At 44.7% G+C, this 256,501-nt stretch overlaps 3 protein-coding genes across 7 annotated transcripts; 1 reads left to right on the top strand and 2 right to left on the bottom strand.

The window, feature by feature from the left end:
- Positions 1-34,081: 34,081 nt before the first annotated feature.
- Positions 34,082-123,449, bottom strand: LOC122928820 (lysine-specific demethylase 2B-like). Its single transcript, XM_044282080.1, has 7 exons — positions 123,314-123,449; positions 122,781-122,925; positions 118,831-118,909; positions 105,651-105,697; positions 87,034-87,212; positions 77,184-77,290; positions 34,082-34,187 (listed from the first exon to the last, which is right to left on the bottom strand). Exons 1-7 carry the CDS (start codon positions 123,344-123,346, stop codon positions 34,082-34,084), a joined length of 696 nt encoding a protein of 231 aa, XP_044138015.1. The 5' UTR covers positions 123,347-123,449.
- On the top strand, positions 123,407-178,317 carry ORAI1 (ORAI calcium release-activated calcium modulator 1). Of its 3 annotated transcripts, none has more exons than XM_044275738.1 (2): positions 123,407-123,536; positions 176,519-178,317. In XM_044275738.1, the coding sequence occupies exon 2, from the start codon at positions 176,525-176,527 to the stop codon at positions 177,071-177,073; it is 549 nt and encodes a 182-aa protein (XP_044131673.1). In that variant the 5' UTR covers positions 123,407-123,536; positions 176,519-176,524; the 3' UTR covers positions 177,074-178,317. The 3 variants fall into 3 exon arrangements, with proteins under 3 accessions (XP_044131673.1, XP_044131672.1, XP_044131674.1); XM_044275737.1 differs by lacking the exon at positions 123,407-123,536 and adding an exon at positions 141,462-141,977; XM_044275739.1 differs by lacking the exon at positions 123,407-123,536 and adding an exon at positions 153,801-153,819.
- Positions 178,318-185,864: 7,547 nt separating this feature from the next.
- Positions 185,865-222,228, bottom strand: MORN3 (MORN repeat containing 3). Of its 3 annotated transcripts, none has more exons than XM_044275741.1 (6): positions 222,096-222,228; positions 209,244-209,394; positions 208,956-209,113; positions 207,878-208,037; positions 201,047-201,231; positions 185,865-187,567 (listed from the first exon to the last, which is right to left on the bottom strand). In XM_044275741.1, the coding sequence occupies exons 2-6, from the start codon at positions 209,386-209,388 to the stop codon at positions 187,499-187,501; spliced, it is 717 nt and encodes a 238-aa protein (XP_044131676.1). In that variant the 5' UTR covers positions 209,389-209,394; positions 222,096-222,228; the 3' UTR covers positions 185,865-187,498. The 3 variants fall into 3 exon arrangements, with proteins under 3 accessions (XP_044131676.1, XP_044131675.1, XP_044131677.1); XM_044275740.1 differs by lacking the exon at positions 222,096-222,228 and adding an exon at positions 216,262-216,315; XM_044275742.1 differs by lacking the exon at positions 222,096-222,228 and adding an exon at positions 212,424-212,536.
- Between the last annotated feature and the right edge of the window lie 34,273 nt (positions 222,229-256,501).

Raw genomic sequence — 256,501 nt, 5'->3', positions numbered from 1 at the left:
AGACATCTGAATGTCGCCATCCCTGGTACTCCCGAGTGCATTCTGTTTCATGCTCCTCCAGAACATAAGCACATACAACCATTAGTCCATATCATTATTCTGGCGGCTAAACGGTGTTTGTTAAATAACTGGCTTAGACCTCAGGTACCCTCAATGAATGAGGTTCTAGAACATGTCAAAAAATGCTTTGATATGGAGAGGATAGAAGCGAATTCCATTAGGGGAAAGTGTATCGAAAAATTTTTCAAACGATGGGAAGATTTTATGATAATAGTATATTCAGATCTGGAGTTGAAGAGCTTGATGGCACCATTTCTATCCTCAGAATGGTATCTGAAACGAAAAATTGCTGGGACATTAGGGAGACTATTGTCTGATTAATGTACACATTATATCAAGATCCGGTACGCTGGAGGAAAAAGTTCGGGGGGGGGGGGGGCTACAGAGGGAAGGGAGGGATGAGGGGTTACCCTTGGTATGGGGTCTGTTGACTACCTTCAAGGATCAGAACTTTGATCAAGCAGCCGATAAATAATGTGAATAGAATGATGGCTAGGGTTTAGCTTTATTCATGTCAAAATTTGTGCAGTATGTGAGATATATTGTATCTTTATGTCAAACCTTGTCAATTTTTCATGATTCTGTGACATGCTTCTGGAATGAAAATTGATAAAAGTTAAAGATTTTATTTTTTTTTAAATACAAAGAAAAGATTGGACTTTGCTAAAAAAAATAACAAAACATAAAAAACCAGCACACTTCTAGAAGAACATTCTTTGGACAGATGAAACCAACATAAACTTCTACTAAAATGATGGAAAGAAAAAAGTATGGCAAAGGCATGGTATAGCTCATGATCCAAAGCATACCACCATCTGTAAAAAACACGGCAGAGGCGGTGTGATGGCAGCCAAACTGATCGGTCAGCGTTTCATAATACAGATGGACAATGACCCAAAACATAAAGCCAAAGCAAACCAGGAGTTTATTAAAGCAAAGAAGTGGACTATTCCTGAATGGTCAAGTCAGTCACCTGATCTGAACCCAATAGAGCATGCATTTCACTTGTTAAAGACAGAAAGGCCCACAAACAAAGTCCTGGCAACGCATTAAAAAGGAGGAAACGCGGGGTCTGGTGGTGTCCATGAGTTCAAGACTTTAGACAGCCATTGCCAAATAAAGGGTTTTCAACCAAGTATTAGAAATTAATATTTTATTTACAATTATTAAATTTGCCCAATTACTTTTGATCCCCTGAAATGAAGGGATTGAGTTAAGAAAATGCTTTAGTTCCTCACATTTGAATGAAATAATTTTATTCAACCCACTGAATTAAAGCTGAAAGTCCAAACTCCAGCTGCATCTTAATTGTTGTGTTCAAAATCCATTGTGGTAATGTACAGAACAAGTATCGCCTACTCTTGGGCCCCCTCCACTAATCCCCACTATCCTATCCACCTTAGATTGCTGGCCACTTACCACTAACTGCTCAAACCTCATACCATTCACCAGACCCCTGCCTCTCCAGTTTCTCTATCTGGAGTGCAGCATTAGGGAACTTACTTTCCTGTTTGCAATAAACTTTCCACGATCTCTTAATTTTCCATAAAATTACTTTCCTTGATCTCAGATAAACCTGGCTAACACCCACTTACACAGCCTTCACCCGCCGCACTCTCCTATGGAAAACCCCAATCTACCCATATTCCCTGTTCAAACAGACATGTTGGCGATGTTGGCCTCCTCCTATAAGGTAACTGTTCCTTTAACCTATATCTATCCTTCCTCAACCCCCCATTTTTTTTTAAGTTCACTTGGTCCACATCATCTCTGCTTCTAACCTCCAAAAAGCCATTATCTACCTCCACCAGGCCCTACTACTGGCATTTTTAACTTCAATACCTGTCTTCTACACTTCCTTTCTACCAACATCATCATGGGCAATTTCAACATCCCTATTACATGCCACTCAGCTGCCTCCAAACTCCTATCTCTTATTTCCTCCTTTGGCCCCCTCACACAATGGTCTTCCACAGCCACTCACAGAAATGGACACACTAGAGCTTGTCTTCGACCACCACTGATCTCTCAAACTCTCCTGTCCCCCTCTCTGACCCACTGATCTTTTTGCTTTCTCATCCACTCTCTCTTCAATTGCCCTTCTAGTCCATAAGCTAGCATGCCTTAGTAATAAGCCTCAAACTTTCCATTCACATACTCACTATCTTACCCTTGTCCCCCATATACAAACCGGATTCCCAAAAAGTTGGGACACTATACAAATCGTGAATAAAAACTGAATGCAATGATGTGGAGGTGCCAACTTCTAATATTTTATTCAGAATAGAACATAAATCACGGAACAAAAAGTTTAAACTGAGAAAATGTACCATTTTAAGGGAAAAATATGTTGAATCAGAATTTCATGGTGTCAACAAATCCCCAAAGTTGGGACAAGGCCTATTTTCACCACTGTGTGGCATCTCCCCTTCTTCTTACAACACTCAACAGACGTCTGGGGACCGAGGAGACCAGTTTCTCAAGTTTAGAAATAGGAATGCTCTCCCATTCTTGTCTAATACAGGCCTCTAACTGTTCAATCGTCTTGGGCCTTCTTTGTTGCACCTTCCTCTTTATGATGCGCCAAATGTTCTCTATAGGTGAAAGATCTGGACTGCAGACTGGCCATTTCAGTACCCGGATCCTTCTCCTACGCAGCCATGATGTTGTGATTGATGCAGAATGTGGTCTGGCATTATCTTGTTGAAAAATGCAGGGTCTTCCCTGAAAGAGATGACGTCTGGATGGGAGCATATGTTGTTCTAGAACCTGAATATATTTTTCTGCATTGATGGTGCCTTTCCAGACATGCAAGCTGCCCATGCCACACGCACTCATGCAACCCCATACCATCAGAGATGCAGGCTTCTGAACTGAGCGTTGATAACAACTTGGGTTGTCCTTGTCCTCTTTGGTCCGGATGACATGGCGTCCCAGATTTCCAAAAAGAACTTGAATCGTGACTCGTCTGACCACAGAACAGTCTTCCATTTTGCCACACTCCATTTTAAATGATCCCTGGCCCAGTGAAAACGCCTGAGCTTGTGGATCTTGCTTAGAAATGGCTTCTTCTTTGCACTGTAGAGTTTCAGCTGGCAACGGCGGATGGCACGGTGGATTGTGTTCACTGACAATGGTTTCTGGAAGTATTCCTGAGCCCATTCTGTGATTCCTTTACAGTAGCATTCCTGTTTGTGGTGCAGTGTCGTTTAAGGGCCCGGAGATCACGGGCATCCAGTATGGTTTTACGGCCTTGACCCTTACGCACAGAGATTGTTCCAGATTCTCTGAATCTTCGGATGATGTTATGCACAGTTGATGATGATAGATGCAAAGTCTTTGCAATTTTTCGCTGGGTAACACCTTTCTGATATTGCTCCACTATCTTTCTGCGCAACATTGTGGGAATTGGTGATCCTCTACCCATCTTGGCTTCTGAGAGACACTGCCACTCTGAGAAGCTCTTTTTATACCCAATCATGTTGCCAATTGACCTAATTAGTGTTAATTGGTCTTCCAGCTCTTCGTTATGCTCAAATTTACTTTTTACAGCCTCTTATTGCTACTTGTCCCAACTTTTTGGGGATTTGTTGACACCGTGAAAATTTGAATCAACGTATTTTTCCTTTAAAATTATACATTTACTCGGATTAAACGTTTGATCCTGTCATCTACGTTCTATTACAAATAAAATATTGACATTTGCCATCTCCACATCATTGCATTCAGTTTTTATTCACAATTTGTTTAGTGTCCCAACTTTTTGGGAATCCGGTTTGTATTCACTTCACAATGCTGACACTGCTATTGCTTTCTACATTACAAGTACTTCAGCTCTCGACTCAAGTGCCCCCTTCCCACACACTCAAACCTGTCAAATAAATTGACAACCCTGACAAACTCACCAGACAAAAACACCAAGACAAGCTTCCAGAGGTGTAGAACAAAACCCACTCTAAAGAAGATTTCATCACATACAGATAAGCTGTTCTCAACTTCAAGTCTGCTCTCTCCTCTTCTGAACAGTACTACTTCACTACTGTCATATCATCTCTTTCCCACAACCTCAAACAATTGTTTAATACTTTTAACTTTATACTCTGTACCCTAGTGTCCCCTCCCACACCCCTCATCTCAGCCAAAGACTTTTCCTCATATTTCAAAGATAAAATTGACTAAATCTCAGATCTTCAACCAACAACCCCTGCTAATCACCTGTACAACTACTCAGTGAACTTCCCACTTAACCCAATTTACTACCATCACTGAGGATATGTTCTCCACCTTTATCTCCAAATCACATCTTACCACCTATGCTCTTGACCCAATTTCATCCCACCTCATTCCATAGTTATCCAGGCCCTAACCCACCTTTACAACCCATCACTAACCACTGGCATCTTCCCTTTTTTTTTTAAACATGCCACATCACACCCATAATCAAGAAGCCTTGGTCCCCTACTTTTTTCCATTTATACATTCGGCCTGGGACAGCCCCATGGCTTCCAATACCACCTCTATGCCGATGACACTGAAATCTACCTCTCTGGCCTAGATGTCTCTAACCTTCTATATAGAATCTCACTGTCTCTATCAACTATATCTTCATTCTTCTCCTCTCGCTTCTTAAACTCAAAATGGAGAAAACAGAATTCATTTAATCTTTCCCTAGGTCACTCAGCTCCCCAACCTGACCGTCTCGCAGGTCCACTTCTGTGGGATAACATTTAATTCTGTCCTGTCCTTTAAGCCACACACCCAAACCTTTACCACCTGCCACTTTTAACTTAAGAACAGCTCTTGTATTCACTCCTTCCTCACCAGTCAACTAAAATGCTTATGCATGCCCTTGTCATCTCCTGCCTGGACTACTTCAACATCCTCCTCTGTGGCTTCGCCTCTAGCACTCTTGCTCCCCTCCAATCTATTCTCAAATCTGTGCCTGGTTAATCCACCTCTCCCCTCGTTTCTCCTGCCTCCCCCTGTGCTAATCCCTTCACTGGCTCCCCAGCCAGTTTAAAATACTAACAGTTACATATAAGGCTGTCCAAAATCTGGTCCCTCCTTACATCTGTGACCTGCTTCCCTGATACATCCCCACACGTAATCTCTGATCCTCACAGGAACTCCTTTTTTGTTCTCATCTCGCCTGTTCCTCGCACAATCCTTGCATCTACAAGATTTCTCACGTGCATCCCCCATACTCTGGAACTCACTACAACAGCACATCAGACTAGGGTTATCAAAAATATTCAGACGATAACTATATTAAGAAATTTATTGCGATAAATGCCAGTTAAAAAAAAAAAAACACACACAAGGAGACATACTGTATAGGGGCAGCCAGAAGAAGACATTATACTGTAAGGGTGGCCACAAGGAGACGTTGTACTGTATGGGGGCCACAAGGAGACATTATACTTTATGGGGATAATGGGGGCCACAAGGAGACATTGGCTTGGGGCAGCGGCCAGGCAGCCACAACTTGGAGACATTAATTGTCACACTGTATGGCAGTGTTCGCCGGGGCAGCAGCGCAGCCACAAGGAGATATTACAGTATGAGGGCAGCAGCCACAAGGAGACATTACAGTATGAGGGCAGTAGCGCAGCCACAAGGAGACATTACAGTATGGGGGCAGCAGCCACAAAAGGAGACATTACAGTATGGGGGCAGCAGCCACAATTCCTTCTTGTTGGTCATGTCATGGGGGAGGGAGGGACTCATGATGGCTCATTCCCTGCCTGCCGGCTGCTATTTCAATGTGCAGTGCAGAGCATGCAGCTAGTTGCAGGCAGGCAGGCATGAAGGACTGAGTAGGCCAAGGTCGGACAGAAGACATATAATTAGGGTAATCTGATAAGCAGAGACATTACACCTTTAATAGCTGCCCATCCGGGTATATAGGGTCTCTCTCCGCAGGCGAAGTGAATTTTGTTAAAATTATGGTATTAATGAGCAGGCACTCTAATTATGGGTACATGGAGGACAATTTATTATTCAAAAATATATATAAAAATATATAGACATAAAGCAATCACAATGTTCATATAAAAATCACAATGTTCATAAAAATGATTAAATATCCATAGAAATAGTATTAGCAGCAATAGCAATGGTTAATATCAATAATGGCAGTAACAGTTTAAGGATATCAGCAATATTACAATGAATATACAAATAAAAATTAAAATAGAAAGCAGGAACAACTTGGATTAGTGGCAATTAGTTCCATGTCTTAGTCCCCATAGAATATATATTGCACTGTTTGGAGTTCTTTGGATATCTCAGCAAAATAGCAACAATGTTTGTAGCAATTGTAGCAGCTTTGTTATTTACTTGTGGCAGTGTTTGTAGCAATTTTACTAACAGTTGATTGCTAGATATCCACACGCTCAGATGCAGTCTCACTTGTTTTAAGGGTACTTTCACACTTGCGTTGTTTGATTCCGGCAGGCAGTTCCGTTGCCTGAACTGACTGCCTGATCAGGCAAACTGTATGCAAACGGATGTCATTTTTTCTGACTGATCAGGCATTTTTCTGACTGATCAGGATCCTGATCAGTCAGAAAAATGCCTGATCAGTCAGAAAAATGCCTGATCAGTCAGAAAAATGCATTGCAATACCGGATCCGTTTTTCCGGTGTCATCAGGCAAAACGGATCCGTTTTTTTTTTTTTTTTTTTCATTTTTAAAGGTCTGCGCATGCGCAGACCGGAATGACGGATCCGGCATTCCGGTATTTTGAATGCCTGATCCGGCACTAATGCATTCCTATGGAAAAAAATGCCTGATCAGGCATTCAGGCAAGTCTTCAGTTTTTTTCGCCGGAGATAAAACCGTAGCATGCTACGGTTTTCTCTTTTGCCTGATCAGTCAAAACAACTGAACTGAAGACATCCTGATGCAAACTGAACGGATTACTCTCCATTCAGAATGCATGGGGATATGCCTGATCAGTTATTTTCCGGTATAGAGCCCCTGTGACGGAACTCTATGCCGGAAAAGAAAAACGCAAGTGTGAAAGTACCCTAAGTATAGAGATAGGGAATGTTCCGTCTGTGCACATTCAGTGCTTATGTTTACTCACAGTTCAGCTGTTCTCTGGTGCGGCGTCCCGCTCCTGCTGTGAAAACAGCCTGACCTTAGTGTTGCAGATCCTCCGGTCACAGCTTATTCAAAGAGGTCAGCGTGCCACGTGTTATGGCAGCGTCCCTGTTGAGTGTCAGTTTCAGCTGTCGGGGTTCCGTTTAGGTGAGTTATCGTGAGTTCAATGTGTTCAATTCCTCTTGGAGCGCTCCAGTAGTGTAGTTTTAGATCTTCATATGCTTGTTCACCCAAACATGTTTCGGAGCGCAGACTTGCTCCTTCCTCAGTGGACCTTTAATAGCTGCCCATCCGGGTATATAGGGTCCCTCTCCGCAGGCGAAGTGAATTTTGTGGGGGTCGGACGGAGTGGGACTAAGTTCTGACTGACTTTTCCACCACTCGCTCCTGTACTGCGCTGCTCAGCCTGGGCGTCATCCGATTCAGATGTTAGACGTCGGTGGGCGGAGACTGCACCATGGGAGCAAGCGAGGAGGAGCCTGGTAGGCCGCTGCGGGAAGCAATTGGTATGCAATGATGCAGGGGCGGGCGGCCACAGTTTTAGATGCGGTCAGCGCACATGACCGCTTCAATGACGTCACAGAATACCGTGGTAATTAGGAGACAGAAAAATCGCAGTTTTTTTATACCGCGGTATATCGCCCAACCCTACGTCAGACTCTTCTCCAACATCTAAACCTTCAAAAGCAACCTTAAAACCCAGGAAAGGCTGCCACCTGCAATAAGCATGCTACTACCACACAGCCAGATGAGCAGCTTTTACCCTTATCTACTGTGTCTTTGTAGATTGTAGATTCTCGTGAGCAGGGTCCTCTCCACCTCTGTACCACTCTGTTTATAGTTTTCCATTTATCGTGTTTGTATTTTTTATATTATGTATGCATGACCCCCTCCTGATGTACAGTGCCATGGAATTAATGGTGCTTTCAAATAGTCATGTCCCCATACAGTAGAATGGCCCCTTAGTGCCCCCCAAACAGTGGTCATACCTTCTTAGTGCCCCCACAAAGTAGTTACACAGTAAGTATGCCTCTTTAGTGTCCTTTCACAGTAGTTATGGCGTCACACAGTAGTTATGCCCACTTAATGCCCCCCATACAGTAGTTACACTGCTTATTGCCACCATAGTCATGCCCCTTTTTGCCCCCACAAAGTAGAATTCCCCACTAGTGTTCCCACATGGTAGTTTAATTTAACAGTAATACTCGCCTAGCGACGTTCCCCCAACCAACAGAGCACATTTGCACGAATCAGTGAGATTATCATGGCCGCTAGGCTGAGTAGAAGAGTGGACAGGCCAGGGGATGAGCCTTGGCCCATGCGCCCCTTCTTCTAGTCCGCCCAGCTGGGGAATGAGGTTCAGGCCCTCTTGGATGACAGACACAGCAGTCAGACTCTGGCACGAGTCGGGCTGCTGTGTCAGTCTTCCATTACAGGCCGAGCCTCACCTGCCATCACCCACCTCTTAATCAATCAACAGGCACCCCTGTCACAGTAGGCCTCGTAGCAGCTGCTTTGGCAGCTACAGTGGTACACCCTCCATTGGATAATGAACAATCTATTTGAAAACTCCACCCTCAAAAACTGGGTACAAACAGGGCAGCTAGGAAGCAAATGTCTAAGAGTAGCTAAGTTATCTTCATGTTTCAGAAGGCAGACTCTTAGATAATCAAGCTTAACCCCTTCACTACCGAGACTTTTCACCTTAAATCCCAAGCCGATTTTTGCAAATCTGACATGTGTCACTTTATGTGATAATAACTTTGGAACGCTTTTACTTATCTAAGCCATTCTTAGCTTGTTTTCTTGTCACATATTGCACTTCATGACAGCAGTAAAATTGAGTCAAAATATTTAAATTTAACAAAAATTTAGAAAAATTTCCAAATTTCAATTTCTCAACTTTTATAATAGATAGTAATACCTCAAAAAATAGTTATTACTTTACATTCACCATATGTCTACTTCATGTTTGGATCATTTTGAAAATTACATGTTATTATTTTTGTGACATTAGAAGGCTTAAACGTTTAGAAGCAAATCTTGACGACATTTTCCAAAACCCACTTTTTAACCTCTTGGGGACACATGACGCAGGCGGCAATCGGAACTGGGAGCCTGCTGAAATCAGTCATGTGACACCCCCCCCCCCCCCCCCGTATTCAGACCTGCGATTTGCGGCGTTTCCGGGTGATCAGGCAGCGACTGCAGTGGCTATCGGGTCCCCGTGCTGCTGTGACGCGGACCAGATAGCAGGCGATGCCTTCCTTAGGCTACTTTCACACTTGCGGCAGTACGGATCCGACAGGCTGTTCACCATGTCGGATCCGTCCTGCGGCTATTTCGCCGTGCCGGCGGACCGCCGCTCCGTCCCCATTGACTATAACGGGGACGGGGTGGAGCTTCGGCGCGGCGCAGCGCGGCGAAAGGCCACCGGACTAAAATGACTGCATGTCAGGCTTTTTAGTCCGGCGGCTTTCGCCGTGCACCGCCGGAGCTCCGCCCCCGCCCCCATTATAGTCAATGGGGACGGAGCGGCGGTCCGTCGGCACGGCGAAATAGCCGCAGGACGGATCCGACATGGTGAACAGCCTGTCGGATCCGTCCTGCCGCAAGTGTGAAAGTAGCCTTAGGTATCGGGGCTGCCTTCCGGTGAAGAGCCTGTGAGATCCAGCCCCCTGGATCTCACAGGCAGGAAGCTGTATGAGTAATACACACTATTACTCATACATCCAATGCATTCCAATACAGAAGTATTGGAATGCATTGTAAAGGGGATCATACCCCCAAAGGTTGAAGTCCCAAAGTGGGACAAAAAATAAAGCGAAAAATAAAAAAGTTGAAAAATAAAGTTTCCCCCCCAAAAAATAAAGTTTCAAGTATATAAAAAAAGTAATTTTCCCCAAATAAAGTAAAAAAAAATCTTTAAAAATAGGGGAAAAAAATAAATAAATAGACATTAGGTATCGCCGCGTCCGTATCAACCGGCTCTATAAACATATCACATGACCTAACCCCTCAGATGAACACCGTAAAAAATAAAAACTGTGCCAAAAACAATTTTTTGTCACCTTACATAACAAAGTGTAATAGCAAGTGATCAAAAAGTCAAATGCACCCCAAAATAGTGCCAAACAGTCATCTCATACCGAAAAAAAATGAGCACCTACACAAGACAGTCGCCCAAAAAATAAATAAAACTATGGCTTTCAGAATGTGGAGACACTAAAGAATCATTATAAAAAATAAAAATAAGTACTCATATTTGGTATTGTCGCGTCCGTGACAACCTGCTCTATAAAAATACCACATGATCTAACCTATCAGATGAATGTTGTAAATAACAAAAAATAAAAACGGTGCCAAAACAGCTATTTCTTGTTACCTTGCCTTACAAAAAGTGTAATATAACCAAAAATCATATGCACCCTAAAATAGTACCAACAAAACTGCCACCCTATCCCGTAGTTTCTAAAATGGGGTCACTTTTATGGAGTTTCTACTCTAGGGGTGCATCAGGGGAGCTTCAAATGGGACATGGTGTCAAAAAACCAGTCCAGCAAAATCTGCCTTCCAAAAACCGTATGGCATTCCTTTCCTTCTGCGCCCTGCCGTGTGCCCGTACAGCAGTTTACGACCACATATGGGGTGTTGCTGTAAACTACAGAATCAGAGCCATAAACATTACGTTTTGTTTGGCTGTTAACACTTGCTTTGTACAGTAACTGGAAAACAATTATTAACCCCTTAAGGACACAGCCTTTTTACACCTTAGGACCAGGCCATTTTTTGCAAATCTGACCAGAGTCACTTTAAATGCTGATAACTTTAAAACGCTTTGACTTATCCAGGCTATTCTGAGATTGTTTTTCGTCACATATTGTACTTCATGACACTGGTAAAATGAAGTAAAAAAAATTATTTTTTTTGCACCAAAAAATACATAATTTAACAAAAATTTGGAAAAATTTGCAAATTTCAAAGTTTCAGTTTCTCTACTTCTGTAATACATAGTAATACCCCCAAAAATTGTGATGACTTTAATTCAAACATGAAGTAGACATATGGGGAATGTATTTTGGGAATGATATTTTATTTTTTGGGGATGTTATAAGGCTTAGAAGTTTAGAAGCAAATCTTGAAATTTTTCTGAAATTTACAAAAACTCAATTTTTAGGGACCACTACAGGTCTGAAGTCACTTTGCGAGGCTTACATAATAGAAACCACCCAAAAATGACCCCATCTAAGAAACTACACCCCTCAAGGTATTCAAAACTGATTTTGAATACGTTGTTAACCCTTTAGGTGTTGCACAAGAGTTATTGGCAAATGGGGAGGAAATTTGAGAATTTTATTTTTTTGTCAAATTTTTCATTTTAACCCATTTTTTCCACTAACAAAGCAAGGGTTAACAGCCAAACAAGACTTGGCTGTATCTTTATTGCCCTGACTCTGCTGTTTACAGAAACACCCCATATGTGGTCGTAAACTACTGTACGGCCACACAGCGGGGCGTAGAGTGAAAGGAGCGCTGTTTGTTTTTTGGGGGGCTGATTTTTATGGACCGGTTTTTTGACACCATATCCCATTTGAAGCCCCCTGATGCACCCCCAGATTATAAACTCCATAAAAGTGACCCCATCTAAGAAACTACACCCCTCAAGGTATTCAAAACTGATTTTACAAACTTTAACACTTTAGGTGTTGCACAAGATTTAATGGAAAATAGAGATACAATTTCAAAATTTCACTTTTTTGGCAGATTTTCCATTTTAATTTTTTTTTTCCAGTTACAAAGCAAGGGTTAACACCCAAACAAAACTCATTATTTATGGCCCTGATTCTGTAGTTTACAGAAACACCCCATATGTGGTCGTAAACCGCTGTACGGGCACACGGCAGGGCGCAGAAGGAAAGGAATGCCATACGGTTTTTGGAAGGCAGATTTTGCTGGACTGGTTTTTTTGACACCATGTCCCATTTGAAGCCCCCCTGATGCACCCCTAGAGTAGAAACTCCAAAAAAGCGACCCCATTTTAGAAACTACGGGATAGGGTGGCAGTTTTGTTGGTACTAGTTTAGGGTACATATGATTTTTGGTTGCTCTATATTACACTTTTTGTGCGGCAAGGTAACAAGAAATAGCTTTTTTGGCAGCGTTTTTTTTTTGTTATTTACAACATTCATCTGACAGGTTAGATCATGTGGTAATTTTATAGAGCAGGTTGTCACGGACGCGGCGATACCTAATATGTATACAATTTTTTTTATTTATGTACGTTTTACACAATGATTTCATTTTTAAAACAAAAAAAATGTTTTAGTGTCTCCATAGTCTAAGAGCCATTGTTTTTTCAGTTTTTGGGCGATTATCTTAAGTAGGGTCTCATTTTTTGCGGGATGAGATGACGGTTTGATTGTTACAATTTTGGCGTACATGCGACTTTTTTTGATCACTTTTATTACCTTTTTTTGGGAAGTAAGGTGGACAAAATTTTTAATTTCATCATAGTTTTTTATTTTTTATTTTTATGGCGTTCACCGTTCGGGTAAAGTAACATGACAGTTTTATAGATCAGGTCGTTACGGACGCGGCGATACCAAACATGTGTAGGGAATTTTATTTTTTTAATCAGTGATAAATATGTTTTTTGATTTTTACTTTTTTTTCACTTTTTTTTTGACCCAGACCCACTTGGTTCTTGAAGATCCAGTGGGTCTGATGTCAGTATAATACAGTACTGTACTATGGGAACCTTCCCCGTCTGCTCAGAACTTCGCAGACGGGGAAGGGTGAGCACGGGGCTGCGGGGGGCTGTCTGGGGGCTCTCTCCCTCTCCATCGGGGGGCTGCAAAGGCACTGCAGCCCCCCGATCTGAGAGGGAGGGAGCTCCCTCTTACTGTTAACTTTTTCCATACAGCGGTCCGTACGGACCGCTGTATGGAAAGGGTTAAACGGCTGACATCGCATCACCGATGTCAGCCGTTTATACCAGGGTGCCAGCAATGTGCTGGCACCCTGGTATACCCACTGTACACCAACGATTACGCAATGGGAGGCGGGAGGGGGATCGCGATCCCGCCTGCCGCACCGCCCGCCTCCCGCACCGCCCGCAACACCCCCCCTGCACCTCCCACCGGGCTAAAATCATTCAGAGGTGCAGGGGGGGGTGATAAATATATATTTTCGCCACACTAAAGTTTCTGATCGCCGCGGTCAGGGACCGCAGCGATCAGAAACTGCAGAAAGCGCAACAAACCGCAGGTCTGAATTGACCTGCGGTTTGTTGCGATCGCGGACATGGGGGGGGGGTCACGGGACCCCCCCGCGCATTTAGCCGAGGTGCCTGCTCAATGATTTGAGCAGGCACCTTGTTCCGATCACAGCCGGCCGCACGGCAGTGATCGGAACAACACATGACGTACCGGTACGTCATGTGTCCTTAAGGACTCTGGAAACATGCCGTACCGATACGTCATGTGTCCTTAAGGGGTTAAAATGGAAAATCTGCCAAAAAAGTGAAATTTTGAAATTGTATCTCTATTTTCCATTAATTCTTGTGGAACACCTAAAAGGGTTAACAAAATTTGTAAAAATCTGTTTTCAATACCTTGAGGGGTGTAATTTCTAGAATGGGGTCATTTTTGGGTGGTTTCTTTTATGTAAACCTCACAAAGTGACTTCCGAAAAATTTTGAGATTTGCTTCTAAACTTCTAAGCCTTGTAACGTCCCCAAAAAATAAAAGGTCATTCCCAAAATGATCCAAACATGAAGTAGATATACGGGGAATGTAAAGTAAGAACTATTTTTTATAGGTATTACTATGTATTATAGAAGTAGAGAAATTGAAACTTGGAAATTTGATTTTCTTTTTAAATTTATGGTAAATTTGTTTGTTTTTTATAAATAATTTTAAATTATTTATTTTTTTTACCATTTTACCAGTGTCATGAAGTACAATATGTGATGAAAAGAAAAAAAAAAAAAAAAAAAAAACAAACAAACAAACAATCTCAGAATGGCTTGGCTAAGTCAAAGCGTTTTAAAGTTATCACCACAAAGTGACACTGGTCAGATTTGCAAAAAATAGCCTGGTCCTTATTAAGGTGAAAATGAGCCCGGTCCTTAAGGAGTTAAGGACCCGTTCAGGTCTGAAGTCACTTTGTGAGGCTTACATAATAGAAACCACCCATAAATTACCCCATTTTAGAAACTACACCCCTCAAGATTTTGCTAATTTTCTTAACCCTTTAGGTGTTCCACAGGAATTAAAGGAAAATGTAGATTGGACTCCATAGATTCTATCATCTCTATAATATCGCAGTTTGGTGACCAGTCTGGACTTCGCATAAACTGGGATAAATCAGTAATTCTCCCAATATCTTCTCAAATGCATACCACTCATGCTACTTTCTCTGAACTCAAGGTGGTGCGTTCCTTTAAATACCTTGGAATAACTATCAATGAACCCTGCAGATTACATTCCTAATAACCTATTACCCCTGTTAGGGAAATTTAGAGGTAAGGTTGCTGTCTGGCATAAATTGCCTCTCTCTATGGTCGGTAGAGGCAATTTGTTAAAAATTATATTCATGCCGCAGTTGCTTTATATTTTACATAATTCCCCCCATATGGATCCCGGTGCATTATTTCCACAAAATACAACTGTTCCGTTTTTTTAATATGGAAAAATAACAGAGGTAGAATAAGGTACGAAATCCTACAAAGGACTAACGGCCCAACTGCAACACTTCAAAGGGTGGGGGGTAATAGATGACATGGGAGGGAAGAGTGGTCGGTTGATAGGATGGGCCTCAAATAGGTCTCCCCCGCTGACAGTTATGGAAGGAGAAATAAAAGGGGAAGTGGGAAGTATGCCAACCCTGCTACTTATGAGGAAAGTATGGAATAAGGCAACAAGTATTTTAGGGATAACAGGGTTAATGAACATCGCCTCTGTGGCATAACCTCACACTTCAGGAATTGGTTGACCTGACGGGATTCTCCCAATGGAATAATAAAGGGGTATGGAATTTGGGACATATCTATTCTAAAGGAATCTTAAAACAATACCAACAATTGTGCTCTGAATTTGGGCTGCCCACTTCACAGTTTTATCGGTATCTGCAACTTAGGCATGCTTTAGAAGCTCAATCTAAGATAGCACCGGTGACATTTATATCAAATCAGACATTAAATTTGGTGGTTGCTGCTGGATCAGTAAAGGGAGCAATCTCTATGATATATCAAGCCCTATTGGAGGACTTTCTTAAGGGTTATCCACTAACAAGTAGGCGCCAGTGGGAAAGAGATCTTGGTGAACTCACGGATGAGCAGTGGATGGAGGTAGTAGAACTTACCCCTACTTTATCCCTTAGTGAGGCAGCACATCTATCCCATCTGTATTTAATACATAGGGTGTACAAGACCCCAATGTTTTTACATAAAATAGGGTACAGGGATAGCCCAGCCTGTCCGAAATGTGGAAGTGCTGAGGCTGATCTATTGCACATGCTGTGGTCGTGCTCATCACTGAAATCCTATTGGAAGGCGGTACTACACCTAGTGAACAAGGTGTATAGTGCTAATCTTAAGTTGGATCCCAAACTGTGCGTACTAGGCTTGTTACCAGAAAATAATTACAATCTGTTACTATTACTGGAATAGGGAGGATGTTATATCAGGCTAGGAAAACATTGGCAGCAAAGTGGATTCAGTCCATACCCCCGATATATCAGAGTATGTTGCTAGATTAAATGTAGTGATTCGCTTAGAAAGGGGAGTATATCAAAAAAGGAAGTGTCTGTCTAAATTTGAAGCGATCTGGGGCAGCTGGATCGATAATTCTGGGTGTTGTAGCTCCTGGTTAGCGCTCACAAAGAGTTTTATATGACAAGGTGAGTGCAGTGAAGATGGAGGATACATATGATACTGCAGTGAATTTGAGAAGGGGAGAGGAAGGGGAGAGGCCACAGATGGTAGTAGGTGTGTGGTGCAGGTACAGAAGCCGGTTGGTGATTGGTTTACTTGGAATTGACATATGGCTGTATGAAAAGATGGATGCTGGGTGGTGATGTTCTATGGACATATTGGTGGTTGGAATTTGATACTGGAGGATGGTTTACTAATGAGTATTGTGGGGCCGACACCCCAGGAATGATGATAAAGGAGGGTTGTTATAAATGTGTCCTGCTCTTGTAGGGGTTTGGGAGGGGGGTGGGGTTATGGGTTTATTTGTTTATGGAGAATATTTGTAATCACATTGGAGATGTCTTTGATATCTGAGTCTTTATGTAGACTCATGCCATGTCTTTGTAGATATGTGTTTTATAATGTATATATCATATATTATATATGACTGATATTGTATATGTCAGCGGTCTACAAAAAGTCACGTTATTGTTATAAAAAAAATGACTGAAAACTGATAATAAAGAAACATCTGATAAAAAATAAGAAAAAGGAAAAAGTAGATGAAATTTCAGAATTTCACTTTTTTGGCAGATTTTCCATTTTAATCCATTTTTTCCAGTAACAACGCAAGGGTTAACAGCCAAACAAAACTCAATATTTATTGCCCCGATTTACAGAAAACCCCCATATGTGGTCATAAACTGCTGTATGAGAACACGGCAGGGCACAGAAGGAAAGGAACGCCATATGGTTTTTGGAACACAGATTTTACTGGGATAATTTTAAGCTGCCATGTCACATTTGAAGACCCCTGGATGCACCCCTAGAGTAGAAACAAAAAAAAAAAAACAAAAAAAAAGTGACCCCATTTTGGAAAGTACGGGATAAGGTGGCAGTTGTGTTGGTACTATTTTAGGGTACATATGATTTTTGGTTGCTCTATATTACACAAGGTAACAAAAAATTGCTGTTTTGCCAACGTTTTTATTTTTTATTTACAATGTTCATCTGACAGGTTAGATCATGTGGTATTTTTATAGAACAGGTTGTGACGGACACAACAATACAAATTATGACTACTTTTTTTGTTTATATGCCAATTAAAAATTGCCTGACCGCAAGAAATATAAATATAATTTATTAACACTTTATAAATGACAATCCATACATAAAACCATGTGCAGGGAAAAGGCGACATCCATATCAGGAGACACAAATGGTGACTCAATCCCCATTATACATAATATTAAAGTGCAAGTGCATATAAATATCTCAAATATTATAAATAGAGTCTATTTACCCATTATGTGTCTCCTCTGAGATGGCGCCAGCCCCGACAAGCATTTCGGTGGACCTTTGTCTGGATTGCGGACCTATTAAAGTGAATGGGTCCGCATCAGTGATGCGAGTTGCACATGGCCGGTGCCTGCATATTGAAGTGGGCAATGTGGAGTGTTTTCTAATGGAATTTTCCGTCACATGTGAGGGCACCCTTAGAGGTGATTAGATAGATGGATGGACGGACATTCAGAAAGCACACGCAAACTTACTATCTGCAGATAGCTGGACTTCTCTCATGTTGGCAGCATGGTGAAGAGGCAAGGCCACATTTGCAGGACAGAAGGGGGAGGGAGAGTTCACAGTTAGGCCTCTTGCACACGACCGCGTGTCCCCCGTGGCCGTATTGCGGCACGCATACAGCGGGTCTGTAATACACGGGACACTGGCCGTGTGCATTTCGCATCACGGATGCAGACCCATTTACTTGAATGGGTCCGCAAATCCGGAGATGCAGTGCGGAACGGAAGCACTACGGAGTGCTTTCGTGGGGTTCCGTTCCATAAAAAGATAGAACTTGTCCTATCTTTTTGAGGAACGGACGGATGGCGGACCCCATTCAAGTGAATGGGGTCGCGATCCGCATGAGGCTGGCCTGCGATCGGTGCCCGCCAATTGCGGACCGCAGCACATGTTCGTGTGCAAGAGGCCTTAGTAAGACAGGTGGAAGACTGCAGACAGGGCTGCTCAGAGGTCAGCCAGTGCTCACCCATCAGTGCACTCAACTCTCCTGGAGACTGGACACACTGAACACTGTTAGGGCTCATGCACATGAACTTTTCTTTCTGTTCTGTTTTTTTTGCAGACCGTATGCGGAACCATTCATTAAAAAACAAAAAAACTGAAGTTACTCCGTGTGTATTACGTTTCCGTATGTCCGTATTTCAGTTCCTCAAAAAATAAAATAAAAATTGCACGTTGCATTATTGTCCACATTATGGACACTGATAGGACTGTTCTATTACGGGTTAGCTGTCCTGTTCAGCAAAACGCAGAATGCACACCGACGTCATCTGTATTTTTTGCGCATCCGTTTTTTGCAGACTGCAAAATACATATGGTCGTGTGCATAAGAGAGGCAGAGCAAAGCTTATTATATGGCTTTGTGCCGCACTGGCAGTCGGGCACAACCTCCTTCTGGTGCTCCCGGTGTCATTAAGTGATGTCACCACACTGGGAGAGTCAGGTCCCACTGTGACTACTTCTCAAAGTTCCTGAGGGCACCCTTAGACTCCTCTCCTAAGTGAGATGTATGTTTCACAGTGTGGAATGTGGAACACATATCTCACTATGTGAACTTGCGCTGACTTGGCTGGCAAGAACTTTTGCATGTGCGCACAGCACACCTATTTTCCTGCGACTTGTGGAAGCCCCTTTTTAAAATTATTGGTGCAGGCCTCAGGGCGCGGGCTCCGCCTTTAATCTGGCCCCAGGAGCAGTTGGAGTACATTATACGATAGATCCATCATAGCATTCTATTATAAATATTCTGTCATAGATGTGAACACAGCCGAATATGCTGGCAATATACTGTATATAGAATATTATTGACATTACAAACTAATGACATTACAAACATCTGAGTTTTTAAATGTCATGAGCAAAACTACAACTATGCACTATGACAGACATGGCCAACCTGTGGCTCTCCAGCTGTTGTAAAACTACAATTCCCACCATGCCCTGCTGTAGGCTGATAGCTGTTAGCAGTCTGGGTATGCTGGGAGTTGTAGTTTTGCAACATCTGGAGAGCCTCAGGTTGGCCATCCCTGCACTATGATGCTGTCTATTGTGAGGTGGCAATTAGCATTACACGTATTACTTACTACAGTGAAATCCAGCAGAAGAACTGATGTCAGAAGTTTAATGAAACGGGGCTTTCATGAACGAGCAGCTGCAAACAAATCTCAGATTATCATGCGCAATGCCAAGTGTCAGCGGGAGAGATCTAATACGTGCTTCAACTGGACTCTGGATCATGGGAAACGTGTTCTCTGGAGTCATGAATCATGTTTCATTATCTGGCAGTCTGTCTACCAAAACGCATAGGAGGAGATTTTTTTTATCAGATCATTTTTTTTTACAGGTCACAAAGAATAAAAACATACATTTAAAATATGTCAGAGAGTAAGTCCCAACTATACAGTCTACATGCATGTTGACAGATGACCGTAGACATATATAAAATAAATCTTCCTTTTCTTTGAGCTCAGAACCCCTCCCCCTTCTATCCCCCTAACCAATCCCCCCTATTCCAGTATCAGCTGCATCTTAATCCCGTAATATTGTTTACTCCCACAAATTCCAGCCACGGCTCCCATAGCTCATCATATTTGAGGGGACAGCCGCTTTTCTGGAAGACCGCTTTCTCGCATACAAGCATATTGATAATTTTACACTGAAATTCTCTGGGTGTCAGGGGGTCAGCCAGAATCCAATGTAGAGCTATCGATTTCCTAGCCACATACAGCAAGCGGCCTATAGCCACCTTAAAGGGAACCTGTCACCAGTTTTATGGTGTCCTAACTAAGGGCAACATAAATAAGTGACTGATTCTTTTAGCAAAATGCTGGGTCACTTTCTTTAATTGACCCAGTCAATCTGCCAACATCTTGTATTGAAAAGCTCCAGCTGATAAGGAGGAGTCATGAATATTCATGAGCTCCTGACTATCTCCGCCCACCTGCTGCTGAATGCCAGTTTGTTTCCATATGAATCAGCAGCAGGTGGGCAGGGGAGTGGCTATAGCTCCGAATTAAATATACGCTGGACTCAATGACATCACGCCGGACTCGAATCAGCTCATTAGCATGCGGCATCTTTGTGTGTATATTATGAGGTAACCATCTGTCACACCAGTAAGTGAATACATCTAAGGCACTTTTTAGTAGTTAATGATTGTATATAATTAGTTAGATTATAATCAAATATCCACATGACAGGTTCCCTTTAAGCGTGTTTTCAGTTCCCAATTCGACACATAACCCAAGATGTACACCTTGGGGTCCCGTGGTATTCGTACTGTGTAGGCTCTCTGTATGACATCAATCACCTTATCCCAAAAAGTAGTTATTACCGAACACTGCCATAGCATGTGTATCAGATCTGCAAGTTCCATAGAACATCTAGGACATTTAGCATCTGATCCGATGCCCATCCGATGTAAGAAAACCGGTGTCTTGTACACTCTATTAATAATAAACAATTGGGATAGTTTTCCACTTTCACTCAAAGAGGAAAGAGGTACCACTTCTAGTATATCAGACCATTGATCTTTCAAAATTGCGCCTATATCTTGTTCCCATTTTTGCATCCTGGTCAATGGGTGCGATTCTAGGTATTTGTCAAGCAACAACCCATATATCATGGATATCAACCATCTCCTCTCTTCTCCCAAAACTATAAAGTGTAATGCCGTATCCCGCTGCGACACCATAAGACCATTCTTGATCATAGTGTTATAAGCAAGTCGCATTTGTAAATATTGATAGAAATGTCTAGGAAGTCCATAGACTTCCTGGAAGCTAGTAAAAGCTCTGAACACTTCAGCCTCCAGGAGGTGTCCCATTCTTGTCACTCCCCTCTCCTTCCATTCATCAAACCCTGTCACCGATCCGAATTCAGACAAGACTGGGTTACGCCATATCGGGGCATATTCTGTAATCCCAGAAACCCATCAAAAGTGTTATATTTGATGATATATGATATTCCGCCAAACTGTATGCATTGTACGTCATATGGGAATTTCTGACCTCCCATCTAGTTCCTCTAGTAACATCATTAGATTCCTGCCTTTCAGATGATGTCTAAGAATCTGGCTAGCTATATCCATAGACCCCAACTCTATCCATCCTTTAAAGTGTTGACTTTGGGCCGCCAGAAAGTATACCCATGGATTGGAAACTGCCAGGCCTCCCTCTGTTTTAGAATACTGCAAGGTCTCACATTTTATTCTAGGTTGTCCTTTGCGCCATATCAAGTTAATTTTGTTAAACCTGTCCCTTGGCAGCCAGACCGAGGCGGTATGGAGAACATATAAAAGCTGCGGCATAAATACCATCTTAAGAAGATTCCTCCTCCCCACCACTGACAAGAAAAGTTTACACCAGGCCTTAACTTTATTGCAAAATTAAGTAGTGGAGTAAGATTTCATTCCTCAAAATCCTTAATTTTAGGAGATATGTTAAAGTGAATCTGTCACCTGTTTTGACCATATAAAACCGTTAACATAGCAATGTGCAATAAAGTACCTTCTTGCCTACATGGGTCTTCTTGCTTTTATTCAAATTTTCATTCTTATTAAAAAGCGATTTTAAATGAAGTCTCAAGGTGCCCAGAGGGGCGATATTACTTTGCTCTAGTGCCCAGTAAAGCCCCCCTGCAGTGCCCAGCCGGCCTCCTAAGAAATAAATGTCCTCCCACATACTTGCCGAACGGCGCTGTCCCCTCCACTACGTCATTTAATTTATTCACTGCACGCACCGGCCCTTGCTTCCTCCTCTAGAATCTCTCAGAGGCAACAGCGCTCTGATTACGCCACTGGGCTCGGCGCATGCCCAGTGACACTAGTGAGGCTGTTGCCCTCTGGAGCAGGAGTATCGTGCAGGCGATACTGCGCCTGAGCGGGATTTCGGAGGAGGAAGCAAGGGCCGGTGCGAGCAGTGAATAAATTAAATAATGTAGTGGGGAGGGGGCGGCACCGTAGGCCAAGAGATACTGCATGTATGGAGGACGAACCCACCTTAATCGCAAAGTATTCCTGCAGCGCAGCCTTCACACCCTCCGTTTCTCCTATGTGTGTCAACCAAAAGACGTTAAGTCTCCAGACTCTGGGCCCGGCCTGGCATTCCCCTGACAGGTCCAACTCAACATGCAGTGGTGAGTGGTCTGACAGTGTTCTAGGAAAGTATTCTGACATGTGCACTAATGGGCGCATGAGTGAGTTTGACAGTCCCATATCAATTCTAGAGAGACCCATTAGGTAGATTAACAGCAATAATGCCTTTTTTCCCCTGGATGGGCTTTTCTCCATACATCCGTCATTCCCACTTCTCGTATTAATCTACCAAAAGGGGTTTCCATGCCACTAACTCCTGATGGCACCTTGCATACACCCATTTCTTCATTCACTACTCTATTAAAGTCCCCAACAATCAGTCCCGGGACATCTGGATATTCTGCCAAGAACTCCAACAACTTTCCACCTTGCAGCTTGCAATATGTTGGATGCACAACCAACAGCCTTAGGCCTCATGCACACGAACGTATTTTTTAACGTCCCGCAAAAAGTGGTTCCGTTGTACCGTGATCCGTGCCCGTTTTTTCTTCCGTGGGTCTGCCGTGATTTTTGGAGGATCCACGGACATGAAAGATGAAAAAAAAATCTAAGTCAAGTTTGCCATTGAAATGATAGGAAAAAACGGACACGGATCACGGACACGGATCACGGACACGGATGACAATCTTGTGTGCATCCGTGATTTTCACGGACCCATTGACTTGAATGGGCCCGTGAACCGTTGGCCGCGAAAAAAATAGGACAGGTTATATTTTTTTCACGGCCTCGAAACACGGGTCACGGGCGCGGTGTAAAAACGGTGCACAAGCAGAGTTTTCAACGGCCCCATTGAAAGTCAATGGAGCCGCAGAAAAAAACGGAAAACGGCACAACGGCCACGGGTGCACACAACGGTCGTGTGCATGAGGCCTTAAAGTAAGAATTTGTAAACATCTTTCCGACATCCCATACACCAGAGTGAGGAATGTTTCAGCAGTTAGTCTACACTTCGCAGTTTCTCACCAGGGTTATACCGCAGGTTTCCAGGTTCAGGCACTAGAAAGAGAGTTAATCCTCCTGCGAGAGGTGGGGACTACAAGCGAAAGCTTCTAAATAGGGAGTCCTATTGGATCTTTCGCATGGGTTCTCAAGTTCCAGCAGGATTGAAATCGTAAACATGATTTAATCCTGCATTACTGATCCTTGCTCATAATATATACTTTTAAATGTTATGTTTTTTGATATATCCAGCTTTTTCTATGTGTATCTTTGCTCTCATCCTTACCTGGCACTTGGATAGTAGGCAGAACCTAATTTGTGGGTCCGTTCCTGCGAATCACAATCACCTGTGAGTGCCAGGAAGTTCAGCTATTTAAGAATGTAGCCATTTAGCAACCAACTTGTCATGAATAAGGATCTCTATTAGAGATTATCTGAAACGCGTAGACTTGCTTGCCATGTTGGATTTTTTTATTCTGTGTGCTATTGGAATAAAGAACCAAGTCTTTTTTGAAAGCTGGACATCCCGTCTTATTTTCATACAGTTCTAAACTTGGTGCCTTTTCGAAGCACAGTCCGTGCTTCCATCCCAAGACCGCTCAGGTGAGCGCAGCCCTTGGAACTTTTTATTCCTGTAATGTACCTCCGTAAATATTAGCATGCTGATACTGGGGAAAAAACAGCCCCCCACCCTTACCAGTAAAGAAACTAAGATACATTTGGATTTAGCAGTAATACTTTCATAGCATAGGGCTAACAAAAAGAAACTAGCCCAACAGTCTTTGCAGACGACTTCCAGTACTCACGCTCCTCTAGAGAGACGTCCTAGCAACAGGCCAGAGAAGTCCATTCTGAGTCCACAACTGCTACTTTATTAGACTTAACCCCTCACAGTGGGTTTAGATTTTATCCACTCAGTAGGTAAAGGCTTCAGGTGTCCACATTTTGATTCCTCAGTTGTCTTTCATTCTCATCCAACCATTGTAGTGCAGAATCCGGGTCTTCAAAAGAACAGCGTAGATCCTAAAGGTACTACCCGCAGCTTGGCTGGAAACATCATTGAATATTGAATCATTGAGTCTTCTTTTATATCCACAAAGCTAGCCTTTTTCTTCTGTACTTCCGATTAATAATCAGGGAATATAGAGATCTTTATCCCATTGATCGTGATCTCTGGATGGTCCCTGGAGTTTTTAGGTATGGTGTCTATGTCGTTGTAATGCAAAATCTTTGCAAGGATCGGATGAGGTGGGCGACCAGGCGGTAACGGTCTAGTAGTAACTCGATGCGCATGCTCAATGGCATATAAAGAAGAGAGGCCTTTATCTTAGAACTTTTCAGCTAGCCATTTTTCAACAAATTCAGTGGGATTTAATCCTTCTACCATTTCTGGTACCCCCACAAGCCTAATGTTATTTTGGCGCGACCGGTTTTCTAGGTCATCTGCTTTGGCGTATAGCACTGCTATATCTTTTGCTGTTATTTTGGCTGCTTTCTGAAGCGGTTTAGCGCCATCCTCCAATTCCGACACCCTGCGCTCCACCTCAGTAGTGAGCTCCGCCACTTTATGTAAATCATGACGTATTATAGAAATGTCCTCTTTAAGGCTCACAAATTGTAAATTCAGGCTCTTGATTGTGGAATTGCAGCTTGCTATTGCTGCCATTACATCTTTCAAGGTTGGCTCTGCATTTTCATCCCCCTGACTCTGCTCCTTATGGACTGTGCGATTGTGATTGCTTTAAGCCATCTCTGACCCCTGGTCTGGCTGTTCCTCATTTGAGGAATTTTCATCATCATCTGAGGCAGATTATATCTCCTCTGAACCTCGCCACCTCTCCTGTATCCTCCTTTCAGGTTTATGTGCAAACTTCTCAAGCCGCGCCGGCAAACGTCTGTCCTACTACCCGGCGCCATGTTGGGCCCGTACTTCCTGCTCTGGTTTCAGCGGGGTTTTACCTTTTTTCGGCATGTGGGTGGTTGGGGTAGGTGATCCGGACCTCTGTGTTGTTAGAGGGATCTATAAAGTGGTGTGAAGCAGCGATGCTGGTAGCTGAGACAGGCTGAATATCAGGATCTTGGCCGGAGTTCCTGAGACGCACGTCTCACTCCATGTGCCGTCAGGCCCTGCCCCCCATAGAAGGAGATTTAACAAAACTGGTGTAAAGAAAAATTGACTAGTTGTCCATAGCAACCAATCAGATTCCACCTTTCATTTTTTAGAGCTCCTAAAGATGGAATTTGATTGGCTGCTATGGGAAACTAAGCCAGTTTTTCTTTACACCAGTTTTGATAAATCTTGTCCATAGTGCCTATTGTTAAATCTGGTGAGGGGGAAAAAATGGTATGGCTCTGTTTTTTCAGGGTTTGGACTAGGCCGCTTATTTCGAAGCACTCCAGTATTTTTTTGCCTCCATAGTGCTGAAAAGGCCATTATTAAATAATTACCGTATATTTCGCCCCATAAGACGCATTCCCCCCCCCCCCCCCCAAAGTGGAAAAGGGGGAAATGCCCCTGCATCTTATGGGGCAAATCCTAATGAGCGCTTCCATTATGTACTGGAGGACCGGGAAGCAATGAAGGCTCTGTACTCGCCGCTTCCTGGTCCTAAGCTGTCGGCTGTGCACAGCGTCAGGGCGCTCTGTGACCTCACGCTGTGCGTGTAGATCATAGCACAGCCGACGGAGAAGGAGGAAGAAGAGCGCTTGAGCAGAAGCGTGGCGGTGTCCGGAGCGGGAGGGGTGTTTTTTTTATTAAAAAAAAACAAACATGAGGCAATATGGGGCTGCTGGAGGATGATCTGAGGCAATATGGGGCTGCTGGAGGATGATCTGAGGCAATATGGGGCTGCTGGAGGATGATCTGAGGCAATATGGGGCTGCTGGAGAATGATCTGAGGCAATGGGGGTTGCTATGAGACTGTTGGGGGCTGATGAGAGGCATTGGGCTCTTCTCTGATATCTGATTGGGGGTCATTCACATTGGGGTCTCAGCGGAGGTCTTATTAACATTGGGGGTCTGACTGGGGCTGTTTGCTGAGGTCTGATTAACATTGGTCATCTGACCCAAGGTCTAATGAAAAATATATATTTTTCTTATTGTCCTCTAAAATTTTTCTTATTGTCCTCTTATAGGGCGAAAAATACAGTAGATGTGTATACACTTTACTATATGCAGTGTCCTGAAAAAGTATTCATACCCCTTGAACTTTTCCATGTTACACCCACATACTTAAATCTATTTTATTGAGAATTTGTGTGTTTAACCAAAACAAAGTAGCAAGTATTTCTAAAGTGAAAAGAAAATGATACATGGTTTTAATAAACAAAAATCTGAAAAGTGTGGCGTGCATTTGTATTCAGCCCCCTGTATTCTGGTACCCCTAAATAAAATCCAGAGTGACCAACTGCCTTCAGAAGTCACCTAATTAGTAAATAGAGTCCACCTGTGTGTAATGTATTCTCAGTGTGACCACAGCCTTTCTGAGAAGGCCTCAGAGGTTTGTTAGTGAACATTAGTGATCAAGCAGCATCATGAAAACCAAGGAACACATCAGACAGAGAAGTGTAAAGCAGGGCTAGGTTATAAAAAATATCCTAAGCTCTGAACATCTCATGGAGCACTGTTCAATCTATCATCCAAAAATGGAAGGAGTATAGCACAACTGCAAACCTAGCTAGACATGGCCGTCCACCTAAAACTGACAAGAGGCTCATGGTCACTCTGGCTGCAGTGAACCACAGCTCAGGTGGTACAATCTGTCCACAGGACAAATGTTAGTACTCCACAAATCTGGCCTTTATGGAAGAGTGGCAAGAAGAAGCCATTTTGGAAAGCAAGCCATAAGAAGGTGCTCTGGTCAGATGAGACCAAAGTTGAACTTTTTGGCCTAAATGCAAAACGCTATGTATGGCATAAAACTAGCACTACATCCTGAGCACACCATCCCCACGTGAAACATGGTGGTGGCAGCATCAGGTTGCGGGGATGCTTTTCTTCAGCAGGGACAGGGAAGCTGGTCAGAGTTGATGGGAAGCTGGATGGAGCTAAATATAGGGCAGTCCTAGAGGAAAACCTGTTAGAGGCTGCAAAAGATTTGAGACTGGGAAGAAGGTTCACCTTTCAGTTAGACAATGGCCCTAAACATATAGCCAGAGCTACAATGGAATAGTTTAGATCAAAGCATATTCATGTGTTAGAATGGCCCAGTCAAGGTCCAGACCTAAATCCCACTGAGAATATGTGGAAAGAATAAAAAAAATTCTGTTCACAGACACTTTCCATCCGATTTAACCGAGCTTGAGCTATTTTGCAATGCAGAATGGGCAAAAAATGACATGACGCACTTTCCAGATTTAAAAACCATGTATCATTTTCTTTTCACTTCATACATACTGTACCTGCTACTTAGCGTTGGTCTATCACATAAAATCCTAATAAAATAAAATTTAAAATTTGTGGGTGTAACGTGAAAAAATTTGAAAAAGTTCAAGGGGTATGAATACTTTTTCAAGGCACTATCTCTGCCTCCAGGTCCTTTAGATAGGAGAGACTTTATATCTTTACTAGAATACAGGGATATACAGAAGAACATTGAGGACAGAAAAGGGAGGGTACTGAGAGCTGCCAGGATGAATCTAATTAGTGATGTCATCCTGAAGTCAGCCACAGGGGAGAGACAGAGTTCCTGTTTACACATTGGAGCAAGGAGTCTTGAGATCACATGACCAGGTTCCCAAAATGTAAAGGTCCAAAATGTATGGATATAAACGTACGGGTATAACAAATTGCACTGCTAAAATACTTGGGGTGATTTAACAATATAGGCCTGGATCCCTCCTGAGAGCAGGAGCGCACAGCGTCACTGGTTGCTATGACGCCGTGCGCTCCCTGCTGCCGGCACAGTACAGTAACACACTAGTATAGATCATACCAGTGTATTACTGTACTGTGCCGACAGCAGGGAGCGCATGGCGTCATAGCAACCAGTGACGCCGTGCGCTCCTGCTCTCAGGAGGGATCCAGGCCGCGGTTCCACGGCCGTGTGCATGGGGCCTAAGGGTAATATTAATGCTAAAGAATACACAGACATTTAACGCACCTGGCACTTTCAAGTTTGAGGAAGACCCTTCACAAAAGTGAGGACTATAAAGACATGGGTATAAAAGCTTGGTGTGAAGGAACCTGAGTGAGCTGCACAAAGCCATGACCTCAACCCCAGCAAACACGTTTAGGAAGAACTGTAATATGCTTGTGAACCAGACCTTCTAGTTAGCCATCACTAATGCTCTTTTGGTTGAATGGGGCCCAAACCATATTACAGATCACTGTTTTGCAATATGATGTTCAAGAAGCTCACAGAGTCATGAAGGTCAGGTGTCCACATACTTTTGGCTATATAGTGTATATACAATGTTAAGGAATATTAGGTCATGAAAGAATAACTTTTCTGTATATAGAAGTATATTCAATCACATTCAATCTGTTATGTCACTCCTATAAGGGTTATTACACGCAGTGCAACATGCCACGCTGCCCTGCGACAGCCAATGGACACGTGATTTTACCGCACAATTGTGCAGTCAATGGCATGGCCTATGTCACATTTGCAATATTTTGATGCATATTTTTCCATAATTTTTGGATTTTTATTTTTTTACAAAACAACCAGAAAGCCAAGCAAAATTGGCACACGATTCATTTAGTGTCTGTATTGGGCTGAGTTCACACCAGTGTTCAGCCTTTCCGTTCTCCTGCTCAGTTATAGGAGCAGGAGAATGGAAAGGACGGATTGGGCACATAACTGAGGCGAGCGGAGCCTACGGACCCCATAGACTATAATGGGGTCCGTTAGGTTTACGCTCAGATGATGATTTTGGAGCGGAGACTAAAGTACTGCATGCAGGACCAAAGCTGTGGTCCTGGAAACAGCGGGGAGTAACTGGTGAGTACCGTATACCTTAGTTTTTATTACATTTAGACTTCATGTACATGACCACAAACAATGGATCTGTGAAATACAGATATCTTCTGTGTAATTTGTGCATTTTTCTCACTCCCATTTTGCGGACTGAAATACAGACACAATTCTGCGCTTGAAGCCTAAGGCTAGTTTCACACTAGTGTTCGGCTGTCCGCTCGTGAGCTCCGTTTGAAGGGGCTCACGAGCGGACCCGAACGCTTCCGTCCAGCCCTGATGCAGTCTGAATGGATGTGGATCCGCTCAGACTGCATCAGTCTGGCGGCGTTCAGCCTCCGCTCCGCTCAGCAGGCGGACACCTGAACGCTGCTTGCAGCGTTCGGGTGTCCGCCTGGCCGTGCGGATCCGTCCAGACTTACAATGCAAGTCAATAGGACGGATCCGTTTGAAGATGCCACAATACGGCTCAATCTTCAAACGGATCTGTCCCCTATTGACTTTCAATGTAAAAGTCTGGACGGATCCGCTCAGGCTAATTTCACACTTAGCCATTTTTTGCCAATATAATGCAGACGGATCCGTTCTGAACGGAGCCACCGTCTGCATTAATATGAGCGGATCCGTTCAGAACGGATCCGATCGAACGCTAGTGTGAAAGTAGCCTTATTTTGTAAGAGCATACATACAAACCCTTCACAACTTTACCGCTTCCCACTCAGCGTCATAATAGTACCCAGCTTTAAGTAGGTGGTAAGTGCTCAGAAACATGCTATTATGGCATTGTGATAGCCCAGGAGCTGTGCCTTCGCCATCACTTAATGTTGCTAGTTGTATAACAGTATCTTACAAAAGTGAGTACACCCCTCACATTTATGTTAATATTTTATTATATCTTTTCATGGGACAACACTGAAGATCTGACACTTTGATACAATGTAAAGTAGTCAGTGTACAGCTGGTATAACAGTTAAAATTTGGTGCGCCCTCAAAATACACAGCTATTAATTTCTAAACCGCTGGCAACAAAAGTGAGTGCACCCCTAAGTGAAAATGGCCAAATTGTGCCCAAATTGTCAATATTTCTTGCGGCCACCATTATTTCCCAGCACTGCCTTAACTCTCTTGGGCATAGAGTTCACTAGACCTTCACAGGTTGCTACTGGAATCCTCATGCACTTCTCCATGGTGACATTACGGAGCTGATTGATGTAAGAGACCTGGTGCTTCTCCACCTTCCGTTTGAGAAGACCGCATCTTATAAGGAGGAGCTGAGCCGATTGATATATAGATGTATGGGAAAAGATTCACTATAACCTGTATTACATTAATTAAAACTCCTGCTCATTCTGGGCTTTGAAGTCAAGGAGGCGTCCTATCAGTGATTGACAGCTGTGTATACACAGTCATAGAGGGAAGGCTGTCAGTCACTGATAGGACCGACTCCTGGACAGCAAAGCCCAGAATGAGGAGGAACTTAAATGAATGAAATACAACTAATAATGTATAATTTCATGGGAAAAGATTCATCAATCTGCTCAGCTCCTCCTGCTTTATAACATGCTGACTGCAGATTACTTTACATTTTCACGGTGACAGGTTCCCTTTAGGGTACATGCACACGTTCAAGATACATGTGTGGAGAATCTGCACAGAAATCCGCAGGTGTTTGCAGACAAATCCGTGCGGTCAAACCGTGCACTAATTGGTGCGGATTTGCATGCAGATTTTACTAAGTGAATGAAGAAAATACGGTCAGGAAAAATAAAATAAATTGACATGCCACGAATTTTAAAATCCGCACTGCAAATCAAAATCCGCGCGGAAAAAAAAATCCGAATCGTGTGCATTGAAAATTTTAAATTCCCATAGTATACAATGTACATGACCTACAGTGCGGATTTTTCACACGCAAATCCGCACGCAATCCTGATCGTGTGCATTTAGTCTTAAAGTACCCTAAATTACAGATGCACTGCAGTATTATATGAGGGATCATATCCTAATATAAACATGAAAAGAACAGTCAAAAATAACGCCTTTTTTGTTTACAAACATCTCTATGTATATAAAAAACATATATACATAATGGATATCTATCATGATGACCCATACAATAAAATCACAGTAATTATCTCGTAGATGAAAAGCCAAAATTGTTGTTTTTTAAATTGTTGTTTTTTTCTGTTCATTTAACATTTAAAGGACATTTCTATTTTTTTCAGGAACGGAATTGCAGACCCGGAAGTGCGGGTCCGCTATTCCGTATCCGGGCAGCACATCGTGCTGCCCCACAGGAATAAATGGGTCTGGAATTCCGTTCCGCAAAATGCGGAACAAAATGGCGGACGTGTGAACAGGGCCTAAGGCCGGGTTCACATCACTGTTTGGTTTTCAGTTCTTCTGATCTATAAAAATAAACGGACCATGTATTTTAGGCATCTGTTATGCTCAGTTATGCACAATTTGCATCCATTTTAGCCATTTCCATCTGCGATCCATTATCTTAGTGTAGGACTTTTTTTCCCCCATCTAAGTATTTTTTTCAGCTAAAATAATGGATATCAGATGGAAATAGCTAGAACTGCAACAAAATGTGCAAAATTTAGCATAATGGATGCCTAAAATACTGGATCCGTTTTTATGTTTATTTTTCTGTTCTTCTGACGCATCAGAACGGAAAATTGTGATGTGAACCCCGTGAAAAAAAACAAGCCCTTTTACAGCTCTGTCGGCAAAAGAGGTTCTTGGACTTTCAATGTGGCAACACAAAAACAAATGAAGCTACTTTCACATTGCCGTTTTTGTTTCCCTTTGCAAGATCAGTTTCAGGGCTCTCACAAGCGGTCCAAAACGGATTAGTTTTGCCCTAATGCATTCTGAATGGATAAGGATCCGCTCAGAGCATATCAGTTTGCCTCCGTTCCGTCTCCATTCCGCTTTGGAGGCGTCCATCTGACAAAACTGAGCCAAACGGATCCGTCCTGACACACAATGTAAGTCAACGGGGACGGATCCGTTTTCACTGACACAATAGAAAACTGATCCGTGTCCCATTGACTTTCAATGGTGTTCAAGACGGATCCGTTTTGACAATGTTAAAGATAATACAAACTGATCCGTTCTGAACAGATGCATGAGACTTTTAATCTCTCTCTGTTTCCTGTCCCAATAGTGGGCGGGGAGACATCCGCCATGTGGTGCTGTCATGGAGGACGTCCTAGAAAACAGCATTGCTCCCTGTGCTACACCTCATACACACAACTGTATTTTGGATCAGTGTGCAATCCACATTTCGCAGAAAGACAGCACATAGATGTCATCCATGTGAAGTTCACATACGTGTCCGTTCTGCAAAATATAGAACATGTCATATTCTGCAAAAATATAGAACATGTCCTACTCTTGTCCATATTACAGACAATAGTAGTAGTAGTTTCTAGTAATGGAAGTGAAAAAATGGTGTATGGCACACGGAAGGTGTCCAAATTTTCAGGATCCACGGTTTGCGGACCACAATACGGACAATAGTGCATGAGGCCTAACTTCCATTCACACTGAGACGGGAAAAACCCTTAAAATGAACTGAGTAAGCCCACTGAGGAGGCCCCCAATATGGATGGTGATACGAATGGGATTTTATAACCCCCTCCCCCCCTTTCCCTTGATGGTTTGAACATTTATTCTGAAGTACTGATGTGATATTTTGTCAAACATTGTCATCGTTATGTGCATTATTGCTACGTTTATTATTGATAACTTTATTGTTTAGACTTGTGTGGATCTTTTCTTGATACTGGACATATAACAAGGGAGGCTACAACACTTCTCATAGTGGCTTTTTTAGTTTATTTTTAAATTTGCCACCAAGCCAATGGTACTTGTAAAGCTCCTGGGCTCTCTTCAAAGGACTTCCAGTTGCCATTTGTCAACTTCTGCATGGACTGGGTCACCTGAACCACCGCACCCAATGTCTGACCTCCTCGGTGATGCAAGTGGCATGTCACTATTAAATTACGTGCCTCTTGGAGGGGGGGGGGGGGGGGGGGGGGGGCACCACCGCTGAGGCCAGTCACGGATTGCAGCGGAGCATATGAACCAGTCTGTGCAGAAGTTGACAGACGGGGACCGGAAGTCCAGTGAAGAGAGCCAGTATATGTAGCCAATAACCACATGTCAAAACACACACAGTGTTAACATAAATTGCCGCGGTTTTTAACCGTGCAACAAGAACAAGTGAAGCAAATAAAAACCATGGGGGAGATTTATCAAGATCAACGCAGGATTAGTCATAAATTAGGAGCATCCTCCAGTATTCTGTGCACCTAAACAGAAATCTACAATAGCTCAGAGCTGGCTTAGATTTCTGGCTTCATTTGCGCATAAAAGAAGATAAAATTAGTCAAGACTGCTGGTTCACTCACTCCTCCGTCCTGCCCTTGCCACTCCCCTTTACCCCTTTTAAAAAAAAAAAAAAAAAAAAAAAAAAGAAGTTTCGAATGAGGCGTAAAAACCAGGAAATGCGACTTTTTTTTTTAAATCACAGTTAAAAAGTTGCGCTACTTTTGAGGTGCAGAGGAGATGACATATCTCCCCCTATGTGCTTCACATGTACTTAATGCATGGCCAAAAACCATGGCAATTTGTGGTAAAGCATAGGCGTCTACTCCTGCTTGGCACAAATTGCTTAGAGACCTAGCAATCTCTGCCAGGCAATGTAGTATGTGTGTATTTAACCAATAAGTCCAGAGGGGTGAGCCATTTTACACACAGCATAAGCTAAATTACAGCAGTTCAGGGGAGCTATAAGGGCATTAGATCTATAGGAGACCTGATTGATATGAAAACATATCTGGTGATAAATGAATGATAAGCTAGCAAGTTATCAATTTATTCATATAGGTATATTAATAATCCCTCATAAAATGTCTTCTGCTTCTATCATCAAACAGGACAATACACGTATCATAGACTTGCCTTTCCACCGCGTAAAACATGGTACCAAACAGACGTCCCTCCAAAATCAATATGAAAGTCTGTGAAACAGCCCTTGACGCTCATCAAACAATACCTGTAAAATATGTTCTGTTAAAGCTCAACAAGAAGTAAGCAGGGTTTTTGTCACATTATATATAGTTGTTTTAAATGGCAGTATTTTCTACAGTTTCTCTTGTACGGAAAATTTCACATCTGTCACTGACTATTGTAGGTTGCTAAAAAAAAAAACAAAAAAAAAAAAAAACCTTCAGACCACCCAATAAACTACAGTAATGCTTGTATAGCAGCACAACCGGCAGTATGATGAATAGATGAGGACTAGTCATGTCTATGCATCACCCAGCAGGTGAACTGCAGCGAGTATAAAGATAAAAAATTGCTGATTGAACACGGCTTCCTTTTTTATGCAATAATGTAGTTTTTAGAAGTGGTCCAAATTCCCTTTAAAGTATGATGCAGTCCTTCAGGGCAGTCTCTGAGTTAATACTTATTTTGTAAAAGGCAGGGAAACTATTAAAATAATTAAAAAATATATCTACTTACAATTCTGAGTCAGAGCTCAGAGGCTCCCTGCCACTGCAGGCATGACTTGCCTGTATACTGCACATGACTACTGCAGGCAACCACTGGCCTCAACAAGATATGGCACAAGACCAATCATCTGCAGTACATGGGAACAGCACAGCTGCAGTCATGAAAACCAATCCCGGGTGGAAGGATTAGAGCAGCGGGATTTAGAACGTCAAAGTTATATATACATTTTTCATATCAGAACCTGGATCTAAATACTTTTGAAATTGCATGCAATTAAAAATTTAGGATAGCCACTGAGTTATTCAATAACATGTACCCGTTTAGCGCTACCTGCTGTCTGTTTTCCTCAACGTTCTGACCCCCTTTCTGAGGTGGACATCCATGCTCAGTTTCTTTGTTTAACTGCCGCCAGCTCTATCTTCTGTTATGTGAGCAAGGGCACACCCCCTAAGATGCCAGCTTGGAAGACAAGTGGCAGGGCAATTGGAGCAATGAATGGGGAGATATCTGGATCCATGTGAGGTACAGGGCCGGTTACAGTTTTGGTAGAGAAAGGTCGTCATGTACTATTTGATGTCTGATTTCCATATTTTTTTTACATTAATCATGGGATAACCCATTAAAAAATAATTCAGACAATCCCTCTGATATTATTTGGCGATATTCTGCATTTAACAACATTTCATTTTAATCTACATGAAAATTTTAGTTACTCCAAACTGGAGGGGAGAGGAGGGGAGAGGAGAGAGGAGAGGAGAAAGAAGCAGGAGTCCTTTTTGTAACCCACTTTTGACATTGGTTAAAAAAAAGCCACAAAAAGCTGTGTGTGACATTACCCTAAGAAAACCATGTGCAAATAAAACTGTAGGAAGTTCGTACTGAATTTTCCTCACATGTTGAGCCCTCCAAAATTCAATTTTTCCACAAAATTAGACTGCTGTAATTTCCTCTAATGCAAGTCACGATAGTAAGCTCTGCACAGTGCACAGACATGGAGCATGCTTTTTTTTTTTTTTTTTTTTTGCACCTATTTTTTATTGGTGCAATTTTTGTGGTATGTACGTCTTTTTGATCACCGTTATTCAATTTCTTTAGGTGGGGACAAGAGGACAAAAACTATTGTGAATCGTGTGTTCACCGTGCAGGAATATTTTTTTTATATTTTAATAGTTAAGACATTTCAGAAGCGGCAATACCTAATATTTATATGTAAAATTGGGGGAAAATATATTGGTGTTTTTTAATATATATTTTTTTAATTGTTCTCACTTTTTTATTTTTCTTTTTTACTAATATCCCCCATAGGGAGAACTATGCTCAGGATGGAGATTGCCATGACAGTCATGGATTGCTTCAGCAGCGTCCAGGCTGCCATGGCAAACGCATCCCTGTGCATTCACTCACAGGTGCCGCGATCAGCATTGATCACGGCACCTGAGGGGGTTAAATGACTTGTCAGTGCAGACTGGTGTTGGCTGTATGATACAGCTGGCATCCGCCGCATATGGAGCAGGCCCGCAGCAAAGACACACTCCATACATCCCCTCACGAATTGTGATGTACTTGTACATGAAGGGCTACAACTGGTTTCTCAACATTTGACTTCTACATTACAGATTTAAAACTATAAATTGATGTTCAAAAAGGTATAAAGGCCATCAACCTGAGGCCACCGGAAATGCATTATGGAAAACCAGGGATGGTTAAAGAACTACTGAATTACTGAAGAAAAAAAAAAAAAAAAAAAGAAACGTAAAGCAATAGATCACCAAGGAAAAACACCAGATCATGATACATTGCTGATGTTTTATGTGGATAGAGCAGTTATGCTTACAAAAGGAATCAAAAGAACACCCATGGGTGCCATAACATGTAACAGTAATATTAAGACACATGAGCCTTTTTGAAAGAATTCTAATAAAAAAATTATATACATGATCTAAACAGAGAAATGTAATATTTAATATTGGAACAACCATTTTAACCCCAAAAAATATTTTACGGGTATTTTTCTATTTTTACCATACACTATTTACTTATTTTGGTTTTACATTTTATATATTTTTCATTTTAATATATTTTCATTTTTTTTTTCACTTGGATTGTTACATTATTATTTATTTTCGCAGTTATCGTTCACACATTAGTAATCACGCTCATTGATTATCACTTAAGGAATGCACAGTCTTATTCCATCATGTAATTTGTGGTACTCACATATTTGTGTATTTTTATGTTATCATTTTTACCATTTTCATATAATCATGTGTATTATTACTCTCATAAATGGTATTAGAGCATTACAGAATGTTTGTTCATGAAGTTCCATTCAGAGTGTTATTATGCCAGGCCTGCGCTATTACTTACTAGATGCCGCTGACATTTATCCCATAATTATCGTGGGACTTGCCAGCGACATCATGTGAGTGGACGCATCAAGTCACACATATGCGGCCCGCTTTATATGTGTTCACATATTGTATGGTCCAGGTGTGTATTAATTAGTGATATTTGCATCGAGCATTATGATTGGATATTGGGAGTATTTATTGTCCTGCAGTGATGATGCCACCCCCAAAAGAAGGTTTGCCGAAACGCACGTCAGGGTTGGCGCCATCCCGGAGGAGGCACACTATGGGTAATTGATCCTGCCTTGTAATCTGTAGCACAGTTTGTAATTGCACTTGCACTATATATTTTTCTATTTAATGTTGGAGCAGCATGAATCAGTACCATTGTGCCGCCGCCCCCCCGCCTCCCCCTCCGAGGTCAGACAGGGGGACTCCAGTGCTTGGCGTCCCCTGCCAGCACTGCGATTGGCTGAAACAAAGCTCCAGCCAATTGAGTAAAAAATACATTTAGTGTTAAGCAGAAATCAATTTTAGTGTAGATTTTTTCACGCACATAATATATGTGTGCGTGCAAGAGTGCGTCTTGCCAGAACACACACAGTTGCAAGAAAAAGTATGTGAACCCATTGGAATTATATGGATTTCTGCACAAATTGGTCAAAAAAATGTGATCTGATCTTCATCTAAGTCACAACAATAGACAATCACAGTCTGCTTAAACTAATAACAAACAAAGAATTAAATGTTACCATGTTTTTATTGAACACACCATGTAAACATTCACAGTGCAGGTGGAAAAAGTATGTGAACCCTTGGATTTAATAACTGGTTGAACCTCCTTTGGCAGCAATAACTTCAACCAAACGTTTCCTGTAGTTGCAGATCAGATGTGCGCAACGGTCAGGAGTAATTCTTGACCATTCCTCTTTTCAGCAATATTCTTGGGAAGTCTGGTGTGAATCGCTTTTTTGAGGCCATGCCACAGCATCTCAATCGGGTTGCGGTCAGGACTCTGACTGGGCCACTCCAGAAGGCGTATTTTCTTCTGTTTAGGCCATTCTGTTCTTGATTTACTTCTATGCTTTGGTTTGTTGTCCTGTTGCAACACCCATCTTCTGTTGAATTTCAGCAGGTGGACAGATGGCCTTAAAGAGGACCTATCACCGATTATTACACTGTGAACTAAGAATACAGACATGGAGAGCGGCGCCCGGGGATCTCACTGCACTTACTATTATCCCGGGGCGCGGCTCCGTTCTCCTGCTATGTCCTCCGATATCTCCGGTCACAAAGTTATGGTAGGTGGAGTCTGCCCTTGTTCTTCTGTAGCGCTGGCCAATCGCATTGCAGAGCTCATAGCCTGGGAGAAAATAACCTCCCAGGCTGTGAGCTCTGCGCTGCGATTGGCCAGCGCTAGAGCAGTACAAGGGCAGACTCCGCCTACTATAACTTAGTGACTGAAATCTCCGCCTACTATAACTTAGTGGCCGGAGATACCGGAGGGCATAGCCGGAGAAGAACGGAGCGGCGTCCGGGGATAATAGTAAGTGCAGTGAGATCCCCGGGCGCCGCTCTACATGTCTGTATACTTAGTTCACAGTGTAAAAATCGTTGAAAGGTCCTCTTTAAGTTCTCGTGCAAAATGTCTTGATGAACTTGGAAATTCATTTTTCCTTCGATGATAGAAATACATCCAGGCCCTGATGCAGCAAAGCAGCCCAAACCATGATGCCCCCACCACCATACTTCACAGTTGGGATGAGGTTTTCTTCCAAACAACTCAACTTTGGTTTCATCTGTCCACAGAATATTTTGCCAGTACTGCTGTGGAACATCCAGGTGCTCTTGTGCAAACTAAACGTGCAGCAATGTTATTTTTGGACAATGGCTTACTCTTTGGTATCCTCCCATGAAATCCATTCTTGTTTAGTGTTTTACTTATCGTAGATTCGCTAACAGGGATGTTAGCATATGCCAGAGACTTTTGTAAGTCTTTAGCTGACACTCTAGGATTCTTCTTCACCTCATTGAGTAGTCTGCGCTGTGCTCTTGCAGTCATCTTTACAGGACGGCCACTCCTAGGGAGAGTAGCAGCAGTGCTGAACTTTCTCCATTTATAGACAATTTGTCTTACCATGGACTGATGAACAGCAAGGATTTTGGAAATACTTTTATAACCCTTTCCAGCTTTATGCAAGTCAACAATTCTTAATTGTAGGTTTTCTGAGAGCTCTTTTGTGCGAGGCATCATTCACATCAGGCAATGCTTCTTGTGAAAAGCAAACCCAGAACTGGTGTGTGTTTTTTATAGGGTAGGGCAGCTGTAACCAACACCTGCAATCTCATCTCATTGATTGGACTCCAGTTGGCTGACACCTCACACCAATTAGCTCTTGGAGAGGTCATTAGTCTAGGGTTTCACATACTTTTTCCACCTGCAATGTGAATGTTTACATGGTGTGTTCAATAAAAACATGGTAACATTTAATTCTTTGTGTATTATTAGTTTAAGCAGACTGTGATTGTCTATTTCGTTACATTTCGATTAATAACAAAAAAAGTAAAAATGTCAGCAGCAATGAAATACCACCAAATGAAAGCTCTATTAGTGAGAAGAAGAGGAGGTAAAATTCATTTGGGTGGTAAGTTGCATGACCGAGCAATAAACAGTGAAAATAGTGTAGTGCAGAAGTGTAAAAAGTGGCCTGGTCATTAAGGGTGTTTCAGCTAGGGGGGTTGAAGTGGTTAAAGAAGTGCTCCAGGAATTATTATTATTTTTATATAGAGTTCCAACTCAACCGTACTATTCTAGCAGCATTTCACTATTTGTTTCAGTGGCATCCATACATCTTGCTCCAATTGATTACAGGTAACATTATCTTTTGATCCCCAGTCTCACCACCAAGTCGAAAGGTAGTCAGTCTCCCTTGTATTTGGGACTTACTACATCATTAGCTATTAAATCTCTTCTCTCTCTGCATCCATACCCTATTCTTGTTCATATTGCAGACAAGAATAGTTATTTCTAGTAATAGGAGTGAGAAAAAGAAGAGTGCACAAAGGTGGTATCCATATTTTGGGGATCCATGATTTGCGGACTGCAATATTTGCGCGCAGTCATGTGCATGGGGCCTTAAAAAAGGGGTTGTCTCTTCAGTAAGTGGCATTTATAATGTAGAGAAAGTTAATACAAGCCACTTACTAATGTATTGTGATTGTCCATATTGCTTCCTTTGCTGGCCAGATTCATTTTTCTATCACATTATACACTGCTTGTTTGAATGGTTACAGACCACCCTGCAATCCATCAGTGGTGGTCGTGCTTCCACAACATAGGGAAAAGCAATAGCCTATGTGTGGAAAAGTAAATCCAGCCAGCAAAGGAAATATGGATAATAACAATATATAAGTGCCTTGTATTAACTTTCTCTGCATGACAAATGCCACTTACTGAAGTGAGACATCCCCTTTAAGTGGAGGTTTGACGGAACTTTAATAGCTCTTCCATCACTATGCACATGCAGTCTGTAATGTCGCATTTGATAGAGTATGCCACATTCATAAGGAATGGATCAGATAAAACAAAAACTTTATGAAATCAGAGGCATATGATGATATAGCAGGGCCTATAGAAGTCTATAGGCACTATATAATGTGGCTGTGTGCACAAAGCCTCAGAGAATGTGCAAAAAGCCTCAAATGTCCTCTGGGAATGGGAACAGAGAAGATCTTGAATTGCTGGAAGACCAAACATTTCTGGCATATCCTATCCATCTGCAATAAATGCCTATAGTCAGAAAATCCCATTCATTTCACCAGTTCCGATGTCATATTAATATAAAAAAATATATCTGCCCATGTCTAACCACATTTGTACATCTCTTGCTCCTCTGCTGGGTTACAACCACCGAACAAAAACACTGCATGGTTGCTTCATGCAGCACACTGTAAAACTACAAGTAAATCACATGACATAATAAAATTACTGTCAATGCAGAGAGAAAAAGACAGCAATATGCTGCATTTGATGGCAGAACAGTGTTTTATGGAAGACGCACACAGCGATTTTTGTATGCAATTACACAGACATATTAAATTTAATTGGAAAATCTGCAGAATCCCAATGCACATCCTACCTGAGATGGAAATGCTAAAGATCAAACAGTTCTGTCCTAACAATTGGAAAATCACTTATTGCGTGACGGGAGAAGAAAACTCATTTCTAAAGAATGAATGTTTCCAAACACAGCGGCAGCTATACATAAATTCTTTATTTCTCATGCAAAGCTAAAAAGATTAAGTCACCGGCTTTCATCAATCACTCTTAATTATCTAGGATGCAAGAACAGCCGAATACTTGTACCCTCCACAACACAAGCCAGTAAATTAACACAGTGAGGATTAGCCCTCTGGAGCCTCCATTACCTCTTTGCAGCAGATTGGTCACAAATGCCTTGGAAAGAATCCACTTAGCTGTGGCTTCACCCACCTCCTCCCCATGCACACGAAGATGAAAGATGTCAGCAAAATGCAGACACGTGCATGGTCTCTGGAAACAAGAGGCTGGCGCAAATCAGAGACACCTCCAGTACATCAGCGCTGGCTGCCTAGCAACCACATTCAGAACGGGAATTGATTAAATGATACGCAATGCTGTCAGAAAGACAGTATTAGATGTTCTAAGCATTTATGTCTCTCTGCATACCACAGATATGGACCGTACACAGTGGACTGCGAGAGACCCAAAACTCCAAATGGAAAATTATTGCCCTTTACAAGAAGGTCATTAAAACATATTGTTCTTTTGAGTTTTTTTTTTTTGTTGTTGTTGAGGGAACCTGTCAGCACACTTTTCCAAACTGAGCCAGCTCCACATGTGACTGGGATCAGAGATGACTGGAATCAGAGTTATTTAACCCCTCAGATGTCACAGGCATTAGCAATCATGGCATATAAGCAGTTAGAAGGAGCTCCCTCTGTCCTCGATTCGGCAAAATCTTGGGATTCCAATCAATTGTGAAGGCTCTCAGGCCTGCCATAGCAAACTGACTGTTAAGCTGTGCCTGCATCAGGGCTTAAAAAGGTAGCCAGTAAAAATGCCATAGACTACAATAGTATAACAATGTATGGTATAAGACAGAGGTAGGCAACCTCCGGCTCCCAGCTGTTGTGAAACTACAACTCCCAGTATGCATACTTGCTCTGCTCTTCTAAGAACTCTCATAGAAATGAATGGAGCATGCTGGGAATTGTAGTTTCACAACAGCTGGGAACCAGAGGTTGCCTACCCCTGGTATAAGAGATCATAAGAATGCATAGTCAAGTCCCCAAAGGGAACTAAAAATGACATTGAGAAAAAAAAAAGTTAAACCCACAATGTCTACAAACTCTAAATCACCCACATTGTCACGCATGGTGAAATGGTTTTGGTTACCTCATCCACCCCACACAAAAAAATTAACACAAAAAGAGAAAATATATCTGATAAATGGGGTTACTTTAAAAGATAAACTTTTAATAGTCAATGGTTAAAAAAATAGGCCCAATAGTTTGACTTAAAACTACAAACATCAGTAGTCATGCGCCACCAAATGATGTAAAATGGTAGAAGATAAAAGGCAAGTGTGAGGTATAAACACTCGCTGAGAGGGTGAGTTTGCGAAACATAGGGATACAAATAAAGAGGGAGACAGATGCTGGGTCTCTTCCCCTAATTTATCCCTAGGCTCTAACTCAACGTTAAACCCTCTCTGTGTGTCCCTTGCAAGCAGTAACAGTGACTGCCCAGCTTCATCAGAATACAAAGGTATCACTCAACAGAGAACACACAACTCGTACAAACAGTTGAAACAGTCCCGACAGTCAGCCAGGTCATTAGGGGACCAGTATACACACACAAGAATACACAGATGTGCACAATGGACGCAGCGCTTCCAAGTATGCTGGAGCCGGCCAGGAATAGACAGTATTGGGGTCCATTCACATGTCCGCAAAATGGATGTGGAACGGGTGCAGACCCATTCATTTTCAATGGGGCCAGAATGTGCTGTCCGCATCCACATTTGCGGATCCGCACTTCCGCATCCGTGCTTCCGTTTCCGCAAAAAAATAGAACATGTCCTATTCTTGTCCGCAATTGCGGACAAGAACAGGCATATTCTATTAGTGCCGGCAATGTGCGGTCCGCAAAATGCGGAACGCACATTGCCGCTTTCCGTGTTTTGCGGATCCGTGGCTCAGTGTATCCACAAAAAACATTGCTGACGTGTGACTGGAGCCTTATAGGTAACACTAATACTTCTCTTTCGATGTGCACCAGTTCATGGTCCGCTCCTCCTGCGTATGGCAGCGAGTGCCCGTGCTAGCGTTCTTTTAAAGCAGCACAGGCTTTAGTAAGTCTGCCCCCACAATCACATGGTCCAGGTCACACAGGTCGTGACGTCACTGGTCACGAGTTCCCCGCGTCACAGAGGAGAGTCACATGATCGGGACTCACACTGGAGGTGTGTCAGTGTTGCACAATGTCCATTCCCTTCCGTTAAAAAGGGGCAAGTTTGACAGCGGAAAGGGGCGGAGGTATGGAAGTAGGGGATTAAGGAGGTGGGCTAGCTCGAGTGCCCCAAACATCCATACACAGTGGCGTTATTAGCCAAGCAGGGTGCATCACTCCTAAAGAATCTCAGGAGGCGCTACCAAGGTATTTAAATAACAGGTTCAATGGACAGACACAATTCAAGGAAATTAGGTGAACAGATATATTCAACCCCAAATGATAAATCTAGTGCAGTAGATATAGCTAATCAATAGGAGGCACAGTAAAGACCAGATGTGTGGGTCTCTAGTTAGCCATTCGACCCTACTGCAAGTATAAAAACACAAAAGTCAAGTCCCCGCGTAAAGTGTAAAAAAGCAATAATATTTTAAGTGTAAAAAAGCAATAACCATTTTAATAATTTTTTTCCAGTTACAAAGCAAGGGTTAACAGCCAAACCAAACTCAATATTTATGGCCCTGATTCTGTAGTTTACAGAAAAACCCCATATGTGGTCGTAAACCGCTGTACGGGCACACGGCAGGGCGCAGAAGGAAAGGAATGCCATACGGTTTTTGGAAGGCAGGTTTTGCTGGACTTTTTTTTTTTTTTTTTACACCATGTCCCATTTGAAGCCTTCCTGATGCACCCCTAGAGTAGAAACTCCAAAAAAAGTTACCCCATTTTAGAGACTACAGGATAGGGTAGCAGTTTTGTTGGTACTAGTTTAGGGTACATATGCTCTATATTACACTTTTTGTGAGGCAAAGTAACAAGAAATAGCAGTTTTGGCACAGTTTTTATTATTTGTTATTTACAACATACATCTGACAGGTTAGATCATGTGATATTTTTATAGACCAGGCTGTCACTGATGCGGCGATACCTAATATGTATACCTTTTTTTTTTTTATGTAAGTTTTACACAATGATTTCTTTCTGGAAACAAACAAACAAAAAAAAAAAATCATGTTTTAGTGTTTCCATAGTCTGAGAGCCATAATGTTTTCAATTTTTGGGCGATTACCTTGGGTAGGGTATGATTTTTGCAGGATGAGATGACGGTTTTATTGGCACTATTTTGGGGTGCGTGTGACTGTTTGATTGCTTGCTATTACACTTTTTGTGATGTAAGGTGACAAAAAAATTGCTTTTTTTTTACACTTTTTTTTTTTTTTTTTACAGTATTCACCTGAAGGGTTAGGTCATGTGATATCTTTATAGAGCAAGTTATTATGGACGCTGTGATACCCAATATGTATACTTTTTATTTATTTATGTAAGTTTTACACAATGATTTCATTTTTGAAGCAAAAAATAAATAAATCATGTTTTAGTGTTTCCATAGTCAGAGCCATAATTTTTTCAGGTTTTGGGCGATTACTATGGGTAGGGTATTATTTTTGCGGGATGAGATGACTGTTTTACTGGCACTATTTTGGGGTGCATATGACTTTTTGATCAATTGCTATTACACTTTTTGTGATGTAAGGTGACAAAAAATTGTTTATTTAGCACAGTTTTTATTTTTTATGGTGTTTATCTGAGGGGTTAGGTCATGTGATATTTTTATAGAGCCGGTCGATACGGATGCGGCAATACCTAATATGTATACTTATTTTTTTTATTTATCTAAGTTTTACACTATCATTTTTGAAACAAAAAAATGATGTTTTAGTGTCTCCATATTCTGAGCCATAGTTTCATTTTTATTTTTTGGGCGATTGTCTCAGGTAGGGGCTCATATTTTGCGGGATGAGGCGATTGTTAGATTGGTACAATTTTGGTGTGCAAACGCCTTTTTGATCACTTGCTGTTGTACTTTTTGTGATGTAAGGTGACAAAAAAGGGGTTTATTTAGCACAGTTTATTTTTTACGGTGTTCATCTGAGGGGTTAGGTCATGTGATATTTTTATAGAGCCGGTCGATACGGACGCAGCGATGCCTAATATGTATACTTTTTTTAATTTTTTCTACTTTATTTTTTGTCCCACTTTGGGACTTCAACTTTTGGGGGTCTAATCCCTTTCACAATGCATTCTAATACTTCTGTATTGGAATGCATTGGCTGTATGAGTAATACTGTGTGTATTACTCATACAGCTTCTGGCCTGTGAGATCCAGGGGGCTGGATTTCACAGGCTCGTCACCGGAAGGCAGCGCCATCGGGTCCCTCCTACAGCTGCATGGGGACCAGATGGCACCGCCGCCCGCTGGATAAGGTAAAAGACGTAAACCGCAGGTCTGAATTGACCTGCGGTTTGCGGAGATCGCCGACACGGGGGGTCACAGGACCCCCCGGCGTTGTGACAGGATGCCTGCTGAATGATTTCAGCGGACATCCTGTTGCAATTGACCCCCGCCGCAATCGCGATTTAAAGTTAGGACGTACTGGTACACCCCGAGTCCTTAAGGGGTTAAAAGAACTCTAGCACGGGCACTCGCTGCCATACGCAGGAGGAGCGGACCATGAACTGGTGCACATCGAAAGAGAAGTATTAGTGTTACCTATAATATTGTCTATTCCAGCATACTTGGAAGCGCCGTGTCCATTGTGCGCATCTGTGTATTCTTGTGTGTATACTGGTCCACTGATGACCTGGCCGACTGCCAGTAAAAACGCGTCTGAACTGTTTCAACTGTTTGTACGAGTTGTGTGTTCTCTGTTGAGTGATACCTTTGTATTCTGATGAAGCTGGGCTGTTACTGCTTGCAAGGGACACACAGGGAGGGTTTCATGTTGATATAGAGCAGGGGTGCACAACCTTTTTGGTCCGAGGGCCACATTGTCACATCGCTTTATTTCAAGGGGCCGCAATGTACACAGGCCGCTGTAAAGTGACTGGGGAGGAATGATTGCTATTACAGTCTTTACTCCTTCATTTAGTTACATTGACTATCAGTAGCACATCCCTGATCACACAGAGATGTGCGGCATGATTATACCGCCAGTTATCATGAGTGAGTGTCCCTATGAAGACGTGTTTCTAGTAATTGACCTGAGTATCTCGCTGCTGGCTCTGGAAAAATACTAACAGTGGCCCCGTTTTGTAGTCAGGTACAAATTGATGGAAGTCCGGGCCAGCAATACCATATTGTGGCACATTATACATCCCCAAAAACTCACTGGCCGGCCATGAGGAGGGCCCAGACGGCCCCCTGGGAAATTTCCCTGTGAGATCTATGGCTAATCCGCCCCTGGCTTAAAGGGATTTCCCAGTAAAAAATAATTTTTAACAAGTTCTTGCAGCATGGCCCCTGAAACTGAAGAGTTATTCTTACCTACTACCGGCGCTGATTACACCTGTCAGTGCATGGCCATGGTCACATGTACCTCTGCAGCCAATCACTGGCTTCAGGGGTCACGCTGGAGGAACTTAATCAGGGAAATCAGTGATTTCCCTTACTGCAGAGGCCGCGCTCCCTGGTTATTACCGCCTCCTGCCAGTTACAGTCGCCCTGCAATAACCAGTAAGCACTTTCTCTTATTAGTGGGGAAAGCGCTTATTGGTTAAAACTTTAATGACCAGGCCTTAAAAGACACTTTTTTAGTGTTTTTGTGCACCTGGTGGTTCAAATGGTTGTAACTTTTTTTATGTGTTAGGACTACCAAAATAATTTTTGCAACAATTTTTCACTTGACAGATAGGGCCTTATAATTTATTTTTTAGTTTTATTTGGGGAAAACTGCACAAAACATTTTTTAAAAGTATTTTTTTTTTCAAACTATAGCCCTTCATTCTTTAAATATGCAATGTGACACAAAAATAAATTATACATAATTCCCTATTTTGTGTCTGTCGTTTTGTTAGGTTTATATGTATAGTTAGTTTCACATGAATGGGGAGATAATGGCAACAGTTTTGATTGGTGTGGGTGTTTTTTCTTTTATGTATTGTATTATTTTTTAACTTAATTTTTAATATATTTCTGCTACAAATAATATCCCCCAAGAGGTCATTAAAAACGTTTGGGGGGGGGGGGGGGAGACACACTTTTTGTGAATTTTTTACTCTTTCCTTTTTATTTATTACTTTTATTTGCATTTTAATAATATTTTATTGTATTCTTTTTTTTATAATAGGTTTATTACTTCTTATTTAAATATATTTTTGACACATAATATCCCCCCCAAGAGGTCATAAAAAGACTGTTGGGGGGACAATGAACACTATACTATTTTGCACCTTTTTTTTTTTAATTATTTTATTTTTTCAATATATTTTTGCCACATAATGACAAGGGATCATAAAAAGACTGTTAGGGGGCAGTGAACACTCTTTTACTTAGCAATTTTTCCTTTTATTTTTTTCCTTTTATTTGCATTTTTTTTAAAAATAATTCTCTATTTTTTTGCCACATCATTTTTATTTTTTATTATATTTTTTCAAATAATTTTTTTACTTATTTAATATATTTTTTTCCACATAATTTGTCCCCAAGAGGTCACTGAAAGACTTTTGAAGACACAGACTTTTTTTTTTGCACTATTTCCACTGTAACTGGGGCATCCAAAGGAGCCCCAGTTACAGGGGAAACCAGCCTGCGGTGGGGGCATTGTACACAGGCAGAGCTGATCAGGTCTCCTAACTCTGCAGCTCTGCGCTGGATCCACCCTACATTTACGATCAGCTGTGTTTCTGTCCAGGAGGACAGGGGCCGCAAATCTTAGCTCTGGAGGCCGCATCATGCAGCCTGCAGGTTGTGCACCCGAGGTAGAGCCTAGGGATAAATTAGTGGAAGAGAACCAGCATCTGTCTCCCTCTTTATTTGTATCCCTATGTTTCGCAAACTCACCCTCTCAGCGAGTGTCATCATTTGGTGGCGCATGACTACTGACGTTTGTAGTTTTAAGTCAAGCTATTAGGCCTATTATTTTAACTATTGCTTATTAAAAAGTTATATTTTAAGGTAACCCCATTTATCAGATATATTTCCAATACGTATAGGTACCATATTATGATCACTGTTATGACTGGTCACATTCCAGTTAAGTTATTTATCTGAATAAAAAAAGTGACCAAAAAAACAACAAAAGCTAAAAAAAAAAAAAAAAAGGATCCATGTGAGGTACAGGACTGGTTCTAGCTTTGTTAAAAAGGTATTGTCATGTACTATATGAGGTCCGATTTTCACTTTATACATTATTCATGGGATAACCCCGTTAATATGCGGACAGGTTGCAGAGTACCATCCTTTCCAGCCCAAAAAGATTTAGGACATGGACTCTCCAAGTCTAGGATTTCGATTTTTTTTATGGATTTATGTGAAATCATGAGAATTTGCCAAAGTCCTCAATAGCCTGTAAAACCACTGGAAGATTCATGTTTGGATTCTCAAGAAAAAGTAGGACGCCGTCAGCAAATAATGTCAATTTCTTGACCGATAGGGCTCATTCAGACGGCCGCATGCTGTCCGCAAAAAAGTATTTTTTTATGGACAGTTCTGTTTTTTGCAGACACGCTGATTACATTCCATATTTTTGCAGACCCATAGACTTCAATGTGGTCACGTCCTGATTTTCACTGACAAGTATAGGACATGTTTTATTTACTTATTTGCGGAGCCATAGAACAGAAAAAAAGGGCCCCACAGAAGTGAACGGGTCTGCATCTAATCCACAAAAAAAACTGACCCGCATTTTTGCAGAAAAGCATACGGCCGTCTGAATGAGCCCTTACATGAAATACCCAATGTAACAGTCTTTCAAATAGTGAGCTAAAAGTTCTATAGTTAGATCATACAAAAAGGGGTGATAAAGGGCCAACCATGCAGTGTTCGCTTGCAAGGGAGTAACAGAAAAGTCCCTAAAATTTCTCTTCATACCTATGCCATCTAAACATCCCCAGCAAGGGCCATTTGACGTGATCAAATACCTTTACAAAGGCATCTAAGGCAATAAGAGAAGGTTACTTTCCAAACGGAGAGTGACCTTTCAAAAAGCAGGAGGAATACTGCTAAATGATCTGCAAGGATTTTAGACACCAATTTCAGCCTTACCCTAAGTTCACACCTGAGCGTTTTACAGCGCGTTCCTACGCGCTGTAAAACGCTCAACAAGGAGAAACCAATGCTTCCCTATGGGAATAGTTCTCACCTGGGCGTTTTACAGCACGTACGATCGCGCTGTAAAACGCCCGACACTCAAACAAGTTCTTGAGCTTTTTTTTGGGCGCTTGTCGCGCATTCCCGTACATAGACTTTCAGGAACGCGCGACAATGGGCGTTCGCTTGTCTCTGTGTGCGCGATTGTAAACGCCCGTACAATCGCGCATACAGAGTGTTCATTTCAGAACGCTCAGGTCTGAACCCAGGGTAAAGGAACTGGAGTCAAAACCATCTTTGCCGGGTTTGGGAATTATCCCAAGAATTACTACTTTGGAATCGTTTGGGATCCTTCCAATGCTTATATTATCATTAAAACAGAAAACATGGGAAATCTGTTCCACCAAGACCTTTCCATGTAAACCATGTATTTCCATAGTAACATAGTTTATAGGGCCGAAAAAAAGACATCTGTCCATCCAGTAGTTATTCCAGAGGAAGGCAAAAAAAAATATAAAAAATATATAAAAAAAATATAAAAAAAATAAGGTAGAAGCCAATTTTCCCCACTTAAGAGGAAAGAAATTCCTTCCCGACTCCAATCAGAATAACTCCCTGGATCAACGACCCCTCTCTAGTAGCTATAGCCTGTAATATTATTACACTCCAGAAATACATCCAGGCCCCTCTTGAACTCTTTTAGTGAATTCACCATCACCACCTCCTCAGGCAGAGTTCCATAGTCGCACTGCTCTTACGGTAAAGAACCCTCTTCTATGTTTGTGTACAAACCTTCTTTCTTCCAGACGCAGAGTATGTCCCCTTCGTCACAGTCCTGGGGATAAAAAGATGATGGGAGAGATCTCTGTACTGTCCCCTGATATATTTATACATAGTTATTAGATCTCCCCTCAGTCGTCTTTTTTCTAAAGTGAATAACCCTAATTTTGATAATCTTTCAGGGTACTGAAGTCCACCCATTCCAGTTATTACTTTAGTTGCCCTCCTCTGGACCCTCTCCAGCTCCGCTTTGTTCACAGGAGCACAGAACTGTACACAGTACTCCATGTGTGGTCTGACTAATGATTTGTAAAGTGGTAGGACTATGTTCTCATCACGGGCATCTATGCCCCTTTTCATGCAACACATTATCTTATTGGCATTGACAGTAGCTACCTGACACTGATTTCTACAGCTTAGTTTGCTGTTCACTAAAATTCCTAGGTCCTTTTCCATGTCAGTGTTACCCAGTGTTTTACCATTTGGTATGTACGGGTGACTTGCATTATTCCTTTCCATGTGCATAACCTTACATTTGTCAGTGTTAAACATCATCTGCCACTTCTCTGCCCAAGCCTCTAATCTATCCAGATCCCTCTGTAGTAGTATACTGTCCTCTTCAGTGTCAATTACTTTACACAGTTTAGTGTCATCTGCAAAAATTTATATTTTACTGTGCAAGCTTTCTACAAGATCATTAATAAATCTATTGAAGAGGATAGGGCCCAATACTGACCCCTGAGGTACCACTAGTGACAGTGACCCCTCCAATACGGACGCCTGTGGTACCCCACTAGTGACAGTGACCCAATCTGAGTGTGTAACGTTAATAACCTCTGTTTTCTATTACTGAGCCCGTTACTTCCTCACATACAGACGTTTTCTCCCAGTCCGAGCATTCTCATTTTATATACTAACCTATTATGTGGTACAGTGTCAAATACTATGGAGAAGTCCAGATATACGACATCCATTGATTCGCTGCTGTCAAGTCTAGAACTTACCTCCTCATAGAAACTGATTAAATATGTTTGACATGACTGATCCCTCATGAAGCCTGGCTGATATGGCATTATTTGCTCATTTTCATTGAGGTACTCCAAGACAGCATCTCTTAGAAAACCTTTAAAAACCGTTTACCCACGACAGATGTTAAACTTACCGGCCTATATTTTCCAGGCTCTGTTTTTGGGCCCTTTTTGAATATTGGCACCACATTTGCTATGTGCCAATCCTGTGGAACACTCCCTGTCAGTATAGAGTCCTTAACCCCTTAAGGACTTAGGACGTATCGGTACGGCATGGTTCCCGAGTCCTTAAGGACCCATGACGTACCGGTACGTCATGAGTTTAAAATAAGATTGCGGCGCCCCGGGGGTTAATCCGAACGGGATTTCGGCTGAAATCATTCAGCCGGCATCCTGTCACAACGCCGAGGGGGGTCATGTGACCCCCCCGTATCGGCGATCGCAGCAAACCGCAGGTCAATTCAGACCTGCGGTTTGCTGCGCTTTTAGCCGATTCTGATCCCCGCGGTCTCTGACCGCGGGGATCAAACGTTAAAATGCCAGAAATTAAGTTTTTATTAACCCCCCCTGCACCCCTGAATGATATTATGTGGGCGGGTGGTGCAGGGGGGGTGTCGCAGGCGGTGCGGGAGGTGCGAGGCGGGCGGTGCGGGAGGCGGGATCACGATCCCCCGCCCGCCTCCCCTTGAATAATCGTTGGCTTCTAGTGGGTATACCAGGGTGCCAGCACATTGCTGGCACCCTGGTATAAACGGCTGACATCGGTGATGCGATGTCAGCCGTTTAACCCTTTCCATACAGCGGTCCGTACGGACCGCTGTATGGAAAAGGTTAACAGGTCAGGGAGCTCCCTCCCTCTCCCATCGGGGGCTGCTGTGCCTTTGCAGCCCCCCGATGGGAGAGGGAGAGAGCTCCCAGGCAGCCCCCCGACAGACCCGTCCTTACCCTTCCCCGTCTGCGAAGTTCTGAACACTACTGAGCAGACGGGGAAGGTTCCCATGGCAACAGGACGCCTTCTCAGGCATCCTGCTGTCCATGGTGCTGAACAGATCTGTGCTGAAAGCAGAGATCTGTTCAGACAAAGTGGTAAGTAAAATACAGTACAGTACAATATATATTGTACAGTACTGTATTATACAGACATCAGACCCACTGGATCTTCAAGAACCAAGTGGGTCTGGGTCAAAAAAAATGTAAAAAAAAAGTGAAAAAAGTTAAGATAAAAAAAAAAACATTTATCACTGAATAAAAATAAAAAAAATAAAATACACTACACATATTAGGTATCGCCGCGTCCGTAACGACCTGATCTATAAAACGGTCATGTTACTTTCCCCGCACGGTGAACGCCATAAAAAAAAAAAAAAAAAAACTATGAGAAAATTGAAATTTTGCCCACCTTACTTCCCAAAAAAGGTAATAAAAGTGATCAAAAAAGTCGCATTTACGCCAAAATAGTACCAATCAAACCGTCATCTCATCCCGCAAAAATCATACCCTACCCAAGATAATCGCCCAAAAACTGAAAAAACTATGGCTCTTAGACTATGGAAACACTAAAACATGATTTTTTTTGTTTCAAAAATGAAATCATTGTGTAAAACTTAAATAAAAAAAAAAAGTATACATATTAGGTATCGACGCGTCCGTATCGACCAGCTCTATAAAAATATCACATGACCTAACCCCTCAGATGACCACCGTAAAAAAATAAAAATAAAAACGGTGTAAAAAAAGCCATTTTTTGCCATCTTACATCACAAAAAGTGTAATAGCAAGCGATCAAAAAGTCATATGCACCCCAAAATAGTGTCAATCAAACCGTCATCTCATCCCGCAAAAAATGAGACCCTACTTAAGATAATTGCCCAAAAACTGAAAAAACTATGGCTCTTAGACTATGGAGACACTAAAACATTTTTTTTGTTTTAAAAATGAAATCATTGTGTAAAACTTACATAAATAAAAAAAATTGTATACATATTAGGTATCGCCACGTCCGTGACAACCTGCTCTATAAAAATACCACATGATCTAACCTGTCAGATGAATTTTGTAAATAACAAAAAATAAAAAGGTGCCAAAAAATCTATTTCTTGTTACCTTGCCGCACAAAAAAGTGTAATATAGAGCAACCAAAAATCATATGTACCCTAAACTAGTACCAACAAAACTGCCACCCTATCCCGTAGTTTCTAAAATGGGGTCACTTTTATGGAGTTTCTACTCTAGGGGTGCATCAGGGGGGCTTCAAATGGGACATGGTGTCAAAAAACCAGTCCAGCAAAATCTGCCTTCCAAAAACCATACGGCGCACCTTTCCCTCTACGCCCTACTGTGTGCCCGTACAGTAGTTTACGGCCACATATGGGGTGTTTCTGTAAACGGCAGAGTCAGGGCAATAAAGATAAAGTCTTGTTTGACTGTTAACCCTTGCTTTGTTAGTAGAAAAAATGGGTTAAAATGGAAAATTAGGCAAAAAAATGAAATTCTCAAATTTCATCCCCATTTGCCAATAACTCTTGTGCAACACCTAAAGGGTTAACGAAGTTTGTAAAATCAGTTTTGAATACCTTGAGGGGTGTAGTTTATAGAATGGGGTCATTTTTGGGCAGTTTCTATTATGTAAGCCTCGCAAAGTGACTTCAGACCTGTAGTGGTCCCTAAAAATTGGGTTTTTGTAAATTTCTGAAAAATTTCAAGATTTGCTTCTAAACTTCTAAGCCTTGTAACATCCCCAAAAAATAAAATATCATTCCCAAAATGCTGCAAACATGAAGTAGACATATGGGGAATGTAAAGTCATCAACATTTTTGCGTGGTATTGCTATGTATTACAGAAGTAGAGAAACTGAAACTTTGAAATTTGCAAATTTTTTAAAATTTTTGGTAAATATGGTATTTTTTTATCCAAAAAAATTAACTTTTTTGACCCAATTTTTGCAGTGTCATGAAGTACAATATGTGACGAAAAAACAATCTCAGAACGGCCTGGATAAGTCAAAGCGTTTTAAAGTTATCAGCACTTAAAGTGACACTGGTCAGATTTGCAAAAAATGGCCAAGTCCTTAAGGTGAAATAGGGCTGAGTCCTTAAGGGGTTAAATATCAGAAATAAAAGTCTGGCTATGACATTACTTAATTCTCTTAGGATACGGGGGTGTATGCCATCTGGTCCTGGCGATTAGTCTATTTTAATCTTTTTAAGACGCTGTTGTACTTCTTCCTGGGTCAGAAAGGGCACTTTTAATGGTGAATTTACTTTTACATTCTGCATGTCATCTGACAGTTTATTTTCTTTAGTTAATAGAGTGGAGTGAAAAAAACATTTAATAGCTTTGCTTTCTCCTCATCGCTCTCTGCAACGCCTCTTATTACTCTGTAGAGGGTAGACAACTTCAGATTTATACTTTTTACCATTTATATAATTAATTAAAGAACATTTTAGGGTTAGTTTTGCTCTCTTTGGCAATTAATCTCTCGGTCTCTAGTTTGGCTGCTTTCATTTGTTTTTTAGATATTCTATTTTTTTTCAGTGCTTCCTCGCTGCCCTCCTGTTTTACTGATTTAAATGCTTTATTTTTGTCATTTATTGCTTTCTTTACAGGTCTACTTATCAACATTTGTTTTTTCTCATTCCTTAACCTGTTATAGCCATAAGGTATGTACCTCTCAATTAAATTTTAAATCTGTGCTTTTAAAAATATCCCATTTTGTGGCTGTACTTTTAAGGACTTTGTCTCAGTTAGTTAGGCCTATGGCTTCTCTTAGTTGGCAAAATTTAGCTTTTTTGAAGTTTGGTATTTTTGTTCCTCCCTGTAGAAACGCCCTTTTGAATGACAATTGGAATTACTTTATGGTCACCATTTCCCAGGTGTCCCCCAACCTGCACATCTGTTTTTCTGTCCAAGTCCAGTGTGGCCATCCCTCTAGCCGACCCCTAAACCAGTTGGGAAAGGTAATGGTCTTAGGTTATTGCCAAGAAGCTGTTTCCTTTATGAGATATACAGGTCTCAGTTTCCCAGTCTATATCTGGGTAGTTGAAGTCCCCCATAATAATGACTTTATGATCTGCCGCCTCGTCTATCTCGTTTAGTAGCAGAATTTCTGTGGACTCTGGTATATTAGGTGGTTTATAATAAACTCCTATTAGCAATTTATTATTGTTTTTGCCTTCATGTATTTTTACCCACACAGTGACTCCACATGTTCATGTCCCTTACTTATATCTTCTCGGACTGTAAGCTTTAGACAGGACTTTACATTAAGGCAGACCCCTCCCCCTCTCCGGTTTTGACGATCCTTTCTAAACAGACTGTAACCCTGTACATTAACTGCCTAGTCATAGCTAACATCCAGCCATGTCTCAGTTATACCCACTGTGTCAAACTGTGTAAACTCTTTATTGTCAGTTTGATCTCCTTTTTTTTCTCTCTATTCAACTACATTGTTCGCTCCACTGACATGGTGGGAAGTAAGATCCTACTTCCGGAGAGGGTGCTTCATCAGAATACAATGGACGAAGTTTTTCCTATAGTGTGAAAGCACGACCACCACTGATGGATTGCATGGTGGTCGTAACAATAGAAACACACACTGTATAATGTGAAGGAAAAATGAATCCAGTCAGCAAAGGAAGCAAGACGGACAATCACAATATATTAGTAAGTGGCTTAAATTAACTTTCGCTACATGATAAATGGCATTTGCTGAAGTGAGACAACCACTTTAACATCTTTATGGTGCAATCAATTGCCGGCAAATGAGGGTAAATACCTCCTATTAACCAAGAAAGCCAAAAGGATTGCCATCCTTACTCTGAAAGCTGAAAAGTTGTTTCTCAATGCTGTTTCTATGGAAGCGCTCAAGACATTCTACCCACAAGTCAAAAACAGGTTTGGCTGCCACACATCTATCCCTATCACTTTAGAAAAAAGACGACTGAGGGGAGATCTAATTAATATGTATAAATATATCAGGGGTCAGTACAGAGATCTATCCCATCAGCTATTTATCCCCAGGACTGTGACTGTGACGAGGGGACATCCTCTGCGTCTGGAGGAAAGAAGGTTTGTACACAAACATAGAAAAGGATTCTTTACGGTAAGAGCAGTGAGAATATGGAACTCTTTGCCTGAGGAGGTGGTGATGGTGAGTACAATAAAGGAATTCAAGAGGGCCCTGGACGTATTTCTGGAGCTTAATAATATTACAGGCTATAGCTACTAGAGAGGGGTCGTTGATCCAGGGAGTTATTCTGATGGCCTGATTGGAGTCGGGAAGGAAGTTTATAGTCCCCTAAAGTGGAGAAAATTGGCTTCTACCTCACAGGGTTTTTTTTTTGCCTTCCTCTGGATCAACTTGCGGGATAACAGGCCGAACTGGATGGACAAATGTCTTTTTTCGGCCTTATGTACTATGTTACTATTAGTTTAGGTAAGATATGATCGCCTCTCTCAAATCAGAGCTCGTTATAGTTAATAGAGGTTCTCGTCTAAGTGTGGAGACATATCATTTTGCCTCTTAAGACCACTGCTGTAGTCCAAAAGAGATTGAATATCCTTGTGTGGGGTTGTTCTCTGCCTAAAACTCTACCCACCACCACATAGAAGATGTAAATGAATCACCCTCAGCCAAAAGAGCTCATAAGCACCATAGAATGTCAGAACCCCAAGGAGTGACTTTACTTAAGAGGACCCGTCACCTCTCCTGACATGCCTGTTTTAATAGTTTCATGTATTCCCCGTGTAATAACATCTATTCTGATGGCTCTATGTTGTGTCATTCCTTTATTATTTCTACTACAAGCTATTAATGAAATGCTAGCAGTCTACAGTAAGGGTACAGAAAAGTGGTAACTAGGGTTGAGCGAACCCGAACTGTAAAGTTCGGGTTCGTACCGAACTTTAGGATCTTTGGACCCCGGACCCGAACTTTTCAGTAAACGTTCGGGTTCGGCGAGTTAATGGCGCTTTTTGAAAGGCTGCAGAGCAGCCAATCAACAAGCGTTTAACTTGTGTGCCCTTAGAAACCATCACAGCCATGCCTACTAATGGCATGGCTGTGATTGGCCAGTGCAGCATGTGACCCAGCCTCTATATAAGCTGGAGTCACGTAGCGCTGCACGACACTCTGATCTTATTAGTGTAGGGATGGGATGCTGCTGCTGTGAGGGATGGAATAGGAAAGAATCTTTTATTAGAAGTGCTTGTTAACTCAGCGATCTACCTAGATTTTGTTTTGTGGGTGCAGTGCACAATTTATTTACCCTGCCCTGAGCCCAGTGACACAGAAAAATAACTTTTATCAGACTGTTAGTTAGGTGGGCGGCAGCCATTTTATGCAGGTTCAGTGCACCAGCACAGCATATGTGCATTTGTGACAGTCAAGTACAAGCTTGAAATACTGCAATTATATTCTGTGTATATCACCCATTTTTGGCAATACCCTACATCTGGGGCTTTTGCTGCATTTTTCACTGTGAAATACAAGCTTGAAATACTGCAATAATATTCTGGGTTTTAAAAAAAACACACATTTTTGGCAAGATAATAAATTTGCAGCCTTTGCTGCATTTGTCACAGTGAAATACAAGCTTGAAAAACTGCACTAATATTCTGTTATAAAAAAAAAAAAAATACCCATTTTGGGCAAGATACTAAATTTGTGGCCTTTGCTGCATTTGTCACAGTGAAAAAAGCATTAGATACTGCTGTTATATTCAGTTATTAAAAAAAACACCCATTTTGGGCAAAATAATAAATTTGTGGCTTTTGCTGCGTTTGTCACTAAAATACAAGCTTGAAATACTGCAATAATATTTTGGGTTAAAAAAACACACCAATTTTGGTCAAGATACTAGATTTGCGGCCTTTGCTGCATTTGTCACAGTGAAATACAAGTGTTAGATACTGCGGTTAGTTCGGAGGGTGAAAGCAAAGAATGAGGGGAGCGTCAAATAAGGGACGTGGCCCCGGTCGTGGTGCTGCTGGTGTTAGTGGAGCTCCTGTTGCAGGCAGAGGCCGTGGTCAATCTGTGCCAGCTACACGCACAAGTGAAACACCTTCCTCAGGAGCGAGTTGGCGACAGAACCTTCAGCATTATTTGGTAGGGCCGAATGCGGCTCTACGAATGGTGAGGCCAGAACAAGTACAGGCGATAGTAGATTGGGTGGCTTGACAGTGCCTCCAGTTCCTTCACATTGTCTCCCACCCAGTCTCCTGCAGCCCATGTCCATCAGTCCTTCACCTTACCCCCTTGCAAATCAGCCAAGTAGTCTGATCCCCTAGTCATGGAGCAGTCTCTTCTGCTTTTTGACGAGTCTGCTAGGAGGGTTTCCCAGGGCCATCCACATAGCCCTGCCCCAGAAGTGGAAGAGATTGAGTGCACCGATGCCCAACCACTTATGTTTCAGGAGGAGTACATGGGAGGACCACCGCAACACTTCTCGGATGATAACGAAACAGAGGTGCCAACTGCAGTGTGCAGACCGACAAGGAGGGCAGGGGTAATGACTGGGTGGAAGATGAGGTTGAGGAAGATGAGGTCCTCGAACCCACTTCTCTCTGCCTCCTGTTGCTTCCTCCTCCTCTTCCTAATCCGCTTCCTCATCCTCTACCGGCTCCTCATCCGGTCAGTGTAACTCCTTCACCGCCAACTTCTGAACAGCCAGGGGTAAACGACAGCAGGCAGTTTTAAAACTTATCTGTTTGGGGGACAAACCCCACACTGCGCAGGAGCTGTGGACTGGCATGGAACAACAGACCGATGAAAGGTTAGTGCCAGTGAGCCTCAAGCCCGGCCTGGTGGTGTGCGATAATGGGCAAAATCTCGTAGCAGCTCTGGGACTAGCCGGTTTGACGCACATCCCTTGCCTGGAGCATGTGCTGAATTTGGAGGTGCAGAGGTTCCTTAAAAATTACCCCGATATGTCAGAACTGCTGCAGAAAGTTGCCCACATTCTAACTTGTGCTGATTACTTGGTGGCCACGCTGCTGGATCCCCATTACAAGGACAACGTACCATCCTTAATTCCCTCACTGGAGCGTGATCGTAAGATGCGCGAGTACAAGCGCACACTGGTAGACGCTCTGCTGGTGGCATTCCCACCTGACAGCGGGGGCACAGTGGAAGCACAAGGCGAAGGCAGATGAGGAGGAACAGGGCGCCAACGCAGCTGCTGCACCACCAGCACCTAAGAAGGCAGGGTAAGCATACCACAACAACCAGCACCACCATCTGATATGGAACGTCTTAGCAGGAGGCAGAACTTCAGCAACATGGTGGAGCAGTATGTGTGCACACGCCTACACGTACTGAATGATGGGTCTGCCCCCTTCAACTTTTGGGTCTCCAAATTGGGCACATGGCCTGAGCTTGCTCTTTATGCCTCGAAGGTGCTGGCCTGCCCTGCAGCCAGTGTATTGGCTAAACGTGTGTTTAGCATGGCAGGGGGCATTATCACAGACACGCGCAGCCGCCTGTCAATAGCCAATGTGGATCACACAGGACTTGTCTGTACCTTGTGCAGAATAGACATGTATATCAGCCTTACACATCATTCACATCAGGGTTCAGCCTTTCCGTTCTCCTACTCTGTTATAGGGGCAGGAAAAACAAAAAAAGGACAGATTCTGCACATAACTGAGTCGAACTGAGCCTACAGACCCCCTAGACCCCCAAAGACTATAATGGGGTCCGTTAGGTTTCCGACCAGAGGAAGATTTTTGAAGCAGAGATAAAAATCCTGCATGCACTACTTTTGTCTCCGCTCCAAAATCATCTTCTGAGCGTAAACCTAACGGACCCCATTATAGTCTATGGGGGTCTATGGGGACCGTAGGCTCCGTTATGTGCCGAATCCGTCCTTTCCGTTTTTCCTGCCCCTATAACGTAGTAGGAGAACAGCAGTTTGGCGAGAGAGAAAAAAGAGAGGGGAGAGGCGCTCATAGGGTGGTGGGTAGCGGTTGTGTTCTGCGTAATGGTCGAAGTGTGCTCACCTTTTGGTGTTGTGCTGGTTGGAGCTCAATATCCGTGGAGGTAGGTACACGTGGAGAAATAAGGGGGCGTTGGTTGTTTTGGAAGGGTCGGTGCTGCCAATACCCGTTCGGTCCCTTAGGTGGAGTTGCCAGGGACTCCTAGGGACTGTGAGGGAAGAAGTTGCTGGTTTGTGTGCGATTGCACACAGTAGGGTATTTGTTTGGCGCACAAAAGGACGACCTCAGACAGTAGACTATACTGAACAATAAAAACAGCTACTTCACCAAAGTCTACTGTAGTAGGAGAACGGAAAGGTTAAACGCTGATGTGAACGAAGCCTTACCCAGCCATTGTTATACTACAGCGCAATTGCTTATTGTTGTATTTTTGATATTTCCCACTCTGTGTACCCCAATAAAAAAAAAAAAAACACATTAAGACCTAAAAACAGTGTTGGCTACCTCGTCCTCCTCCAACACCGCTTCCAACTACACCGCTAGGTCCACCCCCTCCTTAACCTCCTACTCCATATGGACCTCATACATAAAGATTATTTTTTGTTAATTTTTACGTATTTTATTTTAAGTCATTTCACTCATTTGTCTGATACATTGTTGGGTTACATACCCCAAATTTTGGCTGCGATATAACCCTGCTCTAACTAGTGGACAAGGAAATACATTTCACTAATTCGTCTGTTACATTCTTGGGTGACATTTTAACATTTTTGCCGTGAATAAACCCCTGCTCTGCATAGGTGACAGGGACCTAAATAGCAAAAAAAACAATCTTCTGTTACATTGTCAGGTGACATTTTACCAATTTTGCCGTATACAAACCCCTGCTCTGCATGGGTGACTGGGACCTTATTTTTTGTAAAATAGTCTGTTGAATTGGTGGGCGACATGAACACAGTTTTCCCCGTGATTAAACCCCTGCTCTACATAGTTGACAGGGCTGAAATTTGTAAAAATCGTCTGTTCCATTAGTGGGCGACGTTAACCTATTTTTTCAGATGAAAAACCCCTGCTCTGCATAGGTGACAGGGAATTTAATTTGTAAAATTTGTCTTTAATTGGCCCTTTCATTCGATCCTTCCGTTTTAATAACTTGTCCCACATTTCAGCTCGATCACGTTTCAGCCATTGACCTCCCTTGGATGTGCTATCCCTTTCTCACGCTCCTTCTCCGACGTGGAACCCCGATTCGCCGCTAACCGTGATCAACATGGTAGGCGCAGAAAAGAACATCGAAAGTTGATCGAGAAGATATCCAATTGGATCGTGGGGGGGGGGGCTGGGGTGTTACATGCACAGTCTTACTCTATGCAATCAATGCTGCCATTTTAAGACTGTGCAGGTACACACCCCTGACTGGTTACCACCACTCTGTACCCTTACTGCAGACTGCTAGCAATATATTCATGACTTCTAGCAGGAATAATGCAAGAATGACACAACATAGAGCCATAAGAATAGATCCTCCAGAATTGTTATTACATAAGAAATGCATGAAGATATTAAAACAGGCATGTCATGAACGGTGACAGATCCTCTTTTAAAGGTGTTGTCTCATTACAGACAATGCGGGCATACGGCTAGGATATGCCCCCATTCCCCATTGTCTTATAGGTGCGGGTCCCACTGCTGGGACCTGTACCTATATTGAGAACGGAGGCCCGAAAAAGAAGGAAGGCGCCTGCATGCACAGCCGCACTCCATTAATTTTCTATAGGGCCTTCGAAAATAGCCAAGCGCTGGCTCTGATATTTCCGTGGAGCCCATAGAAGTAAATAGGAGTTGGGGTACTCCCATTCACTTCTATGGGGAGCCGGCTTTGTGGTGGCCAGACCGGAGTCCTCCAGCCACCACCTTGTGGGGCTCTGTTCTCGATATAGGCGCACCTATAAGATAATAGGAGCATATCCTAGCGTTATGCCCCCAATGTCTATGATGAGACAACCCCTTTAACAGTAAAGATATAGTCATGATCTGAAAATAACCAGAAAGACATCTAACCACCCTGTTCCTCTCCTCTTGATAGGAGTGGGCTGGTACTGCTTCCTGCCAAGAGGGTAGTCCCTGTGGTACCAGTCAGAGGAGAAAAAGCACAGTCCCAAGAAGAATTTCTCCAAAGAGAATTACAGAGATACAGTCTCAAGTGAAGTCTTCAGATGCTAGAAAGCAGAGTGATCTGCTACATCCAGCACTCAAGACACTGCTGCAAGGCGAGGGATAACAATGCGACCTAAGTGCTAAACTGCAGCCATCAACCCTGCCTCAATATCCTTACTGGTGCCACAGAGAAGATTGAACTTAAAGGGGTTGTCCCACGAAAAAAAAATATTCTACACAGTTTAGTACAGGGTTCAAACCAGCACCTAGATCTGAATACTTTTGTAATTTCATATAATTAAAAATTTGTTATAGCTATTGAGTTATTCAATAAAATCTGTATAGTGCCACCTGCTGTTTGCTCTTTTTCTGATCTCTGTCCTGCTCACTGAGACAGAAGCACATGCTCAGTTCCATCCTTCGACTGCCACTAGCTGCAGCAGATAGGACACACCCCTGAGAAAAGACACCAGCCCCTAAGCTGCCACCTTGAAATAAATCTGGCAGAATAATTGGAGCAATGAATGAGGAGAGCTATGGATCCATGTGAGGAACAGGGATGGTTCGAGCTTTGTTAAAAAGAAGTTGCCATGTACATTATATATGATTTTTTTTTTATTCTACCGTTACAGAATGTATTTAAAGTTCTACGTTGCACTTGGTTAAAAAGACTGTTATATTTAATTCTGTCCTTATTCTTCAGTACTATATTTCCACTGCACAGATACCCAGGGAGCAACGGCCTGAGTACACCATGACATAACACTTCATCAGGGCCACTACAACTCCCATCCTCTGCATTGGCTCCTCCAGGGCTCGCTGCAAATGAGCTATGAGGTAGTCAATATGTAACCAGCTATGATGTACATGTTAGAAGAAGTGTGTGAATTCCCTATTAACAATCTACCAACATCAAATTAATGACATCCAGCATAAATTATAGACACGCCACCTTGCCTCCCATTTTGAAAACCAAAAGTGAACTCGTTTACCCTACTTTTGGTCACAATCAACATCACCCCCACTCCCTATGGAAGATGTCCCGAAAACCTGTGGCACACATGTGCCAAAAAAACACAACACAAACAGCAGACAGACTTAGTTATGGCTCTTAGAACCAATTATGAACCGCACTATGAGTTAAGGGGCTTCATAGTAAAGCATGGTTCTTTCTAATAGGGAGCAGAAAAAAGTGGTAGAGATTCACAAGATTAATGGGGATCACAGCTAAGAAACGTAAAAAGTAAACTAAAACTTGAATATTTTATTGGATATATGTTAAAATTAGGGAGGATATGTGAATCCCTACATAAACACACACAAACAAAGATATGTCTGGCCACTGACAATCTATGAATGGATGCCCAACCACCACTCAGTGTAACGAATCTGGTGGGGATTCAAAGGCTAGATTATATAGTGACCTGCAGCGTATGTATTATCAACGCTGTATAAAAAAAGCTACACTATTGCTGGTGTATTTCCTGTGAAAACTGCTGTAGCGCAGTGTATTAGCAGGATAATACCAAGCTACTCAGAGTTCAGATGTGCCAGATACATGTGTAGCTCGACTGTTCAAAGCTGAGAGGAGGGGACCTAACCGCACTTTGTGGGTAATATTCACTAGCACGCCCACTGGTAATATGCATGTCCCTTCACTCCCCCTAATATCAAGCAGCTAGATGGTCTTGGCTAACATTGTGGACGGCTTGTGTGCCCTATATCTATTTTGAAAATTTGCTAGAGGCTATAAAAACAAGGGACCACAGGGTGTTTGGGGAGCAGATAAGAGAACTCAGCCTGATTAATAGGACCATAACTAGGATATTCGTTAGCTCACTTAAAAAAATGTCAGTTGGGTTGGTGTCCAGAACTCTATAGCAACTAGTGTCCTTTAACCTCTTAAGGACACATGACGTACCGGTACGTCATGTATGGTTCCAATCACTGCCGCCGGGCGGGCGTTGATCGGAACCCGATGCCTGCTCAAATCATTGAGCAGGCACCTAGGCTAAATGTGCCAAATGCCGCCCCCCCATGTCGGCGATCGCAGAAAACCGCAGGTCAATTCAGACCTGCGGTTTTCTGCGTTTCCAGGTTATTCGGGTCTCTGAAGACCCGATAACCCGGAACAGGATGGTGATGGTGGTGTGATTTCACCCCACCAATCACCATCCAGCGATCCTGAGTGGTGATGGTGACATCACCACTCAGGATCGCCTCGGATTGGTCTGTGGGCGGGACTGCGGCAGATTCAAAAGATACAGGCGCTCCTCTCCTCCTCCTTTTGTATTCCGGAGCCGGAGGAGAGAGGAGCTGCCTGCAGGTCGTCCGTCGGTGCCAGCATCACCCCATCTGTGCCCTAGGGAAATAGGGAAAACATAGGGGGAAAAAAAAAAGGGAAAGTTAGCTTGTTCAACTTTGATTGCATCACCCTAAGTGTGTCTACACTTTTTTGGGGCCTCGTGCTGCATATGGGCCTGGTCAAGAAACCCAGTGTCAGGCTGTACTGGAGTGGGGACGTCCTATACCAGACCCCACTTTACAGTACGGCTATGACACGCTCCCGGTTTGAGGCCATCCGGAAATGTCTGCATTATTCCGAGGTGATCCTGCCCATGACAGTCTGTATAAGATACGACCGGTGATCGATCACTTTGGGGACAAATTCATGGAGGCGTACGTACCTGGAAGGGAGGTCGCGGTTGACGAGTCTCTCATTGCGTTCAAGGGGAGACTCATTTTCCGCCAGTATGTGCCTTCCAAGCGGGCGAGGTATTGCGTGAAGCTATACAAAATTTGTGAGAGTACCTCAGGGTACACTTACAAATTTCGTATATACGAGGGGCGAGATTCCCGGATTCAACCCCCAGAATGTCCCCCCACTCTGTGAGTTACCGAGAAACTTGTGTGGGACCTTATGTACCCACTGCTGGATAAGGGTTACCACCTGTACGTGGATAACTTTTATACCAGTATCCCCTTGTTCCAGTCCCTTGCCGCCAGATCCACGTCCGCTTGTGGGACCGTGCGGAAAAATCAACGCGGCCTCCCTGCCCTCCCCCTCCAGGTACCTATCCCCAGGGGCGAGACCCGTGCCCTTACCACTGGAAACCTGTTGCTGGTCAGGTATAAGGACAAGAGGGATGTCCTTATGCTGTCCACAATTCATGGTAACGGCATCACCCCTGTCCCTGTGCGAGGTACCGCGGCAACGGTCCTCAAGCCCCATTGTATCGTCGACTCCAATCGGTATATGGGAGGAGTTGATCTCTCTGATCAAGTCCTCAAGCCATATAACGCCATGTGCAAAACCCGGGCATGGTACAAAAAAGTTGCAGTCTACTTGGTACAGGTTGCCATGTACAACTCTTTTGTACTATCCCGAAGCACTGGCAGCACAGGGACATTCCTCCAGTTCTATGAGGCAGTCCTCAAGGCCCTGATCTTTTCGAAAGAGCAGGCCGGAGTACCTCGGGAACTGTAGGCGCCCAGGTCATCCCTGGCCAACACTTTCCAGGTGTGGTCCCCCATACTGGAAAGAAGGGACGAACTCAAAAAAGGTGCAGAGTGTGTCACAGGAGGGGGATACGGAAGGACACCACAACTCAATGTGACACGTGCCCCGATCATCCGGGCCTCCGCATTATTGGTTGCTTCAGGGAGTACCACACTTCCATGGAGTACAAAATTTATGTCCCAATTTAGCACTGACATCAGATAAAAAAAACTGGTTCTCAGACTTGACACCCAAAAAAACTAAAATAATTTATTGAAAAGTAGACATATTAGGTATTGCCGCGTCGGTAATCTCCTCTATAAAAATACCCCATGATCTAACCCCCCAGATTAACACGGTCCAGAAAAAAAAAAAAAAGGGTGCAAAAAATTTTTTTTTGTCATCTTACATAATACAAATTGTAATAGCAAGCGGTCAAAAAGTCATATAGCCCCCAAAATAGTGCCAATAAAACAAACAGTCGTCTCATCCCGCAAAAAATGAGCCCCCACATAAGATAATCGGATAAAAAAATAAAAAATATGACTCTTAGACTTTAGAGATACAAAAAAATGATTTTTGTATCAAAAAGGATAATAGTCTAAAACCTAAATAAATGTAAAAAAAAGTAGACTTATTAGGTATCGCCGCGTCGGTAATAATCTCCTCTATAAAAAATATCCCATGACCTAACCCCCAGATTAACAGTTAAAAAAAAAAACTGTGCCAAAAACAAGGGTTAACAACCAAACAAAAGTTAATATTTATTACCCTGATACTGCAGTTTACAGAAATGCCACATTTGTGATTGTGAACTGCTGTATCAGTAAAAGGGAGGCCGCAAAAGGAAAGGACCAACATGGTTTCTGGAAGGCCGATTTTGATGGCCTTTTTTATTGACACCATGTCCCTTTTAAAGCCCCCCTGATGCCCCCCTAGAGTAAAAACTCCCTAAAAGTGACCCCATCTAAGAAACGACGCCCCTCAAGGTATTAAAAACTGATCATACAAACTTTATTAACCCTTTAGGTGTTCCTCAACAGTTAATGGCAAATGGAGATGAAATTTCAGAATTTCAATTTTTGGTAACCTTGCCTCACAAAAATGTAATATAGAGCAACCAAAAATCATATGTACCCTAAAAATAGTCCCCCAAAAAATGTCACCTTATCCCGTAGTTTCCAAAATGGGGTCACTTTTAGGGAGTTTCTACTCCAGGGGTGCATCAGGGGGGTTGAAACAGGACACTGTGTAAATAAACCGGTCCATAAAAATCAGCCCTCCAAAAACCAAACAGCGCACCTTTCACTCTACGCCCCGCTGTGTGGCCGTACAGTAGTTTACGGCCACATATTGGGTGTTTCTGTAAACGGCAGAGTCAGGGCAATAAAGATACACAGTCTTGTTTGGCTGTTAACCCTTGCTTTGTTAGTGGAAAAAAATTGGTTAAAATGGAAAATTAGACAAAAAAAATGAAATTCTCAAATTTCATCCCCATTTGCCAATAACTCTCTCTTGTGCAACACCTAAAGGGTTAACAACGTATGTAAAATCAGTTTTGAATACCTTGAGGGGTGTAGTTTCTTAGATGGGGTCATTTTTGGGTGGTTTCTATTATGTAAGCCTCGCAAAGAGACTTCAGACCTGAACTGGTCCCTAAAAAGTGGGTTTTTGAAAATTTCAAGATTTGCTTCTAAACTTCTAAGCCTTATGGGGAATGTAAAGTCATCACAATTTTTGGGGGTATTACTATGTATTACAGAAGTAGAGAAACTGAAACTTAGAAATTTTTCAACATTTTAAATTAGGTATTATTTTGTGCAAAAAAAAAAATAAAATTTGTTTTGACTTCATTTTACAGTGTCATGAAGTACAATATGTGACGAAAAAAACAATCTCAGAACGGCCTTGATAATTCAAAGCGTTTTAAAGTTATCAGCACTTAAAGTGACAGTGGTCAGATTTGCAAAAAATGGCCTGGTCCTTAAGGTGAAATAAGGCTGTGTCCCTATGGGGTTAAGATGTTAAGACACATTGCCCTATATTGTTCCCATCCCTTGCCTCCCTTGTCAGCTGGCTTAACAACAATAGAGGGGTCGCGCACGTTGAGCATAGAATAGGGTCTTTGGTACAGACATAGAGCAAGTTTTAGAAATAGATATAGGGCAGACAGCCGTCCACAGTGTTAGCCAAGACCATCTAGTTTCCAAGAACCAACATCACAATCATTGCAGACTGGGCCTGGAAAAGAGCCACGGCAACCTGAGAAGAGTCATGGTTATTCATAAATTCCTGCTCTCCTGCCCACCTGCTGGTGATTGACAGTCTTCTACCCAGTTTTCTCCCTTTCTTTCTAGGAGAGAACTGCCAATCATCAGCAGATGGGTGAGAGTGCAGAAGATTATGGGTAACCATGACTCTTCTCAAGTAGATTTGACTCTTTTTCAAGGCCTGCGCTATAATGATTATGATGCTGGTTCTCAGCAACCGCTTACTGTTAGCTCATGAGCGACACACCGCTGAAATCAGCATTTCGGTCACTAATTTATGATGCGGTCAGCATAAAGTTGATGACTGGTTCCCGTTAAAGAGGTTGTGCCAAGTGGATAAGTATCGGATCTGTGTTAGGCCTCATGCACACGACAGTGCCGTTTTTTTGCGGTCCACAAAAAAAAAACAAAAAAAAAAAAAAAACGGAAGACGCCCGTGTGCCTTCCGCAATTTGCGGAACGGAATGGGCGGCCCATTGTAGACATGCCTATTCTTGTCCGCAAAACGGACAAGAATAGGACATTCAATTATTTTTTTTGCAGGGCCTCGGAACGGAGCAACGGATGCGGACAGCACACGGAGTGCTGTCCGCATCTTTTGCGGCCCCATTGAACTTAATGGGTCCGCATCCGAGCTGCAAAAACTGTGGCTCGGATGTGGACCATAACTATGGTCGTGTGCATGAGGCCTTAATCTGAGTGCTGGGACTAGGGATAACCGAATCGGCTTCAGATGAAACCTCTGAAGTCAGTCAATTTGCATAAAACTTTGTTAGAATACTTTACGGAGCAAGTGTTCTGTACAGTATTAGAATATATTCGCTGCTATGAGCTAAAGTTATTACTTCAGTCTCGCAGGACTTTGGGTAATAACTTCAGAAATTAACTTCTACTGTAAAAAAAAAAAAAAAACTTTCACCGAACAGAATTCGGTAAAAGGTTTTTAACAGAAGAAATTGAAGGGGTTGTCTCATCACGGAACAATGAGGGCATATCGCTAGGATATGCCCCCATTGTCTTATAGGTGCGGGTCCCACCGGTAGGACCTGCACCTATATAGAGAACGGAGCTCCGCAAGCTGGTTGCCGAAGGACGCCAGTCCGGCCACCATAGAAGTGAATGGGAGCGTACAATGGGAGTTGCAGCTAGTTGCCACTGCCTTTATATGCGTGCGGGAGCGCTGCCACTGCACCAGACGCCCCGCCGGTACCTTTTGTGTCCCTGAAGAACCACTATCCCCTGTGGTGAAACTCGTCGGACAATCTTTAGGAGGAATTAGTTGTTAGGGTTGTAGCAGCAATAGACCCAAGGTTCCAGCAGCTTTGGGTCGCTGTTTTAATGGCGGGTGCCCGGAATACAGCCTGTTAGGGTTCTCCCAGCTCTCCTGGACCAAGCTTATATAGGGAAAGAACCTAGGCCGAGCAACCCACATAATACTTTGTTTCAAGTGACCCCTTTGACAAACTGCCACTTGACTGATATGGGATCAAAGCTGCGATTACTACCTGACACTCCTCCAATAAAGCAGTGCATCAACAGCATTGTTTTAATATAGTGTCACAATATTCTAAAATAAACTGAATAAAAGTTATGTTTTAAATAACTATAATAAGGCACACTCGGCTTAATAGTGACGTAATAACTTTGGCTCATAGGAGCGAATACATTCTAATACTGTAAAGAGCGCTTGCTCCGTACAGTATTCTAACAAAGTTGTATGCGAATCGACTTTGGACATTTCATCTGAAGTCTATTTTCTCATCCCTAGCTGGGACCCTTGCCATGGTCAATGACAGCAGCCAATGCCTGTACAACTTTACCACAAATTATGTGGCCATTGGTTGCTGTGGGTGGGCGTGGCATCGCTGCATGCACCCAGCTGCATAATGGGGTCGTGCCCTAATGCACACAATCGTATTATGGCTTTGTGTTGCGCTGAACCATAGTAGGGAACACACTGAGGTAAATGGGGCCTTATTACACCTTTATATGAATCTGACTTCACATAAAAGCAAAACAAGGGATTTTTCTTTTTTCCATACACGTTTTATTTAGAGTTGAACGAACCTGCCTTCTGGCAGGTCGAGATCGGGGTTTAAGTCAATTACGTAATAGATTCCGTTCTCACGGAATCCAATGATGGCATGCCGTATAGTACAAGTGTATGGCAAGCCCCGAAGGTTCCGTTCTGCTGGCCATACACTTGTACTATGACGGCATGCAAATAAGGAATGCCTCTAAAAGGAATGCGGTTTGGCATTGAATTACATTATGGAGAACAGAATCCATTACGTGATTCATTTAAACCCCGAACCTGCTCAACTCTAGGTATATTGCATTGCTTCTACAGCAGAATACGTTTTTTTTTTTTCTATCACTGAGAACCATATGGCAGTACAGAAAATCCCTAATGACGCCAAAACAGTCTCCTGCAGATGGAGGCACTGCCATGTGCATGAGGCCTTACTCCACAATGATAGGTACGGGGTGGAACATTTCTGAAATTGAGAAAGCTGAAAAAGTTTTCAGGTGCATAAAGAGTAATCACAACCCACAATAACACCTGTTCCAGGCAAATGTACACTAAAACATCACCATCTGTTTATTCACAGAACGGTGTCAAATCTCCATCATGTATAATAAATATCAAAGACCTTAACCCATAGGCTTTCAACGTCCATATGTGAAGCGATATCCTGCAATCAATAAGACATTCATTTTCAATATGCAGTCACTACACATCGACGATAAAAAGACCCAACAAACAGCGATATGACCCATTATCAGTGTCTGACACACTTTGGGGTACCACAATCCATTTCTCAAATGTTTTCAGGTGCCACACAATCTGTATACTGCATATCTTTAGAAGGAGAAGCCAGTTACGGCAAGTCAAGCTTGTGCTGGGTTAAAATTAGATTTTTGCTGCGATGTGCATCTGACACAGGACTACACCCATGAGAACTTTATCGTTATCCAAAACCTTGAGTGGATCGTCCACTAAGGCTACTTTCACACTAGCGTTCGATCGGATCCGTTCTGAACGGATCCGATCATATTAATGCAGACGGAGGCTCCGTTCAGTACGGATCCGTCTGCATTAATAACTTAGAAAAAATTCTAAGTGTGAAAGTAGCCTGAGCGGATCCGTTCAGACTTTCAATGTAAAGTCAATGGGGGATGGATCCGCTTGAAGATTGAGCCATATGGTGACATCTTCAAGCGGATCCGTTCCAATTGACTTACATTGTAAGTCTGAACGGATCCGCTTGCCTCCGCACGGCCAGGCGGACAGCTGAACGCTGCAAGCAGCGTTCAGCTGTCCGCCTGTCCGTGCGGAGGCGAGCGGAGCGGAGGCTGAACGCCGCCAGACTGATGCAGTCTGAGCGGATCCGCTCCATTCAGACTGCATCAGGGCTGGACGGAGGCGTTCGGGTCCGCTCGTGAGCTCCTTCAAACGGAGCTCACGAACGGACCTATGAACGCTAGTGTGAAAGTAGCCTAAGAAAGTATAATGGAAAGATGTGTGCAGGTTCTGTGTATTGGTGACGCTGTTGGTTCTGGTTAAAGGGGTTATCCAACACTATAAAATGCACCACCGCTTCTCCCCGTGCGCGGATCAAAATATCCGGTGTCGGCGGTGGAATGGGGGTAGCCAATGGCAGTCATTGATGGGGACGAGCCCCCTTAGCGTCACCCCCGATGATGGGGAGGCTCGTCTCTGTCTGCCATTGGCTGCTCCCCCTCCAGACATCGGAAGTTTTAATCAGTGCACAGGGAGAAGCAGCGGCGGTGGCACAAAAGGAGACAGGTAAGAATATTCATTGTGAGGGGCCTGGGATATAGGGGAGCATTTTATACTCTTGGATAACCCCTTTAACAATCAGGGACCAGTGAATAAGGACTACCTGCTTGAACTGCCTGTGTATATGTCAGTGGTGACCGATGTCTGCTGGGAAATAAATTACAATATCTTCATTGTGACTGATCCTGCAGGGTGGCTTAATCCATTATTTATCTGTATGTATGCTGTACCTCTAACGACACATGAAATTAATGCATGGATTATTTAGGCTCCCTCCACTATGCAGTCCTATGATCTCAAATTTGTACATGTATCATTTATGTGGCTAGTATGAGATGTACTGAGACAGAAGGAGTTTGCTGCCACTTGTGTTTTACTGTAGCCCCTGAGGAAGTCTGTGGCAGAGGGACACACATCGGGCTGTTGCTGCTGAAATCCTTATTCATAGGGAGGTGCCTGCATGTTTGATGCATCTCATCTGTTTCCCTGTGGTCCCTCATCAGATGACCCCCCTTAATGTGTTGAGATCCTGGGAACATCTCTGCTCCATTGGGTATTACAGCACATAGCGGTGGTATTAAACGCTCTGTGCTGTACTAGTACATCATGAGTCCCAGCTGTACTATACAGCAGTCACCTGGGGCCCACTGCACACAATTTAGGTCTACTTTCACACTCACATTTTGACTTTGTTTGTGAGATCCGTTCAGGGCTCTCACAAGCGGTCCAAAACGGATCAGTTTTGTCCTAATGCATTCTGAATGGAAAAGGATCTGCTCAGAATGCATCAGTTCAGTCTCCATTCCGCTCTGGAGGTGGACACCAAAACGCTTGACGAAACTGAGCCAAATAGATCCGCCCTGGCACACAATGTAAGTCAGTCAATGAGGACGGATCAGTTTTCTTTGACATAATGTGGCACAATAGAAAACTGAACCGTCTCCCATTGACTTTTATTGGAGTTTATGACGGATCCGTCTTGGCTATGTTACAGATAATACAAACTGATCCATTAATGATGGATGCATGCAGTTGTAATATTGTAACGGATCCGTTTTTGCAGATCCATGACAGATCCTTCCAAAATGCGAGTGTGAAAGTGGCCTAAAATTTCAGGGCTCATGGTCAATAACCACCACAGCATACTCTATGAGCAATTAGACAGAGGGAGATCTCTCTGCCCTCCAATCAGCACCCTGCGAACTCAATGACGCAAACCGCGGATCCGAAAAAAACAGAAGGCGCCCGTGTTGCCTTTCGCGATTTGCGGAACGGAACAGGTGCCGGCACTATAAATGCCTATTCTTGTCCGCAAAGCGCGGAAAAGAATAGGACAGGTTATATTTTTTTTTAGCTGGAACGCGGAACGGAAATGAATGGGTCCGCATCAGATACGCTGATGCGGACCCAAACAACGGTCGTGTGCATGAGGCCTTACAGTCAGGTCAACACAATTCTAGCGTTTTTGGCTCTATACACCATCACAATGGATTTGAAATGAAACGAACAAGATGTGCTGTAAATGCAGACTGTCAGCTTTAATTTGAGGGCATTTACATCCAAATCAGGTGAACGGTGTAGGAATTACAACAGTTGCATATGTGCCTCCCACTTGTTAATGGACCAAAAGTAATGGGACATAATAAAGGAGTATTCCAGTTTATAGTACAAGTGATCAAAAGATCAGTTTCAAGTCCCCTAGGGCAGAGGTCCCCAACCACCAGGTCAGAGTTGAATGGCTGGGACGGCAACTACTGGCTCCTATGCCAGCCACTGAATGCCACTAAGGGGTTCACTATGTTTAAAGAGGCCACTACTGGGGGGCATGATATTTAAAGAGGGCACAACTGAGGTGGCACTTTATGTAACGAGGACACTGCTGGGGGGCATTACGGTATATGTGAAGAGGGCACCATTATGGGACATTTAATGAAGAAAGGCTGTTATTTCGGGGACCATTTAACTTACCATACATTGAAAAACGGGAGGGGAGGGAATTTGTGGAGTAAAATAAAGAAACCCACAATTCCACCAAGGTTTTTTTTGTTTTGAGATTACAGCAATTACTGTGCGCTAAAAATGATATGATGTCCTTATTCTGTGGATCAATACAATTACAGCAAAACCAAATTTGTATATTTAGATTTTGTTTTATTACTTTAAAAACAAAAAAAAAAAAAAAAAAAAAAACACCTTTGGCAGCCATAACTTTTTTTTATATATAATTCCCTCTACAGAGCTGTATCAGGGCTTACTCCACACAAGTCCTTGTGGACGATGTTGTATATGTACGGCATTATGCATTAAGTGGTTAAACGAATGATATACGAATTATACTGTATCTTTTTCCATACTACTATAATATCAATCAGCTACTCCTGCTCTATAATATTACTGCCTACAGCTCAGAAAACATGTTGAACTTTACAGGTTTCCTTTATAGGGAGTCTGTCGCCTCTAAAATCAGTTTCAAAGTAAGCATACTGCCATGTAGGGTAGGTGCCTCAAAACATATACACCTTTCTTGTGAAAATCTGTCTCTCTAATACAGAGAAATGCTTCTTGTGGATATGCCATAAAAATCTGAGTTAGGAGTACCAAACTTGCTCTCCTCTTTCACCGCTTGCCAACCACCTGCTGACTATAAAGGTCTGCACAGTTTGCACTTGTCTCTGCATGCACGTTTCTAAATGTCCTTGCAGACACTGCAGCTGCACGTCAGGACTCCCGATAGAGAAAGTAAGTCCCCATCACTTCAGCCTAGTGGTCATGTGATCGTCAGGGGTCAGGCATCTTCATGAGCTGCCGAGTCTTAGCAGACCCATATCAGCTGTGCAGCAAGGCTGTACAGCCTCTCTGAGGGCTGTAGTCCCCCCTGTAACTGGGGCCAGACACAGGAGGCATAAGCAATAAAACAAAATTTGATTTAAAGGTGTTCTCACTCTTTTATACCGATGACTCAGGATGGTTTATCAGTATCTAATTGGTGGGGGTTTGATACCTGAGATCCCTGCCGATCAGCTGTTTCAGGAGGCCTTCTCGCAGCTCACACCAAGACCAGTGACATCACTCATCAGTCACATGGCCTAGACGCAACTCAGTCCCATTAAAGTCATTGGGGCTGAGCTTCAATACCAAGGACAGCTGGTATACAATGTATGGCACTGTTCTTGCTAAGCTGCGAGGAGGCAACGGTGCCCACCAGAGCCCAATGTACTCCTCAAACAGCTGATCAGAGTGGGTCCCTGGTGTTAGAACCCACCAATCAGATACTGATGACCCACCCTGAAGATAGGTCATCAGTATAAAAAAAACTTTAAATGTCCCCCCCAAAAGGTCTTGTATGACCTTTTAGGTGCACAAAGTGTAATATAAAAAAATAACACCACCACATGCGACACCACTGCCCCTTGGTGACCATAACCCATACTGTATATCAAAATTACCATTATGGAAAGCAGACCAAAAAAAATAATATGTATATTTTAGTTGCACGTTGTGCCATTCCCTAAAATCTGAAAACAGTAAAAAACTCAGAAAATGCACCTGGTCAGGAAGGGTGAGGGAGTAAATGATTCATGCAAATTATTCCTACGCGCTGTAAAACGCTCAACAGGCAAAAACCAATGTTTCCCTATGGGCATGGTTCTCACCTGAGCGTTTTACAGCGCGTATAAACGCGATGTAAAACGCCCTACGCCCCAAGAAGTACAGGAGCTTCTTTGGGGCGTATTGTCACACGTATTGTGGCAGTTTTTCATTGGATGCCTCTGTGGTTAATCACACAAACGCGCCCCAAAATACGCCTCAGAAGCGCCCGATAAAAACGCCTGTAAAAAGCGCTTATCGAATACGCTCAGGTGTGAACCCAGCCTTAAATCAACAAAAAAAAAAAATTATGTCAAAGCAAAAAAAAAAAAAAAAAGACCCTTAAAAACGCAATCTTTATTAAATTCACTAAAAAGAACATATAAAACAAAGATTGCGTTTTTAATTTTTAATTTTTTTTTTTTGCTTTGACGCAATTTCTTCTTTTGGAGGGAGAAAATGCCTGGTCTTGAACTCGTTAAAGAGGACACATTCTCACATAACCAAAACCGTCTGCATACCTTTACAGATAGCTCTACACATGTTCTGGTGTCCCAGCCGCCCCACCGCACAATAACAGTTGTGGCATCAGCCATATTCTATGGTGTGGTTTGTTGGGGGAGCAGCTAATCTGTGGCTGAGAGACAGAGATGAGATAAACTTATTAAGAAGGCCAGCTCTGTCCTAGGTTGTCCCCTTGATCCAGCGCAGGCGGTGGGTGACAGAAGAACACTAGCAAAATTAACATCACTGTTAGAACAATGTCTCCCACCCCATGCATGAAGCTGTTGTAGAGCAAAGGAACGTTATCGTAGCTCCTTCCGTCCAGCAGCGGTTAGGATTTATAACCACCACTGTTCCCAAAAAAAAACAGTAGTGAATTTTTTAAGTAAATTCTGTGTTATGTTTTTCTTGTATTTTTTACTCTAATTAATCTTTTAATTTCTAATTACTATTATTTTTGCTCCTGTTGTGAACATCATTGCTGCCGTTATGCCAAAATTTCCCCACTGAGGAATAATAAAGGGATTATCTTCTTCTTATCAATAGCATGTCAATAGGGAGGCTAGAGAGAAAAAAACGCTGGAACAAGTGATGAGCCAGCTGTAAAGATTAGGGGTTAAAAGGAGCACTAAACTTAGAAATGAATCATAAAAGGGAGATAATATTGATCTTACTCTTAGGTCAGTCTGCAGTATTTTTTTAATTTGCCTGAAACCTGGGCAAACAGTAGAGAGGGGCAGCCCCTGCTGCAGCCAGTTGCCTTTCACCCAGAGGCTGTGAAGTGGAGGACTGGATACATAGCTGATCTTCAGGGACACATAGTTATTTCTTTATATATAGTTGTTATTACAAAATAAAACAAAATATTATCAAAGGAAACAATGAGATTATGGAATGAATGGCTTAATTTACCATATGCCCCAGTGTAAAAACTGTAATATTTGTGTAGTTCTCTTACTATATCAATCACAGCACACTAACGCCACAATGAGATGCTCATCACAATACAAAAAGACAAAAAGTGCTTTAAAACTACTTACTTTTTCACTTTGGGATATTTCATCTCAGAAATCACATTTGTTGTATATTTTTGCTTTTCTTTTAAATGCTGAGGCCACATATTATCCACCCAATCTACAGCATCCACCTACACGAAATTAAATGCATTAGTGTATTCTGCTATTGCAAAGTTAAAGTACCTCTATAAACAGACTTAAAGGGAACCTGTCACCGGGTTTTTGTGTATAGAGCTGAGGACATGGGTTGCTAGATGGCCGCTAGCACATCCGCAATATCCAGTCCCCATAGCTCTGTGTGCTTTTATTGTGTAAAAAAAAAAAAAAGTCTTATTTTTAAGCTCTGGCTCATCTCAGGTTAATTTGCATATGTATCAAATCGGTTTTTATACACAATAAAAGCACACAGAGCTATGGGGACTGGGTATTGCAGATCTGCTAGCGGCCGTCTATCAACCTATGTCCTCAGCTCTATACCCCAAATCCCGGTGACAGGTTCCCTTTAAAGGTAACCTCTCTAAGGAAATCAAGTAGTGACAGACATGTATATTTCTGAGATCTACCCCAACCCCCCCCCCCCCTCCCTGCACAGCAACAGTGAGGTAACAGTCAGAGGTGGGAGGGCAGATGGAGCCTGTATCCCCTGTATACACACCGAACTCATACCTTATAGAGTTGGCGTTGTGCTTCAATGATTAGAAAGCATCAAAATACTTTCGATATGTCATAGCGACATATAAAAGGTTTTGATCAGTGGGGGTCCGAGTGCCATGACCCCTACGATCAGTAGAACAAGGAGAGAGAAGCATGCACTCTCCTCGCTGCAGAACATGGAATCAGAACAAGCCTACAAATTTTCTACTGAGTGCATCTCTTGTGGTCAGAGAACGTACTCCAAGTGAGCGCTTGTCTCCTTGTTTGAGCAATAGGTGGGGGTCTCAGCTTTCAGACCTCCACAGATCAAAACATTTGAGAAGTCACTTTGACAAACTTTTTCTGAATGCTCAGTTGCACTTGAAATACAATATATTATACAGTGGCTCTACCGGTCTCAGAAATCAGGGTTGGGTGCTCTCCCCACGACACACCCAATGTCTATTGAGAGGAGATGCAATGAAATCAAATATTTGGGGGTCAAAACGGACAAGAATAGGACAGGACTCCATTTTTGTGCGGCCATGGAACGGAGCAATTTTTTGAGGAACCATTGAAATGAATGGTTCCGTATACAGACCACGTGCGGAACGCAGAAAACGGCCCATATACGGAACGCAAAATACATTTGTGTGAACGAGCTCTTAACTGCAGATTTTTCAAATGCTCCAAAATGAGTCTAGTGTATAAAGCAATAACAACAAATACAAGCTACAGCTCCTAAAATTGGCAAGATTATCTGTTCCCCTCTATGACCGCTCTAATGCACGGGAACTGACTGTCACTCCAACATTGATCTCCGACAGACTCGCTTCCAGCATCTGAACAACGCTACAACTTCGAACCACATGGGACACCACATGGTGAGCCAGCTCATAAAGCATTATACACACAGTGAGTCCAGCAACAAACTTGCAGATTGGAGGGATAACTGGCCTTCTACAGGTTCAGTAACGTATTGCCAAATGTTTTATAACCACGAGGAAGAGACATTCACTCTAAGGCTACTTTTACACTAGAGTTTTGGTTAGCGTTTGCGAGATCCATTTCAGGGCTCTCAAACGCAGTCCAAAATGGATCAGTTTTGCCCCAGTGCATTCTGAATTGATAAGGATCTGTTCAGAATGCATCAGTTTGCCTCCGTTCCGCTCTGGAGGCGGACACCAATTTTCAATGACAATATGGCACAATAGAAACCGGGTCCGCCCCCCATTGACTTTCAATGGTGTTCAAGAGAGATCCGTTTTGGCTATGTTACAGATAATACAAACGGATCCATACTTAACAGATGCATGCGGCTGTATTATCTGAACGGATGAGTTTGTGCAGTTCCATGATGGATCCGCACCAAACTCAAGTGTGAAAGTAAACTAAGTTGGATCACAATAATACAGTGATCCTATAAGGACTAATGAATGTGAGATCATAAGAGACGCTCCATTGTGATACATTAAATCAATCTGCAATTAAGACATACCACTGGAAAAATACTGTTGCCTATCATATAATGATTTAGTTGGTTGTGATCACTCGGCTACACAGCCAATTGACAACATATGTACTGTCAAATAACAGCATCATTGGAACGCTGCACATTGCTCTGTACATACCACAACCTGATTTACTAATGGATTTTTAAGTATTATAACAGCTGGAACCCTACATAGGGAATTTGGGACATTTATAATTTTTCTTCTTTTATTCAATTTTTATTTTTCTACTGTTTCCTAGTTGGCCAACTATACAATTTTATATCAATTCATTTTTATGTAATCAGCGTATGTTCTTGATGTCTAAAAATGTGTGGTGAATGTTCAACAGAAATAGATCTAATAGCAGAAAATCCACCTTTCATATTTTTTTTTTGCATAATAATTTATGTTATATCTATGTTTCTAATAAACAATACGTTTTATATTAATTGACCGTAATAGAATATTTATTTCCATATGCCCTGAATAGCTGAGTGCCCCCCATATATATTTTTTATTTCAGTTGCACTTGAAACTAAGTTCTCCAAAACGACAACACACATCTTTAAAACTGCTGTCCTCAAAGAGCTCTAAATATTCCATTTAAGAACTTGAAATAAAGGCATCTATATTATGCCCTTCAGTGGGTGCTAAGAGTTCACACTACAGAGCCCCTAGAACCAGAGACTGAAGGTCCGAACACTGTCTGCCAACAAGAGGAAAAGGACTATTAGGAGGAGAATTGAGAGGAGCTGTATCAGGGGCCAGATAAAATCTTAAAGTGCTCTCCTCTTTTACCCCAAACCCTAGATCTAGAGCTCTTTACATAAAGGGAATCTGGCACCCCGATTTTGGACAATTATCTACAGTAATATACCAGTAGTACTGCAGATATGGAGTCCAGATCACTATTTAATTTTCCTACTGTCCCCCATTCCCCCGCTGTCAGTGCTGAGAGCCTCTTTGAAATACATTGTTGGGACTGCTGTACATGTGCACAGGTGTCCTCTCCATTATGTTAGAGAAGCACAGCAGTCCGGACTGAATGCAGCTTTGACTGACAATAGTGGTGGATGAAAAAAAAAAAAAAAAAGTGATCTGGTCTCGTTTTCTGCAGTACTAAGTGTATTACTGTACATAATAGTCCAAAATCGGGGTGACAGATTCCCATTAAACTGCTGTTTAGTTTTTTTGACCGGGAAAATTTTAGTAATATACTTTAAAGGGGTTGTCAGAGTTATTTTTTTATTCTTTCTATGTTCCTAACTAAGCAAATGTAACAGCTTTCCAATTCACTCACTTTATCTCCAGTGGCTGGTTTCTCAGATTTCACAGAGGGTCACATGACCTGTGATGTCAGCTTCTCTCCCTGCTCTGATAAAGGTCGTTTACAAGCCTGTAAACTGTGCTGGCCACGTCCCCCCCCCCCCCCCCCCCCCCTTCACTGCTGTCTACTCTTTGCTAGGATACTTAACCCCTTCAGCTGCACAGCTCTGCAGCAGGGACAATTCTGGGCACTGGAGCTGATATACTAGAGAGAGCATTACACAAGAAGGTAGGGGGAGATCCTGTGTGTATTAGCAGTGTCATTATACAGGTGGGACATGTAGTCCTACACATGCAACATGCTGCGGAGTCTCCCAGCACTCAGGGCAGCTCTTGTATCCACTCCCTTAGCAGTGTCATTATACAGCTGGGACTTGTAGTAATACACATACAACATGCTGCAGAGTCTCCCAGCAGGCAGACATGTCATTTAGGGCAGCTCTTGTATTCACTCCCTTAGCAGAGCAGGGGGGAGGGGCAGAGGTTGTTTTTATTGCATGTAAACAAAGAGCCAGAAAAGAACTAGGGAAATTAGGAAAAATATTATATTTTTTTTTGCATAAAACTTGCTTAGCTCAGTTATATGTCAGATTTTCAGTGCCATATTATTTTTTTTCATAACTCGGACAACCCCTTTAAGGGAAACCGTTTATTTTTGGTAGAAAACTGGGGCTGAAATTACCCTTAGCAGCGTTCTTTCAAATGAGCGTTGCCAAGGACCATCCATCTCCTATCAGCATAGGAGAGACAGGCAGTGCGGGAGCTGCCTGGTGGGCACAGGTGGGCACAGGAGCCTTGTGGGTTACATATACATAGATCCTAGATTGATATAGATGCTATCTAGTGATGCCTGAAAAGAAGAAAACTCAGCCTTTTTTAATTGCATGTGTACGCTTTAATAAAGTCTACAGTTCGGAGAAAGGCAGTGCTGGATACTCGTTTTTCATTTTGGGAGTCTTTACTCACCGTGACAAGCTGCATCCACTGACATACGATTTAATCCTGGGTTGGAGCTGGTAAGGGAGTTTTTCTTCCGTATAGCTATTTATTTACATATTGGTATATACAGTTGCAAGAAAAAGTATGTGAACCCTTTGGAAAGATATGGATTTCTGCACAAATTAGTCATAAAATGTGATCTGATCTTAATCACAACAATAGACAATCACAGTCTGCTTAAACTAATAACACAAATAATTAAAATGTTACCATGTTTTTATTGAACACACCATGTAAACATTCACATTGCAGGTGGAAAAAGTATGCGAACCCCTAGACTAATGACATCTCCAAGAGCTAATTGGAGTGAGGTGCCAGCCAACTGGAGTCCAATCAATGAGATGAGATTGGTTACAGCTTCCCTGCCCTATAAAAACCACACACCCGTTCTGGGTTTGCTTTTCACTAGAAGCATTGCCTGATGTGAATGATGCCTCGCACAAAAGAGCTCGCAGAAGACCTACAATTAAGAATTGTTGACTTGCATAAAGCTGGAAAGGGTTATAAAAGTATCTCCAAAAGCCTTGCTGTTCATCAGTCCACGGTAAGACAAATTGTCTATAAATGGAGAAAGTTCAGCACTGCTGCTACTCTCCCTAGGAGTGGCCGTCCTGTAAAGATGACTGCAAGAGCACAGAGCAGACTGTTCAATGAGGTGAAAAATAATCCTAGAGTGTCAGCTAAAGGTTTAACATATGCCACAGACTTTTGTAACATCCCTGTTAGCGAATCTACGATACGTAAAACACTAAACAAGAATGGATTTCATGGGAGGATATCACAGAGGAAGCCACTGCTGTCCACAAAAAAAAAAACAAAAAAAAAAAAAAACACATTGCTGCACGTTTACAGTTTGCACAAGAGCACCTGGATGTTCCACAGCAGTACTGGCAAAATATTCTGTGGACAGATGAAACCAAAGTTGAGTTGTTTGGAAGAAACACACAACACTATGTGTGGAGAAAAAGAGGCACAGCACACCAACATCAAAACCTCATCCCAACTGTGCAGTATGGTGGTGGGGGCATCATGGTTTGGGGCTGCTTTGCTGCATCAGGGCCTGGAAGAATTGCCATCATCAAAGGAAAAATGAATTCCCAAGTTTATCAAGACATTTTGCAGGAGAACTTAAGGCCATCTGTCCACCAGCTGAAGCTCAACAGAAGATGGGTGTTGCAACAGGACAACAACCCAAAGCATAGAAGTAAATCTACAACAGAATGGATTAAACAAAAGAAAATACGCCTTCAGAGTCCTGACCTCAACCCGATTGAGATGCTGTGGCATGACCTCAAGAACGTGATTCACGCCAGACATTCCAAGAATATTGATGAACTAAAACAGTTCTGTAAAGAGGAATGGTCAAGAATTACTCCTGACCGTTGTGCAAGTCTGATCTGCAACTACAGGAAACGTTTGGTTATTGCTGCCAAAGGAGGTTCAAGCAGTTATTAAATCCAAGGGTTCACAGACTGATTGTCTATTGTTGTGACTTAGATTAAGATCAGATCACATTTTATGACCAATTTGTGCAGAAATCCATATCATTCCAAAGGGTTCACATACTTTTTCTTGCAACTGTATACACATTTCCACTTGTATTAATTATAATTTTCTACAGTATGTTTATACTCCCTGACCAGCTCTGTCATTGAGCTTTCCCGCTGACTAATGAACCAGCGCCGGAGCAATGCATGTAGTGAGCAGTAATTCAATTTAGTCATACGTTACTAGGATGAATAGCAAAAGGAACGGCATTATATATTAAGGAAAATGTCTAAAAAAATTATTGATGCATGTATTAAAACAGTCAGGAAAGCTGAGAAGTCCCTATATAAGCGGCACACTTACATGATGTACAATTTGTTAAGAATAACTTTTTGATTTACAGCCTACTCTTATTATTGCAATAACTGTTCCTGATAACTGCCCGATCATATGCATGTGTAAATGGGCCCCCATTCTATAGAAAAAAATATAAAACACTGACATTAGTTTGCATTTTTTTGATCATTTAAGATTTTGAATCCACAACTATATAAAAAAAATGAGAAAGAACTATTGAAACATTGATCCATCAGTTTGAGTCCCAAAGAAATGAAAAAGAGCTGTCAATACTCTAGAAGCTTCTCTCTGCTTGTTATGTGGAGACTGAGGTTGTTGGTGATATGGAGCCATTCTAAACAAAATGCGCCAGAATAGCCAACCAATCGGTGCAGTAAAATTAGACAAATGTGTAAGTTCTAGCAAGATGCACCACATTTATTGTACAGCATTGTGAAAAATATGGCACATATTTAAAATATTCTAAATGTTATTCTAAATATTACATTATATTAGATAATAGTCTAAATCAGTGGTGCCCAACCATTTTACGTCGCACTAGACATGGTATAAATTTTGCCGGCCAGAACCAGGCAGCTTTGCCAGAAAACGCAAACACTGTGAAGGGCACGTGTGAGCATTACTAAAATACATAATACGTAGGCCTACACTTGTTCAAATCTGCGTTGGAGGCTGCGTTTGGAGCCTCTGTTGCAGATTCTGTCGAAAGACCAGACAAAGAGAGCCTTATATGCAGCACTTTTGTGTCCGGTAAAAAGACAAGATCCTGAACGGATCCCATCATACTCTGTGGAGTCTGTTCAGCTTCTTCCCTGTGGGGTGACAGGAGGAGGGGGGAGCAGGGTCACCAGTTGGTTAACAGGAGGAGAGGTGAGCAGGGTCACCAGTGGGGTGACAGGAGGAGGGGGAAGCAGGGTCACCAGTGGGGTGACAGGAGGAGGGGGAAGCAGGGTCACCAGTGGGGTGACAGGAGGAGGGGTGAGCAGGGTCACTAGTGGGGTGACAGGAGGAGGGGTGAGCAGGGTCACTAGTGGGGTGAGAGGAGGAAGGGGAAGCAGGGTGACTAGTGGGGTGACAGGAGGAGGGGGGAGCATGGTCACTAGTGGGGTGACAGGAGGAGGGTAGTAAGGCTTTACAAGTAATGCTTCAATCTCAGCAACAGCAATTTGAGAATTTTCACTGGGGATCATGAATATCAAGGTGAGATTTAATCACATGGTTTATTACAGAAGCGTCTGAATAATTCCGGAGTACAGGAGCTCGGGGACCCTATGTGCCTGTATGCAGGATCTGCCTTATGAGGATTCATTGTAATTATATATTTTGTGGTAGAATAGGAAGAATGGTCTTACATAAGATTCTACTGGGCATGGTGTACCTGCAGAGATGACTATATTGAGCGTTTACACTGCACACCTTAACCGTACAAATCAATCCCTGCCATAGAATGCAGCAACATAGGAGGAGGGGGGAGCACGGTCACCGGAGATCAGTCACATTAGTCCACGGCCCCTTACCTCTTCAGTGGTCCTTTCATGTTTCCCAAGGTCCTCCAGCAGCGCGCCCCACTCTACTTACAACAGCCACCCTGGTAGCCGGCCCCTCCTCCTTCCAGCTCCGTCAGCTTCCCCTGCTGCAGGACCTGTATGGCTCCAGCGCGCGCCCATACCAACCAATAACAAGGCTCCTTGCTGTAAGGAGCTTTGCTATTGGTCATTTCAGGCACAGGCAGCATCGCTGCGCTGCCTGTGCCGTTCACAGCGCTGATAAATGTGGGTCACAGCACGGGCCACATGACACAGCTTGGCAGGCCGTATTTGGCCCGCAGGGCATAGGTTGGGAATCACTGGTCTAAATATTACATTGAATTAGAAATCAACCTCAAAGTGTCCGTGAGAAGTCTGAACAAAGAAAAAACACAAGATGATCAAGAAAATGTGGAAACTTCTAAATTATAGGCCTTTCGGGTATTTTCTATGTAATACCTGGTAGTTCTTCTTTAATAAGAAAAAGTGGCAGGCTTTGATCAGTTGCTGAGAAGCAACTTTCAACATGACAACCAATGAAACATTTTCAAACATGTTAGATGCAACTGAATTAAAATCAGTACTTGGGTTCAAATCATGTTTGATGTGCCACCTGGTTAATGTATAAGTTAGGAAAAAAGTACAAAAGCGCAACACAACACGCTTTTCCACTCTGCAAAATCCAATAAAAAATAAAAATAAGTATAAAAGTTAAAGGGGTTCAACAGGAATAAAAAATAAATAAAATAAAAATAAGAATACTTAAATATTATTTTATAATAAATATATTCACAAAATACTTTTCATTACTTATAATGGCTCATATTGTCTGGGGAGCAATCATTAGGAGAAATAAAATGGCTGCCGTCCTATCAATACACACCAAACCTGCCCTCACAGGTGGACACGTTACTTCAAAACACAGCGCTATAGTGCTGCCTCATCCTCCTCTTAATTCTCAGGCATTATGATCCTGAATACAGGTAAATCTCTGTGCGAATGGAGAAGATGAGGAGACATGAGGGTGAGTTGTGGATAATGAGCAGCAGCACTTATATGCAGTCTCCATTACCACAGCCTGTCTTGTCTGTCCTCTCTGTACTTCATGTCTCTTAATAAAAAATATTTCCCGGAGATTCAACTGAAGTTCTTATAAGCTGTATTCAGGATCACAATTCCTGACAAGTAGGAGAGGAGGATGAGGCAGCTCTTTACCTCAGTGTTGTGAAGTAACTTGTCCTCATGTGTGATTAGGACAGGTTTTGTGTGTACTAATAGGACAGCGGCCATTTTGTTTCCCCTGATGATTGCTCCCCAGAAAAAACAAGTCATTAAAAATAAAAAGGTATAATATTTAAGCAATTTCATTTTTTTAATTCCCAGAGAACCCCTTTAGTGTATGTTTATTTATTTATTTTTTACAATGGAACTCTATGGTGATGGATGTCACTGTATGGCATCTGTCTGTGGCATCCGTTTAAACAAACTGCAAAAACATGATGTGAACCCAGCCTTGTAGCAAAGTGTTCTGATTTGCTAATATATGGCCATTTAAAAGGAAGTCTGCCACCACGACTGGTAAGGGTGGGTTCACACTAGCGTTATGCCATTCCATAATAGGTTCCGTTTATAATGGAATATAACGGAATGGCCAGACGGAAAGCAAAATAGAAGCCTTTAAGAGTGGCATTCCGTTTTGCTCGGTCCTAATAGAAGTCTATGGGCAAGCATAACTGAACCATCTGGTTTCCGCTATGCAGGACGGAAAAAAAGTCGACGAGACTTCTATTAGGACGGAGCAAAATAGAATGCCTCTTGAAGGCTTCCGTCTGGCCATTCCGTTATAAACAGAACCTATAATTTAATGGCATAACGGTAGTGCGAACCCACCCTAACAGAGGTTACCACAATCCCCTCTACAATAAAAAATAAATAAATAAAAATAATGGACAAGGTTAAAAGGAGTCTGTCCTGATGACAGGTTCCTCTATCACTTTTGCCTAGGACTTATATCGGGATGAAAAACACCCCAATTTTAACAGATCACCATACCACAGCTGGCCGCTTGACTACTTTTTCTAGCTTGGTGTGGCTGAACTCCAGGCTGATCACATTGTATAGTTTTTCCCTTTCAGTTTCAGGTGTTTCGTAGTATCGGACAAACTGTGACATACTCATGTCTGTGGCCTTTTGTGTGTTCACATCCATCACATCCACTATGCGCCGGCTTCCTACAAAACAAGAGATATTTAAAATACATTTATAAAACTCACCCTTGCCAGAGAGCTCTGGTTCCACAGCTGCAGCCACAGGCATTTTATTGGCTGGCAGCAGTCAAATGCACACCAACAGCATGCCACACATCTAATCTGAAGGGGACAGGAGTCACCGGGTTGTGGCTGGGGTGCTCTGAAGGAGTTTTTAATTTTTTACACTTTGCACAGCTCCCGGCAGTTTTTTAAACAGTCTTAGGCCTCATGCACACGACCGTTGTGTGCATCCGTGGCCGTTGTGCCGTTTTCCGTTTTTTTTCACGGACCCATTGACTTTCAATGGGTCCGTGGAAAAATAGGAAAATGCACCGTTTGGCAGCCGCATCCGTGATCAGTGTTTCCTGGCCGTGAAAAAAATATGACCTGTCCTATTTTTTTCACGGCCAACGGTTCACGGACCCATTCAAGTCAATGGGTCCGTGAAAAATCACGGATGCACACAAGATTGTCATCCGTGTCCGTGATCCGTGTCCGTGATCCGTGTCCGTTTTTTCCTATCATTTCAATGGCAAACTTTACTTAGATTTTTTTTTTCATTTTTCATGTCCGTGGATCCTCCAAAAAACAAGGAAGACCCACGGACGAAAAAACGGTCACGTCCGTTTTTGCGGATCTTAAAAAAAAACGGTCGTGTGCATGAGGCCTTAAAGGGAACCTGTCACCGGGATTTTGTGTATAGAGCTGAGGGGACATGGGTTGCTAGATGGCCGCTAGCACATCCACAATACCCAGTGCCCATAGCTCTGTGTGCTTTTATTGTGTAAAAAAAATACCGATTTAATACATATGCAAATTAACCTGAGATGAGTTCTGTCCCTTACTCATCTCACGTACAGGACTCACCTCAGGTTAATTTGCATATGTATCAAATCAGTTTTTTTTACACAATAAAAGCACACAGAGCTATGGGGACTGGGTATTGCGGATGTGCTAGCGGCGATCTAGCAACCCATGTACTCAGCTCTAAACACAAAATTCAGGTGACAAGTTCCCTTTAAACAACCCCTTTAAAAAAAAAAAGTGTTTTCCAAGACTTTAATGATGACCTATCCTCAGGTCATCATCACCTGGGACCCCAGCTGATCCGCTGTGTGAGAAGGCATGGGGCTCTTGTGAGCACCTTGGCCTTCTCCGTGCTTGCCAAGCACAGTGCCATACATAGTTTAGCAGCTGTGCTTGCTGCTGTGCCGAGGGCATGTAACCGTCGACCGTGTCATGACACGGCATAGGAAAAGCTGGAGAAGGCCATGACGCTTGCAGGAGCGTCACTGTCTTCTCAAACACCTGATCAGCGTGGTCCCGAGTGTCAGGCCCCCCACTAATCAAGGATAAATCATTGGTATCGAAAACTGGCTGAATGACAGTGTTCAGAGAGTTATGGCAAGGATTCCTCTTCAGAATGGTCCCGGGTTATAAGTGGTGTACCCAAGGTTCAGTGCTGGGTGCACTACTATTTAATTTATTTATTAATGATATCGAGGACGGGATTAATAGCACAATTTATATTTTTACAGATGACACTAAGCTATGTACAGTCATGGCCAAAAGTTTTGAGAATTACATAAATTGGAAAAGTTGCTGCTTAAGTTTTTATAATAGCAATTTGCATATTGATTTGATTTTTGTTATGTTACCTTTCCTTTCTGTATGTCTATTGTTTTGCAATTACTAAAACTCTTCAATAAAAAAAAAAATTATTGATGAAAAAAAAAATAGCAATTTGCATATACTCCAGAATCTTCTGAAGAGTGATCAGATGAATTGCATAGTGCTTCTTTGCCATGAAAATTAACTTAATCCCAAAAAAACGTTTCGACTGCATTTAATTGCTGTCATTAACCGCCTCCGGACCGCTTAACGCAGGATCGTGGTCCGGAGGCGGCAGCTCCAGGCAGAGTCACGCGTCTACGCGTCATCTCGCAAGACGCGTGACTTCCTGTGAATGCGCGCACACAAGCGCGCGCGGTCACAGGATCGGCCGGTAAGAGACAGGATCTACAGCCTGCCAGCGGCGATCGTTCGCTGGCAGGCTGTAGATGCGATTTTTTTAACCTCTAACAGGTATATTAGACGCCGTTTTGATAACAGTGTCTAATATACCTGCTACCTGGTCCTCTGGTGGTTCCTTTTGTTTGGATCGACCATCGGAGGACACAGGCAGCTCTGTAAATTAGCACCAAACACCACTAGACTACACCCCCCCCCCGTCACTTACTAACCCCCTATGAACCCCTGATCACCCCATATAGACTCCCTGATCACCCCCCTGTAAGGCTCCATTCAGATGTCCGTATGTGTTTTGCGGATCCGATCCATGGATGCGTGGATCCGTAAAACAAATATACGGACGTCTGAATGGAGCCTTACAGGGGGGGTGATCAATGACAGGGGGGTGATCACCCCATATACACTCCCTGATCACCCCCCTGTCATTGATCACCCCCCTGCAAGGCTCCATTCAGACATTTTTTTGGCACAAGTTAGCGGAAATAGATTTTTTGTCTTTTTCTTACAAAGTCTCATATTCCACTAACTTGTGTCAAAAAATAAAATCTCACATGAACTCACCATACCCCTCACGGAATCCAAATGCGTAAAATTTTTTAGACATTTATATTCCAGACTTCTTCTCACGCTTTAGGGCCCCTAAAATGCCAGGGCAGTATAAATACCCCACATGTGACCCCATTTCGGAAAAAAGACACCCCAAGGTATTCCGTGAGGGGCATATTGAGTCCATGAAAGATTGTAATTTTTGTCCCAAGTTAGCGGAAAGGGAGACTTAAAAAAAAAAAAAAGTTTATTTCCGCTAACTTGTGCCAAAAAAAATAATTTCTATGAACTCGCCATGCCCCTCATTGAATACCTTGGGGTGTCTTCTTTCCAAAATGGGGTCACATGTGGGGTATTTATACTGCCCTGGCATTTTAGGGGCCCGAAAACGTGAGAAGTCTGGGATCCAAATGTCTAAAAATGCCCTCCTAAAAGGAATTTGGGCCCCTTTGCGCATCTAGGCTGCAAAAAAAGTGGCACACATGTGGTATCGCCATACTCAGGAGAAGTTGGGCAATGTGTTTTGGGGTGTCATTTTACGTATACCCATGCTGGGTGAGAGAAATATCTCGGCAAAAGACAACTTTTCCAATTTTTTTTTATACAAAGTTGGCATTTGACCAAGATATTTATCTCACCCAGCATGGGTATATGTAAAATGACACCCCAAAACACATTCCCCAACTTCTCCTGAGTACGGCGATACCACATTTGTGACACTTTTTTGCAGCCTAGGTGGGCAAAGGGGCCCACATTCCAAAGAGCACCTTTCGGATTTCACCGGCCATTTTTTACAGATTTTGATTTCAAACTTTGCACGCATTTGGGCCCCTAAAATGCCAGGGCAGTATAACTACCCCACAAGTGACCCCATTTTGGAAAGAAGACACCCCAAGGTATTTCGTGATGAGCATAGTGAGTTCATGGAAGTTTTTATTTTTTGTCACAAGTTAGTGGAATATGAGACTTTTTTTTTTTTTTTTCTTACAATCATCATTTTCCGCTAACTTGTGACAAAATAAAAAAAAGTTCTATGAACTCACTATGCCCATCAGCGAATACATTAGGGTGTCTACTTTCCGAAATGGGTTCATTTGTGAGGTTTTTCTACTGTCTGGGCATTGTAGCACCTCAGGAAACATGACAGGTGCTCAGAAAGTCAGAGCTGCTTCAAAAAGCGGAAATTCACATTTTTGGACCATAGTTTGTAAACGCTATAAACCTTTTACACAAACATTTTTTTTATATTTTTTTTATCAAAGACATGTAAAACAATAAATTTAGGGAAAAATTTATATATAGATGTCGTTTTTTTGGAAAAATGTTACAACTGAAAGTGAAAAATGTCATTTTTTTGCAAAAATTTTGATAAATTTTCGATTAATAACAAAAAAAGTAAAAATGTCAGCAGCAATGAAATACCACCAAATGAAAGCTCTATTAGTGAGAAGAAAAGGAGGTAAAATTCATTTGGGTGGTAAGTTGCATGACCGAGCAATAAACGGTGAAAGTAGTGTAGTGCAGAAGTGTAAAAAGTGGCCTGGTCATTAAGGGTGTTTCAGCTAGGGGGGGTTGAAGTGGTTAAAGGACCTGCTGAGATCATTTCAGTAATCGTCTTGTTAACTCAGGTGAGAGAATGTTGACGAGCACAAGGCTGGAGATCATTATGTCAGGCTTATTGGGTTAAAATGGCAGACTTGACCTGTTAAAAGGAGGGTGATGCTTGAAATCATTGTTCTTCCATTGTTAACCATGGTGACCTGCAAAGAAACGCGTGCAGCCATCATTGTGTTGCATAAAAATGGCTTCACAGGCAAGGATATTGTGGCTACTAAGATTGCACCTCAATCAACAATTTATAGGATCATCAAGAACTTCAAGGAAAAAGAGGTTCAATTCTTGTTAAGAAGGCTTCAGGGTGTCCACAGAAGTCCAGCAAGCGCCAGGATCATCTCCTAAAGAGGATTTAGCTGCGGGATCGGAGTGCCACCAGTGCAGAGCTTGCTCAGGAATGGCAGCAGGCAGGTGTGAGCGCATCTGCACGCACAGTGAGGCGAAGACTTTTGGAAGATGGCCTGGTGTCAAGAAGGGCAGCAAAGAAGCCACTTCTCTCCCAAAAAACCATCAGGGACAGATTGATCTTCTGCAGAAAATATGGTGAATGGACTGCTGAGGACTGGGGCAAAGTCATATTCTCCGATGAAGCCCCTTTCCGAATGTTTGGGGCATCAGGAAAAAGGCTTGTCCGGAGAAGAAAAGGTGAGCGCTACCATCAGTCCTGTGTCATGCCAACAGTAAAGCATCCTGAGACAATTCATGTGTGCGGTTGCTTCTCATCCAAGGGAGTGGGCTCACTCACAATTTTGCCCAAAAACACAGCCATGAATAAAGAATGGTACCAAAATACCCTCCAACAGCAACTTCTTCCAACAATCCAACAACAGTTTGGTGAAGAACAATGCATTTTCCAGCACGATGGAGCACTGTGCCATAAGGCAAAAGTGATAACTAAGTGGCTCGGGGACCAAAACGTTGACATTTTGGGTCCATGGCCTGGAAACTCTCCAGATCTTAATCTCATTGAGAACTTGTGGTCAATCCTCAAGAGGCGGGTGGACAAACAAAAACCCACTAATTCTGACAAACTCCAAGAAGTGATTATGAAAGAATGGGTTGCTATCAGTCAGGAATTGGCCCAGAAGTTGATTGAGAACACGCCCAGTCGAATTGCAGAGGTCATGAAAAAGAAGGGCCAACACTGCAAAAACTGACTTTGCATAAATGTCATGAAATTGTCGATAAAACCCTTTGAAACGTATGAAGTGTGTGTAATTATATTTCACTACATCACAGAAACAACTGTGAAAATTAATATTTGGGTCATTCTCAAAACTTTTGACCACGACTGTAGTACTGTATAGTCTATGGAAGATGTCCATAAACAACAAGCTGACTTGAACACTGAGTGATGGGGCAACAACTTGGCAAAGGTTCAATGTGGATAAATGTAAAGTTATGCATCTTGGTAGTAATAATCCCTGCGCACCATATGTCCTAGGTTATGCAACACTGGGAGAGTCACTTAGAGAAGGATTTGGATCGTAGATTAAATAACAGCATACAAATGTCAATCAGCTGCTTCTAAGGCTACCAGGATATGGTCCTGTATTAAACGAGGCATGGACTCGTGGGGCAGGGAGGTCATTTTACCACTTTAGAAAGCGTTGGTGCAGCCTCATATGGAATATGCAGTTCAGTTCTGGTCCATAGAAAGGAACCTCTGCAGCTGGAAAAAGTACAAAGGAGAGAAACTAAACTGATAAGGGGCATGGAGGTTCTTGGTTATGAAGAAAGATTACAAGAATTACATTTATTTAGTCATGAGAAGAGATCTCTAAGAGTGGACATGAAATATATATATATATATATATATACACATATATACATATATATACATACATACATGCATACATACACACATACATACATACATACACACACACACAAGGGAGCACTGCCTCCAACTGGAGAAGGAAAGATTTTCAAGTCCTATGATTTATCTTGGATGATGGTGGCTTCCTGACCCTAATCATGGTGCGGATGACTTAGTCTGAAAAACCCTGCCGCGTTAGAATGGCAGTCTCACTAGCCACGGCGTCAAATGTAGGAACTCAAAATACTGTTGGAAGATGGATCCCTAAGAGAGGAGGCCACCCTTGAGTGGAAGAGGCCACGAAGTGTCTCCTAGAAGAAGGAGGAGAGATTGGTGTACCAGGCTCGAAGCAACCAATCTGGGGTGATGAGAATCGTCTGGATGCCCTTCCTCTCGATTCAGATAAGGACCCGGTGTAGGAGAGGAAGAGGGGGGAGGGGGAGGGGGGAGAGAGACGTACAGGAGGGAAAAAGCCGTCCACTCGCCCATGTCCACTGTCTCACTGCTGAGCAAGTCCGCTGTCCAATTCCCCACTCTTGAAATGTAGACTGCCGATAGAGCTGGTACATGTTCCTCCGTCCACTTTAGAATCTTGGCCAACTCTGCCATCACCGCCTGACTGCGGTTTTCCCCCCTGATGATTGATGTATGCCACCGCTGTGGCATTGTCCGACTGTATCCGGACCGGCAGTCCCCTCAGGAGAGGAGTTCAATGAAGCAGAGACAAATGGATGGTCCGAAGATCCAGGATGTTGATGGGCAGTCTGGATTCCAAAGAAGACCTTTTGCCTTGAACTGTCCAAGGTGGAAAAGACTCCGTCCCATCCGTAGAGGCTGGCATCGGTGTTGATGACAGTCCATGAGACCAGAAGAAAGGATTTGCCGGAGTCCAAGGCTGGAGTTGAGAGCCACCACCTGAGGGCTGACTGCACACACAGGGGAAGGGTGATGGTTCAGTCCAAGGATGACAGGATCACCTGTTAAAGAGGACGGGTGTGAAATTGTGCAAAAGGAAGGGCCTCGATGCAAGAGACCATCGTACCCAACACCTGCATGCAAAATCAGATTGTCGGAAGTCTGCGCCGGAAGAGAAGACGAACCGACCGCTGAAGGGATAACCGCTTGTCCAGGGGAGGTGGACTGTCACCGCAGGCATGTCGAGGGTCATGCAGAGAAAAGCAAATCATCTGCTGGGATGTAGGGATGACATCTGGAAGTTCACCAGCCAGCCAAAACGTGCCACGGCATCCAGGATGATGTGAAAACTGTCCTCATTCTGACTGAAGGTTGCAACCTTGACAAGGATGTCGTCCAGATAGGGAATCAGGGTAATGCCCCTGGAACGAAGAAGGGAGAGGAGAGAAGCGAGTACTTTCGTAAATACCCGCGGCGCTGTTGCTAGGCCGAAGGGTAGAGCCACTAACTGGTAGTGGTGAGACTAACGCAAAGCGAAGAAAACGCTGGTGCACAGGAGCAATGGGATCGTGCAGGTATGCATCCGGAATGTCCACGAGGAAAGAAACTTACTCCATTGCAGAGAGGCAACCACGGAGCGGAGAGACTCCATCCTGAAGTGCTGGACCCTGACAAACCAGTTCAGCAATTTGAGGTCCAGAACTGGGCGAACTGATCCCCTTCTTGGGGACGACAAATAGATTTGAATAAAAAAAACTGTGAAATGCTCTGCAAGTGGAACTGGGGAGATCCCCCGTACGAGAAGGGACTGTAAGGCCTGAACTCTATTCCTGGGCAGCAAACTTAATCTTGTAACCCGACGCTACTATCTTGAGTACCCACTCGTCGAAAATGTGGGACCGACAAACCACCTGAAAAAGAAAGAGTAGCCGACCCCCCACCCAAGAGGGCAGGGGCGCCCCATCATGCGGAAGACTGTATATTGGCAGGGATGCGGTTGGGTTGTGCCCACGGACACCAAGCTGGTTGGGGTTTAAATTACTTTTTTATTCTGCTCTTGATTGGAGGCCCTGGGTGGCGCCCCTGCCGACAGGTGCGTGCTGGAAAAGCAGCGAAAGGAGTAAAGAAGAGAGTTTGAGGGCCTATAGAGAAACAGACGCTTAGCCTGCCCTGCGGGAGGTGGGTATTTTTACCGCCCATGGCCTCGGAGATAATCTCATCCAAGTCCAACTGAGCATCAAACAGACGAGAGCACGAAAAGGGAAGGCCCGTAAGGGAACATTTTGACAAGGAGTCCGCAGCCCAGACTTGAAGCCACACCTTACGCTGCAAGGCGACAGCTAGTGTGGATGAATGGGCAACAAGAGTGCCCGCATCCACAGCGGCCTCGCAAAGGTACTTCCCTGCCTGAGATATTTCCAGCGCTGAAGACTGGAGATCTGCTGGGGTGGGGGAGATCGGCCGCGATGTCCTGATGCAGCCGAAGAGCCCATTCGGAGACCGCCTTAGCCACCCACGTTGAGGCAAAAATGGGAGGTGGAGCCAGGCAGAATTAGTAAAAGACTCCAGGCGGCGATCCACAGGGTTCTGAAGGGACGCACCATTGGCCACAGCGATGGCAGTGTGCTTTGCGAGACGTACGACGGGCAGTTCCACTTTGGGTGGTGACGACCATTTCGCAACCAGGTCTGGCAAAAAGGGATATAGCACATCGAGGCATTTAGAAGTGCTGAAACGACGATCTGGATGCTCCCATGCCTTAGCAATGACGACCGAAAAATCGTCATGGAAGGGGAAGGTCTTAGGGGCTTGTCTCGATCGGAGAAACAAAACTCCCTGGCGTCTGGATGAGGGAGATTCATCCTGCACCTGAAAGGTGTCTCGGACAGCCACGACCAGACTGTCCACCATGGAAGCAAACTTAGAAGATTGCTCCTGATCCAGATCAGAGTCTGGTAAGGGATTGGGGGGGTGGTGATGACACAGAGGCGTCAGAAGAGGTACACAGTGTCCTGTTCAGGGCCGCTTGTGCAAAAGGACTGCCCCCGCGTTGGCCACCAGATACGCAGGTGAGGATTTGTCAACCAATCGACCCATAATAAAAAGGGTGGATTGGGAAACTTTCGATAAGTCCTGTACAACCCACTGCCCAGGACAGGGCGCGGGCCCATTCCAGCTCCACACAGTCAGGGGGCCAGTGCGACTGGTCGAGCGGGAGGGCTACAGCTGGCCTGGGCGCACGGTATGCTGTACACAGGGATTCCGCCTGGCCGCGAGGAAATTTGAGTTCGCATTTTGTGCAAGCTTAGTGGGTAGGGGCTGGTCGCGGGCAGGCGTCACTCGTGGGTTCGGACATGACTAAGAGCTGGTCTCGGGGCTGGAGGGATACAGGGTTGTCCTATTAGAAAAGCTGTAGGTGGACCCAGGTCCTGATGTCCCCCAGTAAAGCCTCCTGTTGACCCACGAGAAGAGGAAGGAGAGTCAGCTTCCCCACAAAGCCCGTGCAGGGATTAAAAAAAAAAAAAAAAAAAAAAAAAAAGGCTAGCTCCACCCACCCAGGAGTGTCCGGCGGAAGAGGGTCCCGCCCCCTAAGTGTAGGGGAGGGGGGGCCTAGAAGAACTGCAGCCTAGCGGGCCCCCGAGACCGTGGACTAAAATACTTGTGGTGGCCGGCCGCGAAGCCGGGTGCGTGACGGAGAGTGAAACTAGGAGCCAGAGGAGTGCGGGGACCGGGAAGGCCGCAGAGAGAGGTAGGCCTGAGTAAAGACCGGGGCCCAAATTAAGAGGGGTGGCCGGCAGGAGGGGTGTCGGAGGAGCCACCCCACATCCCCGAACCAGGACCAAACTGAAGCCCCGGAGGGCATTTTTGCATTTTATAAGTTGCCACAATAAATAAAAATATAAAAATGTTTGAGATTTCCAGTTCTGGTAATTTTATGTGCATACAAATTTAGCCCTGGTGGGAGATCAGCTCTTTTATACAATACAAAGTGATCATGTTGGCCTCCACTAGAGTGTGAACAATCCATTTAAATTAACTGCTGGACATACACTGGAGATGATAATTAAAGAACAATTTCTGAACGCGATTTTTTTTCCATAAATAATTTAATAAACAACGTGTGAAGGAATTTTTGTTGTGGCTATACCTTGCCACTATAAAACAGAGTTTTATAAAATAACTAAGACACTTCAACAAAAAACCTTTATCTTGCAGAAAACACAATGCTCAAAATTAGAGAACATCAATGACTGTAGCGCAGAGAAAGATTACAACATTTTTTTTGAAGGTTACAACAGTCAATAACCAGAAGGAAATGTCCAGGCCTTTGCTTTAACCACTTCAACCCAGCTAGCTGAAACCCCCTTAATGACCAGGCCACTTTTTACACTTCTGCACTACACTACTTTCACCGTTTATCGCTCGGTCATGTAACTTACCACCCAAATGAATTTTACCTCCTTTTCGTCTCACTTTTTGCAAAAAAAATACATTTTTCACTTTCAGCTGTAAAATTTTGCAAAAAAAATGACATCCATATATAAATTTTTCGCTAAATTTATGGTTCTACATGTCTGATTAAAAAAAATTGTTTGGGCAAAAAAAAAAATTGTTTGGGTAAAAGTTATAGCGTTTACAAACTATGGTACAAAAATGTGAATTTCCGCTTTTTAAAGCAGCTCTGACTTTCTGAGCACCCGTCATGTTTCCTGAGGTTCTACAATGCCCAAACAGTAGAAAACCCCGACAAATGACCCCATTTTGGAAAGTAGACACCCTAAGGTATTCGCTGATGGGCATAGTGAGTGAATAGAACTTTTTATTTTTTGTCACAAGTTAGCGGAAAATGATGATTTTTTATTTATTTCTTACAAAGTCTCATATTCCACTAACTTGCGACAAAAAATAAAAAATTCCAGGAACTCGCCATGCCCCTCAGGGAATACCTTGGGGTGTCTTCTTTCCAAAATGGGCGAGGTTATACTGCCCTGGCAATTTAGGGGCCCATATGTGTGAGAAGTACTTTGCAATCAAAATGTGTAAAAAAATGGCCTGCTAAATCCGAAAGGTGCTCTTTGGAATGTGTGCCCCTTTGCCCACATAGGCTGCAATAAAGTGTCACACATCTGGTATCGCCGTACTCAGGAGAAGTTTGGGAATGTGTTTTGGGGTGTCATTTTACATATACCCATGCTGGGTGAGAGAAATATCTTGGCAAAAGACAACTTTTCCCATTTTTTTTATACAAAGTTGGCATTTGACCAAGATATTTCTCTCACCCAGCATGGGTATATGTAAAATGACACCCCAAAACACATTCCCTAGCTTCTCCTGAGTACGGCGATACCACATGTGTGACACTTTTTTTTGCAGCCTAGATGCGCAAAGGTGCCCAAATTCCTTTTAGGAGGGCATTTTTAGACATTTGGATTCCAGACTTCTTCACGCTTTAGGGCCCCTAAAAAGCCAGGGCAGTATAAATACCCCACATGTGACCCCACTTTGGAAAGAAGACACCCAAAAAGGTATTCAATGAGGGGCCTGGCAAGTTCATAGAATTTTTTTTTTTGGGCATAAGTTAGCAGAAATTGATTTTTTTTTGTTTTTTTCTCACAAAGTCTCACTTTCCGCTAACTTGGGACAAAAATTTAAATCTTTCATGGACTCAATATGCCCCTCAGCGAATACCTTGGGGTGTCTTCTTTCCAAAATGGGGTCAGTTGTGGGGTGTTTGTACTGCCCTGGCATTTGAGGGTCTCCGCAATCATTACATGTATGGCCAGCATTAGGAGTTTCTGCTATGCTCCTTATATTGAGCATACAGGTAATGAGATTTTTTTTTCCGTTCAGCCTCTGGGCTGAAAGAAAAAAAATGAACGGCACAGATTTCTTCGTTCGCATCGATCAATGTGGATGAAAAAATCTCTGCCCAAAAAAAAAAGGAGGGGAAAGGCGTCTGCCAGGACATAGGAGCTCCGCCCAACATCCATACCCACTTAGCTCGTATGCCCTGGCAAACCAGATTTCTCCATTCACATCAATCGACGTGGATGAATAAATCATTGCCGGGATTTTTTTTTATTATTTTTTTATATATACAAAGTGTTTGCCAAAGCATAGGAACGCTGCCTCCTCCTCAGCTCGTATGCCTTGGCAAACGTATCTTTTACTGCAGAGTAGAAATCTCGTCTTGCAGCGCCGCATACACCGACTTGCATGTAAATCTGACAGCAGCGCAATGCTTCTGTCAGAATGCACATCAGTGCTGCAGCTAGTCGATCGGTTGCTCCACCTGGAAGGTAAAAAAAGAAAAAACCAGGCCGCAACGCAATAATTTTATTAACTTTGGAACAGAACATATAAACTTTAACTTTTTGAACTAAACATTAACCTTTTTGCTTACTGGTGTTTTTTTTTTTTTTTTTTTGTTTTTTTACCTTTATAGAACAAACCTCTCCTTCCCCATGGGTCAATGTGCAAAGCACAAATCGCCTAAAGATGTGACGAAGTGAGTTATGCACTTTGTCCCAGGTGAAAGGAGACGTTTGCAGCAGCTGTGAGTGAATGGGCCCTAATAGCCCTGTGTGCCTGTCCTGGTGAGATGTGATCCCTATGCTAGGTGTACCTGTGTGTGTACTCTCCAAAGCATAGGGCAGGGTGGTCAGGACAGTCAGGACAGAAATAGCGGGTGTCACGCCTTATTCCACTCCTGCTACAGACACGACATATTTTTCGGGGTGACGGTTGGGTTGAGGTACCAGCAACGACATTGGGGAAATGTTGCTCGTGTAGACGGCTAACTACACTGGTGGATGGGGCCACGGAACCTCCTGGGTACAGGAGGTTCTCGATGATCTCTTCCTGAAATTTGAGGAAGGATCCAGTTCTCCCAGCCTTACTGTAGAGAACAAAACTATTATACAGAGCCAATTGAATTAAATATACAGACACCTTCTTATACCAGCGTCTGGTTCTGCGGGAAACTAAATACGGAGACAACATCTGGTCATTGAAGTCCACCCCTCCCATGTGAAGGTTATAGTCGTAGATTGAGAGGGGCTTTTCAATGACACGGGTTGCTCGCTCAATTTGTATTGTCGTGTCTGCGTGAATGGAGGAGAGCATGTAAACGTCACGCTTGTCTCTCCATTTCACCGCGAGCAGTTCTTCGTTACACAATGCAGCCCTCTGCCCCCTTGCAAGACGGGTGGTAACGAGCCGTTGGGGGGAAGCCCGCACTACTAGTTCGCACAGTGCCACAGGCGCCAACCTGTTCTAGAAACAAATGCCTGAAGAGGGCCACACTTGTGTAGAAATTGTCCACATAAAGATGGTTCCCCTTGCCGAATAAGGGTGACACCAAGTCCCAGACTGTGTTCCCACTGCTCCCCAGGGTCTGATCTTTTCGCTCATAGATCCGAAATTTGTGGGTATAGCCTGTGGCCCTTTCACAGAGCTTATACAATTTGACCCCATACCGGGAGCGCTTGCTTGGGATGTATTGTTTTAAGCCAAGGCGCCCGGTAAAATGTATCAGGGACTCGTCTACGCAGATGTTTTGCTCTGGGGTATACAAATCTGCAAATTTCAGGTTGAAATGGTCTACGAGGGGCCGAATTTTGTGGAGCCGGTCAAAAGCTGGGTGGCCTCTGGGACGGGAGGCGGTGTTGTCGCTAAAGTGCAGGAAACGCAGGATGGCCTCAAAACGTGCCCTGGACATAGCAGCAGAGAACATGGGCATGTGATGAATTGGGTTCGTGGACCAATATGACCGCAATTCATGCTTTTTAGTTAGACCCATGTTGAGGAGAAAGCCCAGAAAAGTTTTAAATTTCGGAAACTTGGACTGGTTTCCACCGGAAAGGCTGGGCATAATCGCTTCCCGGGTTGGCGGTTATAAATTGTGTGGCATACCTGTTTGTTTCGGCCACGACTATGTCTAAGAGCTCCGCAGTCAAGAACAGCTCAAAAAATCCCAGGGCCGAACCGATCTGAGCTGTCTCAACCCGAAATCCAGACTGGGCAGTGAAAGGGGGAACTACAGGTGCGGCTGAAGTTGGGGACTGCCAATCAGGGTTTGCCAGCACCTCAGGGATTCTAGGGGCTCTACGGGCCCGTCTTTGCGGTGGCTGCGACGGGGTCACTACTGTTCCTGCCACCATACCAGCTTCAACTGCCCTTCTGGTGCTCGCCACTTCACCAGGTTGTACGGCAGTGCTGGTACTAGGTCCAGGGAGGGCTGCGCTGCTGGTGTATGCCTCACCACGTAATCCGACAGCGCCAGCCCCACTCTGCTGCTCTTGAAGCGGATCCTGCGCAACCTGTGGTCTAGCGACACGGGGCCGGGTACGCCTGGTGCTATCAGGGACCTCAGCCTCCTCGTCCGAACTTTGGGTCAGAGAGCCACTGCTTTCTACAGGTTCGTATTCTGACCCGCTAGATTCATCAGATGAGGGTTCCCATGCCTCATCCGACTGGGCCAGAAGCCTGTAGGCCTCTTCAGAAGAATACCCCCTGTTTGACATTTGGGCAACTAAATTTAGGGGTATTCCCTGAGACTACCCAAGAAAAAAAGCAAGCCTGTTTTACAAAGGGGAGGCTAGTGAAGTAACGGAGGCCGCTGCGGTTGATAAAAAAATATCAAAACAGATTTTTTTTTTATCGCCGCAGCGCGTGTAAAGTGAATGTGCAGTGATCAAAAAATATATATTTTTTGTCACCGCGCTGGGGCGGGTGTGGGCAAACGCACGTGTGGGCGACCGATCAGGCCTGATCGGGCAAACACTGCGTTTTGGGTGGAGGGCGAACTAAAGTGACACTAATACTATTATAGATCTGACCGTGATCAGTTTTGATCACTTCCAGATACTATAAAAGTACAAATGCTGATTAGCGATACGCTAATCAGCGAATCAGTGACTGCGGTGCGGTGGGCTGGGCTGGGCGCTAACCGATCCCTAAACTACTTAACCAAGGGGCTTAAACTATCCTAAAACCTAACGGTCAATACCAGTGGGAAAAAAAAGTGACAGTTTGCACTGATCACTTTTTTCCTTTCACTAGTGATTGACAGGGGCGATCAAAGGGGTGATCAAAGGGTTAATTGGGGTGCAGGGGGGTGATCTGGGGCTAGTGTGTACTGTTGGTGCTACTCACTGTGAAGCCTGCTCCTCTGCTGGATCCAACCGACGAAAAGGACCAGCAGAGGAGCAGGGCAGCCATATAACAGATCATATTTACTAATATGATCTGTTATCTGGCGCTGTGATTGTTTTTTTTTTAAATCATCAGCTTGCCAGCCGCGATCATTGGCTGGCAAGCTGATGACGCGACCCCCCTTGACGAAATGCTGTATCAAAACTTTCAATACCAAATCAATACTTTTTAACCCAGACCAATCAGATAACGGAATTTGCTATTTTCCGATACTAGGCTGCCCTACTGCACATCCTAGTATTTGTGAGAGAACATGCCACGCGCCGCCCTTAGCGTGAAACATGTTCTCATCAGCCGGCACAGTGCAGAAGGAGGGAGTCCCTCGACACGGACGTGCGCGCATCTGCCCCCAAATACAATAGCTCTGAGGAGGAGGGGAGGGCCTGTTGGCCACTGCACCACCAATTAATATAATTAACCCCTTAATACAAATGTACGAGGTGCGTGGCGGCCGAATCACACAGTCAGAAACCCGTCTCAATGATGGGGCATGGCAATCCTGCGATCCACGTCAATTAACCCCTCAGGTGCGGCACCTGCAGGGTTAATTTACGTGGTTCAGCGGGATCCCGGTCATTGAGGCCAGGTGCAAGCAGTGTGATAAGGCCAGCACCCACCACGTACATTTGTATTTAGGGGTTAATTATATTATTGGTGGAGCAATAGCGGGCATCCAATCAGTTACCATGGCAGCCAGGACGCTACTAAAGTCTTCCATGGTAAGCTCCCTGCTGCTGTGTGCACAAAGCATTGTCCTATTAGGGTCTAGAACCCATGTCCTATTCACCCTAATTATTTTAGAATAGTAATTATACAAAAAAAATAAAAAAAAATAAAAAAAAACTTTCTCAATTTTACTATCAAATATATAAAACGATAAAAAAAAAATAAAATAAAAAAAAAATACATATCGCCACATCCAAAAATGTAAAACATAAAAAATGATCTATGTGGTGAAAGCCATAATAGAAAAGAAAAAAAAAAAGAAGAAAATTAAACAAGATTCGCAATTTTTTTTTGTCACCTTGTCCTCCAAAAAAAATTGGATAGGACTGTTCTATTATGGGCCGGACGTTCCATAAAATGCGGAATGCACGCAACTTTTTGGGCGTTGGATTTTTCTTTTGATATTGAGTATTGCAACACTGTTTTATGGTATCGAAATCTAATCTAAATTTTGGCATCATGACAACCCTAGCCATAACTGTTGTCAAGGATTTTCCAGAGGTTTTCCATTTGGTTCAGATCAGGGCTCGGACCATTTCATTATTTCAAGGTTTTCAGTTTCAAGGAACTACCTTATCCGTTTTGCTGTATGACAGGGGGCATTGTCCTACAAGAAAATGGCTAATGGCCAATTGAGTGAAGAATACAGTAAAGGAATGACATGTGTCAAAAAAGGTTCTGATAAATATTAGCATTCACTCTGCCATGTACAAGAGTCCCAACTCCTGCTGCCGCAAACATTCCCCAAATCATACTTCCTCCTCCACCTTTCACTGACTTCTTTACACACTTTCAGTCTTTCCCCAGTTTCACAACGAACATAATGTTTCCCATCAGTTCCAAAAAATTAAAGTTGCTTTCCTCACTAAAGTGAACTTTGGACGACTTCTTCTCTGTCCACACAACATGTGGGTCACTGCAGAGTGGGTCTTTCAGTCCAAAAGCTCTTAAACGTTGAGACACTGTATGACGAAAAAGATCCTTATGCTGTTAAGGGCTGAACTGGCAACAATTCCAGCTGCACTGAGATTCTCTGCATTATCCTGTCCTCTCTTGTAGGTCTTTCGTGGATGACCAGTCTTCTTGGAGACTTGAATGGGTTTGTAACAGTTTAAAGATACAATATTCTAGAAATCACAGATTTGGAACGACCAACTTCTCTTGCTCATAGGGTCCTCCCTTTGGTCCTCATCTGGACAAACTGCTGCCAGAAGGTTTCAATCACTTTAGAACGGCTTACAATTCTTGCAAAGTCACTGAAAAGTGAAAAGTTAGACTGCAAGTTTAAATAAGATTTGTCGGATAATTAAGGAAATTAGCACCAGGTGCCAGATTAACGCCAATAACTGGGAGGTATCTGAAAGGGTTATTTTTCAAATATCTCATTGAACTTTTTTATACTGTGCTTCTCAATATATATCCAACTCATGCAATATTTTTAAATTATTTTTTTTACTCCTATTGGGATAGTTTCAAAGAGGAGTATGATCGAGATGTGTGAATTTTATTCTATATTTTGTATCTCTAGGACTGTAACTAGTTAACTTTTCTGAAGCTGTAACAAACCATTTCTTCCTTTGTCTCAAGGAGCCTCCCCTCATCCCTTTGTTCAGTCAACAGGGGGCACGCAGCTGGGCCAACTTGTCCTCTGGTTACAGATGTATAGACTGTGAAAGAATGCTTAAACCAATTATTTAACTAGATGATACACATGTATACTCACTGCCTATAGAAAAGTACCACCTTCAAGTGTCACATATGACGTATGTATTGTGTTGAGTTTAGGAAGACCGCCATTACAACATGGCGCGGCCCGTAGAGGTTTATATTAATCCACATTCGAAAGTTTATGAGCTAGTGCATACTGCGCAGAAGCCAAGTGTCATCTTTCCTCCTTTTCCTTCTTAAGTCAATGAAATCATTGCATGTGCCTCAGGAAGGACCGCCTCCCTGAAGGTGTATAACTGCTTTGCTTATTGCAATAAACGTACAGATTGCCTTGACCAGCTTTGTGTCAGCGTGTGTGTCTCCACACGTGGATATTAACCCCTTGAGGGTACCTTGATTTGGAGCACCGGAGTGCATCTTAAATGCTTTAATTAAAGCAACTTCAACAAGTATGCAATGACCTTGATATTCACAAAATTGTTGTTTGTTCTCAAATCTTGATCTCCAGTGTAGCTATGGTTCTACCTGCTGCATAAATATTCCACGGTGGAGATTTACTAACACTGGCGTTTCCTACGCTAGCCTTAGTAAAAAGTCTGCTCGAGTAAGGTCCGCCAAATTTACGCACAGGCCTCTTAATAAATTTGGCACATCTTTTGGGTTTTTGTCTATGCCAGCAAGGAGCAGGACGCCCCAAAAATTAAAATCCAAAACGTGGCGTGTGCCATAATCTGCTTTTATTTTTTATTAGTTTTTATTTATTTTTTAACACACTATTGTTGAATAAAAACATTGATAAATCTCCCTCCATGTGTAAATCAATAATGACAATGATCTTCAAAGAGATCCAAAAAGATCAATACAAAGTACCGGTAACCACTTACCCACCAGTAGTTTCACATCTCTGACCGTGAAATCGTGTTCAGGCATCCTACAATAAAAAGACAGAATATCTTTTATAAGCAATAAAGAGTGGATATAAAAAGTCTACACACCCCTGTTAAAATGTCAGGTTTCTGTGCTGTAAAAAATTAAATAAAAAAAATATGAGAAAGATAAATCAATTCAGAACTTTTTCAACCTTTAATGTGACCTATAAACTGTACCACTCAATTATTTACTCAACAAACTGAAATCTTTTAGGTGGAGGGAAGAAAACAAAAAATAAATAAAATAACTAAATAAAATAATGTGGTTGGATAAGTGTTAACAGCCTCTTATAACTGGGGATGTAGCTGTGTTCAGAATTAAGCAATCACATTCAAAATCATGTTAAATAGGAGTCAGCATACACCTGCTTTTATTTAAAGTGCCTCTGATTAACCCCAAATAAAGTACAGCTGCTCTAGTTGGTCTTTCCTGAATTTTTTTAGTCGCATCCCACAGCAAAAACCATGGTCCACAGAGAGCTTCCAAAGCATCAGAGGGATCTCATTGTTAAAAGGTATCAGTCAGGAGAAGGGTACAAAAGAATTTCCAAGGCATTAAATATACCATGGAACACAGTGAAGGCATTACCAAGAACTGGACGTCCCTCCAAAATTGATGAGAAGAAGAGAAGAAAACTGGTCTGGGAGGCTACCAAGAGGCCTACAGCAACATTAAAGGAGCTGCGGGAATATCTGGCAAGTACTGGCGTTGTGATACATGTGACAACAATCTCATGTATTCTTCATATGTCTGGGCTATGGGGCAGAGTGGCAAGACAAAAGACTTTTCTTAAGAAGAAAAACATCCAAGCCAGGCTACATTTTTCAAAAACACATCTGAGGTCTCCCAAAAGCATGTGGGAAAAGGTGTTATGGTCTGATGAAACCAAAGTTGAACTTTTTGGCCATAATTCCCAAATATATATGTTTGTCCCAAAAACAACACTTAACATCACCAAAAGAACACCATCCCCACAGTGAAGCATAGTGGTGGCAGCATCATGCCAAGGGGCTGTTTTTCTTCAGCTGTAACTGGGGCCTTAGTTAAGCTAGAGGGAATTATGAACAGTTCCAAATACCAGTCAATATTGACACAAAACCTTCAGGCTTCTGCTAGAAAGCTGAACATGAAGAGGAACTTCATCTTTCAGCATGACAACAACCCAAAGCATACATCCAAATCAACAAAGGAATGGCTTCACCAGAAGAATAAAGTTTTGGAATGGCCCAGCCAGAGCCCAGACCTGAATCCGATTGAAAATCTGCGGGGTGATCTGAAGAGGGCTGTGCACAGGAGATGCCCTCGGAATCTGACAGATTTGGAGTGTTTTTGCAAAGAAGAGTGGGCAAATCTTGCCAAGTCAAAATGTGCCATGCTTATATCCACTGTATTATTTTCTGTTACCATACAACAATATACATAACTATACGGCGCCCATAAAGGATGCATCAAATGCGGTTTGACCTGCTAATCAAACAGGACTCACCAGGTTCAAGAATTGCTATTAAAATGTTAGACATCCTCTAAAAACAACTACATTTTTCTAAATTATAGTAGCAGGAATTTTCTGACCTCGACAATGTGTATTTAAAGGGAACCAGTTATCAGCCTCAGCATGAAACAGCGACAGGCTCCCTCATTACAAAGAGCAGTTAGTCTAAAGATCTCAAGAACATTTGGTACTTTGTTAGCCAAATGAAAATAATTATTGCTCTTAGTAAGAGAAGCAACATATTTTACATGTGGATTAAAGCGCAGGGGGGGGGGGGGGGGGGGGGGGGGGAACAAAAAAAATAAAAAAAATAAAAAAAACGGTTTACAGTACTAGCAATGCATGTTACCAAGGTGGATCCTGTTCTGGATTTACAGAGAAATCTGCCACTTAAAAAGGGGTTTTCCAGGCTTTTTATTATGATGACCTATCCTCAGGATCAGATATCAGACCAGCAGGGGTCCGGAACCACCACGATCAGCTATATGAAGAGAAGGCATACGCCATCTCCTGTCTCTCTTCCTGCTTGCCATAGACATAGCAGCAGCGAGCAGAAATAGGAAACGGACAGGAGACGACACGCATGCGTTCTCTTGATACAGCTGATCGGTGGGGGTGCAGGGTGTCAGACCCTGCTGATCTGATATTGATTACCTGTGCTGAGGATATGAAAAGCCTGGAAAACCCGTTTAAATAGCTCCTTTATCTCTAGACCAGATTATTTAGATGTCGCATCGTAACAAATACTTGTAACAAATTCAGTCCTGTGTTAAAGAGAATCTGCAAGCACAAAAATTACTTTCGACAACCAGGCTCTCCCTCAGCAATACACACGGCCAGCCAGGCATACTGCTGAAGAAGGTTCTTGCGGCCAAAACGTGGGGCTAATGTATATTTAGCACGATATAATTGTCCATTATGCCTGAATTTATTAAAATTCACATATTTTGCATATATCACAAAAAAAACGTGCTGTGGATGCCAAATCCGAGCCTGCAGTCTTCAGAAATATGTGATTACACTTACCAGTAATCTTTTTTCCTTGAGCCTATGACAGCACCCTTGGACAGTGTCTGCCCCCTCCTCAGGACAGGAAACAGGAACAACTTTAAAGGGAGGGATCAACCCCCTACATGCCAGTACTATTCCAAGAACTAAGGAAACACAAACGTCTTATAACAACAACTTTTCTATACAAAAGTTAAAAAATAAAATAAAATTATAAGTATAGAAAAGTTGTTATTGTTATGAGATGTTTGTGTTTCCTTCGTTCTTGGAAAAGTACTGGCGTATAGGGGCTTGATCCCTTCTTTTAAAGTGGTTATTGTTTCCTGTCCTGAGGAGGGAGCGGACACTGTCCAAGGGTACTGTCATAGGCTCAAGGAAAAAAGATTACCGGTAAGTGTAATCACATATTCCCCCCCCCCCCCCTCCTCCCATGACAGCACCCTTGTATCTATAAGCGAGATCAAATTAGGGAGGGACGACTGCCTGAAGGACCTTACGTCCAAATACTAGACCCTCATTAGAGGGTAACTGAAGCCTGTAATGCCTAAAAAAAAAGTGCGAGGAAAACTCCAGGTGGCAGCTCTACAAATTTGCTCTATGGAGGCAGAGGCCCTTTCTGCCAGGACGTGGAAACCACTCTGGTAGAGTGGGCTCCAAATCCCATAGGCGGGGAAACTCCCTTGGAGGAATACGCTAAATGAATAGCCTGCCTTATCCAATCTGGCTATAGTCTGGGAGGAAGCAGCCAAACCCTTTCTTTTGCCCTAAAAGGAAATGAGAAGCTTAGAGGAAATCTCCAAGGTTGAGTGATCTCCAGGTACTGCAATAGAAACCTAACACCTAGACAGTGGAATTCTGACTCTTTCCTATTTTTTGGAGAGGCACAGAATGAAGGTAAGATGATGTCCTGAGAACGATGATAGGAAGAAGACACCTTCGGTAAAAATTAAGGATCTGGTGAAATGAATCACCCGATCCTCCAAAATATTCTCTACCATTGGGTGAAGGAAGGGACCCTGAGCTAGAAGTCCCGGGAAGACTGGAAGAAACCAAGGGGGTGCAACTGACATTCTGTGGAGCCAGGAAAACCAAACCCTCCTGGGCCAGAAGGGAGCTATCATGATGACTAGAGCACTCTCCTCCCTTATCTTTTTCAGGACTCTTCGGAATAATTTTAATGGGGGAAAGCATAAAGAAGTCCCTCTCTCCATAACCGAGCTAGAGCATTCACCGCTGTTGGATGCTCTTCTGAAAAAAAAAAAAAAAAAATACAATCTTTACCTTCCTTTTGATTTATTTTGGTGGCAAAGAGGTCTGTCACTGGAAGACCCCATAAGGCAACTATCTTGTTGAATATCTGCTGGTCCCAAGACCATTCTCCTTGATGCAGATGATGGCGACTTAAAAAGTTTGCTGTGACATTGTCCCTTCCTCTCAGATGTACTGCAGAAATTGACAAAAAGAGAATCCTCTGCCAGACAAAACATCTTTTCACTGAGGGACATTAGACTCGGGGATCTGGTACCTCCCTGTCTGTTGATGTATGCCACTGTAGTCATGTTGTCTGAATAAATTTTTACATTCCTGCCTCCTATTACTTGGAGACTCTCCTTCGAGGCTATCCAAATGGCGTATAGCTCCCTGAAATTGTGATATTGGGACTGAATCTCTAGATCCCAAGATCCCTGAAGGAGGAGGGATTCTATGTGGGGCCCCCAACCGTAAGGACTTGCATCTGTGGTCAGGAGTAAGACATCTTGTCTCTGCCACAGAACTCCCCCATGGAGGTTCGATAGATTCATCCACCACTCCAGCGAGGAAAGCGTCTGGGGGCGAAAAATTAATCTCCGAGTCCAGAGACATAGGACTCCTGTCCCAGACTTCCAGAATCTGCAGTTGGAGTGGTCTCGAGTGGAAATGGGCCCACTCCACCCCCGGAATGGCAGCTGTCATAAGCCTGACATGGCTTGTCTTAGGGAAATGGACTGATGGAAAAACAGGTACTGAACTCTGGATCTGATCAGACAGGCTTTGTGAAGAGGAAGCAGGCACATTTGTGACCTGGTATCTAGGGTCATCCCTAAAAAAGGTGCACACCTGGACTTTTCTATGTTTAGATCCTATCCTAATCTGTCCAATACTTCCCTGAACCAAGAAATCTGCTCCTCCAGCTGTGTGAATGTCAGAGAGAAGGAGAAAGTCGTCAAGATATGGGATAACGACTAACTCCCTTTTCCCTCAAATGGGCCATCATCTCTGCTATAATCTTTGTGAATACCCTGGGGGCCTGCGACAACCCGAAGGGGAGCACCCGAAATTGCACGTGCAGGACCCTGTCCTCCAACTGAACCGCTACCCTTAGGTACTTTTGATGACTGGGAGGTATAGGGACATTGTAGTAGGCATCCCTGAGATCCAGGGATGTCATAAAACAATTTGGAAACAGACTTAAAATCACCAACTTGATCGTTTCCATACGAAATCTTTCATACACTAGAAACTGGTTCAGAAGTTTCAAATTTATTACTGTACGATAGGAGCCGTTCGGCTTCTTTATATATAAAAAAAAAAATAATAATTTGACTAAAACCCTTCTGTTCTTTCCTGCACTGGGACTTCCAACAGAACATTCTTTTCAATAGGGAAAATACCTCTGAAACTAGGGCCGCCTGTTTCTGAGGACGATAATCTGTTATGAATCTTCCTGGCGGCAACCTCTAAAAATGTATCTTGTTGCCCTCTCTGAGGATGGATATTATCCATGGGCTGTGATAAAGGACGACCTCCTACCGGGGTCCTGGCGTCATTGTGGCCGCTTCTTTGAGGCCTCAGCTCCGAAAAAATAAAATGATATACCTTGGACCTTCTGGTAGTACCTGAAGTTTGCCTAAGACACCTTCTTTCTCCTTTAACCACCCATATTTGTCTGAGAACGAAAGGGTCTTATAGGAGGTTGCTGACTAGTGGAAGGGAACCCCTTCTTTCTGTCTGAGGCCTTCTCAAGCAAATCATCCAAGGCCTTGGAGGTAGAATCTCCCTTCCAATCCTTCAAGCAAATGGCTCTACGTGCTGAATTAGATAGGGCGGAAGCGCTAGCAGAAAATTTTAACAAATCTGCCGACGCATCGGCTAGAAAAATCAATGGCATTAAAAATAGTGGGAAATGAAGACAACGGCTGCTCTCTAGGGGTTCCTTCCTTTTTATGATTCTCTAAATCTTTCATCCAAATTTTAGTGATCTAGCCACGGAAGTGGCTGCAATGGTAGGTCTAAAAGCTCCCGCCGTAGCTTCCCAGCTCTTTTTTAAATACATTTCAGCCCTTCTATCCATGGGGTCCTTTAGGGAGCCTGTGTATTCAAAGGGAAGGGCCGCTTTTTGGAAATCTTGGCGACTGGGGCATCTAGTTTTGGGGCCCAACAAGCAGAGACTCTCTCATGAAATGGATATTTACGTTTTATGGAAGAGGGAATAAAAAAAATATTTCTATCTGGCTTACTCCATTCCCTATTGATAACAACAGAAATATTTTCATGTACATCAAAGCCCTTCATTTTTCTTGGACCCAGGCCCTCAAACATGGAGTCCCATACAGACTGTAGCGCTTTATAATCGTCTAACCCTATGGTGGCTCTGACAACCCTGAGCAGAGAGTTAATATTCTCGGGCTGAAAAAGCGGTCTTCCAGCTACATGATCATCAAAAGATTCATCCGATTACATTCTTTCTCCCTCTTCCTCCAATCCCGACAGTAATTTGTTATCGCTGGAGGGGGAAGGGGGGGTAGAGGCGGCTGCAGAGGTGCTGGGGCGACCTTCTAAGAGGCTGTTAACCGACTCCTTAACTTCATCCCGGATCATCTGTTTAAGACTGGTCATAAGAGACAGGGCCTCGGGGCGTGGCCAACTGCCGACATGAGCGCACGCACTTGAGCTCTGCTCCGTACCCCGATCTAAATCCTTCAGCATCCTGACATTCTGGCTGCTCAGAAGGACGAGTGGCAGGTGCAGAGGAGAAAGAAAAGATCTGGGAGGACTGACATGGGTCCCAGCAAGGCACAATCGGCGGCTGAAAAGCTGAAAGAATACGTCCGGCAAGAGGCCCAAAATGGCGCCGCTGGTCCTGCTACGCCGCGTGCGGCGGTGACGAGAGGCCAGGCAGCGCTGCAGACGGAAGCGGAGGGAGTGGAGGAGCCGGAGGTGACACTTAAGACTGTTTCTCATCAGCTCCTCTCTGCGATTTCTACCTGCCAGACGTCCCTTACCTGCAAGATTGAGGAGGTGAAGGTGGATCTGGGCCTTCTCAGACAGGACGTGCAGCAGCTCAGAGAACGGGTGCGCCACACGGAGGACAGGGTCTCTGCTCTGGAGGACTTTACCAGGCCGCTAGCAGGCAGGCTACAGGCTGTGGAGAGGTCTGTTGGCCTTTGGCAGCAAAAATGCGACGACCTCGAAAACAGGGCCAGGCGCAATAACGTAAGGATCCTGGGGCTACCTGAGAGGGCGGAAGGCTCAGACCCGGCCACTTTCCTGGAACTCTGGTTCAAGGCACAGTTCCCAGATGCGCCATTTTCTGGTGCCTACGCAGTTGAGCGAGCTCACCGGGTTCCCGCCAGGCCTCCCCCCCCTGGGGCTCCCCCTAGGCCTCTGCTGGCGCGACTGCTTAATTGGAAGGACAGAGATCTGATCCTAGGGCAGGCAAGAAACAAGCGGGATATTAAACATGAAGGCGCGAATATATCACTATTTCCTGATTTCTCAGCGGAGCTGCAAAAGAAGAGGGCTACCTTCATCTCTATCAAGCGGCGCCTCCGTGATATGAATCTGCAGTACTCCATGGCCTATCCGGCGCGCCTCAGGGTGGTAGATGGCGAGAAAACAGTCTTTTTCGTGGACCCTAAGGAGGCGGAAGAATGGATCTCCAAGAGGCCAAGCCGTCCGGATCCGCGCTGAGGACTCTATATTTTGGGACAGCTACAGCCCTCCGGAGCGGTAACGTTATGTTTTATAGGGGCATCTATGACTCTGGTGCCATAACTTGTCTTATGGAATTGCCCCATGTTGAGCACAGCTGCGGACACGTTGCCTGCAGAGCATCCTTATGCATGCGCTATTGGGACTGTGACTGTCCGTTTTATCCCCCTTGTCACGCTCCTGATGTCTGTTCCCCCCCCTCCCTGTGTCCCCTTTCCCCCTTCTAGTCTTGATTTATGTTATTCGCTATAACCAGATATGTCTCATTGATATGGGGTTGAGCGGATACCTGCATAGGTTTTTCATCTTCATGCACTATGCAGGTCCCCGATACATCAGCCATGAAACGGGATGACAGAGATGTCACCGACTACAGAGTCACTTATTCAGTCGTTATTTTGTTATTAAGTTGTAAATGGTTTATACTGTTAAAGGCATGGTACGTGAGAAATGAGGTGGCACCACGTGGGGTGTGCATGAGATGGTCGGAGGTGGGCAGCCACGGTTCATGTGCAGGAAGGTGGATGTATTGCATGGAGACTAGATTACTATATCACCATGGCTGATCTCAAAGTTATGTCGTGGAATGTTAGGGGGCTGGGTGATCCGAAGAAGAGAATTTCTGTATTCTCCCATGTCAGGCAGTTTGGTCCTCATATCCTGGGCTTGCAAGAAACTCATTTAACCCCAGAGACAGGCAACAGGATTAAAAAGCCTTGGGTTCAATGGTCAATGAATGCATATGGGTCCACACATTCTAGAGGGGTCGCTCTGCTGGTCCACAGGAGCATCAGGTGGGAGGTTCAGCGCTCGGTTGCGGACCCTGAAGGCCAATACATCCTGGTGTATGCCTTCATTAACTGCGCCCCATACATTGTGATTAACATCTACAACCCCCCCCCGGCTACTACAACCATATTCCAGGTGGTGATGGGCTTTGCGGCGCAATACCCCAATGCCAAATTTATTTGCATGGGCGACTTTAACCTAGTAATGCACGAAGATAGGGACAGGTTCCGTTCTGGGGACAGAGTGGGTGGTACACTCCGGGAGATACCACTATGGCTAGAATTGCATCTGAGCTTGGGTGGCTAGATATGTGGAGATTGCGAAATCCCCTTCAGAGGGAGTATTCTTGCTTCACCCCCGCCAGGGGCGCACTATCCAGAATAGACTATATTTTTGGCAGCGCTGCTGTATACACGGATCTTGGTAGTATTGAATACGGTGCACAGGGACCCTCGGATCATGCCCCGGTTTTAGCTCAATTTACTCTATACAACGGCATTGGGCAGAGTGTAAAGATGCGTATTCACCCTTTTTGGTTGTCTTTGCTGTCTTCTAATGATAGAGTCCCTGATCAGCTCCAGGTGTTCCTTGCTATGCAGGACGAGATGACGGACGGACTGCTGCTCTGGGAGACACTGAAGGCCTATCTGAGAGGGTGCCTTAAGTCATCTATTTCTTATATTAAGAAGGATTCTGCGCGTAAGGAATTAGAGCTACATTCTAATTGTAAGGCGGCTGAGAACTCCTTTCAGGTCTAATCCCACGGATGCAAATAGGCAGGACTGGATGCTGAAAGGCAGGCTGTATATGACGCATCTCAGGGAAAAGAGCGAGCGCAAGCTGTTCTTCTTGAAGCAACAGAACTTTGAACTGGGCAGCCAAGCTGGCAAACTACTGGCTCATGTGGTACGTAATAACAGCATGTCTCCCCCGATTATTAGGATAAAGGACGCAGCTGGGGTGGTGGTGGAATCGGTGGGGGCATTCTGAAACAGATTTAAGGGCTTCTACCAGGATCTTTATAGTTCAGCGGCTCAATACTCTGCTCGAGAATTGAGGGCCTATCTGGATCAGGTCGCGCATCCGCAACTTAGTGAGGAGGACAGGACTTTATTGGAGGCTGACATATCGCTAGAGGAAATTCAGATAGCCATGTCGGAGCTACCCACTGGGAAAGCACCTGGCCCTGACGGGATCCCAGTGGAGGTTTACAGGAAATACAGTGAGGTTCTAGGGCCTGAGCTCCTTAAACTTTACCAGGCGGCTCAGCAGAAGCGTAGACTCCCGGATTCGATGTATGATGCCACCATAGTGGTGATTCTCAAGCCGGACAAGGACCCCTTGGAGTGCGGGTCGTACAGGCCGATATCACTCCTAAATTTGGATTATAAAATTCTTACAAGACTGATCGCCTCCAGACTGAACAAGGTGATAGCCACTGTTATACACAGAGACCAGTCGGGGTTCATACCGGGACGATCAACGTCTGATAATATCAGAAGGGCGCAGGTTGTAGCTCAGGTAGGAGTGGCGAGGGATAAGCGCTGGGCCATGGCATCTCTAGACACTGCCAAGGCCTTTGACTCTGTGGAGTGGGTGTTCCTTTTAGAGGTGCTACGCTGTTTTGGTTTTGGCCCTAGGTTTATCGAATGGGTAGAAATTCTGTACCACCTCCCCAAAGCTAATATACTGGTAAATGGGTCGATGTCTGAATCCTTTAGCCTCCACAGGGGAACCAGACAGGGCTGCCCCCTGTCACCACTTTGTTTGCCATAGCCATTGAGCACCTTGCTTTGAGAACTCGGCAGGATCAGGTCTTTAAAGGGATCTCTATGGGCGACAGAACGGACAAGGTCGGACTTTATGCGGATGATCTCCTCCTTTTCATGGACGAGCCCGAGACGACACTCCCTAGAGCGATTGATATAATTGGCGAATTTGGAAGGTTCTCGGGCTTGCACATAAATTGGACGAAATCGGCACTCATGCCCTTGTGGTCGCACACGTGGCCTCCTCAGTATTGTAATCTGCCAGTTGTGGACTCCTTCAAATATCTAGGCATTGTGATCACCAGGGATCCCCAGTTGGCGTACTCCCTGAACATTGCTCCTCTGGAGACCCTGTTTATGGATAAATTTAGGACATGGCAGAACCTACCGCTCTCCATTATGGGTAGATTGAATCTGGTTAAGATGACACTTTTGCCCAAAGGGTTGTATCTGCTGGCGCATGCGTGCACCCCGGTACCGCAGGGCTTTTTTGCTCGCATCCATTCGTCAGTGGCTAAATTTGTGTGGGGGGGGGCCAGACGGAAGCTGTCTCTTCAGGTTCTTCAGAGGCCCAAGCTAGAAGGTGGCGCTGCTTTACCTGACTTCTTCCTTTATTACCTGGCCGGGCAGCTGAGGTTCCTAATTCCTTGGGTTCAGCAGCTGGACTTGCCCAATGCAGAACACTATCTCAGGGAGCACTTGGGCCTTTCCTCTCTGTGGCCGGTTTTGGAAGGGCCACGTTTCATATCCATGCGCTTGCTCCCCATCCATAGAATGGCCCATCAGGTATGGTCAGCTGCGAAGTTGAGGTCGTTCAGAGACATTCCGGATGACATCCCCCTGTGGGACAATCCCATGTTTGCCCATTTGAAAGACTTGGAGGGAGCCAGATGGTGGAAGGTACAGGGCGTCAACAAATTGAGCGATTTATACACTAACGGTAGCTTGTGCTCCTCCTCTCAACTGCAAGAAAAGTTTGAATTGCCTCGCTCCTTCCTTTTCAGATATTTACAATTAAGGCACGCGCTGGCGGCACAGTTTGGGTCGGGGGGTCGCAAAATTTCTAATTATCCCCTGATAGGTGTCCTTAGGTCGCAGGGACCGAGAGGTATCATCTCTGTTCTCTATACGCACCTGCTCAACAATCGGACACTGATGAACCCCCTTGCTGTTGAAGGGAAATGGAAAAATCTCCATCCCCTCCCTATCAGCGGATGATTGGAATGAGGCACTGCTGTCTCCAACACGGGTATCCCCGTCGGTCACTAACAGGTTGATTCAACTGTTTATTTTGCATAGAAGCTATCTTACACCTGTCCGATTGCATAAAATGGGCAGATTGTCACATAGTAGGTGCCACAGGTGTCATCAGGACGGGGCAGACTTCTGGCATCTCATATGGGACTGCTCGTACTTAAAGAGCTTCTGGGAAGCTGTGGTGGGGGTGCTATCTGCAATAGTTCCAAATACAGTTCCGCTATGCCCTAAGAGTTGCCTACTCGGCATCCTAGATGAGGAGGTTTGGGGTCATCATCATAGGATTTTTCTGAGCGAAACCCTATTTTTTGCCAGAAAGGCCGTCGCCCTGAGATGGATGGATGACAGAGCACCTACACTGGGTCAATGGAAAGCGCTGGTCAATCAGGCTGTAGGCATGGAAAAGGTTGTCTATATTCACAGGAAGTGCCCGCAAAAGTTTGACAAAGTGTGGGGTGAATGGTGTGCGTCCCCTTTGACTGTGCACAACGCTTGTATGTTTTCAGCTGCTGATGTGTGATATATTGTTTATATCTATTGAGGCGCTAGCCTCTTCTACCTCATGGTCTATAAACGTCACCTGACTTGTACACCTCCTTGTTGTACCGGATCTAACGCAATACCATCTTGTACTACTGTGCTTGTACTGTATCCCCTGCGCGGGATTGAACCTGGATTTGCTACCTCTATGCTTGTGATATTGTAGCATGCCTTTCTTGTTAAACTTCAATAAAACGAGTTTAAAAAAAAAAGAGACAGGGCCTCATCCTCCAATAACTTGCTTACACACATCTGACAGATAGGCTTTCCCCAGACCGAGGGTAACTTTTTCTTACATATAGCACACCCTCTATCCTTAGATCTGGAGACCCTTCTGCTCTCCGTGGAGACCTAAATACTGAAAAATAGCCCCATAAGAAACCGCAACTTTAGAGTTTATGGGGTATTCACCCCTCTTACCCGACCATGGTAACGAAGATTCATTGGGAGTTTCAGTGGGATCTGCGCATTGTGTCCGCTCCATGGTCACACGCTGTAGTAGCCGAAAACAGAGAAACAGACTGCTAGCCTCTTCTCCAGCTAGCAGTATGAGCTGGCTGATCTTTAACTCTGCGGGGCGGGCACCGGCTCCCCCCACTTCCGGTCTACAGCTTCGAGCTTCCTCCTACTGCCGAAAACCGGAAGTGCGTCAAACGCCGGCAGCAGAACACGTGAACCTCCCAAACCGAGAAGGGACCGGAGCGGGAGGAAGAGTCGGAGGCTCTGCAGCGGCTTCCTCAGAAGTCTTACGTCGCCGGGTAAGCCCTCCTTATAATTAAATACACGGGGCACCCGCAACTCCTTAGATCCTCGTGGCTGTGGCTGTGGATATCCAACCCTGTCCCTTGGGACAGGAAACTAAACTGGCGTGTAGGGGGTTGATCCTTTTAAAGTGGTTGTGGTTCCTGTCCTGAGGAGGGGGCGGACATTATCCAAGGGTGCTGTCATGGGCGAAGGAGATAAATCAGCCTATAAAATTCACATGCAAATTAGCACTCAAAAGCACTGAGGGTAAACCCAAGCCACTTGGTTACCAGCGCTCCGGCCCTTTTCCTTCCAATCACCTCCTCGCTTTCTGATTAACAGAGACAGTCTTCTCCAGTGTTATCCTGGCCCTGAAATCAGTGCCTGTGCCCCCGTTTACAGTGCAGCCCTCTGTCCCGGCCTCAACAGAGAGTACTGCGTGGTACTGTACACTGAGGCCACAGATATTCTGTCCTGTGCATGCCCTGGGAGTTGTACTAACAGTGCAGAATGCAAAGTACATATTCATTAACAGAGGTGGGAAATTAAATCAGGGGTACTTACTTAATACCCAATCCATCCTTAGTGCGAAAAAGAAGAGGAACTTTAAGTGCTTCTCTCTGAACATATTCATATGTAAAATCTGTAGAAAAATATAAAAAGAACCATCTGTGTCAGTAAATGTTAGTGTAAAAGGGAAAATAATACATAACGCACTCTGCCGTCAGTCCTGAGCTGCATGCAGTCAAAACAAGGAGTATCGGTACGTATGGGAGCTGGTCTTATCCGTTGCGATTTCCATTATAAAGAGAAACTAAGATGCAAGTGTGAACAGGACTTAATATATGTAAGATACCTGACTTTGCACATCAGCTGGGAACCAGTGGTTGAGGAAATTCTATAGGCTGCGCTCACATTAGTGGAGAAATTCTGCTTTTTTGTTCCACTATATGAACACAAATGCATTTAAGCCAGATACCAACAGATCTCATTGACTAGAATGGGGTTTGTCGGGTTTCCATTAAGCATTCCAGTATTTTGCTGGACATAATACCATATTTTATCCTGTTTCTGTACCGGGATGTAAACCCAGGAGTTGATAAGGTTCTCCGATTTTTTACAACATAGCAAAAGCTATCAATAAAAAAAAATATTTTCTGAAATATCCTGTTCATTGCCACAGATCATAGATGCAGCCTCTTTGGGGACATACACATGTCCCTAAAGTGAAGGGCTACATACATAGAGATGTACTATCCATGGCTGAAGTTATAGGACATGTGACATGGATAAATTGCTCAGGAGATCGAAGGAGCATCCAGAAGCTATGGAAACCAGAGATTTCACAAGAAAGTTCCAATAGAAAGTGTCATCGATGAGGTTACATGGAGGCAGCAGGACGAGCTGCTCATGAGGAACGGTACATGATTTGTCCCAACCACTTTCCACAACCCTGACTTTATGCCATTTAATGCGTCACAGCAACCTAGGTGGCAGAATGTATGGAGGCATATTCACATCTGTGCTGGAGGCTCCATTCTGAGCTCATCAAAAACAGTGAAGAGAAAACTCCTACGTGCAGGACTTATTCTCCACTAAAAAATGCAAACAGGTTTCATGGTAGTCAATGGGATCTGTTTGGTTCCATTCCTGTCAATTATGTGCCAAATCCGGCATTTCCACTCCTAAAATGGAGCAGAAGAACAGAAATAAGTAACGCTAGTGTGAAAGAGGCCTTACCTTTTATACTGCGGGTCAGTACAATAAGGGTATAGTTTTCTGTGTTATATATTTAATGTTTTCTCTTTTTTGGACTGCTGAAAGCCATAACGGTTTTATATTTTTGTCCAACAACTGAGCTGTGGGGGTTGATGTTTTTTGCAGGACAAGTTGTAGCGTTCATTAGGCTCCATTCACACGTCCGCTAAATGGGTCTGCATCTGTTCCGCAATTTTGCAGAACAGGTGCGGACCCATTAATTTACAATGGGGCCGGAATGTGCTGTCTGCATCCGCAATTGCGGACAAGAAAAGGCATTTTTCTATGAGAGTGCCGGCGATGTGCGGCCAGCAAAATGCGGAACACACATTGCCGGTGTCCGTGTTTTGCGGATCCGCAAAACACATAAGGACATGTAAATGGACCCTTATTCAGTTTTTGAGAGGAGGGCTGAACAGTATGTACCATGCAGCGTAAATTAAATATGACCTGTATACTACGGGTCATCAATGACGCTGCAATATCAAATAGGTCATTTTTATATTGGCTTGGTTTTCAAGTTTTCTGCTATAGTCATCTCACAAGGAGGTTTGTGCCTGCAATCCTTTGATTGCTTACACACTGCACTACTTGTGGGCCCAACAGACTTCTGTATTTGGCCAACCAAAAGACCATGGTTAGGACTTTTGCCATAGCAACCACTGGACCCCACAATCACATTGCATGCAAAGGTGATGCCTTCTTAGATGTTGAGGTTACTACTGACCATGGTATGCAAGGGGTTAAAGTTTGGGGATTGGCTTTAATGCCTGATCAGGGCTGTTAAACTTGAAGTTCAGCTGCACATAAGGGCCCATTCACACAGTGGAATTAAGTTGCGGCCACACTGTCATAATTCCGCCAGAACATGTCCCTTCTCGGGGCAGTGTCCAGAAGGACGCCCCCTGAAGCCGCTGGGGGTGTCCGGTTGCAGCTTGGCTACATTTGATGTAGCTAAGCCACAAGAGTCTACAAGCAGGGATGCCCAACCCAAGGCTCTCAAGCTGTTGCTAAACTACAACTCCCAGCATGCCCAGACTGCCTACAGCAGGGCATGGTGGGAGTTGTAGTTTTACAACAGCTGGAGAGCCGCAGGTTGGCCATGCCTGGTCTACAGCATTCAGTGGTGAACAACAGCGTTAAAATCTGCCATGTGAACGGGTCCTTACCGAAGGCTCCCACTACAGATACCACAGTACTAGTACAGCTCCTGTGCCATCTATATGCCATTCTTTTAGATAGGTTTGCGGCATCAGGTTGCTTACCAGGAAGCGGGAAGGTGACCTGTCACCAGATTTTTAATGACTAAACTGACGGCACAATACAGCACTTGTAAAAAGCATTCCAGACATGCTGTTAAAACAGATCCTGGCTGAAAAACAGGTCAAAATGCTGTAGATATGTTATATAGCAGTAATGATGGCGGTTGTGCCGAGGTGAGGTTACTCTGTACTGCTCTCTTCTGCATTACACTCCGGGAGCATCCATCTGCACCAAATGCCTGGAGCACACCAGGGAAGGGGGCACTACGGAGGAATGGGCGCAATACGTCCTGCAGACCTTCAGCACCGCCCCATGACTCCATATATACGATTTACATACAACACGAAACCCGCAAAATAAAATAAAAAAAGACCGTCATCCGTGTGATGTCCTAATCCATGTCTGTTCCGCAAAACGATAAAATATGTCCTATTCTCTGACACAAAATGCGGACCACGTGAAGTCAATGGGTCCTAAAAAACGCAAAACGGATATGGCCTAAAGGTGTCACAAAAACAACCGAGCAAGTTTGCATGCTGGTAGACGTAGTTTCACAACAGCTGGGGTGTTGAAGGTTGCTGACCCCTGTCAGGGCGGAAGTCTACTCCAGCAAGGAGCTGGCCTCGATTTCTAGTGTAATGTGCGCCACTTTTTGTACAAGCGGCAGAAGGTGTGTTGGAAAAAGCGAAAATAAAAATAAGCTAAGTTTGTCATAAAGCAGCACTTCAGACAGAACGCTGGCGCAACAGCGATGTCCCACGCACTGCTGAGGCCAGCGATTGGCTGTATGGTGTGAAAGGGACATGTAGTCAGGAAGATGACATCCGAAGCGCGTCGCTAGGACTGACAGGGGTAAAAACGGTTGATTTTTATTTTATGACATTTACTGCCAGGTTTTTTACATCTCTGACAACCCCTTTCATGTAGCCTTACATAATATTACCTAGTCCCTGTCAGGCCAGCAAACCACAGGCATCTATAGTGACAGAATGCCGCAGGACAAGCTGTCCACCCACCACACATGGCCATTGGCTGAGGTATTTACTGAGGTAAAAAGCCCATAGCTGCATCAACCCAACTCCAAAAACCACCTCAGCTGTATGGGCCCCAAATGGCAGTGACCAGAGACTCCCCCTGCAGACCCCATGTGATGTGCTGCCCCCTCAGCCCGCAGCCTGCGCTGCCCACGGTGTCATTACACCTAGCACTACTGGCGGGAAACTCAAACCCAGCTCCGTACGTGCAGCAGTCTGAGGTGACTGTGGGACCCGCACCCAGCTCCAGTGCAGCATCCTGAGGTGACCGGGGGACCCGCACCCAACTCCAGTGGGGCAGTCTCAGGTAACCGTGTGACCCGCACCCAGCTCTAGTGGAGCAGCCTGAGGTGACCGGGGGACCCAGCTCCAGTGGGGCAGTCTCAGGTAACCGTGTGACCCGCACCCAGCTCCAGTGCAGCAACCTGAGGTGACCGTGGGACCCGCACCCAGCTCTACCTTTGCCGTCCATGTCCTGCACGTAGTCCCCCCGGTAGTGGTTGCAGCTAAGCTTCTGCTCCAGACTAAAGCCGCGGATGCTGACCATGTCGTCCACGTCAGACAGATCGTCGCTCTCCGCGTACTGGGTCCGGCTGATGGTCCGCTGCGGGGAGAAGACACAAGACGAGCTCAGACCTTCAATCATATCTGCACAGGTCGTACATCGATTATCAGGCATCGCTCAGTGCATACTGGGGGGTTGTCATTGTCAGACAACCATCGTAGGTCATTGGAAGCCTTTTCTTCAGCAGTGACACCCACCAGCTCGTCAGCGCCGCACGGGACATTTAAACGCCATGTGCGTGCGGGGATATAAACAAGGAAGAGGGGCCGTGTAATGTGAGCCGCACACTCGGGGCCTGTCTCCTGCAGGGAGGAGTTGCTCGGGCAGCCAGCAGGGACAGCCACAGCCGTACGGTCACACCATAACAAAGCCATGCGAGGAGCCAGCCACACAAAGGACCTCCCGCACCGGGGACCCCGCTACACACCAGTCTTCTTCCTGATGCTTTCTTTGCCTCCATGTTAGTGATGGAGCAGTGGCCTCCAGAGTTATAGGCTCGGCGGTCTGCCGCGCATGGTGATGGGACGATCGCTCTGGCGGAGAGGCAGCGGCACCACGCACAGGACAATAAAAAGTTACTGATCCCCGCTCCGCAAACTACAAGGAAGCGGTGCAGGCTGCGTGGCCGCTGACGTCAGACACTACAGAAGGTAACTGGCTCCGGACGCAGCAGGTGCCACATGACTGGGAAGTTTGCCGCGAACACGCGTGGGCTGCTGGTAATAGTGAATCAGACATTTGCTGACACTCGAAATCCTTTTCCTATTGATGTTTTGGCCGGTCACGGGGGCTGGCTGTGCGCAGGCGCAGTAGCTGCTCTCGCCTTTATTTGTTATGACTGGTGTGTGCAGTGTGCAGCTCTGTAGTTTCCACAACAGCGCTCTGGAGGGGCTTGGCTTATCTCCGGCTGTCCACGCCCCCTGCTGCATGTGGTTCTGTTGTGTTTCCTCATGGTTGTTTTTGTCTGAGAGGAAGATCGGTGTATCAGGGGGGCTGTATGTGGACTGCGGTGTATCGGGGGGCTGTATGTGGACTGCGGTGTATCGGGGGCTGTATGTGGACTGCGGTGTATCGGGGGGCTGTATGTGGACTGCGGTGTATCAGGGGGGCTGTATGTGGACTGCGGTGTATCAGGGGGGCTGTATGTGGACTGCGGTGTATCAGGGGGGCTGTATGTGGACTGCGGTGTATCAGGGGGGCTGTATGTGGACTGCGGTGTATCAGGGGGGCTGTATGTGGACTGCGGTGTATCAGGGGGGCTGTATGTGGACTGCGGTGTATCAGGGGGGCTGTATGTGGACTGCGGTGTATCAGGGGGGCTGTATGTGGACTGCGGTGTATCAGGGGGGCTGTATGTGGACTGCGGTGTATCAGGGGGGCTGTATGTGGACTGCGGTGTATCAGGGGGGCTGTATGTGGACTGCGGTGTATCAGGGGGGCTGTATGTGGACTGCGGTGTATCAGGGGGGCTGTATGTGGACTGCGGTGTATCAGGGGGGCTGTATGTGGACTGCGGTGTTATCAGGGGGGCTGTATGTGGACTGCGGTGTATCAGGGGGGCTGTATGTGGACTGCGGTGTATCAGGGGGGCTGTATGTGGACTGCGGTGTATCAGGGGGGCTGTATGTGGACTGCGGTGTATCAGGGGGGCTGTATGTGGACTGCGGTGTATCAGGGGGGCTGTATATGGACTGCGGTGTAGTTGGGCTGTATAGTTTGGTGTAGGTGTACTGGGGTGAGGATGAGTTGTGTACTGGGGTGTAGCAGGGCTGTATACTGGGTACAGTGTCGGAATGGGGTACTTATGGCCCACCAGTGTAACTGATTCTGGGGGCCCACCTTAGGGCTCCTGCACAAATTTTATATTTTTTTCCCATGTCCGTACTGTTCACTTCAATGGCTGTATGTCCTAGGGTTGTTTCGTTACCAAAATTTTGATTTGGTTTCGATACCATAAAAAAGTATTGCGATTCTCGATACCACGCGAAAATAATTAAACTAAAAAAAAAAGCAGAGTGCATTACACATTTTATGGAACGTCTGGCTCATAATCAAACAGTCCGATCCTATTTTTTGGGGGGGGACAAGGAGACAAAAAAAATGGCGAATCGCTGTTTTTTTTTTATGTTCTGGCGGTCATCTCAGGAGATTTTTTAAAATATTTTAATAGTTTGGACTTTTCGGACGTGGCGATATGTGATATGTTTATTGTTAATATATACCCAGCCGTCAGACCCCCATCAATCCGACACTTATCACCTGCCGTGTCATAGCTGTTTCAACTTTTAACATTTCCTATCCTTAAAGGTTTTCTTTGGGTGTAAAAAATAAATAAAATTTAACCCGTAGATGTAAAGCGCAGACATCCCTGACTAAGGGCCCTTTCACACCTGCGTTATAGTCTTCCGGCATAGAGTTCCGTCGTCGGGGCTCTATGCCGGAAGAATACTGATCAGGATTATCCTAATGCATTCTGAATGGACAGTCCGTCCTTCAGGATGCATCAGGATGTCTTCCATTCCGGAACGGAACGTTTTTTGGCCGCAGCAAATAGCGCAGCATGCTGCGCTTTTTGCTCCGGCCAAAAATCCGGAACACTTGCCGCAAGGCCGGATCCGGAATGAATGCCCATTGAAAGGCATTGATCCGGATCCGGCCTTAAGCTAAACGTCGTTTCGGCGCATTGCCGGATGCGACGTTTAGCTTTTTCTCAATGGTTACCATGGCTGCCGGGACGCTAAAGTCCTGGCAGCCATGGTAAACTGTAGTGGGGAGCGGGGAGCAGCATACTTACCATCCGTGCGGCTCCCGGGGCGCTCCAGAGTGACGTCAGGGCGCCCCAGGCGCATGGATGACGTGATCGCATGGATCACATGATCCATGCGCATGGGGCGCTCTGACGTCATTCTGGAGCGCCCCGGGAGCCGCACGGACTGTAAGTATGCCGCTCCCCCGCTCCCCACTACTACTATGGCAACCAGGACTTTAATAGCGTCCTGGGTGCCATAGTAACACTGAAAGCATTTTGAAGACGGATCCGTCTTCAAATGCTTTCAGTACACTTGCGTTTTTCCGGATCCGGCGTGTAATTCCGGCAAGTGGAGTACACGCCGGATCCGGACAACGCAAGTGTGAAAGAGGCCTTAAGGACCAGCGCCGTGATCCGCAGCAGGGGTCCGGCAGTCACTAATAGCCGGACCCCTGCTGCATGCACCAGCATCGGTGAAATCACAGATGCCGGTGCATTAACCCTTGATGTGCCGCGACACCTGCGATGTCCTTGCGGGTATCGGTGCTGTGACGGGGACCCAACTCAATGGCATGGAAGGCAGCCGGATACCTTCCTTAGGCATCATGGCTGCCTTCCAGGAGAGCCTGTGAGATCCAGCCCCCTGGATCTCGAGGAAAAAAAGGTTGTAAGTGTATTACAGTGTGTAATACACTTACAGCCAATGCATGACAATACAGAAGTATTGTGATGCATTGTAAAGGGGATCAGACCCCCAAAATTTAAAGTCCCAGAGTGGGACAAAATATAAAGTGTAAAAAAAAAAAAAAAGTTTTACAAAAAATTTAAAAGTTTGAAGTAAAAAAATAAAAAAGCGTCCTTTTCCCAAAATAGGAAAAAAAAAAGGAAAGTAGACAAATTAGGTATCTTCGCATCCGTATCGACCAACTCTATAAAAATAACCCCTCAAATGAACACCGTCAAAAAATAAAAACTGCTAAAAAAAACTATTTTGTCACCTTACATCACTTAAAGTGAAACACCAAGCGATCAAAAAGGCATATGCCCCCCAAAATGGTACCAATCTAACTGTCACCTCATCCCGCAAAAAATTATACCCTAACTAAGACAATCACCCAAAAAAAAAAAAAACTGGTTCTAAGGCCTTTATTGCGCGGGTGCAATGCGTTTTGCATGCGCGTGATAAAAAAACTGAATGTGATACCCAGACCTGAACTTCTTCACAGAAGTTCAGGTTTGGGTTCAAGGTTGTGTAGATTGTATTATTTCCCCTTATAACATGGTTATAGGGGAAAATAATAGCATTCTGAATACATAATGCTAAGTAAAATATAGCTGGAGGGGTTGGGTTAAAAAAATAAAAGCCGAAATTAGACTTACCGGTAATTCATTTTCCACAAATCCACCATGACGGCCCAGAGAGATTGACCCCTGACCTCTGTAGGGAGAGGAACGGAGATAGGTTTAAAAGGACCCCTCCCACCACCATTCACCAGTGAGTTCCAGATTATAGTGCCACAATCACCAGTTAACAAGTGAAACAACCAAGTGTTTTTTTTTTTTTTTGTTTTTTTTTTTTTTGTATTAAGTCATACCAAATTATTGGAGTAAAAAAGTATTTTTGGGGTGGGATGTCATGGTGGATTCGTGGAAAATGAATTACCGGTAAGTCTAATTCCGGCTTTCCACTTCACCACCATGACGGCCCAGAGAGACATAACAAATCATATACGTCTTAGGTCTGTAGGACCTTGCGACCAAAAGCCAGGTCAGAGGACGTGGATAAGTCAAGTCTATAATGTTTAATGAAGGTGTTTACACTAGACCAGGTTGCAGCCTGGCATATTTGATCTAGGGAAGCTCCTGCCCTTTCAGCAAAAGAGGCCGATATGGCTCTCGTAGAGTGAGCCCGAATGACCTCTGGACAACTGATGCCTTCGATCTTGTAGCAGTCTGTAATAGTTTGTTTTACCCATCTGGCAATGGTAGATCTGGAAGCTGCCTTCCCCTTATTTTGACAACAGAAGAGCACTAGCAAGTTGTCCACCTTCCTCAGATCTCTAGTGACCTCTAGGTATTTTAGCACTGTTCGTTTAGCGTCCAGGGTATGGAAACGTTCTTCTCCAGAATTCTTAGGGTTTTCACAGAAGGAGGGAAGAATGATCTCCTGGTTCCTATGGAAGTCTGTTACTACTTTAGGTAAAGACGTCGGGTCTAGTCTCAAGGTGACACGGTCCTCCTGTATTGTGAGGTATGGTTGTCTTATTGACAATGCTTGGATCTCGCTAAATCTTTTTGCTGATTTTATAGCAATAAGAAAAGCAGTCTTCTGAGAAAGATGCTTCAGAGAACTTGAGTCCAAGGGTTCGTAAGGCGGACCAGTCAGTCCGTTAAGGACAGTGTTTAAGTCTCAGGTAGGCACCTTTGATTTAAGAGAAGGTCTTAGTCTGGCTGCAGATCTCAGGAATTTTTGGATCCATCTATGGCTGGCTAATTCGGAATCGAAATATGCACTAAGTGCTGAGACCTGGACTCTAAGGGTAGAAGGACTTAAAGGGGTTCTGCACTTTTAATTAACTGATGATCTATCCTCTGGATAGATCATCAGCTTCTGATCGGCGGGGGTCCGACACCCGGGACCCCCGCCGATCAGCTGTTTGAGAAGGCAGCGGCGCTCCAGCAGCGCCGCGGCCTTCTCACTGTTTACCGCCGGGCCGCCCGCCCACTGACGTCACGACTTGTATCAACTACAGTGGGCGTGGCTAAGCTCCATTCAAGTGAACAGAGCTTAGCCGTGTCCACTCTAGTTGATACAAGTCGTGACGTCAGTGGGCGGGCGGCCCGGCGGTAAACAGTGAGAAGGCCGTGGCGCTGCTGGAGCGCCGCTGCCTTCTCAAACAGCTGATCGGCGGGGGTCCCGGGTGTCGGACCCCCGCCGATCAGAAGCTGATGATCTATCCAGAGGATAGATCATCAGTTAATTGAAAGTGCAGAACCCCTTTAACCCAGACTCTAGGCCCTTCTGCAGGAAATCCAAAATCTTTAGTATATTCGGTTTGGTCTGGGGCTTCGTCACCTAACCAGGTACAGAATTTCTTCCAGATTTTAAAATAAATGGCGTTTGTCACCTTCTTTCTGCTGGCCTTCAAGGTAGAAATAACCCCTTCAGAGAGACCTCTACGTCTTAGAAGGTTGGACTCAGGATCCAAGCTGAGAGATTGAAGATTTCCGGATGGGATGGAGAACCGGCCCCTGGATCAGGATATCCTTCCTCTTTGGGAGAATAAAGGCTTCCTGTGGGGAGAGTTTGGTTAGAACCAAGAACCAGCTCCTCTTGGGCCAGTACGGAGTGACCAAGATTACTCTGTTACTCTGGGGATTAATGGGAACGGAGGGAAGGCATATGCAATGTCCCAGTTCCAGTGTAGGGAGAAGGCGTCGATCGCTAGGGGCCTGTCCCTTGGGTTTAGGGAGCAAAAGGTTGATACCTTTGCGTTTATTCTTGTAGCAAATAGGTCTACCAGAGGGAGGCCCCACCTCTGGACAATCAGATTGAAGACGTCCCTGTTTAGAGACCATTCCCCCTGGTCTATGGTAGTCCTGCTGAGGAAGTCTGCTGCACAGTTTAGGCTTCCTTTTAAATGAATTGCAGATATCGACTTTACGTTCCTTTCCCCCCAGAGGAAGATCTTTTTGGACAGACCCTCTAGTTTCAGGGACCGAGTGCCCCCCTGATGTTTGAGGTAGGACACGGTCGTTACATTGTCTAAATCAGGGGTGCACAACCTGCGGCCCGGGGGCCACATGCGGCCCTTGATACCATTCTGTGCGGCCCCAACCATCTGGTAACAGACATGTATGCCTATGTCTTGTGGCTGCTCACATGCATTTTTCATGTATTTCTCCCATTAGATGGGAGTCCTGGAAGTGTAACTAGACATTAATGTTATATAATGTGTGTTCAATATGCCATAAGTACAATATTTCAGTTGTTAATACACCTTTAAATTTTAATTTCGGCCCTCGTCATTGGTTCAGTCTGGCAATGTGGCCCCCAACCAGGAAACGTTGTGCACCCCTGGTCTAAATAGACCTTTATATGTTGGTTTCTTAATTTTGGAACGGCTACTTGTATTGTCTCCCAAACTGCCCTGAGTTCCGTGTAGTTTGAAGACTGAGCAGCAATATTTGGAGGCCAGTCTCCCTGGTAGAGATCGGGAAAAAAAATTGCGCCCCACCCCTTTATGCTGGCATCGGTATAAACATGCACTGCTGGGGTTCGGAACCAGACCATGTCCTTCGTTAAATTTTTTGTTTGAAGCCACCACCGGACTGAGGATTTTACATGGCCCGGGATCAGGATTTTCTTGTCTAAAGAGGATAGATTTTTGTCCCATTTCCTTAGAAGCCAGGACTGAAGGGTTCTGTAATGGGCCTGGCACCAGGGGACTGCTACTATGCAGGCCGTCATCTGCCCTAAGAGACTCATCGCTTCTCTGCACGAGAAAGAGCGACGTCCCAGGAAGGCCCTGATCGCTAACTGTAGGTTCTGAATTCTCTCTGCTGGAAGAAAGGTTGTCTGTTTGTTTTTCTGAATCTAACAGAACTCCCAGGAATTTTACCCTGGTATTTGGAACTAGGGATGACTTTTTTAGGTTTATCACCCAACCTAGGGATGTCAGAAGGGAGCAGAAGATGTCTCGGTCTGCTATGGACTGATCCACCGAGTTGGAAATCAGTAGAAAGTCGTCTAGGTAAGGAACGACTGTTACGCCCTGAGGCCTCAGGGAGGCGACCATCTCTACCACCAGCTTCGTGAAAATCCTTGGGGCTGAGGACAGCCCGAAGGGGAGAGCCACGAACTGGAAGTGGTGAACAGACCCTCTGTGATCCCTTACTGCAAACCGCAGGAACTTTGAGACAGGGAGTGAATAGGAACATGATAGTATGCGTCCTTTAAGTCGATTGTACAGAGGGACGCATCTTTTTGAATTAAAGGAATGGTGGAATTTAGAGATTCCATCTTGAATTTTTTGTATATAACAAATCTGTTTAGCCTCTTGAGGTTTATTATCATATGGAAGGAACCCCCTGGTTTCTTTACTAAGAAAAGGCTGGAGTAGAAACCTTGCCCCCGTTGAAGATCGGGAACAAGAATCACTACTCCCAAGTCCCGGAGATTCTGAACCTCTTTCCAAATCTGACTGTGCTGAAAGGGAGAAGGGTGGTGAGAAAATCAGAAACATATTCGGAGGGGAGGGGGGGGGAGATAACTCTATCCTGTAACCGTTTCTGACAAGATCTTGAGCCCAGAGGCTAGGAGAGGTCTCCTGCCACTGAGCAAAAAACTGGGATAGTCTTCCCCCTATCCTGGCGTCACTGCTTCTCACCTCCCTTGTTTTGGGAATTAAGGAGGAATCCTCTACCCCTCCCCCTTTTGGGTAACTCCAACGTCCGGATTTACCTTTACCACGAAAGGAGCTATTTTGGGAATATTGGCTACGAAAGGAAGTTTTCTTTTTAGTGGTCCTTTCCTCAGGGAACCCTTTCTTTTTGTCCGTAGCCTTCTCAAGGATTTTGTCCAGGACAGGACCAAACAAGTATTCCCCTGAGAAGGCTATAGAACATAACTTCATCTTGGAAGACATGTCGCCCGACCAAGATTTCATCCAAAGTGCCCGCCGGGCAGCATTGGACAAAGCGGCGTCCTTGGCTGAGAACCTAATTGTCTCTGCAGAGGCGTCCGCTAGAAAACCCGTGGCGGATTTTAGTAGAGGAATAGTATTGAGTACATTTTGGCCAAAGCGTAATAAGCCACTCACCACGTCAAGGTCGCCTTATTGAGTGGTCCCTAACACTAGTTCCTACCTTTTATGGGCCATGACAGCCACACAAAGTCCAGGGAGCGCAGGTACAGCATGCACGCCAAGCACACTCTGCTTTTAACCCCGTCCGGTGCCATTACAGCTTTCATCGGATCCAGGGATGCAAGTACCAACATGCATGCTGAGCCCACTATATACTTCTCCTGGAGCCAAGATGGCTACTAGTAGGTGCTATATAAGCAGACTCAGTTTTATACTGACTTTGTGTGGCTGTCATGGCCCATAAAAGGTAGGAACTAGTGTTAGGGACCACTCATTAAGGCGACCTTGACGTGGTGAGTGGCTTATTACGTTTTGGCCAAAATGTACACCAATGCCTTATTCAACATCCAGCATAAAGGCAGGGCAGAGTGCGATTGCATTTTGTGTTTTTGCGTTTGTATCTGTATTTCGCCATAGCAATCTGCACCTGCTAGGGGTTGTGCGGGCTGAATCCCCCATATTTTTTCTGAATAGCATCGAGTATCTGGTCCCTAGATGTCTTGTTAACTAGATGTCTTTCTAGTTCATTCAGCCACAGGTACATAGACCTGGCGACTGAAGTAGCAGCTATGTTTGTCTTGACGCTAAACATGGCTGCCTCCCAAGACTTTTTTTAATAAACTGTCAGCTTTCCTTTCCATAGTGTCCCTTAACTGACAGGAGTCCTCAAATGGAAGTGAGTTTTTTTTTTATTGACCTTGGCCACCTGGACGTCAATTCTAGGGACCTTGTCAAAAATCTTCAAATCTGACGGGTCAAACACAAGGCGGTTCCTGAACTCCTTGGAAATTCCCAGTTTCTTTTCAGGATGGGCCCATTCATCCATCACCATTTCCTTAATGTTTTCATTTATAGGGAAGACCCTGGAGCGTTTGACCTTCAACCCACCAAACATCTCCTCCTGAACTGTATGGGGTAGCTGGATGTCCTCCACCCCCATGGTATCCCTGACAGCCTTTAAAAGGTCACTCATCTCACTGGGGGTAAATAAATATTTCTTAGTGTCCTCGAGGATCTCGCCCTCGGATAGGGGGTCGTCGTCCTCTTTTTTTTAGAGGATGAGGCATCATCCTCTAGGTCTTCGGAGTCAGAAATATCCGCCATCCTGGGCTGTTTAGGTGGGCGAGACCCCCGGATATCTTCACGGAGGGAGGCCAGAGAAGACTTAACCTCCTCCTGAATCATGGATCTGAACTCCTGCATAATTGAGGGCTGTTCCTCTCTCACTAGTTTGGCAATGCAATCCATGCAAAGTTTATTTGTATAGTCATCAGGAAGCCGGACGGAGCACTGGATGCATCTGGCGGTCTTCTTTGACTTTTTTAGGCTACTTTCACACTTGCGGCAGTGTGATCCGGCGACGGAACTGGCCGCCCGATCTGCTGCTGACTGAAAGCATTTGTGAGACGGATCCGTCTTGTACATTTTTCTCATTTGTACCGATATGCGCATGCCGGAACGACGGATCCGGCATTCCGGTATTCTGAACGCCGGATCCGGCGCTAATGCATTCCTATGGGAAAAAATGCCGGATCCGGCGTTCAGGCATGTCTTCAGTTTTTTTCGCCGGAGAGAAAACCGTAGCATGCTACGGTTTTCTCTTTTGCCTGATCAGTCAAAACGACTGAACTGAAGACATCCTGATGCAAACTGAACGGATTACTCGCCATTCAGAATGCATGGGGATAAAACTGATCAGTTCTTTTCCGGTATAGAGCCCCTGTGATGGAACTCTATGCCGGAAAAGAAAAACGCTAGTGTGAAAGTACCCTTAAAGTTAGTTTGGCCTAAAGTGAGAGAGGCAGTCCATTAAATTTATGCCAGTCTGGTATAGGAGCATAACTTGGATGCAGTATACCAGCAGACCCCCAGGGGGAGGGGAAAAGTGAATACACTAGGATGCACCGCCCCCCCGCCCCCATCTGTGAAGCTGCCAGCTGCCCAAGTGGGCTACTCACGCAGGGGCGCTCTGGAGCGGTCTGGTCCTTTAGCTGCGGCTCCTTTGGCTGCAGCTCCATCTCCTGGTCCGACATGTCGGGTCAGCAAGCGATGCAGAGAGCGCAGCGGGGAAGAGTGCTGGGAGCATTTTATTATAGAGGCCCCGTCCACTTCCGGGTTTCACCGGCAACCCGGAAGTGACGTCAGACACGCGCGACTGCGCAGAACGTCCTTCCGGTCGGCTCCCCTACAGAGGTCAGGGGTCAATCTCTCTGGGCCATCATGGTGGTGAAGTGGAAAATTCAACTCCCCTTAATCCACTTGTTCGCACATCCGGCATCTCTTCTGTCTTCATCTGTGAGGAATAGGACCTTTGATTACGTCACTACGCTCATCACATGGTCCATCACCATGGTGATGGATACTGTGATGGACCATGTGATGAACGCAGTCCCCTGTCCCTGCCTACTTGCCTCGCAAGTCTTAGCGACAAGAGACAACTGGTCGACAAACCCTTAGGTAGGAAAGTGCAGTGAAGACAAACAACAAATGCAACAGGGAAGTCAAACAAGCCGCGTCAATAACCAATAGAGCAAAAAGGTACCGGAGGAGCAAGCAGAGGATCGTTAGGACAAGCCGAAGTCAGAACCAGGAGGGAACGCCAAGACCAAAGGATGAGACGGACTGGAAATCAGAAGCCAAGCAGGAACAACATATCGGGTAAGTAAATCGCCGGAAGGACCTCAATAATTGGCAATCTGTGGCCAGCAGATTGTCTGTTTTAAATAGGGCGCTAGTGGCGTTATGTGACGTGGCCAGCGTCACATGACTCCTGAGTTCCAATACAGCCAAGTGATCAGCTCGGCACGCCTCGGCCATCCCCGCCTCTTGGAACCACGCACAGAGTGCATCGTGACACTTGCTCTATAAAAATACTACATGATCTAACCTGTCAGATGAACGTTGTAAATAACCAAAAATAAAAACAGTGGCAAAACAGCTATTTTTTGTTAACTTGCCTCACAAAAAGTGTAATATAGAGCAACCAAAAATCATATGTACCCTAAAATAGTACCAACAAAACCGACACCTTATCCCGTAGTTTCCAAAATGGGATAACTTTTTTGGAGTTTATACTCTAGGGGTGCATCAGGGAGTCTTCAAATGGTACATGGCAGCTTAAAATTATCCCAGTGAAATCTGCTTTCCAAAAACCATATGGTGTTCCTTTCCTTCTGCGCCCTGCCGTGTGGCCGTACAGCAGCTTACGACCACATATGGGGTGTTTATGTAAACTACAGAATCGGGGCCATAAATATTGAGTTTTGTTTGGCTGTTAACCCTTGCTTTGTTACTGGAAAAGAATTGATTAAAATGGAAAATCTGCCAAAAGTGAAATTTTGAAATTTCATCTCTTTTCCATCAATTCTTGTCGAACAACTAAAGGGTTAACAAAGTTTGTAAAATCAGTTTTGAATACCTTAAGGCCTCTTTCACACGGCCGTTGCGGAAACATGCGGGTGCGTTGCGGGAACGCACATGTGCGGGTGCGTTTGCTTCACAGAAGTTCAGGTTTGGGTTAGGTGTTCTGTAGATTGTATTATTTTCCCTTATAACATGTTATAAGGGAAAATAATAGCATTCTGAATACAGAATGCATAGTAAAATAGCGCTGAAGGGGTTAAAAATAAATAAAAAATAATTTAACTCCCCTTAGTCCACTTGCTCGCGCAGCCGGCATCTCCTTCTGTCTTCATCTTAGCTCTGTGTAGCAATAGGACTTGTGGTGACGTCACTCCAGTCATCACATGATCCATCACCATGGTAAAAGATCATGTATGGATCATGTGATGACTGTGACGTCACCAAAGGTCCTTGTTGCTACACAGAGCTAAGATCAAGACAGAAGGAGATGCCGGCTACGCGATCAAGTGGACTAAGGTGAGTTAATTTTATTTATTTTTTACCCCTCCAGCCCTATTGTACTATGCATTCTGTATTCAGAATGCTATTATTTTCCCTTATAACCATGTTATAAGGGAAAATAATAATGATCAGGTCTCCATCTCGATCGTCTCCTAGCAACCGTGTGTGAAAATCTCACCGCATCCGCACTTGCTTGCGAATGCTTGCGATTTTCACGCAACCCCATTCACTTCTATGGGGCCTGCGTTGCGTGAAAAACGCACAAAGAGGAGCATGCTGCGATTTTAAAGCAACGCACAAGTGATGCGTGAAAATCACCGCTCATGTGAACAGCCCCATAGAAATTAATGGGTCAGGATTCAGTGCGGGTGCAATGCGTTCACTTCACGCATTGCACCCGCGAGGAATACTCGCCCGTGTGAAAGAGGCCTAAGGGCTGTAGTTTCTAAAATGGGGTCATTTTTGGGTGGTTTATATTATGTAAGCCTCACAAAGTGACTTAAATAAATGTTTTTGACTATGTTTTACCACTGTCATGAAGTACAATATGTGACGAGAAAACAGTCTCAGAATGGCCTGGATAAGTAAAAGCGTTTTAAAATTATCACCACATAAAGTGACACATGTCAGATTTGCAAAAAATGGCCTGGTCCTTAAGGTGAAAAATGGCAGGGTCCTGAAGGGGTTAAAAATCTGGCCCAAAATATGTGTCAAACTAAAATAGAAATGCTCATCTATTAAAGGTCCTGTGTCCACTTTTCTAGTTATCCTCTATCCACAGGATCTGGGATAACTAAGTGATCCGTGGGGGTCTGAACCCTGGAGCCCCCACTGATCCCCCTTCTTAATTGAGTGGCAGGTCGAACATAGGCCCTGCCTCTCTATCCATTCTCTATGGGGTCGCTGGAGATGGCGGAGTACAGCGCTGGCTATTTCCAGTGGTCCCAAAGAGAATTAATGGAGCAGCAGGGCATATGTGTGGCCTGCCCCACCATCAAAAAGGGGGAACAGGACTTGTTCCTGGAATCGGTGGGGGGTCGCAGAATCGGACCCCACTAATCATATAGTTATGCCCTATGGTGTGGAGAGGATAACTTGAAAACCTGGACAACCCCTTTAAATCCTCCACCACCAGTATCTCTCTACATGGCAGCAGTGATGCCTGTAAATACGGAATATGATCACTGCGCCATGTAAACCATACGTGTCAAAAGTGGAGAATGTAACGCAATGTGCAGAATTTTTCAGTCATAAGTCCAACCCCCTTTGCAGGTCATAACCTTTAACAAAGCCCAAGCAAAGGTGCTAGAGGAGCAACGTGAGCAAAGGGCACAAACTAAACTGAGGATCATAACTGAAACAGAGGCATTAGGGTCACCTGAGGCAGGGTAATACAGGGAGTGCAGAATTATTAGGCAAGTTGTATTTTTGAGGATTAATTTTATTATTGAACAACAACCATGTTCTCAATGAACCCAAAAAACTCATTAATATCAAAGCTGAATATTTTTGGAAGTAGTTTTTAGTTTGTTTTTAGTTTTAGCTATTTTAGGGGGATATCTGTGTGTGCAGGTGACTATTACTGTGCATAATTATTAGGCAACTTAACAAAAAACTAATATATACCCATTTCAATTATTTATTTTTACCAGTGAAACCAATATAACATCTCAACATTCACAAATATACATTTCTGACATTCAAAAACAAAACAAAAACAAATCAGTGACCAATATAGCCACCTTTCTTTGCAAGGACACTCAAAAGCCTGCCATCCATGGATTCTGTCAGTGTTTTGATCTGTTCACCATCAACATTGCGTGCAGCAGCAACCGCAGCCTCCCAGACACTGTTCAGAGAGGTGTACTGTTTTCCCTCCTTGTAAATCTCACATTTGATGATGGACCACAGGTTCTCAATGGGGTTCAGATCAGGTGAACAAGGAGGCCATGTCATTAGTTTTTCTTCTTTTATACCCTTTCTTGCCAGCCACGCTGTGGAGTACTTGGACGCGTGTGATGGAGCATTGTCCTGCATGAAAATCATGTTTTTCTTGAAGGATGCAGACTTCTTCCTGTACCACTGCTTGAAGAAGGTGTCTTCCAGAAACTGGCAGTAGGACTGGGAGTTGAGCTTGACTCCATCCTCAACCCGAAAAGGCCCCACAAGCTCATCTTTGATGATACCAGCCCAAACCAGTACTCCACCTCCACCTTGCTGGCGTCTGAGTCGGACTGGAGCTCTCTGCCCTTTACCAATCCAGCCACGGGCCCATCCATCTGGCCCATCAAGACTCACTCTCATTTCATCAGTCCATAAAACCTTAGAAAAATCAGTCTTGAGATATTTCTTGGCCCAGTCTTGACGTTTCAGCTTGTGTGTCTTGTTCAGTGGTGGTCGTCTTTCAGCCTTTCTTACCTTGGCCATGTCTCTGAGTATTGCACACCTTGTGCTTTTGGGCACTCCAGTGATGTTGCAGCTCTGAAATATGGCCAAACTGGTGGCAAGTGGCATCTTGGCAGCTGCACGCTTGACTTTTCTCAGTTCATGGGCAGTTATTTTGCGCCTTGGTTTTTCCACACGCTTCTTGCGACCCTGTTGACTATTTTGAATGAAACGTTTGATTGTTCGATGATCACGCTTCAGAAGCTTTGCAATTTTAAGAGTGCTGCATCCCTCTGCAAGATATCTCACTATTTTTGCCTTTTCTGAGCCTGTCAAGTCCTTATTTTGACCCATTTTGCCAAAGGAAAGGAAGTTGCCTAATTATGCACACCTGATATAGGGTGTTGATGTCATTAGACCACACCCCTTCTCATTACAGAGATGCACATCACCTAATATGCTTAATTGGTAGTAGGCTTTCGAGCCTATACAGCTTGGAGTAAGACAACATGCAAAAAGAGGATGATGTGGTCAAAATACTAATTTGCCTAATAATTCTGCACTCCCTGTAGTGGGTATCCTGGAGCAGAGGTAGGGGGACAACTGGAGAAGAGGCAATATTAGTGGTGCATTTAGAGTGGGGGCATCTGAAGCTGTGGCACTAATGGGGGTGCACCCAAAGCTGAGGCATTGGGGGGACCTAGGGCAGAGTCCCCCCTAATGCCACTCTGAACTCTACATTACCATACTTACTAGAAGGCACTTATGGGGGATATCTGTGGATGACGCACTTATGGGGGATATCTGTGGATGACGCACTTATGGGGGATATCTGTGGATGACGCACTTATGGGGGATATCTGTGGATGACGCACTTATGGGGGATATCTGTGGATGACGCACTTATGGGGGATATCTGTGGATGACGCACTTATGGGGGATATCTGTGGATGACGCACTTATGGGGGATATCTGTGGATGACGCACTTATGGGGGATATCTGTGGATGACGCACTTATGGGGGATATCTGTGGATGACGCACTTATGGGGGATATCTGTGGATGACGCACTTATGGGGGATATCTGTGGATGACACATATACAGGTCCTTCTAAAAAAATTAGCATATTGTGATAAAGTTCATTATTTTCTGTAATGTACTGATAAACATTAGACTTTCATATATTTTAGATTTATTACACACAACTGAAGTAGTTCAAGCCTTTTATTGTTTTAATATTGATGATTTTGGCATACAGCTCATGAAAACCTAAAATTCCTATCTAAAAAATTAGCATATTTCATCCGACCAATAAAAGAAAAGTGTTTTTAATACAAAAAAAGTCAACCTTCAAATAATGTTCAGTTATGCACTCAATACTTGGTCGGGAATCCTTTTGCAGAAATGACTGCTTCAATGCGGCGTGGCATGGAGGCAATCAGCCTGTGGCACTGCTGAGGTGTTATGGAGGCCCAGGATGCTTCGATAGCGGCCTTAAGCTCATCCAGAGTGTTGGGTCTTGCGTCTCTCAACTTTCTTTTCCCAATATCCCACAGATTCTCTATGAGTCTATGGGGTTCAGGTCAGGAGAGTTGGCAGGCCAATTGAGCACAGTAATACCATGGTCAGTAAACCATTTGCCAGTGGTTTTGGCACTGTGAGCAGGTGCCAGGTCGTGCTGAAAAATGAAATCTTCATCTCCATAAAGCTTTTCAGCAGATGGAAGCATGAAGTGCTCCAAAATCTCCTGATAGCTAGCTGCATTGACCCTGCCCTTGATAAAACACAATGGACCAACACCAGCAGCTGACATGGCACCCCAGACCATCACTGACTGTGGGTACTTGACACTGGACTTCAGGCATTTTGGCATTTCCCTCTCCCCAGTCTTCCTCCAGACTCTGGCACCTTGATTTCCGAATGACATGCAACAGTCCAGTGCTGCTTCTCTGTAGCCCAGGTCAGGCGCTTCTGCCGCTGTTTCTGGGGAATGCGGCACCTGTAGCCCATTTCCTGCACACGCCTGTACACGGTGGCTCTGGATGTTTCTACTCCAGACTCAGTCCACTGCTTCCGCAGGTCCCCCAAGGTCTGGAATCGGTCCTTCTCCACAATCTTCCTCAGGGTCCGGTCACCTCTTCTCGTTGTGCAGCGTTTTCTGCCACACTTCTTCCTTCCCACAGACTTCCCACTGAGGTGCCTTGATATAGCACTCTGGGAACAGCCTATTCGTTCAGAAATTTCTTTCTGTGTCTTACCCTCTTGCTTGAGGGTGTCAATGATGGCCTTCTGGACAGCAGTCAGGTCGGCAGTCTTACCCATGATTGCAGTTTTGAGTAATGAACCAGGCTGGGAGTTTTTAAAAGCCTCAGGAATCTTTTGCAGGTGTTTAGAGTTAATTAGTTGATTCAGATGATTAGGTTAATAGCTCGTTTAGAGAACCTTTTCATGATATGCTAATTTTTTTAGATAGGAATTTGGGGTTTTCATGAGCTGTATGCCAAAATCATCAATATTAAAACAATAAAAGGCTTGAATTACTTCAGTTGGTGAGTAATGAATCTAAAATATATGAAAGTCTAATGTTTATCAGTACATTACAGAAAATAATGAACTTTATCACAATATGCTAATTTTTTTAGAAGGACCTGTATAGCATAAGATGCTATATATGTGCCCTCCACAAATATCCCCCATAAGTGCGTCATCCACAGATATCCCCCATAAGTGCGTCATCCACAGATATCCCCCATAAGTGCGTCAGCCACAGATATCCCCCATAAGTGCGTCAGCCACAGATATCCCCCATAAGTGCGTCATCCACATTACATCCACATCTGCAGATAAGTTTAATAAAAGTAAAAAATGATAAAGATAAAATGAAATAATAATCAAGATCCAAATAAAAGAAAGTACATATAAAAGTATGTAAAAACACACTCTGGGCTCGGCCCACGAATGTAAGGGCGCTGTGCCTGTGCTGCGGACCGCAAATAGCGGTCCGCAATGCACGGATACAGACCACGGGGCAGCTGCATGATGATCGTGGACCCATTCACTTGAATGGGGTTCGCGATCCGCATCGGACTGCCTGCACTGCAAAAAAGTAGTGCATGTTGAAGTGAATGGGTCCATGATGCGGGCTGCACATGGCCGTGTGCAGCCCGCATCATGGACCCATTCACTTCAGTGGGTCTAGGATCCGGGATATGAGTGCTACAGTGTGCTTCCGTGGTGCTTCTGGCTGTGCCTCCGCACCGTAAAAAAGTAGTGTGTGTGGAGGCACAGCCAGAAGCACCGCGGATGCACTCATATCCCAGATCCTGGACCCATTGAAGTGAATGGGTCCTTGATACGGGCTGCACACGGCTAGTGCCCGTATATTGCGGTCCGCCATATGTGGCCTGCAATATGGCAACAGCGGGCCCACGGTCATGTGCATGAGCCCTAATAGTCCTCACTGGTACTGTTGACGCAATATTTTAGGTTTTAAAAATGTGGCTCTCAAAATAAATTTCAATCGTGGTTTTGGCAATATTTGGCTCAGTTGACAAAAAAGTTTGCCCACCACTGTTCTAGTGAAAGGTGTGGGTCTCAGCACAAGGACCACCAACCATCAAAGCCTGGCCAGGTGATAAGTGCAAATCAAGTAGTTGTCACCTTTCTCTGTAGACCAAGCAGCCATCCATCCTCCAGCCAGCAGAGGGCGCAGGAGGACTTTAAGGACATTTGCCTGGTGCAGGACGTGAGAGGCAATGACACCACGCTCCCGACGCTCTGCACGCTGTGACTGGTTGGCGGAAGGAGCGCTGTAGCTGGTTGGCAGAAGTGAGGCCACTATTGCTATGAGTCAGTCTTGAGGGAAAACGCCGGTAACGCCCTCTCTGGCCGAGGCCTGCGGTGCTGGCAGCAGCTCTCTCCCCAGTAGGCTCTCTCGTTCCTCGGCGCTTACCATGAGGCGGGTGGACGAGCTGCACTAGTCTGTGGGCAAATGTTACCGGAGCGCAGTCCAGTACCACAGAGATCCCGCCCGCGGCCCCAGCAGCAGCAGGAGGTGAAGGAGGAGGAGTTGTCCTACCCTGAGTGGATTAGCCGGAGCTACGTGGAGCTCATGAGTCTGAACGAGCACTCGATGCAGGCGCTGTCCTGGAGGAAGCTCTACCTGAGCCGGGCCAAGCTCAAAGCCTCCAGCCGCACCTCGGCGCTCCTCTCCGGATTCGCCATGGTAAGGGAGCCGCTCTCAAGGTTACCCCTTGTCATTGCACGGACGTGCGTTTTATTAGGAGAATGTTTAACGCTCCGGATGAGTGAAGAGAAGCAGCAACCTGGTCTCATGTGTAGAAGTGCCTGCTGCTTGGGTGGTGACTGGAGGAGAAGCCTGCACGGAGGGAGGCAGTGGCTTCTCACGGGCTGCTATGTGATGGGTGAAGTTGGATGGCACATGAGTGTTGGCAGCAGGCTGTGTTTCCGCCTCCCCCTCATCATGTTCCTCTTTTCCCCCGTTTGTGCCTGACATTATGTTGTCAGCTGTCGCTAAGTGACTGTTCACACTTGTCATACTAGGAGTACAACTGTCTAATGAGCCCATTCATTACAGCCTGGTGTCAGTGACTGGCAAAGGCTTTGTGTTTCTTCCCCCTCTATGGTGACAGGCTTTACAAGTGCCCCATTTCTCGTCATTTTAACAAAGTATGGGCTCATGCACACGACTGGGGTTTATGTCTGCATTCATTTGTGAAGGGGTGGGAAAAAAAATGTCTTTAGGCTCTCAGCCGACATCCGTGTTTTGAAGATCCGCAAAAACGTCAACGGCCGTCTGCATGAGCCCCATTTCTGAGGAACTGAGTTGCGACACGGGATGATTCGCCCATAGACATCATTAGTTACGTGCTGACATTTAAAGGGCATCCTTCACAGGTGGCATATGGGGGTCTAAACTCTGGAGTGGCAGGGCAGCACAGCCCCATTTAGGTCAGGTGGGGATGCAGCTGATGTTTAACCCCTCAGATACCATTGTTAATTGCAACCACATAGTGCAAGGGTGGTCCAGTGGGCTCCTCTACAACACGTTTGTGGGACACTGATGGCTTTCCGTAGAAGCCGGGACCCTAAAGATGTCTTAGCCAAATAGGTTATCTGTTGGCGGGCATCATACACTGCAGACATCTTACAGTGTATCATTGCAACAGTAACAAACCATACCACATGGGTCTGTTCACACAGGGGATTATGACGCTGTCAAAATCTGCCTTGTATACGGCGGCAGAAATCGCAGTGATTATTCAGTTTGGATGCCGCAGACCTTCTTGTGTCTTAGCTCGACTGAATGGAGCTAAACCCAAAGCTGACATCTTCTGCCACCCCAAGCGGAGGCCGCCTGGACACTGTCATGAATGGACATGTTGTGGCTTTAGGCTAGGTCTACATGATGACACTTGTTGCACCAATGTCGCACAACAATTTTTGTGATGGTAGTCTATGGTGTCGCATTGCGACATACTGCGACGCGACAGTCGCAGAAAAATCCATCCCAAATGCGACACCATAGACTACTATTATAAAAATTCTCGTGCGACAAATGTCGTTGTGTAGACCTAGCCTTAAACCGTTAACCTGTGAACTGTAGACACCACGTGGCCGTCGGCAAATTTTTGTCGCAATGCAAATTCCACCGTATGAGCTGACACTAAATGTAATGCATTATTTATCCTGCATGCCAACAAAAAAAGCAGAATTGTATTTTTCAATCCCCCCTTTCCAAAAAAGGGCTAAAAGTTAATAAAACCCTATGTATCTGAAAGTCAGAGAAATGGAAAAAAAATATTTTTTTCCCCACTACTAAAAGAATCATTAAACATTTTTTACTATATATTAGCCCCAAAATAGTGCATTAAAAATATAGTTCATACTGCAAAACACATCCCTCACTGCCAAAGAGTTAAAAAAAATATCCTGTACAGCTGCATCCCCCAAGGGGTTAAGTATTCATTCTGCAGTGACTATAGACGGTGCGGATGGTAGACTGTTTAATATAAGTACGGGGCGGTAACCGGAACTGGATAGTCCCTTTTGCACTAAATGGAATCGGTTTGACGGTGTCGATTCAGCCCAGTGTTTTTTGTTTGTTTTTTAAGCTAAAGTTTCTCAAGCTACTGCTGGATAAGGACAGGGGAAGAGACCTCTGGATCGGTGGGAGTCCGACTGTCGGATACCCACCGACCCTGCAGTTTCACAATTCTGATTAAGGCCTCATGCACACGAACATATATTCTTTCCGTGTCCGTTCCGATTTTTTGCGGACCGTATACGGGACCATTCATTTCAATGGGTCCGCAAAAAAAAAAAAAACAGAAGTTACTGTGTGCATTCCGTGTCCGTATCTCCGTTCCGCAAAAAATTAGAACATCTCCTATTATTGTCCACATTACGGACAATAATAGTAGTGTTCTATCAGGGGTCAGTTGTTCTGTTCCGCAAAATACAGAATGCACACGGACGTCATCCGTATTTTTTTGTGGATCCATTTTTTGCGGACCGCAAAACATACGGTCTTGTGCATGAGGCCTAAGTCAGAATTGGAGAATGACCACACCGCAGGCTCCGGTTATCTTAAGACCGCACTTTTTAGGGTACTTTCACACTTGGGTTGTTAATTCCGATTTTAAGATCCGGCAGATCCTTTCCGTTAGGATGTTGTTGTGTGAAATCAAAACGGGAAAAAATGGATCCGTCACCAGATACATTGAAAGTCAATTTTTTTGGGCTCCTAAAAATACGAATTCATCACCATTGACTTGCATTGTTTTCAGTGCCAGATCAATTTTTTTTCAGTTTTTATGGGCGGACACAAAAACGCAGTTTGCAGCGGTTTTCTGTCTAGTCACAAAACGCAATGCTAACAGAATGGAAGACATCCTGATTCATCCTGAACAGATCTTTCGATTCAGAATGCATGAGGGCTAAACGGAAGCATTTTTTTCCGATATTGAGATCCTCTGCCGGATCTTAATACCGAATAGCAAGGCAAGTGTGAAAGTAGCCTTAGTCAGTCTCCATTGATGATGGCTGTGGCTCGTGCGGTCCTAAATAGTTTACTGGAGCCCGCTGTGGCTCGTGCGGTCGCACCCTTATGCTTCATTGAAATGGCGATCAGTCGTATTTGATTAGTTGCCTAGTTATTTTACTGGACCATAGAGACCACATTTGACAGCCAAAACTGCTACATGTGAATATGCTGTAAGGATGGGCGGCCGGCGCTGTACGGTTAGTTGTTCTAATTTCACCTACGGTATTTCTGTTGGAGATTACTGGAATCTTTATGCTCTTCGTGTATAATACATATAAATCTGAAGCCTGTGTTTCTGGTTCATTCACTTGTATTGCACGAGCTGCGATGGGTTCAGATGCAGAAGTCACCACGTGGTGAATCGGGAAGGAGGAGGTTCATGTAGACATGTTTTAACCTCTTTGTCGCCTTGTGAAATGACATTGGATATCGGAACTACAAATATGTTTTAGATTTCTGCTAAAAATCAAAACCATTACTCATGTCCACTATTTGGCAACGTTTTGAAGATTTTACGGACAGTGATACAGTAAAGCTGGGTTCCCTGGTCATCCAGTGTGGTACAGAAACTGGTACTGAAAGAGGTACTGATCCCTATGGTTGTGCTTCCACTTCCAGAGCATCCACTGTGCATGTGCTGCTACACTTCCGGATAGGGGCGTATGAGCAGTCGCTGCTGCGGAATTGGAGCCTCTGCACTTAGTCCTCTACTCGAGGAGGGGTGGGTGGGATATCCGGCTCTGTCAGTCAAGCTGCAGAATAGCTCTTCTTCACCAGCAGGGACAGCCCTTCATAGGTGAACTCTCGTTAACCCGTTCCTGACGACCTAACGTATATATACGTCAGCGGTTGGGTATTTAAAGAACTTTAAAACAGCAGGCCCCCCGGGCTAATGTATGCGATTTGATAGTGTACATCACACACATTTAACCAATCAGGTTCTGTGGTTAGATGTGACCACGGCATCTGGGAGGTCAAAAGCCGGGAACTTGCGCTCCTGGCCGTGACCGGTTCCCACTAGCAAAGATCCGGGGAGCAGATGGTATGTGCGGCAGCCTTGGTCCTCCTGAATAATCCAAGGCTGCTGCACGCAAGTTCCTATGAAGAGCCTGCCTGTGGCAACGCTACTTAGGAACCGTTAAATTTTCATAGACTCCAATGCTAATGCTTTGGCGTCTATGAGAGAAACAGTCTAATGATTACTTGTTCAAGTTTCCTAGGTGAACTGTTAAAAAGTGTTAAAGAAAAAAGGTTTTAAAATATATATATATATATATATATATATATATATATATATATATTTTAAAATAAAGACAAACGATAAAAAAAAATAAACATCATGGGCATCGCCTTGTGCGAAAACGCCCGTACTATTTAAATATAAAAAAGTTTTTTTGGTAATTTCACCTCCCATAAAAGATTGAATAAAAAGTGATCAAAAAATCATATACACTCAAATGGTATTAATGAAAAGTATACATTGTAAAAAAAAATGAGGCCTCACACAGCTCCGTACACATAAAAAAAAAAAAAAAAAAAAAAAAAAAAAAATGGGGGTCAGAATATGGCAATGCAAAAAAAAAAAAGGTTTTATTGTGCGGGACCCTGACCGATCACATACAGATGGCCTATCCAGAGGACCTGGACCTTTTTTTAATGAAGGAATCAATTCACTCATTAGGAGAGAATGTACCGTAATCAGTTGTGTCCAGCAAAAATCCTTAAATAGGACTGAAATAGACCCAGACTTGTCGGCTTTTCTCACTCAGGCCTCGTTCACACGACAAGCAGAGATTTCTTCATCTGTATAAATTACAATTAAATCCTTTCAGGCAAAACTATACATCGATCGGCTCAGCTCCTCCTGCTTTATAATCTGTCTGCAGGCATTTTTATGGTGACAAGCGAGATTATTATTATTATTATTTTTTTTGGGGGGACTGTTCCTTTAAAAGGGAGTCTTGTCACTGCGGTAAACCCACTACCATCTCTCATAACTTCAGATGTCATGTTTATCATTCTAGTCACTAGCCCCGTCAGCCCGTGTACTAGATGCTGATGCAAACAGAGGACTAAACCCTTGCTGGCTGCGGGGAAATGCCAGTGAGTAGGACGGTAAAATGACTGATTCTGTGTGACCAACGTGCCAAAATGTTGCCTTCAGGTGTTTAAAGATGCAAAAAAATTCTCATCCAGCATCATCACTGGGATAATTCTGGTGCTGACTAATGTAGTAGGCAGAATAAGTAAAGTCTACATAAATTAACATCTCTTGTATGTGCCGTAAATAGAATATTTCTAATACACTATATATCTGTGAAGGTTCTCATTTATCCAGGTCATGGTATATCTGTAAAGAATAAATCAAGGCAACTGGACATACTGTAGATTTCTTGAAAACGTTTTCAAGAAATCTACAGTATGTCCAGTTGCCTTGATTTATTCTTTACAGATAAATACTATATATATATATATATATATATATATATATATATATATATATATATATATATATATATATATATATATATATATATATATATATATATATATATAAAAAAAGAAACGTATGGCAGCACCAATTCACACCATTTAGACCGGGTGCTATGTCCAGGGAATTCACTGCTTACCCTTGCATATAATCGGAAACGGACAGTTGCTGTCCGTTTCCGATTATATATATATATATATATATATATATATATATATATATATATATATATATATATATATAAATTATTTTTTTTTTTTTTTTTTTTGCTCCTGAACTTCAAGTGCCTACCACACTTTGCCATCCGTAAACTCGTACACCACTGTCTATGGGACTATGGGTTCCCCTGGGGCCGGAGCTCCATAGCACATCTGTAAACGCTCCTAGTGTCTTATGTCAGGCTTTAGTGCAACAGGCAAGAGCAGTGATTGCCATGTGAGCTCCTGCCTCTACTCGCTCCGCTCTCCTAAAAGCCTGTATTAATGTGGTAGGCCAGTGGAGGCAGGAGCTCACATGGCAATCGCTGCTCCAGTCTGCCTGGCATAGGACATTGGTGATGTGCTGTGCAGAGTTGGTACAGGCAGCGATCTGTACGAGAGGAAGCCATACACAGCAATGTACAGGAGTACAGATTGCAAAGCACTGTAGGCACGTGCACTTCAGGTGCTTAACTTGCATGGAAAAAATAAATGTATTAAAAATATTCTTTTTAGTACATTTACCAAAGGCTTTAATAAGGTTCATGTTCGCCTTTGGGTACTTTCACACTGCCTGCCGAATCCGTGAAAACTTATGCCAACTGATGGCATTTGTAAGACTGAGCAGGATTCTGATCAGTCTTACAAATGCATTGAAATGCCGGATCCGTCTTTCCGGTGTCATCACATTTCTTTTTTTTCACATTTTCTGCATGCGCAGACCAGAAGGATGGATCCGACATTGTGGTACATCCCTTTGGATAAAAATGCCGGATCCGGCATTCAGGCAAGTGTTCAGTTTTTTGGGCCGGATATAAAAACGTAGCATGCTGCGGTATTATCTCCGTCCTGATCAGTCAAAAAGACTGAACTGAAGACATTTTGATGCATCCTGAACGGATGTCTCTCCATTCAGAATGCATGGGGATAAAACTGATCGGTTCTTTTCCAATATTGAACCCCTAGGACGAAACTCAATTCCGGAAAAGAATAACGCTAGTGTGAAAGTACCCTTACTCGATAATCATTTTCAGGCTCTCCTCTCGTTCTGCGCACTACTAGTGTATAGAAGGACTTACACTCGCTGAGCGGCCGGGCCCAGGTCTTGCTGTTAAGCCTCTGCATAGTTCAGGATTATGAAATATAAGTATTAATAGATTAGGACATTGCCACAGTGTTGTTTATCTCCAGCTTTCATTATTAGATTTAATAATGGGGGGTGGGATGTAATAATGAAATCTGCTGTATTTCTGTTTGAAAACCACAGTAAAGTTAACCCCTTAAAGATTGCACACTTTTATGGCGGCTGTGAAGAGGTTTATTCTGCAGAGAGAATCATAAAGGGGTAGGTCAGGGGTCTGGCTAATAAGACAATAGCGGGTGAAAACATGAGGGTTCCTCTCTGATTAAAATTTAGTTTAAGGGCTCATGCACACAAACTTATTTTTTGGTCTGCATACGATCCGCATCTTTTCGGGTCGGATGTGAACCCATTCACTTCAGTGGATCCTCAAAAGATGCAGAAAGCACATTGTGCGCTGCCCGCATCTGTATGTTGGTTCCAAGGCTCCGCAAAAAGATAGAACATGTCCTATTCTTGTCCGTTTTTTTTTCTGTGGAACACAACCAGTATCTATGTTTTGCGCATCCACGAGATGTGAATTACAAAAACGTCAACGGCCATGTGCATGAGGCCTAAATGAGAAAAGTCAGGGGTTTTTATTTTTACACCCAATAAATAAAAAAATAATGCTATCTTGGGATGCTGATTGGAGACAAGTGGGCTCTAAACCACTTAAAGGGCTTCTGTCAGCCCACTAAACCGTTTTTTGTTTGTTAATATTAATCCCTACACTGCAAGCTCCCTGTACATATGCTAAATATTCATTTTTGTTCAGTAGATTTTGTTAAAAAGCAAGTTTTATAATATGTAAATTACCTTGCTACCAGCAAGTAGGGCGGCTACTTGCTGGTAGCAGCCGCATCCTCCTCTCATCATGACGCCCCCTCCGCCGTTTGATTGACAGGGCCAGGGAACGGGATCGTTCTCTGCTGGCCCTGTTTGAATTCAAAATATCGCGCCTGCGCCGTACCTTTCTTTATTCGGTGCAGGCGCACTGAGAGGCGGCCGCTCCATCCTCAATGCGCCTGCGCCGGGTGTAGATGTGACGTCATCGGCGCAGGCGCATTGAGGATAGAGCGGCCGCCTCTCAGTGCGCCTGCGCCGATTAAAGACAGGTACGGCGCAGGCGCGATATTTTGAATTCAAACAGGGCCAGCAGAGAACAATCCCGTTCCCTGGCCCTGTCAATCAAACGGCGGAGGGGGCGTCATGATGAGAGGAGGATGCGGCTGCTACCAGCAAGTAGCCGCCCTACTTGCTGGTAGCAAGGTAATTTACATATTATAAAACTTGATTTTTAACAAAATCTACTGAACAAAAATGAATATTTAGCATATGTACAGGGAGCTTGCAGTGTAGGGATTAATATTAACAAAAAAAAAAACAGTTTAGTGGGCTGACAGAAGCCCTTTAAATGCTGCGGAAGCTATTAACCGTGGCATCTAAGAGGTTAAACTGTCTGTTACAAAGCTTTTGCCGATCTGGGCTGTTAGAGCAGGAGCCTGGCTCTCGTGTGAAGTGCTTAGACTGGACCACCATAAAAAGACAGAGGGCCTAGCCAAAAGCCCATATGTGACCACTATAAAAAAGGCATATGAGTGATAACTATGGGGTTTATGAGTAAGATCAGTACTCGACTCCTCCTGCTCACAGACTGGACTTCATTCTCTGTGTGGGAGCCAGTATGACAGATGCCTCTTAATTGTCAGATAATGTCAAATATTCTCTCGGAGACTGGATGTGCCCCATATAGCCCACTCCTCTGCTGTACAAAGAAATACTTCTAATGCTATATGATTTATATATCTATCTATTAGACCCCTACATTAGAACATTGTATGCTGTTCTTTTATGTTATATTGTGAGTAAGGTAGGTTAGGCTAGGGTACCATAGGAGCCTCCATTGCAGATTTTGGCAGAAAATAGGACACCACTGGGCTGCATTCAGCAGTATTTCCTCTGGCAGAATGCAGTCGCTCATGCCAGAAACTCGGTGTGCCCCAATCTAATGAATGAGATCCATCTGGAGGTTTCTGTGCTAGTACCCGAATTTAAATGACAATGAGAACCTAGCCTAAGGGAGCATTCACACTACCGTGCCGTGATTTGCAGTTTACAGAACAGGCAGCCCATTATGTAAATGCCTATTCTTGTCCGCAATGGCGTGCTCTATTTTTTGCAGGGACGTGTAATGGAACAACAGATGCGGACAACCCATGGTGTACTGTCGTCTTATGCAGACCCATTGATCCGGTCGTGTGAATGAGCCCTAAGAGGTGACGGACAGATGGCAGTATGACTGCAGGATCAGAGTACACATTGATCTATGTGAGGAGGGGAATAGAAATCCCGGAGACGGTCCCTTCACCGATCTTCGCCCCACTAGTACCAGACTACCACCCCCCATGAACTCGGAACATATCGACATTTTTCTCAAGATGGTCAGCAATGACCTGGAACAGTTAAATGTCAAACATCCGAGAGACTATAATTTGTCCCGAGACGAGTCGATGGCCCTTAGGAAGCTAGAGACAGACAATACCATCATTATAAAACATCTGATAAAGGTGGGAATCTAGTAATTTTAGACCATCCTAATTATCAAAAAATATGCTTTGATTTACTTAGGGATCCCACCAGTTATAGAGTTCTACCAAGTGACCCTAGTCTAGTCTTTCAGCAACAACTCAAAGGGATCCTTCAGCAGGGCTTAGAACAGGGGGTGATCACAAAATCGGAATATGCATATCTTTTCCCAAAAAACCCACAGCTGGCCACTTTCTACTGCCTCCCGAAAATTCATAAGGGGGTGACTCCCCTGAAGGGACGCCCAATTGTATCGGGTATGGATTCCCTGACCCATCATTGTGGGACATACCTTGATCAAACACTAAAAGAATTTGTGTCCTGTTTACCATCCTTCACACGCGACACAATGGATTTCCTTTGTAAAATCGAAACCATCTCCGTCGACTCTCATTGCCATCTCGCGAGTATCGAGGTTGAATCTATGTATACATCCATACCACACGATAAAGGTCTAGCAGCTACGGCCCACTTCCTGAGATCGAGGGGCACTCAGTTTCAAAATCATAATAACTTTATCATGAGCCTCCTGGAATACACTCTTACACATAACTTCTTCACATATAGCGGGTCCATTTACCACCAGCTCAGGGGGACCGCTATGGGCAGTCCTTGTACCCCCGCTTATGTGAATCTCTTCCTGGGCTGGTGGGAAGACAAATTTGTGTTCCCCGATCACCAAATGTGGTGGAATAGTGGGATTGTCTTTTGGACCCGCTATATTGATGACATTTTTGTAGTGTGGAGTGACAGTAAAGAAAAATTTGGTGACTTCGTCTCCGCCCTTAACGATAACAACGTGGGACTAAGATTCACCAGCGAAATTAAATCCAAGAGCATCACCTTCCTGGATGTGGAAGTAACATGTGTAGCAGGAAATCTGACTACAAACGTCTATCGAAAACCGACTGCCACAAATAACATTCTACATTGGAATAGTCACCACCCACAAGCAGGAAAAAGAGGTATTCCAAAAGGCCAGTATTTACGTATGCGCCGAAACTGCTCTGACAAAGACAACTTTTAACAGGAGTCAAGGAAACTAAGAAATAGATTATTACAGAGAGGGTATCCTAAGTCCACTCTAAGGGAAGCTTTTCAGGCAGCTGAGAACAGGGATAGGGGCGACTTATTAATACCAAAAATAAAAGATAACAAGGATAGCTCAACAATTCGCTTAATTTCCACATATGACGCAGCTAACAGTGAAGTTACCGTCATCTTAAAAACTCACTGGCCAATCCTAATGATGGACAAAGATCTGTCCAAGGCCATCTCTAACTGCCCCCAAAAAACATATCGCAAAGGGAGGAGCCTCAGAGATGGGCTCGTGCACAGCCACTACACCGGCATAAAAAAGGAGGGAACATGGCTGGACAGACAACCAAAAGGGACATTCAGATGCGGCAGCTGCAAGGCCTGTAAATATATACGCATTTCAAAAACGGTCACTTGTTCCACAACCAACATTGTTCAAACATTAGGCTCCTTCGCTAACTGCAAAACACAGGGGGTCCTCTACATATGTCAGTGTACCTGTCCGAAAGATTACATCGGCAAGACCTTCAGGGAGTTTAGACGTAGAGTCTGCGAACACATCAATGACAGCAAAGAAAAAAGACACCCCTGTTGCCAATCATATTAATGATCAACATGGGGGAGACCCAAGCTCCCTTAAATTTTCAGTACTTGAGGTTATTCCCAAACCTCTAAGGGGGGGGGGGGGTGACTGGGACCGGAAGATACTCCAAAAATAATCTGAATGGATTTATCGATTCCGGTCACAGTCGCCAAGTGGTTTCAATGAGCGACTCACATATACATGTTTCATTTGACTTAATGTATCTCGTCACAAACCCCTCATTTCCTTTGCCAGAGACTATTCCCCTGTCCTTATCCTTTATCAATATCCCTAGTCTTTTGTCCATGCCGGTGCGTGAAGCACCATATCTTAGGAATGACATATATCATTGTCACTCCAATCCTTTCTTCTCACGTCCATATAGCCCCCTGAATCTCTGCTATATATACGTGATGATCCCTATACTGTGTTATGATAATTCCTCCGACTGAGATTTGGTGTTTTAGGGCTCAAAATATGATACAGTCCTCCCACCACTAATTCTATGTGAGCAGGGGACTATAGAACTATTCCGGTCCAATTATTGTGGCCAAATCAGTAGTTACTATGAAGTACATACAGACTAGGAACTTCCAGCATCGCCGGCCGTATATGCGTTCCAAGGACCGGAAGTGACGCATCGCGATGCGGTCCACTCACCAGAAGTGCCTTCTCCTTGGCGTCCGGAAACACATGCCGGCACCAGCGCTTAAATAGCAAGCGCTGTCACACTGCTATTAGCCCTCCAGTCTCCCAGCATACCAGTTGTACCTTCTACAGGGCCCCCCTCTGTCTGGTGAGTACAAAGTATCATTTATACCACAGACCTGACTGACTGGCATATAGTATATTTTGACCATAGATCAGTATACTATTGCAATATATGAATATCTGACACATAGTACTTTGTTCTTCAGACCTATATAAATGTCTGACATATAGCACTTTTTACCTTCAGAGTTCATCATACATACGGACAAGAGGTACATATCTGTATACACAGCGCCATCAAGTATGCCAAGGAGCTAAGTACCATCTCATTCTTTTAAGCACCATCTTTAAAAAATTTGCTTTTTTTTTTATTCCCTACGTTCACTACACTGTCATCACCTCCTGATGAGCTGCTTTATGCAGCCGAAACACGTTGTGGTTGTGTCTTCATATTATTTATATTGGACTTATTATTTTTGTTTTTTCCACTGGATCAATATTTCCCGATCCAGCTTTGCTAAGTAGGGCATCACTAGGGCCACATCTAGGCTTAGGTACGGGGGCAGGGTGTCTCCACCATCAGGGGACATCCCTGTGCTTCAGGACATAGTTCCATAGGGTCATCTAGGGAGAGTAGTTTTCCCACAGACTCACCCACTACTACTAGTGATTCATTATTCCACCACCTATCTATAATAGGAGGTTTGTTTTTTTATACATCTGAGCATATCGACCACTCTTGCTCATACCCATTTATTAATAAAGGTATCAAGTTTCTTAATTAAGCACGTTAATTTTCAATTTTCTTCAGAGTACACATAGCTCTGCATAGGAGCTGTAGACACAGAACAAGATATTTTTCATCCAAGAATATTTGAAAAATTGAACAGTAGGGTCTTTTCAGAAGTCTGTAGTGTTTTGCGGACCACAAAACTCTGACGCCGTATATTGCCGGCACTTAATAGATAATTCCTATTCTTGTCTGCAGCTGCGGACACTGTTATGGGGGGGGGGGGTCTGTGGAGGATACACTGTCAATGGGGGGGGGGGGTCTGTGGAGGATACACTGTCAATGGGGGGGGGGTCTGTGGAGGACACGCTGTTATTGGGGGGGGGGGTCTGTGGAGGACACACTGTTATTGGGGGGGGTCTGTGGAGGACACACTGTTATGGGGGGGTCTGTGGAGGACACACTGTTATTGGGGGGGGTCTGTGGAGGATACACTGTTATTGGGGGGGTCTGTGGAGGATACACTGTTATTGGGGGGGTCTGTGGAGGATACACTGTTATTGGGGGGGGTCTGTGGAGGATACACTGTTATTGGGGGGGGGTCTGTGGAGGATACACTGTTATTGGGGGGGGTCTGTGGAGGATACACTGTTAATTGGGGGGGTCTGTGGAGGATACACTGTTAATTGGGGGGGGGTCTGTGGAGGACTACACTGTTATTGGGGGGGGGGTCTGTGGAGGACACACTGTTATTGGGGGGGGTCTGTGGAGGACACACTGTTATTGGGGGGGGTCTGTGGAGGGACACACTGTTATTGGGGGGTTGGTGGAGGACACTGTTATTGGGGGGGGCGTCTGTGGAGGGACACCACTGTTATTGTGGGGGGGGGGGGTCTGTAGATGGCACATATATAGCATCTTATGCTATGTGCTATCCACAGACCGACCCTAGCTGGGGGCCGGCATCTGGATTAGGAATGACAGCGGGGATCGGTGCAGTCCCTGTATTCTATATCCTTGCGCATGAGGCGCTCTGACGTCATTCTGGAGCGCCCGGGAGCCGCACGGACGGTAAGTATACTGCTCCCCCGCTTCCCACTACTACTATGGCAACCAGGACTTTAATAGCGTCCTGGCTGCCATAGTAACACTGAACGCATTTTGAAGACTGATCAGTCTTCAAATGCTTTCAGTTCACTTGCGTTTTTCCGGATCCGGCGTGTAATTCCAGGCAAATGGAGTACACGACGGATCCGGACAACGCAAGTGTGAAAGAGCCCTTAAAGGGCTTGTCCAAGTTAAAATGAAAACTGGGTAGTCCCTGGAAATGTGCTAAAATAAGAAAAGAGATGCTTGCCCCTTTTCTCCCCACTGCACTGCACTCCAGTCCTTTCTGCCACTGATGTCATCGTCCTGGCTTTCACAGGGGTTGCTGTGCGGCCAGTGTATAGGATGTCCCTGCTGAGGCCAGTGATTGGCAGCAGCGGTGACCTGTGTGTATGTGACCGCATGACTGCTGAGGAGAAAAGGAATAAGTGTCGCTTCTTTTGTTATTTTAGACCAGGATGCCCAATCTGCGGCCCTCCAGCTGTTGTAAAACTACAACTCCCACCATGCCCTGCTGTAGGCTGTCTGGGCATGCTGGGAGTTGTAGTTTTGCAACAGCTAAAGGACCGCAGGTTGGGCATCCCTGTTTTAGACAAATTACAGGGGCTACCTGAGTTTTTTTACCTCCGACAACCCCTTTATTGGAGCACTACATAGTACGAGAGCCCTAGCGGTTGGGACAGCTGCTTTTGGGCTCCGATATCTGTACGGAGACCCAGTCCCCAAACCATTAACACTCCCCCCTCCATCCTATTTTCCTCGGACCGGTGTCAGAACATCCTGTCCTACTCTGTTTGTATTTGGTTTCCATGCACTTGGTTATAAATGAACGATTGTCCTAGCTAGGGGCGTTTCTTGGCTTTAGACATTGCATTGGTACCTAGCATTGAACAAACTGGTTGGGGTGAGGAATTTCTTAATTAAAAAGAAAATCCTGGAATGATTAGTTCTGTGCTGGTCACTTCTAAACCCATTATTACCCATTATTACTCATTCTCTCTAAATACACCGTTGAGTCTCATTATTAACCCTTTCATGACCGGGCCCAAAAAAAGGCCTGAATGTCTAGGCAACTTTTTGTGGTTTAGTGACCCTAGCTTTATTTGTTGGACTACCAAAATAATTATTTTTTCCATTTAAAAAAAAAATAATTATAGGTTTAATTAGGAGGAAAACCTCTATTTAAAAAAAAAAAATTTGAGCTTTTTATTTCTTAACCACTTGGCGCCACGCTAACGCCGAAAGGCGTCATCTCCGCGGCGCTCCCAGGCTACGCTAACGCCGATTGGCGTCATCTCGCGTGAGCCGAGATTTCCTGTGAACGCGCGCACACAGGCGCGCGCGCTCACAGGAACGGAAGGTAAGCGAGTGGATCTCCAGCCTGCCAGCGGCGATCGCTCGCTGGCAGGCTGGAGATCCGAATTTTTTAAACCCCTAACAGGTATATTAGACGCTGTTTTCATAACAGCGTCTAATATACCTCCTACCTGGTCCTCTGGTGGTCCCTTTTGTTAGGATCGACCACCAGAGGACTCAGGTAGGTCAGTACAGTCGCACCAAACACCACACTACACTACACTACACTACACCCCCCCGTCACTTATTAACCCCTTATAAACCCCTGATCACCCATGATCACCCCATATAAACTCCCTGATCACCCCCCTGTCATTGATCACCGCCCTGTCATTGATCACCCCCCTGTCAGGCTCCGTTCAGACGTCCGTATGATTTTTACGGATCCACGGATACATGGATCGGATCCGCAAAAAGCATACGGACGTCTGAATGGAGCCTTACAGGGGGGTGATCAATGACAGGCGGGTGATCACCCATATACACTCCCTGATCACCCCCCTGTCATTGATAACCCCCCTGTAAGGCTCCATTCAGACGTCAGCATGCGTTTTGTGGATCCGATCCATGTATCCATGGATCCGTAAAAAACCATGCGGATGTCTGAATGGAGCCTTACAGGGGGGGTGATCAGTGACAGGGGGGTGATTACCCTGATCACCCCTGTCATTGATAACCCCCCTGTAAGGCTCCATTCAGACATCCGCATGCGTTTTGTGGATCCGATCCATGTATCCATGGATCCGTAAAAAATCATACGGACGTCTGAATGGAGCCTTACAGGGGGGTGATCAATGACAGGCGGGTGATCACCCATATACACTCCCTGATCACCCCCTGTCATTGATCACCCCCCTGTCATTGATCACTCCCCTGTAAGGCTCCATTCAGACATCCGCATGATTTTTACGGATCCATGGATACATGGATCGGATCCGCAAAACACATGCGGACGTCTGAATGGAGCCTTACAGGGGGTGATCAATGACAGGCGGGTGATCACCCCCCTGTCATTGATAACCCCCCTGTAAGGCTCCATTCAGACGTCAGCATGCGTTTTGTGGATCCGATCCATGTATCCATGGATCCGTAAAAAATCATGCGGATGTCTGAATGGAGCCTTACAGGGGGGGTGATCAGTGACAGGGGGGTGATCACCCTGATCACCCCCTGTCATTGATAACCCCCCTGTAAGGCTCCATTCAGACGTCCGCATGCGTTTTGTGGATCCGATACATGTATCCATGGATCCGTAAAAAATCATGCGGATGTCTGAATGGAGCCTTACAGGGGGGGTGATCAGTGACAGGGGGGTGATTACCCTGATCACCCCCTGTCATTGATAACCCCCCTGTAAGGCTCCATTCAGACGTCCGCATGCGTTTTGTGGATCCGATACATGTATCCATGGATCCGTAAAAAATCATGCGGATGTCTGAATGGAGCCTTACAGGGGGGGTGATCAGTGACAGGGGGGTGATCACCCTGATTACCCTGATCACCCCCTGTCATTGATAACCCCCCTGTAAGGCTCCATTCAGACGTCCGCATGCGTTTTGTGGATCCGATACATGTATCCATGGATCCGTAAAAAATCATGTGGATGTCTGAATGGAGCCTTACAGGGGGGGTGATCAGTGACAGGGGGGTGATTACCCTGATCACCCCCTGTCATTGATAACCCCCCTGTAAGGCTCCATTCAGACGTCCGCATGCGTTTTGTGGATCCGATACATGTATCCATGGATCCGTAAAAAATCATGCGGATGTCTGAATGGAGCCTTACAGGGGGGGTGATCAGTGACAGGGGGGTGATCACCCTGATTACCCTGATCACCCCCTGTCATTGATAACCCCCCTGTAAGGCTCCATTCAGACGTCCGCATGCGTTCTGTGGATCCGATCCATGGATCCGTAAAAAATCATGCGGATGTCTGAATGGAGCCTTACAGGGGGGTTGATCAATGACAGGGGGGTGATCAGGGAGTCTATATGGGTGATCACCCCCCTGTCATTGATCACCCCCCCCCCCTGGTAAGGCTCCATTCAGACATTTTTTTTGGCACAAGTTAGCGGAAATTTTTTTGTTTGTTTTTGTTTTTTCTTACAAAGTCTCATATTCCACTAACTTGTGTCAAAAAATAAAATCTCACATGGACGCACCATACCCCTCACGGAATCCAAATGCGTAAACATTTTTAGACATTTATATTCCAGACTTCTTCTCACGCTTTAGGGCCCCTAAAAAGCCAGGGCAGTATAAATACCCCACATGTGACCCAATTTCGGAAAGAAGACACCCCAAGGTATTCCGTGAGGGGCGTATTGAGTCCATGAAAGATTGAAATTTTTGTCCTAAGTTAGCGGAAAGTGAGACTTTGTGAGAAAAAAACAAAAAAAAATCAATATCCGCTAACTTATGCAAAAAAATAAAAAATTCTAGGAACTTGCCAGGCCCCTCATTGAATACCTTGGGGTGTCTTCTTTCCAAAGTGGGGTCACATGTGGGGTATTTATACTACCCTGGCTTTTTAGGGGCCCGAAAGTGTGAGAAGAAGTCTGGGATCCAAATGTCTAAAAATGCCCTCCTAAAAGGAATTTGGGCCCCTTTGCGCATCTAGGCTGCAAAAAAGTGTCACACATGTGGTATCGCCGTACTCAGGAGAAGTTGGGGAATGTGTTTTGGGGTGTCATTTTACATATACCCATGCTGGGTGAGAGAAATATCTTGGTCAAATGCCAACTTTGTATAAAAAAATGGGAAAAGTTGTCTTTTGCCAAGATATTTCTCTCACCCAGCATGGGTATATGTAAAATGACACCCCAAAACACATTCCCCAACTTCTCCTGAGTACGGCGATACCAGATGTGTGACACTTTTTTGCAGCCAAGGTGGGCAAAGGGGCACATATTCCAAAGTGCACCTTTCGGATTTCCCCGGCCATTTTTTACACATTTTGATTGCAAGGTACTTCTTACACATTTGGGCCCCTAAATTGCCAGGGCAGTATAACTACGCCACAAGTGACCCCATTTTGGAAAGAAGACACCCCAAGGTATTCCGTGAGGGGCACGGCGAGTTCCTAGAATGTTTTATTTTTGTCACAAGTTAGCGGAAAATGATGATTTTTCTTTTTTTTTCTTTTTTCCTTACAAAGTCTCATATTCCACTCACTTGCGACAAAAAATAAAAAATTCTAGGAACTCGCCATGCCCCTCACGGAATACCTTGGGGTGTCTTCTTTCCAAAATGGGGTCACTTGTGGCGTAGTTATACTGCCCTGGCAATTTAGGGGCCCAAATGTGTGAGAAGAACTTTGCAATCAAAATCTGTAAAAAATGCCCTGCAAAATCCGAAAGGTGCACTTTGGAATATGTGCCCCTTTGCCCACCTTGGCAGCAAAAAAGTGTGACACATCTGGTATCGCCGTACTCAGGAGAAGTTGGGGAATGTGTTTTGGGGTGTCATTTTACATATACCCATGCTGGGTGAGAAAAATATCTTGGTCAAATGCCAACTTTGTATAAAAAAATGGGAAAAGTTGTCTTTTGCCAAGATATTTCTCTCACCCAGCATGGGTATATGTAAAATGACACCCCAAAACACATTCCCCAACTTCTCCTGAGTACGGCGATACCAGATGTGTGACACTTTTTTGCTGCCAAGGTGGGCAAAGGGGCACATATTCCAAAGTGCACCTTTCGGATTTCACCGGTCATTTTTTACACATTTTGATTGCAAAGTTCTTCTCACACATTAGGGCCCCTAAATTGCCAGGGCAGTATAACTACGCCACAAGTGACCCCATTTTGGAAAGAAGACACCCCAAGGTATTCCGTGAGGGGCATGGCGAGTTCCTAGAATTTTTTATTTTTTGTCGCAAGTTAGTGGAATATGAGACTTTGTAAGGAAAAAAGAGAAAAAAAAATAAATCATCATTTTCCGCTAACTTGTGACAAAAAATAAAAAATTCTAGGAACTCGCCATGCCCCTCACGGAATACCTTGGGGTGTCTTCTTTCCAAAATGGGGTCACTTGTGGCGTAGTTATACTGCCCTGGCAATTTAGGGGCCCAAATGTGTGAGAAGTACCTTGCAATCAAAATGTGTAAAAAATGGCCTGCAAAATCTGAAAGGTGCACTTTGGAATATGTGCCCCTTTGCCCACCTTGGCTGCAAAAAAGTGTCACACATCTGGTATCGCCGTACTCAGGAGAAGTTGGGGAATGTGTTTTGGGGTGTCATTTTACATATACCCATGCTGGGTGAGAGAAATATCTTGGCAAAAGACAACTTTTCCCATTTTTTTATACAAAGTTGGCATTTGACCAAGATATTTTTCTCACCCAGCATGGGTATATGTAAAATGACACCCCAAAACACATTCCCCAACTTCTCCTGAGTACGGCGATACCAGATGTGTCACACTTTTTTGCTGCCAAGGTGGGCAAAGGGGCACATATTCCAAAGTGCACCTTTCGGATTTCACCGGTCATTTTTTACACATTTTTATTGCAAAGTTCTTCTCACACATTTGGGCCCCTAAATTGCCAGGGCAGTATAACTACGCCACAAGTGACCCCATTTTGGAAAGAAGACACCCCAAGGTATTCCGTGAGGGGCATGGCAAGTTTTTAGAATTTTTTATTTTTTGTCGCAAGTTAGTGGAATATGAGACTTTGTAAGAAAAAATAAAAAAAATAAAATCATCATCATTTTCCGCTAACTTGTGACAAAAAATAAAAAGTTCTATGAACTCACTATGCCCATCAGCGAATACCTTAGGGTGTCTACTTTCCGAAATGGGGTCATTTGTGGGGGTTTTCTACTGTTTGGGCATTGTAGAACCTCAGGAATCATGACAGGTGCTCAGAAAGTCAGAGCTGTTTCAAAAAGCGGAAATTCACATTTTTGTACCATAGTTTGTAAATGCTATAACTTTTACCCAAACCATTTTTTTTTGCCCAAACATTTTTTTTTTATCAAAGACATGTAGAACAATAAATTTGGCGAAAAATGTATATATGGATGTCGTTTTTTTTGCAAAATTTTACAGCTGAAAGTGAAAAATGTCATTTTTTTGCAAAAAAATCGTTAAATTTCGATTAATAACAAAAAAAGTAAAAATGTCAGCGGCAATGAAATACCACCAAATGAAAGCTCTATTAGTGAGAAGAAAAGGAGGTAAAATTCATTTGGGTGGTAAGTTGCATGACCGAGCAATAAACCGCTAAAGTTGTGGAGTGCCGATTTGTAAAAAAGGGCCTGGTCACTAGGGGGGTATAAACCTGTGGTCCTTAAGTGGTTAAAAATTAAAACTGACACAAAAATGAATTATTCCTTATTTTGTGACGATTGATTTTCATATGTAACATGTATAGGTTTGAGCAAATGGGGGGACTATGGTAACCGTTTCTGTTAGCAACTGCATTTTAAATTTTTTTAAATTTTAAATTTTTATTTTACAAAATTTATTTTTGCTACATAATATGTCCCCCCAGGAGGTAATTAAAAGACCTCTTGGGGACACTGACTCGCAGCAGGAGCCCTGGGGATTAAAGTGCTCCCTGAACGTTTATATACGTGCTATCTGCACGGGGTATGTGCAGATAGGACGTGTGTGTATATATATATATATATATATATATATATATATATATATATATATATATATATATATATATATATATATATATATATATATATATATATATATACAGTGTGCAGTCTGGAAGGGGTTAAGACAACTTACTATTTTCACTGTCGGCAGTGTGTAGCTGATAGAAGTCACATGAGCTGACCTGGTAGGTATATAATGTGTGCGATAGGCTGTTGGCACACGTATCCCTCGTTACTATGATGGGTTAAAGGGGCAGTTGAGAAGCCAAAAAGGGATGAATATTGGCTTTCAGGCCAAGGATGGCGGTATTTTTGAAACTGCAGTTTTTGAATGGTTCACTTGCTGCTGTGGTGAAGTGTGTATTGTGAGTGGACAAATGGCACCATTGTGAATAAGCGTTGTGTAGACTGCGGAGCACCACGTGCCACTGAGAGGTGAACATCAGCTATGAAGGGGTATGAGGGCAGACTGGCACATTACAGTGGAGCTAGTGACCTCTAAAATGAACCTTGGAGCTACCAGACGTCTCTAAAACAACAGTTCCGCAAACCCTCCTGCGCTTGGGGCTCCAAAGCAGATGGATGGTCACTGCACCTCTACTAACAAAGTTGCTTCAACAGAAAAAGCTTTAGTTTTTGCAGAGGTATCTGATTGGCAAAGGGTCGCCTTCTCCGATGAGTTGTTTTCTGCTTAATTGAACAGATGGACGTTGGTGGGCCAGGCGAGAAACATCAGAGAACACCCTGCAACCACTGCAGAACACAAGTTGGTGTTAAGGTCTGGGGAATGTTTTTGTGGCATTCTCTGGTCCCACTCATCTATGCGGAAGGAATTCTCAACTGACTTGGGTATTGAATCCATCCTTGCAGATCACATACATCCATACATGCTGATTGTCTTCCCTGAGGCAGATGGCATCCTCCAAGAAGACAATGCAACATGTCACACAGCTAGAAATGTCCGGTGTAACGTTATATTTCCCTACCTCGTGTGATTTCCTTACCCTCGGCGCACCGGACATGACTGGAGGAGGTGTGCCTCGCAGGCGCACAACGACGGGGTAGGGAAATTTCGCAGCAGAGTGCGCATGCCTGGAATCCTTGCCAGCGGTTAGGGTAGGGAAAAATTATGGGCCGGTGCGCAGGCGTGGTGATCGGATGGATGTTCTCAGCTGGACACCGGCCGACACTGCGCATGCGCTGGGAGCCTCACCAGCGGTTAGGCTAGGGAAAAAGCACTGGCCCGTACGTAATTTTTCCCTTACCGCTGGTGAGGCTCCCGGCGCATGTGCAGTGTCGGCCGGTGTCCAGCTGAGAGCATCCATCCGATCACCGCACCTGCGCACTGGCCCATAACTTTTCCCTACCCTAACCGCTGGCGAGGCTCCCGGCGCATTCTGCTGTGAAATTTCCCTACCCAGTCGTTGTGCGCCTGCGCAGCTCACCTCCTCACATCATGTCCGGTGCGACTCGAAGTGATGAGGGTAGGGAAATTATAACGTGTCCACTATCATTGTGTTTGCTCTATGTATCTTCCCCCATGCACCCTCCAGCAGCTGGGGGATGCACTGCAGTCAGCATGGCTCCAGATATCGGTGACAACCTACCTGTACCATACTGAGTCACTCTCAGCCCGTCTGCTGTCGGTGCTGCACTCGGCGGTTACTGTGGATATTAGATGGTGGTCATAATAATGTGACTCATTTTTTCAACATTGCGAGTAGCGCCATAAACCTAAACTAAAGGGGTTGTTGCAAAACAAAGCTAGTTCACTTTCATCCCATGTTAAAGGGCTTCTGTCAGCCCACTAAACCGTTTTTGGTTTTTTTTGGGTTAATATTAATTATAAGCTAAATATTCATTTTGGTTCTGTAGATTTTGTTAAAAAGCAAGTTTTATAATATGTAAATTACCTTGCTACCAGCAAGTAGGGCGGCTACTTGCTGGTAGCAGCCGCATCCTCCGCTGCTAATGACGCCCCCTCCGCTGTGTGATTGATGGCCAGGGAACGGGATCGTTCTCTGCTGGCCCTGTTTGAATTCAAAATATCGCGCCTGCGCCGTACCTGTCTTTAATCGGCGCAGGCGCACTGAGAGGCGGCCGCTCTCTCGGCCGCTCCATCCTCGATGCGCCTGCGCCGGGTGTAGATGTGACGTCATCGGCGCAGGCGCATTGAGGATGGAGCGCCTCTCAGTGCGCCTGCGCCAATTAAAGACAGGTACGGCGCAGCGCGATATTTTGAATTCAAACAGGGCCAGCAGAGAACGATCCCGTTCCCTGGCCCTGTCAATCACACAGCGGAGGGGGTGTCATTAGCAGCGGAGGATGCAGCTGATACCAGCAAGTAGCCGCCCTACTTGCTGGTAGCAAGGTTATTTACATATTATAAAACTTGCTTTTTAATAAAATCTGCAGAACCAAAATGAATATTAAGCTTATGTATAGGGAGCTCGCAGCGTAGGGATTAATATTAACCCCAAAAAAAAACAACAAAAAAAAACGGTTTAGTGGGCTGACAGAAGCCCTTTAAGTCTGACATCCCCATGGTTATGTTCCTCTGAGGCGCTCAGTAATACCTTCCTAATCCCTTGAATATGACTAGAAATCTCCGCAATAGCTGTGCTCTTGTTATGGATTCTTGGTGCGCTCCGCTCACTTCTTCTCCCTGTGAAATACAGTATTTATTCCAACAACATTTATATGCAGGTTTATTCTATACTTCCAGAAGATGTGCTTAGGGTATCTCCACTAAATGAGTTGTGCCTGGGATAAACCTAGATCTACCCTAAGGTCAAGCTATAATAATAATAAAATCTTTATATAGCTCCACCATATTCCACAGTGCTTTACAGTTCAGAGGTTCATGTACAAAACAAGACATCACAAAGTTACTGGTTAATATACAACTGAGTGAGGGCCCTGCTCACAAGAGCTTACAATCTATGAGGAAGTGGGGGTGACACGATATAGAAAATTATATAAAGGCAGACTTGATGGACCAGGGAAACTTCCATGTTTCTAGTGCTCTATAGCAGTGGCATAGTATGGTCATGGCTTGTATATGATTCAGCAGGGTTGTATACTGTAGCCTTTCTGTTGATGGTGGATCACGTATATGGGTTTGGAGTAATTAGGATGTAGAAACTTGTTCAGCCCCATAAATGTAAAAGGACTGACCTATTTTGGGTCATGGGGACTGAGTTTGGGTTCCTCCACCATCACCGACACACTTCAAGAGCTATGCCTTTTTAATTTTCCATCTATGGGCTTGTTTTTTGCTGGCTGTGTATTTTGGGATTGCATATAATGTATTAACTTTTATTCATTCTTTTAATGAGGAATGAATAAATTACACTGACAGATGCCTCTTGGCACTCCATTAAGTTATAGGGCGCTCACTGAGGGTCACCATCCTTCTGTCTAATTCCATCAATATTGCAGTCTCTATTGACTGTGGCATTTAAGGGGCTAAATGACCTATATTGGAGTTAACTGCAGCTGGATGTGGGCTTGTATTACTGCTGGTGTAGGGGCTGTACCTGTGCCCTCCAGTGGACATACTATTTATTATATTTGGTTGCGAGAAGAACTCTATAATTTGCATATACCGCACCACCACTGCTACATCTGAATATACCCTAAACTGAGAATTTTTGTAGCACTACTGATTAATCATGCAGCAGCTGCAGCCCATAAGATGTAGTACAACTCAGTGGGGACAGCATAGGGGTGTTTCAGAGTGCATTAGGGAGAGGTTCCTGGCGTGGATCACGGTTATTAGGGCGTCTAGGGGCAGTATCCCACTTCCCTCAGCCCATATCACCCAGTTTACCTGGTAAACATTGTCTATGCCTGTCAACCCCAATGTAGGCTAGACAGCTGGCTCACTGTAACCCCTGCCTATGTCCTACATTCAGCTGGACATGTACTGTGCCTAACTGTACATGCAAGGACAAAATGTATAGTATAGCTATCTTACAGGTGACTAGGGCTGCAGTAAACTATTATTTTAGAAATCGAGTATTCTATCAGTTATTTTTATGATTAATAGAGTAATCTAAAAAGAAAAAAATGAATTAATAGACTCTTTTCCTTTATAAAAACTCAGACCCCCCTACCATCAGTCCCCAACACCCTTCATTCCCCCCTGTGCGATCAGTCCAAGTGCATCAGTTCCGTTCCCCCACCCCCCTTGTGCCATCAGTTCCGTCCCCCCCTTGTGCCATCAGTTCCGTCCCCCCCTTGTGCCATCAGTTCCGTCCCCCCCCCCCCTTGTGCCATCAGTTTCCGTCCCCCCCCTTGTGCCATCAGTTCCGTCCCCCCCCCCTTGTGCCATCAGTTCCGTCCCCCCCCTTGTGCCATCAGTTCCGTCCCCCCCTTGTGCCATCAGTTCCGTTTCCCCCCCCTTGTTCCGTTCCCCCCCCTTGTGCCATCAGTTCCGTTTCCCCCCCCCTTGTGCCATCAGTTCCGTTCTCCCCCCCCTTGTGCCATCAGTTCCGTTTCCCCCCCCTTGTGCCATCAGTTCCGTTTCCCCCCCTTGTGCCATCAGTTCCGTCCCCCCCCCTTGTGCCATCAGTTCCGTTTCCCCCCCCTTGTGCCATCAGTTCCGTTCCCCCCCCCCTTGTGCCATCAGTTCCGTTTCCCCCCCCCCCTTGTGCCATCAGTTCCGTTTCCCCCCCCCTTGTGCCATCAGTTCCGTTTCCCCCCCCCTTGTGCCATCAGTTCCGTTTCCCCCCCCCCTTGTGCCATCAGTTCCGTTTCCCCCCCCCTTGTGCCATCAGTTCCGTTTCCCCCCCCCTTGTGCCATCAGTTCCGTTTCCCCCCCCCTTGTGCCATCAGTTCCGTTTCCCCCCCCTTGTGCCATCAGTTCCGTTTCCCCCCCCCTTGTGCCATCAGTTCCGTTTCCCCCCCCTTGTGCCATCAGTTCCGTTTCCCCCCCCTTGTGCCATCAGTTCCGTTTCCCCCCCCCCTGTGCCATCAGTTCCGTTTCCCCCCCCCCCCTTGTGCCATCAGTTCCGTTTCCCCCCCCCCCCTTGTGCCATCAGTTCCGTTTCCCCCCCCCCCCTTGTGCCATCAGTTCCGTTTCCCCCCCCCCCTTGTGCCATCAGTTCCGTTTCCCCCCCCTTGTGCCATCAGTTCCGTTTCCCCCCCCCCTTGTGCCATCAGTTCCGTTCCCCCCCCCCTTGTGCCATCAGTTCCGTTTCCCCCCCCCCCCTTGTGCCATCAGTTCCATTTCCCCCCTCCCCCTTGTGCCATCAGTTCCGTTTCCCCCCTCCCCCTTGTGCCATCAGTTCCGTTTCCCCCTCCCCCTTGTGCCATCAGTTCCGTTCCCCCCCCCCTTGTGTTATCAGTTCCGTTCCCCCCCCCCCCTTGTGCCAGCAGCTGTTCCCCCACTCTCTCTTTTAGCAGCAGCTACGTTTCCCCCCTTGTGCCAGCAGCTCTGTTCCCCCCTCCCTCTTTTAGCAGCAGCTCTGTTCCCCCCCCCCTCTTTTTTAGCAGCAGCTCCGTTCCCCCCTTGTGCCAGCAGCTTTGTCCCCCCCCCCCTCTTGTAGCAGCAGTTCCGTTCCCCCCTTGTGCAGGCAGCTCTGTTCCCCCCTCCCTCTTTTAGCAGCAGCTCTGTTCCCCCCCCCCCCTTGTGCCAGCAGCTCTGTCCCCCCCCCTCCCTCTTTTAACAGCAGCTCCGTTCCCCCCTTGTGCAGGCAGCTCTGTTCCCCCCTCCCTCTTTTAGCAGCAGCCCTGTTCCCCCCCCCTCCCTCTTTTTTAGCAGCAGCTCCGTTCCCCCCTTGTGCCAGCAGCTTTGTCCCCCCCTCCCTCTTTTAGCAGCAGTTCCGTTCCCCCCTTGTGCCAGCAGCTCTGTCCCCCCCCCCCTCTTTTAGCAGCAGCTCCGTTCCCCCCCCCCTCCCTCTTTTAGCAGCAGCTCTGTCCCCCCCCTCCCTCTTTTAGCAGCAGCTCCGTTCCCCCCTTGTGCCAGCAGCTCTGTTCCCCTCCCTCTTTTAGCAGCAGCTCCGTTCCCCCCTTGTGCCAGCAGCTCTGTTCCCCCCTCCCTCTTTTTAGCAGCAGCTCCGTTCCCCCCTTGTGCCAGCAGCCCTGTTCCCCCCCCTCCCTCTTTTTTAGCAGCAGCTCCGTTCCCCCCTTGTGCCAGCAGCTTTGTCCCCCCCTCCCTCTTTTAGCAGCAGTTCCGTTCCCCCCTTGTGCCAGCAGCTCTGTCCCCCCCCCCTCTTTTAGCAGCAGCTCCGTTCCCCCCCCCCCTTGTGCCAGCAGCTCTGTCCCCCCCCCCTCCCTCTTTTAGCAGCAGCTCTGTCCCCCCCCCCTCTTTTAGCAGCAGCTCCGTTCCCCCCTTGTGCCAGCAGCTCTGTCCCCCCCTCCCTCTTTTAGCAGCAGCTCCGTTCCCCCCTTGTGCCAGCAGCTCTGTCCCCCCCCCCCCCTCTTTTAGCAGCAGCTCCGTTCCCCCCTTGTGCCAGCAGCTCTGCCCCCCCCCCTCTTTTAGCAGCAGCTCCGTTACACCCCCCCCCCTTCCTTCCCTTGTGCCACAGTATTCTGAGCGCAGCGGGAGTAATAGAAAGCGCTTCACTCCCTCTCCGTAGAGGATTTTTTGTGTCGAATTACTCTATTTAGTCGAGTACTTGTTGCAGTCCTACAGGTGACCCTGCACTGCTGATGTAGACACACTGGCCATGTTATGGTACCTGGACCTTTGTTGTAATTCACCACAATTTGTGTATCTAATAGAAAAATCCACTGCACCAAGCTCACCAACGGGCATGGCCAAGGAGGTGCCATATTGTGGCAAAGTGTCACCACAAAATTCAGATGGAAAGTCAGATTTGTGAACAATATTTGAGAGTAATTGGTCTTTTGTGTATGTAGAAAATGTTTCAGATCTTTGAGTTCAGCTCATGCAAAATGGGAGCAAAACCGAAAGTGTTGCGTTTATATTTTTGTTCAGTGTATAGTCTCCTATTAATTCGCAATGCATTTCTATACATTTCGATCAAAATGCATAAACCCACGCCAAGGTGCTTAATCTGACAGCAGGAGTGCTGTTGGTTTTCTGAGTCACGCCGTCTGCTGATGTCGCACTAAATTAGAGTAGGTACCCAGTAGGTACTGAGAAGCAGTGGTGGGTCATTGCATGGCACATGCAATCGAATAAATGGCAAAAAGACGTGTAGCCTTCATCTCTAAATTCCTGACTGCTAATAAGTACTCATTACAGCTAAATTTTTATCAAACTGATAAGGATATGGCTTTAAATGACTTTGAGCTGTCAGAGCAGTTCAATGGCTGAAAAAATCATTCATTCCTTTTAAGACCACTTTCACACAGTCAGTGTTAGATCAGTGATTTTCCATCGGTGGCTGTGAGCCGAAACCAGGTGCAAACCTATCCATTATGCCTTATCTCGGTGAAAGCTTCACTCCTGGTTTTGGCTAGCAAACACTGATGGGAGTCACTGATCAAACACTGACATGTGAAAGCGTAGAGATGGATGATTTATTTTAACTGAAATAATTTTAAGTGAAATTTTTTTCTTCTATATTTTAATCACAAACTTAGGCCTCATGCACACGACCGTATGAATTTACGGAAGGAAGACATCTGTGTGCATTCCGTGTTTTGCAGAACCGAACAGCTGGCCCTTAGGCCTCATGCACACGACCGTTGTGTGCATCCGTGGCCGTTGTGCCGTTTTCCATTTTTTTTCGCGGACCTATTGACTTTCAATGGGTCTGTGGAAAAATCGGAAAATACACCGTTTTGCAGCCGAGACCGTGATCCGTGTATCCTGTCCGTCAAAAAAATATGACCTGTCCTATTTTTTTTGACGGACAACGGTTCACGGACCCATTCAAGTCAATGGGTCCGTGAAAGAACACGGATGCACACAAGATTGGCATCCGTGACCGTAGGTTACTTTCATACAGACGGATCCGAAGATCCGTCTGCATAAAAGCTTTTTCAGAGCTGAGTTTTCACTTCGTGAAAACTCAGATCCGACAGTATATTCTAACACAGAGGCGTTCCCATAGTGATGGGGACACTTCAGGTTAGAATATACTAAAAGAACTGTGCAGGGGGGGGGGGGGAAGACCCCCCCCCCCCCCTGTAGTTAACCCATTGGTGGCCAGTGCGGCCGGCCCCTCCCTCCCTTGTAGTTAACTCATTGGTAGCCAGTAGCCCCCCTCCCTCCCCTGTAGTTAACTCGTTGGTGGCCAGCCCCCCCCCCTCCCTCCCCTGTAGTTAACTCATTGGTAGCCAGTGGGCCCCCCCCCCCTCCCCTGTAGTTAACTCATTGGTGGCCAGCCCCCCCCCCCCCTCCCCTGTAGTTAACTCGTTGGTGGCCAGTGGGCCTTCTCCCCTCCCTCCCCCTCCTAATTAAAATCCCCCCCCCCCCATCATTGGTGGCAGTGGAGAGTACCGATCGGAGTCCCAGTTTAATCGCTGGGGCTCCGATCGGTAACCATGGCAACCGGGACGCTACTGCAGTCCCGTTTGCCATGGTTACTTAGCAATTTGTAGAAGCATTATACTTACCTGCGAGCTGCGATGTCTGTGTCCGGCCGGGAGCTCCTCCTACTGGTAAGTGACAGGTCTGTGCGGTGCATTGCCTAATGATCTGTCACTTACCAGTAGGAGGAGCTCCCGGCCGGACACAGACATCGCAGCTCGCAGGTAAGTATAATGCTTCTACAAATTGCTAAGTAACCATGGCAACCGGGACTGCAGTAGCGTCCCGGTTGCCATGGTTTCCGATCGGAGCCCCAGCGATTAAACTGGGACTCCGATCGGTACTCTCCACTGCCACCAATGATGGGGGGGGGGGGGGGATTTTAATTAGGAGGGGGAGGGAGGTGAGAGGGCCCACTGGCCACCAACGAGTTAACAACAGAGGAGGGAGGGGGTGTCCACTGGCCACCAAAGAGTTAACTACCGGGGGGGGGGGGGGTCTGCAGGGGGCAGTCATGTACACAGTTTTTTTGTATATTCTAACCTGAAGTGTCCCAATCACCATGGGAACGCCTCTGTGTTAGAATATACTGTCGGATCTGAGTTTCACGATGTAACTCATATCCGTCAGTATAGTCTAACATAGAGCCGTGATGGGGACGCTTCAAGTTAAAATATACCATCGGATTGGAAAAAACTTCGATCCGATGGTATAAAAGGGACTCCTGACTTTACATTAAAAGTCAATGGGGACGGATCCGTTTGCAATTGCACTATATTGTGTCAACGTCAAACGGATCCGTCCCCATTGACTTGCATTGTAATTCAGGACTGATCCGTTTGGCTCCGCACGGCCAGGCGGACACCAGAACGACTTTTTTTTCATGTCCGTGGATCCTCCAAAAATCAAGGAAGACCCACGGACGAAAAAACGGTCACGGACCTACGTTTTTGCAGACCGTGAAAAAATACGGTCGTGTGCATGAGGCCTAAATAGAACAGTACCATACTTGTCCGTGGTTAATAGGACAATAATAGGACATGTCCTATTTTTTTGCGGAACGGAAACATACGGAATGCACACGGAGTACGTTCAGTTTTTTTGCAGACCAATTGAATTGAATGGTTTGCAAAAAAAAACAAAAAACGGAACAGGCACTGAATGAAAATCACTCGTGTTAATGAGGTCTTAAAGAAATCCTGTCACTGCCAACTTTTTTTTTGTTTTGTTTTTAAAGCATAAGACATGTCAGGAAAATATTAGGGGGAGTCAGGAAGTGTCAATAAAACTAAAGGGGAAGGTGGTCAGTGGCGTTACTGGCAAAGTAAAAGTGCAACAAACAGTGCATCCCCTCCCATTGTGCACCTAAAATCTCAGTAGCATAAAAAGACACATTGCTATAGAATAGAGTACCCAATTTTCATAGCAAAGGTCCTACATGCCAGTATGCTTACAATCCTGCCAGTGACCGACTCCCTTTTAACAGGATAAACAAAAAAGACCAAACAGGCCAAGCACTCATTAACCCCCTAAGTCACGGGTGTACAGTACACTGTGCTTGAGTGTGACCCACATCTATTATGGTAACCAAGGTATCAGCTCAAAAACTTCTAACAACCTACACAGAAGAAACTAGCCCAAAACAGTAACCATAAAATATAATAGTTTTATTGTGTATACAAGTAACACAATTATTTTATTTTTTTTATAAAAAAATCACATGATGCAAGGACAGGTGGCAGAAAATGCATTCTCCATAGATCACATAATTTGCACATGGGGGTAAATATGGACTACATCCACTGGGATAGTAGCCTGTAAACAACATAGCTACAAATAGTGCCAGGAATAAATAGTAATAACTGTGTCCAGCCCAGAGCATAAAAAAACTAATGCCAATATTCAAACTCTCCCATTTGCAATTATGGTCAATGGTGGACGCGACCCCAATGCGTGTTTCTGCATACCTTCGTCTGGCAGAGTGATAGTGCAACAAACAGACTCTTTCATGGTGCAGCTAAAATCTCAGTAGCATAAAAGACACATTGCGCTAGATTAGAGGACCCAGTTTTCATAGCAAAGGTCCTACATACCAGTATGCTTACAATCCTGCCAATGACTCCCTTTAACCCCTTAGTGACTAATGACGTACTGTACGTCATGATGTGGTGTTAGTTACCGCATCATGACATGCACAGTACGTCATGAGATCCAAGTATACTTGCGGTGATACCGGCATCTAAACTGAGCTGTCCGGGCACCCGGCAGGGGACCAATCACAGCGGTCCCTGCCTTTTTGTATCGCTGCGATTGGCCAGTCAGATTTGAATGACAAGTCGCACCGTTCAGCAGCGCAGCTCCGATCTCCTCAGCAAGTGTTGAGGAGATGAGGGCTGCTCTGCTGTGTTCACTGTGCCCCGATCTCCCCCTTCAGGATGGCCGAACGAGACCAGGTAACAATGAGAAGGCCGACCCCTCCCCACCCCCACAATTTTCCAGGATGGCCAAGCTATAGTAGATTGTCAACTGTATGTTACAGATGACAATCTACTGTAACAACCGACATCAGTGCTGGCACTGATGTCGGTCGTTTAACCCCTTCCATGGTGCAGTCCGTAGGGACCGCTGTATGGAAGGGGTTAACAGGAAGGAAGCTCCCTCCCCCATCAGGCACTGTGGTAGCATCCCGTTTGATCATAACAGAGGGAGGGAGCTCCCTCCTTTTCCCCCTCCCATCGAGCTGCTTCTCTGCTGTGGCAGCGTCCCGAAGGTTACCATGGCAACTGGACACCTTAAGCCTCATTTACACGTCTGTGTCTGTGCTCAGATCCGTGGTCAGTGATGAAGCTGTCAGTGTTTCACTGACACTGAACAGCTGAAGAATCTCTTCTTAATGATCTGAAATACAGATGACATCCGTGGTTTTCACGGACCCATAGACTATAATGGGGCGTGATGGATCCGTGAACACGGACAAAATAGAGCATGCATCCGTGCTAAAAAACTGACCCACGGGCCATGCTAAAACCCTGTGTGAATACACACATTAAAATGAATAGGGATGTGGGCTGTCTGTGGAGAACTGTACAGCACACGTCCGTGAAACACTGACATGTGAATGAGGCTTTACACAGGCATCCATTCATGCTTGTAAGCCTTACAGGGTCCTGCCAGAGGCAGGAGCCTAATCAGGCTTAGGCCTCATGCCCGCAATTTGCGGAACGGCAAGGACAGCCGTTGATATAACTGCCTATTCTTGTCCGCAAAATGGACAAGAATAGGACAGGTTATTTTTATTTATTTTTTGCGGGCCACGGAACGGAGCAATGGATGTGTGCTGTCCGCATCTTTTGCGGCCCCATTGAAGTGAATTGGCCCGCATCCAGGCCGCATAAACTGCATTTCGGATGCGGACCAAAATAATGGTTGTGTGCATGAGGCTTACTGTGAATGATAATACACTGCAGTACACTATGCAGTGTATTGTGGAGCTATCATACCCACTGGATCTTCAAGAACCAAGTGGGTCTGAGTCAAAGTGTAAAAAAAAAAAAGTTACATTTTCCCATTTATAAGCACATGAGAAAAATGAAGAAAAGAAAATACCCTAAACATGTTTAGTATCGCCGCGTCCGTAACATCCAGCTCTATAAAATATAAAATGACCTAACCCCTCAAGTGAACACAGTAAAAAATTAACAGTGCCCAAAAACTATATTTTTTTGGTCACCTACCATCACAAACAAAAAGTACAACGCCAAGCGATCAAAAAGGCGTATGCCCCCCAAAATAGTACAAATCAAACAGTCACCTTATCCCACAAAAAATGAGACCCAACCTAAGACAATCGGACAAAAAATAAAAAAAGCTATGGCTCTCAGACTATGGAAACACAAAATCATATTTTTTTTTTTAAATGCTATTATTGTGTAAAATTTAAATAAGAAAAAGATTACATATTAGGTATTGCCATGTCCGTAACGACCTGCTCTATAAAAATATCACATGACCTAACCCCTCAGGTGAACACCGTTAAAATAAATAAATAAATAAAAACACAGCCACCTTGCCCCAAAAAGTGTAATAATAAATGATCAAAAATTCATATGTACCCAATGGTACTAATACAAACGTCAACTCTTCCTGCAAAAAATGAGCCCCTACACAAGACTATCGGCAGAAAACATTAATATAAATGTGGCGTTCAGAAAATGGACACAAAAACATGGTAATTTTTTTCAAAAATGCTTTATTATGTAGAACTGAAACAAAGTAGACATATTTGATATCATTGCATCCGTGACAACCTGCTCTATAAAAATAGCCATCATCTACCCTGTCAGATGAACGTTGTAAAAAATAAAAACTGTGCCAAAACATCCATTCTTTGGTTACCTTGCCGATTAAAAATTATTAGTACCCCAAAATAGTGCAAATAAAACGGTCACTTTATCCTATAGTTTCCAAAATGGGGTAACTTTTTTTTTTTTTTTTTTTTTTTATTGTTTTTACTGTATGGTGCATCTGGGGGGTTTCAAATGGGACATGGTGTCTTAGAACCAGTCCATCAAAATCTGCCTTCCAAAAACCGTATGGCGCTTCTTTTTCTTCTGAGCCCTGCCATGCACCCATACAGCAGTTTACGACCACATGTGGGGTGTTTCTGTAAACCGCAGAATTGGGGCAATAAATATTAAGTCTTGTTTGACTGTTAGCCCTCAATGTGTTAAAGAAAATAATGGATTAAAATGGAAAATCTGCCAAAGAAATGTAAAAATGTAATCTCCATTTTCCTTTAATTCTTGTGGAATACCTAAAGGGTTAACATGGTTTTTTAAATCAGTTTTGAGTAACTTGAGGGCTGTAGTTTCTACAATGGGGTCATTTATGGGGGGTTTCTTCTATGTACGCCCCACAAAGTGACTTCTGAACTGAACTGTGGGTTTATGGAAACTTTCTTAAAAATTTTAAGAATTGTTTCAAAAATTCTAAGCCTTCTAACATCTCCAAAAAATTAAATGACATTTACAAAATATGCCAACATAAAGTAGACATATGGGGAATGTTAATTTAATAAATATTTTATGAGGTATGGCTTTCTGTTTTAAAAGCAGAGAAATAGAAATTTAGAAAATTGTGAATTTTTGGTAAGTTTGTGATTTTTTCAGAAATAAAGGTGAAATATATTGACTCAAATTTATGACCGTTTTCTCGTGACACATTGTACTTCTTGACCATCTCATAATGGCTTGGATATGTAAAAGTGTTCCAAAAGTATTACCACATAAAGTGATACTTGTCAGATTTTCAAAAATAAACCTGGTCACGAAGGTACAAAATGGCCTAGTCATTAAGGGGTTAAACGGGAATACGGCTTTAAGGATAGTTGGCAAGTACCTCAGGAGTTTATCTTGTCTTATTCTGTGTCATTGCTGCACTATATTGTGTTGAACAAGAGGCACTATTGTCTGTGTCTGTTTTTGTTAACCTTATGTTAGTTGCTGGATATGAAAGGATTGTACACCCTGTGTTCCACAGACCTCAAAACATTTATCTGCACCTTTGCCCACAAAGGAAATTGTCCTTTGGCCACTCATTTTGTAACAGACGTGCTATTGTTTTTCAGATCATGTGCAATGTTTGCCTTTCATTTTTGGACCTATTTTCTGTTTTATTAAACTTAACATTGTCCTCTTGTGTCTTTGTTTAGGTGGCAATGGTTGAAGTCCAGCTAGATGCAACCCATGAATATCCAGCCGGCCTACTGATAGCTTTCAGTGTCTGTACTACTGTGTTGGTTGCTGTACACTTATTTGCGCTCATGGTCAGCACCTGCATCCTGCCGAACATAGAAGCCGTGAGCAATGTCCACAATCTCAACTCCGTTAAGGAATCTCCGCATGAAAGGATGCACCGCCACATTGAGCTAGCGTGGGCCTTCTCCACAGTCATTGGAACGCTTCTCTTCCTTGCCGAAGTTGTGCTGCTTTGTTGGGTAAAATTTCTCCCGGTGAACAATCCCAAGTTGCTAGTCAATCAGACCTTCATCAGTCCTGGGAAAGAAGCGGCAATAGCGTCAACGTGCATAATGGTGCCGTTTGGATTCATTTTTATAGTGTTTGCGGTTCATTTCTACAGGTCACTCGTCGGCCACAAAACAGATCGACAGTTCCAGGAGCTGAATGAACTCGCCGAACTGGCTCAACTTCAAGACCAATTAGACAATAGAGGGGACTCTACCCAATCCCCTGGTCATTACCCCTAAAAAAAAAAGTCCTGTTATAGAGTTATTCGCGTCTGTCTTATGATGTTTTGGATCATGTGAGAAGTGGGCCGAGATGAAATTTAGGAAGGGCTAATTCTTTAATACTAAGAATGCACTTTGAGGCAGAAATCAAATCTTATTCGGTTCCTTTCAACCATCTTCCAGTGTGAAGGAGACAGGGATAAATTATCTATGCATTCTCAGTTTGCCTAAGATCTAGATCTCTCTCAGGGCAGAATGTGGATTTTAGCAGGGTCTGCTTTCCACAACCAGCTGCTTGGAAACCTCCATTTATGGACCAGTACCAGATTAGACCGTTTTGGAAGAATCCACTTGTCCCTGTTACATTACACTGCAGCTTGCTTGCCTGGATTTCCCCCATGTATGTGATTGTTATGAAGAATACAGCTGTCTTACGCCCCACTCCGGGTGAGCAATGTGCGGCTGACTGCTTGGCTTGTCGACGTCACTGGAAGTCTTCTGCTGCATGCAGGGAAGTGGACAGACAGTTTTTGTAATGCATGCCACTATAATCATTTGTGTGAGCCACTGGATTGCTTTGAATATTTAACATAGGGTGTTTGTGTGTATATAGGCCGAGACTCTCGATAGTTGATCCCAATCAACAGTATTTTTTTACAGCATTTTTCGCACACATTTATAATATTTTGCATATGTTTGTTGTCTGAAGTGCCTCCGATGCATCAGAGAAGGTGCTGTATTCATTTCTGATTTGTTACATCTTGTGTGCAAATCAACCCGCACCCGGCTGCAAAAATGTGAGAGGGGGGGGGGGTCTTGATGGTAATGTATAGAATAGCCTCTGGTCTCACAAGTCCTCTCTCCTTCAAGAAATTTTTGGGTTCTTCAGGTTTCTTAATTGAAAAACATTTGGTTTGGTTAAAAAAATATTTGTATAATTACATGCTGAGATGATCATTGCTCCTAGATATGTTCTTTGTGGCTTATAAAGGGAAACGAATGCACAAGGATGTCCGCTATCTTCTCACCAGTAGTCTACATGTCTGCGATTTACTTCAGTTTCTTTGTTTTTTTAATAACAGCCCCGAACATGGATGTCCACTCATTGGTCAGGTCAGGTCGCTACCTACATTTTGGCGCGGATAGTTCTGCTACATGGTATCGGGCAAGGAAATCCGTTAAGACTTTATACAGTACACAGAGGGCTAAATATTAGTTAATGGGATTGTGCCACCATTAAATATTTCAGCATTAAAAAACAAGTTATTATTGTCACTTTCTGTTACTAATAATTATCTTCTTTATTTCTGTAACGTCGACATATTCCACAGCGCTTTACAATCAGGGGGTTCCAGTACAGTCATAAATAACATAACTGCAAACGGGTCAGAAATTAAAAGAAGAGGAACGAGGGCCTTGCTCGCATGAGCGTACCAAAATGCTCCAGTTGTGAGATGTTTCCTTAACTTCATTATAATGGTGCCCCCCCCCCCCCCCCCCCCGGTGTTTAATCTGTATAGAAATGTGCACGCCTACCTTCTGAGGTGGTCGCACATGTTCAATTCAACTGCCATCAGCCTTATGTACTGTTAGAATCTGTGACAGTTACAAAGAGAGAGCTGCAGCAGAAAGTTTGCGTTCTCAAATTTAAAACTATCCTTCACAACACTTTTCAGTGTTTTTAGGTCAGTTGGAGCCATTGGGATTTGTCGTATATGCATCATGATGTGAACAGAGTATTAAGACACTTTTACACAGAAGTATTTTGGTCCCTATTTGTAAGCCAAAGCCAGTAGCGCTACATAAAAAGTATATGGGAAAGATTTGCAGCTTTTCCACGTTTTGGTCTGACTAATGGTTTTAGGACTCTTGCACATGAATGTGTGTGCCCCGTGCCCGTATTGCGGACTGCAATATACCGGCACCGGCCGCGTGCTGTACACAGTCCACAAGACTTTTTTTTTTTTTTTTTTTTTTTTGTGGTGTGGACTGAATCTGGTGGATCACGGACCCATTCAAGTGAACTGGTCTGCCTTTGGTGGCTTTTTATTTAATTTTTTTTTTTTAAAGGGTTTATCCCATGACTAATGTAAAAAATGAAAAACAGACATCATATAATACATGACAACCTATTTCTAACAAAGCTAGAACCAGCCCTGTGCCGCACATGGATCCAGAGATCTCCCCATTTATTGCTCTGCTAGATTTATATCAAGCTGACATCTCAAGGGGAGTGTCTTTCCTGCTGCAGCTAAGGGGGCGTGTCTCAGCTCTACCCATCACATCTCAGGAGGCAGTTTCAGGATGAAACTGAGCATGTGCGGCCTACTCATTAAGTGGTCAAAGAAATAAGAAAACAAACAGCATGTGGCGCTATACAGATACATTTTATTGAATAACTCAGTGGCTATGCTAATTTTTTAATTACATGAAATTACAAAAGTATTCAGATCCAGGTGCTGGTTTGAAAAATGTAGAATATTTTTCATGGGACAACTCCTTTAAGTACAATGTACAGCCTCCATAGCCTTTAGGAGCCTTTTACAATAGTCAAAATGAATATTTATTTCTGATCATTGTAAAGGGCTCGCTGTTTGGCAGCTGATTTTTGGATCTTATACCAGCATAAAAAATGTTGTCAGATGCACATCCCCTGTTACATGTACTGTATGTAAACGAATAACAGCACCACTGATGTGATCATTCATGCAGGGCTTATTATCTTTGTGTGAAGGTTCTTAAACGAGCACCAAGCGACATGCTATATCAATCGGACCTTGTTACACAGGAAGAAAGCCTGTATTACACAGGCCGATTGGGCAAGCAATTGTCGCTCCCGGCAATTGCTTGCTAGCTAGCGGAGGAGACCGCTGCTATGACATGCAGGAGCGATCACTATTCCATCGCTTGTCCCAATACTGTCTGCCGCCAGCAAGATTTGATTTTTAAGCATGCTAAAAAATCTGAATTGCCAGAGGAATGAGCGTTTGTTCGTTCATCGAGCAATCAGCGGCAGTATTACACTGCAAGATGATCGCTAACAAGCTTTCATGCGAACGTTCGTTAGTGATTATCGGCTGAAAAATCGTCCAGGGTAATACAGCCTGAAGCCTGCCCATGTAAAAGAACCTGTAAGGCACAATTACATGCACCACCTTAACAGGCAATTATCAGGAAGAAACGTCTTGATATTTGCTTGCTTGTCAGTGGCGGTAAGAGCTGCATTTACATTTAGAGGTGCATTTTGCTCAATCCTTGGATTATTTGTGGCACCTTTTAAGCTGGACGATTATCGGGAACTAGGAGTCTTACTAGTCGCCCAACATTTGCCCCATGTAAATCCAGCTTTAGACCTCTTTCACATGTCCTTGTCCATAATGACATCCATGAAGAGTTGGTCTGTGGTCCATTCTTGAAGATATCTATGTATGTGAAAGTACACCCATCACTTTACAAAATATGTTGCGTTAAAGAAACCTAAGCAAATCGTCATATTTACTGCAATCATGGCGGCGGTTATTTCTAAATATTTTTTTTCTTAGTTGTGTTTTAAAAATTACTCTTCTCACTGAAGTCAATGAGGAAAACCTGAAGAGAATAGGACATGGCCCTTTAGATCAAGTAGGCTATATCTTAAGGCCTTAAAGGGGTATTCCCATCTCTGACACTGATGGCTTATCTCTAGGATATGCCATCAACGTCAGATAGGTGCAGGTTTTTAGCTCCAGAACCCTCTAAAGTAAAGGACAGTCCACCTTGCAAGAACGACCACCCTCAATTCACCGCTATGGGACTTCCAAAAATAGGCAAACGTACTCCCTATCTATTATACGGCATTAATGGATTAATTACACCCTCAATGCTATTTGATAGGCATCTAAACCTTTTTTTTTTTATTATTTGTTAGTGTCTGCCATTACTACCTCTAGGGATAGGGCCTTCCACAGTTTGATTACTGTAAAGAATCCTTTCCTGTATTAGGCTACATTCACACGAAACGTATTTTATTTCCGTATCCGTTCCGTTTTTTTGTGGATAGGATGCAGACCCATTCTTTTCAACGGGTCCGCAAAAAATGCGGACAGCACACAGTGTGCTATCCGTATGTCCGTTCCGTAGCCCCGCAAAAAAGATAGAACATGTCCTATTCTTGTCTGTTTTGCTGACAAGGATAGGCATTGTTACAATGGATCTGCAAAAAAAACGGATGCCATATGGAACGTCTTTTTTTTTTTTTTTTTTTTCGGACTGCAAAACGTATACGGTCGTGTGAATGTAGTCTTAGGCTACTTTCACACTAGCGTTTTCAATTCCACTACTGAGATCCGTCATAGGATCTCAATAGCGGAGGAAAACGCTTCAGTTTTGTCCCCATTCATTATCAATGGGGACAGAACTGAACGAAACGGAATGCACTAAAATTCATTCTGTTCCGTTTGGTTGCGCTCCCATCGTGGACAGAATAACGCTGCAAGCGTGTGGTGCGGAGCAAGACGGATCCGTTCTGACACACAATGTATGTTTCTATGTAAATCAATGGGGACAGATCCGTTTTCTCTGGCACAATAGAAAACTGATCTGTCTCCCATTGACCTTAAATGGTGTTCAAGACAGATACGGTACTTCATGGCTATAGAAGACCTAATACAACCGGATCCGTTCATGAGGGATGCATGCGGCTGTATTACTGTTACGGAAGCGTTTTTGCAGATCCTGTATCCTTTATAGTATATGGAGCCTAAAACAGAATCCTACGTTCAAGCTGTGGCATTACGAGGGGTAATAGTCAATATTACATCATGATCGCATTTTTTCTTTTTTTTATACAACCTAAGATCTTACCTGCTTTTGAAGCTGCTGTCTGACACTGAGCTCTGCTGCTTAGCTACTTAAAACCAGAATAACCGTCCTTTTCTTCATCTGTTGCCCCTAGTTTTATTCCATTTAATGTGTATGCAGCCATGTGTGCATTACTTTACATTTATCGAAATTAACATTCATCGTCCACATTTTTGCCAGTGCTTCCAGCTTGTGTAGGCCTAGTGGGTGCCTATCAATATACAGTATATTGTTCAGTTTATGCATCCCCACCCGAGAGCTGCCTAAAGGCAAAGGCCTATATAGTGTCATGTTCTCCACAAGTCCAACGCGGTTGTGAGTTGCTTGTGACTTTTATTCAATTTGTGTTTCTACAGCCAAATAGCCGCTCTATAATAGTTGCAAGACAGCAAGTTGCGGACAAGTCCCAAAAATGTTGTGGTTACGCAGCTTTTTTTAAGACTTGTCACATGACCCATGTCATTATGTAGGTGTAGCCTAAAAGCTGATTGGTGGGGGGTGTTGGACCCCCACCAATCTCATATTGATGAACTATGCTATGGAGGCAATCAGTATGTTGTTCCTGGGAAAATCTCATTAAGTGCTTTTAAAAACAAACTGCATTTCATTTCATGCGTTTTTCATAGCATGTTTATGTGTTTTCGAGGTTGTTTGTATTTTGTAATATTTAAAATATGGAATTTTTTTTACTGCCGTTTTTCAAGTTCTACAGAGAAGCCTAAGCAAAAAGTCATACCCCAGAGCATGCTGCGTTTTGAAACCAGCAATAGTGCCACAACCCAAACTGTATATTGTGTAGTGTTTTATATTTCTATATAGACTTTTTAAAATAACTTATGACTGAAGCACTTTTGAGCTTAAAGGGGTTATCTGGGATTATGATATTAATGGCCTAATCCTTAGGATAGGTGATCAATATCTGATTATTGGGGCTCTGACACTGATCAGCTGTTTCCTTGTAGCTTCGGCACCTGTACTACACAGCTCCATCACTGTGTATTGGACAAGCTTGGTAACTGCAGTACTGCCCCCATTCACCTCAGTGGGAGCAGTGCAGCAGTAACCAGCTCCATCCACCACACAGACTGAACTGTGTAGTTAGTAAATAAGCTCCATTCTGTGTGAATCCAGCCTTTGGGACTTGGGTAGAAAATTTAAATATTGGCTCAAAAGTGTTATTTTTATTTATTTATATAAACATTACATATACTTAAAGATACATAAAATATAGCTAATAATAAAGAATGCTTTTCCAGAAATATTTTGACTTATCTCAGACATAGGTGGCATATTGCTAGGATAGAACATCATTATCAAATAGGTGCAGGTCCCACCTCTGGGAACCACTCCCATCTCCAGAACGGGGTCCCTAAAGTGAACAGGGAGCGGTCGTGCATATGTGGCTACTCTGTCACCGCTTTGAGAGCTCCAAAAGTAGCTAACTGCTGGTTTGGCTATTTCTGTCGGTCATAGCAGTGAATGGAGTGGTGGCCGCACTTGGAGTGTGGTGTGAATTCCATTCACTGCTATGGGACCCTTGACAATAGCGGAGCACACAAATGTGTGGTGTGCTCTCCTTGACTTTGCGGGCCCTGTTCTGAAGAGGTGGCACCCAAACTTATTTGACATGGCAAAATGCCACCAATGTCTAAGATGAGCCAACCCCTTTAATTAACAAAATATTATCTTGGTAGGGAAATATGTTTTGTCTAAAGTTTATTTTTCTGTATGATATACATACATAAGCTTTCAAGAATCTTAAAGGCAATCTGTCACATTGGGCATGTCTTATCTGCAGGCAGGATGATCAGAGGAGAAGCTGAGCAGACTGTTATATAGCTTTACTCCTTCAAATCCCTATTCTTTCCATACTAAAGTGAATGGTCCCAATTGTCTGTGTGACTGTGCATAGAGAACGATAAGTTGCCAAGAAGGACCACCCATTGGACTCCAGAGTTTGTAGGAGTGTAAATGAGTACAGTACATTTAATGGCTCATGTACATGATCAGATTTTTTTTTTCTGTATGCTATATGTATTTAAGGGCGCATGCAGACGACCGTAGTGTTTTGCGAATCCGCAAAACACCGTTACCGGCTGTGTGTGTTCTGCAATTTGCGGACAATAATAGAGAATGCCTATTGTATGCGATTGCGATCTTTTCTACGGTACCACAGTGTGCTGTCCGCATCCTTTGCAGCCCCATAGAAATGAATAGGTCCGAACCTGTTCTGAGAAATTGCGGAATGGATACGGCTGTCTGAATGAGTCCTAAAACTGATAGCACAGTGATCCATACAATTCAATGGGGCCATGCACATATCCAATTTTTGCTTTATTTTTAATTTTTTTTTCTCACTGATCCAAGTGCCTAAATGGGAATCTCACAGCAGGTCCTATGCTTATCCATTTTGCGTAGGAAAATAGCTCTTTCTATAGATGGGAGTTAAAAAACAAAAAACAAACTGAAAGCTGTTTTTCAAAGATCCATTTTTGTGGACTGAAAATTGGATATGGCTATGTGTATCCTCAATCTGCTGAGCTCCTCAGACACGATATCCTCCTGCCCCAGATCAGACTGTTTGAGACCGGTTCCGCTCAGAATGTGAACTGTGAGGTGCATTTGTTCTGGAGTACTCGGCACATTGTGATGTTTCTCTCTGTAATTGTGAAATGCTTAGAAAATGTTAAGAAAAGGGAACATGGATATAAATGTCTGCCCTCCACACATAGGTCTGTCACGTTCTGTTTTTGTGCACATTATTTGTAATTCTTTTTGGAACGGTATATGAGATGATGATTCTGAGGTTGTGAAAAGCACTGTAAGAAATAAAACTGGCGAATTTTACTGCCTAAGTATTATTTATACTAAAGAGCCTTTGAATAAAGGGAGGTTGGGTGAACTGTGGACACGCTGTGTATTTTTTATTTTTTTTTGCTTTTCCTACTTACACACTTGAAAACGTTACTTTATAGGGGTGTTCTGGCTGCGCGGGCATGAGTTCAGTCGCTAAGTTGCGCAATCCCACCCTATGGCGCGTGATCCCGGCAGAACTCATGCCCGGCAGAACTCATGCTCGAACTCATGCTCGCAAGTAGCGGAACAAGTACAAGGGGAGTGGGGGATGATCTGTGGGGGTTGCCCAGGGTCCACTCCCATTAATATTGGGCCCAAGCAAATATTTCTGCAGTGGTGAGGAAATGAAACATAACCGATATTGGAAAGTTACCAAATGTTGTATTATATAATGACTGCAGTCTGCAGTACTGCACTTAATTTGTGTAAACTAGAACACCCCTTTAAGCATGCTTTTTAATGTGCAATTTCAACACAGTGGGCTTGTGCCCCGGATGTTTTCAGACCCTAGCAACGCCCCTGGGGCCTGGGCTGCAATACCAAACAAGGCCGCTATATAATGTACGGAGCTGTGCTTGGTATGCTGTAAGGAGGTAGCAATGCTTGCTGCAGCCTCTTCAGCTGACCAGCCTGGGTGTCAGGAGAGGGACTCCAGCCGATCAAATATTGATGACCTGAGGAAACACCATCGTTATGGAATTTCTGGAAAACCCCTTTAAAGAGGACCTTTTACTGGTCCCGACGTTACATAGTAATACCCTATACTACCAGGTACTAATATTGTAAGTGCATTTTTCTTTTTCAGATGCGCTGCTCCATTCCCCTGCTGTTCCTCCCCACCACCACCCACCCACCCATTAACTTTTGCCGCACCTATGCTAATTAGTAGCATCAGTTCAGGGAGGAGGAGACGGCCATGTTTCTCAAGGGGGGGACGGGGGGGGGTCTGCTTCACCTGGCTGTGAGCTGCCCAACTGCCCAATCACAGAGGAGAGTGTCGCTCTCCGCTGTGATTGGACAGCTCACAGCCATGTGAAGGAGACACCCCCCCCCCCCCTTGAGAAACATGGCAGTCTCCCCCTCCCTGAACTGATGCTACTAATTAGCATACAGGGCGGCGCATCTGAAAAAACAAAGTGCCCTGACATATACTAGTAATGCCCTATACTGCCAGGTACTAATATTGTAACGTAGGGACCAGTGAAAGGTCCTTTTTAAAGGTTCCATAAGGATTTTATCTGCTTCCTGAGTATGGTGGCAGGATGCCACAGCTTCCTATAGTAATCCTCCATCAATGGCTATGGGAGACAAACTGTTATCCATATACATACATCTGCCCTCCTGCGATTTAGGATCACTCACTGCTGGGACCGATGCCCAGCTGGGGCTATAATCTTTGGATTTTTTTTATTTTATAAGCCATACTGTTATGTTTTTTTCCATTTGCCTGAATACATGCTTATCAGATCACTGCACAGGTATACACAACTGCATTTGTATCTGGTGACGGCAAACATCTGCACTGACAGATCTTATTTGAGTCACTGTTTCCTATGATTTGCGCACAGAAATAGGTCAAATGTTCACCACAACGCATCAGAGACATTTTACAAAGGACTGGAAGACAGTGTTCTGCATGTTTATATTCACACAACTATAAATATATTTTAAAGGTCATTAACTTTTTACATAGAACCCTATTGCAAATTGTGATCGGTGGGGGGGTTTTGAGTGCTGAGACCCTCCTGATCGCACGTTCTTTCCTTGCTACCAAGGATATAATTGAGACTGGCCCGTACGTTTGTAGAAAGCAGTCTCGTGCAGGGGAGAGCACAATGTGTGTTTTTCTCTCCCCTCGTTCTAGGGATCGGTGGGGTTCTCGGCACTCTCAGACCCCCCCCCCCCCCTCCCCATTGATCACAACATTTGGTATGTCTCTATAACATCAAAGATTTTGGGAAAAGTTAATGACCCATTAAAGTATAAGCTCAAGTTGTTAAAATATGGCCACAGTATAGAAATCTTATTCCCCAATGCTGTGAGACAAACCAGCAGAATTAGGGTTTACTGTTTGACAGCCTGTATTCTGGTGCAGATTGATACACAACAGTCTATGGCTGTTGATGAGATATATGTAGTGGCAGGGTATTTAATTGCACCCTGCTCTACCTTATTACTAGGGTACTCCCCCTTGTATAAGGAGTACGGTAATTCCAATAATTCAGTTCCTTATAATACAAGTATAGGTTCACCACAAGCAATTTAAAGGGTCTATAACTTTTCACAAAACATTTGTCATGGATACATATCAAAAGATTACATCGGTGGGGGTCTGAGACCCCACCAATCCCTAGAATCAGGGGACAGAAGTGCATGCATATTTGGGATCAGTGGGGATCTTAGTGCCCAGACTCCCACTCATGTAAACTCTTTATATGTCTATGACAAAAGGTTTGTGAAAAGTTAATAAAAAAAGCCTTTAAACTTTTTGGGATCTGGGTTGTATTGTAGCCTTGGATACTCTTTCCTATGGCCTTTTGTATTGTTTATGAAGAGTGACTAATGTATAGGTTTTTACATTTTCTTGTCCCCTAGTAGAGCAATAAAACTGTAGGAGTCTGGATGACACTAGCAGACTATCTGTGCTCCTCCTTGAAAGCAAATTTGTATCTAACTTTTGGACCTGGTTGCATTATTACAATGTTGTACAATTGGCACATGATTTCCCTAGCAAAAGCATAAAAACTGTCATTTTTCCTTTTTAAGAAATGATGTTCGAGCTGCTTCCAGAATGCCTTCAGGGTCTGACACTTTTACCTGAGGGGGAAAAAAAAATATCCAGTGGTCAGTCATGCAAATTTAGATTTATCATGGACACTTGACAACATTTATGTAGGGCTCTTCGACACTAACGTTGACCATACACATAAGATGTATGTTGGCTGAACCTGACGAGATCTGTGGGCTTTCCCCAATGGCAGATGTCTGAGGAGAGAAGGACCTGACGCTTGGATTGCAACATGCCTACACCGTTTGCAGTCACCAGAGGTTCTTTGCAGCAGCTTACTCCACTTTCCCTATTAAAGGGGTTGTTAAGTTTTTACAATTTCCCCCCAATCCACAGGATAGGGAATAACTAGCTGATCACTGGGGGTATGAACGCTGGGAGTCCCTTCCCCTGTTCTGATGGAGCAGCAAGCCCCCAGTGATCGGACTCCGGGTGATCAGCAAGTTATTCCTTGTCCTATGGATAGGGGATAACTCAAAAGCTTGGCAGAACCCCTATAAGGAGGGGCCAGGAGAGATGGCTGTGTGCTGATGGCTATCAAATGTTTATGGGCAGCCTAAGAGACCTTAAAGGGTAACTGAGTTTTAGAGCTTCTGACAAATTAAAGGGGTGTTCCCATCACAGACAATAAGGGCATAGCGCTAGGATATTCCCCCATTGTGTGATAGGTGCAGGTCCCACCTCTGGGACCCACACCAAGAACAAGGCGGGGAAAGTGCCCATTTCTATGGGGTCGCTGAAAATAGCTGAGTGCTGGAAATTAATGGGAGTGGTGGCTGCGGAAGCGCGGCATGCTCCCATTAATGTTTATGGGGAGAGCACTTGGTGGTGGCCGGTGTCCTCCAGTCCTCACTCTCCGTTCTCTGTGTATGTGTGGGTCCCGCACCTATCAGACAATGGGGCATATCCTAGCGATCCCCCCCCCCAATTGTCTGTGATAGGAATACCCCTTTATCTGCTTTTGCTGGGGACAGTGTAAGGATCCATTCCAGCCTCTGCCAGTGCTCTGGTCTGTATATAATGGCTTCTAGCTGACCCAGTGCACTGATCCTGCATCCAGCAGTTCTCCACAAGACTAATACAGGCAGTCTGCCAGTACAGTACTGCTCTAGACATTCTTTCCCATACTTTTAGGCCAATTACCAGTCAGCCCTATACTAATCCTTGCCCCCATCCTCAGCACACATGGTGTGTAAGAGACAGTTTATGCTCACAGCACAGAGATTTAGGACTCAAATACACATGATCATGACAGCATAGAGAGGGAATGATAATTGCAGGTCACAGAAGACAGTTTATGGGGGAGAGGGGGAGTTTGAGAAGAAAGATTCAGAACACAAGGGCACATTGATTCTGCATCACCCAGGTCTTTACCCCATCTGTGCTGTAATCAGTCTAGTGAGGGAAGTTGACTAACAAACTAAAACCAACACATGCAGAGGCAAATGAAACCTATTACAACAGGAGTAAGAAATGCACTTACTATGTGCTGGGAGATGTGGCTGTCTGTACACATAAAACAGCAGTCTGAGATACTGGACGTTATGCAGTATTCAAGCACTGAGCTCTGGATGGGGAAGGGGCCTCTGCACTGAGTTTAGAAGCACACTGAGCTCTGGAGCCAGCCAAGTTTGTCTATGCTCTAAGGAGGGAATTCACCTTGTGAAGGTTCATGCACAAAATGTATTTTTTGTCTGCATTTTTGCAGGTCAGATGCAGACCCATTCACTTCAACGGAGCCGCAAAAGATGCGGACAGCACACCATCTGCTGTCTGTATGTGTATGTCCGTTCTGTGGCATCCGCAAAAATATAGAACATGTCCTATTCTTGTCCGCATTACGGACATAGATAGGACTGTTCTATTATGGCCCCTGACGTTCCGTTCCACAAAATACAGAATGCACACAGCCGGTATCCGTGTTTTGCAGATCCGCAATTTGCCCTAACAGTGAGTGGACAACAAAACTGCTAGAAGGGAGACACATAGTGGCAGAGACTTCAGAAGTGTTTTTTGGGGTCGATAATAGGAAAATATTTAATCAAAGCAATTTACAGATTTGTTCAGGTTCACCTAAAGTGACGAGTTGAGAAGTAGTTTGAAATGTTTGTGCCCATTTAAGGTAAGCGGATGCATCATGTGTCTGTTACAAAACTACCACAGAAAAGATGTATGTTGGGTAAAACTGCTGATTTTGGCGATCATCCAACCATCTCTTGTGCATGTGGGCCAGGTAGTTACCGATACTTTTGTTTTTGGGGTGTTAAGGTGCCTGCCACAAGTGTCTGGCAGCAGCTTTCTTCTCTCTCCCTTTCACAACACATGTATGCTTATCTGAACATGTATGTAAATGGGGCAACAGGAGAGGTGGCTGTCAACCAATGAGTGTTTGGTCGACAGTTATCTCGTGTATGGCCAGTTTAACAGTCCTTTTTGGCATTTCCTTAAAGGTTTTGCCAACGATAATTTAAAATCTCAGATGACCCCTAAATTGGCTTAAAAAAAAAAAAAAAAAAAGAAAAAAAGTATACTCACCCCTATCTCCAGCTCTGTTCTCTGCGGCACTGGTCCTATTCTTCTACCACTTTTGGTTTACAGACAGTAATGACCTACCAGGATACAACACATCACCACTGCAGCCAATCACTGTCCTCAGCAGTCTGCCCCAAGTACTGAGTAAATGGGTCAGAAGTGATCAGGTAAATGCTGTAATGTCTTCTGTTCAGCCTTCTTCAGTGAAAAAGGGTCAATGATATTTGTCTTGAGCCTATCCACTGCCCTGCTCAATCACAGCGACATACAGAAACGTGGAGATCCGTTATCCAAGAAAATCCAAGCATAGCTTGGTTAAAACCCCCAAAAAAAATGTGGCCGTTACTCTGTGCTCATTTGACTTTCAGCTGAGCACTTGAGTAATCTGAGAAAGACTAGTTACACGGGATGTGCTACCTGACAGTCCCATTTAAAAGGCTGTAATTGTTAGAGTATTACTGGCAACCTTTCAAATATCTCAGCTGTCCAGCCCTCGACTGGATTGTCACTAGGATTAAAAGCAGGATAGCAAAACTTCAGCGTGGTCATGTCATACATCCCCTATCATAGCCAATGTGATTAAAGAGGGCCTGTCATCTCTCTTGGCATGTCTTAATAAGTTATTGTATTCCCCATATTTTATTAGAACTCTGCATTGTGCTGCTCCTCTGTTATTATTCCGCTAAGTTATGATTAAATTAACAACTTTGGGTCATATCCAAAAATATTGTTGCACTCAACCATGCCAAGAATTTCGTCTTCGTGGCTCAGTCCAAGAATAAATGAAAGTCCTGTTTGGGTAGAAACGGCTCCCCGCTGATTCCTGACGCTCTTTTTAGCTGTTAAAGATAATCTGCATAGTGCAGCAGAGCCACCAACTTCTCATTGGGACATTCAGTAAGGTTTCTCATGCTCCTGGACAATGAAGAAATACAAGTATACCACATGGTCAAAAAGGCTTGAAACTGTTCAAGAGTCATCTGCCCGATAACCCACTCTCAACTTGAATTTTGCCCGCATACAGCTCATTCATTTATTCTTGCACCTACTGACACAAACCTCTTAATATTTCCCAATATTACACTGGTTGAGCATGACAGTAGTTTTGCATAGAATTATGTAATTTTGGGGCATTATTGTTTTTTTGCACCTGTGAATTTTTTTTAAATTATGAAACTGCTTTTGTACCATCTAATTTGTGCTGTTAGTGTAGAGACACATCCTTTGACTGTGTCAATGGGGATGTCCAGTTGTCTGTTAATACATTTATAGGAGAGGAGTAACAGGAGCAGCACAACCAGCTTTCTAAGAAAAACTGTCACGATTCCATAGGGATAGTGCAGCCATAAGCTCCACCCACTTCACTATGCCTACCTACTTGCACGGTCCATCCTAACTGACGGTGTGCAACTGGACGGCAGTCCCTAGCTTAAGTACGTGCAGGGGTCTACAGGGAGAGAGCAAGGTAAGAGAAAATAAAAGACTAAGACTTAAATAGAAGAAGAAGATTAAGAAATGCAAGCTACCAGGCTGGGTAGTAACCAAACAAGCAAATAACCAACCATAAGCAAAACCAGAATAAAATGGAAGCCGATGTCAAGTACCAGGAGGTCACGTCAGTACAAAGTAATAACACAGGATCAAGGTCAAATTCAAGCCGAGTTCAGGAGCCAGGAGGTCACGTTAGTACAAAGGGATTACACAGGATCGAGGTCAAAATACAAGTCAAGGTCAGGAGCCAGGAGGTGACGTTAGTACAAAAGGATTACACAGGATCAAGAGTCAAATACAAGCCGAGGCTGAGTTCACAAAATCAAGCATGCAGGAAACCGCTAGTGGAGAAGTAAGACCAATCACAGGCAACTTGTGGCCGGCAAGTTGCCTTTTAAATAGGCCAGACTGAATGATCACGTGACGTGGCCAGCGTCACGTGACCCTGTGTCAGCCCCAGCCAAAACCCAGAGCACCGACGGATATGAGTTCCTGCCCCTGCTCGTTGCCTAGGGGATGGAGGATGCCAGCCGCGCAATGGAATAGTCCTGTCCCTGACTCATCTCAGGTTAATTTGCATATGTATCAAATCGTTTTTTTGGGGAGACAAGGTGTGGTTGTCCGCCGGCCTCGCTGAGGAAGAGTGCGCTGCCGGGTCCTCCCCACCCCCTTGTTGCCAGGGAGATGAGGACGCCGGCCACATCCGACGCCGGCTCCTCCTCCCTCTCTTTATCAGCGGGATGCCAGCGGTGCTGCAAAGAGGGAGCACACCACTGGTTACCTGTTACAAAAACAGACATGTCAGGGGTGGCTATGCCTAAAGATTAGGTGGAGAACTGATTAACGTGAGTCAGTATCTAAGAAGAAATCATAATGCTCTGTGTAAAGAATTATGTAGGAACTACCACTAAATAAACTGTTTACTGATCCAGAGCAAATACATAGTGAGAACGTACATGAGAACAGCGCCTCATTGCTATTTTTGTAATTTAAGGAAAGACAGAAGTAAACATGTTCAGCCTATTGTTATGTTTAACCAGTTCAAAAACCCGGCCATTCCTGACAAGGCATATTTTTAGGTTTTTTTTATGATACGCAACGTTGAAAACAACTTTTTTCAGTGATACATGGAGCTTTTTCATACCTGTGAAAATGTAAAAAAAAAAAAAAGTAAATAAAAATATAACTTTTTTTTTACTTGGTCTTTATTTTTTTATTTTACACTTTGTATCCTCCCATAGAGGTCATACCTTTTGGGGAGCATTTAATACTACACCTGCAACAGGGGGAATATATCCCCCAGAGAGGTTGTACAAGGTTGTTCAGCCTCACTGCAAAGCTTATATGGGTCTGCTAAGACCTAGTAGCTTGTGCATGCACCTGGCCTCCAAGAATCACATGATCGCTAGGCTTGAAGTAAGGGTACGTTCACACTTTTTGGATTGCGGCAGGCACTTCCCTGGACAACACATCTGCCACACGCCCCTCCAGGAGCATTGTAAGAACCAGTCTCTACTTATCATAGAGTGCAGGCTGAGCGGGATCTGTTTCCTAATGGGTCCGTCCGTGTGTTTCTATATCTGTTGCAGGTGATACTGTGGAGCAACGCCATAGGCCTCGCTACAGTAGCATTCTGAATTGCCTTATTCTGCGGAGCTGTGCCTTCAGCAGTTAGGCAGCCAGGATTTAGTTAAATACTAAGCCCCGTGTCCCCTGTTGATTCACGGGGCTCTCTTAGTATATACAATAGTTTTTGATATGTTCATTTGATGAAACGCGTTGGGACACGCAAACATATTGTGGCCAATCTATTTCATGTATGATTCCATTACCCTGATCAGGCATCCAGTTTAGCCTCTGGACACGTTGTGTAGGGCCCAATAGGTATCCTTGATCAGTGTGAAGTTCCGGGCGGGGCACGGACCCCTTGTTAGGTCACTAGGGATGAATAAGTCAAGTAGGGTGTAATAGGGACAGATTGTTCTTCCCGAGGCTTCCCCACGGCTAAGACTGATGACCTAAGGACCTGATGCCTGTATTACTGTTTGGACATCTGGTAATTAAAGCCTGCAAAGAGTGACCATCTCCTCTACCGACATTCCACACTTTTGGAATAGTGAGGTTTCTCAACTAAACCGGTAAGACCATTCCGTGTTTTCATATAGCGTCCCGCTCGTCCCAGCATCTGTTCACGGGACTCGGACTCAGGGACCCTATGGCCTGGGTTGTATGTACCTAGCTTAGTGTGTCACTGTTTTTCTATGTGGCACACTTGTTTGGTCCTGCACCGGTTTGTTTATGTTCGTACGTTTTTTGTTTTTTTCCCCAGCTATGGGAGTTCTCTGAGTTTACTAAAAGCTAAGTTTTACTACGTTGCTGCTCCCCTTTTTCTGAATTTGTAGACTGCTTTTCGAGTAGTACCCAGGGAGAGGTGTGTACACACTATGCTCTCCTGGTGAGACAGTTCCTTTGTGTTCTGTTTAGACCTTTTATAGGTGTTTTAGGTGCAATAAAGAAATAAAAAAATATATAAGGGCTTGTTCACACGACCGTGTGAAGCCCATACCCGTGCTGTGGACCACAAATTGTGGTCCGCAATGCATGGGCACAGTCCATGGGGCAGCTGCATGGGGATTGCAGACCCATTTACTTGAATGGGTCCGGGATCCGTCTGTTCGGCAAAAAGATCAAGTTCTATCTTTTTGCGGTGCGGAGGCACAGAACGGAACCCCAGAAAGCACTCCGTAGTGTTCCGTTGCGTAGTGATGCGGAATGCCACTGAACAGTACCCATGTATTGCAGATCCGCAAATGCGGTCCGCAATACGGCAACGGGCAGCACACGTTTGGACATCTGGTAATTAAAGCCTGCAAGGAGTGACCATCTCCTCTACCGACATTCCACACTTTTGGAATAGTGAGGTTTCTCAACTAAACCGGTAAGACCATTCCGTGTTTTCATATAGCGTCCCGCTCATCCCAGCATCTGTTCACGGGACTCGGACTCAGGGACCCTATGGCCTGGGTTGTATGTACCTAGCTTAGTGTGTCACTGTTTTTCTATGTGGCACACTTGTTTGGTCCTGCACCGGTTTGTTTATGTTCGTACGTTTTTTGTTTTTTTCCCCAGCTATGGGAGTTCTCTGAGTTTACTAAAAGCTAAGTTTTACTACGTTGCTGCTCCCCTTTTTCTGAATTTGTAGACTGCTTTTCGAGCAGTACCCAGGGAGAGGTGTGTACACACTATGCTCTCCTGGTGAGACAGTTCCTTTGTGTTCTGTTTAGACCTTTTATAGGTGTTTTAGGTGCAATAAAGAAATAAAAAAATATATAAGGGCTTGTTCACACGACCGTGTGAAGCCCATACCCGTGCTGTGGACCACAAATTGTGGTCCGCAATGCATGGGCACAGTCCATGGGGCAGCTGCATGGGGATTGCAGACCCATTTACTTGAATGGGTCCGGGATCCGTCTGTTCGGCAAAAAGATCAAGTTCTATCTTTTTGCGGTGCGGAGGCACAGAACGGAACCCCAGAAAGCACTCCGTAGTGTTCCGTTGCGTAGTGATGCGGAATGCCACTGAACAGTACCCATGTATTGCAGATCCGCAAATGCGGTCCGCAATACGGCAACGGGCAGCACACGTTCGTGTGAATGAGCCCTAAAGGAGACTTTCCTGTGAACACAAAGCACTTACTACCGTGTGAATCTCGAGGATACAGATTAGATTCCTTTTAAACTTTCCATAATCTTTTCTGGTAACTTTATTCTGCACTGCAACAATTGTAACAGAAAAAGGGTGGTACGACTTCTAAATATTGTATGTGGTGGAAACAGGATGCACAGTAGACTGGAGGACGCAGATGGTCTTTATGACAAAGCTTTTACATAGTTAGATAGTGGGTTAAAAAAAGACCTAAGTCCATCTTGAATGGTGTACTACTAGAAGTCATATTAACCAGTTGTGTGCTGCATTTAATTCTGCAAGGATGTTTCTGAATGTCCTTGCAGAATTAGCAGCTGCACTGAGGTTGTACAACTAGAGGAGTGGGAAACCGGATGTCCGTGACAGCAAGGCTCCCCATAGAGAAAGCAGAAATGGGCTTCTACCATCCCAATCCTGTATGCATCTGCTTACTGCTTCCACCCAGCGATCATGTGATCTCTGGGGTCCTGGTAAGTGCACAAGCTGCTGGCCCTGTAAAACACCTTGTACAGCCTAGTAAAACCTCTGGGGACTTTATTCACTCCTGTATCTGGGGCTAATAGGTCAGCCCCAAATACAGGAGAATTTAGCAATAAAAAAAATGTAATGATAAAATACACCCTATAGGTCTTGTGTGGCAGTATAGAGAGTACAAAGTGTAAAATAGCAAAGACCAAATTAAAAATTAAAAAACACCACCACTAACCTTCCGCAGCTTCTAGACCTGCCCCTCTGGACTATAACCTTTATTTCCCTATATCAAAATGACCATTTGGACTCACATTAATGAAACATATTTTCACATTAACATTTTTCATGGACGTTCGTTTTCTGTATTCATCACGGTTAGCACACGTACCCATTGACTATTAATGTGTATGTTCACAAATCCGTTGATTTTTCTCTGACAGTGGGTCAGTGCAAAAAATCATGGGAGACATGCACCACTTTGCCCAGTGATGCAGACCAAACACGCCCATTGAAGTCTATTGGTCTGTGAAAAACAGAGCATGGGTGGCATCCGTTTTCGGTCCATTTTTCGCTGACCACTTATAGAAAATCCTCTGGAAATTAATTTTCAGCTGAGCAGTAGAATATGGATGACACAAGGAAGGCAAAAAACAGACACCTGCCTGATTTGTGTTGTAATGAATTGTACTCACATATTGCCATCAGTACGAGTTACTATAGTTGAGGTCAGACAGGAACACACGGCATTAGAAGTCATTTTAACAGAGGCTGTTGCTAGTATGGGTTTGGCTGGTTAGATGGGGGCACAATATGCATATTATTGCTGTTCTGGCCTGCAATCTTCTGCAGGTTATCTGACAGTAAACACAGAATATTAATCACTTCTCCAACCCCAGCGCTCTCCTGCCCTACAGGTGGGAGCCCTTCTTCTGCCATCTGCTTTTCCTCCTTTTCCACATCATCTAATATTGATGGTTGGTGGTGGTGCTGGGAGTCGGAGCCCCACCAATCAGATACTAATGATTGATCCTTATTATAAGTTATCAATATTTAAATAGGACCTGCCACCTCTCCACTCATCTATTATTCCTGCTGGAAGTTTATGAATAAATCTAACAATTGGTTGTTACCAGTTGGGCAGTGTCAGACTGGGCAGGGGCACACCACCAATGGGTAAAATCCAGTTGTACATTTATTCACACTTCTAGTAGGAAAAATAGAGAAACAGCACAATAATAATAATAATAATAAAATTGATTTATATAGCGCCACAATATTCCGCAGCGCTTTACAAGTTCATAGGGTTCATATACAAAACAAAACATAGAGTAATAAAAACTAGTGCTCCAGAATTGTCACTTCAGGTGGACTAAAACAGATAGGAATGGTGACAGGTCCTCTTCAAGTCCCAGACAATAAGCAATTAAAGTCGTTTTTTTATTGCAATTATAAAAATAACATGTCTATATTAAACACTTAAGTTTAAGAAAAAGAGAGTTGTTCCCTTTTTTTTTTTTTTAAAGGGGAAGTACTATGTACTTTCACAATTTTTTATCTGTTACTTCCCACTGTACGCACAGTTTTTCTGTATTATCCATTGAAATGTGTGATCAGGCAATTGTGTCACCAGACAGCTGCTTCCTTTTAATGCAGAGAACAGAGAGAAGGCAGTCCTGTTTTTTTCTTCCCTGTCTTGGAGGATATATGCGAGTGCCCCCTGTTAGCTGCTCACATACATTCCTGTTGTCTGAGAGAAGAGGGGAGTTACACCTCATTCACACAGTCAGTGTTTGGTCAACAATTTCTATAACTGATTTCAAGCCAAAACCAGGAGCGTCTCTAAACATAGAACTGGGGCAGATCTTTTCATTACACCTCATGTCTGTGGAGGCTCCAGTCCTGGTTTTGGCTCACAGTGTCTGATGGAATCACTAATCAAAATACGTGCTGCGGACCGCAAATTGCAGTCCGCAGTGAACGGGCACCATAGTTGCGAATGCGGACCCATTGACTTATCTTTACAGTGTCCTAATCTTATCCAGTATAAAGGCTCAGACCCGAAAGCCCACAAAAGCGCTTCTGTGGGCTTCCAATCCGTTCTTCCATTCCGCAAAAGATAGGACATGTCCTATCTTTTGTGTATCTTGCGGATTGCAGACCCAGTCAAGTCAATGGGTCCACATCCACACCACGGACCGGACCCGCCATTTGCGGGTCGTAATACAGGCACAGAGCCCTTACGCTAGTGTGAATGGACCCTAAGGCCCCTTTCACACGGGCGAATATTCCGCGCGGGTGCAATGTGTGAGGTGAACGCATTGCACCCGCACTGAATCCGGACCCATTCACTTCAATGGGGCTGTGCAGATGAGCAGTGATTTTAACGCATCACTTGTGCGTTACGTGAAAATCGCAGCATGCTCTATATTGTGCGTTTTCCACGCAACGCAGGCCCCATAAAAATGAACGGGGCTGCGTGAAAATCGCAAGCATTCGCAAGCAAGTGCGGATGTGGTGCGATTTTCACGCACGGTTGCTAGGAGACGATCGGAATGGAGACCCGATCATTATTATTTTCCCTTATAATATGGTTATAAGCAGGCCTTTTTTTCTGGCGTTCCGCCACCTATTGGGCGCCCGTTGCGGTGTGGTGTAAAAAAAAATAAAGTTGGTTATATAAGTTCGGCCGGCTGCGCCCCTCATGCTGCGCTTTCAGAGCGGCTGAGCGCTTGCCGCTCTAAAGAATCTCCGGCCGCCGGCTCAGTGCTGCGCAGCCTGCCTGCGCCTGCTGTGTCTGCTCTGTGCTGTTGTTAATGTTGCGTGGCCGAGCTCTGTTCGGTCCACGGTACAGGAGCTTTTGTTTCCTGTACCCGGCCGGACTGACAGGAAGTGCTCACTTAGTGTGCACTTCCTTTCAGTCCGGCCGGGTACAGGAAACAAATGCTCCTGTACCGTGGACCGAACAGAGCTCGGCCACGCTACACTAGAGGTGACAGGAGAAAGGGGGGGGGGGGGAATGGAAATGAGAGTGACAAGGGGTGGGGGGGAATGGAAATGAGAGTGACAAGGGGTGGGGGGAATGGAAATGAGTGACAAGTGGGGGGGATGGAAATGAGAGTGACAAGGGGTGGGGGGGAATGGAAATGAGAGTGACAAGGGGTGGGGGGGAATGGAAATGAGAGTGACAAGGGGTGGGGGGAATGGAAATGAGTGACAAGTGGGGGGGATGGAAATGAGAGTGACAAGGGGGGAGGAAATGAGAGTGACAAGGGAGGGAGGAAATGAGAGTGACAAGGGGGGGGTAGAATGAGAGTGACAAGGGAGGGTGGTAGAATGAGAGTGACAAGGGAGGGGGGAAATGAGAGTGACAAGGGAGGGGGGGAAATGAGAGTGACAAGGGAGGGGGGGAATGAGAGTGACAAGGGAGGGGGGGAAATGAGAGTGACAAGGGAGTCCCCAGAGCCATACCAAGAGCCAGACTACAGCCAGAGACCAGATCATCTTATTGTCCTGGTGGTAACTAGACAATGCAATATGTTTATTATGTAATTGTTTAGTTATTAATACTACATTGGAAACTAATTTAGGTACCAAACATGCCGATTTTTCTCACGCGCGTGCAAAACGCATTACAATGTTTTGCACTCGCGCGGAAAAATCGTGCATGTTCCCACAACACACCCGCATCTTTTTCCGCAACGCCCGTGTGAAACCAGCCTAAGGCTTTATGCAGTGTGAGAATAGATACAGGAAAGTACTAGAAGTGTATTGGCTGTCTGTTTTAACAACTCAAGGACCAAGTAAATTTCAGGTGCAACTATTTTTGTTTATTCCCGGTCTGTCTTTAAAGAGTCATAACTTTTTAATTTTTCTGTTAACATGGCTTTTTTTTTTTTTTTTGTGGGATACGTTGTACTTTGTAATTGAATAATTCCATGGTTTGTATAATGTGTTGGGAAAGTAAAAAAATGTAAAAAAAAAATTGTGGGGTGGAAATAGAAGTAAATGCAATTCTGACTTTGTTTTTTATGTTTTGTTTTTACGGCATTAACAGTTCGGTAAACATGACATTAACTTTATTCTTTGGGTCATTATGATTATGACAATACCAAATTTATATAGTTTGTTATGTTTTACTTATTTAAAAAACAGCCACAAAAAAAATAAGCGCAAGTTCTTTTTTTTTTTTTTTCCCACCATGCTCTATGTACCATTTTCTGGGGCGTTTGCAAACTTTCTTTCCCACTAGCGGTTTCTTCATGGCATTTTCCCCTATAGAGAAGGGAATGCTGCATTTTTTTAAGAGGACAAAGACAAAAAATGCCACCTACTACAAAAATGTCAGTAGCAAAAAAAAAAACTAAATGCTTGTGCGTCCTGTGTTTCAAGTTTCCCATAGACCTTCATCTGGAGCTGGCATTTACACAAAAATGCGGCAAAAAATTTAAGGTGTGAAAACTGCCACTAAAAATGCAGAAGTGCATAAAAACGACAGCAAAGATCTAAGTGTAAGAAAAAAAATACCTTAAAAGTTTTTTTTCCAATAATTTTTTTTTTAATCAGCTGCCAGCAGGGGGATGTATAAAATAAAGAAAAAAAACACTCCACTTTTAAATATTTCATCACTCCCTTGCCTTTAGCTGTTAACGCCACTGGGCCTGCAGTGGTCCTTGTCATTCAGTGTCCGCCATCCCAGCCAATCACTGGCCTCAGCACTCACTGCTGAGGCTGCTGAGTCTAATGACTGGCTGCAGTGGTGACTGGAATGATGAATGCCACATAACCACTGGAGGCCCAGAGGGGATCTGAGGAAGGGTCCAGTCCCCCAAAACATTGCAGTTGCATGTGGTCATGCAAATTTCTACCACCTCAGATTGAATACATCTGGTTTAGTGGTGAATTATTTTTATTTATAGAACTTGTGGAGACTACCTTGTCCTGATAAATCCCACTGGTTTGTTTCCATGCTGTACACAGCACTTCCTGTTGCTGTATCCAATCAAACCCATAAAGCACTTCTTTCTCTACCACAGCTCTAGCACTGCCCCTAACAACACCCAGCTGGTTTATAGCTCCTCCCACCCAGCTAGTTACATAGACACGCCCCTAGCACTGCCCCGCCCATGGACATCTTATCACAGGAGATAAAGAGCTGCATGGACATGGTCATGTGACCACAGCCTAGAACGTAAGATACGAGCAATAAAGGTAAAAGAAATACATTACAAAATGACAGATACCTTCATAACTGATTATTTTAAAGGATGTTGATCCAAACCGGACAATGTACAACATAAACACTATTTTACCTCTGGAATAGGATATTTTGTTGGGTACGGTGCTTCTACACGTCCAAAATCCACCATAGTTCCACACTTTGGAATATCTTCTACCCATATTCCTTCATACAGTTGGCCTTTGTCAAGGTAATAAAACTTTCCAGGGCCATGCTTCTTTCCTCCTTTCCAGGAACCTTCATAGCGATTTTCATTGGCTGTAAATACACACAGAATATAATTTTTTTTTAGAAATATGAAATGCCATAGTTCAGGGGTGCACCACCAATGAGGCCAGGTGAGGCGATCGCCTTAGGCTGTACTAGGTACGGGCAAGAGGGGGGCAGCGGAAGGGCCATGGGCAATAGGCACTTTTATTGTGGAAAATGGGTTAGGTTAAGAAATTGTCATTGGAGGGCACCGTTTCAGTTTTTGCCTCAGGCAGCAATAAGGCTAGGTGCACCCCTGCCATAGTTCATATATAAAATGGCATTTGTTCTATGCCTAAGAATGAAGTCTGAGTTTTGCAGCAAAAATGAGACTGGCGATCCTATAATCGGTGGAAAGATTTAATAGTGTTTAAAGAGCTTTTCTAGCAGAATTCATGTGCTTTTATGTGTGTATGAAATGTAATATAATTGTACTTACTCATATACTTTATTGGTCAACTCTGCATGCATTCTCCTATTTGACCTGGTAGGTCTGATTCCATGTTGGTCCTGACTCCTGTGTTGGCATGTGACCAGTGATGTGCTTGAAAGAGCTGGCCATCTGCCTCATTTCCATAACTAATCCAGTTCCCTTCTCCATCACGGCTGATTCAGAGATGGAGAAGATTATTGAACTAAGGTAGACAATCGGCCCCTTCACTGCTCATGTGCCAACACAAAGAAAGCTGGTGGAGCTCCCTTCCTGTGGAAAGCTGGTTTAAACAGGACACATGTAGATTTGAACAATAGAGTATATGAGTAAGTGTAATTATATTCCATTTCATACACAATAAATCATATTTATAATTAATTGGACAAACGCCTTAAAGGGGTTTTCTGGGATTTTAATTTTGATGGTCTATCCTCAGTCAGACATTTTTAATTTCTTTTTAATTTCAATTTTAAATATTTAATTTAATTTCAATTTTAAAGATGAATATTCTTAAAGACTATGGTGGAGATTGATCAAAACTGGAGCTTCTTTGAAAAATGAAAGGCTAACTTTCATTGGTTGTTATGGGCAAATAAGCCAGTTTTACTTGGTACCAATTTGGATAAATCTCCACCAGTGTATACTTTTGCAACCAAATGTTGTATTGGTGCAGTGCACCTAAAATGAAGTATGAAACAACGCTGTAACTAGTCTTGATTAATAAAATCCTGCTATTTTGTCTCTACAGCTCCTATGCAGTTCTATGTGTGTCCATAGTTACAGACTACAAACAAACCCTGATCCTGCCTTTTTACCCACTTCCATCTGTCCCAATGTATGTTACCATGAAGTACAAAACTGAAGGCATCAGACTATATATACTACATTAAAGGGGTATTCGGTACCTTGTGGAGCCTCCTAAAATGAACACAGCTGCCAGTTGGACATGCTTTCAGCCACTACATTCATCTCTATGGCGTCTGCGGTGCCGTCCCGGCCGCTCCGATCCCACCCTTGCCACGGTTCATATTGCTTTTCTCGTTGCCCTTTGCCTTGGCGGCGGGGGGTGCCTCGGTTGACCCCACCGGCGGCCTTCGCTGCCGGTGGTGTCACCCCGGTCACCCCCCTCCGTTTCAGGATTTTTTGTATACCCTCTTGGTGTTTTTTTAGGGTGGTCGTTTGGGTGTGCGCGGGGTGACCCCGCGGGCTGCCTTTCGCTGCCCGGGGTGTCGCCCTGCTCGCCCCCACTCTCTACCACCATCACAGTGGGTCGACATTACATAATTTTTTATATAGCATCACCCTTTTTTAGAATATAATGGGATGATTGTCCCTATTCGTATGAACTGTTCTATTACACCCATCGTTTAGACTTACATGTTTTTTACATTCTTGCCTCCTTGACTATTCTCTTGTAATTTGAGAGACTATACCATCATGTATACTAGATAAGGAGACGAGGAATGTATTGTATTTTACTATGGGTGAATTACGGTTTAGATGGTAATGTTGACCCACATGACCTGATTGGACATATTCTGGATTATGCACACTTATGATTATATGTACATTACTGACATCACTTTTTTTATATATGTTTTTATTGATAAGATTTTTTCTTCTATTCACTATACCACTAGATCAATTGTATGATCAATTGTATGATCACTATGGTTCCATTGTTATGGATCCCTTGCACAGTGTATGTTTATTAGTATTCATCACGGTGTATGAGCTATAGGGTTATGCTATAGCTGCCATTATTATGGTCCTATTTATATGGACCCCTTACATGTCACCTCTTTTACTATATGTGCATATCAGGAAGCCAGTCATCATTTGTGATTATGTATTTATTATTCGTCGACTCATATCATGTGCCCATCGATGGTCCCCCTTTTTATATGACATCTCTTGTGAGCATGGGGCCCGGTGGGGATACGACAGGTGTGTACTTGCGGCATTGCGGCAACTGTGTGATTATACTCCACCCTTTAGCCTCTTTTGGAGCCATGGACTGCGGTTCACCTGCGTTCCACGGGGGTCACGGGGTGCACATGCGCTGGGTGACGCCATCTCGAAGCGCACCGTGACGTCTGCAAAAAACTGCTGCGCATGCGCGGTGTGTAGACGTGGATGCGCTGAGTGATGGCGCCGCGCATCATGGAGCTCCCCGCGCCCGCTTGTGTGGTCCGCAGATGTGCCGAATTTAGGTAATTTCCGTCCATCGCCCCACCCCTACCATGTCCTATATATACCCTGCTTATTCATTGTATAGTACCTCCTGACGAAGCCGTGAGGTGAAACGCGCGTCGAGGTCTCGCTCCCAGGGCTTGTCATTCAATTTGCCACCATGTCCTTAGGTACGGTCCGTATTTAGCACGGTTTTGATTGCGTGTGGGGTACCCTTGTATGTATCCCTGCTGGGTCACTTGCACTTAGGCGTATACTAATTGTATGATTCTGATTTCAGCTAGTCAATTTCATCATTGCATTATTGTATTGGGCTGATTGCGACGCCTATACCAATCAGTGTATGCGAGCTACGACTTTGGGTTTACCACATTTTGTCTGTGGTGCCTTGTGTACCATACCCCTATTGGGGAGACTACCACATGCGATAATTCTTTGGTTTCCCAGAGCCCTAGCTTTAGCTTTACCTTTTGATCGTACCTAACTGTGCATTACTTTGCGCAGTTCCATGGTGGTTCGTTTGAGTTGACTTACCCTGTGCTTCTCCGTGATAAAAAATGATATTTTTTGATACAACATTCCACTTGTTTGGTTTTTAGTTATCTCTATGGAATCTGGCAGAAAAAGCAGAGCGCTGTACTCAGCTATCATAGAAATGAATTGAGCAGCCACATACATGCCTGAGTGGCTGCTCCATTCCTTTTGGGAGAGGAGGGGCTCCACAGGTTACAGGGCCCCCATTCTTGTGATCAGTGGGGTCACAGTGGTAGGACACCCACCAATCTAATAGTTATCCCCTATCCTAGCTATATTTCCAACTGACACAGGACAGGATGTTAGTTACGTATCTATTTATTCCTAGGAGACTGGCATTGAGACTCCTATAGGAATACATAGAGAAACTGACTTCCTGTCCACACATAAGGTGAGGTGTTATTTGGAAAGTCTGATTGCTGGTCACATGACACAGCTGAGGATCAGAAGGGAGGGGATAACTCACCAATTAAGACACTGATAAGATAACATTCACTACAGATTACATCATGTACCTTTCTAGCAGGTCAGAGAATAACATTTTTGTAGGAGTTCTTCTTTAATATAACCAGAATATCCCTTTAAGCAAAAAGTTATTCCAGCCCATGTAATCCACATATTTATGATTACTTCTCCCTTCTGATCATGCTTACACAAAAATGACTTCCTTATAGTGCTACAAGACAGGGTCATTATAATGTATTCAACCCATAAAGAGAAAGCTTATGCTAGGACAAACCAAGATCTAGCATTTCCTCTTAATGCTAATGTAAGCTACGAACCAGTTATATTAGGCTCTGCACACATCACATTAATGGCTCCCCTTCACCTATACTCCAGGAAAAGCTCTCAGTGTATACGTCTGATAGAGACCTGTGACCAGGCCTTTTTTTCTGGCGGAACGCCCCGGAACGGTGTTCCGCCACCTATTGGGCACCCGTTGCGGTGTGGTGTAAAAAAAAATAAAGTTGGTTATATAAGTTCGGCCGGCGCTTGCTGCGCTTCCAGAGCGGCTGAGCGCTTGCCGCTCTAAAGAATCTCCGGCCGCCGGCTCAGTGCTGCGCAGCCTGCCTGCGCCTGTTGTGTCTGCTCTGTGCTGTTGTTAATGTTGCGTGGCCGAGCTCTGTTCGGTCCACGGTACAGGAGCTTTTGTTTCCTGTACCCGGCCGGACTGACAGGAAGTGCTCACTTAGTGTGCACTTCCTTTCAGTCCGGCCGGGTACAGGAAACAAATGCTCCTGTACTGCGGACCGAACAGAGCTCGGCCACGCAACACTAGAGGTGGCAGGAGGAAGGGGGGGGGGGAATGGAAATGAGAGTGACAAGGGGTGGGGGGGATGGAAATGAGAGTGACAAGGGGGGGAATTGAAATGAGAGTGACAAGGGGGGGGGGAATGAGAGTGACAAGGGGGGAAATGAGAGTGACAAGGGGGGGAGGAAACGAGAGTGACAAGGGGGGGAGGAAACGAGAGTGACAAGGGGGGGAGGAAATGAGAGTGACAAGAGGGGGTAGAATGAGAGTGACAAGGGAGGGGGGGGGTAGAATGAGAGTGACAAGGGGGGGGGGTAGAATGAGAGTGACAAGGGAGGGGGGTAGAATGAGAGTGACAAGGGAGTCCCCAGAGCCAGACCAAGAGCCAGACTACAGCCAGAGACCAGATCATCTTATTGTCCTGGTGGTAAGTAGACAATGCATTATGTTTATTATGTAATTGTTTAGTTATTAATACTACATTGGAAACTAATTTACCTCACATTTAGGGTCCATTCACACATCCGTGTGTGTTTTGCGGATCCACAAAACACGGACAGTGGCAATGTGCGTTCCGCATTTTGTGGACCGCACATTGCCGGCACTAAGAGAATATGCCTATTCTTGTCCGCTATTGTGGACAAGAATAGGACATGTTCTATTTTTTTCAGGATCGGAATTACGGATCCGGGTCTGCAATTCCGGATTGGGGCCGCACGTCGTGCGGTCCCATAGAAATGTATGGGTCCGCAATTCCGTTCCGCAAAAAGAGACAGCTACAAGAAGCTTGATTAACCATAAGGGAAGCATAGCAGTTCTTTTAATTTAAGCTGAGAAAGGGGTGGAACATATGTGATGTCTGAGAAAGGGGTGGAACATATGTAATGTCTGATAAAGGGGGGGGGGGGGGCGTCAATTTTTATCTTTCCTAGGGTGCCAAAAATCCTAGCACCGGCCCTGCTTAGGCTGCTTACTTACAGTTTACATGATTGCTCAGTCCCTGCAGCCTCCGGCACCTCCGGCTCTCCACTGGCTCAGGCCCGCCCAGCTCCCGCCCACCACTGACAGTGGCGGAGAGAGTGAGAGAGGAGACGCCGATTCTGTGGCCTCAAACCCCGTCCCCAGGCCGACTCCATTGCTGTCTGCGGCCCCAGACCCGGGACCCCCCGCCTCCGGCTCCACTGACAGGCCGCTGGAGGCGCATGGGGCAGTTTAGTGTCGTGGGTGTCGGCACGAGCAGGAGGCAGAGAGCGGCACCAGGCAGGAAAAGGAAACAAAAGGAAAAAGGTAATTTTTCATTTATTTCATTTTTAAATTAAAAAAGATTGAATTGGCCAATTAGGGGAACAGGAACAGGGAAGGAAGGGGCCAGGCCAGGTCAGGCCAGGCTGCGCTGCCCATGTGTGGAGTAGGGCGGCGGCGGCCGCGGGCACTGGCAGCCTGGCTGTCACGACCGTCACTGGCAATTTTACTTGCATCCCTGTTCTCTAAAGGGGTGGTTTTAGGGGGCAGTCCTAGGGGTGGGTAGGGGCGTGGCCAGGGGAGGGGGGGTGAGTTCCACCACCTTTTCTCTGAGAAAAAAAAGCCCTGCCTGTGACAGATGATATGCAGTTGCATGCACCGCCCACATGCTGCTACCTTTATAGGTTTTTAATGGATAGTGTTGTATGTAATAGCCTAGTCTACTATGCTATTCCATACCTCTACTTTTGTGGTATACTGACATGTACCAGCCAGATGGAGGCCAACAGGACACTATTTTGGCCACCATCAGGATACTGGAGCTCTATGGATATACATAGCATGTATGTAGCAGTGGCGTAGCTAGAAATGACTGGGCCCCACACCAATTTTTTGAATAAGGGCCCCCCTCCTCCAGTAATTTTTTCGCAACCCCTTCCTTTCATGCCGCCCCCATTCCTGTGGCTAGTAAAGATCGCTCTCTCAGACCAGGCCCGGCAGCTGTTCCATCCGTTTTATACGCTGTCTATACTGTCACTGTATATCATTTCCCCTGCTTCCCCTATAGTTACACCCCTGGTATGTAGGTAGATTTTCATGGTGTGCACACTAAGCGGACATCGCAAATATGATGTGAACATAGCCTTAGCTGAACATTTACCAATAGATATTTTTGTATCAGATTACAGTATGAGCAGATGTGTTGAAATGTTATAACCTGATTGATCTACCGTAATTAAATCTTAAGAATTGAGTTCTTATATATTAACAATATCATGTACCTAATCGTAGCATTCCTTTGCCACAATACTTATCTTCACGCCATTCTCCTTCATAAATATCTCCATTAGCAAAGTACATTCTGCCCCAGCCACTTCTTTGTCCAGCTTTCCAGTCGCCTTCATAATACTCTTTATCTGTGTAGAAATGAGTCCCATAACCCTGTAAAAATTAACCAATTAAAAGATTAGCTGTTAGTTTCTTAGTCCTTATAGTTCTAACCCTTCTGCTTATGACTTACATAGAAATGCAAATGAAACACATTGTAAAGGGGTTTTCTGGGATTCAACTGTTGATGGCCTATCCTCAGGATAGGTCATCAATATCTGATACATGGGGATGGGATTCATATTTTTAACAGGTTCCCAACTCAACGGCGGGCACGTGGCATCACAACACATGCTTACATATACATACACACATATACATAAATACACAATATACATAAATACATCATATATACACTACACACACATACCACCCAACTAGGGAGCTAAACTATCAGCGGCGCACAAAGCAATGGAAGTGAATATCTCCAGCTGCCCTGCCACTGCCAGAGAACCATGTCGGGACTCCTTCGAGCTGCACGGGCATGAGTTCGGTCACTTCGGTGTGCAATGCCATCCTCCGGTGCATGATCCCACGTGATCCCCCGAGACCGGTGATTGCGCAACGAAGTGACTGAACTCATGCTCGCGCCACCCGCAAGTACGGAGCGGATCAGCGGAACAAGTACAAGAGGGGTGGGGGGATGATCTGTGGGGTTGCCCAGGGTCCAATCAATATTAAAGATGGCCCTGGAATAGCCAAATAAATAAAAAAATGTATTAAAGAATTTAATAGGGCCCTGATCCCCCCCCCCCCCCCCCTGCTGATGCTCCCGGGCCCCTTCTCAGCTCGGGTCCCAAAGCAGCCGCTTCCCTTGCTTCCCCGATAGCTACGCCACTGGGGGAAAAAAAAATCCAATATAGATATATCAGAAAAGGAAACCTTGATGCCAATGTCAACAATTCTCTCAATGTCGCCCCCCCCCCCCCCCTTCCATTTTACGTTCTTGTGTTACAAATAGAAGCAACATACATGTTTTCTGTCATTCTTCCAGGATCCAGAATAAACCTTTACATATTCTCCAGTATTGGGGTCTTGCACACTGTATGTCCCAAAACCACTTCTTTTGCCACATTTCCATTCTCCTTCATAAATGGTGTTGGAGCTTTTCCATACATAAGTGCCTTTGCCTGACGTTTGAAAAAAATTAAAATAAAAAATGAACATGGATAAAATTGGACTACAATTACCTTTATTTTCCTTTACATTGGCTTTTGTACAATTCTCCATACACCTCATAGGGCAGGGGGGTAAACTCACCATGCTTTTGGTTATTAAGCCACTCCCCTGTGTATTGATCCCCATTTACACTGTAAACTGTGTGCCTCAGGCCAGACTTCTCTGCTTTTCTGTCCCAACCTTTCCATGGTGGTTCAACATTCTTGGGATATTTTACAAAAGGCATCGGCACCTGAAATCACAATCACATATGCTGTTTATACTAATTGACTGCAGGGGCTCTTATGACCAGGTCTGAAAAAAAGGGGAGGCAAAACTTTGGCCATTTGTTTGACAAACTGTACTGGTTAAAAATAATCATTAGGGCATCTAAAGAACTATGTTATAAATCAGGGATCAGCAACCCTCGGCACTCCCGCTGTTGTGAAACTACAACTCCCAGCATGCTCCTTCCACTTGTGTGGGATTTTAGAGAACAGCCAAGCAAGTGTGCATGATGGGAGATATAGTTTCACAACACCTGGCGTGCCGGAGGTTGCTGACCCCTGTTATAAATAATTATGTACCTTACTTTTAAAGAGTTTGCCCAGTTTATAGACAAATATCCTCCCAGGCATGAAGGCTCATAAAATGATAAAAGAATATATAGTCATCTGCTGCTTCCAGTGCCGCCACTACGAGCCTCCCAGTCGCAGCTAGGGTTGCAGCATTGACATGTTCATATAGCTTATCCACTCTGCAGCCAATCACTGGCCTCAGTTGTATACAGCATGTGACCGCTAGGCCAGTGTCTGGCTGCAATGGTCACGTGGCATATACCGGCACATTATCACTGCAGTCTAACTCAACTATTGATTGGCTTATTTTGAGACAGAATTTTACACCAGAATTGTAGCACAACGGCCTTTTACATATAGCTACCTCCCTTTTCAATAAGTCCTGAACCCATTTTACAGTAAAGCTACATGCACACAAACGTTTGTGTTTTGCGGTCCGCAAATTGCGGATCCGCAAAAAAAAAAAAAATGTCGCCCTTATGACATCCTATTTTTTGCTAAACGGACAAGAATAGGACATGTTCTATTTTTTTTTGCGGGGCTACGTAACGGAGCAAGAGATGCAGACAGCATACGGAGTGCTGTCTGCATCTTTTGCGACCCCATTGAAGTGAATGGGTCCTCACCCGAGCCGCAAGAAATGCAGCTCGGATGCGGAACCAAACCACATTCGTGTGCATGTAGGCTAAGTCTGAAAAAAGTGTAGAAACTCTAGTTGCGCCATTTTTTACAACAATTGTGCCAATTTGCACCTCTGTTTAGGCTGGGTTCACAAATGACTGATTAGCTGCGGATTTTCTGCCCAAATGATGCGCTTTTATTGCAGAAAAAAGTGCAGATTAGAAATGGTTTTAATTCTTTGCATTGGAAAGTTTGAAATCCGCAATGAAATCCGCGATATAAATTGACATGCTGCAGATCTAAAATCTGTACCTCAGGTCAGCTTCTGCTGCGGATATTTTCTGTCATGTGTGACTGAAAATTGCTAAATGCTTAGGGAATGTTCACACAACGGATTTTACATTGGAATTTTGTTGTGGACAGCTGCGCCAAAATTCCACAGATAACCCGCAGGCGGTCACTTCCTTTCTGCTTTCCATTCATTTCAATGGGAGGCAGCACTGAGCTAATAGCATGTCCCGCTCTGTGATCCTCAGCTCTGCCTCCCATTGAGATGTTTGAGAGGCAGAAAGTACGCGGCTGTCAAGGGTTTCCCACTGAATTTTGGCGCTGCTATCCGCTGCAAAATTGCACTCTAAAATCCTTTGTGTGAATGTCCCTTTATTCACTTTGCTGGTTCTGGACAATGCTGCAGGTTTGCCACACGAAAATCCGCAACAGCAAATCCGAAGGTAATCAGTCACCTGTGAACCCAGCCTGAGGCCGCTTTCACACGAGCGTATTGAAATCCATCTGTATTCTGGCTCTGGATTGCGCACGGATTCCAGATGATATACCATGAGTATTTCTCTCAGTATTGCTTCAGTATTTAATCAGGATATGCACAAAACTTGGACATGCTGTGGATTTCAAATACTGACGGAAATTATACGCCCATGTGAATAGCTCTATTCATTAACATTAGCAGCGGATTCCAGTACATAAAATCCGGGCTATATACGGATTCCAAATACAGTCGTCTGAAAACAACACTAGCATTACTATTTTCAGTCTAAAAAATGGATCTAAGGCGGAAATGGCTAAAAACGGAAGCCAAATGTGCCTAACTGATGCAACCGATCCTTTTTTTTTTTTTTAACAAGATCTGTTATTTTTCCTTATTTTGGCGGATCAGAAGAAAGAATAAATTGCGGTGGTGTGTACTTTCCCACGAACGTAAGGGCTCAGTGCCTGTGTTGTGGACCGTAAGTAGCAGTCCACAATGCACAGGCACTGGGCGTATACACTCCGTGCTGCGGATGAGGACCCATTGACTTGAATGGGTCCGCAATCCACAAAATCCGGCAAAAGATAAGACATCTATCTTTTGCTGTGCGGAAGCATGGACCTGAAAGCCCATGGAAGCGCTTAGTAGTGTTTACGTGGGCTTCTGACATCTTTGGCCGTATCTTGCGGATCGAAGACTTATTCGAGTTAATGGCCAATGCCTGTATATTGCGGACCTGCCGTTTGCATGAGCCCTTAGAAATTTTTAAGAGGCAGAAACATTAGAAAATCTGGGCCAATATGTAATGTGCTGAGTGAGGACTGTTGGGCTGTATTCACAAATCTTGGTTTTGGGGGTGGGGGTGGGGGGTAGGTCTTTCACATTTGCGTATTTGGGTTAGTATTTGTCAAGCAAAATCAGGAGTGAAGCCTACATAGAAAAAGTATAATGGAAAGATTTGCATCTCTTCAGCGCTAAAGAACACAACAATGTTACCATCGCGTTTTGCACAGGGTCTCCAATTACTTGTGAAAAGTTGTGAAAAGCAATTGAATGATACAGTACAACGTAAATAATATCAAGCAGTGGTAAACTGACTCCCAATACTGCGGCACCTCACTGCACGACTGTGATTGCATCTTCTCTACTGTCCAGACTTCACTGTTGTGATTGTTATATGTTGCCATGTAGTATGCATTTAGTAGGCACCCAAGTCTGTCTGAGCTAAAATGTATCTACATACCATTCCCATAGAAATCAATATTATTGCTTCATTCCTACAAATCAGTATTATACAGACATCAGAAACATACAAACCTCCTCTGTGAAGATGACAATTTTTAACTTAGGCGAACCCGATTTGAAGTATCTGGCTAGCAAACAGCAGCAACACAAGGCTATCTAGCATGCAGCTACACACAACACAACAGCAGCAGTGGTAGCCATGGCAACAGTACACTATGACAGCCCAGCTTTTGTCACGCCCATGGGGTGGGTTGCACGCCTCCTAATGGAGCTTACCAGATTCCCTGGAAAGCTAATTCAACAAGAACTGAACATGAACACTTTCTAAAATCCAACTCCAGGACTGATATAACAATAAGCAGCAGCAAACCACAAAAAAATGTAAAGTATTCCAAGAGTACTAGTCCTCAACATATCGGAAACCATATAAGTACAAGCATATATGAGTTACGTGCATATATTAACCCTTTCCTGACGCAGCTATTTTCCTTCTTTCTTATTTTTCCGCCCACAAAGCCATATGAGGGCTTGTTTTTTTGTGTGGGACAAGTTATACATTTAAGGCTACTTTCACACTAGCGTTCGGGCGGATCCGTTCTGAACGGATCCGCGCATAATAATGCAGACGGAGGCTCCGTTCAGAACGGATCCGTCTGCATTAAAATGGCAAAAAAAAAGCTAAGTGTGAAAATAGCCTCGGACGGATCCGTCCAGACTTTCAATGTAAAGTCAATGGGGGACGGATCCGCTTGAAGATTGAGCCACATTGTGGCATCTTCAAACGGATCCGTCCCCATTGACTTACATTGTAAGTCTGGACGGATCCGCACGCCTCCGCACGGCCAGGCGGACACCCGAACGCTGCAAGCAGCGTTCAGCTGTCCGCCTGTCCGTGCGGAGGCGAGCGGAGCGGAGGCTGAACGCCACCAGACTGATGCAGTCTGAGCGGATCCGCTCCATTCAGACTGCATCAGGGCTGGACGGCTGCGTTCGGGTCCGCTCGTGAGCTCCTTCAAACGGAGCTCACGAGCGGACCAGCGAACGCTAGTGTGAAAGGAGCCTAATATTGCATACAATGTGGTAGAAAGCTGGGAAAAAAATTCCATATGTGGTAAAACTGACCTGTTACTGTCATTCTCTAGGGCAGTAGGATTACAGCAATACCACATTTGTATATGTTTTCTTGTATTTATTACTTTCAAAAAAAAAACTTTGGAAAAAAATGTTTTCCTTTGCACCACCATATTCTGACCCCTAGAACTTTTTTTTTAAAGTGTGGAGCTATGGAGTTGTGAAGGGCTCATTTTTTTTCCAGGGCAAAACTGTAGGTTTCAGTGATACCGTTTTGGGGTGTGTATGACTTTTTGCTCACAGTTTTTATTTACATTATTTTAAAGAGGTGAATCAACCCAAAAACTGCAAATCGCCCATTGTTATTTTTTTTCTATTACAGCATCCAGTGTACAAGATAAATACAATGATATTGTAATAATTCAGGCATTTTGGGATGTGGCAATGCCTATGGTCTTTTTTTTGTATGGTTTATTTTAGGGCTGCAACGATTAATCAAAGTTATTGATAATATTCGATAATGGGGTTCGTTGTCAACGAATCCCGTTATCGAATAATCGGCCGATTTGTTGCTATGCGGGGCGGGAGCGGGCGGTCAGGATCCTTAACTAGCAGTGACTTTTACTTCAACTTGAAATTAACGTATCTTTACTAACTTACAATGAAGCTCCGGTAACAGGCAGAGCAGGCGGCGGCGTTATGTCACTTACTCACGTGACGCGGCTGCGTCATTCATAAAGTGGGCGGAGCAGGCGTGTCACATGAGTGAGTGACGTTACACCGCTGCCTGCTCTGCCTGTTACTAGAGCTTCATTGTATTTGTAAGGTAATAAAGATCATAGCGCTGATTTAAAGTTCAAGTAAAAGTTACTGCCAGTTAAGGAATAGTCTGAATACTGATGTGGCCGGTGTATTGGGAGATCTGTGGATGGCACTGTTATGGGGAGGGGGATCTGTTAATGGTACTGTTATGAGGAGGGGGATCTGTGGATGGTACTGTTATGGGGAGGGGGATCTGTGGATGGTACTGTTATGGGGAGGGGGATCTGTGGATGGTACTGTTATGGGGAGGGGGATCTGTGGATGGTACTGTTATGGGGAGGGGGATCTGTGGATGGCACTGTTATGGGGAGGGGGGATTTGTGGATGGCACTGTTATGGGGAGGGGGGGATCTGTGGATGACACATATAGCATACGATGCTATATAGTGTCATCCATAGATCCCCCCCCATAGCAGTGTCATCCACTGATCCCCCTCCCCATAACAGTGCCATCCACAGATCCCCCTCCCCATAACAGTACTATTCAGAGATCCCCCTCCCCATAACAGTACCACTGCCATCCCAGTGCAGTTTCTAGGTAAAATTTCTCTCAGGGCGAGTGTCAAAAAAACTCGGCCCCCCCCCCCCCCCCCCGGTAACAGACAGGCAGGCAGTGCGGGCGGTACAGTGAGTGAGCGCCGCCGCCCGCACTGCCTGCCTGGGGGGGACATTATTTTTAATAAGGATCACTATGGACATTATTTAGAATGGAGGCTGCTGTGGATGTCATTATAACTGTATAATGTCTGATAGGCCTAGTCCTGAGTTATATTACCCTGCCCTGTATAATAATGTACCCCGATACCCCTTAGTTATATTACTCCAGCGGGGTAATATAACTTAAGGCTACTTTCACACTAGCGTTCGTCGGTCCGCTCGTGAGCTCCGTTTGAAGGGGCTCACGAGCGGACCCGAACGCAGCCGTCCAGCCCTGATGCAGTCTGAATGGAGCGGATCCGCTCAGACTGCATCAGTCTGGCGGCGTTCAGCCTCCGCTCCGCTCGCCTCCGCACGGACAGGCGGACAGCTGAACGCTGCTTGCAGCGTTCGGGTGTCCGCCTGGCCGTGCGGATCCGTTCAGACTTACAATGTAAGTCAATGGGAACGGATCCGCTTGAAGATGTCACCAATTGACTCAATCTTCAAGCGGATCCGTCCCCCATTGACTTTACATTGAAAGTCTGAACGGATCCGCGCAGGCTACTTGCGCACTTGCGAATTTTTTTAAAGTTATTAATGCAGACGGATCCGTACTGAACGGAGCCTCCGTCTTCATTAATATGAGCGGATCCGTTCAGAACGGATCCGCCCGAACGCTAGTGTGAAAGTAGCCTTAGGGGTATCAGGGATGGGTACATTATTATACAGGGCATGGGCAGGGTAATATAACTCAGCTCAGGACTAGGCCTATCAGACATTATACAGTTATAATGAGTAATGACACCAACAGCAGCCTCCATTCTAAATAATGTCCATAGTGATCCTTATTAAACTTAATGTCCCCCACAGTGACAGTGGCCCCCATTTTCATGTCTCCCACAGTGGCCCCCCCATTGTAATTAATTCCCCCCATTGTAATTAATTCCCCCCCATTGTAATTAATGCCCCCCCCCAGACCATCACTCGCCTCACAGCAGGCATCAGCACTGCTCAGGGGCTCAGGGCGGGCGGTAACAGGCAGGCAGTGCGGCGCTCACTCAGTCACTGTATGTCACGCGCCTGCGCCGCCTAGTGGGAGGAGCAGGCGCGTGACGTCAGTAAGTCTGACCAGGGCCGCTGCAAGGATTTTTGCCGCCCTAGGCAAGATAAAAATTGGCACCCCCCCCTTATCAGATCCGGAATTGCGGACCCGGATCCGCAATTCCGAACCTGAAAAAAAATAGTACATGTCCTATTCTTGTCCCCAATAACGGACAAGAATAGGCATATTCTCTTAGTGCCGGCAATGTGCGGTCCGCAAAATGTAGTATTAATAACTAAACAATTAAATAATACACATATTGCATTGTCTACTTACCACCAGGACAATTAGATGATCTGGTCTCTGGCTCTTGGTCTGGCTCTGCGGACTCCCTTGTCACTCCTCTTCTCCCCCCCCCCTCCCTTGTCACTCCTTCTCCCCCCCCTCCCTTGTCACTCTCTCTCCCCCCCCCTCCCCCCCTTGTCACTCTCTTCCTCCCCCCCCTCCTTGTCCACTCTCCTCTCCCCCCCCCCCTCCCTTGTCACTCTCTTCTCCCCCCCCCTCCTGTCACGCCTTCTCCCCCCCCCCTCCCTTGTCAATCTCGCTCTTCCCCCCCCCTCCCTTGTCACTCGCTCTCCCCCCCTGACCAATTCCCTTGTCACTCTCATTCTACTACTCTCGCCCCCCCTCGTGTCACTCTCATTCACTACTCCCCCCCCCTCCCTTGGCACGAGTCTCATTCTACTCCCCCCCTCTCCCTTGTCACTAGTATCTTCTTACTCCCCCCCCCTTTCACTAGTCTATTCTACTCCCCCCCCCTCCCTTGTCACTAGTCTCATGCTACTCCCCCCCCTCCTTGTCACTAGTACTCAATTCTACTCCCCCCCCCTCCCTTGTCACTAGTCTCATTCTACTCCCCCCCCCCCTCCCTTGTCACTAGTCTCATTCTACTCCCCCCCCCCTCCCCTCCCTTGTCACTAGTCTCATTCTACTCCCCCCCCCCCTCCCTTGTCACTAGTCTCATTCTACTCCCCCCCCCTCACTCTCATTTCCTCCCCCTTGTCACCTCTAATGTAGCGTGGCCGAGCTCTGTTCGCTCCGCGGTACAGGAGCTTTTGTTTCCTGTACCCGGCTGACAGGAAGTGCTCACTTAGTGTGCACTTCCTTTCAGTCCGGCCGGGTACAAGAAACAAATGCTCCTGTACCCCGGGCCGGACCGAACAGAGCTCGGCCACGCTACACTAACAACTCAGCAGTCTGCAGCGCAGGCAGGCTGCGCAGCACTGAGCCGGCCGCTCAGGAGGCTCAGCATGAGGGGCGCCGCCGGCCGGCCGCCCGATCATTTACCTTCATAACGATTTTTTTTTTTTTTTTTTTTTTTTTTACACCTCAACGGGCGCCCCCTGCTGCTGACAGCGCCCCGGGCGGCCGCCCGTCCCGCCCGCCCCTAGAAACGGCCCTGTGCCATCCACAGATCCCCCTCCCTATAACAGTGCCATCCACAGATCTCCCTCCCCATAACAGTGCCATCCACAGATCATGCCAACCACAGATTCCCCTCCCCATAACAGTGCCATCCACAGATCCCCTCCATAACCGTGCCATCCACAGATCCCCCCATAAGTGTGTCACCTACAGATCCCCCATAACAGTGCCATCTACAGATCACCCCCATAACAGCGCCATCCACAGATCCCCCATAATAGTGTCATCCACAGATCCCCATAACAGTGTCATGCACAGATCCCCCATAACTTGTCTTTTTTTCATTGTAATGCAAAATTGTAATAATTATGTAACTCCTAAATTTGTTTTAATATGGCCTTTGAACATCATTTTTCAAGAAAAATCATATAAACTCCTTTTTTTTTGTCATTTTGGTGTTTTTTCCCGATTAATCGATAAAATTATCGACACTAATCGATTATTCAAATAATCGTTGGCTGCAGCCCTAGTTTATTAACTTTTTTTTTTACAAACCGTTTTATTGAAGGTTTTTCAACATGTAACATTGATAACAAGTAAAAGCCAATGTTATAGAGAATAAAGAGGGTTGATGCAAAAACAAAAGCATGAGAGAAGCCTGACACACTAGGCTTATATTCACTACACTGGCTTGTAGGCGGTTTTGGGGAAGTTGTTAGGCAGGAAACCATAGATAATAGATAGAACAAACAGGGGAGAAAGAGCAATGATAAACCATGGTGTGTGTGTGTGTGAAGGAAGGGGGGGGGGGGGCTGGGAGGGACTATCACAGGATGGCAGGTACTTCAAATTGTTTATTTAAATTTTTATTATTGAGAAGGGGAGTGATTTAAATTTTTATATATATTATTATTATTTTTTACTTTTTTATAAACTTTTTTGCCCCCCATAGGGGACATGAACGTGTGATCATCAAATTGACCTTTCCTCACACCAATGAGATTTAATACATTAGTGAAGTACATTCAATATACTCTAATGCAGTGCTGCCATCTGAAACACATCTATACATGTGATAGGAAAAGCAGTCTTGCACAGGCTCAGGTCTATCATTACTCGGTAATACGTTCCCAGATTTCAGTGAGGGAAAGAAGTTCCAGCCCTGGGAGCACAGCACGGGTTTTCAGCTCCCAGATGACGTTCCCACATTTTACCAAACATCTGAGCGTAGTGCTTAAATGTCTGTGATCTGCGTTATCGAAGATTATAGACAATAGCCCTGGGTGTCTGCTGTGTGAAACAGCAGACATCTGGTGGATATGCGGCTCACTCTGCTCCAGAGCATGCACCATCTTTAAAGCACTGACATCCACTGTACATGTACAGCAGATGTCAGGAAACGGTTAATCATGCCAGTAACATAGAGCTCTACATTCATATGTCTTGAGTATGAATATGAATTAAGATTTAGTATCAGGTAAAAATGCCACACACAAAAATACACACACTTACACACCTTGGCATGCTATCAATGAGGTTATTAATGGCAGAGGAATGTTCTGTCATGCTGAATGCACTTGGGCACACAAATCATCAAGATCCGCAGCTGGCTGCTCCACTTGCAATTGCCGACCAATAATGTCCCAGATGTGCTCGACGAGAGACAAGTGTGAGCTGTTAGTGTACCTGAAATGAAGACTGGAGGATCCAGCTACCATACATTATACCACTCCACACCATAATCCTGGGAGTAAGACCAGTGTGACGTTCCCTTGTAAAAGCCTCTTCATGGTGTTGTCCATATGATCTCAAGACCAATCTACAGCTATCATTGCATCCGTGACAAAAGCGGAACTCATCGCTGAAGAGGATAGACCTCCCTTCCAGCATCCATTGTCGTGAGGTAAATGGAACATTTATATCTAGCTCATAGCCCAGTGTCGTGCAAATGCCTTTGGATGGTTTGTGTAGACACTGTTTGCCATCCTAGGTTTGGGATGTGACATCTGATTTCACTTGCAGTACAGAATGGATCACTACCTGGCACTAGAGATGGCCTTGTGGTTCGCCCGGCGGTAATTTCGCAGCGAACATTGCTAGTTTGCGATTCGCCAAACATGCGAACATATGGCGATATTCGCACGCGCCATATTTTTTGGCATAGCGCCGAACTTTGACCCATGACACATCCATCAGGTGGGAAAGGACAGCCAATTGAGACATTTCAGCACATGGACACCCCCCCCAACCCTTCAACAGAACACGATCTGGCAGCCATTTTACATTATGTGTTTTGCCAGTGTAGGGAAAGGTTGCATTTTGGAGCAGGGACAGTTAGGGACACCAAACGCTAGTTAATAGGGCCATAAAAGTCCTTTTAAGGACTGGTATAGGTGTGCTATAGATAGGTGTGATATAGAGGGGTGTGATCTACTTATAATATACTTTCTAACATAGAAATTATATTATAGTGTATTTGTATTGTGCAGCAGTTGTGTGCGGTTCTGCTGCGATTCCGCAACTAGATAGAGGGGCAAACGCTATTGGAGTAACTAATTGCAACGGGTGTGATATACCTGTTGTCCCCCCAAAAAACTGCTTGAGGGCTGCAATATACCTTCTTCCACAAAATCCTGATTGAAAGGTGCTATATACCTGTTTTCGCCAAATACTGATTGAGGGGTGCTATATACCTGCTTCTACAAAATACTGTTTGAGGGGTGCCATATACCTGTTTCCGCCAAATACTGATTGAGGGGTGCCATATACCTTCTTCCACAAAATACTGATTGAGGGCTGCGATACACCTGCTTCCACAATATACTGATTGAGGGGTACCATATACCTGTTTCTGCCAAATACTGATTGAGGGGTGCTATATACCTGTTTCTGCCAAATACTGATTGAGGGGTGCCATATACCTTCTTCCACTAAATACTGATTGAGGGGTGCTATTGCTATATACCTTGTTCCAATAAATACTGATTGAGCGCTGAAATACACCTGCTTTCACAAAATACTGATTTAGGGGTGCCATATACCTGTTTTCATCAAATAATGATTGAGGGGTGCTATATACCTGTTTCCGCCAAATACTGATTGAAGGCTGCCATATACCTTCTTCCACTAAATACTGATTCAGGGGTGCTATTGCTATATAACTTCTTCCACCAAATACTGATTGAGGGCTGCGATACACCTGCTTCCACAAAATACTGATTGAGGGGTGCCATATACCTGTTTCCACCAAATACTAATTGAGGGGTGCCATATACGTTCTTCCACAAAATACTGATTGAGGGGTGCTATTGCTATATACCTTTTTCCACCAACTACTGATTGAGGGCTGCGATATACCTTCTTCCACAAATGCTGCTCTTCTCTACGGACTTAGGCAGAGGGTCATTTAGAAAATGACAGGCAGAGGAAGAGGCAAACCGTTCCGCAGGGATGGTAGGGGTCGGGCAGATACACCAGGACGGAGCCTAAGTGGGAAGTTGCAGAAGGCGCGTGCGATAACTTCAAAGGGTGCACCAGAGTTGGTTGAGTGGCTCACTCAGCCTTCCGCTTCTGCACCCTCCTCATCCTCTGTATCTGCACCCTCCTTACTCTCTGCTGTGTGCACCCCCAAAGACACCGCCACCACTATAGCCCTGCCATTCGAGTCAGACAAATTATTTTCCCATCCAGACCTTACCTATTCGCAGCCATTATTGGCATCAGATAAGGAAGAGGAGGTAGCAACAGCCGCCACCCAGCGGTCTGACTACAGTACCCATATCAGCCCAAAGAGGGTGGTCCCCGCTGTTGCTGCCTACTCCGAGATCTCTAATTTCAGTGGTGGTGAAGGTGACGATGATGACGTGTCGATGGGCGTCACGTGGGTGCCCACAAGAGAGGAAGAAGAGGGGAGTTCAGAGGGAGAGACGGAGCCATAGATAGGGAGGAGAAGCAGGCAGAACTCGCAGTGCACAGGAGGCAAAAAACAGACTGCAAATGTATCTGGAGCAAGCCATCCACCATGCATGGTCACATCTTGCACTCCATATATCTAACCACAGACACGTGGTCTAGCAAACACGGGCATGGAAGGTACATAACTTTTACTGCCCACTAGGTGAACTTTTTGACGGGCGTCAAGCATGTAACCCGTGGCACCCGTGTGAATTTGATGTTACCACAGATTGCATGCAGGCCTGTCTTTTCTTCTCCTCCTCCTACTCCATCCTTCGTCTCCTCCTCCTTTTCCACTGCTACCGCCTCTTCCGCTGCACCCCCCAAGCTCCCCAGAACCCATTAGACGTGCCAGGTTGCCATGCTGTGCTGTGGCTGTTGTGCCTGGAAGCCAAGAGCCACACCGGTCCTACACTCCTTTCAGCTCTGCGGTCACAGGCCAATCAGTGGCTAACCTCGCTCAATTTGACAGTTGGTAAAGTGGTTTGCGACAATTGTGCCAATCTGCTGAGCGCACTACAACAGGGCAAAATGGCACACGTGCCGTGCATGACACACGTCCTGAACTTAGTCGTGCAGCGATTTGTTGCCAAATACCCCGAGGTCCACGACATCTTGCGGCAGGCCAGGAAAATCTCTGGCCATTTTAGAAGATCTTACACGGCCATGGCTCGCCTTGCTGACATTCAGCGGCGACACCATTTGCCCGTCAGACGTCTGATTTGTGACTGCCCGACGTGCTGGAACTCCACCTTGTATATGCTTGATAGGTTGCTCCAGCAGAAACGTACCTGTACGAACTCTGCAGCAGGACAGGTTCTGGGGAGCTTGTTTTTTTTTCACCAGGCCAGTGGCTGCTCATGCGTGACACATGCAGACCATGAGATCACCAATTGGTCAGTCACAGCCAGGACGCCTTCTTTCTGGAGCGTGCATTCCGTTGTGTCATTCATCAAGCCGTCGAGGAGCAGGAGCTGGAAGATGAGGAAGTCGCAATGCTGAATGAATTCCCAGGGGGGGCTACTCCGAGACAAGTCAGCAGGAGTCTGAGGAGGATGGTGGCTGGGGGGAGGAGGAGGAGGAACAAGAAGAGCAGGCCTTAAACTTTTCGGGGATCCCTGTTGTTGTCTGTGGCTGGATGGAGGAAACCGAGGACGACATTCTCCTGGGCGATAAGTAGAAGCCAGGGCGCTCCACCACTTCCAATTTAGTGCAAATGGGGGCCTTCATGCTCATGTATTTGAAGAGGGACCCCCATATAAAAAGCATAAAGGTCAAGGACCTGTACCTGGTGGCAATGTACTTAGACCCCTGGTACAAACACAAAATGGTGGACATGTTACCAGCATCACAGAGGGATGTCAGAATGCAGAATTTCTAGGCATTGCTGCAAGAGATGCTGCATTCTGCTGTTGTGGGCACTGGCAGAAGAATTTCCACCCACAGCGAAACAGGTGCGGGTACCAATCCCACCACGCCTGCAAAAAGAGGGCGGTTTGAAGCTGTGTTGGTCACTTCGGATATGAGATCATTCTTCCAGCCAACCCCTCGACTGCCGCCCTCCGGATCCAGCCTCAGTGAACGCCTAGACCGACAGGCGTCCGACTACATCGGGTTAACGGCCCATGTGGACGCTCTGAGAAGCGAGGAACCCCTTGACTACTGGGTGTGCAGGCTTGACCTGTGGCCAGAGCTGGTACAATTTGCCATGGAACTCTTGGCTTGCCTCTCATCGCGTGTCCTGTCAGAAAAGACGTTCAGCGCAGCAGGGGGGGGATCGTAAACGATAAGTGCGCTCTCCTAGCTCACGACAGTGTGGACTACCTCACATTTTTAAAAATGAATGAGGCATGGATCTCTGAGGAATTCAATACCTGTACTGACCACATGTACAAACCGGATTCCAAAAAAGTTGGGACACTATACAAATCGTGAATAAAAACTGAATGCAATGATGTGGAGGTGCCAACTTCTAATATTTTATTCAGAATAGAACATAAATCACGGAACAAAAGTTTAAACTGAGAAAATGTACCATTTCAAGGGAAAAATATGTTGAATCAGAATTTCATGGTGTCAACAAATCTCAAAAAAGTTGGGACAAGGCCATTTTCACCACTGTGTGGCATCTCCCCTTCTTCTTACAACACTCAACAGACGTCTGGGGACCGAGGAGACCAGTTTCTCAAGTTTAGAAATAGGAATGCTCTCCCTCTCTTGTCTAATACAGGCCTCTAACTGTTCAATCGTCTTGGGCCTTCTTTGTTGCACCTTCCTCTTTATGATGCGCCAAATGTTCTCTATAGGTGAAAGATCTGGACTGCAGACTGGCCATTTCAGTACCCGGATCCTTCTCCTACGCAGCCATGATGTTGTGATTGATGCAGAATGTGGTCTGGCATTATCTTGTTGAAAAATGCAGGGTCTTCCCTGAAAGAGATGACGTCTGGATGGGAGCATATGTTGTTCTAGAACCTGCATATATTTTTCTGCATTGATGGTGCCTTTCCAGACATGCAAGCTGCCCATGCCACACACACTCATGCAACCCCATACCATCAGAGATACAGGCTTCTGAACTGAGCGTTGATAACAACTTGGGTTGTCCTTGTCCTCTTTGGTCCGGATGACATGGCGTCCCAGATTTCCAAAAAGAACTTCGAATCGTGACTCGTCTGACCACAGAACAGTCTTCCATTTTGCCACACTCCATTTTAAATGATCCCTGGCCAAGTGAAAACGCCCGAGCTTGTGGATCTTGCTTAGAAATGGCTTCTTCTTTGCACTGTAGAGTTTCAGCTGGCAACGGCGGATGGCACGGTGGATTGTGTTCACTGACAATGGTTTCTGGAAGTATTCCTGAGCCCATTCTGTGATTTCCTTTTCAGTAGCATTCCTGTTTGTGGTGCAGTGTCGTTTAAGGGCCCGGAGAACACGGGCATCTCACGGGCATCCAGTATGGTTTTACGGCCTTGAACCTTACGCACAGAGATTGTTCCAGATTCTCTGAATCTTCGGATGATGTTATTCACAGTTGGTGATGATAGATGCAAAGTCTTTGCAATTTTTCGCTGGGTAACACCTTTCTGATATTCGTCTACTATCTTTCTGTGCAACATTGTGGGAATTGGTGATCCTCTACCCATCTTGGCTTCTGAGAAACACTGCCACTCTGAGAAGCTCTTTTTATACCCAATCATGTTGCCAATTAACCTAATTAGTGTTAATTGGTCTTCCAGCTCTTCGTTATGCTCAAATTTACTTTTTCCAGCCTCTTATTGCTACTTGTCCCAACTTTTTGGGGATTTGTTGACACCGTGAAAATTTGAATCAACGCATTTTTCCTTTAAAATGATACATTTACTCGGATTAAACGTTTGATCTGTCATCTACGTTCTATTACAAATAAAATATTGACATTTGCCATCTCCACATCATTGCATTCAGTTTTTATTCACAATCTGTTTAGTGTCCCAACTTTTTTGGTTTGTAATTGAATTTCCTCATGCCAGCCCACACATATCCGCCACCACCCAGAACAAAGAATGGTCCTTGCCTTATGTATATACAGCGGCATAAAAGCCCCTTTATGTCAGGTAATTGCCTATTTTTGGGGCCTGTACTGGCCGACAGTTACATATTTATCCTGTGACCGCCTAATGCACCTCCAGCCACAGAATCCAAAGTTCTTTGCTGTCAGGTGAATGCCTATTTTCCTTTTTTTGGGGCCTGTACTGGCCGACAGTTACATATTAATCCTGTGACCGCCTAATGTACCTCCAGCCACAGAATCCAAAGCTCTTTGCTGTCAGGTGAATGCCTATTGGCTAATTTTTGGGGCCTTCGCTGGCTGACAGTTACATTTTTTATCTCTAGCCACATAATCACACCCCTGTCTCACTCCTCTGCCTCTCATTATGGTGGTGTATGAACCGCATTCACCATAAGGACCTTCTAATGTAACAGGGTCATATGACTGTGCCCCCCACCCCGTACTGTGCCCCCTTATACCCTGCATTGTGCCCTCTTACCACACCCTGTGCAGTGCCCCTAGTCATTCCCTGTACTGTGCCCTCTTATACCCTTTTATCCGGTCACGGTATGGCGGTGTTATCCGGTTTCTGTACAGAAGTGTTATCTGGTCAATGTATGGCGGTGGTATTCAATAACTTTATGGCCATAAATGTATCCCTTTCCCTGCCCACGCCATCTTTTTTTAGACCTGGCATGAGCGGGAAAAATATGCAGATTGCGGTGGTAAGGAGATTTGCACCACAATCTGTGTCAGAAATAACCCTAACATAGACGTATTTCTATATAATAAATGACCCCCTAAATCTTTATAATATATAGAGTCTAGTGTATTATACTGTGCCCTGTATTTCCCAGTAGAAAATGATCCTTGGGAAACACAGTCCTCATCCCTGACCACCAGGACCAGGTAGTTCTCTGTCAGTACATGGCAGCCTCCCCTATCCGCCACGCTGCTCCGCTGTGTACTGGTGCTTATTCTGACACTAGGGCTGGGTTCACATCCTATTTTTGCCATCCATTTAATGCATACCAAAAATGTATGCTTTAACAGATTCCTAAGACTGAGGCCGTATAGTGGCGTCCGTTCACCATACAGTTCAATGGTAGAAAAAAAAAATTACGTTAACGTATGCATTTTTTTAATGGACTCTAAAAAAAAACGTGGAGTGCTGCACATTTGTATACATCAAATCCATAGGAAATAAAAAAATTCTAGGCTCCAGCAGGGCACATTTTTGAGAGTTTCCCTTTAAGATGCATAAAAATGGCTCCTGATTAAAAATACATATTTTTTGTGGGAATTTTTGCCAATGATCCCCCTCTGGTATATCACTGTCCATGTTGTGGGACTATTTGTGTACTTCTAGTAAGTGTTTGCTGGCTGCAAATATGACCTGAAGGTTCGCCTGCCATTAAAGTGAATGGGGCCCGCCGCGAACGCGCAGTTCGCAAACATTTGATCAAGAATGTGCGTTCGCTTTCGCAAAACGTCCCGTCCGATATTTGTTCATCACTACCTGGCACTCTTCTAATTAAACAATCTATCCATGCCGAGTTTCGCCTCTGTGCACCTCTTCCTCATTCCGGTTCCTCATTCTTCTCCCAACCACCGGGACACACAACGTTGAAAAGTGCTGACATCTTGACCTAAGCACGTAGTGATCTGCTGAAGTGATAAACCAAGGTCTCTCAGTTCAAGGATTCCGTCTCTTTCAGTCAAGCTTGTTGTCAGTGAATGTAAACAACTCCTAGGATATATTCAAACAACATTTTTGTTGTATATTTTTATCGCTGTAATGGACATAGTCATATGCTACAAAAAAAATAATAATAATGAATAGAACAAAAACTAGTGGAAGAAAAAGATGGGACGGTTGCCGCAAAGATAAGAGGTCTTCTGAAATCAACTCTGCTTTATAAAAATCAGTAATTTTAATATTCTAGTTCAACTACTTCTAGTTAACTACAAAGATATATGAAATCTCATAAAAACAGAAGGGTGACTAGAGGATCTTTACCCATGGTCAAGGAGTGAGTAAAACTGCATTGGCAACAACATGTCATTTTACTTTGTATATTAGAAGCGTTTGGGGGTTTTACAGATGAAACAAGTGTATTTAATATAGCTGTAATGACCGGCGTCACGCACAGGGAGGGAAAAGGGAAAGCCCTGCCCAAGGGAGAGGGAAAGGTGGTGACCCCTGACTCACCTTGCGGCAGGCACCTGACTGCCCTGACGTCCCTAGATGGGTTCCTCACCCGTGTGGCGATCACGTGCCTAAACCCTTTGCTTTCCCTAAAATGAGCCCTAGTCCGCACCACTGACACTAAGAGGGAAACACCAGGGAGAGGACAGACAATACAGACAAACACATAAACCCAGGTGGGCGACCACAGCAGACCACAAAGGTCCAACAGGGATCCGGAGGGAAACGTTCTGGACCAACAACCAGAGAACGCAGCAACACAGCTCCAGTGGGTCAGTATAGAAGTCCAGACAGGAAGCTCTATATCTGGCAACCAGAGAAGTGTGAGAGGGGAATATAAGGAGGTTGGGAGTGCTGGACAAGGAACAGCTGAGGAGGAGAAGCTACAGATCCCTGAGTGAGCCAAAAAGGGTTGCAAAGCAAATCCAGAAAGCTACCATAAGGAAACAGTCCTATCTTACAACATAGAGCGCGCAGCCAACCGCTGCGACTTCCTGACCCCGGGTATAACAGAGTCAGGCGTGGTTCTTGACACCCTCGTGACAATAGCATGGGCTTCCACAGCCGATCAGCTGCATGCATGCCTTGGTGTAAAGCACATCGTCACTGGACTCGCTGTGGAGTGAAGAATCACGCTTCTCATCTTGTGAGGTGGCTTGCAGCATAATTTTACCTATCAGACTGGTTCCTACACTGTCAATACTGTATACATATTTTCAGAAATGTTATAACTATTTCATTTGATATTGTTTTATTGCCAATTTGTTTGTTGCCTCATGTCTTTATAGTATCTCATCTCAATATAGTGTCAATATCGGTTTTTGTCCCAATTTATGCCTTGAGGGCCTACTTACCTCAACAAGCATGTGGATGATGTTTTGGAAATCCAACAGATTTTCACCCTTTGCATTGCAACACATGGATGTCGTCATGGATGTGTGAAAAAAATGTAATATTTAAATGATGACATCTCTTTTTTGGCACCACACATAGGTCCCCATTCACCTAGAATGTGCCATTAGTGTTTTCCCTCAAATGTGTACCCTCAATCTAGGGCCCTGATGTGATGTCAACAGGGCGTGCATATGTGATATGTGTGCCAGGTCTGCTTTCGGTCCCAGCCCATATCTGTCTGTGTATTCCTGCTACTAAGCCTGAATACGCCCCCCGACATGTTTCGCCAGTATTCTGGGGTGAATGGGCAGCCCAGTCACCCCTGAAGAAGCCAGAATACTGGCGAAACATGTCGGGGGGCAGTGCTAGTTTTTTATTGCTCTGCACCACTCCATTGTTATTAGCATCCAGTGGTCAGCTGGCCGACGGTGCTTGGATCAGTCCAATAATCAAGCTAGTTTGGGCATTCGCTGCTGGGCACCGAGTCCTTGTTGCGGTCCCAGTCGCTACAAATCCCAGTCTGAGATCAATTGAGACGCGTAACGCGCCATGTGTATAGTGGGTTGATACTCTTATTCTCCCACCACTTCATAAGGTTGCTATGACAACTACTCTCAGCTGGTAGGGATACCGCGGACGGTGCGACAGTAGTGATCGGCCCTCACAGTGATACTAGTAGGCACAAGCCTACAGGCACATAGGGTGAGTGAGAGTGCACATCTCTCCTCCCTTCTAATCGTTCAGTTAACATTTTCATCAGTGTAGTGTTGCACTGTGCTTTTAACACCTTTCATTTTTTGGTTTTGTCCAAGTTCAATTAAAGAGTGCACGTTGCACATACGCATTATATTATATTTAATATTTATCTAAAAAAAGTGAAGTAATAATTTACACCTGGGTCAAGACAGGTTCTATTGCCTGGTTAGGCATTTGTAAATAAAGTAGTGAAATAACCTTACCCAGGTTAGGTCCCAATTAAAATATATCTAGCAATATTAATGAGGGAGAGACGACTAATAATATTGTACCACAAGGCATTTCTAGAGTTTCCTGCATTCCACTCCTTAGTCTTGCTATTCCCAGAGATGTGTCACCTTCACGGTAGTAATGCCCAGAGATGTGCCCCCTTGACAGTAATGCTCACATGCTCCCTTCACAGTGGTAATGCCCAGATGTGCCCTTTTCACAGTGGTAATGCCCAGATGTGCCCTCTTCAGAGTAGTAATGCTCACATGCCGCCTTCATAGTGGTAATGCCCAGATGTGCACCCTGCACAGGGGTAATGCCCAGATGTGCTCTCTTCACAAGGGTTATGCCCAGATGTGCCCCTTTCACAGGAGTAATGCCCAGATCTGCCCCCTTCACAGTAGTAATGCTCACATGTGCCCCCATTCACAGTAGTAATGCTCACATGTGACCCCTTCACAGTAGTAATGCCCACATGTGCCCCTTCACTGTAAAAATGCCCAGATGTGCCCCATTCACTGTAAAAATGCCCATATGTGCCCCATTCACTGTAAAAATGCCCATATGTGCCCCTTCACAGAAATAATGCACAGATATTTGCCCCTTCACAGTAGTAATGCTCACATGCGCCCCCACACAGTGTTTGCATTTCTTTCTGGCAAAGCTACCGTGTTCTGGCCCGCAAAATGTATACCATGTCTAGTGCGGCCCTCAGACGAAAAATGGTTGGGCACCACTGGCCTAGACCTGTGATGGCTAACCTCCGGCACTCCAGCTGTGGTAAAATTACAACTCACAAGATGCACACTTGGCTGTTCTCAGAACTCCATAGAAATGAATGAAGCATGCTCGGAGTCGTAGTTTCACCACAGCTAGAGTACCGGAGGTTACCCATCACTGCTATAGGCGTACTTTGAAAAAAAAAAAAAAATGTAAAAAAATTATCAAATTTAGAAAATGAAATAAAAACGTATGAAAATGATCTTCCCCATTAAAAAAGAATTCTAAACACACTGTATAAAAAAAGTATAAAAAAGTACAGATAATTGGCATCACTACATCTGTCAGGTGAAATCAAAAATAAAACTCATTTCTGCAATGGTTTTTTGGGCTTAGTTTTTATGGCATTTACTATTTGCTAAATTACATTAGACGCCTATTCTGCAGGTCAGTCGGTGATACCAAATTTCTATAGTCTTAATTTTGTTTCACTACTTTAAAAAATAACAACTATAACTATTTTCTTTGTATCGCTATATTCTGACATGTTTTTGTGTACAGAGCTGTGCGAGAGCTTATTGGGGTAAGCTATGGTTTTTACTGATACCATTTTGGGATACACATGACTTTCTTTTTTCTTTTTTCAGTTTTTTCGTGACGAGCAAGGTGACCAAAAAAATGGCAAATAGAGAAATTTTATATATATTTTTTCCATTACCACATAGGAAAACATGTTTGCATTTCAATCGTTTTGATATTTTCTAACGTGGCAATACCGATTATATTTTTTTAATTATTTACTTTATATTTAAAATTGAGAAAGGAGATTTGGGAGGTTTGAATTTTTAATATTTTTTATTTTATTTTTTTATTTGTACTTGTACATGCGATCTTCTGTTTGTTTGTACCATAGGTTACAATAGAATACTATTGCCGTTTATGGGATTCTGACAGGTTGCCTGCCTGCAAGCAGCCCAGTATGACAGGTCTGGGAGCCTTCACAAGGTCCCAGGCTGTCATAGTAACCAATCGGAGCCCCGCAATTTTGCAGAGGGGGCTCTTTATCGGAGGGCAGAGGCCTCCCTCTGTCTAACTGTTCAGACTCCCTCTGTCTAACTGCGCAGATGCTGTGCTCGCTATTGACTGCAGCATCCGAGGCGTTAAATGACAGTGATTGATCGAAGTTATCTCCGATCCAGGTCATTGCAGCTGAGTGCTGGCTGTAATACACAACCGACATCCGTCAGGTATGGAATGAGACCCCACTTCATTTACCTTTTTTTCCACGCTGATGTTCAATTTCATCAGGGGGAGCAAAGGGGTTAAAATTCCTATTAAACTTTTGAGCTCTGTAATCTGCTCAATGCACTACAAAGGCTTGGGAGTCCTCATATTCATGCTCTGGCTCTTCTTATGGGGCAGCATAAAACTGGTGACAGATTCCCTTTATTAATACGCCAAAGACCTGCAGATGTCACTCTTGCCGTAGTAATTCAGTGACAGAGACATTCATCTGGGATACTACAGCTGGGATTCGGTGTAACACTTTATTTATAGCATTAGTTTCATTCACTAGATAAGTTTACGTGATGAGAGGGCATACTAACTAGCCAAACTGAAGAACAAAACAAATTACCGGTAGATTGTATTCACCGCATCTACGATGTGTCAGAGTGGAAAATTACTGGTCTAAAAAACTGACTGCAGAGAGCAGGGTTGTCATATCTGATATCACGATTGTATATTTTTAGACAGTGTGAAAGAATGTGTCAGGGTAAGGTTTCCACTATCCACGCTGGAGTCATGTACGTAACACAGGAGCTTCTGTATAAACCCTCCATTAAGACCCTTGAAGTACTCTTCTCAGGATCAACACATTTATGAAAAAAGGGTGAAAAAAAACCCTCAAATCATTCTGACTAATATAGTTAAGAGTTCACAATGCCATTTTGAAGTTTCATAAAATGACACATATGCGGAACCATTAATTTCAATGGGTCCGCAAAAAACAAGTTTGTGTATGTCTGTATTTCCGTTCCGCAAAGAAATAGAACATGTCTTATTATTCTCCGCATTACGGACAACGATAGGACTGTTCTATTAGGGGTCAGCTGTTCCGTTCCGCAAAATACGGAATGCACACAGATGTCATCCGTATTTTTTTCAGATTGCAAAATACATACGGTTGTGTGCATGAGCCCTTAGGGCTCATGCACACAAACATATTTTCTTTCCGTGTCTGTACCGTTTTTTTTTCGGACTATATGCGGAACTATTCATTTCAATGTGTCCGCAAATAAAAAATATAAGTTACCCCGTGTGCATTCCGTTTCCTTATATGTCTGTATTTCCATTCCGCAGAAAAATAGTGTTCGCATTACGGACAAGGATAGTACTATTCTATTAGGGGCCAGCTGTTCAGATCCGCAAAATACAGAATGCACACGGACGTCATCCGTATTTTATGCTGGTCTGTTTTTTTACGGACGGCAAAATACATACGGTCGCGTGCATGAGCCCTTAGGCCCCTTGCACACAGGCGTCATGTTTTTTGTCCGGATGCTTTGCGGGTGCATTGCGGCAAACCCGCGTGAGTAGGCATGCAATTTCTGTCAGTTTTGTCTGCGATTGCGTTCCGTTGTTCAGTTTTTTTCCGCGTGAGTGCAATGCGTTTTGCACGCGCGTGATAAAAACCTGAATGAGGTACCCAGATCCGAAGACACTGAAGTTTGGGTTTGGGTTAGCTGTTCTGTTGATTTTATTTTCCCTTCTAACATGGTTATAAGGGAAAATAATAGCATTCTTAATACAGAATGCTTATGTCACAACCAGACAGCTGAGAAGCTCTGACAGAAGCCTTTCAGAACCTCCTCCTTGAGTTTTCTTTGAGGGGTGTTCAGTTCCTCATCTCGTTAGCCTCTCTCAGCTGTCATGTAGTTGGACTGATTGCATCCCTTTAAATTCCTCCCCATAATGCATTACTGGGCGGCTTATACTTCTTCCTGAAGTGTGTGTGCATGCTGATCCTATTTCCCAGTCTGCTACTAAGTTAAGTGCTGTACATTTATCTGTTATTTTCTGTTTGCTGGATCCCAGGTGACCCTGACTCCCTTCGTGTCTGGTGTAGGGAGCCGGTGGTCGTTTCCCCTCACTATTGTAGGGTGTTCAGGTGTTATATAGTCGAGGTACGTGGATATGCAACCATCCACCTTTGGGATTTTTGCATAGGCTGAGCAGCCAGGGAAAGTGCCAGGTCTTATGCAGGGGTCTCCCTTTTGGTTCCTTAGCTTTGGATCCAGTGAGTCATATATTCATGTTGCATTGTCTTGTTTCCTGTACACCTTCCGTGACATTATAAGCCGCCAAAACCGTCTCAAGCATGGATCCGGTTTCACTTTTTGCTGAACGCTTCCAGGGTCTTTCATTGGAGGTAGCTGATCTCCGTAAGACTTTTTCTCAGCTTCAAGTGACCGGTTCAGCTTGCGTTCATGGAGTTTGTTCTGAGCCTAAGATCTCGCTCCCGGATACGTTCTCCGGGGGTAGTGAGAATTTTGTGCGTTTTAGAGAGGCTTGCAAACTCCATTTTCGCCTTCTTCCTCATTCCTCTGGTGATGAGGAACGGAGGGTGGGGATCATTATATCGCTGCTCAGGGGTAACGCTCAGTCCTGGGCCTTTTCGCTGCCGGAGGGGGCACGGCCTCTCCGTTCAGTGTATGAATTCTTTTTAGCCCTGGGTCAGATATATGATGATCCGGATCATATTGCTCTGGCTGAGTCTAGACTACGTCTATTATGCCAGGGTAAACAATCCGCAGAGATATACTGCTCAGAATTTCGGAGATGGGCAGCTGATACTGGTTGGAATGATGCTGCACTCCGAAGTCAATTTTGCCATGGTCTTTCAGAGGGATTGAAAGATGCATTTGCCTTTCATGTGAGGCCTATTTCCTTGGACTCTGCTATGTCTCAGGCCGTTCGTATTGACAGGCGTCTTAGAGAGAGAGGAGAGATCTCTCCTTCCTGTCATACTCAGTCCCAGGACAGTGCAGCGGTCTCATTCTGTGCGCAGGGGTCTCGGTCGCTGTCAGCCCCTTCTGAGCAGGAGCCCATGCAGCTGGGGTTGATTGCTTCTGACAATAAAAGATTCAGCTCGCATGGGAGGGTTTGTTTTTGTTGTGGAGGTATAAATCATTTGGCAAATGAGATTCAGGCAGTTTTCTGGGAGTAATAAAGAAACAAAGAGGAAAAAATCTTTTAAAAATGTTCCGTCTGTTACTATTGGCAGGGTTGAGGCGGAAATTGAAGGTTTTCCGTTTGCTTGTAGTTCCCGTTTTGTCCTGCCTGCTAGGGTGTCGCTAGAGAGCAAGAGCATTTTTTGTGAGATTTTTGTGGATAGTGGAGCAGCTGTCAATCTCATTGATAATCAATTTGCAATAACTCATGGTTTCCAGGTGTGCACTTTGGGAAAGGATATTCCTGTTTTTGCTATTGATTCCGCTCCACTTTCTCAGAAATCATTAAAGGGCATAGTTCACAATATCTGTTCAATTGTGAGTGATGCTCATGTTGAGGATGTGTCATGTTTCGTCCTTAGCGGTTTGCCTACTCCTCTAGTGTTGGGGCTACCCTGGCTCACTAAACATAACCCCACCATTGATTGGCAAGCAAGGCAAATAAATGGTTGGAGTGACTTTTGCAGAGAGAATTGCCTTACGACATCTGTTTCTGAGGTTTCTACTAAGACTGTACCATCTTTTCTCTCTGAATTTTCGGATGTCTTCTCTGAGAGTGGAGTTCAGGATTTGCCCCCGCACAGGGAGTACGATTGCCCTATTAATCTCATCCCAGGCGCCAAGCTGCCTAAATCTCGTTTATACAATCTTTCCCAACCTGAGAGGATCGCTATGCGTGCTTATATCTCTGAGAGTCTGAGAAAAGGACACATACGACCCTCGAAGTCACCTGTTGCCGCTGGTTTTTTCTTTGTTAAGAAAAAAGATGGTTCTTTAAGACCTTGTCTGGATTTCAGGGAGCTGAACAGTATCACTATTCGTGACCCTTATCCGCTTCCTCTGATCCCTGACCTGTTTAACCAGGTTGTTGGGGCTAAAGTCCTTTCCAAATTAGATCTAAGAGGGGCATACAACCTGGTCAGGGTCAGAGAAGGAGACGAATGGAAGACGGCCTTCAATACCCCTGAGGGCCATTTTGAGAATTTGGTTATGCTTTTTGGTTTGATGAATGCCCCAGCCGTTTTTCAGCATTTCGTGAACAGCATTTTTTATCATTTGATGGGAAAATTTGTATTAGTGTATTTGGATGACATTTAGATTTTTTCTCCTGATTTCAAAACTCATAAGGAACATTTAAGTCAGGTCTTGCTCATCCTGCAGGAGAATAAATTATATGCGAAACTGGAAAAATGTGTGTTTGCGGTTCCAGAAATTCAATTTCTGGGGTTTCTTCTCTCCGCTTCTGGTTTTCGCATGGACCCCAAGAAGGTCCACGCTGTGCTTGAGTGGGAGCTTCCTGAGAATCAGAAAGCGCTGATGCGTTTTTTGGGCTTTGCCAATTATTACAGGAAGTTTATTTTGAATTATTCCTCTATTGTTAAACCACTCACTGATATGACCAGAAAGGGGGTAGATTTTTCTTCTTGGTCAGTAGAGTTCCTGGAGTGTGTGTGCATGCTGATCCTATTTCCCAGTCTGCTACTAAGTTAAGTGCTGTACATTTATCTGTTATTTTCTGTTTGCTGGATCCCAGGTGACCCCGACTCCCTCCGTGTTTGGTGTAGGGAGCCGGTGGTCGTTTCCCCTCACTATTGTAGGGTGTTCAGGTGTTATATAGTCGAGGTACGTGGATATGCAACCATCCACCTTTGGGATTTTTGCATAGGCTAAGCAGCCAGGGAAAGTGCCAGGTCTTATGCAGGGGTCTCACTTTTGGTTCCTTAGCTTTGGATCCAGTGAGTCATATATTCATGTTGCATTGTCTTGTTTCCTGTACACCTTCCGTGACAGCTTACTAAAATGTCCATTGAGGGGTTAAAAAATAAACTCATCTCATCCACTTGATCGCGCAGCCGGTATCGTCTTCTTTCCTCTTCCTGCAGAACCTGCAAAAGGACCTTCGATGACATCATGTTAGAAGGGAAAATAATACTGTCTATTGACTTTAATGGGGTCCGGGGTTGCAAAGCTTGGTATGGGCCCCCATGCCCAACCCACTTTGCCTGTTAGCAATAAATGAACTTACCTCTCTTGCTCCGCTACTACTCTGCAGGTCCAGCGGTCTCTCCTGCAGTTGCTCTCCCTGGTCTTCTCCAGGCCCACGCTGCATTGTGTCATAGTGCGCGCATCACGTCCTGATGCTGTACGGAGTCAGGACAGTGCAGCGTGGATCCAAAAAAGTCCAGGGAGGAGGGGCGAGTACATCGCTTCACTCACCGCTCCCCCGCCTTTTCACTTTATAAGATGCACTGCGATAACTGGCAGTGTGCCATTGGCAAGGACGGGGGGAGGGGGGGGTCTGTTAGCCTGCAATTTGGCATAGAAAGAACAACTCCCCAGATTTCTGATGAATGTACGTACATTTCTAGTAAAGAAGACAAGTCACACTCTGCCTCACCCACTTTATCTGACTTCTATGTTGCAAAAACTCAAAAACTGGAAAAGTTGCTTCATAAATATGGAATTCATTCTGAACAGCATATTTCTCAATGTATTTACACCAGACAACTGGCATAAATGCCTTGATAAATCTCCTGCTTCCCTCTACACCAGTGGTCCCCAATAACCTGGTCATGGCCCAGTATCAGGCCCTAGCTGATTTGGTACTAGGGTTGACACCCGTACGGGAATGACCCGGACAGTCCGGGTTTGTGAACCTGTACCGGGGTACAAGCCTTTCTCAGACCCGGGCACAGGATTAAATTTAAACTGCAGACTTGCTAGCCAGCCCTCACCTGACAGCTGGCAGTGAGCCGCGGCGAGTGGTGATGACCGTGAGCGGCCGGCGTGTCAGTCAGCGGCGCTGGCGGCTGGCGAAAGGACAGGTGTCAGCAGCGGACGATCAGCTGAGCCTGTGAGTGATGCTAGCAGGGCGGCTCCAGCAGTTTCTTCTTCTTTTCGTCTGGGAGTCAGTAAAAAAGGTATTTAAAACGTTTGAAGACAGTGTCTAATAAAAAAATATTAATTGGAAGGGGAGGGGGGGGGGGGGCACATAAAACATACCCCCATAAAAAAATTCGACAGGTAACCAGTGACATGTTTTGTGGGGGCATCTTTTATGTGCAATAATACATATCGTCCAATACAGACATCCAAATTTCATGTTAGTGCAAAATCCATTTTATTGATAGTTGTCGTCCAATCGGCAAGTGCTTGTCTTTTTAATGACAACTATCAATAAAATGGATTTGCACTATAGATGTACCGAACTACCGATACTAATATCACTGCCGATAGAGTATTTGGGCAAGTAAGCCGTGTACCGGGGTGGGCTCCCCAGGATACAGCAAAGTCACAGTCAAGGAAAGCGACACTGACACCTGTGTAATATGCAAGAACAGAAACTTTACTTTGGCAAAAGTAATAACACAAGTATAATCGCAACAATACAAACATGCACAGAAAATGCTATATCCCGGACCCACAGTCACAGTCCCACTGGACAGGCCTAGCCGATGGCGGACACAGCAGAGCCTGCAAAGTCAATACTGTGCTGCAGAACAGGACAAACCTAGCAATTGCACAACCGTAACTATCTATCTAGTTTCAGGCCTAGGCTTAGTCTACGGTGCTTCGGGCGCCACTAGTATAAAGCAAGTAGTAAACGGGTGTACTGACCTGCGTCCGTTCTGGGCCCTAGGATGCCGCTTACCCGGGATGGCCACCAAGCTCTCAGCAGTCGTGCGGTCTTGCTTGATAAGGCTTTCTGTCCACACAGTAACTGGTCTTCCTGGGACAACCTCTCTTTCAAAGAGCTGGATTCAGTAAGGGAACAACAGCTACTCTCCTTCCTTTGAGTGTCCATTCACTGCCAGACATCCGCAAGCCAGGATGGAATCGGATTCAGTCCCTCACAGCACAATCCTTTCACCATGTAAGATTAGCTCAGACTTCCTGGTTTATAGAAGCAGCTTGCATGAGTCATCATCTGCTTTGCATATGCAGATCCCAGAGTGTGCTGACTGTAGCTGCAAAACAGTGCCCGGAATGCCAAAAGACAGCTCCAATACAATCTAAGCATAAACATTATGCAGGCAGAGCTTTTCCACAATCTCACACCCAAATGCTCCGATACCTTCACCAATATTGGAACTTCCGGTCGGAGGGAGATGTCCCTCTGATTGGCAGCGCCAAGGGAGCATACAGCTGACTTCCTTTCCAATCAGGAAGCCGGGAGGTGGGTTATTATACGCCTCCTGGCTTCCTGATTGGCTAGGAAGCCTGCTTCACTTGTTGCTATGCAGCCTGGCTTCCTAACCAATCAGCAAGCTGGGCAGTATGTCCTGACTTGCGTCCCGGCCTCCTGATTGGTCAGGAAGGTACGCTGCCTACAAAAAAGTGAATCCAGCTTCCTAGCCAATCACAAAGCGGATTGAAATCATGACTCGCCGCCCCTCTTCTTGACTGGTCAGTAAGCTAGATTGCCTATGAAGCCGGGTTTCTTTCACTTGAACGTAGTCTTCACGGGAAAGCAGGAAGCCAGGCGATGGGTCATGATCCGCCGCCCACATGCATAGTGTATACTTTACCCAAAAAATTGCTGCGAGGTGCTAAAGTGTTCGGGTTTGGCTTGAAGAAAAGGTGGCAACCCTATTTGGTACCGGGCTGCGGGTAGTGAGAGGAGGAGACTACGCACAACGTGGCACATGCCATGCTTTCATCAGTAAGAAGGAGGGAGAGCATTCCTTCCCACTGCAATGCCGGCCCACCACTGCCAACCATGAAAATAACTCCACAACAACAATTGACATGCTGATTTCAAAATCCGCACAGTACGTAAAATCCGCAGCTACGAAAAAAAGGAAAGTGTGCATGAGATTTGTCTAATCTCATACACTTTGCCCCAAAGGTCCCGGGAAAATTGTCTGGTGGCCATGTTCCGAACATAATCTTAAAGATAGGCCTCCTCACTCATTACTTATGGGGATATTCCATTTTCCCTTTTGTTTTTTTAAATAAAAGGATGTCCTGTGACTTTTGACTCACAAAAGTATTTCAGGATCGGGAGAAGTAGTTCAGTGCCGATTTCCATCTCGCACCTCGGGTCCCATAGCAGTCGCATGGTTTGCCTCTATGGTGGGTTGGTGGATACACCACTAGCACTCAGGGCTTTACTGAAAGATTATTCTGATGTGCCACTAAAGATGCTTCAGAGCACAGAGGGTTAAGGGTGTATTAGACTGGCAGAGCATTCGTAGTAATGCTCGTTAGCGATGATCTGGCAGTGTAATACTGCTGCTGATTAGTCACTCAATCATTATTTGCAGGTGGCAGATCGTGGTGTGTAATCATGGCCTGCTGCCAGCAAACAACTAGTCAGTATGGGTACGAGCAATGGCATAACGATCGTTCCTCCCCATGCTTTGGAGGAGATCACTACATGTAATAGGAAGAGATGGGGGGGCACACAGTTTGCCTGTATGGATCCCCGGAAATTCCTGATGGCAGCCCTGGATCCAAGCCTGCTTGAAGCCCTGCTAAGAAAACCGCAATCCGTAAGATACAGAGCGGTGCGGAGTGGTGGCACGAAGAGGAAGCACTACAGAGTGCTTCTGTGGGACTTCGGTCCGTGCTTCTGCACTACACAAAAAATAGAACATGTTCTATTTTTTTGCAGTGCAGACAGAATATTGCAGATTGCAGACCCATTCATGTGAATGGGTCCGCATCCGCAAACGGCGGCCACATGAATGGTGCATGAGCCCTAAGACACAGCATCATTGCTGACATCACATCTACAGAGCAGAGTCCAGGAGAATGAGCAGAACATCGCCCTGAGAGGTAAGGCCACTGTTGATGTGATGTCTACAAGGCAGAGCCTTACTAGCTTTGCCGCGCCTTAGATGTAGATGTGATGTCATCGGGATAGGGAACCAACAGAGTGGAAAATGACCAGGATGGAGTGCAGGGAAACAGGGCATTACAGATAAACAATCACTATTGGTAAGTGATAATGTGTTGTTTCCTATCAATCGATGCTGAAAATTGCAAAACTGGAATACCCCTATTGTGCCCACCAATCAGCAGCATACATGATTGTAAGCCTATGGTGCTCTGTACCTTTACTGTAGAGCAGCATTTCTCAACTGAGCGTCATACAGTCCCCTGTGGGCCCCAGGATTTGCAAAGTGGGCCAAGGGGGAAAATTGAGATTAGGAGGCTGCAGGCGGAAGTGAGAAGTGAAGAAAACGTGACCGAGAAAAGAGAACAAATTAAAGAAAAAGAAAACACATAATGTAGAAAATAGAAAACAGAAAAGTAGAGTCACCAGGGCTTCCCAGTAAATGGATCGTTACGCACACTCTGAAGAATGTCACTTCTGCTTCCTTCTCCCTCCCACGTCTGAACTCCACGGCTGCACCCCCGCTAGGACAGGGGGGACACAGGAAGGAAACAAGGTTGTAAGGGGGTCAGCGTCGGAAAAAAGTTGAGTAACACTGCTGTATGGCACCATTACCCTGTTACCAATACCCATAAAATCTTATCTCCCTGTTGCCATCACCATGAGGTTGCTTTGCATGTTTCTGTATAGGGTTCTTATTGACCTGAGCTTTTTTTTTTTTTTGCACTATAAATTATTATTACATATTTTCAAGTAATAAATGTGAACATGTGTAGAACAATGTAACTAACTGCCGTCAGAGTAAGTAGTTGTGAAAAATTACACTGCCAAGTAATGTTAAAAGGTGTCTTTAGAAAATGACCTGCTGTTTAAATCACTTTTTTTATGTTTAACATATTTTTAAGTAATTTTTGATTATGTTATTTTCAATTTTCCATGTCACTTTTTATATTTAAAGAGGACCTTTCACTACTCTACAAATGAAAAACTAACTATACCTGTGGGCAGAGCGGCGCCCAGGGGTCCCCCTGCACTTACTAGTAAGTCTGGGCGCCGCTCCGTTCGCCCGGTATAGGCTCCGGTGTCTGCGCTCCCTCTGACTGATTTCTTGTAGGAGGCGTGTCCCTTGCTGCACTGCTGGCCAATCGCAGCGCACAGCTCATAGCCAGGCTATGAGCTGTGCGCTGCGATTGGCCAGCAGTGCAGCAAGGGACACGCCTCCTACAAGAAATCAGTCAGACGGAGCTGAGACACCGGAGCCTATACCGGGCGAACGGAGCGGCGCCCAGACTTACTAGTAAGTGCAGGGGGACCCCTGGGCGCCGCTCTGCCCACAGGTATAGTTAGTTTTTCGTTTGTAGAGTAGTGAAAGGTCCTCTTTAAACTAAAACAATTTATTTTTTATTTTTTGCACTAGTCACTATGTCTAATAATTGGCACCACTTCTTGGTCTGTACAGATGACTGTACTGCAGTTATATATCATTCTAATCCTGCCTGTAATGGTATCACCTCTGTGCACAGATAACACAGGATCCACCATTCACAATGGGTGATTTTCACAGCGTATCTATTCTTTCCTTGTACAGTGACCTCTGCACAGGTCACAGAGCATGCCTAGAAGACTCTCCCATAGAAGTCAATGAGGTCCCCTCCTGTCCATGTGGCTGCTGTAAAGCAATTTTCTTAATGCTTTCTAAATGCTGTTCAGAACAGCTCAGGCAAGATGACTGCGCCCATAATCATGTTCAGAAAATCGAATAAAAAAAATCTACAATCAGAAAATAAAAACATTAGAAAAAAAGAAAGTGTGTTACTATCTGGTTTTAACCCTTTAAGGACCTCTGCGGTACATGTACGGCGGAGGTCCAGTCCCCAAGCATGGGGCTGATGGCATACATTTTCCCTTTCCGCATCTGTGCAGTCCGGAAGCGGAAGTCGCGCACCTCCGCTCCGGTAACAGCATTCCCCAGCAGAGATCGGGAAACCTGTTACCTTGCACTAATAGGCTGAAGCCTCAAGCAGGCTTCAGAGCCTATTAGATGACTATACCAATACAGGCCACTAGGTGGCAACATTGTATTGGTATAGTGCAAATTAAGTGTTCAATGATGTCTATATAGACATCACTGAACACAATAGGCAATCTAAGGATTGCCAGTTATTGTCACCCAAGGTGACTTAAAAAAAAGTTAAAAAAAAGTTTTTACAAATATTAACCACCTCCCGTCCGCCCATAGGATATAAACGTCCAGGAGGTGGATCTCTATTTCTGAATGGACGTTTTAAAACGTCCGTTCAGAAACTGCAGCTGCACGCTAATCGTGCAGCTGCTGATCGGGTTGCCCACTGTCAGTGACAGCAGGGCAACCCTTAGAGAAGGCAGGGACAGTGCCCAGGTGTCCCTGCCTTCTAGATCGCTGCATACACAGCGCTCACCGAGCGCTGTGTATACAGAGTAGGAAGCGCTATGTGCTTCCTGTCCCGGCCCGGCGGTCATGTGACCGCCGGGACCGGAAAGTGCAGGAGCTGTGTGAGGTCTTTCACAGACCTCGATCAGCCCTGCACTGAGGCTGTACAGCTCTGTATTGCGCTGTACAGCCTCTCTGGGGGGTGTATTTTTCCTGTAACTAGGGCTACTATGTCAGCCCCAGTTACAGGAGAAATCAACAGTGAAAAAAAAAAAAGAAAAAGTGAAGTAAATGTTCCCCAGAGGTCTTGTATGACCTTATGGGGGACGAAAAGTGTAAAATAAAAAATAAAAAAAAGGTTTCACATGTAAAAAAAAAATTCCCCAAGTAAGGAATAAAAAAAAAAGTTAAAAATAGAAAGAATAAAATAGACATATTAGGTATTGCCGCGTCCGTAAAAACCAGCTCTATAAAAATATCACATGACCTAACCCCTCGGGTGAACACCGTAAAAAAAAACTAAAAAACAACTGTGTCAAAACAAGCAATTTTTGTCACCTTACATCACAAAAACGGCAACACCAAGTGATCAAAAATGTGTATGTCCCACTAAATGGTACCAATAAAACCGTCACCTCATCCCGCAAAAAATTAGCCCCTACATTAGAAAATCTCTAAAAAAATAAAAAAAAATATAGCTCTCAGAACATGGACACATTAAAACATAATTTTTTTGTTTCAAAAATGCTATTATTGTGTAAAACTTTAATAAATAAGAAAAAGTATACATATTAGGTATCGCCACGTCCGTAACAATCTGCTCTATAAAAATGTCACTTGACTGAACCCCTCAGGTGAACGCTGTAAAAATAAATAAATAGAAACTGTGCTAAAACAACCCATTTTTTGGTCACCCTGCCCCATAAAGTGTTATAATGAATGATCAGAAAATCATATGTACCCAAAAATAGTAGCAATTAAACTGGCACCTTATCCCCTAGTTTCCAAAATGGTATCACTTCTTGGGAGTTTCTACTGTAAGGGTGCATCAGGGGGCTTCAAATGGGACATGGCATCTAAAAACCACGTGGAGTTCCTTTTCTTCTGCGCCCTGCCGTGTGCCCATACAGCAGTTTATGACCACATGTGGGGTGTTTCTGTAAACCGCAGAATCTGGGTAATAAATATTGAGTTTTGTTTGGCTGTTAACCATCGATGTGTTAAAGAAAAAATTGGATTAAAATGGAAAATCTGCCCAAAAAGTGAAATTAAAAAATTTGATCTTCATTTTCCTTTAATTCTTATGGAACACCTAAAGGGTTAACAAAGTTTGAAAAATCGGTTTTAAGTAACTTGAGGGGTGTAGTTTCTACAATGGGGTAATTTATGGGGGTATCCACTATGTAGGCCCCACAAAGTGACTTCAGACCTGAACTGGTCCTTAAAAAGTGGGTTTTGGCAATTTTCCTAAAAATTTTAAGAATTGCTTCTAAACTTCTAAGCCTTCTAACGTCCTAAAAAAATGAAATTACATTTCCAAAATGATGCCAACATAAAGTAGACATATGGGGAATGTTAAGTAATAAATATTTTATGAGGTATCACTTTCTGTTTTAAAGCAGAGAGATTTAGAAAATTGTGAATTTTTCGAAATTTTTGGTAAATTTGGGATTTTTTCATAAATAAAGGTGAAATATATTGACTCAAATTTATGACTATCATGAAGTACAATGTGTCACGAGAAAACAATCTCTGAATGACTTGGATAAGTAAAGGCGTTCCAAAGTTATTACCAGTTTTGCAAAATTAGGCCTGGTCAGGAAGGGGGCAAATGGCCCAGATGGGAAGTGGTTAATAAGCTGGAGACGTTCAGGAGCCAGAGAATCGTGCTGCTCACTCCTCCATTGGCAAGCTCCTCCCCTCTTAATATTGTTATATTTTAATTGTATGAGCATTTTCGCACGCGGAGATGCCCATAATGTTTATTTTTTTATTGGAAAAAAAGGGGGGTGATTTGAACTTTTATTTATTTTTTAAACGCTTACAGGGCACTATTGACTGCTAACCATCAATGAAGGGCCAAAGGAAGAGAACCTATTCGACACCTGCTCCTGTGGACCGGGATTCAGGAGCCATTTCCCGCTTCTTTAGCTCATCCTGTCAGCCCGCGGGAAATGCTGAAGTCAGCGCGTCGGCCAAGATGGCGGAGACACCACGCGGTGCAGCTTCTACACACTCCCAGCATTCAAGCTCCCTGAAAGGCGAACCACCTAAAAATCAGGAGGCAAAGATCACTGGATCCCCGGGCTCCTATACGGCGGCAGTGTCCTAGCTCAGCAGCCCCATCCTCTCCAGCCTTATCCAGGTACGCGGCAGCTTCCTCTGGCATCTCATCTCAGCAAGGAGGCTCACCAGCCATGACACCCAGGTCAGTGAGATCGCCAGACCCCAAAAAGGGGACTGGGACTGGGACTGGAAAATGCACCTTAAAGCGCTTCCCAACAAGCCTGAGATAGATTCCCTATTCATGAGATTGGAAACCTCCCTCCCATAATCAAAAATATAGCTGCCCTACATCAGGACATTAAACATGTCGGTCAGAGGGTAGAGGAAATAGAAGGGGTACAAGAGCAAGTCCTTGCATCACTGGACTCACACCACAAGGTCTTATAGTATATGACCATACTGCGCAAATTCAGGATATCTTAACCTATCTAGATGCAGGGCCGGCGCTACCATAGAGGCAAGGGGGGCAATTGCCCCCGGGCCCCCGCTCATTAGGGGGCCCCCGCTCATTAGGAGGCCCCTAGCGCTGGCCCGGCCTTACTATTCTTATTGTCAGTTGTGACAGTGCTGCTGGACTCTGCGGGCTGCCGCCGGCGCCGCGCGGCAGCCGGCAGTAATGTAATTAATACATTAAACTAAGTTACTCACTCTGGGTGAGTCAAGTGTTGGAGGGGGCCCCCCGCCGGGCGCAGGTGGCTGCTGTGCCTGCGCCGCTGCCGCTGATTCGGTCTCTTTCAGAGAGTCAAGACTGTCTGGAGGCTGGAGCAGCAGCGGCATGCACGGCACAGGCAGGCACAAGGCTCCGCCCCCTCGCCCAGAGCAGTACTTAAGGACAGGTGCACTGAGCAGGGCAAGGAAAAGAAAGAAAGGAAAGAAAGGAAAGAAAGGAAAGAAAGGAAAGAAAGGAAAGAAAGGAAAGGAAAGAAAGGAAAGAAAGGAAAGAAAGGAAAGGAAAGAAAGGAAAGAAAGGAAAGAAAGAAAGGAAAGAAAGGAAAGAAAGAAAGAAAGAAAGAAAGAGAAAGAAAGAAAGAAAGAAAGAAAGAAAGGAAAGAAAGAAAAGAAAGAAAATCAATCAAGCAGCGCCAGGGAAGGCCCGCCGCCCCCAGCCAAGTTCCAGTCTGATAGGTTCATAATTCATTGGTTAGGGTACTTTCACACTTGCGGCAGGACGGATCCGGCAGGCTGCTCTCCCTGGCGGATCCGTCCTTCCACTACATCGCCATATCGCTGCTCTGTCCCCATTGACTATAATGGGGACGGGGGCTGAGCTCCGGCGCAGCACGGTGGTGCACAGCGAAAGCCGCCGGACTAAAAAGTCCTGCATGTCCAACTTTTTAGTCCGGCGGCCTTCGCCGTGCTGCGCTGGGGCTCAGCCCCCGTCCCCATTATAGTCAATAGGGGCGAAACAGCGGAAGGACGGATCCGACAGGGAGACCAGCCTGCCGGATCCGTCCTGCCGCAAGTGTGAAAGTAGCCTTGTTTGGTTGTTGTTAATGAATCCATCATCCATCCATTCATTCCAATGTACAGTATAGCGCTACACTGTGCCCCACAATGTACAGTATAGCGCTACACTGTGCCCCACAAAGTAAGCAAGCGTCATGGCGGGGGCGGGCATCATGGGGGGGGGGGCCCTTATTGTTTTCCGCCCCAGGGCCCCATTTCGCCTAGAACCGGCCCTGTCTAGATGATATAGAAAACAGGAACCGGAGGAATAATTTCCGCATCAGAGGACTCCCTGAATCAATATCCCCCCCAGACCTAGAGTCTTGGGCACAAGAATATTTTGGCAAATTACTGGATAGATCCGGAGCAACCTATAGAGATCGATCGAATACACAGAGCCTTGGGTCCCAAAACAGGGGACCTTTCTTGTCCACGCAACGTCATATGCAGAATCCATTTTTATAAAGATAAAGAGACCATTCTTAGAGCAGTCAGAAACTCAGAAGCAACCCTTTTTAAAAATAAGGAACTCCTCGCCTTGTCCGACCTCGCAAGACGCACTTTAATGTTACGCAAGGCCCTAAAACTTCTCCTGACAAGCCTCAGGGACAACACCATTATTTACAGATGGGGATTTCCCTTTCAACTGATTGCCAAGAAAGATGGTAAAACAGCAGTTTTTAAACATCTAGCTGATCTATCAAGTCTGCTGGAAACCTTCGACCTACCACTAACAGAACTCCCTGATTAGCCAAGACCACGAGTTGTATACTCTATCCCATGGGAAGGCAGACATTGACGCATAAACACCAGAGATCTTCTAGAAATCCTCAAGCACCAGTGGACTGATAGCTTAACTGAATGCTAATATCATTTTCTTCTGTCATTTTTTGTTTCCCTTCCTTTGCAGGTTTACTACTAGCTGGTAGCAGTTATCATATTCCATAACAGCCTAGCCTAAGCTGTCACCATGCGATTCTTATGCCCTGTCATTTATAGTGCTATCCACTTAATGTTTATGGAGATTAGTACGGCTGCCGTTTAGCCCTCGACTTCTCCTTCCCCCACCTAGGCACCACATCACCTAGTGCTGATTGTGACTGAAGTCACGGTTTAGTATTTCCCAGAGCCGATTCGGTTGGCTCCCACTTCCCCCTTTTATTTGTTTTCTTAGCTATACATTCATTTTTTTACTACTATGTTCTCATACTCCCAACCTTGTACATGTCTTTTCCTCCTTGTGTCCTCCCCACCTTTAATGTTACATTTCTGGTTAGGAGATATGACCCTTCTGAAACCTGGCCTTGACAAGCCAGAGAAACGTGGCCAGATACTATATTGTTTCCTTAAGAAAAGAGTCATGTTGGTTATGTTCCAGGAAACCCATTTTAGAGTCACTTCCATGCCCAAGTGTGAGAGCAGATACTATCCGACCTAATTTCACGGTCCCAATCCAACTAAAAAGGCAGGCGGTTTCTATTGCATTCCATAAGAATTTTCGTCTTATGGTCTTGTCCTCAGATATTGAACTTAGAGGTCGGTTTATCTTAGGCTCTCAGTTGACCATTCCATTATCACAGTAGCTAACGTTTATTTTCCTAACCAGGGACAGGCGACCTTCGAATCCAAAATCCTCAGGCGACTAGCCAGATTTGCAGAATGCTCTTCCATCATATTAGGAGGGGACTTCAACATGGTGATAGACCCTATCATGGATTCTTCATCCGGTAGGTCTTCAGTCTCCTCAGTGTCCTAACGCGTGTTCAGGGCTGACCTTGCGGCACTCAGGTTGGTGGATTTATGGTGTGTTTTGCATCCAGGTGTCAGGGACTACAGTTTCCACTCATAAGCCCACAATAGTTATGGAAGACTTGATCACCTTTTAATCTCTCACAAGCTCTTGGATTCAGATCCTCGTTGCTCAATAGATGCTTTGCTATGGTCAGACCACTTGCCTGTTTATGGCTTACTGTCCCCCCATCCGACTCATTCACGCCAGTTCACCTGGAGATTTAACGATAACCTGTTAAATGACTTGGCCTGTGTGAATGACGTATGAAATGCCATCAGAGATTTCACTAAAAACCACCAATCAGACAATACAGCTCCGCCTATGAAATGGGAAGCACTAAAATGTGTGATTAGGGATCTATTCCTATCCCATGGAGCTAGACTTAAAGGGTGATAGATAGGATTCTTGCACTCTATTCATCTCTGTCAGCACGGGTCCAATTCAATGGCACAGTAGCCGACCCATTAATCATAAGGAATGGGACATGCCAAGGATGTCCCCTTTCACAGTTTCTCTATATTCTAGTCATGGAGTCCCTAGCAAATGCACTCAGAGCTAACCAGTCTATCAAAGGATTACAAAGAGGCAAAACCGAACATAAATTATAATTATTTACAGACGATCTCCTCCTATATCTATCCTCGCCTAGACTGGAACTGTGCCGGCATACATACATCATTCCTCTGGGTAGCCATCTTATATGCTTCTGGCATATGTAAAAAAAAACTGTGAACTCTCATCTTTCTGAAGCCTGGGTCACCTATGATATAGATGGACACTTTTATGACCACTACTCTGTAAGGCCAGCAATAAAAGGTCATAAAGGCTATACCAGGCCCAGCTCATCCTGTCCTTTAAGATAAGATCAGCTCGCTGTCAAGCCTGGCTGGAGCGTGACGTCATTAATTTCCAGGTCTGGTTTGAGGAGAGCTAATAGCCCTTAATTAGCTCTGGGCATAAAACCAGTCCACTTTCATATTTCATTTATGAATCAACTTATGCCCTTTCTGACACCAGATCCAGGCTCTACAGAGTATTGTGGTTAATTGGGTATCAAATATGACTAGAGGATGTGATTCTGTAGCTGACCTATGGGTGGTAGAAGAACTACAGGTACCAGCATTACCGTGTGTGGTCTCATTCTGTATGTAAATAAATAAGAATCGCAAATATGTCTTCTGTATAAAAATATGCCGATGTATCAGGGAGATACGAGCTTAAGTATAATCCTCATTGTAGGAACTGAACTTTGATGGGGTCATAAAACACTTGGGGGCCAATCCCTAGGCTTCTCAGTCACTCTGCTGCCATTGGCTGACAGGAGTAAGTCTCCTGCCCATGGGAGAGTTCATAAAAATCTATGCACAAGGACAGAGGAGAGAGACCCATGGAACATCACCAGACACTTAATTGGACATTGACGGCATATCCCTGTATCAGAAGAACTTTGAGGGTCTCCCCTGATACATACTGAAAAGGGGTTTGCAAGGATTCAAAAAGGACATATGAACGACCATCTGAAACCCTCCAGAGAAACTAAGTATTCTTTCATCTTTTTCCCTTTCATTTGAACTGTCATGATTATTTATATTGTTATTATTATTCTGTAGATTTATAGTCATTTTCATTAGATTTGTATGCACTGCTTTTTACCGCTTATTAAAGATTATAAAATCTAAATAGCCAAGTCTTCCATATTCTAAGCTGCTGAACAACGTACCTTGCCTTTGAAGAGACGTTACCAGGTAGTTAGTTAAATTGCATTTAGGAATTGTACCTGGGGGTGATTGACTGCGGTTGGTCAGTAAGTGATATCCGGTTCATCCACTGATCTGTGTGATAGTGAATGACCCGGATAGTCGGCTCGTGGACCGGGAACCCACATGGTGGCAGTTACCGAAGTGTAGTGGGGGGTGTTAGCCGGATGGTAATACCCCGGTCACGTGAGGTCTCTGTGTGTGCGCAGACTCCATCACAGACCACTACGTCACAGCTGTGGGATCCGGAGCGATCGGATCCATAGTTCGTGACATTTTTCTGGTGGCAGCTTACGGGATTCTGTATGCTTAGAATATTAGTGCATGAAGTTATGTCCATAACTCTGTACTAAAGGATTGAAAAATTCTGGAAGACGAAGCACAGTGCATTAGTTTTGATAGAATAATAATTCACGACAGTACCCTCCCCTCTCTCTTGTTTTCTGTCCTATCTTTTATTTGGCAATAATGTCCGAATCCGTGAATTATGACGTCCTGAGCGTGGCTGATATCACAGCTCTATGTGAGCACAAAGGCATCCAAGTATATGGGAAAAATAAGACTGTCCTCATCCAGGAGTTATGTGCACGGAGGAGTCAAGAGTCATCCCTGCAGGATTCAGAGAATGGAGGACACTCAGGGGCCCCTGAGCCAGGTGACCCCTTCCAGAATGAGGATGATGAACTGGGAGGAGTACAGCCTGCTGGGGCTTGCAGTCCTCTAGCTGGACATAACTCTGTCTCTATGCCATCCCAAAATGGTCTGGACCAACTAATGCTCAGTAACCCGGACTTATATTTTCGGCTGCTGGAGGCACGTCAGGCAGAGCGCAAGGCTGAGCGCGAGGCTGCAGAACGAGAACGAAAAGCTGTCCGCAGGCATGAACTGGACCTGGCCTGAGTACAGCTTCAGGGGTCCGACAGGCATGCTACATCCACAGGCCCATCCCTGATGGTCAAGCCAAAACTGCCTGTGATGGAGTCTGAGAACTGTGACATTGATCTTTTCCTGCATGCTTTTGAAACCTCATGCCAGCAGTACCAGGTACCAGAGCCACAGTGGGCGGGACATCTAATGTCCGCACTGAAGGCCAAAGCTATGGAGGCCCTGGTCGGACTACCATTAGCAGAGCGTACCAGTTACGCAGTCATCAAAAAGGCTATTCTGGTCAAGTACCAGCTGACTCCAGAGACTTACCGTTTACGGTTCCGGTCCCTGCGGAGAGGGCTCGGAGATACTTTTATGGACCATCTAGGCAAGTTGCAGACCACCTTCCAACAGTGGTCTGATCCCCTCACAGAGGACACCAAGCAGTCCCTGACGGATCTGATGGTCCGAGAACAGTTTGTCTCCAATTGCCCCACAGATGTGCAAAAATATGTATGTGAGCACAAGCCGAAGAGTGTGCGAGAGGCGGCCGAGCTAGCCGATGAATATGTCGCCATGCCCAGCACTCGGGCATTCAAAGACACTCTGTCCCGTCTGGGAGGAACCTCTTCATCTGCTTCTTCCTCCCGGCCAGCTTTGTCGGTTCCTGTCCAGCGACCCTTTCACAGGCCTGCACAAAGACCTGAAGGAGTCAAGCCAGCACCGACAGACGTGCGCAAGTGCTATGCGTGCGGCAAGCCAGGACACCTCAGCCACTCGTGCCCGGAGAAGAAGACAGCACCCCCTGGCAAGCTTGTCCGCAACCCATCATCTGTGCTGTTAGTGAATGGAGCTGCAAGACACACCGCAGACAACCTACAGTCGGTTACTGTGGGCAACCGATGCACCACAGGCTTCCGCGATACAGGAGCCGAAGTCACACTAGTTCGGCCTGAACTAGTGGATGACGCAGACCTTATTCCCGGCAAAAGCCTCACCATCACGGGAGTTCGGGGGGGTCAGCCCTAATGTTCCCCTAGCTCGTGTTTTCCTTGATTGGGGGGCTGGGAGTGGAGTAAGGGAGGTGGGAGTCTCTGCGGAGATCCCCACAAATGTTTTATTAGGCACTGACCTAGGACGATTGGTCTCGTGCTATGTGCCCCCTGGAAGCACACAGGACTCACCCGTCCCTATGGAGGTCCCTGGACATACCGAGGTACTGTGCAAGGATGTTTGCGTAACATCAGATAACCTTGGGGATGGACCTCGGGAGGTGGGGTGTGTGGGAGCAGTTCTCCTATGACAGGAGATGTAGAGGGGATGGCGGGTGTATGTACACAGGTAGCGGACATGTGTTTAACTGATTCAAGTTGTGCAAATGTTAAATGTGATGACATTATTGTGCCTGTGTTGCCCGTCACTCGCAGGGCTGCAAAAGCCGCAGCAGAACGCTCCATTGGGGAAGAGCAAGTGGAAGTGTCACCTTCCACTGGTTCGGACCCCGTGGACTTAACCGCGTCAGAGCCTCAGCCACTGTCCCTGTTCGCCACAGGACAGCTGGCTGGGACTTGTAGTGCCGCCTTTGAGCAGGCCCTGCGAGATGATCCTACCTTGGAGCAGCTAAGAGGGTTAGCTGCCAGCCCTCCCACTGAGGGAGACAAATACCGAGTGTGTTGGGACAATGGGAAACTGTATAAGGAGGACATCTCCCACAGTGACAGTAGGGTGGGGCCACTCAAGAGGCAGCTCATTGTACCTGTGCAGTTCAGGGAACAATTACTGCAAGTGGCTCATGAGATCCCCTTAGCTGGTCACCTGGGAATAACCAAAACAAAGTCCCGGGTGATGCAGAATTTTTTCTGGCCTGGACTCGGGGCAGATGTCGCCAAGTACTGCAGGTCCTGCGACACCTGTCAGCGAGTTGGCAAAGCAGGAGAGCGTCACCGAGCTCCATTGAATCCCTTACCGATAATTGATGAACCCTTCAGGAGGGTGGCCGTGGACATCATTGGTCCACTGGCCATCCCCAGCAGTTCGGGTAAACGATTCATATTAACCCTGGTGGATTACGCGACGCGCTACCCGGAAGCAGTGGCGTTATCCTCCATTAGGGCGGACAAGTTTGCAGACGCCCTGCTGGGGATCTTCACGAGAGTGGGGTTCCCAGCTGAGCTTCTCAGCGACCAAGGACCTCAGTTCATGTCTGAACTAATGCAGGGGCTCTGTAGGAAAATACAGGTGAACCATATCGTAGCCAGCCCTTACCACCCATAAACAAACGGCCTCTGTGAGCGCAGATGCAGATGCTGAAGACGTTCGTGGAGGCGCAAGGGAAGGACTGGGAACGATTTCTACCTCACCTGCTATTTGCCTACAGAGAGGTTCCCCAGGAGTCAACCGGGTTTTCGCCCTTCGAACTCCTGTATGGTCGACGAGTAAGAGGTCCCCTAGACCTAATCAGAGAGTCTTGGGAAGGCAAGGTTGCCGGAACTGAAGTCTCTGTAGTAGACTATGTCTTCAGGTTCAGAGACAAAATGGAGTCGCTGGTAGGTCTGGTACAGGAGAATATGGTGCAGGCCCAAAGCAAACAGAAGCAGTGGTATAACCGCACTGCCCGAGAGAGAATCTACCAGGAGGGGCAGAAGGTCTATGTCCTGCTGCCAATGCGGCAAAACAAACTGCAAGCTGCATGGGAAGGGCTGCACCCCATTGTCAAATGTCTGAGTAAGGTAAATTATGTGGTGGGCCTTGGAGAGGGAGGTAGGAGACAGAAGACGTTTCACGTCAACATGCTCAAGGAGCATCACGAGAGAATGTCACATGTTATGCCGGTTTGCAGCCTACCCGAAAGGGAGGAGGCCGACCCCCTACTAGATCTGCTAGCTGACACTCGAGAGTTGGAGGTGGACTTAACCCTCAACCCTCAACTCTCGTCCCAGCAGAGATCTCAGCTCTTAGAAGTGTTGACGGCTCACCGTGACACTTTTACAGGGAAACCCGGGAGAACTCACCTTGCAGTCCATCATGTGGACACAGGTACACATGCTCCCACAAAGCAGTCCGCCTACCGTGTCTCACTGGAGGTCCAGGCAGACCTCAGGAGGGAGATCGAGGAGATGAAGCAGCTCGGGGTCATTCAGAAATCCCACAGCGCTTGGGCCTCACCGGTGGTTCTGGTCCCAAAGAAAGATCAGACAACCAGGTTCTGTGTGGATTATCGGAAACTGAATGCCATCACAACCTCGGATGCTTACCCCATGCCCAGGATTGATGAACTGTTAGATAAGTTGGCAGGAGCCAGCTACCTGATAATCATGGACCTGAGCAGGGGATATTGGCAGATTCCCCTGACCTCGGAGGCTCAGGAGAAGTCGGCCTTCATCACCCCTTTCGGCTTATACAAATTTACTGTAATGCCGTTTGGGATGAAGAATGCGCCAGCCACCTTTCAAAGGCTTGTGAATGACTTGCTGGAAGGACTAGAAGAATGTGCTGTTGCCTATTTAGACGACATTGCCGTGTATAGCCCCACGTGGAAGGAGCATCTGGTGCACCTGTCGCAAGTACTGGACAAACTTGCTGCGGCTGGACTAACTGTTAAGCCTAGCAAGTGCCAGCTGGGCATGAATGAGGTCACTTACTTAGGCCACAGAGTAGGAGGAGGCACACTGAGGCCTGAAATAGAGAAGGTGAAAGCCATTACGAGATGGCCAACACCTCTCACCAAGAAGCAGGTCATGTCTTTCTTGGGAACGGCCGGGTACTATAGGAAGTTCATCCCGAACTATAGCGCCCTGGCCAAGCCTCTGACAGACTTGACCAAGAAGAAGCTGCCCAGGATGGTGTCATGGACGCCGGAATACGCGCAAGGCTTCCAGGCCCTGAAGGATGCACTAGCCAGTGCTCCTGTGCTTCAGGCCCTAGATTTCACTCTGAAGTTTGTGGTCCACACGGATGCTTCCGCCTTTGGTCTGGGTGCAGTCCTGAGTCAGGTGAACCAGGCCGGGGAGGAGCATCCTGTACTATACCTGAGCCGTAAGTTACTGGCCAGGGAGACCAGCTACTCCACAATAGAGAAGGAGTGTTTAGCTATTTTGTGGTCCCTGCAAAAGCTACACTACCTGTATGGACGCAATTTCACAGTGATCACTGATCACAATCCCCTCAGCTGGTTGGCACGTCTCGCAGGAGACAATGCGAAACTGCTGAGATGGAGCCTGATTTTGCAGCAGTACAACTTCACCGTGCAGCACAGAAAAGGTAGTTTACATGGAAATGCCGACGGGTTGTCGCGGCAGAGAGAATCGGCCGGAGACGGCTGGGTTGCTGTGGAATAGGCTTGTGGCCATTTCCCCAGGCAACCTTTTAAAAGAGGGAGGTGTGCCGGCATACATACATAATTACTCTGGGTAGCCATCTTATATGCTTCTGGCATATGTAAAAAAAAACTGTGAACTCTCATCTTTCTGAAGCCTGGGTCACCTATGATATAGATGGACACTTTTATTACCACTACTCTGTAAGGCCAGCAATAAAAGGTCATAAAGGCTATACCAGGCCCAGCTCATCCTGTCCTTTAAGATAAGATCAGCTCGCTGTCAAGCCTGGCTGGAGCGTGACGTCATTAATTTCCAGGTCTGGTTTGAGGAGAGCTAATAGCCCTTAATTAGCTCTGGGCATAAAACCAGTCCACTTTCATATTTCATTTATGAATCAACTTATGCCCTTTCTGACACCAGATCCAGGCTCTACAGAGTATTGTGGTTAATTGGGTATCAAATATGACTAGAGGATGTGATTCTGTAGCTGACCTATGGGTGGTAGAAGAACTACAGGTACCAGCATTACCGTGTGTGGTCTCATTCTGTATGTAAATAAATAAGAATCGCAAATATGTCTTCTGTATAAAAATATGCCGATGTATCAGGGAGATACGAGCTTAAGTATAATCCTAATTGTAGGAACTGAACTTTGATGGGGTCATAAAACACTTGGGGGCCAATCCCTAGGCTTCTCAGTCACTCTGCTGCCATTGGCTGACAGGAGTAAGTCTCCTGCCCATGGGAGAGTTCATAAAAATCTATGCACAAGGACAGAGGAGAGAGACCCATGGAACATCACCAGACGCTTAATTGGACATTGACGGCATATCCCTGTATCAGAAGAACTTTGAGGGTCTCCCCTGATACATACTGAAAAGGGGTTTGCAAGGATTCAAAAAGGACATATGAACGACCATCTGAAACCCTCCAGAGAAACTAAGTATTCTTTCATCTTTTTCCCTTTCATTTGAACTGTCATGATTATTTATATTGTTATTATTATTCTGTAGATTTATAGTCATTTTCATTAGATTTGTATGCACTGCTTTTTACCGCTTATTAAAGATTATAAAATCTAAATAGCCAAGTCTTCCATATTCTAAGCTGCTGAACAACGTACCTTGCCTTTGAAGAGACGTTACCAGGTAGTTAGTTAAATTGCATTTAGGAATTGTACCTGGGGGTGATTGACTGCGGTTGGTCAGTAAGTGATATCCGGTTCATCCACTGATCTGTGTGATAGTGAATGACCCGGATAGTCGGCTCGTGGACCGGGAACCCACATGGTGGCAGTTACCGAAGTGTAGTGGGGGGTGTTAGCCGGATGGTAATACCCCGGTCACGTGAGGTCTCTGTGTGTGCGCAGACTCCATCACAGACCACTACGTCACAGCTGTGGGATCCGGAGCGATCGGATCCATAGTTCGTGACGGGAAATACCCTCGGTCCTTCGCGAATTTGAGCTCTTTGGACGCCTTAGCAACTTCAAAGTGAATATTCAGAAGTCAGAAATACTGAACATCACTCTCCCCCAACGGGAAGTCACTCAACTTAAAGATACCTTCTCCTTTCATTAGGCCTCACAATCCATTAAGCACTTAGGGGGTCCATATGCCTGCGAATCCCTCCCACCTTTTCGAACTTAACTATAAACCCATGCTAAGATCCATTGAGACGAGCCTTCAGGGGTGGTCCTTTCTTCAAATTTCATGGTTTGTTAAAATTAATACCCTTAAGATGGATATCTTACCCAGACTTTTGCATTTATTCCATATGATTCCTTGTGGAATACCTCAGATATTCTTTCCCCTTCTCAGGAGAATTATCTCTCAATTCATATGGAAAGGAACTAGAGCTAGAGCTAGAGCTAGATTAAGTTGCAATCTGTTGACACGTCCAAAGACCTCAGGCGGAGCTGGCCT

The sequence above is a fragment of the Bufo gargarizans genome, chromosome 1 (genome assembly GCF_014858855.1).
Source record: "Bufo gargarizans isolate SCDJY-AF-19 chromosome 1, ASM1485885v1, whole genome shotgun sequence".
In the NCBI taxonomy this organism is placed as follows: domain Eukaryota; kingdom Metazoa; phylum Chordata; class Amphibia; order Anura; family Bufonidae; genus Bufo; species Bufo gargarizans.
The sequence above is the reverse complement of the archived record's forward strand: the minus strand, read 5'-3'. Positions and strand labels throughout refer to the sequence as shown.

Excerpts from the sequence above, each read along its gene's own strand:
- LOC122928820 (XM_044282080.1), bottom strand. The coding sequence starts at position 123,346 with ATGGAGGCAAAGAAAGCATCAGGAAGAAGACTG. Across the intron at positions 105,698-118,830 it reads AAGGATGGATTGGGTATTAA|GATGCCTGAACACGATTTCA; the intron begins GTAAGTACCCCT and ends TTTTTATTGTAG. Across the intron at positions 77,291-87,033 it reads TAGTCAAGCGGCCAGCTGTG|GTGGATGCTGTAGATTGGGT; the intron begins GTATGGTGATCT and ends AATTTCGTGTAG.
- MORN3 (XM_044275741.1), bottom strand. The coding sequence starts at position 209,388 with ATGCCTTTTGTAAAATATCCCAAGAATGTTGAACCACCATGGAAAGGT. Across the intron at positions 209,114-209,243 it reads GCTTAATAACCAAAAGCATG|GCAAAGGCACTTATGTATGG; the intron begins GTGAGTTTACCC and ends TTCAAACGTCAG. Across the intron at positions 201,232-207,877 it reads CAAAGGAATGCTACGATTAG|CCAATGAAAATCGCTATGAA; the intron begins GTACATGATATT and ends GTGTATTTACAG.
- ORAI1 (XM_044275737.1), top strand. The coding sequence starts at position 141,744 with ATGTTACCGGAGCGCAGTCCAGTACCACAGAGATCCCGCCCGCGGCCC. Across the intron at positions 141,978-176,518 it reads TCCTCTCCGGATTCGCCATG|GTGGCAATGGTTGAAGTCCA; the intron begins GTAAGGGAGCCG and ends GTCTTTGTTTAG.